The 288,358-nt window shown below is 40.6% G+C and overlaps 4 protein-coding genes, 1 long non-coding RNA gene, 1 other non-coding gene and 3 pseudogenes across 18 annotated transcripts; 3 read left to right on the top strand and 6 right to left on the bottom strand.

The window, feature by feature from the left end:
* Nucleotides 1-797: 797 nt before the first annotated feature.
* Nucleotides 798-16,559, bottom strand: TFAP2E (transcription factor AP-2 epsilon). The gene is made up of 7 exons (XM_037498818.2): nt 16,264-16,559; nt 15,482-15,955; nt 14,974-15,025; nt 5,448-5,670; nt 4,044-4,162; nt 3,363-3,504; nt 798-1,713 (listed from the first exon to the last, which is right to left on the bottom strand). Exons 1-7 carry the CDS (start codon nt 16,288-16,290, stop codon nt 1,431-1,433), a joined length of 1,320 nt encoding a protein of 439 aa, XP_037354715.1. The 5' UTR covers nt 16,291-16,559; the 3' UTR covers nt 798-1,430.
* Nucleotides 16,560-21,723: 5,164 nt separating this feature from the next.
* NCDN (neurochondrin) lies at nt 21,724-31,142 on the bottom strand. Of its 4 annotated transcripts, XM_054691313.1 has the most exons (8): nt 30,230-30,503; nt 30,038-30,142; nt 29,667-29,807; nt 27,599-28,567; nt 26,396-26,637; nt 25,612-25,836; nt 24,586-24,728; nt 21,725-23,355 (listed from the first exon to the last, which is right to left on the bottom strand). In XM_054691313.1, exons 2-8 carry the CDS (start codon nt 30,059-30,061, stop codon nt 22,919-22,921), a joined length of 2,181 nt encoding a protein of 726 aa, XP_054547288.1. In that variant the 5' UTR covers nt 30,062-30,142; nt 30,230-30,503; the 3' UTR covers nt 21,725-22,918. The 4 variants fall into 4 exon arrangements, with proteins under 4 accessions (XP_054547289.1, XP_054547288.1, XP_037355653.1 ...); XM_054691314.1 differs by lacking the exons at nt 30,038-30,142; nt 30,230-30,503 and adding an exon at nt 29,956-30,031 and having other exon boundaries at nt 21,724-23,355; XM_037499756.2 differs by lacking the exons at nt 30,038-30,142; nt 30,230-30,503 and adding an exon at nt 30,721-31,142.
* A 148-nt stretch (nt 31,143-31,290) lies between these two features.
* On the top strand, nt 31,291-133,235 carry KIAA0319L (KIAA0319 like). Of its 5 annotated transcripts, none has more exons than XM_037500611.2 (21): nt 31,291-31,323; nt 34,674-34,847; nt 63,490-64,016; nt 85,220-85,454; nt 87,701-87,802; nt 91,706-91,803; nt 94,801-94,888; nt 96,060-96,152; nt 98,906-99,038; nt 102,202-102,430; nt 103,698-103,821; nt 104,405-104,537; nt 106,286-106,434; nt 108,780-108,931; nt 109,276-109,414; nt 110,887-111,046; nt 114,870-115,012; nt 117,902-118,024; nt 118,878-118,968; nt 125,676-125,767; nt 131,951-133,235. In XM_037500611.2, exons 2-21 carry the CDS (start codon nt 34,706-34,708, stop codon nt 132,136-132,138), a joined length of 3,141 nt encoding a protein of 1,046 aa, XP_037356508.1. In that variant the 5' UTR covers nt 31,291-31,323; nt 34,674-34,705; the 3' UTR covers nt 132,139-133,235. The 5 variants fall into 5 exon arrangements, with proteins under 5 accessions (XP_037356508.1, XP_037356509.1, XP_037356506.1 ...); XM_037500612.2 differs by lacking the exon at nt 31,291-31,323 and adding an exon at nt 31,518-31,629; XM_037500609.2 differs by lacking the exon at nt 31,291-31,323 and adding an exon at nt 31,518-31,724.
* On the bottom strand, nt 44,436-44,679 carry LOC119236671 (40S ribosomal protein S27-like; annotated as a pseudogene).
* LOC119237295 (U6 spliceosomal RNA) lies at nt 51,768-51,867 on the bottom strand (annotated as a pseudogene).
* LOC119236673 (uncharacterized) lies at nt 104,600-114,983 on the bottom strand. The gene is made up of 4 exons (XR_005123137.1): nt 114,731-114,983; nt 110,336-110,537; nt 104,735-104,796; nt 104,600-104,651 (listed from the first exon to the last, which is right to left on the bottom strand). It is a non-coding gene; the product is annotated as an uncharacterized LOC119236673 (long non-coding RNA).
* LOC119237411 (U6 spliceosomal RNA) lies at nt 107,053-107,158 on the top strand. The gene has a single exon (XR_005123336.1). It is a non-coding gene; the product is annotated as a U6 spliceosomal RNA (small nuclear RNA).
* A 6,621-nt stretch (nt 133,236-139,856) lies between the features above and the next one.
* On the bottom strand, nt 139,857-262,410 carry ZMYM4 (zinc finger MYM-type containing 4). 6 transcript variants are annotated; one of them, XM_054690918.1, is made up of 30 exons: nt 262,025-262,410; nt 228,866-228,911; nt 195,208-195,729; nt 193,498-193,559; nt 192,974-193,144; nt 185,787-185,871; nt 185,295-185,550; nt 181,035-181,209; nt 180,720-180,932; nt 176,519-176,669; nt 175,931-176,046; nt 175,256-175,531; nt 174,946-175,096; nt 173,990-174,162; nt 173,322-173,472; nt 172,688-172,828; nt 172,331-172,368; nt 170,997-171,141; nt 167,567-167,685; nt 166,720-166,891; nt 164,719-164,772; nt 164,184-164,363; nt 163,128-163,222; nt 159,007-159,178; nt 158,745-158,840; nt 156,506-156,657; nt 146,689-146,800; nt 145,229-145,477; nt 143,234-143,363; nt 139,857-142,349 (listed from the first exon to the last, which is right to left on the bottom strand). In XM_054690918.1, the coding sequence occupies exons 1-30, from the start codon at nt 262,070-262,072 to the stop codon at nt 142,142-142,144; spliced, it is 4,659 nt and encodes a 1,552-aa protein (XP_054546893.1). In that variant the 5' UTR covers nt 262,073-262,410; the 3' UTR covers nt 139,857-142,141. The 6 variants fall into 6 exon arrangements, with proteins under 6 accessions (XP_054546893.1, XP_037356014.1, XP_054546896.1 ...); XM_037500117.2 differs by having other exon boundaries at nt 262,034-262,410; XM_054690921.1 differs by lacking the exon at nt 262,025-262,410 and adding an exon at nt 261,848-261,867.
* Nucleotides 249,565-253,226, top strand: LOC119237171 (peptidyl-prolyl cis-trans isomerase A-like; annotated as a pseudogene).
* Nucleotides 262,411-288,358: the final 25,948 nt, after the last annotated feature.

Raw genomic sequence — 288,358 nt, 5'->3', positions numbered from 1 at the left:
CTGTTTTGCTGCCCACTCTGTCTCTGGCAAATCTTCTCAACCTCTGCACCTCTGGCGTACACCTTACCTCTTGTATGCATAAATAAATAGAAATAAATCTTTAAGAAAATACCTGAAGAGAGAAATCCTAAAGAGAACAAGAGAACTGGATTAGCATTGGCCAAACACCCAGCAACCCGCATTTACAGGGACACATGGACAGATCCACCACCAGTGGTCAAGGTAACGCTGCCTAGTGTTACCTTGGACTTGAAGGTAACAGCCAATGGACACATTCACACACAGGCCCACAATAATGCACATACAGACCTTCAGGATCCACTTGATACACAACTAAAACCGCATAAGCCAGAGAGATCTACCATTTGCACCCCTCCACACGGTACCCACAGCTCCCACGTAGGGTTCCCCCTTAGAAACCTTTTTCCACTCCAACCCCTCCTGATTCCTAGTTACCACTTCTCCCCAGTGAACTGTCTCCCTCTTTGGAGGCAGATCCAGGACTTGGATGAAGAAGTACAGGTAGGGTTTCATAGCCAATGAAAAGATTTTATTAAGACAATGAGAAAGCAATCTGAGGTTTGGGGAGGTACATTAACTGCAGGGTCAAGAGAAACAACAGCAAATACAAAATCCCAGCAACAACCTCGGTCCCTGACGTCTTCCCCTCCTAGCCCACCCCCAGCCTTTTGTGAGCAAGTGTCCTTCATCCTCATCCAGTTGGACACATCAGTGCCTGAGCAGAAAACAGGGAAACGCGTTCTCATTGGGATAAATAAGTTGTACTGGACATTTTTAAACTTTAAATTTAATTACAATATATATAAATAAATAGAACAGACAGCAACAGGACAGTGAAGTGCAGCCTGAATTCAAGTTCTGCAATTTGTGCTTTATCGTCTTTGTTTCTTGAGGGCCCCTCCTGACCACTTTCCATGAGTGGGAGGGGTCCAGAGAGCCCACTGGGGCCTCCTGCCAGCACCCCTTTTCCAGGGGTAGGAGATTCTGGGATGAAGGGAGCCAACTCCTCAGTAGCACCTCTGATTTGTTTTCAGTAGCCCTTCAGCCATCAGTAGAAACAGCAGGGCCTTGATCCCTAGGAGCACCCACTGCTGCCCAGACACCTTAATATGCAGGGCTCTACCCCAAGAATCAGGCTCTTCCATGGCCATTTCCTGCCCAAGCCCTTTCCTGTTCAAGGGTCAGGAAATTGCACACTTGAGGCAAGTCCTGCAGCCTTATCAACAAATCACTACAGAGAGGCTGCCCCTCCCTCTTATCCAGCCCAGATGCCTAGCGTGGGTTTTTTAGATGAACACCTCTTTCTGGCCTGACTCCAACCCCACCTTTTAATCTTTTCATGTCTACCCCAGGAGCTGAGACCTTATTTCAGGCCTTGGGAGCCTTTTAAGGCATGCAGTGGGGAAGCATTATTTCCGATGCTTGGCATCCTTCTCCGAAGCTTTGGTGTCACCATGCCCACTGCCTGCATTGCTTAGAAACATCTTGTCTAGCCCCTTGAGTGACTCCAGTAAGTAGTTCTGGAAGGCAGTGAGGGCAGCACAGATGGCAGGCCCACCGAAGCCATGGGTGATGAGGCTAAAGTGTGTCAGGCAACTCTGCACCCCGGGCTCCAGGATAAGTGCAGGGCGGCTATTGCCCAGCGGTGAACGGTCCTGAGCCATCAAGTCCACAAATTCCTTGCAGATCTGCCTGGTGGGAGAGGGAGAGCTGGCGGTTAGAAGACAAAGGCCTAAGTCAGAGAAGGCCCCGACATACGCTGGGCACTTTATATGCATTATGTATATGGTTGCTTGCCCTCCTGATAGTCTGCAGATGAGCTTACCCATTTTACAGAAAAGGAAAGTAAGGTTCAGAAATGTTAATTGACTGGCTCAGTATCACACAGTTAGTAAATAGCATACTACAACCTCTTCTGTGGATGTGCTGTCCACATTCCAAGTCCAGCTCCACTCCTACATTATCCAGGCAACTTTTCTTGATCCTCTCTCCCACCCCCAACCTACACCCAATGCTTCACAGAGCTTTGGCTTTGAAATTAGGGGACAATCCAGACTCTGCCTCACATAACTGAAATAATAGCTAAACTGAGGCCTAGATGCTATGCTAAGCACACTGTGTCATCTCACTCAATCCTCACAACTGTCCTAGTACCATCATCATATGGATGAGGACACTGGTTTCAGACAGGTTAGGCCACCTGCCCAAGTGACTAAACGGATTTGAATTCAGCTGTAGGCTGCAACCATTCATTCATGTCGCACCTTTGTGTCACCTCGGAACCCAGTCAGCATCTTGGACATCACTGGGACCAAGAAGCACTTGGATGAGTTAGCTGAGCCTGCCCTGGAGCTGTTTATCCAGCTACCACTTGAGCAGCCTCATAGTCCCCTGAGCCTGGATTCTACTGCTGCCGAGGGGCCTTGAGAAGAGCCTCAGAGGAGGGTAGGTGTTTTTGTGATTTGAAAGGGCTGCTGTGATTTGAAAGTGGAGACTGGATGATGCTCCACACAGGAGAAGGGTAAGCCTAAGTATGCGAGGGCTAAAGAGAGCAAGTAGGTCAGCTGGAGTGGGTGATTGTGGAGGCCAGATTGTGGGACCTTCACGGGAATCTGGATTGCACCCCACCAGTTGGTGTTTTTTTCCCTTCTCTCTGTCTCTGTACCTTCTAGCTGTGGGACCCTCTCTGAAAACTAAATTCTAATGGAATACCAATTAATTAAATAGGCCCTGAAGCCTCCCCAAAGAACCTAGTTTGAAAATCAGTAAAATAGGTATGGGCACCTTAGAAGGTTCTTGGGGTTGGGAGGGTGAGGGAGGAGTAGGGTGCTGGGATAAAAGCCCAGGAGTGGGGCCAGGAAACCCGAGTTGAAGTGGTAGCATGTGAAAGGTGGTACGGGAGGTGCCAGTGAGACCTTCAGAGGGGTCAGGTGTGAAGCACAAGGGGAGGTCAACCTGGGGACCTGTGTGGGCACTGGTAGCCCGATGGAAGTCACTGGAGCAAAGGGGCTGATGGCAAGACCACAGAACCTCAGAACCACAATGGGACCGCAACAGTGTATGGGGTGTGGTCTCTACCTAGGGCCCTGCGTTAGCCTGCCTGCGACATCGCTTTTTGCTGATGTATAGAGCCCTGATAGGTTCACAGGCGTCCATGCGTGCCCTGCGCTGTGCACAGCAAGGAGCTAGTGTGTGCGGGTGTGGTGGCACAGGTATGCATGAGTGTAATCCATTGTGCCCGTACTTGGTATCTTTATGTTTTCCCCGCATATGCCTGTGTGTACACCAGTGACAGCCTAAGCAGAGTGCCCCACGGCACCACATGCGGCACCCTCACTCACTTGGCAGCCAGCAGCATGCTTTTGCGGCTGTGCAGCTCCCCAGGGTCAGCATGCTGTCGGCACAGGTACTCGGCAGCTGCCTTGGCTGGGAACTCAGTCTCACAGACGTAGCCAAAGTCTCGAGCCAGGTGCACGGCCTCTCCTGGCGGGGAGAGAGCAGGCGGATGAGCTGCCGCTACAGACAGGCATACCTTGGAATCGGGAGTCCAACCTTGAACCTTAAAGCCTCGATGCCCCTGGCCAGGGGCATCCTGCCCCACCCTGCTTCTGTAGATACCTTCCTCTGGTTTCCCTCCTTAGCCTAGCTCCAGGCTCACTCCCATTGCCCTTCCTGTGGCCAGGGGTGGGGTCAAGCTCAGAGTGGTGAGCTGAGCCCCCCATGCATCACACAACCTGAGCTCGAGGTGACAGAACACAGTTGCCAACCTCCAGGAAAGGGGCTCACCTCTTCATGCTTTTCCACATGCTTTTCCATGCTGGCCATTCCCCAACCCCAACACATGCACACTTAGAGGCACTCTCTACTGTGTGAAAACACATGTGCAAGAACAGACGCATAAAGACTATACCTGCATATCACATACAGCCCTTATTTATCCATGACACACGTGACGTCCATGTGACTAACACCCCAACTGCGTTAAGACACAATCACACAGCCACACAGTGAGCCCCACTCACCCTCCACCAGAGAAGTCAGCAGTGTCACGTTGGCAGCCTTGCGGCGACCAGCTGGCAAGTTGAGCCCAATCTTCTCCAGGCGTTCCCGCAGGCACCGGCCCCCATTCTTGGACTTAGCTCTTGACATGCACAGAGAAAGACAGTCTATAAAGATGCATGTAGGCTAAGTGGCCCGCCACTTGCTACCGCCACCAACCCCTGCTGACGCTTGGTTCTGACTCTGGAGATGATCTGGGACTACCCTCAGCTTGGTCCCAACCTCTTCTTAATTTTAACCTTGGCTTTACAGCCAAGATGAGTGCCGGATACCTAGCACACAGCTGCCCTCTGTTTATCTCTAATCCTCAACTACAGGGACAAGCTGGGTGGGGAAGGATAGGTCAGCATCTTAGGGTCCTATCTTAGCACACCAGCAGGGACATATGCTGCTACCCAGGACACACAGACCTATGCAGAGATGCACAGAGACACACAGACACATGGGGCAACACACACACAGTCACTGGGGACACTCACACATGAACGCACTGAGGGCCAAGAGTAGAGACATACACATGTACCAGGAGAGACAGACATGCAAGCTCGGCCACTTGGGGACACACAGGGATGGAGTCAGAAACAGACGTTCACGTCAAATCTGGATCCCAGGGAGATATGTACGGACACTCAGGAACACACACAGCCACTCTGGGGTGCTCAATGAGGCCAGGAATAAGGAGATTCCCCATGCACAGAGGCACAGACATGTAGATCTTCCTGTATCTAGTTTCAGGTGCATTCACAATCACACACACACAGCAGGACACTCTCTAACCAACACAGCCCACTAAGATTAGTAACACAGGAAACTCAGTTGTGGAAACACACCTGGCCATCCCCACATGCACTCACACACACGTACACACCATCTTCAGACACATCAAAACTCAGTCCCGATGCAGAAATTCCCTATCCAGGCCCAAGGACATGCTGAGAGAGATAGACACACAACTGTGAAGACAAACCATGCTCCCCACTGAGGACCGCCATGCTCCCCACCCAAAACACACACACCAAGGAGATCTCTGCTGCCACATGGAAAGGGCCTTGGGTCCTGGGAGTACTTTTCCTGGGGCAGGAGGTGAGGATGGCACTCACTCTTCCCAGCCTTGTCCATCCTGCCCAATAGGGGTGACCTTCCACCCCTTCTTTCTCCACCCTTCACCCCAAGCCTACAGACCTATGGGAGCTGCTGGGGACATGGGCCTGCCCCCAGGGCATGCAGAAACTCCCAGAGAGACAGAGGCAGAGATGACCTTGTGGTCTGGGATGAGGTTGCCCCTTCTCTGACCCCCTGAGAAGGTCTGAAATGACCAGGATTTTGGTCCAGACACTGTGCATGGAGTAGTGGGCTGACCTTCCTACCTGCGGAGGACGCCACCCAGGAGGGAGGCATTGAGGCACTCGGGAGGCGAGAGTCGCCGCTGGACCTCCCCCACCGTCACCTTGTACTTGGACGTTGAGCTGAGCAGTGAGAGCCGGCCTGGCACGGAGCAGAAGACCTCACTGGGGTTCGTGATGCCACCAACCAGGCTGTCTTTGGCCAATGTGAGGGCCGAGAGGCTGCTGGCTTTGGAGGGGATGGGGACTGTGGAGCAGAAGCAAGAGCAAGGGAGAGAGAGACAACACTGAGCCAGGGGACACAGGGCGCTAGCCAACTATGGAGTGCATGCATTGATGAGGCACCAAATGTGTGCTGCACGCTGCGCACACAGCCACATCTAAACTCTCAGCCCCTTTGAGGGAGGTTCTACTATCCCTGCTTTACAAAGGAAACTGAGGCACAGTGACGTTAATGTGATTCACCCAAGTTCACTCAGCTAGTGGGTGATAGAAACTGAGCCTCGAGTTGTCTGGCTCTTGAACCCATGTCCCCTACACTGAGTCAGGCTGGTTCCCTGTTAAAACTCAAACAGCTTCAGCAGAGTCTTGGATCTCTGGCTTGTGCAATCAGAGAGGGAGTTGGCAGTGAGGAAATGGAGTCTGAGCTGGAGGCAGGCTTCCCATGCAGCAGCGGAGCCCAGCCGTGTCTTACCCCACCCCCCAACAGATCACTGAGGGGCCTGGAGGCTTTGAACTCCCACATCCCAGGGATAGGGAAGTTATGGTCCCATGAGACCACAGCCTGGCCCCCTCCTTGCCACGTGACTCTGGGATGCTCACCTCCAAGTCCTTGCTAATTATCTACCAATATCTATGAGAGGCAGGAAAGCGAATCTGAGAAGTGAATTTTCTAAAACCCGCTTGGACACTCTTGACTCTGAAAGAAAGTTCCTCCTGCAATCTAACCTCCATCTTCCTGCTTAGCCTCAGAGGGAAGAGAGCCTCTTCTTTCAAGGAAGTGAGTGTCTTGGTAGAGAAGGCAGGTGTGTGTGTGTGTGTGTGTGTGTGTGTGTGTGCGCGCGCGCGCATGTGCGTGCGTGGGCACTGGGGCATGAGATGGAGTGCGAAGCCAAAGTGGGGACCAATAATTACTGAGAACTCCCTGTGCCAGGTAAATCCTCAGGACACCCCTAGGGGACAATATTTGTTATTTCCATTGTACAGAGGAGGAGACAAAAGCCAGCCAGTCTAGGAAAGAGCAGTGTGCCTGAGCCCACACGGCAGGTAGAAGCAGGACCAGTGGCAAGCCTAGGCTGCGGTCCCAAAGACAGGTCTCTGAGCCTTCTAGCCATTTGGCTAGTACTTGTTGGGCCCCTTCTTGCCTGGATCTGTGAGTGTTGAGGCCTCAGGAATCAGAGGTAAGCAGGACTGACTGGGCCCCTGACCTGGCAGAGAGCCCTCCCATGTTCCCCTCTTTAGGCCATAACCACCCTCCACCATCATCCAGCAGAGCCCTCAGTGAGGCCCCTCACAGGTCTCTTCACCATAGCCCACCCAGCACCTAGTCTGGTGCTTCCAGGTCCCCATGTGCGCACGCACACACACACACACGCACGCACGCACGCACGCACGCACGCACGCACGCACGCACGCGCGCGCAAATCTCCCCTGCTGAGTGTCTGCATAGCCCCTGCCTGATCTGTTTCTCTGCCCTGCTCTAGAGGGAGCTTTCGGAAACACATCACCCCCTCACCCCTAAATAGTCAGCGCCTGGTGGTTTTCCTGAGAAGCAAGTCCCAGCTAGTGCCAACTGTATACCAAGTGCTTCAGGGAAACAGCCCTGTGGAATAGATGCTGTTATCCATTCCCATCTCAAATGAAGGAAATAAAAGTTCAAAGAGGTTACAGCAAGCAAGGAGTAAAAATGAGTAAAATTCTGATCACAAGGAGTCCACAGTTCGTATACTAAGCGTACAGTGCCCCTCCCACCTCCTTCCTGCCAGAACCCTGCCTACCCCTCCGGTTTGTCCTCCATTTGTCCTTTGGATTAACCAAAGGAAACATGCTGTGACCCACATAGGTAAACAAAATTTTGAGTAGCCCCATTGTTAAGAAGTAGAAAGAAATGTGAAATTAATTTTAATCTATTTTATTTACCCTAATATATCTAAGGTATGGTCACTGAGAAGTCATCAGTATTTTCAGAATTATCCATGAACTATTTATATTCTTTTCTTGTACTTAGTCTTCAAAATCCAGTGCATATTCTTCCCTTGTAGCCCGTCTTAATTCAAACAAGCCAAATTTCAAAGGCACAACAGCTACACACAGCCAGTGGCCCACACAATGGACAACACAGCTCTGGAGTTCAAAGAGGGGGAGCACAACAGGTTACCCCAGGAAGGAAGGTGCCAGATGGGTGCAACAACTGAGTAGGACACACCAACATTACCACAATTCTCCATTTGCTTTTTTGCTGTTGAGACCAGGATTTTGGATTTCTATGTGAAATGTCTTGGTTTTAAACATTAAACATCGGCCACAAATTCAAGCATTAAAAATCCCAACACAGGCCAAGTGGAACCAGGTGAAGCACCACCAAGGGCGGGGGTCATCAGCATGGAAGCTCACTGAGCCCCACAGAACTGCTCACTGTCTGAAAAGGGCCCTCTCCTTCCCAGGCCGCAGCTCAGGTATATCTCAGTGCAAACCCCTTCCCCTCGTTCCTCTCATCTTCCATCCCTGTCCTTACCACATTAAACCATCCTGTCTGCTTCCATGTCTCTCTTCCCCACCAACTAGGTATGTCCTGGGGGCAGAAGCTTGGCATAAGTGGACATCAGTGAATGTGGAATAAATGACTGAAGCAAGAACCCTCGAAATCTGAAATGGGAAAAAGAGTGATCGCCCACAGCCCAGATTGGGGTGGTGGGAGTGTTGAGAAAGAATTCCTTTGTTAGCAACTGATAGTTAAACTGCCCATCCCCTCAGGGCCCCCATTCAGGCATCAAGGAAGGGCCAAAGGGTCAGGAATGGGGGTGAGTGAGAGAGGTGGAGAGGTGGAGGTGGGGTTGGGGGTGGTATAAGGAGAGAATGAGTAGCACACACTTCCCACCCCAGGCAAGTTCTCTGTTTCCAGAACAGGATCAAAGTTAGGGTGAAGCAAGTGAGGCACTGACTTGGATATAAAATTTAAGGAGTCACCAAAAAACCCAGCAATCAAAATAAACAATACTTTAGTGCAATATTAAAAAAATAAAAACTAATGTAAAAAGTCCATGGTGACAAAATAACAAAATTTTAATTAGAAACAGGTTTTGATCCTGTTGTTGTACAATCCTGCCTTACTCATTTTACTCTAATCCTTGCCCTCTCCCAGAGTGAGGAATACTCAGAGCAACAGAAATTTCTTCTTTCCTCCAGTAGCCTCCTCCATCCAATTTCTTTTAAAACCTGGGTTAGGAAGGGGGGTAAGACCTCCCTGGTGGCGCAAGGGGTTAAGTCTCAGCACTGTGAAGCTATCTATAGCCACTGCAGCAAGAGTTAGATCTCTGGACTCCCTGCTTCTCCCTTTAGCAGTGTATTTCAGTCAATCTATCTGCTAGTTCTGCTCCCCACTCTGTCTCTGTCCCCACTCTTTCACCCCCCTGTATCCCTGGCCTACACTCCAGCTCTTGTAGGCATAAATAAATAAAATAAATCTTTAATTAAAAAGAAAAACTGGGGACCCCTGAGGCCAGGTCCTGTGAAAGGAAAGAGCGACAAGGCTGTGTAACGCTGTGGATGTACAAATAGGGACATGTGTGATACACGAGTATCACAAAATGATTATGTTCTCTATAGTCACGGTTGTGAGGGTAAGATTGTGCATGTGCACACTTAGTCATTCAATAAACACTGAGCGCCAGCTATATACACAGTCTCTACCCTTCTCTGTGGCAGGAATATGACAGCATGCACATGGATATCTGTAAGTGCTTTTCTTCCTGTTAATATATTTAAACATAGAATGTGTGCCAGATTTATGTAAACATAGGTGCAGCTAAGTGCAGGTGTATGAGGAGAGGATATGTTTGTGTATATCAGTGATAGACCCTGCTGCTTTTCCCACTTGTCCCCTTTTTCTCAGATCCTCTTCCATCAAAAAATGGCAAAACAATGGAGCCTAATTTAGGGAAACAGGTGGCCTGGGAAAGGGATAGTCATAGAGGTGGGAATTAAAATAGCAGAGATTTGCAAGGAGAGAAGGTATCTCCTTGGAGGTATCTCCCATGCATGGTGATTCCTAATGCTGACGTGGTCTGTTCATGCTGTTCCTCTGGTCACACATGCAGAGCCATCCTCATATATACCAGATTACAGACACAAGAGTTCCCAGTTATCCAATCAGTGAGGTAAGAGGCTCACACACAAGTCTACTCTCTCCACAGGTGGTAGATATGGCCTGACCACTGAGCCTGGGAGTGTGCAACAGACACTTCCAGAATTGTACTTCCTTCTAGAAGAAAACAGGATAAAAATCTTCATGACCGTAGGCTGGTCAGAGTTCCTAGTAAACCCCCAAAAGCATTATCCAGTAAAGAATATAAGTTGAACTTCATCAGAAGTTCATAAGATATTATGAAAATGAAAAGACACACCAAAGACTTGAAGAAAATATTTGCAAATCACACATCTCACCAAAGATGTGTATCCAGAATATACAAAGAATTCTTATAACTCAGCAATAAGAGAAACAACCCAATTAGAAAATGGTCAAAATATGTGAATAGACATTTCTAAAAATGACAAATGAATGGCTAAGGAGCACTTGAATAAGTGTTCAACACTATAAGTCATTAGGGGAACGTAAATTAAAACTCTACTGAGATTCCACTAGGGTAACTATGATTAAAAAAAACAAATATTAAGTGCCAATGAGGATGTTGGAGAAACTGGAACCCTCACACATTGCTAGTAGAAATACAGAATAGCACAGTCACTTTAGAAAACAGCTTGGCAGTTTCTTTAAAAATTAAATACAAACTTACCATAAAGTCCAGCAATTCCACTCCTAGGCATTTACCTAAGCAAGATGCAAACACATGTCCACACAAAGACACGTCCTGAAGGATCACAGAAGTACGATTCACAAGAGCAAAAAAGTGAAAACAACCCGTGTCAGGCAACTATGAGTGACATCCATGCCGTAGGGTATCACTCAACGATAAAAAGAAACAAACAAATGGCACTGACTACACAGGGATAACTCTCAAAAACATGGAAAAGAAGCTAGATGCAAAAATCTGTGTATTTATATGTTCTGTATATTTATATATTCCATTTATAGAACATGTCCAGAAAATGCAAATTTTAGGCAGAAAGCAGATTAGTGGTTGCCTAAAATTTGGGATGGGAATAAGGATTAGCTATAAATGGAAATGAAGAAATTTTTGAGGTGATAGAAATGTCTTAAAACAGATATGGTAATGTTTACACAACTCTAAATTTACTGAAAGTCATTGAATTGTACTCTTATAATGGATGGATTTTAGGAATGTAAATTTTGCTTCAATAAACCAGTTTTAAAAATGCAAACTTCCAGGGATTCTCATTCAGTAGTTGTGGGGGTGCCCAGGAAATCTGCATTTTTAAGCAAGCACCCCAGGTAACACTGAGGCGTTTCCCTTAGATCACTTTAGGGTACCTTGGGGGAGGATCCCAGGAGGAAGGCAGATCCTCTTCCCAATCCTGTCCAGTGTCCTCCCCTCTCCCCGGCCGGGACCTGCTGGTTGTTTCCTTCTCACAGTTGTCAGAAGGTTTCCTTTAGCACGGCTTCCATCTTTCACTCCCATGCTCCACGTTGCCCTCAGGTACCCTCCAAACTATGTCTGAACAGGCACTAGTTTTTAAGTCACTTTCTGGGGCAGACAGAGGTCTGGGAGGCAAGTGAGGCAGGGTTATGGAATGCAGGGTCAGGCTGTTTTCATGTAAAATTTGATATGTTGCTTACCAGGGATTTTTGCATTTAAAAATTTTAAATGCAAAATAATATATTATTCAACTTGATTAGGGTTTGGGGGACCCTCTTAAATCTTGTGGCTGAGATGAGCACCTCACTCACTTCACCCTGGGCCTGGCCCTGCTAGGAAATGTACTCCCCAGTCCCTCCCCATCTCCCTTTTCCTCCTCCGGAGCCAAGGTCAGTGAAGGAGACAAGGGGACCCTGATTATTTATGTCAGCCCCAGCCAGACCCCCTGAGGTCCCGTAATGTAATGGAGCCCAGCAGAGAGGGATTTCCCATTCCAAAGCACCCACTTTCCCCAGAGGACAGCCTCAATTCTCACATCTTCTCCAACTGTGACTGTATAACCTGAAACCCACGGAGATTTATTTTGAACTTTTCTCCTTGCTCGGACTGTGTCACTGGCAGGGCTCTTGCACATGCTGTGCGGTGAAAATAGCTCTGTCTACGCCCCTCTCCCAGCCCCTCTCCCAGCGCACTCAGATTTGAACACCCTTCACAATTCACTCAACAGATACCCTTGGAGCCCCTACCGAGCTCTGTCCAAAAGTCTCTTCCCCTGAAGACGCCCCACCTGGGGCACTCACTGCTTCTCCTCTGAGCTCCTACCTGGACTGACTGACCGACCGACTGGTACAAGAGAACACCTAGGTCAGAATTCCTAGGTCAGAATCCCTCCGGCAGGTCGCAAAACTGGAGGTGACAAATGTCTGCATTAAATGGAGGGCTCCCTCCAGGTGGGCCTGTGCCCAACGTGCCATGCCCTGACCCACATGTGGCTGCAGCGGGCCACTGGCCTGGAAGTATCTGCGGAGGCCCAGCTCGCCTCCCTTTCCGGGCTCGTGCTGGAGAAGCGGAGATTTAACCACCTAAGTCTGAGCGGGGAGAGCTTCCAGGCTCCCCTCCCAGACACACCCTCCAAGTAGGAAGGCCCTTTCTGGGGCACCGTTTTGCACCAGGACCCCAACAGCCAGCGATTCAAGGCGCCGCTCCCGCCGGGGTCGGGAGATGCAGAAGGAATCAGAAGCCTCGGCTGGCTAAGGGCGACAGTGTGCAACTCCAGGGCCCAGGGGGAGCAGGGATCCCCACTACCGCGTCGGTGTCAGAGAGGTCTTTGAGCCAGGAGACGGACTCCAGCTGCTGTCCGAAGGGCCTGAGGACGAAGAAGAACGCTAATCCTCACCCGCTAAGGGGTGGCTCAGTGGCCACAGTCCCGCGAGACGGCAGAAAACTGCCTGCTGAGCGGGGCCTGGAAGCTTCGGGATGCGGGGCTCCTGCCGCACGCCCGCTTCCCGCGCCCGCGGCTGCGCTCCGAGGCGAGCCACGCACCCTCTTAGATCGGGACCTCAGGGGACCAGCTCTGCTTTGGCGTTCGCAAAGCCCGAAAACGTGGGTACTGACCCTCTGACCCTCTGCTCCCAAAGGCCCGCCGCACCAGCTGGAGGCCCAGCTCGCCGCTCGCGAACCGCACGCTTTCTTCGCAGGAAGCCCGGGTTCTCACCCGCACCTCTTGGCTGCGGCGATCGGGGTGGTAACTCACGTCCCGGGAGAGGGGCTCAGGGCGCAGTTCCCAGCCCAGGTGGCAGGTGCGCCGCGTGGCCGCCGGCGAGGTGACGCTGCGGCCGGGTGGGGTGCGCACCCGTGCCCGCCGGGGACGCCCCGCGCTGCACCAGCGCGCACGCTCGCCCTGGAACCGGCGCGCAGAAGCAGCCCGGCCCGCATTTGTGTTCTTGGGACAACCTTTCAGGATACGGTCGTGCATCTAGGACCCGGGTAATGGAAGCTAAAGTCCTTTGAGAGAAATCAACTCCGGGAAATTGCAGTCCCTCCTTGCAGGTAGCCTCCCCACCTGGCTCTGACCTGGGGATTGGGGATTTAAGTGCTCGGAGCCCCCCAGCTGATCCTTCTGCACTTGCCCGGGGCAGAGATTCCCACTCCTTCCTTCCGCAAGTGCTAGAGACTGGGCTTCCCCAGGGAGTCAGTAAACCGAAGTCCTCCAAATTCTGGAGCGCAAGCCCTTCAGAAGTGGTCTGGGGTGGGGTAGGGGAAGAGGAACAGGGGAGAGGAGAGTTCAAACCACGGTCATTTTTCCAGTGGCTACAGCCCAGCAACTGGCTCTTGCCAACTGCAAGCTCTCCCTTTCCTGGAATTCCAGAAAGTCCATTAAACCAAAGCAGCACCCTGCAGCTAGGTCCAGAATACACACCTCCGCCCCGTTCCAGGCAGTGGGTTCCCAGCAGCCTCCTGACACTCCTATCTCCAGGCGACACAGCTCCAATACCTGGAGCCCTCAGGTTTTCGAAGACCCCTCATCTTTCCCACACACACCCCAAGTCCCAGGTCCCCCAGCCCTAGCTCCAGCCCTCAAACCCCCAATCCCAGAACCCCACCCCTGTCTGTCTCCTCTGAGTACACCTGGAGGGCAAACAGAGCTAGGGCTTGAGTTCACTCCTTTGAAAAACAATTCAAGCCAAATCCCCAGTGAGCAGCACCTTCCTGAGGCATGAAGGGCTTGTCTGAGCCTAGGAATCCCTTCTGAGTACCAGCCCCAAATCTAAAGTCCGCCCCCCATGCCCTGACCCCTCTGAATCTCTGTCTCTGTCTTTCCCTTGCTTTCTTTCTCACCTTTTCCTGGCATAACTGGAACTCAGCCCTCAGACCAGAAAATCCACTGGAGGGCAGGTCTAAAACCTTCGGCTTTTACTAATGCAAAGAAACACAAACAACCCCCACAACACACAGGGAGCAAGTTTCATTGTGCTTAGAGGTCCTCAGTGCTAAAGAATAAATTCTAGGGCACATCAGAGACCCTGACATACACACCCAACCATATGGAAATGTGCACCAACGTAACAGACATGCATCACACACAGTAACAGAGACACACACTAAGAAAAAGATACCTAGGAAGGCACATATAAACATGTACAAGACCTTCTCACATACACACCCACACCCAGGAGCAGGTAGGCCCTGACCCTCCTTGCACAAGGCTAACTAGTGGACTTTACTCACGCACCAGCTTCCCTAACCCTCGCCTCCAAAAGAGGCTCCCGCCAGGAGAAAAAATTCTCCAGGGAAATGTGAGTCCCTCCCCCTCCCTCTTGGGAAGGAAGCTGGCAGAAAGCTCGAGCCAGGCTAGGAAATGCTAAGACTCAGTAATGTGGAAATCATTTAACAAATCCGTGGGAACAGCACCCCCATTCCCACCTCTTAGGAAACAGGAAAGTGGTTTAACTCGTTCTGCAAATTAACTCCAGACCCACAAGAATGCCCTCGTTAGGCAGGGAGAGGCCAGGCCCCTGTGGGGCCTTGGCTTGTGAGGGGAGCCAGTTGAGTGCACGGACTGGTCCTGGGGTCAACTCACCAACAGGCATGGCTGCTCAAGCTCTGGCCAGGCTCCCAGCCTCCACTGCCCTCCCAACCAGAAGAGTGCCCAGTGACCACGGAGCCAGGCAAAGCACAGGAGACACACACCATAGGGAAGAAAATGGGTCTGTGTGCCCCGGGGCCTGCACCATCTCCCCTGCTTCTGCCCTGGCAGAAACACACCATTTTTTTACCTTTTTTGATCACAGACTGGTCCAGAAGGCTCATTCCTGGCTCATCCATGATCTGCAAGTAGGAAAGGATGGTGACCAAATAACCTTGGGCCAGATAGGCGGTACCAGGATTCCCCAAGGCTTGACAACCTCTTCAACCAGACACGGTACCTCCCTGTGCCGTGCAAAAAGGGAATTTGAAAACTTGGATGACTTCTCTTTCTCACAACTGGACTAGGCATAGTTGCCCTTCTTGGCCTAGTGTGGAGGGACAGGAGTGGTTCAATCCCTGCCCTTTTACTCTACCAAGAGTTGCAGTCATCAGGTGCTGTGCAAGGACTCAGGGCCAGCCGGCCTTAAAGGCCAGGGTGTGACTAACCCTGGGACACATTCTCTGAGTCACCAGAGAGAGGTGGCAAGATGGGAGAAAACTCGGGTTCTGGGATGCATTCCTCACTCTTTGCCTTCAACGAATCCTACCTAAATCACCGAGGGGGTAGTGGCCCATCCCGGGCCCTTCTGGCCTCACCTGCAGGTCCTCTAGGCCGGGCGGTGCCGCCAGCCCCGGGAGGCCGAGGGGCGCATCCGCCAGGCCGTGCGCGCCGTCGGTCAGGCAGTGCAGGAGCCGGGGCACCGCAGCGGCATAGTCGCGGCGCGGGTCGAGGCCCAGGGCACGGGTGGGCGGCGCCAGCAGGCCGGGCGGCTCGTCGTGAGTGCGGGCGGCGGCGCGAGGCGCGGCCCAGGCGGCCTGTGGCGGCTGTGGCTGCGCCAGGGGTGCCAGGCCACCATAGGGGTCCCCGGCCAGGTGGGGAAACGCGGCATCGGGCGCCTGGCCGTAGGGCAGTGGCGGCTGCGGGTAGGGCGGCGGGAAGTAGGGCGGCTGGAAGTCGGCGGCTGCGGCGGCCGGCGTGTGGCAGAGCGGAGGCGCAGGTCCGTAGGCCGCCTGGGGCAGAGACGACAGGCGGGCGCCGCCAGCCGCTGCGCCCAGCCCGTCGGGGCGCTCCTGGGGAAGGAGAAGCGCGCGTTAGGTCACCCACGGGCAGGACCCCGGCGGGTAAGTTCCCTCCTCAGCCCGTCAGGGTCCAGTTGCCGTCCTGGCCACCTCCCCAGACCCGAAGTTCTATCTCCAAGTGACTGCGGGGGCCGGGGGCTAGGGACAGCGGTCCCTGCGCGCACCGTCCTCAGCTGGCGGAGTCCCTTAGCTCCTTCCCCCCGACGTCTCGCTGGAGGAGGAGGTTCGGAACGTCCAGCGCCCAGGCTCCCCGATCTCCCCGCCCGGTGTCTCCTGCGCCCCCAGCCCGGACAACTCACCATGGCGGAGTAAGTGTGCACCAGCATGGGGCGGGCAGCGCGGGGCGCGAGGCGTGGCGGCGGCGGCTCTCTCGCCCGACGGCGAGCGCGGCGGGAAGAGGCGCTGGAGCCGGCACAGCCCGCCCGGGGTCCCTTGGCGTCGGCGGGGCGCCCCCGAGCCCGGAGCCCAGCGGGCGTCGGGTCCTCAGCTGCGGGCGCCCCCGAGCGGGTCCATGGGGGCGGGACTGAGCCCGGCGGGCGCTGATCGCACTTGAAAAAGTCGGTCAACTGGTGCCCGGTGCCCGCCTTCTTCCTCTGAGCGCAGCCTGCTCCATGCACTCCAATTATAGTGGCGGGGGCGCGCCGGGCCTCCGGGGGCGCGCATTAAAGAGACACGCGGTGGCAGCTTTCGCCCTTCTCCCAAGCGGCCGCTCAGGGGGAGGCGGGGCTTTGGCGCGACGCCGTGGGCTGGTAGCCGGGCAAGAATCCAAGCCCGCGGGTCTGAGCCGCCTTCGAGATTCCAGGCTCCCAGGGGTGTTGAAATGGAAGGATTCGAGGCAGGGACTTGAGGACCCCGGGTTTGCGCCTCTGCTCCATTGCATCCTTGCCTTTGGATGCACTTCTCCGGCCTCAGCTTCCTTGTCTGTAAAATGGGTACCGTCACTTCTTTCTCTAATTATTTCACGGGGCAATAGATAAGGTGGGTGATCAGGAATGTGGAACAATTTGGTGAGCTGCAGACTGAAGCCCACGACTCATGTATGTGTGTGTGTGTGTCCGCGCGAACCTTTTACTGGCTGTTTCTCAAGCCTGTTCCAGGCTCCGCAGTCACTTTCTCTTTCTGTCTCCCCAAATCCAGCCCTCCCTTCTTGAGAAGCAGGGACTAGGGGTAAAAAAAGGGAAAAGAGAGGAATGCTAAAGGCAAAGGGAAAGAAAGCGAGAAGACTCTCAGATCAGGGCATAATAGAAATAACCACAACAAACATTTATCACAGTGTGTGTCAGGTTGTGTGCTAAGTAGTTGATGAATATTGAATTTTGAAACCCACAACACCCGATGAGACAGATATCATTATGCCTACCTCAGGGGAGGAAAATGAGGCACAGAGAAGTTAAATGACTTGCCCAAGGTCAAGCTGCTAGTCATAGGGCAGAGCAATACCTCTAGTTCTCTTCTCTCTCTGCTCAGGATTACTACTTTGTATTGCCTGAAACTCACAGGCCTAGAATTTAGTCCTGACTCCAATTAACCGGTGACACTGGGCAAATCCCTTTTCTGACCTCAGTTTCTACACTGTCAACAACAAAAAGTAGGGGAGGAGAGAAAGGACTAGAAGTGTTTTGTTGTTGTTGTTGTTTTAGATTCCTTGCTAGTGAAGTAGAGAATGAGCAAGAAAATGGGGAAATATTGAGACAGACTAGAGGAGAAAGGGATATGGAGGCAAAACTGAATCCACAGGCTGTATATGCAGGAGGCTTGAGAAGGATGTCTCAGAAGGCACAGGGCAGGTGCAGAGCTCAGGTCTAGGTCCATTCTATCTGGTGGATTCTGGGAAAGGGGGAGGTAATGTTCCAGCAGCTGAGAACTCATCACTAAGAATGTTCTGGAGGATAGAACCATCTGCTAGGGTGACGAACTAAGCAGACTTGGGCAGTTCTGCAATCTTTGTGCCCAGGACAGATCAGACGTCAGGAGTGTTAGTGTGTCTCTATATGTGGGTGTGTGGATTGTGTCACGGAACCGCTTCCCATTTCCCAACTTCAACCACAGGACTTTAGAAACGAGACTCCAGGACAGGTGTATATGTCCCCTACTTTGTTGTTGCAGGTGCAGAAACTGAGGTCAGAGAGGAAAAGGGATTAGCCCAGGTTCACAGGTTAATTGAAGTCAGTGCATGGCATGCAGGTTGGTGGACCCCTTTCGGAGAAGTCCAGGGACAGGGAGCCTGAGGAGCCCTGCTCAGCTCTGGGCTTCCCCTGGGGATTCTCCAGCAGGCTTGGGAAGGCCGAATGACCAGATAGCTTGCCTGTCTGGAGGCTTCCTTTGGTTTCTTCATCCTACTTCCCTGCAGCGGAAGACACTCCCTTCTCCATTCTCTTCCTTACTACTCTATCCATTTTTCTGTCTTCTTCTCTACCTCCTCTTTTCATCTTTAAGGTCAGTTATTCAGTCTCAGGCCAAAGCTTCTGTCTTTTCCTGTCTACTCTCTTGATAAGTGAGCTCATCCTCTTTCAAAACTTTAATGACTACCTATCTGCTCTTATCTCCCCCCTTGTCATCTGTGGTCTGTGATCTCACTAGAAATCCAGACCTCCAGATGCCAGTGCCAACTTAATATTTTCTCCAGATATCTGGCTGCAGCCAGCCGAGTTTTTCCAAGTCCCCAACTGAATTCCACATCTCCACTCCCACCGTCAACCCCAAACTGCTTTGTTCTATAGTAAATGGCACCACTGTTCTGCAAATTAAAAACAATCTCCCCAGACTCAGACCTTCCCTTCACCTGCATATGCTAATCCTCATGGAGTGTTTTCATGTCTAACCCTTAAGTCTCTCTCTGCCTCTCTGCCAGCATCTTACACCACCATACTTTTCCTTATAGACCAATAGTTCTCAAAGTGTTCAAGCGTCGCGTATGTATAACACCTGCAAACTTGCTAGAAGTGCTAGTTCTTAGACCCACTGCAGACCACCTATGAATCATCAATACAGCCTGTGTTCTTAATAAGCCAGTAGGGTGACTCAGGACACTAAAGTTTGAGAACCACTGCCTAGGCCATTTCAACAACCCCCTAACTGGTCCATGACTTCAGTCATATCTCTTCTGATCCAATTCTAATTTCATTCAGCAACATGAGTGACTGGACCACGTTATTTCCCTCCTGAAAAATTTCCGGGAGACCCCCTGGGCACATCTTCAGGGGAAAAAAGTTTAAACACTCTAACCAGCATTCCAGGCTCTTTGCAGCTGCAATTAATTTTTCTTTCCTGCCTCATGATCTGCTGCACAAGAAGATGAAAGGAGAAAACAGACTGTAACTAGCATTAGGCTTGGTGCATGGCAGGTGCTCAATGAATGCTTGTTAAATAAATGATAAATGAAACAATGAACACATTTATGAATCCCATGGTCTAGTGAGGGATCCTTTAGGTCCTTTAGATCCTCCACGTGAACATGACCATGGTAACTAGACAGAACACAAGTATAATTGCAGGAGCTCATTTGATGAGTGAGTGATTCTTACCTGTGGCATGTTCGGGATGAGGCAAGTTCTCCATGACCTGCTGAGGCTTTTGGGGCTCCTAAAGACTTCAGGACCCTCTGGCTGCAGCCCTGTGATCTTTCTTTTTCAGGGCTTAGGGACACCTCACTTTCTGAGATAGAGATAGGCATTGCTATTTGCCTACTCTCTGGGACACACGCATATATGTGAAGGCTTGGGATGTGCACTGGGGTATATGTGCAGACACCTCTTGACACATGGCCCATGCAACACACACACAGAGATATCCAAGGGAAACACACATGCACACAGAACACAGGACATATATTGGCACATAGGTGTGCATGTTCACACATACATGGAATCCCATTAGGCATACTTGTCATATTGCTTTTTTCCTAGGCTCAAAATTTTCCCTCTCTTTTGAATCAGCGAACTTGCATGTGGACTTTATGTTAAGAAAATACTCAGGTCTGCCTCCTTTATTGACACAGCCACCCTCTTGCCAGCCTCCTACTCAGGGCCTGTTTGCAGGATGCCAGGAAATCTGGCTCAGGAAGATTCTGAGGTGCCACCTCGTGGTTATATCTCACAACTGCAGCTTAGGTCCCCCTTTTTCCCTCGCAGCTGAATTTCCTGGAACTAGCTTGGTTTAGCCAAGTTATCCTAACCCTGCCTGTCCCGCCCATCCCTCTTCCCCCATCCGGAGCCCAGAACTTTCTGACCATCCTTCACTAAAGTACAGAACTCAGTCTGCCTTGTAACACGAAGTTTTCTGCAGGAGTTGGCTTCCACTCTGCACAAGAACAGCCCTATGAGTAGTTGCTGCTAGCTTTGGAACCCTTCCCTTCTCTTGTCACTTCCCACATGATCTCACTTACTCCCTTGGCTTTAAGGACCCTCTGTACTGACAACTCCCAAATCTGTCACTCACTCAGACCTCTCTCCAAGCTCCAGATGCAGAAAGCAACTGTCTCCTGGATATCCCACCAGCAGCATGAATTCTTACCATTTACCAAAACAAGTATATATTTTGCACAAACCTGTTTCTTTCCCACTGTTCCCCATGATGATGAATGGCCTCATTCTCCACTCAATGGCCCAGGTCAGGAATCTGGGAGCCATCTTTATCCTCTTCACTTGCAATGAATCACCAAGCCCTAGTAACTGACTCCTATCTATATTTTCTTCATTCTCACTGGCTTTGGTTTGATTCAGACATCTTATTTCTTTTCTGAGTTCTCTGCCTCAGTTGTTCCTCTTGCAGTCAAAGCCATGTTTCTTAAATGCAAACTGGGTCATTTTCAATCTGCTCAAAATTCTGCAGTTTCAGCATTCTCCCACAGCTAAGCTGCCTAGCACAACACACCAGGACTTGAAAGATCTAGTCCATGCCCACTGGTGCAACATCATCTTCCAACACTGCCCACTTCACACTCTTCCATTTACTGCTGATCAACTCTTTGCAGCCACCTAGTCGGCATACCTTTATACCCATTGTTCCTCTGCTTATCTACCTGGCATACCTCTCCTCACCCTCTGAGTTTTCTTGGACTTAGACTGAGGGGCTCTCTTTGTTTAGATTCCAAGGAAGTAATGCTTTCATCTCCAGGTTGTTTGTTGCCTTGTCTGTTTCCCTGCTAGATTTTAAGCTGCTTGAGGGCAGGGTCTAGCTTTTCATATTTACACAGCCCACCACTGATTGGCACATGGAGATGGAGCTCTGTGAATGCGTGTAGGCCCACGGGTAGAAAACAACTTGCAAAATGAGGGCCAAAGGACCAGCTTAAGTTCAGACCTGGTGAGGCAGTGGGTGATTGGCTCCTGTATCCTGCTGAAGACCCTTCCCTTTCTCACTTGGCATAGAACAGAGGTGAACAGCTAGTGACCCAAAAGCCTTATCTGGCCTGCAGATGTTGTTGAGGCAGTAGTGATTTTTTTTTTTAAATGATCAATATTCAAATATGGGATTTTAAAAGCTAGGATTGTGGACTCTAAGAAAACTGGATGATGTACCTGTCTCACTTGGTAACAGCCTGCTGACTGCAGAGGCAGCACCCCCACCAGGCCTGGCACATCAATAGTTTGCATTTTCAAACCTCTAGCAGTGAAGGCCTATGTGGAGTCCTGGCTCTGGCACTCACTAGCTGTAACACCAAATCGTCCATCTATGCCTAAGTCTCTTCACCTGTAAAATCGGGATAATAGTGCCTTCTTAACAGGATTCTTGGGAGGACTGAATGAGATAACACTTGTAAAGGTGCTCAGTAAGGAGTGGATGTGTGCGGCAGGTGGTAGTGAGCTGCTGGAGACTGGGAAGGAGTGAGATGGTGCAGGACAGACCACACAGGAGCCACCTTGTCACCAATGAACATTTATTGAGTGTCCACATGTGCACAGCTTTGAACTTGGCGATCACAGAACGCACTGGGGGAGGGGATGGGGGAGGGAAAGAAAAGGATCAGGTTGATGGGGGGCATCCCCCTGGGGTCATAAGAAAGGTCATCCCTGCTGGAGCCGCCAGTCGCGTCTCTCTGCAGAGGAACCCTAAGCAGGGGTGGAAGTTAAAGCCAGGCACCACGATGGTGATGGGGTGCAATCACTAGGGAAGCATGCGGATTCTGGGGAGGTGTCCCTCCTGTTCCTGGCTCCAGCCAGGCCAGATGGTACTGGGGGGACGAGGATCAGATGCTCAGGTGTCCAAGCAGGGATAAGGAAAGGCAAAATAAATATCCCCCAATCCCCACTGTCACTCTGCTGCAACACGACACAAAAGCTTAGAGACCAGAGCCCAAGGACTCCTGGATCCCCTCAAGGAAGCTCAGGTGGAAGGAGGTTCCCCACCCCCCCCCACCAGGCCTGTTCTGCTCCAGGGCTTCCTGGAAGGATGGGGTAGTTCAGACCCTGGGCCACTGAAGTTAATAGGAAGAACTGCGATGTCAATGGCCTGAGCCTGCTCTCTGCCCAAGAGAGTCAAAGGCAAGAGCCAAAGGGCCAATTTAAAGGACGTGGGCCTGGGAGGCCAGAGGGGGCACGACAGCCTAGGGGACCCCCACGCCCTGGCCGGCAGGGCACATGGGCTGAGGCAGCCAGCTCCTGCCAGCCCTATCCTATTCTGGGGCCTCCCTCCTATAGGGGAGCCAGACATCGGGCATAATGACACCTAGTGCCCCCCTCCCTGGGGGCTACTCCGACCTTCCCCGGCCTGGCGGGGACAGCCATGTTGATTTCCAAGCCCATCCCTACCCCCGTGGGGTCCCGGGGGGCGGGACGCAGTTCCTCACACCTGAGGGGTAGGCACCACGCCCTTGCCCTCGGAAAAGCCAGTAAGCTGGGGTGTTTGGGGGGGAAGTTTAGGGAGAGGGGTTCCAGTTTGGGGGCTTCAGGGAAGATGCCTCCTCCCTCCTTCCCTCGCTGCTTGCCCCCAGGTCTGTCCCCAGTGGACACACCCTCAGGGCTCCGACAGGCATTGCTCCAGGGCAGCCATGCGGTAGTGGCTGGCCGTCTCCTCACCTGCCTGCAGCCTCATGGCTTCCCGGCACAGCCGGTTGGCTCGGGCCAGCTCCACCAGGACACCCTGATAGGCAGCGACCATTTCAGGCTTGACAGAGTTGGGGCTGACACTGCCTAGCAGCTGGAGCAGCTCCTGCGGCCAGCGGGAGCGCAGAGCGGCGGGGGCCAGCCAGGGCAGCAGGGGCACACAGCCAGTGAAGGCCTGCATGCCCAGGAACCAGAGCTCCTGCAGATCGGCCCAGATGCCTTCGTAGTCAGGGGACAGGGCCAGCACTGCCTGGTCTGAGCCAGGTGTGGCCCGGGCCACGTGGGACTGCGACAGGAAAAGGATGGCAGCTGCGAAGAAACCTCGGGATGCAGGTGTTCCCTGAAGAGCTGGAAGGTAAAAGGTGGGTGGGGGCATGAGCCAGAAGGGCCAGCTGCTCTGCCAGCCCTTCCCTACCCATGTGAACACTCAGGGAGCTGAAGCACAGCCTAGAATGATACCCTACCTGTGTGTGACCCTGGGACACACTTCCCAGGGACCTTGTTTCTTTATTTGTAAAGCGGGGTCAATAGTGCTAGCCTTAGAATTTATTGTGAGAATAAAATGTAATAATCTTGGTGCTCGTAGCTACCGGACAGAACCTCTTGTCCTCTGAGGAGAGGGGAGCAGCAGCTCAGCCTGGAGCTCAACAGGCTAAGGAGGTCGCACCAATTTGATACTTGGGCCAGAAGAGAGCACTGGGGACCATGAGCTGGGGATGGGGAGCTTCAAGCCCCACCTTGTAGAGGCTCTCTGGGAGGCTGTCTAGCCTGGAGCGTTTGTGGGTGAACTGCATGGGGGTTTTACTTAGAGGCAATGGAGATACAGTCTGGGACTAAGGGAGCACAGGGACTAGAGGGCAGGGGGGTGTTCCTGGTTCCCTGGGACATCTCCCCTTCCCACTGCCGGGTACCCTGCTGGGATCCCCACACAGGGAACAGAGAGGCAGCTGAGGGTATGGGCTCGTTACACCCTGTTCCTGGGCATCTGCTCAGCTCCTCCAACCTGACAGATGGGGCACAGGGAACAGGCGGGGACAGAGGGACCCAAGCAGACACCCACGGCCAAAGTGGGAGACAGAGGGCTGGCAGGGGCTGGAGGGGATGTCCCTCCCCCTGCACACAGCCAGAGTGAGGAGGGCTGGGGAGAGGGTGTGCAGCACAGCATGAGCACTGAAGGCTGTCACAAGGGAGGTGAGGTGCCGAGCACAGAAAAACCTCAATGGAGGGAAGTCAGGTTTCTGACTCAAGGGCTGGGTGGGGGCGGCTCCACCTTGAAAACACTGGATTCAGATTCCTTGGGGTGCTGGGGATTCCAGGTGCCTATGCCTGTGCCTCTCAGCAGGCCTGTACTTACACCCACCAGAACTTGCCTTAAAAGTCTTCAAAAGGAAGAGAATGCTATCATTTTAGGAAGAAGGGTGGGGTGGGGTGGAGGATGGAGACATACCTCAGAGATTTCCTCTTGACTAGAAAATTGTCTAAAGTCATTTTTGGAAGACAGTGACTTATGTCCCGGACGTAGCAGATCCACCCAGGTCCCCTGCCCCTATCCATTAGGACTGGACTCCCAGGGCTTACCTGGAGAGGTGCTAAGGAGCCGGGCCATAAGGAGGCCCAGGGTGGCGACATTGGCAGCCAGAAGCAGTCTCCCCTGCTGCTGCACAAGTGCAGGCAGCGACGTCATCAGGGTGTTCATGAGAGATGTGAAGCAGGCGTCGCGCCTGGGGAGAGAGGGGAGAGGTGGGTGTGGGTAGGGCAGGGCCTAGCAGAGTCAGGCTAAGCCCTGGGAAAAAGGGCAGCTAGAGGGCCTCCCCGGTGGTGAAGCGGTTGAGCGCTGGGTTGCGAAGCTGCCCACAGCCTCTGCGGTGCCGGTTCGATCCCCGGCTGCTCCCCGGCCACCGGAGGAGGGTCCCGCATGGTGCGCAGACCTCTCCTGCCCCCCGCTGCTCCCTTCTGCCTGCTCTGCTCCCCGCTCTGGTGAATTCTCTCACCCTCCAGAGCTTCTGACTGTACCCAGTGCTTGTATAAATAAATAAATAAAATAAATAAATCTTAAAAAAAAAAAAAAAAAAGAAAAAGGGCAGCTAGAAACCAGGCAGCAGGGAGCCTCCCTGGTGGCGCAAGGGGTTAAGTCGCAACCTATGAAACTATCAGCAGCCACTGCAGCAAAAGTGGCCAGGGAGCTACCCATATGGCGGAGCAGACCTCTCCTGCCTCGCCCACTGCTCCCCTCAGCAGTGTATTTCAGTCAATCCACCTGTTCTGGTGAATCCTCTCACCCCCTCCCCACAACTCTGGTCTGTACCCTAGTTCTTGTACGCATAAATAAATAAATCTTTAAAAAAAAAAAGGAAATCAGGCAGCAGGGTGAATAGTTAATTATGGATCACATTCATGGTACCTTGGGGGCAGAGATTGGGTTTTAGCTAGAATAGGCAGACATGCCCAGAGGGTTTCCCAATATGCTAAATTCTTATGTGTGTGGCTTTGTCTGTTCTGAGCCCCTTTCATTCCATGGGCACTGAGAAGCAGAAGAGATTGGGATTTGGAGCCAGTTTGAGCAGCAGCACCCCCTTGCTCCTCCAACCTCTATCCCCGCCTCACTTGATCAGTCCTGGTGCAGTGACCACGAGGTTGAGGAAAATGTGGCAGCAGGTCTGCAGGCCGATCTCCACGCTGTCGGGCAGCACTGAGGTGTCATGGCCGGGGGATGTGAGTTCCCACTGCTGCAGGAAATACTTGCACAGAAGTGAGGGGGCCCCCTCCTTAATCAGGATCTCCCGAGGCCCATCTTCAACTGTCAGGTGGCACCAGCCAGGCAGAAGGAGCCTGGGTTGTGGAAGGAACAGATATGTGAAAGGTTGGGAGAGATTAGGGCACAGGATTCCCTTTTGGGGAGAAAGGGAAGTAGGGGAAGACACATCTTCACAGGTACTGCAGAAGCATCACACGTTTGGGATGGCACAGATCTAGATGAAAACTTGGGCTCTGCCACATGGTGTGAGTGTAGGCAAGTTACTTAAACCCCTTGAGTCTCAGTTTCCTCACCCCAAGGCCATGGATGAGACTTATTATCATAGATTTGCTGTGTGAGCCAAATGAGATAGTTTTGGTAAAAGGTACAGCAAAATGCCAAGCAGTTAGTAGGTAACTTAACGAGCATGAGTTCTTTTTACAGAAAAACCTAGGGTTGGCATGTGGGAATAAGTCCCCCACAAACAGGAACAATCCAAAAGGAAATCTCATGCCCCAAACCCAGCACAGTCTAGTATGGGGGAGAGGTAGCCCTGTGTTAACCAGTCTTCGCCCAAGGGCGGCCCCAGGGAACCCAGGGGGAACACTTTTTTTTTTAGAATAGTCTGGCTGAACAGACTAACTACAAACTCACCGGAGCGCATCCCCTGGCCAGGTGGGCCCTGGGGTGGTGGGGGAGATGGCCAGGGTGGCCACCTGCTGAGAGAGGTCATTGGCCTCCTCGGCCTCCTCGTAGAGGGTCTTGGCGTAGCGCACGAGGAAGGGCAGCAGCTGGCAGACTTCCTTCCGCAGGGATGAGGTCTCCTCAGCCAGCCAGGCACCCAGGATCCGCACCGAAGCAAACACAAAGGGTTCCTTCTGCTTCTCCGGCCCTACCTGTTACCAGAGGATGCCCTCGAGATGGAGCAGGACCACAGCCCCTCCTCTGCCTACTCAGCATGCTGGCCAGCCTGGGAATAACAGGACTAGAGGAATTCTGGCCTGTGAGCCGAAGGTGGGCACCTTGCCTCCTCCTACCCTGTGCAACCCAGCATCTGGCACACAGTAGGGACTAACCCAACAGGGGCCTGGCAGAGAGCAGGCCTCAGGGCATGTCTGCTGAGACTCAAGCCGCATCCCCTTGGACCCCCACCTCTAAAGCATCTCAAGGCTAAGAAACACTAAGAAAGCTAAGAAAGACTTCCTCTCCAGCGGCACTGACCTGGGGTGGGAGGACGGGCTCCAGTTTGGTAGGAGTGGTGGGAGAGATGCCCTCTTTTGGGCTAAATCAGAAAAACAAGATAATGGGAGCTTGACTTGGTATGTGGGAGATGTGCTGGTGAGTTCAGTGGCTGAAGCAGGTTACTGAAGAGACCAGTCTTGAGTGAACCCCTGTGGGACAAAATCCTGGACTCTCAGACAGGGAGGGAGGAGGAGATGTGGATGTGGGGAAGGGGATTAAATGGAGTTAGATGAACCTCTCCAGAGGCCAAGAACCAGGCAGCCCTGCTCCTTTCCCTGTGCCATTACAAGTCTGTATGTGTATGTGTGTAAAACTGCTAGAGATTGAGAAGAACAGACTGCTTCCATTGTGTGTGTGTGTGTGTGTGTACTGGGGGGAGGCTTGTAAGTGGGAGGTTACTGTGTTGTGTGTGTGTACTGTGATGTGAGTGCACATATGGTGTGTGGTAGGTGCTTATGTGGAGGATCAGGGAGGGAGGGAGAGGGAGGGCCGGCCACACACTACTCCCTGGAGTGCTGTGGGATCAGTGTCTTGTCTCCCATTACATGGAGGTGCAGGAATTTTGCTCCCCCCTTCCCTGGCTCCCCCCACACTGGACTCCCTCCGTACCCTCACCTGCAGTAGGTAGTGGATGACGGCGCCTATCGCCTCCTTCATAATGCTCACTAGTTGCACCTTCTGTGGCTCCTTTAGAAGTGACTGCTCACAGCGGGTGCATTCCTGGATCCCCAACTCCATGAGGGCATAGCAGGCAGTCACCACATCTTCTTTCACCTCTGTGCCTGTCTCCTCCAGTGCCAGGCGCACCTCCACGCATGCCAGATTCACCAGAAGGGCCAGGAACTTGCTCCCAGAGTTGCCCGCTGGGATCCAGTCGGAGCCGCAGGCATGCGCCAGGCGGGCTGCCAGCTTCAGTGCGGGGTTGCGCTGCCAGGAGCTCAGCTTGCTGCCCAGGATGCGTGCCAGCCCAGCCTGCAGATCCCGGAGGCATTCAGAGGGCACGGTTGTTGGGGGCAGAAAGATGGGCAACAGCTGGCAGAGCTCAAATTTGCTGGCATCCTCGGCTTTCTGGAAATCTTCGCTGAGGCCCCGTAACACAGCCAGCAGGTCGGGCTCCGCCTCCTTCCAGCACTGTGTCTCAGCAGCAGCCAGCAGCCCCACCAGGAGTGCAAGGGCCTGGTCAAAGCCGTAGCCATGCCCCAGGTATGCCTGGCACAGGGCAGACACAGTGCCACCAGCAATAAGGTGCCGGGGGCCTCGGGGTGTACCTGCTACAGCTGTCAGGCACTGGTAGGTGTCATCGATCATGGACCGGCGGGCAGCATCATCAGGGTCCCCCCGGGCTGTGAGGAAGGTGCTAAGGATGGGGATCTTGTTCAGGACCTGGGGATGGGCGGCTAGTTCAGGGTCACTGCAGAAGCAAGCCAGCAGGGCCACGCCCAGGGCCCGAAGAACATGGTCAGGACAGCCATCAGGTGCCTCCTTGGTGGTCAGGAGGCGATTGGGGAAGGTGAAACCGACAGCATCGAAGATCCGCCGTCGAGTTTTCGCATCAATGTCACCTGCTTTGACTGCCTTGGTCACCTAAGAGGGGGTATGTGTCATCAGCAGGAAGAAAGGAAGAGGTGGCAAAGACTGTCCCCTGCACCATGTGGTATTCACCATTAACAGGACTAGGTTATGTAAGGGGGTTCACTGAGGGGTCAGGAAGACTCCCAGAGGCCATTTTATCTAGCTCCTCCCTTCTCCTAGGAGACAGGTGTGACCTCTGGGAACCTTCCCCTCTGGTTATCTCTGTGGAGAACAGTCTAGTCCTCCTCAACTACTTGCTCTGCTGTTTCGTCACCTGGTCAGTTGGAATTCCTGATGTCTAATCTAGAGGCTCACAACCTGAGTTGGAAGAGGGTTAGCACTCAGTGTTAAAATCTCCCAAGGACTTAGGGTCCCTCCCTAATTGCTCCCTCCAGAGAAGTCTCCGATCCATTCCCGCCACCTTCTCAAGGGAAATGGCTCCTGTGTCTCGCCGCTCTGCCTGTCAAAACATTTCCCCTTACATTTCACCTAAACACCTCCTCTGCTGCAGTGTGAGCCCTTGACTCCAGAGCCTTCTCCCTGTTGCTATGGCAAACAAGCAGCGGCTGTACTCCCTCCTCCCTTCACCCCCCACACACCGACCCCCCCTTCCCAGCACTGCAGCTCCTGCTCTGCTGTCCCCAGCTTGGGTTCCTCCAACAGGGCTAAGCCCTGAACCAGATCCTTTACCCTCAACCTACCTACTACCATCTTGGCCACCCTCTTCGACCCCTTCCCAGTCACTTCCAGTCCTGCTACTCTCCACCCCCAGAACAATCATCCCCAGGCCTCAAGTACTCTGCACTAGTTACTACCTGCTGCTGTTACCATATGAGTCAGCTCCCATCTGCTCTGGGACGCCCCAGAGAGCAGACCCAAGCAGCCTCCTCCAAGACTCCTAGGGCCACAAGCCTTATTTACCCTCATTCTTCCCTTTGCCCCATACTTAGAGAAGCAAAAAGAGAGCCCAAAGGTAGGCATTTAGGGCCTTCTTTGGTGACTTGAAGGCTGCCAGCAACCACCTATATATCCTTGGGACTTGTTGACCCCATTCCTAGGGGGCTCAATCACCCAGCCCTTCCCACCTCCCAATTTTCAGTCAGTTCCTTACTAGCAGCAGGGCTGCAAACTGCTCGCTGTCATTCTTGGCCTCACGGAGGGCTCCCAGGTAGCGTTCCAGGGTGGGGTTTCGGCTCTCTGCCTGGTTCAGAGCTGGCTCGCAATCCGAGGCCATGATGCCCGCCTTGCCCAACTGTGAACACAAGAGGGACTGAGCATCCCTCTGCAGAGGAGGGGTGGGGGTGGGGCAGGGAGGGGGCGGGGGTGGGAGTGGAGGATGGGGGGAGGGATTAGCACAGAGGGTTGGGAGGATCAGGAAGGATGGGATCCTCAGGACTGACCTCCCTTGGGGGGCAGGGGAGTCCCTTTAAGGGGCTGGACCCTCAAGTCCTTAGGGATGAAGGGACCCAGGTCCAAGGTCACCTCCAGAAAGCAGGAAAGGAGCATGCATCCTACTGCTCAGCTGGACGGCTCTCCTCACCAATCTCTGGGGGGGTGAGGGGGTTGGCCCCACTGTTCAGCTGTCCCCTGGCACCAGAAGCCCGGTTTAATCTCCTTCCACGGAGGCACACAGGGAGGAAGTGGTGAGGACAGACAGGGAGGAATGAGACATACATGGGTGAAGTTCGATTATCCGGACTCAGGCTGACATGAGTGGAGAGGGTATACTAGGTTTCCTTTCCCCTCCCTTCTCCAGAAGAGGCAGGAGACAAGCTTCAGCAGAAGTGAGAATGCTGGGCCTGAGCAGGGAAGACTTGGAGGCCTCTCTGGGGACCCCACCCCTCCAGCCGGGCCTCTTAGTCGCCCCCGCAGCCTCCTTGCCTCCTCTCCTTTCCCTCCCTCGGGCAGAAGCTGCAGCAGCAGCAGCAGCAGCAGCAGCAGCAGCAGCAGCAGCAGCAGCAGCAGCAGCAGCAGCAGCATTAACCCTTTGTGCTCTTTCTCCTCGCTCTCCCCGCCCCGCCTGTGGATACTGGCAGGGGCGGGAGAAGCAAGAAGGGGTCCGGGGTAGCTCCCAGGACAACGGAGAATCCAAAAGCCGGATAATCGAAGCGGGGCTGTTGAGATGGGGAGATGAGAAGGGGAGAAGGGTTCCTGGCGGTCACCACCTGTCCCGCCGCAGCCAGGTCACAACACGACATTGATGAAGTCACGACAGGGCGGCGATGAGATCACACTTCACGATGGCGCGGTGATGTCACGGAGAGATCACGGCAAAATCACGACATGGGACAGCCCCCAAAGATGACAGGGCAAATTAAAAAAATTATAGCTATATATTGCAAAGGGCTGTGACAAAATGGAGTCTCGACAGGGCACGATGATGTCGCGATATGGCGCGATGGAGTCGCGATAGGGTCCCCCAGGTGTGTCGGCATCGATCAGCGCCGGCTCGGAGAGGCTCCGGCTGGGAGGCAGGGGAGGGCCTGAAGGGGGCTGAGCTCACCAGGCTGCGGCCCCGAGCGGCGAAGTCTTCTCCGAGCGCGATGCTCCGGGAGCCTGGGGCCGCTGCTCACGCCGCGTTGCCCACTCCCGGCTCCAGACTGCTGAAGCTCCACCCCCACCCCCGCAGCGCCCTCGACCAATCCGCGGCGGCCTCACTCCAGGCCCCGGCCAATCGCGTGGCCGGGCGCTAGGTCGTAGCGGGTGCCGCCGCCGCGGCCATCTTGCTTGTGGGTACTCCCGGGTCTGGGGCCCGGAGCGCACGCCGGGTAGGCGAAGGTGCAGCCCGCCTCTGGGGAGCAGGAGGCGACCACCTGGGGCCGAGGTTCCTGCGCTCGCGCGTCGTTCTGCCCTCCAGCACCGCCCCTCCTCCCCCTTGGGCGCGCGGCTGGAATTGAGCTTCCGGGGGGGCGGGAGGGCTTGCTGAGCCAGCAGAATGTGCTTCCGGGTTGCGCCCCGGGAGGTGGGAGGAGGCGGTGTTTCCGGCCGCCGTCGCTGTCCAGGGAGGCTGAGGCGAGAGGGAGCTGTCCGGGTGGGGAGCCCGCACTACCTTCTTCCTCTTCCTCCTCCTCCGGGTGAGGGGAGCGAAGGTTGGGGCCCCGACCCCATGGACCGGGAGGAGGCGGAGGCCGCCGCGAGCCGGGGCCCCGCTGTGTGGCCCTGAGCCCCGGTAGGTGGCCGGGGCGGCTGGCTGCCAGGCCGAGGACCTCGAGCTCAGGGGAGGGACTCACGGGACGGGCTATTTCTGGGGGTGCGCTGGCCGGGTGTTGGGGCCCGGAGGTGGCGCTCCTAGCCCAGCGAGGGCAGCCAGCTGCTTCTGGCTTTGCTGGTGCAGAGCTCGAGTCCGAGGTGTAACATCCTTCCCTCCCCCAGCTTCTTTCGACCAGGGCCTGGCGGTCGGTCAGGCAGCGCTCTCCCTCCCCTGACAGACAGACAGACCGGGGTCGGGGCGCAGCTGGCTTTTCCCCTGCTTCCACTTCTGCAGCTTCTCCCTTAGCTGCTGTCTTTGGTGTTTGGTCTCCCCACCAAGATAGAAATTTGATGCAGAATAAGAGGTCGGGTGGCAGGGGTCTGAGCACGATGTGTAAATTCTCATGCAAAACCTGCCTTATTCAGGGCTTGGAAAATTATGCCCCACAGAGGGTTCTGTGGTGACTGCAGTGAGCGCAAAGGTGAAATGACGGAAGTCAAGAGAAAACCTCAGGCTGGATTCCAGGAAAGCTTTGCTTTCTCTCACGTCTGGTGGTTATGTCCAACCAACAATAGATGCAGTTAGCAAAGAGAATTAGCTCACTCTCCCGTGCTTTCTTATGTGATTAACAGACTGGAAACTAGGAACAAATTGGAAAGACGACCTCTCAGAACAATCTGTTCATTTTTCCAGCTATTTGGAAAACAATGTCTGCAAATATAAGCAAAGCTATTCATGGCAGTCTGTTCTGTAACTTTCCCAAATATCTGAGACTTTTTTTTTTAAGTACTTTATTCTTGATTACTCATACCAGCTGAATAGGCTGTTTCAGACGTGCTCTGTCGTTGTTCAAACATATCTTATCGCTTTGTACATAAATGGAGTTCCACGTATGTAGCTGACAGACTGAACTATGATACATCCCCCATCAACCTGAAGTATTAAGTAAACATTACCCCCTGCTCTGTCTGAACAGCTGCTGCAACAGAGAGTGCTTTTATTTCGGGTGTACTTGTAACGCCCTAAATGCCAGAACTATTGTATTGTGGGGGTGTGTGTTCTCTCCCTGAGTTGTTACCCTTTGATTCTAAAACAAACCATTTGGATCTTGATGTGAAATGTTGTTCCTGCCTCTGGTCAGCAAGTCTTTGACTGGACCCTAGCAGTGATTTGTGCAATTGTAGGTTTCAGAGAAATAACTGGTTGGGAGTTCACATGAAATTAGCACTACCTCTTTCTTATGCATGGTTTGTAAGGCATTGCACTTCAAGTCAGCTGCTGATCCAATGGTGTTTATTACTCCCATTTCCAAAGCCTATTCATTTCTTTTATGCTTTTGTCGCCTACCTATCACACTATTGATGACAGGTGTTGAGTCACCTTGAGTTTAAAATCTTTTTGTGGTAGGCAGAAATGTATTGGGTAAGATCCATACACACACATACACATGCACACTCACCCATTCTGTCGTAGGAGACTAGAGAAGTTGCTAGATACACTTCCTAACTTAGGCATCATTTCATAATCTCTGGAACATGTGTCTGGCCCACACACCTTTCTGCCCCCTGTTCCCTCACACACAACTACAAAACAACTAGAAGTAGAGATGGATTGAAGTAAATGAGAAAGATAAAATCCTTCAGATACTTAAGGCTTAGTGAAAGCCATTTCTTGGGTGGGCTATACCTCAGTTTTGCAGTGTGTATGTGTGTGTGTGTTTCCCTATATTACTGTTGATATCTATCAATGCCAGTCTCCATGATACTGTTGAGGGTGGGGGTTGTCAGCCTGTGCTCTTTGTTAGTTATGGATGGCATGTACCATTTAGGACAGGAAAAGTTTTTAATTGCTTTTTCAGAACTGAACTCTCAAAATGTTGCCTATATTTATGTAGTTATTTATACATTATAGGAGAATTGTATAAGAGAAGAAACTGATGGAAAATCACTTTTTCCTTTGGAAGAGGTCTAAATCAGTTAGCCCTTAGATTCTAGAGTAGCCAACAAAATGCCTGGCAAATAATAGGAGCTGTATAAATATTTGCTGAATATGTATGAATTCAAGTCAAAAATTGCAAATGACTTCAGATCAGGGAGGTGATATTAAAGTGTTAATCAGATAGATTTTAAAGATAATAGTGATGGACACAGTAGCAAACAGGGAAAGTGTGTGCCCTGCCTAGAGACAGTCACATTACAGATTTTTAAAATATGGCTAAAAATCCTCAGGTTAGTTTACCTCTAATGATCTAATCTCTTATTTTCATCGATAAGAAAGTGTGTTCGGCCACAGCCACAAAACTGTTAGTAACAGAACTGGAACTAAAACCCAGACCTTTTTTTCAGGCTGATCTTCTTTCTATTTTACCACATTGATGATTAATTGTTAGAAAATAATGGAATGTAAAGTGTTTCAGTTTTACAGTGGACTCCTTCATAGCCCTTCCTGTGTTTTTATCCTGATAATTATCAGCTATGTCAAAGCTCAGGTTTAAACTTTATGGGCATTGGGGCCTCCCCTGGTGACATTGGTGGTGCCCCGGTTGAGCGCTGGGGTGCGAAGCTGCCAGCAGCCTCTGCAGCGCTGGTTTGATCCCCGGCCACCGCCGGCGAGGGTCCCACATGGCGCGACAGACCTCTCCTGCTGCACCTGCTGCTCCCCTCAGCAGTGTATTTCATCAGTCTGCCTGTTCTGTTCCCCGCTCTGGCTCTGGTGAATTCTCTCACCTTCCTGCGCTTCTGACTGTACCCAGTGCTTGTATAAATAAATAAATCTTTAAAAAAAAAAATTTATGGGCAGGGATAATCATTGAAAGACAACTTGAAATTTCTCTTCCCTCTTATCTGTCACATTTTCTAGCATTCCACATTTCCAGGAATCAATTATTAATTACTTGGCATATAATTTCTTCTCTTTTTGTCTCTCTAGTGGATTGGTTCTGCTTGTCTGGAAGGAAGGCCATGGAGAAGAGGCTGGGAGTCAAGCCAAGCCCTGCTTCCTGGATTTTATCAGAATTTTTTTGGCAGACATCTGTGATGTGGTTGAGAAGCCTATACCTGTTTTATACTTGCTTCTGCTTCAGTGTGCTATGGTTGTCAACAGGTACCTTTTCTTTATGTATTTAAGATAGATAGATTGATTGATTGATTGATTGATTTATACAAGCACTAGGTACAGTCAGAAGCGCGGGAGGGTGAGAGAATTCACCAGAGTCAGAGCGGAGAACAGAGCAGGCAGAGTGATGAAGTACACTGCTGAGGGGAGCAGCTGGCGGCAGGAGAGGTCAGGAGAGGTCTGCGCACCATGTGGGACCCTCCCCCGGTGGCTGGGGGTGGCTGGGGATCCAACCGGGCGGGCTTGCAGAGGCTGACCGCTGCGCCACCAGGGTGCACTTTCTTTGAGTCCTTCAGTTCATTTTAAAGACTAATAGGCAGAAAAGCAATCTGCTGATTTCACCCACACTTTATTGAGTTTGTTTTATCTTGGAATCAAGATTTATTTATTTATTTATTAAGATTCATTCATTCATTCATTCATTCATTTATACATACAAGCACTGGATACAGTCAGAAGCACGGGAGGGTGAGGGAATTCACCAGAGCAGAGAACAGAGCAGGCAGAAGGACCGAAGTACACTGCTGAGGGGAGCAGCGGGCGGCAGGAGAGGTCTGCGTGCCATGTGGGACCCTCCTCCGGTAGCCGGGGAGCAGCCGGGGATTGAACCGGTGCTGTAGAGGCTATGGGCAGCTTTGCAACCCAGCGCTCAACCGCTGCGCCACCAGGGAGGCCCGGAATCAAGATTTAAACTGGGTCCTTTCTTATAAGGGAGAAATGGCATGATCATTATGAATTTTGATGAAGGTATAATGAAAAGAAAATGATTTCAAAGTTGGACAGACTCGAGTGCTGGAGCTGACTGTTTCCACTTAATAACTATAAAACCTTGAGCAAATTATCTATTGTCTGTAAGAAAGGATAAGACCTACCTCATAGCTTTGAGAGATAATATAAATGTGTAATAAAGCACTATAAACACAGGTGCTTAGTAAATGATACCTTGCTTCCTTTCTTAAAGGAATCTACACTTATAGGGAGAATATGTTCCCTGCTTTTTCCATAGAGAGGGGTTATGCTGATAGATTTCATCAACTATGCTTTCTTCCTGGAGATTAACCAGTAAGGAACCTCTTGCCAGAAAAGATTGCCAAGAAGGCTAAGTTTCAAAGAATATCCTTTTTTTCTTTCAGTTCTTTTGTTGACATTGTTCTTTTCAGAGTATGGAATGTGAGAAAACAGCAATTTGAGAAAAACTTCTGAGTATACTGCCTTCTGGGCAGTGACCAAAAACCTTTTTTTGTAGAGACAACTTTCTGGAATAACTAATCAACCTTTTGCTCTTATAATTACAAAGATTCCTTTTTCTTTCCTAAAGGAACTAGTGGTCATGATCTTGATAATCAAATAATTACTGTATTTAGCAATTTCAGTAACATCAGCTTTGGGGTTTTGTTGTTTTGCAGTGGTGGTTGATGATTGCATAATTACAGCAGTGGAAATTACAATTGACAGAAAGCTGACCTAAATGTTTTTACCCAGATGATACTTTTCTGGGATAGCTAACTATTTCAAGCAAACATTTTATATAAGATCATATGAATTAAATACTGATTTAGTACCTCCAAATAAGAAAATCACATATTTTTGAAGAGCATCTACTCCATACCAGACCCTGGTTATAAACGTCACATATTTTCTCTCATTTAATCCTTATGATAACCCTAAAACACATAGTTTTATTTTCATTTCATGAATAAAGAAATTGAGGCCCTTGGGCCTCCCCCCGTGGCGCAGTGGTTGAGCGCCGGGTTGTGAGGCTGCCCACAGCCTCTGCAGCGCCAGTTCGATCCCCAGCCACCGGCGAGGGTCCCACAAAAAAAAAAAAAAAAGAAAGAAAGAAAAAATGCAACATCCTAATGGAAAAAATAATAAAGGACATAAACAAAGTACAATAAATAATACATAAAATATTTAAAAAATAATTTTATAAATGTTTAAAAATATTTATTATTACTAATAAAAGAACTGCAGATTAAAATGAGAAATTAGTTTTAATTTAATTGATGAAAATGAAAGTAAAAATATCAAGTGCTGCCAAGGGATGGTGCGGTTGTCCTCATACTGTGCTGGGAGTTTTACCAGAAAACTTTTTAGCATAAATATAAGATACTTAAAAGTTCATATCCTAGACTTAGCTAGTCTCCTCTTAGGAATTTACCTCAAGGACACATTTAGATAGTTATGAATGAGAGCATGTATCTACATTCATTTATTTTATGTTGCAAAACATTGCTGCAACCTCCCCAACAATAGGAGGGTGGTAAAATTATGTCATGTTCACATGGTGGAGTATAATCCAACCTCAAAATTCATATTTTTGAAGAATAAGTACATGGATAAATGCTCCTGTGTTAAGTAATAACAGCAGGATACACTAGTACATAGTCACTATGGTGCCAATTTTATGAAAAGAAAAAAATATTTTTACATAATAGAAAACAGTCTGAAACAAGTTATATAACTGTTTATGTATATTTTTGAATAGTGTAATTATTATCTCTTTATATTTCTCTGTGTTTTCCAGACTTTTCCCCCCCAGTGTTTATGTAGGAGAAAAAAAAAAAACCTACCTGAAAAAATCAACCACAAAGCAATAGCAGCAAAAATCTTTTGTTGATAGTCTGAATCAGTATTTATCTCCTTGTGAGTTTGTTCAGTTTGTACCTGGGCTTTTTAATTTTCCCCGATAAGATACAATTTGATTGTTGCTGTTATCATCTAGCTCCTGGATTATATGGATTATTCCTAAAAAATGAATCAAAAGAAAATACTTTCCAGTTGTCCTTATTCCTGTTTACCACTTTGCAGATTATTCCATCTCGAGTAAGAGCCCCAGGTGCTCACTGGCTTGCTTATACTTAGCTGCTTCTTTATTTCTGCTCTTGGCTTCAGTGTTGAAACCCACTGCTACTGAATCACCATTTTTCTACTTAATGATATTGTTATATGGCTTAAAAAAACCCACTATTTTGGATCTTGGGATTATCAGTACCTGGAGAGAAGTCTGAGGTGATCCCAAGAAATTAGAAATAATAAATTGTCTATTTCTTGAGAGCAGAGATTTTTGACTGTTTTACTTATTCCTGGAAAATACTGAGGACTTGGCACATAGTAGGTACACCAGAAAATATTTGTTGATTGAATAAATTGATAAATTAGCAGTAAGGGAATTGTATTTTGAGACTTAAACTTTAAAATCAACACAGCACCTCCCTGGTAGCGTAAGGGGTTAAGTCTCAGCACTATGAAGCCATTTGAAGCCACTGCAGCACCAGTTGGATCCCCAGCCAGGGAGCTACTGATGGTGCAGTAGACCTCTCCTGTTTCTCCCACTGCTCCCCTCATCAGTGTATTTCAGTAGATCTGCCTGTTCTTCTCCCCACTCTCTCTCTGGTGAATCTTTTCACCTTCCCCACACACCTCTGGCCTGTACCCCAGCTCTTTTAAGCATAAATAATAAATCTTTAAAAAAATCAACACAGGGCCTCCCCAGTAGTGCAGCGGGTTGAGCGCAGCGCTGTGAAGCTGTCCACAGCTTCTGCAGTGTGGATTCAATTCCTGGCCGGCCAGGGAAATACCCACATGACACAGCAGACCTCTCCTGCCTCGCCTGCTGCTCCCCTCAGCAGTGTCTTTGGTCCGTCTGCCTATTATGCTCCCCATTCTGTCTCTGGTGAATCCTCTCACCCTCCCATGCCTCTGGCCTGTACCCCAGTTCTTATATAAATAAAAATAAATCTTTAAAAAAAATTTTAAAAAATCAACACAATCTATCATTTGAGAGCTAAAGCTTAAAATGAATACAGAGTAGAAGTATGTGAAAACACCTTAAGGAGACACAATAACTTTGAGATCAGCAAGTTCTGTTTAATACAGTAACAAATATAGTAACACACCTAAAGAAAGAGTGTGTACATCTGAAGAGTTATGTGTGCATGTGTGTGGGGGATTGGAGGGTCTAAACCAGCCTGAAACAAGAAGAGTCCTTCAGACTAACATAGGCCTAAATCTAGTAATTGGCTATGGAAACTTTTACTGATGTTCCCTTGCTTCTGGGAAGTAGATTGCATAGTTAGTTAATAAGTGCTTTCAGTTCAAAGAAAATATATTCATCTTAGAATCACATTTTGGAAACTTACTAGGAGTCTGATCCTGGGGTAGGCACTAGGGAATTAGTAATCTACCTTCTGGCTCTGTGAGTTTGCCTGGTTCTGGAAAGGTCATATGAATGGATTCGTATAATATGCAGTCTTTTATAGCTGACGTTTTTCACTTAGCATAATGTTTACAAGGTAATTTATGTTACAGCATGGATCTATATTTCCTCCTTTATGGCAGAATGATAATCCATTATATGGCTAAATCACATTTTGTTTATATACTTTTTGCTGGATCATATGTTAGCTCTTTAACTTTGTTTTCCACAGCAGCTGCATCATTTTACATTTCTATGTGCAATGTATGAGGGTCCCGTTTTCTCCATGTCCTTGTCAATGCTTGCATTTGTCTATCTTTTTGATTATGGTAGAGGAGGTCATTGAAGGTTACAAAAGTCAAGGAAGTCTTCATGGAGAAAATGGAACTTTGCTTGGGTCTAATATCTATCCAGTCTGACAGACAAACTAACATGGTAAGAAACAAGGACTGGTGAAATAACCAGATGGATATAGTTAATTCACTTGTACATTGAAAAATTTTTTACCCTTTCTGCCATTTGTTCATTTTTTTTTTTTTAAAGATTTATTTATTTTTATACAAGAACCGGGGTACAGGCCAGATGCACGGAGACAGAGCGGGGAACAGAACAGGCAGACTGACGAAATACACTGCTGAGGGGAGCAGCGGGCGAGACAGGAGAGGTCTGCTTCACCATGTGGGGTTCTCGCCGGCTGGCTGGGATAGAACCAGTGCTGCAGAGGCTGCGGACAGCTTCATAGTGCGGCGCTCAACCGCCTGCACCACTAGGGAGGCCCCATTTGTTCATTTTTAAGTGATGTAGTCCTCTAGCACAATCTTTCAATATTTATTGAGCTAGGCAATGTTCTTTGTGAGGGATTTCTAGCCAGATTCCAGACAGTCTTCTGGTCAGAGCAGCTTTCTGAAAGAGTATGTCACATTTGCTGTCCTCCCACTTTGTCCTCTTCTGAATCTAGTGAGGTCTGATTTCTGCCTACATCTTGGCTTTTGCGTAGATAACCAGTTACTTCCCTAGTTGAACACCTTTACTTTTTACTTAGCATCTTTGCTGCTGATGCCTTTTGACTATTGCTGAGACCCTTGCCTTGTTGCCTTAAGTCATACCATGCTTTTCTTCGTTCTCCTTCTAGCAGATGGATGCATTTACACTTTCTAGTTATTCTCTCACTCCCATCTCAGCTTGTCCTTTAAATGTTTTGTTCTTCAGGGTTCTGTTTCAACCCTTTCTTGCTTCACTCTTGGTGTACTCTCCCTGGGCAATCTCATTCATTCCCATAATTCCAACCTGTGTGCTCACTACTCCCAGATTTGTCACTTGTTCATTCACTTCTCTGCTGGCCTCATAACCACCTGTATGTCACACATTTTCAACAGGACGACTCTTGGCTACCTCTAGCTTAATCTATCAAAACCAACCTGTGGTCTTTTTATCCCTTTCTCCTTTGTTTTCCCTAACAGTGTGAAAAGACCACCTCCACTTGTATTGTGAGATAGAAATCCCTGAGTCATTATACATTCCCTTCTCTCCTCCACATTCAAATCACAGTGGTAGAGTGTGGTTTTGTGTTTTCATGCAGAGTGCACCATTCCTTTTCATATGACCTTACCATGTGCCTGATGTGTTTTGATTCAGGTAAACACACACTCTTTTCTGATGCTTTCCCAAAGACCCCTCGCTTGAGGAGAGGCTCAACATAGGTTTTGCTCTACAACATGGTCCTTACTTCTAATGTCAGGCCTTGCCAGTGTCTCTTGGTCTGTGGCATTAATGTGACTTCTTTGCTCTGGTAGAGCCAAAACATGTTCCTACCTCCAATGCCAGCATTGCCTGACCTTCAGTGATTTTCTCTTTCAGCCCTGTAGCACCTACTATCTAATAAGGATTAGGTGGTCTTGCCCTGTGCCTCTACTTTCCAGCCCTCAGCCAGAGTGGCAGAGGAGCCCTCCCACCAATGGACTTTTGGTGCCCCCTTTTTTTTCACAGCTCCTTACTCTCTCTCTAGTGTTTTATTTTTTAATTTTTTATTTTTTAAGATTTATTTATTTATACAAGCACTGGGTAGTCAGAAACGCGGGAGGGTGAGAGAATTCACCAGAGCCAGAGCGGGGAGCAGAGCAGGCAGAAGGACTGAAGTACACTGCTGAGGGGAGCAGCGGGTGGCAGGAGAGGTCTGTGTGCCAGGCAGGACCCTCCTCTGGTGGCCAGGGAGCGGCTGGGGATCAAACCGACGCTGCAGAGGCTGTGGGCAGCTTTGCAACCCAGCGCTCAACTGCTGTGCCACCGGGGAGGCCCTCTCTCTAGTATTTTACCACTTAAAATTCTAACCAAACTCAGATCACTGTTTCTTGGGTTCAAGAGACCCTCTGTTGTGTTTGGATTCCAGCTTTCTTTGCCAAAATTGGGAAGTTGTCCTATAACAGAGAACAGGGCAATTATGGGCTTACTTCAAGTTTCCCTTCTTACAGGAATTGCATTCTTTTTTTTTTTAATTAGATTTATTTATTTATTTTTTTATTTTATAGAGGCATGTTTATTTGTTTATTTGTTTGTTTGTTTGTTTGTTTTGTTTACACATGCACTGGGTACAGCCAGAAGCACGGGAGGGTGAGAGAATTCACCAGAGCCAGAGCGGGGAGCAGAGCAGGCGGAAGGACCGGAGTACACTGCTGAGGGGAGCAGTGGGCGGCAGGAGAGGTCTGCGCGCCATGTGGGACCCTCCTCCGGTGGCCGGGGAGAGGAATTGCATTCTTGCACTACCTGGTCTCTCCTGACTCAAAGAGTTGTCTTGTATATTGTCCAGTTTATTTTTTAAAGATTTATTTTATTTATTTATACATACAAGAGCTGGGGTATAGGCCAGAGGTGTGGGAGGGTGAGAGGATTCACCAGAGGCAGAGTAGGGAGCAGAACAGGTGGATTGACTGAAGTACACTGCTGAGGGGAGCAGCAGGCGAGACAGGAGAGGTCTGCTGCACCACGTGGGTCACCTCCCTTGCTGGGGATCGACCTTGTGCTGCAGTGGCTGCAGATACTTCACAGTGCTAAGACTTAACCTCTTGCACCACCAGGAAAGCCATATTCTGTCCAGTTTAATAGTTATCTATGGTAGATGGTGAGTCTGGTATTTACTTTTATCATGACTGGGAGCAGAAGTCTATTGTAATTACTTGTTCCTGCTTCTGCTTCATGAAACTGTTTTTCACATAGTGTGTATCTAGCATCTAGCACATGCTTGGTTGATCTAAAGGTGATGCCACCTTGAAATAAATATGGAATAAACATTTTTCGTACTCTTTTATTTAGTCTTGGCACATTATGTGGACATTTCACTTCCCAGGAGGGAACAGTATTTGGAAGACGATTTTTGCACTTTTTTTCTGACTCTCCATGAAATGAAGGAAGAGTGATTTTCTGGTTGGTGAGATTGGAAAGGAATCCTGCTTATGCATGGATAGCCAGTCTTCAGGATTTGCACTTGTCCTCTCTCTCCTATGCTCCAGCTGGTCAACCCATGTCAGGACCGCCTGCATTTATCCAGTTGGATAAGTTTAATTCAGTGTAAGAAAACCTATTTGTAATGATACATTTCAACTTTGTTTTCCAGTCACCTCGTCACTTTTACTACAGGTGATATTTTGATCTTTGTCTACCTCTCATTGCCATGATTTATTTTTTTATTAGACTCAGACTCTGGATGGGAGAGATTAATGATCACTGTCAACTCCACAGAGATTGCAGATGGAACAAAGATAGCTCCTGGTTTAGCAAGAAGTCCTTCCCTCCACTCGTTGCCACTCTTTTTGTTCTTATAGCTGCTTGCATTGCCTCTGGTGGACAGAAGGCACCTGATCTCACTTTTCTTTTTTATCCCTACTCTTTAACTGTACTTTGAGGGCTGTAGCCCGGTTGACAAATCAGAACAAGTGGTATCGTTTTTATTTAATAGCATAATATATTTTGAACATGCATCAGTCCTATCTTCAGGAGAAAAGCATTTTCAAGAGACTTTTTAGGTAGCATTATATTCCAGCTCTTCTTATATCTGCTGGGCACCTAATTTAAGGTGGATGACTAATGGACTATATCTCACAGCAATGAGTCTTCAGCAGGAACTTTCTCCTGCCAAACTGTCCTATATTCTTAACTACATTGCAGTACAGGAAGGTAATAAATTATTAATCCTAAATCTGTCTCCTCAGATTGTAGGATAATGACTTGAGTACATGGCAGCTGAGGCGGGGAGTTAAGAGTTTTCTGGCTGTTAACACAAATCATGCTAGCTTTTCGATTATAAGATTCAGTGTACAGGGACCTCCCTGATGGTGCAGGGGGTTAGGGCGCAGCACTATGAAGCTGTCTGCAGCCACTGCACTATGAGTTCGATTCCCGGCCAGGGAGGTGACCCACATGGTGCAGCAGATCTCTCCTGACTTGCCTGCTGCTCCCCCCAGTCAATCTGCGTGTTCTGTTCCCTACTCTGTCTCTAGTGAATCCTCTCACACCCCCCCACACACCTCTGGCCTGAACCGCAGTTCTTGTATGTATAAATAAATAAATCTTTAAAAAAAAAGATTCATTGTAAAGTGAGCAGATCTGTGGGATTTTGTTATATCACAATTTAGTTGACTTAAGACCAATCAGAATCCTCTGAAGTTAGCTTCTTTCCCAATGACAGGAATATATTGTCTTGTGAAAGATGATTATCTTAAATTCTATCATGAAAAACTATGTAATTTTGGTGGGTTCTTTTTGCCTTTAGAAGCATTGTACAAACACAAACTTCCTAGATTGTGTGACAAAGTGAAAAAGGATAAGAAAATGGCATAATTGGGCAGTTATTCCAATTAAGTTTAAAAGCTGTCTTAAATTGACTCTCCTCAGAAATTCCTCAAGGGAAGAAATAATATATAGCAGAGGGAGTTTATGAAAACAAAATAAGAACTGTAGGACCAAAGCAAGGCTTTTTGGTTTATTCTGGAGATTGTATGACAGTCTTACAATTGGAACAGCTTCCAATTCAAGGCATTGTGTAGAAGTGGCAAGAACATGTTTAAGAACTATGTGTGTGGTTAGTGTTTGGGCTTCTGTTCTTGGGTGAGTGATAGTAAAGAGTTTGGGTCAGAATGCATAGCTCTGTGTTTGAGGGCCTGCCTTTTGAACTTTTTTATTTCTGATCCTTTATCTAAGATCCTTTAGCCACCTTTGGTTCCAGACAGTGGTGGCTAAGTTTTAGAAAGAATGTGTAAAAACTGGTCTTGACTACCTATTGATCAACTAACTGAGCAAGAGATAGGAGGCAGAGTGGCCAAGAGAATGGAACATGGATTTGGGAGTCAGAAAAGCCTGAATCTGAGTCCTGGTTCTGTTATATACTGGGTAGTCATTTTTTATTTCGTATCCAAAACGTGCTTTTTGGGATGGTGTCCCATTCATCTTAATTCATGGTTCTTTCAGTGCTTCTTCCATCTGAAGGAACATTGTTCTCTAAGCTTTGCTTTTCCTCCTGTAGGTTGGGAGAGGACAGTGGAGCCACCAACATAAAAAAACTAACATTTGTGCATGGCTAAAGATGGTGATGGTTTTATAACATCCTAAGCATTTCACATCCATGAAATAGGAATTGGACCTCTGCACCAGGTGCTGCTTCTTGTGTTTTCTCCTCTGGAGGGGAATGAAGGAGATCATTTGCATATTCTCCTGAGGTGGTCGTTGCCATTCAGAAAGGCCTAGGTGGTGTTACTAAAACATACCTTTCATCAAGTTGCTCATCTGTAAAATGGGTATGGGAGTACTTCTCATATGATTGTTGTGAGGATTGAATTTTCATGTAAGTGCTTAGCCTACTCCAGATGCATAAATAGCAAGTCAGTAAATGTTGGCAGTAGTCATTATAATATAATATAAAATCCTATCTGCTTAACCTCCTGTCAAACTCCAATATGACCCAGTGGGCACCTGGTTTGGTTTTTTTTCCTAAAGATTTATTTATGCATACAAGAACTGGGGTACAGGCCAGAGGTGCGGGGGGTGAGAGGATTCACCAGAGACAGAGTGGGGAACAGAACAAGCAGATTGACTGAAATGCACTGGTGAGGGGAGCAGCGGACGAGTCAGGAGAGGTCTGCTGCGCCATGTGGGTTGCTCCCTGGCCGGCTGCGGATCAAACTCGTGCTGCAGTGGCTGTGAATAGCTTCATAGGTTGTGTCTCAACCCCTTGCGCCACCAGGGAGGCATGGGCACTAGGTTTGAGCTCTGCTGGCTTTTTCAACCTTTGTGATCTCAGTCCTCACATTTTAAAATGTATAATGTAGGCAGCAGATAGCCTTTCTGCATTGTCAGGAAAAGTGGGCCTCCATTAAGATGTTACTGGCTGCTTGTTTCCTCCTTCAGCCAAGGACACTTTCCCTCTGGAAAAGGACAGTTCTTCTGCCTTGATACTGCCTGTCTCTTAACCCCAGCTCATTTCCCCAACAATGATGGTGTGCCCATGCTTGGCAAGGCCTTGTGCTCAACCCAGTTGACTCTGTCTTTTGGTCAGGACAGTGTTTTGACTGGAGCTGTTCCATTTTGGGATTTTGTATCAGAAGTAGCAGTTAATCCCTTCCTTTCTTCAAAATACATTTCTCAGTGCCTACTACCTCATGCATTAGAAATACAGTGGTAAATAAGACAGATATGGTCTCTGTCTTCATGGACTTTGTAGTGTATTGATTTCTTTGTCATTTCTAGGAAACAGAAAGTCTTTCTGAGAGTGATGATGATACTGGTCCCAAGATTTCTTTCAAAGAGACTGAGGCCTCCTTAAGGTCCTTAGGTAATTCAGTGCCAACGGAGACCCAGAATCCTAGGAAGGATTTTGTCAGAGACTAGGCAATTTGATGTCTTAAGCTGGTCTCAATAGAGTAACCTTCTGCTAAGAACTATGTAGGTAAAGCCCCCGTCTATAATACAGCATGTCTCCAGCATTCCTTTCAATCCAGCCCACTCTCTCCACCAATAATAACCCACGTCCTTGAATAAGCAGTGAGGGTTGTTATGTGGAGATCTGGAAAAAATGCTACAGCTGCAGCCTTTGCCCCCAATTTGGAAGTACATGTCCTCTGGTGATTTCATGGTTATTGGCTATCCCTGACTAGTCAGTCTTGAAAAATCTTTTCTGTGTTAGGGTGCTTCTGCCTTTTTTACATCAGGTTTCATACTCAGGCTCTCAGGTGAACTGTTTCAATGCTTAGCATCAGGCAAGCACCAAGTTATATAAATCCCGAATTTCTCTGGTCAATCACCAAAAGAAACTGTAATGTACCCGAGCATAAGAAGGAATTTTGAATGTCCTGAACAGCAAGTTAGTCATCACAGATGCTTTCCTAGGAAAAACAAAAGCAGAGAGAAATGTGGCCATAGTTTGAGGCTTCACCAGCTGCAGTCTGCCCCTAAAGATGAGTGCCCAGTGTAGCTCACCCTAAGTCCCCTTTTTAAACACTCCCAGCAAATGACAGGAATTTTAGGAATGCTCTTTTTTCCAAATGGCTTATAATTATGCTTTGATTCTAGTCCAGGAGCACATTTGAGATTGAAATAAATGTGTGTTCATGGAGTCTCTTATTTTTAGGTAATAAGGGGAATAACTAGTATTACCAGAGCTGGGAGATGGGGAGCTTATTTTGATTTTGGCTTTACTTTTGTACTCTAATTTCACATTTCAGGAAAAAAAAATTAAAGGACTTTCATTCTGGCTGTTAAGAAATGGCTTCTCTGGAGGGTTTTTGTGTTTGTTTTTTTTTTCCATTTATTTTGTTTTTTGGTAAAGCTCAGTGTTTACTGTCCTTAAATGAGGGTGACCTGAGTCAGCTAGAGGCTTATGGAAGAGAACTAGGTAGAATGAATGAGTTTAATCAGAATAAATGAAACAACTTTGTAGAGTGAAGCTGAAGAGCCAGATTCCATTACACAAAATTGAGAAATCTGCATCCTGCTGGGTCAGTCTGGGTCAGCCACAGATGCTGAAGCAGTGCCAAGCTTCTCTTCTACTTGTACATTCTACTTTATCAACTCCTGCTTGGTTTTCAGAATTGCTGTCAGCTATGCCCTCCAGAATATGCTTATAAGCACCCTGACATTTTTCACAGTGCACTTTTCAAATGGCAGGGGTGAGTTATCTTATTACCTCTTCTGTGGAAGATTGAAGGGAGGCCTTCGCCTCTAAGCTTAGGAAGCAGATCTTGAGCAGGGTTATTTGCCTAGGATGGTCAAGGCAGAAAGAAGAGTTTTGGCCTTTCCATGGTGACTTTTGCTGACAAGCATACCCTTCTTTCTTTTCCTAAGCTGTTTTGATTGAGCTGTTTCGCCTCCACTCTTTCATATTTCATGTGGGGGTTGCTGCCTTGGCAGCATGTCTGCCGCTGTCAGTGGGGAGGAAGAGTTAGAGAGTGAAGGCCCTGTGTGTATGATGTGTTTCCAGGGACTTGTGTGCCTATGGGGAGAGAGAGACACTTGTACATTTAGATGTCCTTATTGCTCACTCTAGAATTAATATCACATTTGAAGCAGTAAAGATATATTGCCATTTTACAGATGAGGATAAGGCAAATCCATTTTCTCTGTGGTTTGAGAGACTCCATACTAAATAATTTGGTAATCAGTAGTGACGGTTTTACTCCAATTTTTATTTCTGTCAGCAGAATGTGTAAATCATAATCAACTTGAGAATGGAGGTGTAAGAGAAAGACACATGTAGGTGCACATCATAAAAATAAAGTCCATTAGAAGCCACACATCTGCAGTAAATGAACCAAATAATACCAAGTAATTGAATGTCAGTGCTGCATTATATTGATGTGATTTAATGTTAACTAGATTATATTTCTCTAATATTTGTGATCTTTTTCTTTGTATGTGTTGTCTCACACTCAGCACCTTAAAATATACTTAGAGCATTCGAGAACTTTTCCTAGGATGCTTAATTCAAATCCCTTATGCTTTATTAATATATAGTTGTTAGGTACATACTGTAGATACATATAATTCAGGTCAACAAACACTGTTCCCAGCTAAATAAAACCTGGTCCTTGCCGTTGGAGAGTTCACACTGTGGGTGCAGAGATAGATGTAGAAACATAAAGCAGCATGAGAAATTCCAAAATGTGCTATGGGAGCACAAAGAATGGGGCAGGGGAAAGTTGAACCCTGTTCTATAGCAGGGTGATAAGAAAAGTGATGTTTTAATCCCTTTGAACCTCCTTTGAAGTGATTTTTAACCTATAGAGCTCCTTTCACTTTTTTATCTCAGAGGGAGGAGTAGAGGGAAGAGTGTGTACAGCTTTGTGAAGTCTAGAGGATAAAAGCCCTAAGAAAGTTATTTCTGTACAGATACAGATTGGCTTTGATTTAATTTAAATAAAATGGCTCTCAAAAATTCTAAGAATACTAACTACTCACACAGTTTCGCGTTCATTTACACACAGATGAGAAAGCATCTGTAGCTCTGCATTTTATTTGCTATAAGCAAAAAGTGGTTTGAGATATTTAAGTATCTGAAGCTTGGTTGTATTGAGTCCTCACATGTCCCAGTTCAGCCCACTGCAGGGTTTTTTTCCTTTCTGACACTTACATAATACTCCAAAAAGAGATTTTTAATGGATAAATTGACATAAACTTTTTCTCTCTTGGCTTTATCTTTTGAAGTAACATTTCATGATTTGCTGTGTTACGTCCTTCTCAGGTTGCTGTTATTTAATTTACATATCTCTGCTGCAAAATCAGCCATCAAAAGACAGATAAACAAAAACCCCCACAACCCCGCCCAAAATGCAAAATAGTGCTCTGATTCAAGGTTCATTGTATGGGTTTCAAAAGAAGATTGGTATGATTGTGGTGAATGCAAATAATTTATTAGTCAGAGACTGCAAACAACTGTGAGTTCTTAAGAATGACATCTACAATTGGGCTCTAATACAGGGAATTGCTAGATTCGTGACATCATTTCTAAGTGCTTTTCTATTTAGAAAAAAAAATTCTTTCTTTTTAGAACCAATTTTATGTACAGGACAGTTTATCTGTTATCTTTTGATACCTGTGCTTTCTGAAGACAGTGTTACATGGAGAGGTGTGGGCTCCTTCACACTGTGACTTGGAGGCGTGCTCTCCTTGCTGACAGCATTCTTCAGTCTTTTAGTCATAAGGTGGTGGGAGAAAAAGTGAAGCAGGAGATTCTGAGTATATCATATGCAGCAATGTAACCCCCTAGTTACAGTTTTTTAAATTTTTTTAAGTGCATGGTTTAATCATTTGTCTTCAATCTGCTTTTAAATATTTTAAAGCCCTTGATGACTGGATTGTTTTTGAGCAGGTGACTTTTATGGTAGGAGAGCTATTTTCAGCTACACCAGTTTCAATTAATACTCTCACTTATAACTCGGTGGTAAAAATTGCTTTGGACTAAACCTTAATAGGTAGATCTTTGGAAAATTAATAGCAACTCTGTCCAATTAATGCAAATGATTTATTAGTAAGTATAAGGTGGAAGCTAAAGGCCTAAGAATTGTGATAGACTGGTTTCCATTGTTTTTACTAGGTGACCAGAACTTTGAGGGTTTTTTGGTTTTTGATTTTGTTTTTTTCCTTTTCCTTCTCATCCTTATTTAGAAGGACAATTGAATGCATCTAGATGTCCTCTATCAGTGATGGATGGCTCTTTGCCTATGTGAGCTGGGAAGTTGTTCTCCACCATTGCTTTGTTCAGAAAGTTCCATGGTAAAAGCCTATCTTGCCTTTGAGTGAAGTGGAATAGTCTGAAATAGATAGCTCTGGGAATTGAAATTTGGTTGGTCCTTTCATGAGGAAAAGATTGCTTTGTGATTTGAAAGGATTTTTCCTTTGAGTGTTTAGGCAGGAAAGGCTATTTCCTAGCTAGTTACTTTAGATTCCATTATCTCTTCTTAATCCATTTGGCTTTTCTTCAGTTTCTCTCTTTGTACATCTCTCATCATACTTCCCATTCAATGCGCTCCCCAATTTAACTTGAAAAGATCTTTCTAATTTTTTAGAGAACAGGGAACATTGCTTTTTTCTTCAGCCCATCCCTCTTTTTAACCAAGTAAATTAATTAAGGATCTGACTCAAATGACTAAAACTCAAGTAATTCAATATTGCAGCTGACATTTTTTGCTAGATTTTGTTTTTTAAAAAATAAATTTATTTAAATATTGGTTAAACTTTAATAATAAATCTTTGAATGCCTAATGCGTGCCCAACATGCTTTGCTGGAGCTCCAAGTAAAGAGATATAAGATACAATGACAAAAAATATGATTGATCCCCTGAGAGAAAGACTATAATAGAGGTATATGTAGGATATATAGGAGAATCTTGGGATGAAGATTTCATCAAAGAGAACTTTCTATAAGAAGTGATAGCTGAGGGCCTCCCCAGTGGCGCAGCGGTTGAGCGCGGGGTTGAGAGGCTGCCAGCAGCCTCTGCAGTGCCAGTTAGATCCCCGGCTGCTCCCCGGCCACCAGAGGAGGGTCCCACATGGCTTGCAGACCTCTCCTGTCGCCTGCTGCTCCCGCAGCAGTGTACTTCGGTCCTTCTGCCTGCGCTGCTCCCTGCTCTGGCTCTGGTGAATCCTCTCACCCTCCCGCACTTCTGACTGTACCCAGTGCTTGTATAAATAAATAAATAATAAATAAATCTTAAAAAAAAAAAAAAAAGTGATAGCTGAGTAAAAATTGAAGTGTAATAGCAACCAAAAAAGTAATGGCAGCTAATGTTTACTGAACTTTACATGCTAGGGTTTGTGTTAAGTATTTTGCGTAACTTATCTCCTTTAATAGCTATAATATCCCTGTGATTTAGGTCCTGTTATCATCATTCTTATTTTTACACATGAAGAAACCAAGAAATTTGATCCATGATGACATAGCTAATAAATTGACTGGAGTGGGATTCAAATCCAGGCAGTCTTATTTCAGGGATGAAAGCCTTAACCAGACTTGTGGGGTGAGGATCAGAAGATAGGGTAGAATGGAACAAGGGTATTGATCTTGATATGGAATTTTTTTAAAAAAACATTTTTAACTCAGTATTTTGAAGGAATGTATTTTCTCTTTAACCAAGATTAAATGAGGGTTTTTCATAGTTTCTTTAGCCTATAGTTATTCTACATTAAGTAGGAAGATTCAAAGAACATTGTCCCCTTCTTTTGCCTGTAAACATTTCCCTCTTCTGAGGAGATGATATGGTGCTTTTTTTCTCTTCAGCAATTTGCCACAGCCTAGTTCCTTTGAGGTTTCTTTAGTGACAGTCTTACAGAAGAGGACTTACTCTTTTGAGTATTCATAAGTAGAAAAGTGCTATAGCACTCAGGTTTTTTGGAAAAAAAATTGTATCTCTTTTTCTTGAGGTAACATTACTTTAAAAAAAGGTCTGTATTTCAGAGGCCAAGGTTCACATCTCTTCAGATGTGTGTTACCACACCAGGCCCTCCACCATAGTCCATTGAGCCCTTTTCCCCCTTGCTCCCAGCCCTCTACCCCCATCCTCTCTTTCTGGTAACCTCAATTTTGCAGCCTGGTTTCTAGGGTTTGTTTTTGTGTAGTTTTTTCTGTTCCTTTGTTTTATGTCTTTATATTCCACATGAGTGAAATCATCCAGTATTTAGTTTTCTCCTAACATTTTGCTCAGCATAATTCTCTCCAGTTCCTTCCATTTTATAAAAATATGGAACACTTCATGAATGTGGGTGTCATTCTTGCTCAGGGGCCATACTAATCTCTGTATTGTTCCAATTTTAGTGTATGTGTATGTTGTGCCCTAGGAGCACAACACTCAGGTGTGGTGGTCAAGTTGTTGGAGCACAACACTCAGGTGTGGAAGGTCAAGTTGTTTTTCACTAGAGCAGACAATCAAGAGTTACTGTGAATAGTGACAGAGGTATCTATGTGATGACTAGTTCCATGGTGGTGGGGAGGGGGAGTGTTTTCAGTCAGAGGAATCTTTGGGGGAAAATGAAGCATTGTGGATAAGGAAAAGGAGAATATGGAAACAAGTCCTATTGATTGTTGTTGAGCAGTTAGTTTAGTTTCAGCAAATCACCTACACCTTAACTTTTAGCAAATTGCGCTCCTAACAAAGCTAGGCACACAGCAAAGGCAATGAATAGCAATTATATTCTTTTCAAAGACTGCTTTGTGAGGCTGCTGCCACCTTTCAATCTAACCTGTGTGCAGTTGAGGAAAAAAGTGTTGGCTCTTTTGAAAAGGAGGAGAGGGCAATGGTTATTACCCTGGCCGTTTCCAAAGTTCATAATACCTGATTGTGCCCTTCAAAAGATTTAGTTACCTCCTCTTCTCCCTTGTTTTCTGAATATGCTAACCCCTGCAGGAGAGAACTGGTGTGGAGAGTAATGTGGAACCATTTTTGTATTTGTTTATTAGTGGGTGTGCAGGTGACAGACATGCTGACAGTCAAAAGGAAGGTGGAGGGTGCCCCCTAAGGTGGTTTGTTTTGAATAGCTACTCTGAGTTGTTTTTGGGATTGATAATATGCCACCAAATTCAAGACTTCTGCCTTACTGCTTGATAATAGCTCATGTGGTGTCATTATTAAAGGAAAGCTTTAAATGAATTTTTGACCATATTATTAAATCATGAGATTTCAAGAATTTTAGTTTCAATGAATGTTAAAAATAAGTGCAATTTTTGCTTATAAAATATCTTAGCCCTTTATCGCTTTCCACAGAACCATGGTTTCCCCTGCCAGCCCCATTTCAACAGAAGAATTTACCAATTTTGTTCTTTTTTAAAAAAATAATACTGATAGGGTCTTTTATCTCCTTCCATGCCCACCATCTCAGTCTTTTTTTTTTAAATTTTTTAAAAAGATTTATTTATTTATTTATTTATTTATTTTTATTTATACAAGCACTGGGTACAGTCAGAAGTGCGGAAGGGTGAGAGAATTCACCAGAGCCAGAGCGGGGAGCAAAGCAGGCAGAAGGACCAAAGTACACCACTGAGGGGAGCAGCGGGCGGCAGGAGAGGTCTGCGCGCCAGGAGAGGTCTGGGCGCCATGTGGGACCCTCCTCCGGTGGCCTGGGAACAGCTAGGGATCGAACAGGCACCTCAGAGGCCGCGAGCAGCTTTGCAACCCAGCGCTCAACCGCTGGGCCACAGGGGAGGCCCCATCTCAGTCTTTCCATTGGGATACAGTTTGATGAATTTTGTTATAGTATGAGTTTCTAGTGTCTTTAATGGTGTGTTTTCTAAGATAGTGTGCATTCCTTCTCTGCTTTCTTCTTGGTTGCCAACCAGTACAGTTTCCAAGTTTAACTGGAGAAGTTGAGCTTGTAACCTGAGACATGAGAGTGCCAGAGGCAATAGTGCTGTTTCATAGAGTTTCTCATAGCTTCCTAAAGTATTGATGAAAGTCCTTCTGGCAATAATTCATGTATTCTATAGACTTTTCTACTTTGCTGCTTGGAATTATGAAACCAGGTCTAGATTTTGTGCCAGATTTATTAGAATTCTGTCTTTTGAGAGGTGGTAATAAGTAAGCACTGCTAGTTTTAGAGTCTTGTGTTTTGAGAAGAACTTTGTATTCTCTGCTTTGCTATGGTTTTCAGGAAAGGGACTGGCTTTACCCCCCCTATTCTCACCCTGGGTAAGCTTTCTACATACTCCTACCAACAATGAGTTCCAGAGTTTATCAAAGGGTTTTCAGTCTTAAGGCTCTACCAAAATGTAAGCCCTTTTTTGTAAGCATTTAGTATTACTTTTGCTTAGGCCCTGGGATCAGAGCCAGCCTATGGCGGCGTGGGCAGGGAGAGGAACTGATCTAAAATTGGAGCTTATTTTCATCTTACCTTTTATCCAAGTTACTTCTAGAATCCAATATTGACTCTACCATTGCTTCCTTGCTTCCTCCTCTGATGAATTCTTTTTCTTAAGAGTAACAACAATGAAAAGAATGAGAATCTTAGCGAGGTTAACTTACTTAAATTACTAGTAAATGATGGACCTAGAGCTGAAACTAGAACCCCTATATTTTAGCTATTTAACATGGTTGTTTTTTAACCGTCTAAGTGGAGGAACTATGTTTCGCTAGTGAATGAGAAGGAACTGTCCACCCACCCCCCATATTTTCATTGTTGAACACCTAGTAGAACAACATTAAAAAAAATACAATAAAAAAAAACACCTCATTTAAAACTCCACTGACTGAATATGTGAACTGAGAGATCAGAGTATTTTTAGGAACTATTGGGATTAATTTTCTTTTTTTCTGTTTTTTTTTTTAGATTTATTTATTTATTTATACAAGCACTGGGTACAGTCAGAAGTGCAGGAGGGTAAGAGAATTCACCAGAGCCAGAGCAGGGAGCAGAACAGGCAGACTGAGGAAATACATTGCTGAGGGGAGCAGCAGGTGCGGCAAGAGAGGTCTGTGACGCCATGTGGGACCCTCGGCTGGGGATTGAACCGGTGCTGCAGAGGCTGTGGGCAGCACCAGCAGCCCAGCGCTCAACTGCTGCGCCACCAGGGGAGGCCCTATTGGGATTAATTTTCTAACCAGTATTAGCCAGCTAACCTCTGTCAGACTTCACATTTCCTTTATTCCTGGTCAGTGTCAAAAGTATAAGTGCATCTGACCATCTCCAGGCTTTGTTCCTTTGAGCTAAGCAGAGGATCAAAATGTCAGATAAGACTCACATGAATCGCAGTGGGCCTACCTGGTGGCGCAGCGGTTGAGCGTTGGGTTGCAAAGCTGCCCGCAGCCTCTGCAGCACCGGTTCAATCCCCGGCAACTGGGTGAGGGTCCCACATGGCCCTCAGACCTCTCCTGCCTCCCGCTGCTCCCCTCAGCAGTGTGTTTCATCAGTCTGCCTGTTCTGTTCCCTGCTCTGACTCTGGTGAATTCTCTCACCCTCTCACGCTTCTGACTGTACCCAGTGCTTGTATAAATAAATAAACAAATATTAAAAAAAAAAAACAAAGACTCACATGAATCATAGATCTTACCTGTTTACTAAACTTTAGTAATAATTTTAAGGGTACAGTGATCAGGAGTTGCAAGTAGAGTCTGGAGTGTCCTGTATGAATTTCCACGTTCCTTTACTCATTGAACTTGATCTTTCCAACCTAGAGCGTTATTATCTCTGACTGAGGTTTCCAGGTCATCTCACAAAGTGGGGGGAGTGTTTGGGTTATGAAACATTTCTGTACTACCAGATAGTGGTATAGCTTAGATAGCCATTCTTTAGGGAACCATGGAAGCAAAAGAAGGTCTTTCTAGAACATACTACTGACGGATCTTGTAGTTTTTCCCTCATCTTTTATTTTCTGCTCTTCAAAAATCTGAATTTAACCACAGCTCCTAGCAACAACCACGGATTTAGAATTTTTCTGCTGTCTTCCCTATGACCTTGTATTCCTCATAAACCCCCTGGGCCATTTCCCCAGCCTGAATGTGTTTCCCCCAAATTCTATTGGTAAAACAGTCTCCATGAATTGCCTCAAAGTTTTTGTCATTTTGTATCAAGAGTGGATAGTCATTCTGTCAGCAGTTCCTCATAATATTTTTCCATCTTCTCCTTTTTTTCTTGCTATAAAATACCTTCACCATTATAATTTGTATGAATCTTTCTTGACATTCCTATATAACTTTGGCTTTTCAACTCACTTGCACTTACCATACCCTCCTTCCCAACTTGTTAGTTAAGACATTAGAATGAGAGACTACCCTGAGACCTAGCTTTCTCTTGGAGAGGATGCTTTTTCCCTTTGCGCTGCAGGCAATGGTTGTGCATTCTTCCAGATCTCAGATACCTTTACTTTGGAGATTGTGCTGGATGTCCTTAGAACTCCTTACTGTCACTTTTTGAACATTACTCCTCCACTTCCATGTAAAAACTTACACTCTCTGAGACAGCTGCCATTGCCTAGCTCTTATCATTACTCATCTACCGATTGTCATCCCCCCTTCCCGCCCATTATTGTGACCTTATCTCTTTTCAAAGTCTTGTCATTAGGGGCCTCCCTGGTGGTACAGCGGGTTGAGCAAGCGCTGTGAAGCTGTCTGCAACCTCTGCAGCATGGGTTCGATTCCCAGCCGGCCAGGGAGATACCCAAATGGCGCAGTAGACCTCTCCTGTTGCGTCCACTGCTCCCCTCAGCAGTGTTTTTGGTCTGTCTGCCTGCCCTGCTTCCCGCTCTGTCTCTGGTAAATTCTCTCACCCTTCCGTGCCTCTGGCCTGTACCCTAGTTCTTGTATAAATAAATAAATCTTTTAAAAAAAACCCCCAAAGTCTTGTCATTAGCCTGGGTGTTTTAAGTATGATCCACCTGATACCTGACCACCTGATTTCCTGTCAGTTCATTTGTGCTGTTAATACTTCATGCACATGCACACATGCATTTATTTGTGCTTTTATTCAAAAATATTTTTTGAGCATCTACCATGTAATGTACTAAATCTCGTGCTAGATCTGGAGATATAGTGGTGAGAGGAAAAAAACCAAACATGGTCCTATCATCTTGAGCTTCTAGTGTAGTGGGGGAAAAATATTGAGCCAATGCTCACACAAAGAAAGGTAACTTTGTAAGTATTAACTTTGCTTTGAAGGAAAGGGGTGACATGGTCCAAAAGAATGTATAATTAGAGAGATCTGATTTAGCCTAGAGGATTTTCTAGAGGTTGGATGAACTGAGACCTTATATGAGGAGTTAACTAAATAAAGAAGGGAGGCAAGAAACTTCCAAGAGAGGGCAGCTTGTGCAAAGCCCCATAAGGGGAGGGAGCATGGTTCATTGAAGAAACAAAAGAAGATCAGTATGCATTTTCATTTTGGTTATATTCCCCATACAATTGCACCCCCCCTTATTTTGACCCTAATCCTTCCTCTCCCCGCCACCCCCCCCCATAATGTGTCTCTGGTTTATAGTTGCTTGTTGAATGATGTAAGAATTATATAAAATAAAATGTTTTAAAAAAACAAAAAAAAATGTGCTATCATTAAATTAAATAATAAAAAAAAAGATTAGTGAGTTGGAACTTAGTGAAGGAGGGAGATCACAGTACAATGTGGGGCCAGAAAGGTAGATAGGGCCAGAAAGGTAGATAGGGCCTGATCATACAAGATCTTATTAGGTTATGTTAAAGGTTTTGGTCTTCATCTAAGAACTTTGACAAGCCATTGAAATTTTTGTTTATTTAAATTTTTTAAATTTATTTTTAAAAAGATAATGCATGTACATTGTACAAATTCAAAATATATGAAAAGGATATTTACTGAGCAAACAGGTCTCTTTGAGTCTGCCAGCTATCTAGTTTTCCTTCCTAAAGGCCATGCCAGTTTCCTGACTATTCTTCTAAAATAGTCTATACATATACATGCATTATCATTGTATTCTCCCCTTTTCCCTTCCATGTGAACACCATATAGAGTGACCTTATTTATCCCAACAACCGTATGGGTCTTTTTTATTTAACCAATTCTCTATTAATAGATGTATTTCAAACAACATATAGTGAATATCTTTAATATCTTGTCACATATGTAATAATATTTGTTCAATAAATTAAAAATTTATGTACCTTTATCAAGGCTGAATTTCTTTCCTTCAGAGCACTTACATTGGTTTCTAATCCTGCTTTTTTTATTGTGTTTGTTTGATTCTATCTCCCCATCTATATATAAGCATTATCTAGACAATGCCTGCATGAAACAGATTCTTGCTATTATTTGTTGTATAGATGAATGAATATGGAGATAAAGATATTAACTAACTGTGAGGTAAGGGCACCTGAATTTTCAAAAAAAATGGAGAAGATCTGAAATGGCTACTCTGAGAAATTGGGAAAAGTACATGAAAGTAGGGACGTGCAGGACAGCCACTGCTGATGAGAATGAAGAGATCATTTATATACAGTGGGACCTATCTGTGCTGTGGGGGATTTTTTTCCCATTTATTCTCAGGACAGTTAAATTCATCCATGACTGCTATTTCCCCACACATAAAGGTGCTAATAATATTAGTGCCGGGGAGGTTGAAGTGATGCACCATAAAATCCAAGCTGGATAAGGAGGGACATGAAGATGAATCCTACACTTCTTCTCGTCTCCCTTTCTTGCTGAGTAATCTCACCCATGTTTTACTTTTACTTATCCTGTGGGAGAGGAGAGTAAAGTTATTTTTAAAAACTGAGAGAAGACCAATATGATTTGAGCACATAGATCAAAGTCTCAAAAGTGAAAGATGAGTCTAGAGAGATTGAGGCCATTCCAAATAGAACTTTGCAGGCCACTGCTAGATTTGGGAAGTCTTTCAAGGGCTACACACTAAGTTCTTTTCTGTTTAAATGTTTTGTTTTTTTTTTTAAAGATTTTATTTATTCTTGTATACAAGAACTGGGGTATAGCCCAGAGGTGCCGGCTATGAGAGGATTCACCAGAAACAGAGGTGAGAGCAGAACAGGCAGATCTTCTGAAATACACTGCTGAGGGGAGTAGCATATGAGACAGGAGAGGTCTGTGCACCATGTAGATTAGCTCCCTGGCTTGGCATTGGACTCATGCTAAAGTGGCTGGTGATAGCTTGATAGCTCCTGTGCCACCAGGGAATATCTAAATTAAATGTTTTGAAAAAACTTCTTTCCCTGAAATTTGTTAATTCTGTGTTTTGTGGCCTCTGTAAGTGAAAATGTGAACCTTCTGTGTGTTTCAAAGTATGAATTCCAATACTTGAAGACATTCATCTCACAAATATAAAGGAAACATGTCAGAGATTTATTTAATTCATGAATGAAGGAACTAGGGGATGGTTAACCTGCTTTTGAGGAACATAGATTTATGGGAAGAGTCAGGAAAAGAGGGATGAAATAAGTTTGTAAGTTAAGTTTAAAACTTATAGGGAAAATAAGTTTGTAAGTTAAGTATGAAACTACAGGGAAAACCTTTTGAAGTTGTCTGCTCTATCAGACAGAAATAATTTGCATCTCTATAAAAGTCAAAATTAGGGCCTCCCTGGTAGCTCAAGGGGTTAAGCACCATGCAGTGAAGCAATCTGCAGTCTCTGCAGCACTTCGATCCCCTCCCAACTCCTACGCAGGGCCAGGGAGCAACCTACCCACATGGTGAGGCAGACCTCTCCTGTCTGGCCTGCTGCTCCCCTCAGCAGTGTATTTCAGTCAATCTGCCTGTTCTGTTCCCCACTCTGTCTCTGGTAAATCCTCTCATCCCCTGCATCTGTGGCCTGTTGTACCCCAGCTCTTGTATGCATAAATAAATAAATCTTAAAAAAAATTAAAATGATTTGCAACTTATCAATCTTTAAAAAATTACATATAAATTTGGACTCTACTCATAGTAAGTAGTCAAACTGAGGCATATTCTTTTAGAGAATTGGCAGACTTTCTTAAAGGGCCAGACTTTGCAGGCCTTAACTCTCTTCCAACTTCTAAATTCTGCCATTATAGAACAATAACAGCCAGAGAGAATACATAAATAAATGGGTGTGACTATATTCCAATAAAACTTTATTTACAGTAATAGGCAACAGTTGGAGTTGGCCCTTGGGCCATAGTTTTCTCACGCTCGTTTACTGAACCAGTAGTCGTATTCCTTTTTTCATTTTTGATATTGTTAATTTGTGACTATTGTCCTTTTTTCTGTCATCAATATGACTAGAGCTTTATCAATTTCATTGATTTTTCAAATAACCAGATTTTGGTTTCATTGATTTTCTGTATTGGCTGTTTTTTTCTCTTTGCTGTTTCATTGGTTACTCTTACCATTATCTTTTCCTTTCTTTAGTTATTTTGGGTATAATTTACTCTTCTTTTTCTAGCTTTTATGTTAAAAGTGTAGATCATTGATTTTGTTGTGTTTTTTATTGGTTGATAGTGCTGTGTCTTTATCTCCTGCACCACCAGGGAGGCCCTCCTGTGGATTTTTTGATGTTCCAATACGTTGAGTTATCCCTGAAAGCTTTACTATATTCATTATATTTAAAGGGCTTCTCTCCACTATGTATTCTCTATGGTGAGTAAGACCTGCCTCCTGAAAAAAGACTTTCCCACAGTCTTTACATTTGTAGAGTTTCTGACTGGTATAAATTCTCTGATGACTTAAAAGGGTAGGATTTTTTCTGAAAGCCACATTTATTGCATTTACAGGGTGTCTCTCTAAAATGAATTATCTGATGATTAATACTTGTTGAGTGCTTCTTGAACAATTTCTCATATTAATACATCTATCATCTAAAAGGTTACTTGCTTATGTGAATTCTATGATTGAAAAGAGATGAGCAGCTCTTAAAGGCTATTCCACACTTTACATTTATGAGATTTTCCACTAATATAATTTCTTTGGTAATTAATAAGAGAGGTATTATATTTGAAGAGTTTTCCACATTATAGTACTGCTTCTTTTTGGAGCTTCTGTCCTTTTAATCTGTATCAGTCATGACATTTTTTGTTCACCATTACAGAGCTAATCCTTCAGGAGTATTTTGCTTTAGGGCTGACATCTTTGTTTTAAACCAAAGATGCAGAGGCATTTGGTGGAACTTCTTACACCTCCATCAAGTCCTTCGCCTTTGCTCCAGTTGGATGATTAATTTTGGTTTGGAATACATAAGCCCCCCAAATGCCAGATTCCTATAGTGTTCCAACATCACCTCCCTGTACATGTCCACTGAATGGCTTACCATTATCTCTAGTCAATCTGGGTAAAGGCCTTACCTACATCCCCAAATGCTGGTGATCCTTTGATTTAGGCTTTTGGTAGTGTTGGAGCTGCCTGTCTCCTGAACTCCCAGATTCATACCACACAAGGGCAGAGAATCTTGCATAAGTCAATAATTCTGGCGACTAGAAGTCCAAAATCAAGGTGTGGGCAGGGTTGATTCCTTTTGAGATTTTGAGTAGAATCCTTCTTTGACTCTTCCTAGCATCTGGTGGTCAATATCAATTCATGGTGGTTTCTTTCTTTTTTTTTTTTTTTAAGATTTATTTATTTATGCACACAGGAACTATGGTACAGGCCAGATGATTCACCAGAGACAGAATGGGGAACAGAACAGGTGGATTGGCTGAAATACACTGCTGAGGGGAGCAGCAGGCAAGTCAGGAGAGGTCTGCTGCACCATGTGGGTCACCTCCCTGGCAGGGAATAGAAACTCATGCTGCAATGTCTGTGGATAGCTTCATAGTGCTGAGACTTAACCCCTTGAGCCACCAGGGAGGCCCCTTATGGTGTTTTCTTGACTAGCTGCTCAATCATTGCAATCTCTGCCTCTGTCATTGCAGGGCATTCTCCTGTATGTGTCTTAAAATCACTGAGTTTTATTTATTTATTTATTTTTTTTTATAGAGGCATGTTTTTATTTATTTATTTATTATATTTGTTTGTTTTGTTTATACATGCACTGGGTACAGTCAGAAGCGCGGGAGGGTGAGAGAATTCACCAGAGCCAGAGCGGGGAGCAGAGCAGGCAGAAGGACTGAAGTACTCTGCTGAGGGGAGCAGCGGGTGGCAGGAGAGGTCTGCACACCATGTGGGATCCTCCTCCGGTGGCCGGGGAGCAGCCGGGGATCGAACCGGCGCCGCAGAGGCCGCGGGCAGCTTCGCAACCCAGCGCTCAACCGCTGCGCCACCGGGGAGGCCCAAAATCACTGAGTTTTAGACTTGTCTTCTTTAAAGAAATAAGCATTTAAAGCTATTGTTCCTCTAAACATTTTTATAACTGTATCTCACAAAGTTTGAAGTGCTTTTTCATTTTCATTCAGTTCAAAATATTATCTAATTTCCCTTGTGCTGAATTCCTTTTCCCTTACCTACACATGCATAAATTAATGTTCAGTCAAACACTAAGTATTTCCTTGGAGTCAGGTTTTTTTTTTGTGATTTTCAGACTGTTTCTCTAGTCTCACCAGAGCCTTTGTCGGTTATGTGTACATGCAGGTATGGTCATTCATTTCTTTGGTGCTTTGATTCTACTGCATATTTTCTATATGTAATTCTAAAATGTATTTTACAACCCCAGAACCAGAGCTCAGGTGAAGAACAGGTCACCTCAGGCATGAAATTTAAAGGAAGTACTCAACTCTTAAGATCAGGTAAACCAACATTGTACTTCCGTATCTGTAGAAGTGAGTATCTCCTTAAATTTTGCACCCAATGCACTTCTCTTGCTTCACCTTGGTGTGGCCCTGTAGAACCCTGACCACAGTTGGTTATAGACATCTATGTAATTAATTCCTTAAAATGAAGTCTGTATAACCATTTTCATTTGGAACTTGTGTTGACTTTATTTATTTATTTATTTATTTATTTATTTATTTATTTATTTATGCAAGAGCTGGAGTGTAGGCCAGGGGTGTATGTGTGTGGGGGCAGGGGGTGGTGTGGTGGTGGTGCAAGGATTCACCAGAAACAGAGTGGAGAGCAGAACAGGTGGATCTACTGAAATACACTACTGAGGGGAGCAGCAGGGAGACAGTGGAGGTCTGCTATGCTACATGGGTTAGCTCCCTAGCTGGGGGTTGAACTCATGCCATAGTGGCTGCTGATAGCTTTGTAGTGCTGAGACTTAACCCCTTGCACCACCAGGGAGGTCCTGTTGACTTTAGCTAAGAAAACAGAAGTGAGATAGTATTTCAGGAAAATCAGTGTTGTGCTTGAAATAACTCCTGAGCCCAAAAGTTTATTCATAGCAGTATTAGCTAGAATTTTGGACCATAATATCTAGGTTAGCCATAGTAGGTCTGTTGTACTTATATTCCTTTATTTCTTATGATGATGTTAATAAATTCATTCCAGCCTCAGATTAAAATTTTTAGTAAGCTAGATTACTACTTTGGCTGATACCATATATAAGACCACCTGACTTTGGCATTCAGTTGGTTAGAAAACAGATGAATCTGTAACTTGTAGGAAGTCAAGAGTACTCGGTTTGTGTTGCTTTCAGTTCAGCGTTGGAAATATTCCAGCTTATTTAGCTACCTGCTCTTCTGGTCCCACAGTCCTCATGCTATCCTGAGAAATTTCTAGGACATAATTGGGAGGACAAGTGGTAGGATTCTTCTCTCCCCCACCCCCCCAATCCCTAGCCCCTCCTCACTTTTTCACTAGAAGAGCTCTTTTGTTTTGTTCTTTCTGTTTTATGAACGGGAGTTCTGTATAAAAAAGGTCTATGTGGAAGGGACTCATTGAGAAGGAGAATCAACAATGAATGTGGAATAGTACTTCTACGAGCTACAATATCTGAGCCAAAAAACACTCTTTTGCTTCTTCTGTTCCACTTACTCGACAGCTTTCCCACCCTCTTAAAAAACAGTCTTCAAAATAGCCTCGATTGTTAGTGTTCAGGGCTCTTTACAGAGCAGTAGTCTCTGTTTTTATTTCATCTTAAAATATTTTTATTCTTGTTTTTAGATGCCAGTGAGAGCAGGTGCCAGCAGGCAAAGACACAATTTGGAGTTGGCCTGAAATCTGGAGGAGAAAATCACCTCCAGCTTCTCGAAGGAACCCCCTCTCTCCAGTCATGTTGGGCTGCCTGCTGCCAGGACTCTGCCTGCCACGCCTTTTGGTGGTTAGAAGGGATGTGTATTCAGGCAGACTGCAGCATTCCCCAGAGCTGCCGGACTTTTAGGACAGACTCTTCCAATTCCATGCTGGTGTTTTTTAAAAAAATCCAAACTGCAGATGATTTGGACATTCCACCTGAAGATGATGTACCACATATTCTGGGGCTTGGTTGGAGCAGGGCATCGTGGAAGAGGCTGAGTCCACCCAGAACTCCATCCAGGCCTGCTGTATCTTCAGATGACTGGCAGAATTTAATCAGGAAGCTTCAGAAGAGAGAGAGTCCCAGTGAAGTAGTTACCCCTATACCGGCACAGCATTCTGAAATGAATGACTCCAAGGAACTAAGTGATCTGAATACCAATGACTCAGCAGAGGTAAGTGTATTATGAATAAGGAGCAAATGCTTTTACATTTGGCACACATGAGCAGTGAAGCTAGTGCTTGTGTGTAACACCCATGGACTGAGGAATATGTGTATAAAGTTGCTTGGAGTCATCTTAGAGGGTGCAGCCCAGATGTAAAATGGTAATTTGTTTTTAGAGATGTTCACTCCATGCAAATCTGGCCATTATTTTGGTAAAAGCAAAAAGCTTCTCATTGTCTAGTCTAAGCTGGTTCTTGACTACAGGTAAGTACATTTGTGTGGGTGGTCTCCACTAATCTTCTGAAATGTTTTGTGCCAGATTGCAAAACATTTGATTGATGTGGTTATAGTCAAGTTCTCCTCCACCTCCCCAGTCTCCTGTCTGTAAACACATTACTTATGAGGTAGTTCCTAATCCAGTCTGCAGTAACCATGCCTGATATTACATATTAAGACCTCATCTGCTGGGCTAGGGAGCTGGATGTGGCTGTTAGCCAAGAGGTCATGGGTGTGAATTCACTCCAAGCTTTGTATGTCAAGGGAGATACCAGCAGTAGAGTTTGGTCTGCTTATTATGTTTCTTCATTGTTGATCTTCCTGGGCAAATGATTAAAAGGAATGACTCACTGTATGATTGCCATGACTTATTTTTGTATTTGTTTTGTCCTAGTTGTTTCTATCAAATTAAAACCAGTGTGGGGAGGCTGCTATGCTACCTGCCAGGCATTGTGTGTGCTAATCGTTGTACTGTGTCATTTTGTCTAGTTTTCATAGCAATATTTGCAAGTAGGTATTATTAGTCCCATTTTACTAGTGAGGGAACTGAGGTCCAAAGAGGTTAAACAGTTTGATCATATGCATGATGTACAGCAAACCCAGAATCAGAATCCAGATTTAATATTACAAAAAGCCTTTCACTGCAATATTAGAGATACAGTATTAGTTTTTATATGTCCTTAAATGTTTATGGACACCTATTATCAGTTTCAGGTAAATTTTAACACAAGAAACACAAAGATGAACAAGACATGGTTCATGTCCTCAGGGACTTTACAATTTAGTGGAGACTCAGACATGAAGAGGTATTTATAATAGTGCATAATTATTGAATTAGTAAGTTTATGTACACAATACAGTAGAAACACAAAAGGAAAAGTGATCTGCTTTAACAGGCAATTGTTGTGTGTGTACAGAGAATACTTTACAGAGATTTTATTTATTTATTTGTTTGTTTGTTTATTTATTTATTTATACAAGCACTGGGTACAGTCAGAAGCGCAGGAGGGTGAGAGAATTCACTAGAGCCAGAGCGGGGAGCAGAACAGGCAGAAGGACTGAAGTACACTGCTGAGGGGAGCAGCAGGCAGCAGGAGAAATCTGCGCGCCATGTGGGACCCTCCTCCGGTGGCTGGGGAGCAGCTGGGGATCCAACCAGTGCTGCAGAGGCTGTGGGCAGCTTTGCAACCCAGCGCTCAACCACTGCGCCACCGGGGAGGTCCACTTTACAGAGATTTTTAACTTATTTCTTGAAGGATATGTAGGATTTCACTATGGGGCTAAAGGCAGTGAAAACATGCTGGACAGAGGCACAGTCTATGAGAAGGCTTAGTCATTCAGCAATTATGTGATACTATACTAAGCTAGGTACTAAGAATATTATAGTAATATTTATAATAATAGGTCTTATAAAGGTCTTATACTCTAGCAAATAAAATAGACATTACATTTATAATAACTATAGGTTTGATGTAAGTTATGAAAGAATAGATGGCAGAGTGCTATATGAGTATCTAACAGGAACCTAGCTGAAAATAAAGGGTAAGCTTAGGATATCCTAAGTAAGGAAATTTTAAGCTGAGATTTGAAATACATAAAGGAGTTAAGAAAAGAAATAGGCAAAGAGTATTTCAGGCAGAGGGAATAACAATTTCAGCATTTGTTGGGTACACTAAAGTATGGCAATATGAAATTGAGAGAGATCTTGTAAGAGATCTAGTCATGAAAGAAGAGACTTGAGAGGTGTGCAGAATCTTGAAGTCATTAAAGATTTATTTTAATGATTTATTTTTATTTATTTATGCATACAAAATAGGCCAGAGGTGCGGGGAGGGGTGGTGGTGAGAGGATTCACCAGAGACAGAGTGGGGAGCAGAACAGAAGGATCTACTGCTGCGCCATGTGGTTTAATGCTCCCTGGCCTGGAGATCGAACTTATGCTGCAGTGGCTGGTGATAGTTTGCTAGTGCTGAGGCTTAATCTCTTGTGCCAGCAGGAGGCCCTGAGGTCATTATTTTAAGATTAGTGGGAAGTCATTATAGAATTTTAAGCAGGGAATAACGTCATCAGGTATGTTCCTGTGTGGTGAATAGTTTGGAGAAGGGCAAGACTTTAAACGGGGAAATCAAATAGGAGGCTCTTAGGTAATGGAACCTTTTACTAGACCGAAGAGGTTGAAGATTGAGGAAAGGGCTAAAGAGCAGGTAATTCTTTAGAGCTTTGTTCCTCAGACTTTAGCATACATCAGAACAACTTAGAAGCCTAGTTAAAAACAAATTGCTGGGGGTCTCCCCGTGGCGCAGCGGTGAGCACTGGGCTGCAAAGCTGTCTGCAGCCTCCGCAGCCGGTTCCATGGCGAGGGTCCCACATGGCATGCAGACCTCTCCTGCCGCTCCCGCTGCTCCCCTCAGCAATGTATTTCGTCAGTCTGCCTGCTCTGTTCCCCACTCTAGCTCTGGTGAATTCTCTCACCCTCCCGCGCTTCTGACTGTATACAGTGCTTGTATAAAAATAAGTAAATAAATCTTTAAAACAAACAAACAAACAAAAAAAAAACAAAAACAAAAACAAAAACCAAATTGCTGGGCCCTCAGCTCCCTAGTGTCTGATTCAGTGGGTCTAGGGTCGAGCCTGAGGATTTGCTTTTGCAACAAGTACCTGGAGAGTGCTGATGCTGGTGATCTGGGAAACACACTTTAAGAATCACTGCATTATATACATGTAGGTTAGACTTCAGCCTGTAAGAGTAGCCTTAAGCAGGAGAACAGATGTCTCCTTCATTGTGATGGGAAGGAAGAAATGGGAAGATATAAGGTAGATTTATAGGTTTGGTAGATGAAAATTGTGGTAGTTCTAGTCTTACTCTGTTTTTCTCTGAAGTGACATAGGTCACTTACTGAGGGTACAAGCAGAGGTAGATGGAGTGAGGATAGTAGGCAGGAAAATCAGAGGTTTAAGAAAGTAGTAAGGTTTTCTGAAACAGCTATTGTGAAGGGTAAGGGGGAGGGGATGAGGTGAGGAAATGCAAAGATTGCTGGTAGCTTTGAATATGGAGACCATGAATTTATGAGTGGTACTAATCTTACCAGGTGTGAGGTTCTCCTCAGTAGGTCTCAGCAGCCCTGTCAACAAAAGGCTGCTAGTTTGATTCATCCAGGATTGGAATTTTACCAATTTTGCATAGAAGGAAATTGGGGCATGGAAATTGAGGTTTTTCTCAGGAGACTGGATGAAAGAGAGAGAGTATAAGAAGGTAGGACAGAGACTAAGATGGGGGGTGGGGGCTGACTGGTAAGATGTAGAGGAGCTTGGTATTTAGAGGTTTCCACAATGGGAAGTGGATATTGGAGGAACGGGTCAATGTGAGTCTTGAAAGAATTGAAGATAGTAGAGTATGGGATATTTGAATTTAAGATTTTGGAGGTAGACTAAGTTCTGGTTATTATCAGATCTAGGGTGTAGCTATGGTAGAGGACTGCTAAGATAGAGTGGAGAAATTCATTGGCTACAAGGAGCTAAAGAACTCAGGAAGCTCAACAAGCAAGTTAAGTGAAATATCCATGTAGAGATAACTTTAATAATAATGGTGATGATGCTAGCAGCAATACCTAATGCTTACTGAGTGTGCTGTTATGTGCCATGTGCCATTCTGAACTCTACATATACTCACTTTTTTTTTAAAGATTTATTTTTTGGACCTCCCCTGGTGGTGCAGCGGTTGAGCGCTGGGCTGCGAAGCTACCTGCAGCCTCTGCAGCGCCGGTTCAATCCCCAGCTGCCGGCGAGGGTCCCACATGGTGCGACAGACCCCTCCTGCCGCGCCCGCTGCTCCCCTCAGCAGTGTATTTCGTCAGTCTGCCTGTTCTGTTCCCTGCTCTGGCTCTGGTGAATTCTCTCACCCTCCTGCGCTTCTGACTGTACCCCCAGTGCTTGTATAAATAAATAAATCTTAAAAAAAAAGATTTATTTTTATTTATTTATGTATACAAGAACTGGGGTCTAGGCCAGAGGTGCAGGGTGTGAGAGGATTCCCCAGAGGCAGAGTGGGGAGCAGAACAGGTAGATCTACTGAAATATACTGCTGAGGGGAGAGGCAGGTGAGACAGGAGAGGTCTGCTGCATCATGTGGTTTATTATCTCCCTGGCCGGGGATTGAATTCATGTTGCTGTGATAGCTTGATAATGCTGAGACTTTAACCTCTGTGCCACCAGGGAGGCCCTCCAGCCATACTTTTTAAAAACAACTTTTTAAAAGTATAATCAACATATCATAAACTGTACATGTTTAAGTGTACAACTGGATTAGTTTTACATACGTATATACCATAAAATCATAACTGCAAAAAAGGCAATGAACATATCCGTTACCCCAGAACTTTCCTTATACTCCTTTGTAATCAGTCCTTAACACTCCTTCCTTATCCCAAGTAACCATTGACCTACTTAAGGTTATTACAGATTTTCCAGCATTTTTAAATAAATGAAATAATTTATTCTATACGCTTTCTTTTTAACAACTTTATATGCCATAAAAACTCACTTTTTTTTTAAGCATACAATTCAGAGATTTTAGGAAATGTGTGGAATTATACATCATTACCACAATCCAGTTTGTTAACATTGCCAAAATTCCCTGTGCCCATTTGCCCAAAAGTTGCTGTGTGCCATCTTCCCTTCCACCCTCCGTTCAAGGCGTGTACTAATCTGCTATCTCTATAAATTTGCCTTTTCTGGACTTTTCTATAAATGGAACCAGGCAAGCTGTGGCTTCTTGTGTGGTCTGGCTTCTTCCACTTAGCATAATGTTTTCCTGTTTATTCTAGTCACAGTGTTAGTAGTTGGGTCCTTTAAACTGATGAATAAATAATATGTTGTATGGATATATTTTAATTTGTTACTCCATTTACCTGAGAATAGAAGTTTGGATTGTTTCTAGAGCTTGGCCTAATACAGATAAAGCTGCTAAGAACATTTGTGTATAAGTCTGTCTAAGGGCATATGCTTTAATTTCTCTTTGGTAAATACTTGGGAATGGATTGACTGGGTCATATTGTAGGTGTGTATATTTATTTTTTTTAAAAACTGTCAAATTGTTTTCCAAAGTGGTTGTACTATTTTACATTGTATGTATGTTGGATATCTGACAGCCCCTGTTGCTCCACACTCACCAACACTGGCACGGGGAATCTTTTTTTAATTTTAGACATTGTAATAGGTATATAAAGTTTCTCATGTGTGTATTTGCCACCCATTTTTTTTGCAAAGAGTTTCCATATTTTTCCCCATTTAAAAATGAATATATATATTCTTTGCATATAAGTCATTTATCAAGTATGTGATTTGCAAATATTCTCTTTCAGTCTTTTTTTTTTTTTTTTGCATGTTTTTTTTTTCTTTTTTTTAAACATTTATTTATTTATTTATACAAGCACTGGGTACAGTCGGAATCGCGGGAGGGTGAGAGAATTCACCAGAGCCAGAGCGGGGAGCAGAGCAGGCAGAAGGACCGAAGTACACTGCTGAGGGGAGCAGCGGGCGGCAGGAGAGGTCTGCGCGCCATGTGGGACCCTCCTCCGGTGGCCGGGGAGCAGCCGGGGATCGAACCGGCACTGCAGAGGCTGCGGGCAGCTTCGCAACCCAGCGCTCAACCGCTGCGCCACGGGGGAGGCCCCTCTCTTTCAGTCTTAACAGTGCCTTTCGAAGAGCAAATATTTTTGCTGATGTCCAGCTTATCAACATTTTTAATGGATGTTTTTGATGTTATGTCTAAGAAAGATTCTTTTCTGAAGTTTCTTCTAAAAGTCTTACAGTTTTAGGGCCTCCCTGGTGGCGCAAGGGATTAAGCACCACACTATGAAGCAATCCGCTGCCTCTGCAGCGCGAGTTCAATTCCCAGAAGGCCAGGGAGAAACCCACATGGTGAGGCAGACATCTCCTGTCTCGCCTGCTGCTCCCTTCAGCAGTGTATTTCAGTCAATTTGCCTGTTCTGATCCCCACTGGTGGATCTTCTCACCCCCCCCCATATCTCTGGCCTGTGTCCCAGCTCTAGTTGCATAAATAAAAAAATCTTAAAAAGTCTTACAGTTTTAGATTTTATATTTTGGTCTAGAACCTTTTTGTACATGGTAGGAACTATGAATGGAAGAGTTTTGTTTCATTTTGGTTTTGGCAGATGACTATACAGTTGTGGTGGCACCATATTTTTTTCCTTCCTTTCTTCACTGAATTGCTTTTTGTGATTACTGAAAATTAGTTGACCATATGTTTATGAATCTATTTCTGGACTCTATTTGGTTCCATTGATTTATTTGTCTATATTGACATCAACACCATATGCTCCTCATAACTATAGCTTTGTAATAAGTCTTTAATTCAAATAATATGAGTTTTATACCTTTGATTTTTGTTATCAGGATTGTTTTAGCTGTTGTAGGCCCTTTAGATTTCCATGTAAATTCTATAATCATTCTGTCAATTTCTTTTTACATAGCTTTCTGGAATTTTTATTGGGATTATGTTGGGATCAATATGTAGATAATTTGGAGAAAACTGATAGCCTAATAATAATAGTGAGTGCTGATCCATGAATACAGTATATTTTCCCATTTATTTGAATCACCTTTCATTTCTCCAAGTAATGTGTTGGAGTTTTCAGTTTATGGGTCTTGCACATCTTTTGTCAATTTATCCTTAGATATATCTTATTTTTGATGATATTATACTTGGTATTCTTAAAATTCAGTTTTGCAAAAATAAACTCATAGACTCTGTTAGTGGAATGGTGGTTACCAGAGGAGAAGGAAGGGGGAGGGAATGGTTTGATGGGATCACAGGATAATGGTGGGTAGTGACTGGACATTTGGTGTGTGTAGTGAAAAAAATGTAACCTTGGAACCTATGCAATGTCATAAATGAATGTTACCACTATAAACGAATGTTACACAAAAACAAAACAGAAAAACCTCAATTCAGTTTGGTTTATTGCTAGTGTATAGAAATACAGTTGCTTTTTGTATACTAATCTTGTATCCTAAAAGCTTGCAAAATCCACTTATTAATCCTGGTAAATTTTTTACATATAGCTATATAATTTTATCTGTGATAAAAACCATTTTACTTCTTTTCCAATCTGGGTGTCTTTATTTTTCTTGCCTTTATTGTACTGGCTACAACCTCCACTACAATATTGAATAGAGTAATGAAGGTGTACATCTTTGTCATGTTCTTGATCTTAGGAGCAAATCATTCAGTTTTTCATCATTGATTATGATGTTAGCTATAGGTTTTTGAGAATTTTTTTTTACCAGGTGGAGGAAGTTATTTTCTAGTCCTAGTTTGATATGAATTTGTATTAGAAAATGCTTCAAATGCTTTTCTTTACGTCTATTGAGATGATCACATGGGTTTTTGTTTTTAGTGTGTTATACAGTGACTATCTTAGTTGACTTTGAATGTTAAACCAACCTTGCATTCCTGGGGTGACCCTCACTTGGTTGTGATATATTTTTCTTTTTATATAGTTATATTTGATTTACTAAAATTTTGTGAATCATTGCATCTGTGTTCATAAGGGATACTGACCTACAGTTCTCATGTTCTCTCTTTCTCTCTCTCATTTGTAATGTTTTTGTCTAGTTTTAACATCAGAGTAATGCTGGCTTTATGGAATGAATTGAGAAGTTTTTACTGTTCTTAATTTTCTGAAAGAGTTTGTGTAAAATTGGTACTATTTGTTAAATGTTTATTATGAACTCCATTTAATATAGATATATAATAAAACTCCAATGAAGCAATTTGTAGGAAATTCTTTGTAGGAAAGTTTAAATTACAAATTCAATTTACATAGTAATGTAGCTGTTTAGGTTATCTATAATAGCTCTTCTTGAGTAAACTTTGGCAGATTGTGCCTTTCAAGGAATTTGTACATTTTATCCCAGTAGTCAGATAAACTGCATAAAGTTGTTTACAACATTCCCTTATTGTCCTTTTAATATCTGTAGAATTTATATGATATTACATACTGTCTCATTACTGATATTGGTAATTTGTGTTATTTCTCATTCATTCATTCTCTCTCTCCCCTCCTTCTTCTACCTTCTTTTCCAAACTCTTCTACTCCCTTTCCTTCTCCCACCCTCCCCCTTAGTCAGACTAGCTAGATTTTCTCAAGACCATATTTATTTTCATTCATTTTTACTTTTACCATTTTACTGATTTCTGCTCAACATTTTATTATTTCATTTCTTCAATTTGGATTTTACGTATTTCATTTGATAGGTCCTGGCTGACCAAATCTACCTAGTCCAAGGTTCCAGGGACCCAGATCCTGCCTGGTTTCTCCCTTACCATCTGAGAGTGTGGAATCCCCAGTCTGAAAAGTCTTCACTTTTCCTTCACCTTTGAACATTTTTTTCACTGTTTAAATCTGATTTGGCATGATCCTTTTTTTTTTTTTTCTGTCTTTCAGTATGTTACATATATTATGGCAATGTCTTGTAAGATACATTGTTTCTGTTGAGAAATCTGTTATTTTTTATTTGTCCCTTTACATAATGTGCCCTTTTTCTTTTTTTTTTTTTTTTTTTTTTTTAAGATTTATTTATTCATACAAGCACTGGGTACAGTCAGAAGCGCGGGAGGGTGAGAGAATTCACCAGAGCCAGAGCAGGGAGCAGAACAGGCAGACTGACGAAATACACTGCTAAGGGGAGCAGCGGGCGGCAGGAGAGGTCTGCGCGCCATGTGGGACCCTCGCCCCGTGGCTGGGGATCGAACTGGCGCTGCTGAGGCTGCGCGCAGCTTCGCAGCCCAGTGCTCAACCGCTGCGCCACCAGAGGAGGCCCAATGTGCCCTTTTTCTCTGACTACTTCTAAGATTTTCTCTTTGTCTTATCTTAAGTAATTTGATTGCTATTCTTTAGTGTAGGTTTTCTTTTTAAAAAATTTTTTTTTGTGCATAGAGTTTTTTTTTTTTTTTAAAGATTTATTTATTTATGCATACAAGAGCTGGGGTACAGGCCAGAGATGCGGGGCAGGGAAGGGGCATGAGAGGATTCACCAGAGACAGAGTGGGGAACAGAACAGGCAGACTGACTGAAACATACTGCTGAGGGGAGCAGCAGGTGAGCAGGAGAGGTCTGCTGAGCCATGTGAGTTGCTCCCTAGAGGGCCGGGGATTGAACTCGTGCTGCAGAGGCTGTGGGTTGCTTAACCCCTTGCACCACCAGGGAGGCCCGCATAGAGCTTTTTGAATTTCTCAAATCTAGGTTTGAATGTGGATTTATAGTTTTCATCAAATTTGGATATTATTTGCCATTACATTTCTTCAAATATTTTTCTGTTCTCCCTTTCCTTTGAGAATTCTAGTTATGAGTGTTTTTACCACTCATATTTGTTCTCAGTTTGCTGATGTTTTGTTCATTTCTTTTCAGCCTTTTCCCTGTTTCATTTTGAACAGTTTCTACTGATATATCTCCAAGTTTACTATTTTTTTATTTTCCATTGCCTAATCTGCCATTAAGTCTCTACAGTGTATTTTTCATCTTACACATTACAACATCTATAACCAGAAGCTTGATTTGGGTGTTTTTATAAAAAATATCTTCTAGATATTTAATACAGAAAGTCTTTCTTATAGCTTCTAGAATATATGGACTATGATCATTATAATTATTTTAATATCCTTGTCTACCAGTTCTGGCATCCATTTTATTTCTGAAACAGTTTTAATTGATTTTTTCCTCATTACAGGATTTATTTTCCTGCTTATTTGCATGTCTGGTGATTTTTGATTGGGTGCCAGACATTGTCAATTTCTTCTAGGAAGCTTTACTGATAGTCTTCCCCATATTGGGTCCAGATGCTCTCCTGAATGTTTGTACAATAGCCTAAACTCTGCTACTGCCTTTTCAGTCTGAGAACATGGTGCTTATTGTTCAAATTCACTCCTTCCAACTATGTCAAAAATTTTTGTCCCCTTGTATCTCTATTTACTCTTTACTACTCTATTTACTCTTCCTTTCCACCTAGATATTTCAAGGATAGTGTATACTTTCTTGCCTCTCACTTGTATTAAACCTCAACACTGTAGAATTTGATTTTCATGTTTCCCTTGCCACATGCAGGGTATTCTCTTGAGTCCTTATCTGACTGAACTTCTTTCCTCTAATTTTTTCATATTAATTGCAATTGCCCCTTTCTTGTTATAACACATTTTCCTAGTTCTTTCTTTCTGACTATTCTTTCTTAGTTTTATGGGTCATTTCATGTCGTTTATAGCTTCAACACTGACATTCCTCAGTATTCTATCTTTGAGTCTATGTTTCCTTTCTTTTACTTATATGCTTTTTTAGGGCAAGCTCATTTGCTTCATGGCTTCAGCTACTGTCTTTGGCAACTTCATTCCAAGTCTGGGTCTTTGTTGTGCTTCACATTCAATATGTCTAAAAAATAACTTGTTTGTTATTTCTTTAAAACTGCTACTTTGTAGTCTCTTTTAGTTGACTTCCCTTTGGTTGGTCCCTCACTCAAGCTAGAAACATGGGAGTCATCATAGATTCTGTTCCCTAAGCCCCAGATCCATTTTAGCTTCACAAATATTAGATCCTTAATATTTTAAAATCCATCCCACAGGGGGAATTTCCAGTAATGGTGGCAGAATAAAGTGGTCTCCTGAATCTTCCCACAGATAATAATTATAAAATATGTAAAAAATTTATTTAAAGAAACTGGAAAGAATCCAAAAGCAGACAGAAGCTAGAAAAGTTTACTCTTGAAAAATGGCAACTAGAAGTGATAAAAATTGTGAGTTTACAGCTTTTAAATTTTTTTTGCCTACCGACAATCACTAATGTCCACATAGGAAGATAGTGACAGCAGAAAACATCAACCTGGGCCTCCCTGGTGGCACAGCGGGTTGAGCACAGCGCTGTGAAGCTGTCCACAGCCTCTGCAGCGCAGGTTCGACTCCTGGCCGGCCAGGGAGATTCCCACATGGTGCAGCAGACCTCTCCTGTCATGCCCGCTGCTCCCCTCAGCAGTGCTTTTGGTCTGTCTGCCTGTTCTGCTCCCCACTCTGTCTCTGGTGAATCCTCTTACCCTCCCGCACCTCTGGCCTGTACTGCAGCTATTGTATAAATAAAAAATAAATCTTTAAAAAAAAGAAAAAAAATCAACCTTACTCTCTTTTTTTTTTTTTTTTTTTTTTATTTTTTTCTAGAGGCATGTCTTATTTATTTATTATTATTTGTTTGTTTGGTTTATACATGCACTGGGTACAGTCAGAAGCATGGGAGGGTGAGAGAATTCACCAGAGCCAGAGCAGGGAGCAGAGCAGGCAGAAGGACCAAAGTACACTGCTGAGGGGAGCAGCGGGCGGCAGGAGAGGTCTGCGCGCCATGCGGGACCCTCCTCTGGTGGCCGGGGAGCAGCCGGGGATCGAACCGGCTGCAGAGGCTGCAGGCAGCTTCGCAACCCAGCGCTCAACCGCTGCGCCACCGGGGAGGCCCAACCTTACTCTCTTAATGATGGCAAAGAACAGAGTTCAGGACAGAAAAATTATCTGGAAATGTAAGGTGAGGGGGGGGACCCTAAAAATAAGAAAACCACAGAAGAGTGAAACTATATTCTTACCATAAATTCTTCTAAAATTCTTGGCTGTACCTCTAAAGTATACCTTCATAGGGAAGACTCGAGAGGGCCAAGTGAAAAAGCTGGCAGAGGTCAGAGAGGCAGAGTTCTGTCTTTGAAAGTTAGAACCTACATTTGGCAAGCTCTGTGAGTTTGTTGCCTTTAACTAAGTACATTCCCCACCCCTTGTATAGCAGAAATCTGAAGCTTTATTGACTTGAGATGTTAGGGTAGAGTGTATGACTCAAAAATTAGGGAGTAATGATCAGAAGCAAAGGAAGCACAGCAAGAACAGTCCCCAAATTTGAGTGTAATTTATGGCCACATTACTGGCCAGTCATCAGATTATACAATAGACCTGAAGGGATCAGACTAAAAAAGCTGCTGCAAAAATTACAGAGATATCATTTGTTACACATTGCAGGAGAAGCAAAAATCTACAGTTTAAGCGCAGATAAGCTGGGGAAAAGCCCAATAAGGAAAAGGACAGTAGAACCCAGAGTCACTATGTTTAATAGATAGAATGTCAAGTATTCAAACAAAAATTACTAGATATACAAAGAAATAGGAAGGAATGACCCATTACTTGGGTGGGGAGTGAGGAGCAGTCATAGAAACCTACTCAAGGGGCCTCCCGGCTGGCCAGGGAGCAACCCACTTGGTGAAGCAGACCTCTCCTGCCTCGCTGCTGCTCCCCTCAGCAGTGTATTTCAGTCAGTCTGCCTGTTCTGTTCCCCACTCTGTCTCTGGTAGATCCTGTCACCCTCCCCCCAACCCCACATCTCTGGCCTGTACCCCAGCTCTTATATGCATAAATAAATAAATCTTTAAAAAAAAAAACCTACTCAATAGAAATTGACCTGGATATTGAAGGTAGTAGTCACAATTCACAGTATATTCAGAGAACTGAAGGGGATTAAAGGAGACTGGCTTCATGATGAACAGTTAAAGAATTGAAAAAGAGAAATTGGAACAATTTTTAAAATAGGAAACTAGAATCAAGAGGGCTTCCATTTATGGTATCATGAAGAGGTCTGTAGTTTTTCCTCTTTGTTTTTTTTTTCTGTTAAGATTTTTTTTTTAATTTTTATTTTAAAGATTTATTTATTTATTTATACAAGCACTGGGTACAGTCAGAAGCGCGGGAGGGTGAGAGAATTCACCAGAGCCAGAGCGGGAAGCAGAGCAGGCAGAGGGACTGAAGTACACTGCTGAGGGGAGCAGCGGGCGGCAGGAGAGGTCCGCACGCCACGCGGGACCCTCCTCCGGTGGCCGGGGAGCAGCCGGGGACCGAACCGGCACCGCAGAGGCTGCAGGCAGCTTCACAACCCAGTGCTCAACCGCTGCGCCACCGGGGAGGCCTTCTGTTAAGATTTTATTTAGGATGGGCCTCCCTGGTGGTGCAGTGGTTGAACGCTGGGTTGCGAAGCTGCCCGCAGCCTCTGCAGCGCCAGTTCGATCCCTGGCTGCTCCCCGGCCACCGGAGGAGGGTCCCGCATGGCGCACAGACCTCTCCTGCTGCCCGCTGCTCCCCTCAGCAGTGCACTTCGGTTCTTCTGCCTGCTCTGCTCCCCGCTGTGGCTCTGGTGAATTCTCTCACCCTCCTGTGCTTCTGACTGTACCCAGTGCTTATATAAATAAATAAATAAATCTTTAAAAATAAAAAAAGATTTTATTTATTTATTGCATAGAAGAACTGAGGTGTAGGCCAGAGGTGCGGGGGGTAAGAGGATTCACCAGAGACAGATTGCAGAGCAGAGCAGGTGGATTTACTGAAATACACTGCTAAGGGGAGCAGCCAGTGAGAGAGGAGAGGTCTGCTGCGCCATATGTGATTTAGCTCCCTGGCCAAGGATCGTACTCAAGCCATGACGGTGTAATGCTGAGACTTAACCCCTAGGCCAGCAGGGAGGCCCTCATGTTTCTCTCTCTCTCTCTCTTTAAAAGCAAAACAAAACAAAACAAGTATGAAACTAGACAGAATTAACAAAAGCAAATCTTTTAGGCCACTGGTACAATAAAGGCAGGAACAAACTGAGAAGCTATTATTCTTAAAAATTTGGCAATGTTTGGGGTAAGTACTATGGAGTGAACTCCTTTCTGGTGCTGCTCCCACCTGTCCCTACCTCCATAACCTCAGCCCACATGACAAGAAATGTAATTTTACAGTGTGTGGCTGACCATCAAAACTGGCAACTTTTCTGCCAAAGGAAGTGGACCTGATTTGGGACAGAGGGTGGACTCTCACAGCTTTGCTAAGTAAAACTGGCAAACTTGCTTGGTAATGAATGGAGATAACCCATAGTTTTCCTAACCTGAGATTGCAATGCCTGTTGATGTAAGTGATGGGCCTGCTAGAAACTTAATCCTGAAAATAAGAAAGACATAGAAGGGCGAAGATAAGCTCTCCACATAACCCTGATTGACTGAGAAACTACCTACCTGTATGACAGAGATCCATGAGAGTCTGGTAAAAAAGTAAAAATCAAAAATTTGATGTAACTTTAAATATATTCACCAAGTAACACACAGACCGATTGGCAGAGGCAAAGCTTTATGGGTATGAGCAACCTGTGCCCAAATCGTTGGCTGACTGCTAAACTACAGATTACAGGGATGATACTTTAATGCCAGAATAAAATATAGATAAGAATAAAAATACTGAACAGAGCCATCAATGGCAGTATACTTTTGGGGAGCCAGACTACAGTTTAAGTACAGGGAAGTCATGAAAAATAATCAGTAGCCCATTAGAAAAATAAAACAGAATCCAGAGTTGCTAGAACATATCATCCAAACTGTACAGTTTTTAATCAGATGCTGTGAGACATATGGAAAAAGAATTAGAAAAGTGTGACCCAGGCTCAGGGAAAAAATTAATCAATGGAATTGAATTCTGAATGAGCTCAGCTTTCAAAAATAACAGCTAAAGACTTCAATGTAACTATTAAAAATAAGCTTAAAGAATAAAAAGAAACTATGTCCAAGCATATAAAGGAAAGTAACAGGAAAATAATAATAACTCAACAAATAGGGAATAACGCCTTTTATTCAACATTGTACTGGAGGGTCTGTGTGAGAGACCAATGTGAGAATGCAAGAAAAAGGAATATAGATTGGAAATGAAGATGCAAAGCTATCTTTTATTCACAGGTAATATAACATACCTATAAAATTATAAGGAATCCACTTAAAAGTTACCAAAACTATTAAAGTGAATTTAACAAGTTTGTAGTATGTAAGATTAATATATAAATCAATTGTATTTATAGAATAGCAATGATTAATTGGGAATTAAAGTTTTAAAAATGTAACATCTGAAACCATGAATATTTTTAGGGATAAATTTTACAAAATATGTGTAAGAACTATATGCTGAATACTATAAAACATACTGAGAGAAAGAACCTAAACTGAGTTACACCATCATAATGGGTTGAATAAGCCCTCCTGCAATCACCCACAATCATGTCCCCTGCAACCTCAGCATATAACCTTATTTTGGAAAATAATCTTTTTTTTTTATAGATTTATTTATTTATGCATACAAGAGCTGGGGTACAGGCCAGAGATACAGAGGGTGAGAGGATTCACCAGTGACAGAGTGGGGAACAGAACAGGCAGACGGGCTGAAATATACTGCAGAGGGGAGCAGTGGGCAAGACAGGAGAGGTCTGCTTTGCCATGCTGGTGAATTCTCTCACCCTCCCACACTTCTGACTGTACCCAGTGCTTGTATAAATAAATAAATAAATCGTTTAAAAAATGCTATTAAAAAAAAAGTGAGGAGAAGATGACTTTGGGTGCATAAGACACAATGAAGTCATGTGAAGATGGAGGCAGATTGGAATTATGTTGCCATAAGTCAAGGAATGCTAAGAGCCTCTTAATATTAGATGTAATGTGGACTTGCTGGTGCCTTAGTTTCCTACCTCTGTCCTCTAGGACTGTGAGAGAATAAATTTCTGTTGCTTTAAGCCATCAAATTTTGTGGCAATTTATTATGGCAATTCACGTAAAGTAAAACAACTACATTCATAAATTGGTACCTACAATGATCAAAATGACTTTGAAAATGAACAAGAGTTGGAGGATTTAAACTATCTAACTTTAAGACTTACTATAAAGGGGCCTCCCCGGTGGCGCAGCGGTTGAGCGCTGGGTTGCGAGGCTGCCCGCTGCCTCTGCGGCGCCGGTTCGATTCCCGGCTGCTCCCCGGCCACCGGAGGAGGGTCCCACATGGCGCGCAGACCTCTCCTGCCGCCCGCTGCTCCCCTCAGCAGTGTGCTTCGGTCCTTCTGCCTGCTCTGCTCCCCGCTCTGGCCCTGGTGGGCTCTCTCACCCTCCCGCGCTTCTGGCTGTACCCAGTGCATGTACGAACAAATAAATAAATAAATAAAAAAAAAAAAAAAAAAAAAAACATGCCTCTATAAAAAAAAAAAAAAAAAAAAAAAAAAGACTTACTATAAAGCTATAGTAATCAAGATAATGGTACTGGTATTGTTACAAGGCAGGATGAAGGGCACTCCAGTACCCCCAAACCTGCCTGCTGTAAATGGGTTTTACATCTACCACATCAAGGCAAAATATATTCTAGGGCATAAGATCTTCAATAGAAAATAACTTTAACACAATTAGTGTGCAACAATTAGTGTGCAAAAAAGAGAAGAGAAAGAATATAGTTAAAATAGTTTCCAATTAGGGGCCTCCCTGGTGGCACAGGCAGTTGAGCGCAGTGCTGTGAAGCTGTCTGCGGCCTCTTGCTGGTTCGATCCCCGCCAGCCTCGGAGCAGCCCACATGGCGAGCAGACCTCTCCTGTCTTGCCTGTTGCTCCCCTCAGCAGTGTATTTCGTCAGTCTGCCTGTTCTGTTCCCCACTCTGTGGTGAATCCTCTCACCCTCCCGCGCATCTGACCTGTACCCCAGCTCCCCAGCTCTTGTATAAATAAAATAAATATTTTTTTAAAAAGATTTATTTATTTATTTATCAAGCACTGGGTACAGTCAGAAGCGCGGGAGGGTAAGAGAATTCACCAGAGCCAGAGTGGGGAACAGAACAGCCAGACTGACGAAGTACACTGCTGAGGGGAGCAGCGGGCAGCAGGAGAGGTCTGTGCGCCATGTGGGACCCTCGCCCGTGGCCAGGGATCGAACCGGCGCTGCAGAGGCTGCAGGCAGCTTCGCAGCCCAGCGCTCAACCACTGCACCACCAGGGGAGGCCCTAAAATAAATCTTTAAGAAAAAATAATTTCTGGTTAAATACCTGAAGTTACCCATTCCCTTGTGGGTAAATGCCAGCCAAACAGGGTTGGCCCAAAATGGGGCTGCTGAGGCTTAAAAGCTTGCACAAGTCTAAGCCACCTTCTCTGGTAGGGAACCACAGGAAAGGGACAGAGGGACTAGGCAAGTCTGGAAGGAAAAGAACAAAATCCAAATCAAGATAAAAACTGCCAGTGTCAACTCCCCACACGTCTTTCACCCACATCTCTGTCTCTTTCAAGTGTCTTCTTCCATGTTCCCCAAGTCCCTGGTACAAGTACAAGGCCAAGAAGCAAGGGCAGCTTCTTCTCTTCTCCATGTGGCTCCTCCAGGTCTTTTTTCTGTTTCCTACTTTTTCCTTCCTCTGCTTCTTTTTAGTCTTCCCATTCTTTTCTTTTCTTTCTTTCTTTTTTTTTTTTTGTGGGACCCTCGCTGGTGGCCGGGGATGGAACTGGCGCTGCAGAGCAGCCTCGCAACCCAGTGCTCAACCACTGTGCCACCAGGGGAGGCCCTCCCCATTCTTTTCTATCTTCACCTCCCTGCCCAGCTCCATCCTTCCCTTGGAACCTGGAACCTCCCCTTTCCCTGGGGATTACTCTTACAGTATAAAGATAGACTAACTTGAAAGACTATAGAGTCAAGTAAAGACCCACACATATGTGGTCAATTATGGCAGGGCAATTCACTAGGGCAAAGAATAATCTTTTCAATAAGTGAAAAAAAAAGAATATGGGAAAACATGGACCATGACCCAAATTAGTTCAAAATGGGTTGAAGGCCTAAATTTAAAAACTGAAACTATAGAACTAGTAGAATCAAAATTTTGTGATCTTGTCACTAAATAAATATGTCACTATAAGCATGAGTCATAAAAGAAAATTGTTAATTTGAACTCATTGAAATTATAAACTTTTGCTATTCAAAAAATACCATTAAGAAGAATGAAAAGGCAAGCTACACACTGGGAAAACATACTAGCAAAGTATATATCTAACAAAGGATTTGTTACTAGAATATGTAAAGAGCTCTTGTAACTCAATTAGAAAACTAATAACAAAACAAAGGTTGTGGATAATTCACCCAAGAAGTCATACAGATGTCCAATAAGTACAATGAAAAGATGCTCAACATTTCATTAGAAAAATTAGTAATTAGGAAAATGCAAATGAAAACATAACAAGATGCTACTGTACCTCAGCAATGGCTAAAATTAAAGAGCTGTCTAACATCAAATTCTGACAAGGTTGTAGAACTAAAATGGTGGTGGGACTGTATTATGGCACAACAACTTTGGAAAATTGTTTGGCATTTTTTTTTTTAAAGTTAAAGATCCATCTTCTCTATGACCAAACATTCTATTCATAGGTATTTATGCTTGAGAAATGACAGAATATGTTCACATAAAGACCTATCAGGGAATATTTTTTTAAAGATTTATTTATTTATACAAGAATTAGGGTACAGGCCAGAGGCTTGGGAGGATGAGAAAATTCACCAGAGACAGAGTGGGGAGCAGAACAGGCAGATGGACTGAGAGCACTGCTGAGGGGAGCAGCAGGTGAGGCAGGAGAGGTCTGCTGCGCCATGTGGGTATCTCCCTGGCAGTGTGGGAATCGAACCTGCACTGCAGAGGCTGCGGACAGCTTCACAGCGCTGTGCTCAACCCACTACGCCACCGGGGAGGCCCTATAAGGGAATATTTATAGCAGCTCAATTTGTAATAGCCCCAAATTAGAATCAGCCCAAATCTCCATTTATTGATGAACCAATAATCAACAGTGATAGGAAGAAGAAAGTTGTTGTTTAGGGGGTTGGGAGAAAGGATTACAAAGGAGCATAAGAAATCTTTGAAAGTGATGGATATATAGTTTCCTGGCAGGGGTGAGAGTGATGAACATGCTCATTGTTTTGATTGTGGTAATGGTTTCATACATGTACATATATGTCCAGACTTACCAAATCGTACATTTTAGGTATACCCTGTTTATTAAATGTCAATTGTACCTTAATAGTGATATAAAAAATTGGGCAGACTTGAATAAATTTCATCAAAGAAAATATATGACCAGTAAACCCATGAGTGTTAATCCTCTTTAGTCATCAGTAAAATGCAAACTAAATCACAGTGAGATACTATTAGAATAGTCAAAAATGAATAGACTAAGAATATCAAGTGTTGGTGAAGTTGTAGAGCTACTTTCATTGCTGCTGGAAATGCGAAATGGTATAGCCACTTTGGATAATAGTTCAAAATTTCTTATGAAGTTCTTCTGTGTTTTTCAAGTTAAAGCTTAGGTATACAGAAATATTTCTATTCTTTGTATTAAAGCATTCATAATTTTATTTATAAGAGCTAAGAACTAAAAACTAAAGCCTATCAGAGATGAATGGATAAACAAATTTTGATTTATTCAATCTCTATAATGGTATAATATTCATTAATAAAAAAAACTGTACTACTGATACACGCAATAATATGAATGAATTGCAAAGGTATTATATTAAGTGAAAGCAGCCAGAAACAAAAGTAATATGTATGATTCCTTTTAGATGAAATATAAGGAAGCCCAAAATAATGATAACAGAAAACAAATCAGTGGTTGCCTAAGACTGAAGTTGGAGGCAGGCATTTACTACAGAGACGTCGATCAACTTTTGGGCTTGATAGAAATGTTTTCGCTCCCCATCTCCTCATGATTATAGTCTCAGGGTTTATACACTTGTCCAAACTCATTGACCTATCCACTTTGAATGTGTGCAGCTTATTTTATGTTAATTACACTTTAATTAAAGTTCATTTCAAATACTTCTACTATACTTCTACTTCTACTCTTGTTTAGTCACTTATCTTTTCTCATTTGGATGAATGTAGTACTCTCCTAAGTGGTATTCCTACTGTTGTATACTTCTTCAGTCTCATACACTTATGCAGCAAATTAAATGATCCATTTAAGACAGCAATATGGGGCCTCCCCGGTGGCGCAGCGGTTGAGCGCTGGGTTGCTAAGCTGCCTGCAGCCTCTGCAGTGCAGGTTCAATCCCCGGCTGCTCCCTGGCTACTGGAGGAGGGTCCCACATGGCGCGCAGACCTCTCCTGCCGCCCGCTGCTCCCCGCTGCTCCCCTCAGCAGTGTACCTCAGTCCCTCTGCCTGCTCTGCTCCCCGCTCTGGCTCTGGTGAATTCTCTCACCCTCCTGTGCTTCTGACTGTACCCAGTGCTTGTATAAATAAATAAATAAAACTTAAAAAAAAAAAAAAGACAGCAATGTGACCTTGTCAATTGCTTCCATACAACTCTTTAAATGCTTACCATTACATCTCTCCTTAAACCTGCATATTTCTTCTTTAGTCTCTTTCTAGTTATCTTCCATTTTTTTCTTGCCTCTCACTTTGCTAATGACTCTCAGTTCCCAACATATGCCATGTTAATCTCATTTTTTGTGCCTGCATTCATATCTCTACTTAGCCTTTTGTCTAGTGAATAATTATTTACCCTTTAAAACTGAGCTTAGGACTCTCCTTCCTCAGGAAATCTTTGTTTAAGTCATCTTTTCATGCTCACTCCATCTAAGAGAGGCATTAAGTTACCTTCAGATTGTGTTTCATCATAAATTTTATAGATGTATTTACCATTTTGGCCTATTATGTCTCCCCTCTAGATTGTGTACTTGTTAAGCAGAGGGACTGTGTTTTATTTATATTTTGGATCCACAAGATCTTTTCCATAATAGGTGCTCAATAAATATTTGTAGAAAGATAGAATATAAATGTTAAGTGAGAAAAGATTAAAAGTATATTTAGTACAATTATTACTACTTTGTTTTAGTATATGTGCTGCCGAAGCGAGCACAATTACTACTTTGTTTTAAGCAAAATTCTTTGCATAAGAAAAAAGCCTGGGAAGATTTATATCAACATTTAATATCAGTTTGGATGGTGAGGCAAGTTTCTTCAATATTTTGATCTGCATTTTTCAAAGAAACATTTAGTGTGCAGTTATTTCATGAGATATAACATAAAAAACTGACTTGTAACTTTTACATTTCTTTAGGTCCACAAAACAGTTATAATTTCCAATCCCTTAAATACAACCTTGCCTGTGGAGATTCCTGATTGGTCAAAGAATGTGTCGGTCCAACCTGGGACATCAGCGAATCCTGGTACTACGCCCAGCACTCAGCAAGTAAAAAGCCTGATTGCTACCTCTCAGCCAGTGGCTCCCTCCTACAGTTTTGCCACCTCCAGCTCCCAGGCCTCTTTCCAGAACACTTCGGCGCCATCCCCAGGTGAAGAGGCCCTTGGCTTCTACCCTTGGGATAGATGAGAAAATAGAGCTTTTGATCAGTGTTCTTGTTTAGTTGAAAGGAAGGAGGACGGAGGGGTGACGTTTAAAGACTGTAGATTAGGGGGGAAAAAACAAACCATCAGTGTCCTTGTGGTCACAGGCCCAGCCTATGAGAATTTCCTCAGAACCAGATTTTACTGTGCCTGGCACTTACAGACACAAGATTCAATTAAGTAATGTTTAAGGAATCAAGCAACAGAGGTCACTGGGGGGAAAAAAGAGTTGTGTCTGTGCACCTGTTTGCTTTGTAAAAGGCTGATAGTTGGAGAGATATTTGTCTCTCTGATTTTGATAGCATCTTTATTTTTTAAAGCAACTCATAGGGAGCAGATTTATACATAGAATGTTGCCTTAACAACAAAACTGTACTTCACTAATTCTGTTCTAAGGTATTAGAAAGAAATGGCTAATCAAGGAAACAAAATTGATTTTTATACTCTGAAAAAGTGACTGGAGTGAAACAAAACCAGTGAAAATGAGTTTTTGCCAATTTTTATTTTCCTAGGATCTCCTTTGGTGATAACATGAATATAACATGAAACTCTAAGGTTTCAATCCTGAGGTACCAAAGTGTTTTTTGTACTCAGGCAGAATGCTTATAATTTTTGGTGTAATTGAGAAGGTTTGAGTCAGTTGTGCTGTATTTTTGCCCATTGTACTTTCTCTGAGTATAGTGGTTTATTTGTTTCTTTTGAAAGTCAGTTCAATGTGTTATTTCATCTCCTAGAATGTTTAAATGCTGAAGTTTCCATAAAAGATGGTTTCATTTCTTCCCAAGTGCAAAGTTCTCAAGTAGATAGATAAATATCAAATTTCATATTTGTCTAGGAAGCTCTTCTCACTTCCCAGTCTTGAAATATGGGCAGACTAGCCAGTTGTTAAGCTTTAAGCTCTCATAGTTCTCATATTAGGCCTCATAGCTAATGAACTATTATTGTCAGAGAAATAAGATTTATATAATCATTGGTTCTTGCAAACATTTTTGGTTACAACTATGGAGAAAGAGTGCTACTGACATCTAGTGGGTAGAGGCCAGGGTTACTGCCAAACATCTTTTGTGATAGGCCAACCCAATCCTCTTCCTAGAATAAAGAATAATCTGGTCCAAAATGTCGATAGTGCCGTAGTTGAGAATTTCTTACATCCATGTAATACCTATATGAATAGTATAAAGACAGTGGTAGCTATTTGCTGACTTGGATATTCCAAAAATGCTAAAATAGTTCAGGAAGTAGGATCTTCACTACCAGACTGAAATGGTCTGGTAAGATTTCTTACAAAGAGGGCTGGTTTTAAGCTAGAAACAAAGAACTGTATGGAGAATAAAGAAAGGCAATCACCCCATTGAAGGAAATAGCTTTTATAAAATCCCCAAGAGTAGACCATGGCTTATACAGAGCCCAAGAGAGACCATGAATGTAACTAAAGGCAGATTTGGTCAGAAGGTCTGATCAGACGATTGTGACTCTTTAATGCCAGGTTAGGAGTTTGGTCTTAAACATGGCTTGGGAATGGGGGAGCTCTCAAGTAGGAAAGTAACGTGGTAGGTGAGAGTTTTAGAAGAGTTAGTGGTGGTAGGTCTTGTAGGAAGATAGGATGGATTAGAGTGGAGAAGCTAGTAGGGGAAGGTTAAGATTCTTGAAATAACCTAAATTTGGTTGTAACAACTGGGGTGGAAAGAAATTAAGACTGCCTTGTGACGTGCCTTTCCTTCTAGGAGCTTTTTTGTGTATTTTATTAGAAAGTTATTAGAATAAAGGTGACCCCTGAAACAGAGTTGAAATATTTTGAACTCTGTGGAAAGTAATATAAAGATGGCATGGGGAGAGGCCAGAGTTAAAATACAGTGGAGAAAACTCAGAGAGAAAGGAAGAAAAGTAGAAAAATATGGTGTCGTAATCAAGAGTTTTTAAAGATGGAGGCAATCAGCAATATTACATGCCTCAGAGATGAAGAGTGGGAGTTGAGAAACAGTTACAAGGTTTACTTTGAGCCAGTTTGTTAGTGACCTCAAAAGATCCTTGTCAGTGAAGAAGTGGGGACAGAATCAAATTTCACTGGATAAATAATGAGGAAGTCAAGGCAGTAACTAACTATTGTTTATAAAAGAAATTTGGCCATAAAAGGAAGCGAAGAAATGAGGTAGTCTGTTTCTGATTTTTTATTTCCTATACATTTTATTTCCAGTTATAAAGAAATTGGTGGTATCTGCTGGAGATAGTGTTCAGATCACCTTGCCTCAGAATGAAGTAAAATTGAATGCATATGTTCTCCAAGAACCAACTAAAGGTAAAAAAAATTCCACTTTTAGTTGGATAATGTTTAATTTATTTTTAAATTTTTTTTTGTTTTTTAAAGATTTATTTATGCATAGAAGAGCTGGGGTACAGGCCAGAGGCCTGGGGGGAGGGTGAGAGGATTCACCAGAGACAGAGTGGGGAACAGAACAGGCAGACTAACCGAAATACACTGCTGAGGGGAGCAGTGGGCGAGATAAGAGAGGTCTGCTTCGCCATGTGGGTTCCTCCCTGGTGGGCCGGGGATCAAACTCGTTCTGAAGAGGCTTCGGATTGCTTCACAGTGCGGTGCTTAACCCCTTGCACCACCAGGGAAGCCCAATAATGTTTAATTTATAATGATTTCTATATACCTTAACTCATTCACTTGTAGCCACATTCCTATGAGACTATGCTAGAGTATTTGCTATGTTAGAGGCATTATAATATGTTTGAGATCATGGGCTTCAATGTCAAATCTGGGTTCAAATTCCAGCAGTTTGTCAATCATTGAATGATTTCAAGCAAATTATTTAACTTCTCTGAGTTTCTATCTCAGTAAAATGAGGATAATAATTCCTATATCTTTTCTTTATCCTTCTGGCTCATTTTACTGAGCATAACCCCTGCCAGCTCCATCCATGTTGCTTTGAATGCACCTGAGAAGAGAAAGCATACATTGTACAAAAATGAACAATGATGTAAATTATATATATATATATATATATATAAATGTTAAAAATAAATATACTATGAACAATTAAAAAAATTCCTTTCTCTTAAAAGTTACTTTCAGGGCAAAATGAAATGTTTTATAAGATACCTATTCATTTTCTAGTATGTAGCTGATGCTCATTAAATATAGGTTGTGTTGGGCCTCCCTGGTGGCCTAGGTTGTTAGTTTAAGCATTGTCACTGTTAGGGCCTGAGTTCGATCCCCAGCCAGGGAGCCAGCCCACATATGGTGCAGCAGACCTTTCCTGTCTTCTCCACTGTTCCCCTTATCAGTGTATTTCAGCAGATCCATGTGTTCTGCTCCCCACTCTGTCTTTGGTGAATCCTCTCATCCCCCTTACCTTGGCCTACAACCCAGCCCTTCTACGCAAAAAATAAATAAAATCTTAAAAAAAAAAATGTAGGTTGTATTTTGTCCATTTAAAAGAGGAAGAAACTGAGACTCAGGTTAACGTGTTTATTTTGGCCAAACAACTAATAAATAGCAGGTATAAAACTTGGAGAGACTACTGCTAATATATATTCTTGTAAGACTATCTCATGAAGTGAAACTTGCTTTGATGAAAGATTTTTTTTTTTTAAAGATTTTTATTGATTGATTGATACATACAAGCACTGGGTATAGTCAGAAGCGCAGGAGGGTGAGAGAATTCACCAGAGCCAGAGCGGGGAGCAGAGCAGGCAGAAGGACCCAGGTACACTGCTGAGGGGAGCAGCGGGCGGCAGGAGAGGTCTGCGCACCATGTGGGACCCTCCTCTGGTGGCCGGGGAGCAGCCGGGGATTGAACCGGCACTGCAGAGGCTGCGGGCAGCTTTGCAACCCAGCGCTCAACCACTGCGCCACCAGGGAGGCCCGATGAAAGATTTTTTGCAGTGGATTTATGTTACTCCCATTATAGAGTTAATAAGGGCCTCCCCTGGTGGTGCAGTGGTTGAGCGCTGGGCTGCCTGCAGCCTCTGCAGCTCTGGTTCATTCCCCGGCCGCCGGCGAGGGTCCCACAAAAACAAAAACAAACCCCAAAAAACAAAACAAAAGCAAAATAGAGTTAATAAAGTAGGATCCCATGCTCTGGGGGGCGGGGTGGGGGAGTCCTTCCATTTTAGGTACACGTTTTCAATACTGTATTCCTAATTTCTGGACCTAATACCAAATAATATATTTATACAAGAAGTATGGGCCTCCCTGTTGGCACAGGAGTTAAAGTCTCAGTGCTATCAAGCTATCACCAGCCACTGTAGCATGAGTTTGATCCCTAGCTAGAAAGCTAACCACTTGGCGCAGCAGACCCCTCCTGTCTCACCCGCTGCTCCCCTCAGCAGTGTATTTTAGTAAATCCACCTGTTCTGCTCCCACTGTCTCTGGTGAATCTTCTCACTCCCTACACCTCTGGCCTATACCCCAGTTCTTCAATGCATAAATTGAAAAAATAAATCTTGGAAAAAAAGTATTTTTCCAGAATCTAAATGCTCTCTTTGTTACATATTTCTGTCCTGAAATTGAAGTTTTCTTATCAGTTCATTCCATCTTCTCTGGAGATGCTTTTCCCTTTCCCTCTCTGTTGGTAAGTTAAGGTGAATGGATGTGGTGGCCTTTGAAGTTGGAGGTGAGGAAAAAACTGCCTTTGAGCTGTGAAAGTTTTGGGGGCTCTAATGTATTTTCCTTTTAACCCTTAAATGCATGTGCATTTCTGTGAGTTAATACCATCTTGTAGATCAGAATTATAAAACACATCGGTTCAGAAACAGATTCTTTTCAAGTCTCCTCTCCCCAGGGTCTTCAGCCTTTATCAGATACCTGAGATGGATGGCTCACACTTCCAGAGGGTGGGGACAGTGAGGCAGGGTTAGCTCTGAGGGGGTCCTCTGTCTTTGTGGTATCTCTCAGAATCCCTCCGGGGTGCTGAGAGACAGTCTGAAACCACTGCCATAAATCATTAAAACCGGCATTCTAATAGATTTATACTCATTTGTTCCTACCCTTGGGCAAATTTCTGATTGTAAGGCATAATTTTTACCCTGAGCTTTTTTTCCTATGAAAGAAATGTCCCCCCTTTTCAAATTTGTGTTACTAGCTTTAGATATAAAATTGTCAGTTCCCAAACCGGTATAAATCTGTTTTCTGTATGGACAAAATTTTCAACTACAGTTGGAAGAAATGTCATCTTTTAGTTACCATTCTACATCTGTTTCTTTCCTTCTCCTTGCCTGTCATAACTTCTGCATATACAGAAGCTACCTGGAGCTGACAACTGGCCAAAACATAACTGGGGAGGAAGGAAGAGTAATTGACCTTATATCTAAGGCTTATAAAATAAAATCTGGTCATAAATGCAGATGTTTTGACATTAGGATCTACATGTTAACTTTAACTTTTGAATTCATGAAATAAAAGATTACCATTGTCTGTTATGTGTTAGAGGTTCCATTTTTTCCCCTTTTACTTTCACTTTTGGCTGTTCTACTCCCCCCTTCCATAACTAGAAATGCATTTTACACCCCCCCCCCCAAATTTAAGACCACTTTTACAGGGGAGAGATTATATCCTTGCCATACCCAGTCATACAGTCTGAGTTGCAAATGAGGACCATTTAATACTTTGTTTGATCTTAATTAATTTCAGTGGGGCCTGTTTTAAATGGGCCATCCCCTGCCATCTTCTGCAGCATGTTATTTAGCTCAGCAGGAAGAAGTAGCTCTTTTAACTCACCAGGGTGTGATGACCTCAGTGAGACGAAAGTTGCTAGCACTCTGTAAAAAGCTATTTTTGAACCCTGTTATTTAGAAGTCATTGTGGTTCTTTGTTGCAAAAGAAGTTTTACAAAAAAAAAAAAAAAAAGAAAGAAAAATGGCCTTTGTTCCCAATGAGTTCATCTGTAGTGGTTGGTAGGGTGTGTACTTTTGCTGGGATGCCACACTATGTACAACCTGTTTTTTTATGGGATATGGAGCAGGAAAGAGCATTGCTGGAAGAGAGTGGAAGAATCTCCGACTATAGCCATGGCAACAAAATCTACCCTTTCTTTCAATGAAATATTTGGTTTCCCTATAGGCTTTGAGGTGAAATCTTAAAAACCAAGACCTTATCAAGATTTAGAACAGATTTGTTTTTGGCAGTCAGTATGGCTGCCCTCTTGGTGTGTTGGTGTGTGTTTTCATGATTTTTGTCACTACCTTTCTACAGGAGAAACCTACACCTACAACTGGCAGCTAATTACTCATCCTAAAGACTACAGTGGAGAAATGGAAGGAAAATATTCTCAAACCCCCAAACTATCCAAGGTGAATTTGCTTCCTGTCATTTTCAAGGTTGGGGTAGAGATGTTGACCATTTTCTCAAGGGTATTATACAGAATTTCCTGTCCACACTCAAGACAGGAACAATCTTTTAGAAGTGAATCCTCCAAAAGTCTGATTGGCTGACATCCAGTATTTGTTAGTAGATGATTCTCAAATCAAAAAGAGAAGACTAGGCCTCCCTGGTGGCACAGGGGATTGAGCACAGCACTGTGAAGCTGTCTGCGGCCTTTGTGGTGCAAGTTCGATCCCCAGCCAGCCGTGAGCAATCCACATGGCATGGCAGACCTCTCCTGTCTCTCCCACTGCTTCCTTCAGCAGTGTATTTCAGTGCATCTGGCTGTTCTGCTTCCCGCTCTCTCTGGTGAATCTTCTCACCCTCTGCAATTCTGGCCTGTACCCCACTTCTAAAAAAAAAAAATTAAATTAATTAAATTAAATTTTAAAAAAAAGAGAAGACTGTTCCAGCATGGTGAAGATAGTTGAAAGTATAAACCAAACAGCTTTTAAGGTAACATAATGATTTTAGATTTAGGAGCTAAGCTAGGTTATTCATAGGCATGTGACTATAAATTGGCTTAGCTTTTTTTTTGGCGGGGGGTGGGGAGGATTCAGTATAGTTATTAAGAGTCATAAAAAAGTTGATATCATATGGCCAAGAAGTCTCTCTCATTCATTCATTCATACATTTATTCAACAGCTATTTATTGTATATTAGTTATGTAGCAGGCATTGGGGATTGACCAGTGAACTAATCTTAATATTCAAGGACAACAGAGTCTTGTAGGTGATGCTAACAGGAAGTAGATGGTTTAAACAGGGTGATACACTATGTGAGTGCAGGGGATTATTGAAGCCCTGGAGTTAGAGTAAAGTTTATCTAGTTGGGTCTTCAAAAGTGACTAACTTACTGGGTAAAGGGTGGAGGAGTAGTGCTCCAAGCAGAGGGAGAGAATTGTATGTGGCTTTGCCCAGTAAACTATTGTGTAAAAAGAGCAGTGGCACAGGTAAGTTGGAGAGATGCTGCTGGGGCTAGATTGCACAGAGCCTTGATGCCAGGTGAAGGACTTTGTATCTTATCCAGAGGGAATAGGGAACCTTTGAAAGGTTTTAAGCAGGAGAAAGAAATAATCAGATTTTCAATTTACAAAAATCACCCTCACTATAGATTGGAGGAACTGAGGCTCAAATTTGGAATATTAATGAGTAATCTGTTGAAAAAAATGTACATGTTAGATGATAATTACCTGAGTAAAAAGATTAAATAAATAAAACAGAAAAAAACTATTGCGCTTATACCATGTGCTAGACATAGTGCTAATTGATTTATGCACTTATTTAATTTAACTTTCATAGTAACCACAAGATGTAGATATTAATATCTGTTTTACAAATGACAAAACTAAATATTGAACAATAGAGTGGTTTGATCAAAGTTTCACATGGCTACTTCATTGTAGATTTGAAGGAATCTTTCCATCTTTAAAGCCCATGCTTTTTAACAACTGTTCTGTGATGAATGGTTAAAAGCTGAGATGGTGGCAGTATAAATGGAGAGAAGTGAGTAGATGTGAGAAACATAGAGGTCAATTTGATAAGACCTGGTGTTCAATTAACTGGGTGGAGGTGGTGTTAGGGAAGGAAAATCTAGGCTAATTCTAGCCTTTTGGCTCTGGCATCTAGGTAGATGTTGGTCCAATTATAGTTATATTCACTGAAATGAGCACAGAAAGAGGAACCAGTTTGGGGAGGTTTGCAGATGATAAATTCATTTTTGGACAGAGTGAACTTGAGGTACTGTGAAACATTTGAGTGGAGGTGTCTAGAGTAAGTAGCTGGGTGAAAGAAGCTAGAGCCAGAATACAAGTCTGGGCTACAGTTGAACCCGTGGTAATAGATGATATCATCCAGGGATAATGTGCAGAGGGAAGAAATACAGGTTACAATTGGAATACTGGCAACACTGTCACTAAAGGTATGGAAAGAAGAGAACACTGGAGAGAATGAGGAGTGGGCAGAGAAGTGAAAGTCAAGGAAGGGAGAGCAGTACAAGAAAATACTACCGGTGGTTGATCAGCATTTACCCACAGGGAATTCAAAAGAAGGGAAAAAACCCATTTGCCTGAAAGGTGGTTATCACAGAATGAGTTGTAATAGTAGAAATTTGGAAACAACCAAATATCCAACAATATGGAATATGCTTATATGAATTATGGCACATGTGCTCTGTTATTCTACAGCCATTACAAGGACTATTAAAAAGTATAATGGTGTTAAGTGTTCATGCTAAATGAATGGAAGAGGGTACAATGAAAAGTTTGTTATACACCTTGTTCTTAGCCAGATCCTGAATACCACTGAAATATGAACACATAGGTAGGGACCTCATCTTTCTTATCTTCAAATCCCAAGCCTAGGATCATGACTGGCACATAAAGAACTGTTTAAATGAATTTTTTTGGTATGGCCAAGGATTGGAAGGAAATCAGGGAAGTGTGACTAATTGAAGTATTAGGAAAGTGGGATTGTGGGTGATTTTTTTTTCTTTTTATATTATGTTTATACAGATAGTGGAAATCTGGAGGGAAAAATATTCAGATATTTGGGAGCAATTTGGTGTTTTTACAAAAATGTTTTTCTTTGCAGTGATGATTGTTTTAATTTCATAACTCTGTGAATTAGGATGGTTGGGCCTTTAATGTTCTTCTGAAAAGAAAATGGGAGTACAGAGATATTAAAATTCCTTCTGTTGTTCTAGAATCAGCTAGTAATAAGATTCACATTAAAAGCTATGTTTTTAGGGGTTTTTTTAAGTTTATAATTCATTGTTTCATCTTTTCAGCTAGTTTACTTTTTCCATTTTGAAAAAGTGCAAGAAGAGCATGCAAGAATCAGCAGTGGAAAGTTCATATATGCATTATTTAAAATATAATTGTTACTTTTTGTGGTTGTCTAAAAAAATATCTTCTTTCACTTCTTCAGCTCACTCCAGGCTTGTATGAATTCAAAGTGATTGTTGATGGTCAGAATAGCCATGGAGAAGGTTATGTGAACGTGACAGTAAAACCAGGTATGTATTTTCCAGCCCTGGTGGCAACCTCATTGTTTGCTCTGCAGGAGTCCCAGAGATAGGAGTTTGACGTTAGGTGTTTTAAATTCCTGTTTTCTTTGGTAATGTATTTATTGGGAGTTACTCAGTGTGGTGAAAGGTTAGGGTGACAAAGTATATGCTTTGGTTCTAGTTGAAAATCTTGGCTGTGCAGGGAAACATTAGTCTCACAGCCCACTGTGTACTATGGCCTGAACAGTAGCCTGTCTACCTGAGAACTTTCTTCAGGTGGGTCATGCTGAGAGAGGACTGTGAATCGTAATTAAGGGATACAAGAAAGCCAGGAGCCTAGAAATATCGAGAAGAACCAGTCCACTGACTGATGAGAAATGTAGGCTTTTGTCCACAAAGTTCCTCATTTAAACCTTGCCAGTCTTCTTTCATCTTGGAAACCAAATCCCGTCATTCTTTTTAAGTGATCCACAATTGGTAGATCAAAGTATAATAGCAAGGTATCTTGATTTGCATTTTCGATGAAATTTGGGGAAATTGGACATTGGCATATATATTGGCACAAATTCTTAATACTGTTTTCTGTCTTTGCTGGTAATAGATTTTCTTTTCATTTCTTTAACTTTGTAGCTAAGGTAATTCTTCTACCTTCTTTAAAATGTGATCAGCATAGGTCATTTACTCATTTCTGAAAGGAATGGCTTCGGGGTTGGTAGCTCCCAGTCATTCGGGTGGACCTGAGTGGCTTGTGACCTTTTCATTACTCAGACCTAGTTACATCACATACAGTCAGCTCAGGTTGCTTGAGAAATCACCATTATCTTTTCAGCACAGTCTGTACCAAGGGAAAGTGCTTTCCAAGGCCTTTATTACAGAAAGCTTTCTTGTTATCCAGCTCTAGTCAGCTTGCTGCTATAGTGCTTTTCATGAACTATGTAGTATGTGGATGTTAAAAGAATGCACAGGGCATGGTCTTAGGAATAGTCAGGTGTGCAGAAAGCTCTTACATTTCCAGGTATCTTATATTTGAATGGCAACCTAGCCTTGTGACTTTCCCATATGGTAATGCTTCAACCATAAATCATGTAATGAAACTGATTTATAATATACCCAGATATGGCCTGCGCCTCCTATAATTTATAAAGCCTCTTCCAATTTCTTCTGGTTCATTTTTTTGTAGAGCCTCGTAAGAATCGGCCTCCTGTTGCTATTGTGTCACCACAATTCCAGGAAATATCTCTGCCAACCACTTCTACAGTCATCGATGGCAGCCGTGAGTACTTGTCTAGGCAAGCTGTTTTAGAAGAACATTTACTGTGTGCTCTGGTAGAAAACTCTGGTGTATGATTTGGGGCAAGCTATGTTTGCATTCTGTTTAGATCAGTCTTGACCATGTTTTGGGAAGACCAGCGTCCCAAAGCAGCTGAATAGAAATGAAAAACTGACAGGCCTTATTTAAAATACCCTGTGTGGCTTCTTTGAGGTAATATTGCTTTTCAGAGAAGGTAAGAAAGTGTGACCATGCATGTATTTAGCATCATTTTGGTTGAAACTTGCTGGTTTTCAAATTTGCTTAGATGGAGTTGCCATTCTCAGTTGTAGAAACAAAGTTCCTTCCTATCATGGCAAGATAAGCAACTGAGAGGCTTGACTGAGGAGCTCTCTCCCAGCCATCACCACCTGACAAGAATCATGTCATCTTCCTGGAGAGACTCAGAGAATATGCTCCATACCCCTGCCTGGCACATTAACATAACAACCTTCAGAGTAGTTTTTGTTGCCTGATGGGTGACGTGAGAGGATTTTGGGTCTTTGTTATTCTTTCTTCCCATTTTCTTTTCAGAAGACCATCTGGGGCCAGCCATCCTGCTTCTCAGAGTTATGAAATTAAAAGTGTGTGTATAGGAGGTTTCAGGCCTATCCTCTCACCATTATTTGCTTTCTTTTGAGACCCATGAGGCTTTGTTACCCTGATTGTTTTGGCATCAGTAGCATCCTTTTTGGCAGAGGCAGTCACTGCTTTAGCAGAGGAAACTCTAGCAAGGTTAAGAATTTCATGTAGATAGTTCTAACAAAAAAAGGAGACTAGAACAATAGCAGACCAAGAGTGAAAAACCAAGCAGGAAGAAGCACATGTGAGAATGGTAAAAATGTTTCACATAGTACCATTTTATTTTGCATTTTTTAATAGGTTAAAGTTAAATAATATATAAAGATATACAACAAAGGGGCCTCCCCTGGTGGCGCAGCGGTTGAGTGCTGGGCTTCGAAGCTGCCCGTAGCCTCTGCAGCACCGGTTTGATCCCCAGCTGGCAGGCATGGGTCCCACATGGTGCTCAGACCTCTCCTGCCGTGCCCACTGCTCCCCTCAGCAGTGTATTTCATCAGTCTGCCTGTTCTGCCCCGCACTGGCTCTGGTGAATTCTCTTATTCTCCAGCGCTTCTGACTGTACCCACTGCTTGTATAAATAAATAAATAAATCTTTAAAAAAAAAAAAAAAAAAGATATACCACAAAAACAACCCTACCATCCCTGTCTCAGTTTTCCTCCAGACAATCAATGGTTTTATTTCATGTAGCTTTTCAGAGGTACTTTATGTATATATAAGAAAATACATATATAGGGCCTCCCTGGTGGGCGCAGCGGTTGAGCGCTGGGTTGCGAAGCTTCCCGCAGCCTCTGCAGCGCTGGTTAGATCCCCGGCTGCTCCCCGGCCACTGGAGGAGGGTCCCGCATGGCGCGCAGACCTCTCCTGCCGCCCGCTGCTCCCCTCAGCAGTGTACTTGGGTCCTTCTGCCTGCTCTGCTCCCTGCTCTGGCTCTGGTGAATTCTCTCACCCTCCCACGCTCTGACTGTACCCAGTGCTTGTATAAATAAATAAATTAAAAAAAAAACTACAAACTTTAAAAAAAAAGAAAATACATATATAGTTTTCCCTCTTGTTTAATTTATATATGATGCTTGTTTCTATGGGTAGAGAATGTTTGTGACTCAACACATGAAATAACTTCTTTTTTTCTTTTAATGATTACATAGCCTTCCATTAAATGGAGATCCATTTTCATTGTATGAATATATACATGTTTTCAATCAGTCAATTGCTGATTAATCCTTTGCATAATCCTTTAGATTATTTTTAGTCTTTTGTTATTACAAACAGTATTACCATGTCTTGTAAGCATGGCATTAAACACACACAGGTATTTCTGTAGGCTATATTTCTAGAAGAGGAAACATAATTCTTGCCAAATTCTTCTTTATAGAGACTGTCCCAAGTTATGCTTCCACCATGACTTATGAGAGGGACTCTTTGCCCATACCTTTACTCATATAATGTGTCGTAAAACTTCAGTATTTACCAATCTGATATGTTTTTTTTAAATGGTGTCTTGGGGCCTCCCTGGTGGCACAAAGGGTTAAGACGCAGCACTATGAAGCTATCTGCAGCCACTCGGCCACATGCAGCAGACCTTTCCTGTCTTGCCTGCTGCTCCCCTCAGCAGTGTATTTTAGTAGATCTGCCTGTTCTGCTCCCCACTTTGTCTCTGGTGAATCCTTTCACACACACACAACAGCCCCCACCCCCAACCCCGCACCTCTGGCCTACACTCCAGCTCTTGTATGCATAAATAAATAAATCTTAATAAAAAAATAAAGACCAACCACAAATTTAAAAAAATAAAATGAAATGGTGTCTCAGTATTATTTTAATTTGTATTTCTTTTAAGTGAGGTAGAATTCTTTTTGTATTTAAGAATTTTTGATTTTCCTTTTTTTATATAGTAGCATTTTAACCAGAAGTTGCCTGTGTTGGAGTCCTTGGAAAACTATGCAGTGGAATATATATAGAGAGAGGCAGAATGACCCAATATTCCTAGGGAAGAAACACTCTGGAGAGATAGTCTGTAATTTCATGAAGTTTTCCTAGCCCCAAATCCCTGGGTGGTTGTCCTGGTTTGTGTAAACTGGATAAGTGCTGAGACCTAGCACTCTCATGTTGTAACTAATGTTTCTTTATGGTCAAGAAAGCACTGATGATGATAAAATCGTCCAGTACCATTGGGAAGAACTTAAGGGGCCTCTGAGAGAAGAGAAGATTTCTGGAGATACGGCCATATTAAAACTAAGTAAGCTCGTCCCTGGGAACTACACTTTCAGGTAAATTAGGATCCAGCTTTAACTTTACCGTGGGCCATTTTTTTCTCCCTTTTGGGTTTTACATAGTTATGAGTACCTCAGACAGATATCACACTGTGGAGTTGGTTGATAATATAGCCCAGGCTAAATTCTATAAAGTATAAAATTTCTGTACTAGAAATCCAAGGTGAAACCAGCTCACACTTGTTCAATTTGGTTCTCTGAGCCCTATGGTGATTGTGGTCACAACAGTGATAACTTTTTAGGGCAGAGCATAGTAGATCAGGGTGAGATTAGTTGATCCTTCTCCTCTGAGTCTTACCTGGCAGAACTCAAAATTTTTTTTAGGATATATGTCATTAAGTGAAAGGGCCTATATTTCTTTGCCCTTTTCTCAGGCAAAATCCAGAAGGAACCTGTACCCCTCTTGTCTTTTCCCTTTGGGAAATGATTCCTTAATTTATGATACCTCAGAATACTAAATTTGAGTAGTGATTTATTTCAATATGATTTGTAGGCTCTTTCTCTGTTAGGGCTTTATGGAGAATATGATTCAAAGGATGTCCTTTTGGGAAATAGTGCCAACTAGTCCACATTCTAGGATGAAATTAATAAGAATGTGAGGATTTCTCTAGAATAATCCTTTGCATAATTCCTATATGTTACAGAGTACCATATGTATACAATACTATCTTCATTATATCTGAGAGAAAAATAAGGCTTAGTTTATTTACTGACTTCTCTGAGGTCACACAGCTAGAACTCAAGAGCAGACAGAAATTTCTAACTCCCAAGTCAGGGCTCACTATTCTACTCCTTGACTTGACCCTTAAGTATTTTATTTTTGCTTCCTTGAATGCCATTCTCAAACTGTTAGAGTTCTGCCCATTCTTAAGGACCTGTTCAGTTTTCTGTGAAGTTCTCTGAGATCACTTTCAGAAAGAAGGGACTATGTCTCTCCTATTCCCTTTTGTATTCAGTGCCTCTATGTGGTATCTGCCATGGTGCCACAGCTTCTTCATGGGTGTTTGTCTTCCCCACTGGATCTCAGATTAATCAAGTTTTATATACTCTCTGAGACAAAATGAGTGTCCGAGTACAACTTCTAACATAAATAAATTTGCAAGTTCTTACTTAGCAGTTTTCCCTATTGATTCAAGACTTCATGTAAATGAAAGCTATCTGCCAGCACAACAAGATTAGAGAATTCTCATTGGTTTAAAATGGAAATGTGAGTTGGTTTTAACTTTCTAGTATAGGAATTTCAACATTAGAATTTAGATGAGCCAGGTGATCCTTTTAAAAATAATAGCTACTGAGCCTCCCTGGTGGTGCAAGGGGTTAAGCACAGCACTGTGAAGCTATCACAGCCCCTATAGCTTGATCCCCGGCCACCCAGGGAGCTACCTACAAGCAGCAGACCTCTCCTGTCTTTCCTGCTGCTCCCCTCAGCAGTGTATTTCAGTCAGTCTGCCTGTTCTATTCCCCACTCTGTCTCTGGTGAATACTTTCACCCCCCGGCACTTCTGGCCTGTACCCCAGCTCTTATATGCATAAATAAATAAATCTTAAAAAAAATAGCTGCTGTTTCTTAAACATTTATTATATGTTTAGTACTGTTTTGAACTCTTTGCAGTATCTCATTTAATCCTTACAATAGGTATTATAATTACTCTTATTTTATACACTAGGAAATTCGCACAGAGAGGTTTAGTAATTTGCTCAAGGTAACACAGGCAGCTTGATCCAGAGCCTGAGATTCTAACCACAATTGGGTAGATGGGGTAATGTAAACAGTTCTTCTTTTTGAAGCCTCAATCTATGAAATAATGGGGTTGGGTTTTAGTAAGGTCCAATCTGGTATGATTCCACTCACCTTTCCTCTCCTCTGTTATTATATGGCAATAGCTTTTCTCCCAGCCTGTGGACCAGGTGCTATTTTGTTCCATGATTCTTATATGCAAAGAATAAAACTTCTGTGGATTTTTGTTTTTCAAATGATTTGCACATGCCTGTGTGTCTGATGTTTTTGTGCCTTTTTCTAAAGATTCTTATACCAAGAATCCCCATAGATAAAAGGTGACATTGTTGAATAAGACCTCACAGATGTCTAGCTCTGTCTGTGGCTGGTAGTGAGATTTAAACAAACTACATTTTTTCTATGCTTTTCCTCTTTTTGTCAGCAAATGGAAGGAGCCCAAACCTTCTTGTTTGCTTATGCTCACATTTTGAGGTGGCAAGAGAAGCTTTGGGCTGTTCAGCTGGAAGGCATCATTTAGGTAAAAGCCTGCTCTTATAAATGAACATTTTTTTTTTTCTTCTTGCAAATTCTATTTCACACTGACACAAACTGTGGGACTGTTGCGTAGGAGAATTCATTTCCATCTCAGGCTCTTGTCTAACCAGAGCCAGCCCCCTCCCCCACCACTTGTCCATCCCAGAGGCTGTCTGCCCAGGATATCCATTCTTGTGATTATTTGTACACAGCTGAAACAGGATCATGGAGGAGAGCCGTTTTTGGCCAGATCTTGCTCTACTTGCTACTGTGCCTTTGAACCTCACAAGAATAGAGCCAGGGATTATCTCTCCCTAAGAGTTGTTTTTTTGGTTTTAGAGTCAGAGAACTGGCCTTGTATCTTGGCTCATGATGTAGCCCTGGACAGGATACTTAGCTTCTTTAAGCCTCCTGTAAGGTGAGATTAGTGATACCTACCTACTCTATGTGACTGTTGTTTGAGGGCCATATCAAACAATGCTTGTTAGGTTTCAGCATACAGATGTGTGCAGATGGGAGAGCAAATTGGTGCTGGGGACAGAGTGCCTGAATTCAGATCCTGGTTCCACTATGTTCAAGCTCTGTAACCTCAGGCATATTTTCTGCCTCTCTCTGCCTCAGCATGTTGTCTGCCTCTCTCTGCCTCAGCATGTTGTCTGCCTCTCTCTGCCTCAGTCTCATATATGTAAGGAGTGAAGTGAAGATAGCACTTTATAGCACTGTTGTGAGAACTAGGGGGAGATAAAGCATTTGAAACAGTGCCTGACACACGACAAACCCTCAGTCCATATTAGCTTCCAGTATTCCTCTGCCTTTATAAGGGGAATTGGTAAGATTTCCAGTTCTCTTGTGTTTATTCCTCTTTTCTTTAGCCTATCCCTGATTGCACTCCTTCCTCTGCCCCGACAGCCTGACTGTAGTAGACTCTGATGGCGCCACCAACTCTACCACTGCAAACCTGACAGTGAACAAGGCTGTGGATTACCCCCCTGTGGCCAATGCAGGCCCCAACCAAGTGATCACCCTGCCCCAAAACTCCATCACCCTCTTCGGGAACCAGAGCACTGATGATCATGGCATCTACAGCTATGAGTGGTCACTCAGCCCGAGCAGCAAAGGGAAAGTCGTGGAGATGCAGGTAGGAGGATATAGTTTCTGTCTTTTCTTATCCAGGGCCATTAGAGCTACTTGATCTGGTCACCTATCCCAGGCTCATTGTTTCTCCATTTTAGTTACCAAAGTCAGATTTGTGCATAGAATATTTGAGTTAAAAAAAGAAAACACAAACAAAGAAAAACTTTAAGGGACCTTTAATTAAAACACTAGCAAAAGTCTTTAAGTGTTTGGTATTATAGAAGGCTTTATGATCAAATGTAGCTGTTCCAGATGATTCCAGAGTCAAACTCTTCAAAAACTACACCTGTAATTTTACATCTGCAAAGGTGCAAATTTCAGTGGTTTCTAATACAATTGGAGTAAGTACTTGACTAGATCTTGAACATCTCTCTAGAGATGATTAGATGGGTCCTCAAGCATCTCACACAAGTAAATAAAGATAACTGGAGAACTGAGGCCTTGATTCAGCTATTCCAAGATCAGCTGCTTATTACCACATGCAAGTATTACCTCAATAATGCCAAATCATTCAGCTTTTCAAGAGAAGATAAAAATCTAGACCCGTATGTGAAATTTTATAGTTTTTCAAGACTCTACAGGCCAAAAAGATATCTGCAAGCTGGATTGAGCCCACAGGCTGCCAGTTTTTACCCACTGTTCCAGAGAAAGTTCCTGCATTGGAAGTCTGCCCTAAATTATTTATAAAGTTCCTTCTGACATTCAAAAGTCTCTGTTTCCACTTTGAAGCTTGACTTAAAGCTCACATTTCACCTGGTTCTAGTTTAATATTCTGTTAGGTTTCTCTGCTGTTGCAGAATCTGTACAAACCTGTAAGTGGACGGCTTGGCCTTGCATAGCATCTTAAGTCGCTGCCATGTGGTATTGAGGCAGTTTTGTTGGGATCACTGTGTGGCTTCAGTAAGAAGAATGCTGTTTTAAAAGTTGCATTATTTTATGTTCAAGGTCTTCTTTCTAATGTGGGTCATGGACGCTGATCTTAGTTATCTCTATATATTTTCTCGTATACCCCTCCCATATGAGAGCTCTGACCTTATTGGAAACTGTTGCTATATCAGAGAGGGCTATTCTCTTGAAGAGGGAAACCTTTGGTTTCAAGTCCCTCCATATCTAATTCAGCATTCACTAATTATGTTGAACTGGGAATAATATTACAATACCAGTTTAGGTTTAGAAAACTGGGTAAATCATTTCAACCAGAATAGGATTTATTGTACGATGTTGTGATTCTGGGAGTCTGCTTTTCCATTTGTCTATGTTTATATATTCAGGGTGTTAGAACACCAACCCTACAGCTCTCTGCAATGCAAGAAGGAGACTACACTTACCAGCTCACAGTGACTGATACAATAGGACAGCAGGCTACCGCTCAAGTGACTGTTATTGTGCAGCCTGGTAAGGCCCAATTATCTGGTGTATTATCTTATACTGGCTGACCCTTTGGACCTTGGAGGAGGAGAGGACTTGGGTTCTGAGGTACAAGTTCTGAGGTGCTTGGGTTCTGGGGAAGAGGTTGGAAGCACCAGTCTATGGCAACTTTTGTTGTCCTGGCAACTTTTGTAGTCCTCCCTCCTTGTCCTTTTATCATAGAGAAAGAATCTTCAGAGCCTCAGCTTGTGTCCTTGCCACTGGCCAGTCTCTGCCATGCCAAATCCTACTATGTCCTTTAAGGGCCTGTTTAAAGCCTGTTCCCATGAGAAACCCTGCCTTATTCAGCCCTTTCATTTGCACTTCTAGAGCACTGTATTTTAAATTCAGCATGGTATTACAAATTCTACTCTGTTCTTACATAATTGTTTTATATGTTTCAGGCTTATTTTCTTGGTTGTGACCTTCTGACTATACCCATATCTCCCACAGTATCTGACATTTCTATGGGCAGAGGCAGAGTTCTCATGGCTTTCAGAACATTTGTTCTATTTGATTACTCTCCTTTCCGGTCTAGACTGCTTTTGACTTCCAATTCTCTGTCTTGTAGAAAACAACAAGCCTCCTGAGGCAGATGCAGGTCCAGATAAAGAGCTGACCCTGCCGGTGGACAGCACAACCCTAGATGGCAGCAAGAGCTCAGATGATCAGAAAATTATCTCTTATCTCTGGGAAAAAACACAGTAAGTATTGACTTAAAACCTTCATTTGTACAAAGGCTCTAAACCTTTGAAGAACAAGGTTTTACTTACTTTTAAGAGTCTATTTGCTTTTATTGGCTTATCCAAGGCTGGTGCCTATGAAAGAAATGTTTACTTCAAACTTCCAACTCTAAGAAAATGATACAAAATAATATTTGTAAGAAATAAAGAATGCTTACCATCAGCCAGTCCCCAGGTAGTGCTTTATGGTCCTGGTGCTTTTATAGGTACAATCCATCTGCTAAAATGCATAGTTTAATTACACTTGAGAGGCAGGATAGAAGGGGTAATGGAGCATAAAAATATTTTTGCTCAAAATTAACTGGGTAAGGCTGGCAGGGGGGATGGGGCAGAGCAGCAATTAAGGAGATTGAAAATTCATCTACAAAATGAAAGCATTACTCTGTTATTGTTGCCTTGAAGATATCATTTACCGTTTATGTTAGCGAGAGGCCAAAGGCACTAACCAAAGTGGACTAATTAAACTGTAAGTTACCTAGTCAAACTATTGCTGGTTCTCACAGTTTATGTTTTGCTAATTTAAATCATAACAAATTGAACTCAGGACTTCACAGAAAGCAAAGAATTCCACAGAAGGGTTAAAAATATTCTTGTCCCCACAGGTAGCAGGCCTAGGACAGACTGGGTTTTTTATGTGTTTTTTGATCAGGGCTTAAGAGACTAGTAAGAAAGGATTATAATTTGACTATAGGAGCCACTTACTAATAATGATTGGTGACTTAGATTCTAGGATTATTTCCCTCAGCTCTTCTGTCTTTTGACGAACCTAATGTTTCCTCAGCCTAGTGTGTTTTCACTGTTTATCTTCAACTGTTTGTTGAAGATATAGCTGATAGACCTTTCAGTTGTCTTACTAGTGTTGTCAACAGAAATAATGCTTAGCATGGCTTCTTAGAGGAGAATGTTTCAAGAGGGCCTGCTAAGGTCAGCAGTTATGTTTAAACAGTAAAAACAAAGCAAAACCTGAAAGTGTGCAGATTTCTCCGCTTGTCCTATAGTTTAATGGAATGCTCTGGGATGTTTTGATCTTTGAGTAAGAAGGGCTCTTTGCTATGTGTTGCTTGGGCCAGATGTTGGCACAGAATTCACTACCTTGCTGCAGGCTGCTGGGTGAGACCACAGGGGAGAAAGAAGGATACAAGGTGTCCTGGGTCTTCTGTGGCACCTGTTCAGAAGCTGGAGGGAACTTTGCTTATAGAGCTGCTGAGAAGAGGTGGTTTTGCCCTGAGAGTCCCTCTGCAAACTTGGCCCATTTCCTTTCCTTGACTTTTCACCAAGAGGGATTTTGGCTTGTGATTAAGAAATACATTTTTCTTCTTTTTTGGCAAGAGCTGAACCGACTACTGAGCCAGAAATGCTTTTCAGAAATATCACTCTTAAATTATTTGGTTGATCAGAGATCTGCTCAGTGGTACTTTCTTCCTTTTACACATTAGAACAGTAAAGATTTTGAATGTTCTAGAAGCTTATATAAAGGATAAAGCTAGGTGTGCTTGAAAGCTAGTGAATGGAATTTTCTGATCAGCAGGTAGCCTATATTTTGGGGCCAACTGACACTCTGTGCAAATGGAGTATTTTTAAACATGCCCTCTCAAGGTCTGGGAAACAATAGTTCATGTCTTAGCTGAGGCAGTAATTGTCTTCTCCTGCTGAGTCAGGATTGCAGCAGACAGGTACAGCTCCGCCTTCTGGTTTCTCTCTTTGTCCAGGGGACCCGATGGGGTGCAACTCGAGAATGCTAACAGCAGTGTCGCCACTGTGACTGGGCTGCAAGTGGGGACCTACGTGTTCACCTTGACCGTCAAAGATGAGAGGAACCTGCAAAGCCAGAGCTCTGTGAATGTCATTGTCAAAGAAGGTACCTTCCTGCCTAGAGTTGGTACAGCATCCTCTTTGGGTCAGATAAATGAAGAGTCATCTCTTGTTTAGCTGCAAAAAGTGACTAGAGACAAGGGATGGGGGAGACGGTTGGGTGAGGGCAGCTATTACTGGCTTTTCTAAAACAACCTTTAATTGAGAGTGACTGTAGGTGAATTTTAACTTCATGGTTCCCTTCCCCACTTCCTCCTTTCCTTCCTTCTTAGTTTAACAAGGAAAAAATTAAAGTTTTTTTCTTTGCATTTTTATTTTGCCTCTGCTGCCAAGTCCTGGGTTTCTGTGGCTCTCCCTCTGGCTACAGTGACACCTGCTGCCAGACATGAGAATCATCATTCTGCACTTGGCTTCCTAGGCTTGTCCTATGAGCCTGCAAACTAAGGCCAGCTTGAGGCAGGAGTTGTTTGGCCTTGCTCTGGTTTGCAGCCATGGTGATCAGTGATGGTCTTGAGGGAGGGCTATAAGCTAGTAGTAGGGAAAAACCCTCAGATAATGCAGATGACCTCCACAGAGCTCAGGAATCACTGAGCACACACTGAGTAAACAAAGCTATAAGTGGGAGCCCAGGATAAAAGCACAATTGAAAAATAGTACTATTTAAGTGCTTGCTTCAGCAGCATATATACTAAAATTGGAACTATACAGAGAAATTAGCATGGCCCCTGCGCAAGGATAACACTCAAATTTGTGAAGTGTTCCATATTTTTAAAACATTACATAACATACATCTCAGTAACATCTTTAAAGACACTTCCCCTAAAGCAAAGAAAGTGAAGGAAAAGATGAACAGCTGGTACTACAGCAAATTAGAAAGTTTCTGTACAGCAAAAGAGACATTGACCAAAATAGAGAGACAACTTACTGATTGGGAATTGCACACAATACTACTGATAAAGGACTGGTCACAAAGATATACAAAGCACTGATGAGACTCAACAAGAACAGTAAACAATCCTATAAAAAAAAATGGGCAGAAGAGCTAAAAAGATACTTCTCCAAAGAGGAAATACAAATGGCCAACAGGTATATGAAAAAAATGTTCAGTATCTTTTGTAATCAGGGAAATGCAAATCAAAACCACAATGAGATACCGATACCACCTTAACCAGCAAAAATGACACATTTAAAAAAAAAAAGAAAAAAAATGTTGCCAAGGATGTGGAGAAAAAGGAACTCTCCCTCACTGCTAGTGGGAGTACAAACTGGTCCAACCACTGTGGAAAGCTGTGTGGAGGCTCCTTAAACTACTAAAAGTGGAGCTTCCATATGACCCAGCAATTCCACTCCTAGGGATCTACCCAAGGGACACAAAAGGATACCTGCACCCCAGTGTTCATTGCAGCACTATTTACAATAGGTAAGATATATAAACAACTCAAATACCCAAAAATTAATGACTGGAGCAAGAAGATGTGGTATACACAATGGAATACTATTCAGCAATCAAAAAAGATGTGCTCATGCCATTTGCAGCAACATGGATGGAGCTGGAAGGGGTTGTGGTCAGTGAAACTAGCCAGAAGGAAAAAGAAAAATATCGGATAGTTTCACTTATAGGAGGAATATAAGGGAACCAAATAAGGGATCAGGAAAAAAAATGATAATAAATTAAAAAAAATTAACAGGCAGCTATCAATCAGAGATACTCTTCAAGGGAGGGGGTGGGAGAGGATCAAAACAGGGGAGGGAAAAAAAAAACAGGGGAGGGAATGTGTTCTTATATAAGGGACTATGGTGATGGAGCACGGATGAATTGGTGGTGGGAATTTTACAGGGACTACACCTGAGAGGAGAAAGCATATATTGTACAAAAAGGAAGAATGATGTAAAATATATATAAAATTAAATTAAATTTAAAAAAGAAAAATAGTACTATGTAAAAATCTATTAAAGTACTAAGGAAAGAATCAAAAAAGATATTCGGAGAATAAAGCCATGTTTTAAAGAGCATTTGTGATGTCAGCTGGATGAACCTACACTCTGACACATTTAGTTCACTTTAGGCCTTTGTTTCCAGGCATCATATACTTCCAAGGCAGAGAAATGGATTCTTTCAGGGAGGCTACTTTGAGAATATGGGAGGAAACTGCACCTGCCTCTTCTGTTGTAAGCTGTGTCTGGAGAACGTGACTCTGGATAGTACTGGAGCCTCAGGACCTGCACACTAGTGGCGTTAAACCTATACTGTTAGCTGCCAGCACGGATAGGCACTTAAAATAGGTCTCCATTTAAGATGCTCTCAGTGTTTAATTTTCCTGTATGCATCATGAATACGCATTCCTTCTTTTGCAGAATATTACATTATTTCAATACTTTCTCTTTGGTTAGAAATGAACAAACCACCTATAGCCAGGATAACTGGGAATGTGGTGATTACCTTGCCCACGGACACAGCAGAGCTCGACGGCTCCAAGTCCTCTGATGACAAGGGAATAGTCAGCTATCTCTGGACTCGAGATGAGGGGAGCCCAGCAGCAGGGGTAAGTGTAGAAGGTCAAGGTGGTGAAATAGGGAGAGGAGTCTGAGCCAAACATTCCAGTATCCATTTTAATTGGTCCCTTGTATCAAATCCAGATCATTCTCTGCGTTCCAGGAAGGTTAAATGGTAGACTTAGGGTCACTCTGTTATCTAGTGTGGCACAGAATGTGCTTCTCTCCCTTGGCCCTGGTGGCTGTGGGCAGTGCCATTACACAGCCGGAACTGCCCAGACACAAAGCAGTCCAGCCAAGAGGGGGCCTTAAATTATGACAAAAGCAGCAATTAATTTCACAAAAGGAGGGAGGTTTTTTTCCTGCAACCTAGTCATGTTGTTCAACCCCACAGGAGGTGTTAAATCACACTGACCGCCACCCTATCCTGTTCCTTTCCAACCTGGTCGAGGGAACCTACACATTTCACCTGAAAGTGACTGATGCAAAGGGCGAGAGCGACGTAGACCGAACCACTGTGGAGGTGAAGCCTGGTGAGTTCATGGAAAGATGAGCCTGAATGGAATCACTGGGTCAGCTGAGCAGGGCCTTGCACCTGAGACCCGCTCCCCCTAGTATGGACAGAGCCAGCTGGCACGTCCAGCTTTTAAAAATATCATAGAAACCCCAAGCTGAAAACCCCTGTCCATTCCATCAGTACCTCTCCTACCCATGCAGGAATATAGACCTCCCTCGACTCTTGTCAGAGAAACAGAAACTCAGAGAGGGCAGGGCTTACTCAGCGTCACACAGGGGTTGTGTCAGAGCCAGGCCTTTGTGCACCTAGGCCAGCACTTTCTTCTCTACACGTGACTGATGAGTGAGGAATTGGGTGCTTTGGGAATCTGAGCACAGGAATAACTTGAGTCATGATGTCTCATCAGCACCCAGATGCAGAAAACAATTTATTTTTATAAGTTGAGCCTCAGGCTTTATCTGACAGCCCAGGAAGGTAAAGTAACTGGTGTCCTTTACATTTTTAAGATTTGCAGAAATAAGATTTTCTTCTTAAATAGAATCAAGTTTTTATTTTGAGGCTAATTTGGCATTAGGGAAGAAATGAATGTGGGGGTAGGGTAGAAGTTTGTAAAATTATGGGCATCTGATTAGAAGGTATTAATTTTAACCTGCTTTTTATTATCTAGGCCAAGCTAATGTATGGATGATTAAAATGGGAAAGGGATTTTGGCAGGTCCTTCACACACTGTCCTTTCTCACTGAAGGACAGCAGCTAAGGCACTATAAAGTCTCTTCTGTGTCTAGAGCCAGAACATAGTCTACTATTTATGTAAATTATACATTAGAACAGGCAAATAGTGCATCCAAGCATATGAATAAGTTATTCTGTATAATCACTTTTAATACCCAAATGTAGAACAGTCTCTGAGACATATTCCAAAGTAAACCACACTCACACTTCTAGAGTTGTAAAAAGATTGTACAGCTGTGATGTTGCTCTAATGAAATCCTTGTTTCTTGGTTGCCTGGATTTCCTTTGTGTTTACTGTTTTCAAATCTGTGGAGCAGATTCATTCCTATTTTTGGTAAGATTGTTGAGCTAGACATTTTCCCTTGTGTTGTGGATGGGGGGAGATGACTAGAGAGCCCCCAGATGGCCTGAAAAGTTAAAGAAAGACAGTTTGGATCAGGGACTTTTAAAACAAACCCTGAAGTGTTTCTCTCTTCTCCACTCCCTTCACTAAACTCCATTGCCTCCCTGCTTCAACCTGGGAGCATGTGCCTGGTAATTGTCAGGTTGGTATGGAGACCATAAATGTTTCTGAATCTCTATAAGCCAGCCCCAGATTACTTTAGTAGGAATTCACTATTCCCCTTTCTGTGTGAAGGAGGTCAGTTGCATTTCTGAATGCTCTCACTACTTCTCTCTTGTACCAAAGCAGATGCATAGGGGCAGGTCTTTTAACTCTGCTATTCTAAAGCCATGACTGATCCACATGCTTTCCAGATCCCAGGAAAAACAACCTGGTGGAGATCATCTTGGATGTCAACGTCAGTCAGCTAACTGAGAGGCTGAAGGGGATGTTCATCCGCCAGATTGGGGTCCTCCTGGGGGTGCTGGATTCCGACATCATTGTGCAAAAGATTCAGCCGTACACGGAGCAGAGGTAGCTGGGCACTTAACGGGGGGAAAGAAAGAAAGACCAGGGGCCCCTGGGGCTTCTTTATTGAGCTGAAAAATAGTGTGTATAGACAGAGAAGGGTGGGTTCTCTGACCAGGAACCACTCATGGTATGTACTTCTTTAATGAACTTTTACTCTTCTGGTGTAGGTGAAAGGCTCTATTCTAGATATGACAGCCAGGGTGCAAGGTCAGGGGAAGCCCGTCATTTTAAAGGCTAGGGAGATAATCTGGTATACGTGTAACATCAGTACAGAGTGAATTTGACAGAAAATGTGGTATCTTAGAAACACAGAAGCAAGGGTGATTAATTCTTTCAGGAGGGCTGGGCTAGGGGGTAATCCAAAGATTTTCTGGAAGAAGTAAAATTTGCATTGTTCAAGCATAGGAGGAGTAGGAGGAAATTCAGAATAGGGAAACAGAATGAGCAAAGGTCCTGTGTTACAAAGGAACAGTGTTTCCTCGGGGAAGCATCACTTGGTTCAGAGTTTACTGGACCTGAGGACATGGTCAAAGATAAGACTGACTGAGTAGGCTGAGACCGGGCATATACGCAAGCCAACAAGTTTAGCTTTAATAGGGTGAGCAAGAGTACCAAAGTTAGCTTATTTTATGTGTGTGAAGTTTTTGTTTTATTTTTTAAGCCAGGAAATAAGTTTTCTTTTTATTTAAATTTTAGGTGGGATCAGTAGTGTAGAGGCAAGGCTAAAATACAGAGACAGTTGCCTGGGTGACCAGTCGGGAGGCTTGTGGACTAGTCTAGTAAAAAGGTAAATTTGAATTGAGATAGTGGTGATGGAAATAGCAGAACGAGAATTTGAAAGAAATTCAGTGATAAGTCAGTAGGATTCGGGGACTCTTTGGGAATAAAGGTGAATGGGGCATCACATAAGACTGGTTTGGTTGATGGAGATAGACAGATGGAGAATGCTGGTAACTGAGATTAGGGACACAGAAGGAACCAGTTTCATAGAAAAGATAATGAGTTTACTTTTGACTATTGAATTTGGATGTCTTATGGGTTACACGGGGAGATGTTCCATCATATGGTAGCACGTATAGGTGGTGGAGAGAAAGGCCAGAGAGAGGGAGTCACCAAATCCAGGCAGGAGTCAATGCCATGAGGATGAATGAGTCACACTGGGGAACATCTAGAGGGTTGAGGACAGAACACTGGAGAACACTAATATTTGAAAAGAAGGCAAAGAAACAGGAGCCAGCAAAGGAAACCAAGAAACCGCAGTCAGAGAAGTGGGAGAAAAACTCAGTGGGAGAGGTTTGCTAGAGTGCGGGGAAGAACTAGCAGTTGGGGCTGCACAGGATTCAGATGCTACAAGGGTGGAGGTGTGATAAGGATGCAGGCCAGGCCTTTGGGTTTGTGATTAGTATGCCATCAAAACCGTAGTGAGCATTTTACTAAGATGTTGGAGGTAGAGGGCAGATTCATTTCATGGTTTAGATACAGAGATGGTAAATATAACAACTCTTTGAAGCAGTGGGTACTGAAATTAATATGGGAAATAAGATTGAAAGGACACCTTTTAAAGATGGAGAGTCCTTGGAGTTCTCTTTTGTTTTTGGTTTTTTAGGGGGAGGGCCATGCTGGGGCATATTTGAACATTTTTACAGACTGAAGATGGAACAGAAGAAAAGTAGATGAAAACCAGGGAGGTGGGCTGTAAGTGGAGCTGGGTCTGGGGGACTGACTGTGGCTGAACAAGGGCATCTCTTTCTCTGGAAGATATGAGGAGAGAAGGGAATGTACCGTGGGTGAATTTAGAGGTTGAGAGAATGAAATTTAAGCATGTTGATACCTGTGTCCTATGTTTTTGTCTCTGAAACTGAAGGCAAGGTCATCTGCTTTAAGGAAGTGGATGAGGTGGGCAGTCTGAGGAAGTGGTAAAGCCTGGGAATAGCAGCTCCAGGCAAGCTGGCTTTGAGCAATATTGGGGTCTCAGCCAAATTGAGATATGAGGTGAGACCCATGACCCAGCTCTAGCTACATGACCTGGGGCTTTTATGGACATACCATTACCCGAACCTCACTCTCAGAGATTACAGGTTAGTTGGTCTGGGGTGAGGTCTAAGTGCTCCCCGGTGATTCTAATATGTAGTCAGGGTATACTGGGTCAGAGACAGCATGATGATTAGCATGTGTTAAAGCTCTCTGCTCAGCAGCCTGGGGGATAAGATAAGGGAAAGTGGCTGCTTGGATGATCCAAGCGGGTGAGAAGTGACTGGGGAGAGCAGTGTAGAGACTAGTGGGAGACATCAGAACGTTCTGTAATGGTTTGTGTGTAGACTCGGTCTTACTGCATCTCAGGCATGAAAAAGACTGATGACTGCAGCTTTCTGGCTCAGCCTGGATTGATTTGAGGACTTCAGGAAGAGGGTGTGAAGGAAGGGAGACAGCATGTTATGGAGGAAAAGAGCACAGTCCTCGGACCAGACAGAACTGGTTTCTGAACCCTGCTCTGTTGGTGTTAATTCTGCCATCGTTGCTCTGGGCAAGTTACACACCTCTCTGAGCCCGTTTTATCACTTACAAAGTCACTTGTGAAAATGGTTATATTATAGGGCTGTTATTGAAGGTTAAATAAGAAAATGTTTGTGTAGTCCCTGTGACATATTGAGTACTTATTCGTAGTTATTATTATAAGTTTATTTTTGAGGTATTTGGGTCTCAGTTGCCATGGAAGATCTGGGGTAGGGATTCTAGCAAGCATTTGCTGATACAGATTTGGTCACTCAGAAGAGATGTGGGTATAGATGATAAATATTTGAAGTTATTGGTATATAGACAGAAATGGAAACTGTAAGCATTGATTATGTAATTGGGAGAAAATAATGGGCCACAAATCTTTTATGGTAAAGGTTTGTTTCTTGATTCTGGAATTTATAATGCCCCATTGTTAGCCTCACTAACTTTTAGAAAGTCTTTCATGATGGTGCTTCCCAAACTTTTTATCATGCCTTACAGAAAATAATGCTGTTTATATGGCACTTTAGGATACCAGGTCCCACCCAGCTGACCTATGTGGAAAGGAGATCAGTTTCTTACCTATGCCCCAGTGTGACCCACTGACTGAGCAGCTTTGGTTTATAAAACCAAATGGAGCTCAAGAAGCAGACTACCAAAAATGGAGGCGAGGCTTAGAGAACAGATTGTGTGCCACCCAGATGGGAGTTCAATCGTGGCCTGCCTTGGACAGAAATTTACAGTCAGGAAGCAAAACGGATCCTGGGCATGGAGTAACATAGTCTGGTTCCAGCCACACTGTTGACAGGGACTTTCTCATTGCTGTCATGGTAATGATCATCTTGGCTATGTTTTTGCCTGTGAATTATGCTCTGATGCTGTCTAACAATTTATATTTTATAAAGCACTGTGGTTTGTCTTACAAGTGACCCAAGCACCACAAACCCCATAGCCCTATTGAAAGGCTGACAGCATTCTCCTTACCTCCAGTTACCTATTTGGGATGGGTCCTTTGTTAAGAACTAGGGCAGCTTAGGGCATTTCTACAAGCATAGGCTTTGGAGTCGGATATAACAGATTTGCGATCTGGCTCTGCCATAATTAACTGTGTGACCTTGGGCAAGTTATTTTACTTAACCCCTCTGAGCCCCAGTGTTGTCCTCTATAAAGTGGAAATGATACTGACAATACCTTTCTCACTGACTTGATGTGAGAGAAAGCACATAAAACGTAGCACAGTGTCTAGCACAAACAGAAGGTACTCAGCAGATGACAGCTACCCCTGTTGTTGACAGCTTCTGCTCATTCATACTGTTGCATGTCTCTGCAGCACCAAGATGGTATTTTTTGTTCAAAACGATCCTCCCCGCCAGATCTTCAAAGGTCATGAGGTGGCAGCGATGCTCAAGAATGAACTGCGGAAGCAAAAGGCAGACTTTCTGATATTCAGAGCCCTGGAAATCAATACTGTCAGTGAGTAATTTTGGAAAGTTGGGAATCAGCCTACCCAGTGCCTGCAGCTCTCCCATAGTCCTGGTTGTCCAGGGCTTCATCTCCTTTCTCAGGGAAGATGGAGATAATCACTTTTCCCCACTACTGTTATCACAAGAGTCTCAACCCATTAGAGTTCTTAGCCTAGTGTTCACAGACCCCTAAGATGGTGTCAGAGAGGCTGAGTGTGAGGGGGAAAAAACTGCATCTTTAAGCAACCTCTAACTGAAATTAATTTTTCCCCTCAATTATGAAGGTAGGAAACAAACTATAGTAATTTTAACAGAACCTGTACTTTAAAGGCAATAGTTTCTTACATTACATGATGAGGTATCACTTATCACTACTACAAAATTGTGTTATTAGACTCAAATCTATATCCTATAAGAGACATTTAAAATTTTATAATCTCTATATATTTTTTGATTTATTTATTTATGCATACAAGAACTGGGGTACAGGCCAGAGGTTTGGGGGTGAGAGGATTCACCAGAGACGGAGTGGAGAGTAGAACAGGCGGATGTACTGAAATACACTGCTGAGGGGAGCTGCAGGTGAGTCAGGAAAGGTCTGCTGTGCCATGTGGGTAGCTCCCCAGTTGGGGATCAAACTCTTGCTGCAGTGGCTGCTAATAGCTTCATAGGTTGCTTCTTAACCCCTTGTGCCACCAGGGAGGCCCGTTTTTGTTTTTCTTTTAAAGATTTTATTTTATTTATACAAGAACTGGGGTACAGGCCAGAGGCAAGGGAGGGTGAGAGAATTCACTAGAGACAGAGCAGGGAGCAGAACAGGCAGACTGCTGAGGGAAGCAGCGGGCGAGACAGGAAGGGTCTGCCGCACCATGTGGGTATCTCTCTGGCTGGCTGGGAATCGAACCCGCACTGCAGAGGCTGCGGATAGCTTCACAGAGCTGTGCTTAACCCACTGTGCCACTGGGGAGGCCCTAAAAATTTGTATTTGCTTAAAGTTTTTTATTGAAGTAAAATTTCATTCAAGTAAAAAAACATTTAAGTTTCAGGTGTGCATAATTATATTGATAAATCACCATGTGTAAACATTAAGTTCATCACTAAAAGTCCAATTCTGCCCCTTTTAACCAGTTCAACCACCTCTTTTCCCCTTCCCTCTGGTGACCACTGATTTGGTTGTATGTTTTAAAAGTTTATTTTTGTGTTATTTCATTCATTCATTCATTTGGTTTCCTATATACCGCATGTAAATGAAACCATGCGGTAATTGTCTTTCTCTGTCTTTATTTTACTAAGCACAGTACCTTTTGTGTTGTCATAAATGGCACAGTGTCATCTTTTCCCCCAATGACTAGTATTCTGTGTGTATATATACTCGTCCAGTTGTCTGTGGGCACTTAGGCTGTTTCCAGCTCTTGACTGTTGTAAATAATGCTGCAGTAAATATGGGATTACATCTATCTCTTCAAATCAATATTTTTGGTTTTCTTGGGTAAATACCCTGAAATGAAAGAAATTTCCTGTTGTTTTTTTTTTTTTTACAGATTTATTTATTTATGAATACAAGAGCTGGGGTACAGGCCAGAGGTACGGGGGTGAGAGGATTCACCAGAGACAGAGTGGGGAGCAGAACAGGTGGACCAACTGAAATACACTGCTGAGGGGAGCAGTGGGCGAGACAGGAGAGGTCTGCTGCGCCATGTGGATAGAGCCCGGGTGGGGGAATCAAACTCGTGCTGCGGTGGCTGCTGATACCTTCATAGATTGTGTCTTAACCCCTTGCACTATCAGGGAGGCCCAAAAGAAATTTCTATTTTTACTTTTTGAAGAATCTCCATGCTGCTTTCCATAGAAAGCACCAATTTACCTTCCCATTACCAAGGGTTCCTTTCTCTGTGCACCCTCTCACACACGTTCTGGTTTTTGTCTTTTGGAAAATAGTTGTTTGGATAATCAATGTGAGGTGACACCTCACTAAGGTTTTGATTTTCATTTCCCTGATAATTAGAGATGATCAATGTCTTCTCACGTGCCTGTTGCCATCTCCTCTTTGGAGAAGTGTCTATTCAAATCCTTTGCCCATTTTTTAATCAGGTGGTTTGGTTCTTTTGTTGTTGAGTTGTATGAGTTCTTCATATATTTCAGATATTAACCCTTTGTTAGAGGTGTGATGTGCAAATATCTTCTATTCAGTAGAGCGTTTTTCCCTTTAAAAAAAAAAATATCTATGCATACAAGAACTGGGATGCCGGCCAGAGGTGCAGGGAGTGAGAAGATTCACCAGGGACAGGGTGGGGAGCAGAACGACTGAAATACACTGCTGGGGGGAGCAGCGGGTGAGACAGGAGAGGTCTGCTGCACCATGTGGGTCACCTCCCTGGCCAGGGATCCAACTTGGGCTGCAGTGGCTGGTGATACCTTGATAACGCTGAGATTTTTACCCCTGTGCCACAAGGGAGACCCTCTTGTTCCCTTTTAATGACAGTGCTTTGCTATGCAGTTTTTGGAGATGTAGTCCTTTTTAAACAATATATAATCTTCACTGTTTCAAGATTCAATAATTGTTTTCCTTTGGAATACTATATTTTATTTTTGTAATTAAATAATTCAGAGAATGGGGTCTATGGGACATAAAAGATTAAGAACTGCTGATACAGAGAAACCAGTGAAAACAAATTGGAACTTTGTCAGTGGCCTGCCTGGCTGCCCCCGTTTTACCTGACCATGACAATTATCAGTGGCATGCCCACACTGTAAGAGCACTTGGGGCCGGTCTGTGGGAGTCTCGAGACCGGCCGCTGCAGGGTAGGGAGGTAGGAGCCTGTGTCCACAGGCACTGGATGCTGGTTGTACCTCCTGCTCGCACTCCTGTTGACTTTCTTCCTTTTCCTGCTACTTTTAGCATGTCAGTTGAACTGTTCTGACCACGGCCACTGTGATTCATTCACCAAACGTTGTATCTGTGATCCTTTCTGGATGGAGAATTTCATCAAGGTGCAACTGAGGGATGGAGACAGCAACTGTGGTAAGTGGCTCTCTGCTTGGCTCTGTGCCGTCTGGTTTGGCACTAAATGTGGTTCTAAGTTGAGTGGGTGGGTGTTGGTGTTTCTGAGGCAGATGAGCAGGCGAGGAGAACTTCTTGTATTTTCTGTTTGCAGAGGACTTTTTACTTCCTTCCTCCACACTTGCTCAAGGTTCAGAGGAAAGCTCTGAATCAGTCATGTACAAAGAACCAAGCTTAAGTCAGACTAAATGCAAATTGCAGTCTAAATCAGACCAACCGTGAGGCCTCCGGGCTTTCTGGGGTGCCTCTGTGCTGTATAATCTAGTGGAAGCACTCAGGTCTCTGTCCCCCAGCCCTCTTTGCAATCTGCCCTACTGCCCCGGGTTCTCAGAGCAGGGACTATTCCAATGTGGTTTTTTTTCCTTCTTTTTTTTTTTTTAAAAAAAAAAACATATTTATTTATACAAGCACTGGGGTACAGGACAGAGGCATGGGAGGGTGAGAGAATTCACCAGAGAGAGTGGGGAGCAGAACAGGCAGATGGATTGAAGACACTGTTGACGAGAGCAGCGGGTGAGGCAGAGAGGTCTGCCGCGCCATGTGGGTGTCTCCCTGGCCGGCTGGGAATCGAACCGGTGCTGTAGAGGTTGTAGACAGCTTCACAGCCCTGCGCTCAACCTGCTGCACCACCAGGGAGGCCCCTATTCCAATGTTTTAAAGTTTCAGCTGCCTTCAACTCCAAGGTCTCACTTTCCCCTGGGGAAACCGCAGGGACATTTTTGTCTACAAAGCCACCTCCTACCCAAAGGTGGGGGCAGCCCAGACCTCCCTTCTAGTTTTTCTCTTCAGAACTCTTACTGCTTTTTCTTTGCAGAGTGGAGTGTGTTGTATGTTATCATTGCTTCCTTTGTCATTGTTGTTGCCCTGGGAATCCTGTCCTGGACTGCAATCTGTTGTTGTAAGAGGTAAGATGGATTCTCCTTTGCAATTCATTCAGGTTCTAGTCATGTGTTCATTCATCAAAGGAATAGCTAGTACCCGCCACATGAAGGTGCCGAATCCAGACCTCTGGAACGGTCTGGGCACTCAAGGCGTGTGCAGAAAGGCTTCCTCCTCCTCACCTACTCCCTCCACTATGTGGGTCTTAGCACAGTTATTTGCAACCTGGGAAATGTCACAAATTTGTGGTCTGTGTGGGAGTCGGAAGACCTGGGCTGTGCCCTGGATCACTTGCAGGTTGTGTCCCCTTTCATACTCATCTCATCCTCACCAGCTGAACACGATTTCATTTTTCTGCCTTCCTTTCTATTTGAGATTCATTTGTACACGTTTTCACATAAGTGCATGCTGAGGTCAGTCATGAGTAAGTGTTCTGGGTTTTTTCATTAGTCTTAATACTCAGTAGTGTTTATGATGTTTTTCATTATTAATAAGTGTGATTTCTACACTCACTGTGTGCCAAGAACCATGGTAGTATTTATAGAACTTTTCTTTTTTTTAATATGCTTAACAACCTTTATTATTTTATAGATAAGGAAACTTAGGAAAACAGCATGGACATACCATTAAGCGACAGAGCTGAGAGTCTGTGATATGACTCACAAAAACCTTAGAAAATTTAAAAGAATTTTTTTTTTTTTCCCCCAAAATTTTTTTTATTTTTTTTTTTTATTTTTTTTTTATAAATTTTATTGTTATATTCCCCATACAATTGCAGCCCCCCCATTCTGACCCCAATCCCTCCCCTCCCACCCTCGCCCCCCTAAAAGTGTCTCTGGTTCGTAGTTTTTTGTTGATTTTGATTTTCATTTTCTTATAGTTATTCATTTTCCTGGTCCCTTATTTAAGTTTTCTAGATTCCTGCTATGAGTGAGACCATCCGGTATTTTTCTTTTTCTTTTTGGCTTATTTCGCTGAGCATGATCCCTTCCAACGCCATCCATGTTGCTGCAAATTGCATGTGTTTATCTTTTTTGAATGCTGAGTAATATTCCATGGTATATATGTACCACATCTTCTTGATCCAGTCATCTATTTTTGGGCATTTGGGTTGTTTCCAAAGCTTAGCTATTGTAAACAGTGCTGCTATAAACATAGGGGTGCAGGTGTTCTTTGGAATTGATGTTTCTGTGTCCTTTGGGTAAATACCTAGGAGTGGAATTGCTGGATCATATGGAAGCTCTATGTTTAGTAGGTCCAGAAATCTCCACACAGCTCTCCACAGTGGTTGGACCAGTTTGCACTCCCACCAACAGTGCAGAAGAGTTCCTTTTTCTCCACACCCTCGCCAGCATTTGTTGTTGCTAGTTTTTTTAATATGTGCCATTCTCACTGGTGTAAGATGGTATCTCATGGTAGTTTTGATTTGCATTTCCCTGATGGCAAGTGATGTTGAACATTTTTTCATATGCCTGTTGGCCATTTGCATTTCCTCTTCAGAGAAGTTTCTTTTTAGCTCTTCTGCCCATTTTTTGACTGGATTATTTTCTTTGTTGTTGCTGAGTCTCATCAGCTCTTTGCAGATTTTTGTGATCAGTCCTTTATCATTAGTGTTGGGTGCAAAAATGTTCTCCCAGTTGGTGGGGTTTCTCTTTGTTTTTGTTATTGTCTCTTTTGCTGTGCAGAAGCTCTTTAATTTGATGTAGTCCCAGCTGTTTATCTTTGCCTTCACTATCACTGCTTTGGGTGATGTGTCTGTAAAGATGTCTTTGATGTGCAGATCACGTAGTGTTTCGCCTATATTTCCTTCTATATATTTTATGGTTTCAGGTCTTATGTCTAGTTCTTTAATCCATTTTGAGTTGATTTTTGTGTATGGTGTGAGGTAGTGGTCAAGCTTCATTCTTTTGCATGTAGCGACCCAGTTTTCCCAGCACCATTTATTGAACAAACTTTCTTTGCTCCAATGCATAGTCTTTGCTCCTTTGTCAAAGATTAGTTGACCATAAATCTGTGGATTTATTTCTGGATTTTCTATTCGATTCCATTGGTCTGTATGTCTGTTCTTGTTCCAATACCATGCAGTTTTGATGATTATGGCTTTGTAGTATAGTTTGAAGTCTGGGAGTGTAATGCCTCCATTCCCTTCTTTTTTTTTCAGGAGAGCTTTGGCTATTCGGGGTTTTTTGTGATTCCATATGAATTTCATCAATAATTGTTCTATTTCTTTGAAGAATGACATTGAAATTTTGATTGGAATAGCATTGAATCTGTATATTGCTTTTGGAAGGATGGCCATTTTAATAATGTTTATTCTTCCAATCCACGAGCAGGGGATGTCTCTCCATTTCTTTGTGTCTTCTTCTATTTCTTTTAACAGTGTTTTATAGTTTTCTTTGTATAGGTCCTTTATCTCTTTTGTTAGATTTATTCCCAAATATTTGATTTTTTTTGTTTCAATAACAAAAGGGATGGTTTTTTTGATTTCTTCTTCTTCAGATTTATTGTTTGTGTATAGGAAGGCTACTGACTTTTGCATGTTGATTTTGTATCCTGCCACTTTACTGAACTGATTGATGAGTTGAATTAGCTTTTCTGTGGAGTTTTTGGGGTTCTCTATGTATAATATCATATCGTCTGCAAATAGTGATAGTTTGACTTCTTCTTTTCCTATTTGGATTCCTTGGATGTCTTTCTCTTGTCTTATTGCTCTGGCTAGGACTTCCAGTATTATATTGAAAAGCAGTGGTGAGAGTGGACATCCTTGTCTTGTTCCAGATCTTAATGGAATTGCTTTCAGCTTTTCACCATTGAGAATGATACTGGCTGTTGGCTTGTCATAGATGGCCTTTATGATGTTGAGGTATGTTCCTTGTATCCCAAGAATTTCAAGGGCTTTTATCATGAATGGGTGTTGCACTTTGTCGAAAGCTTTCTCAGCATCTATTGATATTATCATATGGTTTTTATATTTCTTTTTGTTGATGTGTTGGATAACGTTGATTGATTTTCGGATGTTAAACCATCCTTGTGCCCCTGGAATGAATCCTACTTGGTCGTGGTGAATTATCTTATGGATACATTGTTGGATTCTGATGGCTAAAATTTTATTGAGGATTTTTGCATCAGTGTTCATTAGGGAGATTGGCCTGTAGTTTTCCTTTTTAGTGTTGTCCTTGTTCGGTTTTGGTATTAGTGTAATGTTGGCTTCATAGAACGTCTTTGGTATTGTCCCTTCCTTCTCAATTTTTTGGAAGAGTTTGTGAAGGATAGGCACTAATTCCTCTCTGAATGTTTGGTAGAATTCATTTGTAAATCCATCAGGTCCTGGGCTTTTGTTTTTGGGGAGGTTTTTGATTACCATTTCAATTTCGCTAATTGTAATTGGTCTGTTTAGGTGTTCTATTTCTTCTTTATCTAGCTTTGGGTGATTGTAGAGTTGTAGGAATTTGTCCATCTCCTCTAGATTATTAAACTTATTTCCATATAACTGTTCATAGTAGTTACTGATTATTCTTTTGATTTCTGCTGTGTCCGTTGTGATTTCTCCTCTTTCATTGATGATCCTGTTTATTTGTGCTTTCTCCCTTTTTTCCTTTGTGAGCCTGGCTAGGGGTTTGTCTATTTTATTGATTTTTTCAAAGAACCAGCTCTTGGTTTCATTGATCTTTTGGATTGTTTTTTTAGTTTCAATTTCATTTATTTCTGCTTTGGTTTTTATTATTTCTTTTCTTCTACTGGTTTTGGGGTTTTTTTGTTGTTCTTTTTCTAGATCTTTGAGCTTCGAGATTAGGTTGTTTCTTTGAGTTCTTTCTTGTTTCTTGATGTGAGCTTCTATTCCTATATATTTTCCTCTTATTACTGCTTTTGCTGCATCCCATACATTTAGGATATTGGTGTCCTCCTTGTCGTTCAATTCAAAAAATTTTTTAATTTCTTCTTTGATCTCCTCATTAGTCCAGTGGTCTTCCAGTAGTGTGGTTTTTAATCTCCATGAGGTAGGAAATTTCCTTGCCTTCTTTTTATGGTTTAGTTCTAGTTTGATGCCTTCATGGTCAGAAAAGATGGTTGGTATGATTTCAATCTTGGTGTATCTGTTGATGTTTGTCTTGTGCCCCAGTATGTGATCGATCCTGGAGAATGATCCGTGTGCGCTTGAGAAAAATGTGTACTCCGTTTTTTTGGGGTTTAGTGTTCTATAGATGTCTGTTAAGCCCAATTGCTCTAGGTCCTTATTTAGAGCTTTGGTTTCTTTACTTATTTTTTGTCTTGTTGATCTATCCATTGTTGATAGTGGTGTGTTGAAGTCTCCCACTACGTATGTGTTTTCTCTGATGTCTGTTTTCAGAGAAGACAACAGTTGTCTGATATATTTTGGTGCTCCTTCGTTTGGTGAGTATATGTTAATGAGTGTTATTTCTTCTTGAAGTATTGTCCCCTTGATCATAATGTAGTGACCATTGGGGTCTCTTTTTATTTTTTTGAGTTTGAAATCTGTTTTATCTGATATAAGTATAGATGTTCCTGCTTTCTTTTTTGGCCCATTTGCTTGTAGGATTGTTTTCCATCCTTTGACTTTGAGCCTATTTTTATCTTTTGTAGCTAAATGTGTTTCCTGGAGACAGCAAAAGGTTGGGTTTTGTTTCTTAATCCAGGCTGCAACTCTGTGTCTTTTTATTGAAGAGTTTAGTCCATTTACATTTAGAGTTAATATTGATATGTTAACATCTGTATTTGCCATTGTGTTTGTCTTTCCTTTGATTTTATTTATTTATTCTTTTAATAACTTTTTTTTTTTTTTGGCCTTCTTTCATTGTTATTCGTCCCTCTGAGGTTCTGGCTTTAGGACTCCTTGTAGTATTTTTTGGAGTGGGGGTTTAGTTGCAATGAAATTCCGGAGTTTCTGTTTGTCTGGGAAGGTCCATATTCTTTCTTCAAAGAGGAAGGAGAGCTTTGCGGGATAGAGTATTCTTGGTTGGCATCTGTTTTCTTGGAGTCTGTTGACTATGTCCCTCCACTCTCTCCTTGCCCGTAGTGTTTCTTCAGAGAAGTCTGATGTCAGCCTGATTGGCTTTCCTTTGAATGTTATCTGTTTCTTCCCTCTTGCCAGCTTCATTATTTTTTCCTTGTCCTGGATTCTTGGGAGCTTTACTATTATGTGTCTTGCTGTATTTTTTCTTTCGTCGTGGAAGTTTGGTGTTCTTCTTGCTTCTTGTATATCAATTTTCAGCTCCTTCTTCACATTTGGGAAGTTCTCTTCAATTATCTCTTTGAATATTTTCTCTGTTCCTACTTCTCTCTCCTCTCCTTCTGGTATTCCTATAACTCTTATATTTCCTTTCCTCATGGAGTCAGATAGTTCCCGAAGTCTTTCTTCATTCTTTTTCCTTCGTACTTCTCTTTCCTTTTCTGTTTTGGTTCTTTTTATTTCTGTGTCTTCAAGAGCACTTATTCGTTCTTCCATTTCATCAATTCTGCTTTCATTGCTTTTCCCAGAATTCTTTAGTTCTTCCACTAATTCTTTGATCTCCTGCATTTCTTTTACTTCCCTCTTTAGGGACTCAATTTCATTCTTCTGATCGTTGATTATTTTTCCCTTATCATTGTTTTCCTTTATGACTTCTGTCAGTTTTTTAATCACGGCAATTTTAAATTCTCTTTCTGGAAGGCTCAGAAGTTCTTCCAAGTTACTGTCGTTGCAATCTGGGGGCTGGTTTTCTTTTTGTGGTGTGCTTTTTCTCTGGAGAGTTGCTAGGTTGCGTGTGGTTCTTCTCCTCCCTACTGTCTGTTTTCTAATTTGCCGTATGCGTTGGGACACTGTGTTGTTGGGACTGGCCGGCATCTTGGGTGGGCTTCTCTTCTCCCCTCTGGTTCCTCCTGGAGTCATCTGTCAGTTTCAAGCAGCCGGCAGCCCGGGCTGTGTGCGCGTCTCCCGGGGTCTTTGTTCTTCTCTAATGGCGCCCGGAGCCGTTCGCTCACCGCCGCGGCGGATCCTGCAGGGTTCTCCACAGCTCCCGTTCACGGGGTGTGGTGGCTGAAATAGTTCCTTTCCACTCACAGTCCCGCTTGCTGCGTCCGTTTTTCTTGTTGGCCGTTTTGGTTTGTTGTTTCCTCCCCTCTGCCGGTCGGAGAGTGCCGCCTCTGTGGGCGGGGGAGGGGAGCAGGGTTCTGCGCTTCCCTCCCTTCTGGTCCTCTTTTATGGCAACTTTCTTCTTCGGGCAGTTTGCTGGCGTCACCCGTTTATCTTCCGTGTCCCACTTCTCACTGGGACCTGCCGCTTTTCCTCCCTATTCACTTTTTTTTAATGGGAGATCTTACTCGCAGCGTCTCCTCGCCGCCATGTTGCTCCGCCCCTCCTCCAAATTTAAAAGAATTTTTAAAATTCCTGCCAGCCCAAGACAACCACCATTAACAACTTGTTGGTTTAATGTTTTCCTTCACTCCACACCCTCAAGCACAGGGTGTTATTTTACCCAGTCTCCTTCACTGCTGCTGTGGAGCACTGAGTTCATGCTAAGATGGTCACAGTCCCTTTGCTTTTCCTCAGAAATTGGTGAGGAACATTTTAAGGACCAGTCAGTTGCTCCTTCTCTGGCTGAGAAGTGAGAAGCAGCCCTCTTATTAAGCAGCTTCCCCCAAGGCAGGGCCCTGCACACAGTCTGCCTGTCATGCCATGGTGGCTTCCCGCCCCTCACACAGAGCCTTTCCTGACAGCGTGAATTGTGTTTTGTAGGCAAAAAGGAAAACCCAAACGGAAAAGCAAGTACAAGATCCTGGATGCCACAGATCAGGAAAGCCTCGAGCTGAAGCCGACGCTCCGAGCAGGTAGTGGCCCTGGGAGCTGGCGTATCTAGATTTGTAGTCTCCCTGTGAAAAGCGATCCCATTGCTAGCCCCCTCCTACATGTGCCACTGGTAGCTGTTTGTGCTGGAAAGCATTTTGTTTCCTACTTGATGAAGGCCAAGGGCCAGCTTCGCCCTGCACTGGCAGGATTGCCTACGGGTCAGGCTGGCTCCAGAGCTCCCTTTTCAGCATTCCTTCTACTTTGCAGAGGGACTAGTCCTCTTTCTTTCCTTTGCCTGGTCAGTCCTCTCGGGTTTCAAGCTGTGCCCTGCAGTTAGGCTTGGGAACCTGGGTTTCTGCTGCCTGACCAGGAGAAGCAGGAATGAGATCTCAGCCAGCGTCGGCCAGCCTTCCTCTGCCACGGCCCTGTCTTCAGCATTTGGCAGACTGAGCATAGGCTTTGTCACTGTCTTCCAGCAGGCTGTCTTAGGGGGGCAGCTTCCTTGCTAGTTCCAGGTGCATCAGGCTCCTGTCAGGTGCTGCCCCCCATCCCACCCCAAAGAATTTCCAACTGTACAAGCACGGGGCTGGCTTTTGGGGATGGGGCTAGGTGAGTCAGGGTGGGTAGAGGTCTTCCCTTCCTCGGCTGGGCCGGGTCGCTTGAAGTTCCCATATGCCATGGGGCAGCTGTGGTCTGTTTATGGGAGCTGGACTCAAACAGGGCTATTCCTATTTATTTATTTTCTTTCCAACTTTATTTATTTATTTTTAGAATCTATTTATTTATTTATGTATGTATGTATGTATGTATGTATGCAAGTAAGCAAGCACTGGGTATAGTCAGAGGCATGGAAGGTGAGAGAATTCACCAGAGCCAGAGCAGAGAGTGGAACAGGCAGAGTGACAAAGTACACTGCTGAGGGGAGCAGCGGGTGGCAGGAAAGGTCTGCATGCCATGTGGGACCCTCGCCCAGCGGCCAGGGATTGAACTGGCGCTGCAGAGGCTGCAGGCAGCTTTGCAACCCAGCGCTCAACCGCTGTGCCACCGGGGAGGAACAGGGCTATTCCTAAATACTGCAGGTAGAACTCTATTTATTAAACATCTTTCATACTTAAAGCCTTCTATTAGAAGAGGGAGGGGGAACAGAGAGTGAAGGAAACTGACTCTGCCTCAGAATTCCAGTCTTTTTCTAGAGAGAGAAAAGCCTTAGCAGGAAAAAAGAAGTGTTCACAGGCTGTCTGGGCTATGCACCCAGCAGCCCAGATGGGGAATACAGGTTGTGCCTGGGGGTGGTGGGACTGTAAGCCCGAGATGTGGTGCTGCAGGCACAGCATCCTACACAGGGGTACCAGGAGCAGAGGCCCGGAGGTAGAGATGCGTCCAACCCCCCTCCACACAGCAGCCAAGGTTGTATTTATGTTACTCTGACAAGGTCCTTCCACCCCTTGAAATCCCCCAGTGACTATTTCAGCACGGAAAGATAGAACTTTCAGTCCGGTAGATAAGGCCTTGGGGAGCTTACCTAAGTTTCTGAGATCTTCCTCCCTGCTCATCTCTTTATATATAAACATATTCTACTGGTTCCATCTCTGTCCAGAAAGCTCTCATCCCACCCTTAACCTGCAAGTTAAAAGTCCTGCTCATCTTTCTCCCATGTGTCTGCTTAGGCATTTCCCTCACTGTATTGCACTAGTTATGTATCTATCCCCTAATCAAGCAGTGAAGTCCTTGAGGGCAAAGGCTGTTTCATTCAGTGAGTAGGGGCTGAGACTGGTGTGTACCAGGTGAACAAACAGACGCTACTCTGTGACTTATGCCAGACACACCCTAAACTCAAATATGCAAACCGGTAGTAACACTTGAGCTGAGGCCCGAGGGACGAGTAGGAGTTAGCCATGGAAAAGTTCCGGGGACTAGCATTCCTGGCAAAGGAGCAAAATTGGTGAAGGCCCAAGTGCTGGCAGCAGCAGATGGCATTTGAGGAAGTCAAAGAAGCCAACATGCTGCCGTGGTGAACCCAGTGTGCACAACACAGGCTGGACAGGCGCGTGGGTTGTGCTGTGGTTCGTGCTGTGGTTCCCTCCAAGAGCAATGGGGAGCTACTGCTATTTTTTAAGGGGGTGAATGGTGTGATTTCAAAAAAAGATCTATTTATGCAAGAACTGAGGTGTAGGCCAGAGGTGCAGGGGGACTCACCAGAGACAGAGTGGGGAGCAGGACAGGCAGACTGACTGAAATACACTGCTGGGGGGAGCAGCAGGTGAGACAGGAGAGGTCTGCTGCGCCATGTGGGTTGCTCCCTGGCCGGTCGGGGATCGAACTCATGCTGCAGTGGCTGTGGATAGCTTCATAGTGCTGGGACTTAACACCTTGCGCCACCAGGGAGGCCCAGAATGGTGTGATTTACCAATTAAAAAGAAAACTGTGGCTGCAGGCTGAAGGAACTGGAGAAAGGCAAGAGTAGATGAGGGATGTCCTTATGGTAGAAATATAAGAGATCCCAGATACATTTCGGAGAAGGACTTAATGAATGAGATCAGTAGTATGTTGGCTGCAGTGAGAGAAAATGAGAAGGGTGTCTCCTAAGCACCTTACTTCAGGCATCTGCGAATTGTTGGTTATTCCCTGAGGTAGGAAAAACTGGAGAAGAAATGTTGGAGAAGACGGAATGTTTGGTTCAGAAGAGTCATAAGTGGGATTGAGGAAGTGAGGCTGGCAGTTTGGCAAGGACCAAGTTGTAGAAAATTTTAAGATCGGCCTGCAGAGTTCACCATTTACCCTGGTGGTGAGGAGGAACAGCATCTTGAACGTGCTGGCTTTGGACAGGTGAGTCTAGTGATGTTTAGGTGACTGCGGGAGAGGACACTGGGGTGGGGTTGGAGGTAGAAGCCAGCAAGGAGATTTTGGAGTGGTCGGGGGAGGTGATGATGGCTCAGTAAGCGTGGTGTCGGAATGGAGGCACTGGTAAAGCTGACTGCTGACCCAAAAAGCAGAACAACAGCACTGTTGATGTAATTAGGGTGTCTGTGTGGTGGTGGACATGGTATGTTAACATACATGTGAAGAGGTGTGAATCTGTACCCCCAAATCATATACAGTTCTATAAGCCAGTGTTACCTCAAGAAAAACATACAAAAAAAAAAAAGACTTTAAACTTTTTTAAAAAAATGAAACCCCCCAAAAAAGGGCCTCTGGTGCAAATTACATAGAACCACCAGAACAGTCAGAACTGAAGTATCAATATAGGTGTCCTCTTTATGTTGGTGCAGATCTGCACCTCATGGGGAGAAAGTTCAGAGACAAAAGAAGAGGTCCAGGGCTAAGGAGCTCAAAGGCCATCAATGATGAAAGAGGAGAGTCACGAGGGAGCAGCAGCACTGCTCCTGCAGAAGCAAAGGGTCAGAACTGACGGGGCGCTGGAGACGGTTCTGGTCACCTAAAGAGCTACAGCAGAATGGTGAGCACAGCAGAAGTGAAGGCGCAGTTTATTTAGGAAACAAGCAGGTAGTGAGGACATGGAGGCCCTGAACAGTTTAGAAAGCCCTTTTAGAAGTTGAGCAGTGAAAAAAAGGTGGGATGGGGTTAGAGTGCCATGGAGCAAACCTGCAGGTGGTCAGAGATGCTGAAGGTGGTTTCTGAGGAGGGGGAGTGAGCAGGGGAGAACGGAGGAAGTGGGGACCAGCTGGACAGGTAGATTTTCTGAGGTGGAGGGAAGAAGCTGAGTCTACGGAGGCCAAGTGGGAAGGAAACCTGATGGTAGGCCCACGGGCTATTGGTGAGGAAGAGCCACAGAGCGCTCAGATGCCACCTGGCAACAAGAGGAGACACGGTGAGGGTCCCAAGCCCTTCTTTCTGGCAGTGTCCAGCTGAGGGTGTGGGAGAAGCTGGCAGGCCAGAAGCACTGGCTTTTGTTTTGGGCTCTGTGGATCAGCAGGTGCCTGGAGCAGAGACATGAGTAGGAAGAAGTGAACAGGGTAGCAGGCTGTGCTGTGTAACCGAAGATGTTCAGATTGAAGAATAGATTGAGTGGGTCATGTTGCAGGGAAGGTGACTAGGGAGTCACCTGAGCAGGGAAAGCTCTGGGCCTAGGCAGCCTCCAGGCCTCACACAGGGAATGGCCCACTCACCACATGTAGTTTACTTCAGCAGCTGGGGGTTTGGTTTGGTTCAGCTAGTCCGTTGATTTTTTTTCAAAACTTTCTGTTGAAGTATATTAAGTCTAACCATATGAAACTACTGGTAAGTGACTGTTGACCTGCAAAAATTAGTTTTTGATGGCTCGATCTAATATAATAGTACAGAAAACCATAAGCACAGCTGGGTGGGTTCTCACGAGTGAACGTGGCCATGTCATCAGCCTCCCAGAAGTGCCCTCTTTGTGCTTCTTTCCAGTCACTGCCTCCCCCAGCGCTCAGTTTTCTTCTATTGGGGTTATTTACGTAAACGTGTTGGTCTCCTTTCACTCAACGTCACGTTTACGAGATTCACCGGCGTCGTCAAGTGCAGTCATAGCTGTTCGCTGTCACGCCTGTACGTTTGTTGTGTGGCTACATTGTCGATGGGCAGTTAGTTTTTCGTTTTGGGCCTTTGTGAAGAGCACTGCTGTCAAAGTTCTTGTCCGTGTCCTTTGGTGGGCGCGTGCATGGACGTCCGTTGGGTATAGACCCAGAATGGAACTGCTGAATCATCGGAGGCGTGTGCATTTACATCCCATTGATAACTCTCATTTCCTAGCTTGTATTTTGCGGTGACTGCCACTCTGTTGTTCCAGCAGAGCAGGAGCTAGTGGTGGGAGGGCCCTGGTGAGTGCTGTGGACTGAGGAGTCAGGCGTGTCGTCCCGTCTTCTGGAGCTGTGGGCACGGGGTCCTGGAAAGAAGGAAAGTTTATGACAGAAGAAAGCCCCCAAGGGACGTGGAGAGCCAGGGGGTGGTTATTTCATCTACAGAGACAAAGCAGAGAGGTCGAGGACTTTGTTTTGACTCTCCCCTGGGCGTGGTTCATGTTACCACACTGGAGTTGCCCAGGATGTCAGTATTCTCTGGCCCAGTGGTCCTGTCATCCTGAGAATCAGTGGTGGTGTGGCTGTCTGCAGGCCTGCTCAGACCTGTGCTCCTGAGGTAAACCAGGCTAGGGAACTCCTTGTCTCCAGGGAACAGATGTAGTCTGGTCTGGATGCCCTCAGCACTCACAGCCATGTGTCATGTCTGTCAGGAAGGGGCAGTAGAGCCAAGAATCTTCTCAGGACACGATGGTGTTTTTTGGAAGGATGTGGTTGCGTGAGAGTGACTGTTGATGATAGGGCTCCCTGGACCACCTTTTATAAAAGGAGGTGAGTTAGCTTCTGGGGGTGGGACAGGCAGTGCCAGGGCAGAGAGCACTGCCAAACTGGGTTCTCTCTGTTGGCAGTTTCTATTTCTAGTCCTGTTTCCTCAGCCTACCTTTTGCTTTCTCTGAAGAAGTACTTTGTACCAGCAGGAGGGCACCTGTCTAGGGTACCCTAGGGATGGCATCTGCCCTAAAGCTGTTGTTAGCGGCCACGTGCTATGGTGTGGTCTCCCTGCAGCCGTAAGGATAAGTGGTGAAGGGCCTCCGGTAGTTTGCAGAATCTCAGGCATCTTTTCTGACCTTCAGTTCTTCTTCTGGGTCCTTGTTGTGTGTCCTTGTTGTGGCTTGGGACTGTCTGAGTCTCCCCACTTCAGCCAGCCTCTCCCAGTAGGAAAGTCCTCTAAGAGCTGCGTGTCTGCGCTCCACCTCCAGCATCGTTCCATGGAGCCAGAGCAAACCGAGAGCAGAGCTAACATCGTCATAGCCAAGCTGGTCCCACTCAGTGTGGGGACTCTGGCAGGCTGCCACCCCTACTGAGACAGGCTGTGACGAAAAGCTTCTTCCAGAGCCTGACTTCTTGTTCACGTGCTTTCCTGCATTCCCGAACTCCATCCTAGTCATGAAGGTAGATGACAGACTATTCCACACTTAAAAGAAAGACAAGAGAAGGTCGTTGGGTGACATGAACTGAAGCAAATAGATAATGGAGAGAGAGTCAGCACTGAGCCCCAGGCCTGCTAAGGGTTCCCCAATGGGACTGTTCCAGTTAGCCAGGACTAGACAGGAGGACCCGGACTGTCCCTGTCCCTCCTCAGGTTGGGGGGAGGGTTTGGAGAATGGCTCAAGCCTGACCCAAGGAAGGCTCATGTTTTGACACGGGTTTCTGTCTCCCTTGCAGGCATTAAACAGAAAGGCCCAGTGCTGAGCAGCAGTCTGATGCATTCCGAGTCGGAGCTGGACAGCGATGATGCCATCTTCACGTGGCCAGACCGAGAGAAGGGCAAACTCCTGCAGGGTCAAAATGGTTCTGTGCCCAATGGACAGACTCCGCTTAAGGCCAGGAGCCCACGGGAAGAGATCTTGTAGCCCATGGTCTGTCTCCTCAGGGCAGCTGGTGGCAGTGCTGGGGCCAGGAGCACACCAGGCTGGTTCACTTACTCTCATGGTTGCGAGCAGCTGTTCTGCAGCATTCACTGGCCACTCCATCCTCACACCCCCAAGCAGACCTGCTCGTACTTGAATCCACATTGTCCAGGAACCCTTGAATGAAGCTGTGAATGAAGAGGTTTCCTCTGTAAACCCGTCTGGTAGGCCCCAAAACAGGCTCACCTCAGGGCTTTTGTTTTTTTTTTTCCTTCACACTCTTCTGCTGCTCCCAGAGCAGACATACCCAGCTCCTGGCCTACTTCTCAGCTCCTTGTTAGCAGTGTGCTGCTCCCAGGTGCCTGCACAGTGAGGCCTGGCACTGTCCCTTGTGCCTGGGTACAGAACCCAGCACCCACAGCCCCTGGGCTCCTAGAGCCTGCCTGTGGGCAATGCTTTTTGTCTTCTTGGATGGAGTGCGCCCTCTCACTAGGTCTAGAGAAAAGTGATGCCGCCTTGCTGCACCATTGATGCTGGCTGTAGTGCAGAAGCGGTGCCGGCCTAAGATTAGGGGAGAACCGGCTGCTTCAGAAATAGAGGCGGCCCTGTGGCCGCTGGGCTGCTGTGTCAGGACAGCTGGGCGGGACAAAGACTGCCTCTGCCTCCTGATCAGCCGTGGCTGCCGCAGGACCCAGGTCTACTCCCTGTAGACAGCCACAAACGGACTAGAACATTGTGGCCTGAGAGTGCATGTGTGCGACTGCCCATTAGGGTCTCCTTTACGTCCGTCTGTCCACGTGTCCTCTCTGTGCCCTTGCATGTGTGTAAAGAGTGCGCGTGCGTGCCTCAACTCCTCATAGGGCTCTCAGCTGCTCACAAGGCATCCTTGACTTGGAAAGACTCTCAGCTCCTTGGAACAGAGACTTCCTGAATCCCTCTGGCCCTGTCACTGGTTCCTCAACCATGGCATCAGGGTATTGAGGACTGGGGGCTTTGAGGGAGCGACTTTTTACAAAGAAACTTAGTTTATACGACTGTACTACTGTCTGTTGTGAGATGATTAAACATGCTATTTAATTGTATATGTCCCCGCCGGGTGTACTGCTCTGTGCTACACTGCTAACCTGTCCCACAGGCCAAGCCCCTGTGTGACCCTGAGACCTATGGCCTCTGGTAGGCAAGGCCTGGTTCAGCTGAGGTCAGTGGCCGGGTAGCTGGCCTCAGTCTGCCTGGCTGCTGGGAGGGCTGCTGCTGCTTTTTTCCCTCCCTGTCCTGTCTTCCATACCTTTTGTTAACACTCTCAGGGCTCAGCTGGGCTATACCAAGTGTCCTGCTGCCTGGGGGGTATGGCCTTTAGAACTTCTGGCCTCTGCTCTTCCTTTTTTAGTTTTCCACAGGAACAGGGCTTGAGCCCTGCCCCAGATGTGTTCAGTGTGCACTGTTCATGGAGCAGCCTGCTGGCCGGTGAGGAAGAAGGAGAGCTGGTGCAGTCGGGACTCCCAGGAAGGGAGGAGAGAGGACCTGGAGTAACAGTCCACTCAGATAGTAAATGACAGAATTAGAACTCAGGCCTAGCAGAGCCTGTACTTGATGTGATCAAAATCACCTGGAGGGCTTGTTCAAACAGGTGGTTGAGCCCCGCTCCTGAGTTTCTGACTTAAGTAGGCCCGGGAGTGGAACATGCGAACTGCCTTTCTTAACAAGTTTCCCAGACATGTTGGACTGCTGGCCCGGAAACCATGGATCAGGCCCTGAAATGTTGTGTACTGGTTTAAGGGCCTCAACATATTTTCTAGTCAAGTCCAGAGCTCCTTCCACCTACCTGATATCCCATGTGTGGTGCTGCTGATGTGGCCACCTGATAGCCAATATTCCAGCACGCGGGCTATGGCTGGCCACGCTCGTGCCTACTCACCCAGGGCCTACGTGTGTTCACTCCTCAGTGTCTGAGTGTTGCCCAGACAGGTGACACCCCCTCCCTCTGGGGGATCTTGATTGCTCAGGAAGCTGCTGATCAGACTATTGGTCACAAGGGACAAAAGTAAAGCAACCGCTTGTGGACAGGCCTTGGCCAGCCTTCTGTCCGTGTAGGCAGATACAAACCTGCCTGCGAGTCGCTGCTGTGCTTCAGTCTAACTTCCTCTCTCTGTCCACACTTGCCCATGCAGCCACATCAGTGGTTCTCACCCTGACTGCATGCTAGGATCCCCAGGCAATTCTAAACCACACTCATGCCTGAACCTACACCCCAGAGGTTATTTTGGTTTTTAAATGCTTAACTGAAACTCTCATTTCTCAGATAATTTGTGCAGCCCACTTGACAAGGGGGAAAAAGAGTCCTTAGCAGCTCAGTTCCAGAAGACTAGCAAACCAGTTGGGTCTGACAGACTAAGAGGGAAAGTACCCGGTACCTCTAATTGCCTTAGGGCCTCGTAGTTGGTGTGGCAGAGAGCAGCTGTTCACCAAACCAGAGTATTTTTCCAGGGCACACAGCTGATCTACGGTCCCAGCCTTCTGCCCACTCTGGGCAAAAGAGACGTGTTCCGTCTTCAGCCCTGACCCACAAATGCTCTGTGATCCCTGCTTCCTTCCTCCACCTGCTGGCCAAATGCCGAGGAGCACTCAGGACTCGGGCCGCTGTGGAGACATAAGACAGAGAGAAGCCTGGTCCCTAAACCGCCATCTAGGAGAGCTGCCCAGCAGAATGGCCTCTGGGTTGTTAAGAGAAGCTGCTTTGTGGTGCTGCCTAAATTTTTTTTTTTTCTTTTAAATAATAGCTGGTGTTAAGCTTGTGGGCCCAGGTTCTCTTCTGTAACAGGCCTCCCTGGGTCTGAGAAAGCTAATGATGCCTCAGCCCAGGCCTCTACCATAGCCTTGGGGGCTGCTGGAACAGCAAAGTATCCCATAATCTTGGCCATACGGTTTTTAGGTCAACATGCTTTTCGTAATTTTTCTGAAGCTCAGACAGTAACTCTGTCCTCCTTTAGGCTAAGGGCAAGGTGCTTAGAGCTCCAGAGCCAGGAGTGTTTACCTGCAGCATGTGCTTGAAGCTGAGAGAGGAATCTGAATCAGCAGTAATCTGAACTGCAAACTCCTGGGTCCAGTCTCGTGTGGGGAAGCATGACAGTCAGGTGGAGAAAATTTCCGCCTGCTGACAGAAGGCATCGCAATCATTCCTAGATTTTGTACCCTAGAAAACTGAACACATTTTTAAAAACTCAAAGATAGGCTCCTGCTTAAAGGAAGAGTCAGGACAAATCTAATGCAAAAAGTGTTTGATTCAAACTTTGTTATAAATGGCTGCATTTCAATATTCAACAGGAAATGCTGCTGTGTGGAGGAAAGTCAGCTTTGTAATCTGCAGGAGCCACCCACCCAGAATCTCTGAAGGTGCATCCTGCCCTTAAGGACAATAATGCCAATAGTTACCTATTCTCACACCTGGGCTCCAGTCTGAACTGCAAACCCACAATGAGGACTTAAACCTCGGGCACAACAACTGCAGTTACAGGCTTGCTCTTGGCATTTATTACTTGGCTTATTAATGCCATCCCATTACAGCAGTTTACACTTTACCTCAGGTATGGCCTTCCAGTCTTTAAGAGGACCGAGCAGCCTAGAATCTTGCTCCCTCTGATACCGGGGACTATATTTGAGGCTACTGTGACTCAGGCGCCTCTTACACTGTGTAAGCCCTCAGCCTTCTATTTGCTTGTAATTCCCGAATCTGGAGCAGTGTCTTGTTTTATGACAGTCCTACCTCTAACAGTAAAGCTAAAAAAACAAATGTGAGAGCAAGGTGATCTGGGAGTAGTCAATACCCAAGAAACCTCCTGTTTTGACTCTGTTAAATGGAGGCAAAACACAGGAATTTCAAACACCTTTGCCTCAGACAGGGCTTCTGCCAAGCTAGCCATAATCCATGTGTGTCCATCAGGGAGAAATGCCAACTATGACAGCAGGCAGGAAGTCACAACATGGCTGTCTTCTGCAGAGACGGCAGCACTACCTATCCCTTTCTTACCTCAAAAACTCCAGTACTGTTCTCAAAAGCATGATATTCCTGGAAAATATCGAAAACTGTGTTCTTTTTTTTTTTTTTTTTAGATTTATTTAGTTATTTATACAAGCACTGGGTACAGTCAGAAGCACGGGAGGGTGAGAGAATTCACCAGAGCCAGAGCAGGCAGAAGGACCGCAGTACACTGCTGAGGGGAGCAGCGGGCGGCAGGAGAGGTCTGCGCGCCATGTGGGACCCTCCTCTGGTGGCCGGGGAGCAGCCAGGGATCGAACCGGTGCTGCAGAGGCTGCGGGCAGCTTCGCAACCCAGCGCTCAACCGCTGCGCCTCCAGGGAGGCCCGAAAACTGTGTTCTTATTTTAAGAAACAATACAACTGTAGCCTCCCCACAAAGCACCAATTTCACCTTATGCCATTTCCCAGCCCTTACCACAGTGCCGGGCATGCACGCTGAAGTATGCCTATGACGAGCACAGGATAATGCAGAACAACCCGGCCTAGGGACATGGAAGAGTTGGTTTCTCAGGAAAACACCAGCTGAAGAGGGGGCAAGAATGGCACATCTAGTCACTGCTGAGCTGAGCCGACTCCCCAAGAGAAGGTGGCCCAGTCAGTTTCCAGGTCATAGTACTTGGGGGGTAGATTTAAGAGAGGGAATTAAAATACTGAATAACATATAAGAGGAGGGCTGAGTGGTGACAAATTAATTTTTTTCCATAGGAAGACAATACAAATTCTGATTAGAGTTTGTTAGGGGTTCGCATTATAGAAATAATGAAAAAGCTACTAAAAACTCAGAATTAGAATATGTAACATCTAAACTAGACCTCCCTGGTGGCGCAAGGGGTTAAAATGCAGCACTGTGAAGCTGTCCGCAGCCACTGCACTATGAGTTCGATCCCCGGCCAGGGAGCTGCTCACATGGCACAGCAGACCTCTCCTGACTCGCCCGCTGCTCCCCTCAGCAGTGTATTTCAGTCAGTCTGCCTGTTCTGTTCCCCACTGTCTCTGCTGAATCCTCTCACCCCCCTCACACCTCTAGCCTGTACTCTAGTTCTTGTATGCATAAATAAATATTAAAAAAAAAACTAGACCAGGAAAGAAATAGATGGAAATACTTCAATCAACAACAAAAAAATTGAAATACTTTAATCAACAAAATAGCAGGAATGGAAGGAGGGAAAACCCAGCGCTGAAAACCTGACCACTTAGTAGACAACAGAAGCAGTCAGATTGGATATTAAAATCAATCACCACCACCTCCAAACAGAAGTTAATAGATTGGATAAAATTTTAAATACATTTATAAAAGAAACACCTAAAATACAAAAAGATTTAAAATAAAAGGAAAGTAAATCGATTCTGGGGTGTTTGAGGAGATGTCTGTCCCGAGTCAGCCAGCGGTGGGCCTGGGGTCTGTGGGAATCTACTGCGAGGGCTGCACAGGGAGGCAGCTGCTGGCCCAGTGGCAGAGCAAGGAAGGCAGTGGGTGGCTGGAGTGATCAGGAGACTTGACAACACGGGGTGAGTAAGTCACTTGATGGAGAATATAAGTACACATTATTGAAGATAATGGGAGCCAGACTTCTCACCGAAAAAGAATTTCTGAAAGTACAAAGGGAGGATGAAAAAAGTTCCAATGTATTGAATTGAAATTAGAAGATATGGTATGAATTCACACATTAAAATAGATCAAAAGATACAGTTGTACATAGTTACATGAATCTGTTGTGTATATTTATGGCTTAATTCTATCCTTTGAAAGGTGTAGAAACAATCTTAACTTAGTAGAAGTGATTACACTAAGTGAGCTAAGGCATTAGGGGGCCCATGGAGAAATAGGCCTTAGTCTTGATTGCAAGACTAAGGGAGGGAAGTACAAAATAATGCTGGAACATCTTGTTTTGAGAAAGTAAATACTGAAGAAATGATAGGGAGGACACAGTCCAGTTAGAAGAGGCTTCCACTGATTAAGTACAGGATGATTTGAGTATCAAAATGAAGATCAGATGACAACCTAATGAATTAAATAGGAATCCACGAATCTATACTGATAAAAATGAGTAAAAAAACAGGCTGTATGACTATTTTAAAAATAACAATTTAGAACAAACATGACAGAAAAACCACAAAGCAAATAAAGCCAGGGAAGCAATATTAGCATCAGAAGCAAAATAACATCAGAATTAAATGCAAAACAGACAAAAGATGGGAGATTATATACTGGTAAGAACAATCAGGAACATGTAAATATCATATTAGAATACTTGAAAGATAGCCTGAAAACTAACAAAACATCAGGCAAAAAGAAAGGGATTACCCTGTGTTACAGAAGGACCCAAGAATGGGCTGGTGATATTAACATTGTGTTTGAATCTGGGAACACAGCTAAAGCGGAACCAAGAGGGAATACAGGCTTGAAGTAATTTTCCATTTTCAAGAAACAAGAAATACTGCCAATGAGTGAAGCGATCATTCAATAATTTGAAAAATGAACAGCAGGGAAAAAGAAGAGTAAAATAAAACTAAGTGGAAAAGAGAAGCCTGACAAAACGAAATGTTGGTTCTTTACAAAGACTAGGTTAAGAGTGAGCAAGAAAAAGAAAATGAGCGAAGAAATTAATACACACATTAATGCTATTATAAATATTTGATCCAAATATACAAAACTGATCTTGTAGTATGTATGTTTGCAGAATTGGGAACACCGACCTTAGTGAAAATTCAGGCTGCAGTGGGGGAATTAATATTTATATAAAATCCCACTATATACCTGGCAAATATTTGCTATCTGAATGCCCACCATGTATCAACCACATCTTATGAAGGAGTTACTATTATTCCCACTTTATGACAAAACTGACGCACAGCAAGGTTAAGTAATTCACCTGAGTTATACAACAAATACATGGAAAGCCTGGCTAGGCTCCGAAGTCTTGGATCTTCCTGTTCGATAATAATGCCTCACAATTAATATTTTTTTAATGATGGTAATAAAATATGACAATGACAGACAAGTACTAGTAACAGAATTGTTAATTCTTTTCTAAAATTTCAACTCAGTTCCATAGGGCTGGAACTGTTTTGTTAACTTTATTAAGAAAATTAAGTTCTGAATTTAATGGAAAATTAGGGCTCATTTACAGAAATTCATTTTCCTTTTTGGAAAACTCCTGTTTTTATAAATTAGGAATGCCAAAGGGCAGGTAAGAGGAAACTGATTTGAATTTGAAGGTGTATTTGTGCAACACCAAGATGGCTCTAAAGCTTAAAATGCCATTTAGTTTCATATCCCCTAATTAAATATTTATACTTACGGTTTTATTCTAAATCTCACAATTAATTTGAGCTGATGAAGTTGTTCAAGTTGAGCTGATGAAGCTTTGTAAATCCCGAAAAAGCTTGCCTGAAATGAAATATATACACGATACCTAGTATTTCTAGCTTTCAAAGCTTGACTATAGTTAAAAGATTAACTAAAAAGGGGAACAAGTCTCTTGATAGAAAAAAGAAAACAAATGAAAGATTCTGTAATGAAACAGTATTTACTGGACTGAATAAAAGTCAAATAATTTATTTTCTGAAAACTGCTCTTTCTTTGTAATTTTACCATCTGTTAGTTTATACCAATAGGGCCAATACAGAAAGTATTTAAAATTCTTTCAAGACATAAAGAAAAGGAATAACTCACCCATCAAATACAAATATACTATTTTATTCTAAGGGAATATTTCTGTGGTTTCTGCAAGGGAAAAACCCAAACATGGTTAAAAAAAAAAAAACAGAAAGGATAATTTAGATGTTTCTCGTTTGTTTGATGTTTTTTTCCCGGGGGGGGGGAGGGGCAGAAGAAATGTTTTTGTACATAATTTTAATAAAATTTAAAAAAGCAAATAATCTTAACACACATAGCAACAGCTACACTTATGAGGAATGACCAGTAATTAATATCTTCTTTTATGGATTAATTTGGGGTCTGGACAACTCTGTGGACTAACATGCAAATGAAATCCTGATACAGTCATTTACGCGGATATTAGTTGTTCTCGCTTAAAAGATACAGATTTTTTTTCTTTCTGGTGTTTTATAACAATTTATCTACTATGCCAACAATATTTGTTTTTAATACAACTACAGAAGGGGAAATTGTTAGTGTTTATACAATCCATAAAATTCGTATCGTGGGGACTTTTACACCTGATGTTTCTGGATAGTTTATTGGCAGACTTATCAGACAATCCAACTTCCTCCATATCAAACAAGGTCTAGAAGTAAGAACTTTTCCAGTCCGAAATGACAAACACAGATGGAATTAATCATACAGAATTGGGGCAAATTTACTTCTTCACACAGTTCTTGGTAATAAAAATGAAATTTGTTACAGGCAGAGGGAAAGAACCATCAAGTACACAATGTCAAAAGGCCTACTTTAAAATTTTTATTGTAGTTAGATGACTTTGTTTATTAAAAAAAAATACACCTGCCAATCCCACCTTCAAAAAGGGGCCATATTGGAAAGGTTAAAATTTCAAGGTTAAAATTTCTAGGATGATTTGTGGGCTTCTCTCATTTATTTTACAGGGATCAAATGAATTTCAGCTAAAGAAGTTCTGCATTGGTCAACATCATAAAACTTCTGATCCAAAATTTTACGGGGAAGAAACAGAGAATGGAGATGAGGGAGAGATGGACCGATATGCCAAACACACCTATGACTTGCAATCCCCATAGAACTACTAAAACAGCTAGAGTTTGGAATAATGCTAAAAGAAGACCTGCTTGTGGATACGCAAGACAGTAATGTCTTCATATCCTAACCCTAGAATGCCTACTTTCAAGTTTCTTAGGGCAACAAGGTCATCTTCCAAATGCTTTATATAAGAACATACTAGGACCTTTTCTACCATAATTCTGATAGCTAAGTAATACTGTGTCTTTGTGGAATCACCCACAGGTTTGCCAGAGTAAGGAGAGAGGCTATTATTTTTGAAATGACAAGGGCCTCCAAAAACTGGTGCAAAAGACAAAATAAGAGGAATTATTTGGGAAACAGGAAGATAAAACAATAGGAGAAAAGCTGCCATTTGGGGATAAAATGAAAACGAAAGGGGAAGCCCATTTCTGTGCACCACAGCCCATGCTATGAGACAGCAGCAATAAAAGGCCCAAACCTAGAGAAATGGTGTGTTAGTGGGTTTTCTACAAACATTTCAAGACACTTGGGGTCATGGCTCCACAGATCTTCTGTGAGCATAAATAGTTTGCAGAGTTTTAGCCCCTTTACCTTAATTTATCCACATCCTGACCCACAGCTGAGATGTCTGGGCCCAGAAAGTGAAAGGGATACCTTACTGTGTGAACAGCAGTGAAAGCTCTTCCCCTGATGTGAGGGACCAATGGCAAAAGCACCAGGGGCTTCTATCCTTCACAGATTGGCTTGGCAGTGAAAATTAAAAGCAAGACCACTTCACTCTATACCTTTTTTAAAAAAGTTGAGTATTTTTATTGGGTCTTCAAGTCTGGGTCCCACAGTCCTTACCTGGAGTCCTTCTTAGCTCTGTGCTGACTTCTCCCCTGACTTTTACATAGGACTTGCCCAAGTAGCCTATTGCAGCCAAGGTTTCACTCCAACGCTACCTCTCTAAGGTCTAAGGTTACTATGGTAGAGTTTTATACAACAGTTTTCCTTAAAAATATTCCACAATTTGTTATTCCCAAACAAAATAAGATTATGCACCACTCAAGAGATATTGGTTAGTCATTCTGAAGGCGTCTAAGAACTATTATCACTGCCAAAGAACATTTCTCAGTTTATATTCTTTCCTTCAATTTTCATTTGTACATCCATACTGTGGTTCACGAGTTGTCTGTTTTCCATTATCAATCAAGACAAGAGAACTTGGACTTTTACATCGTTTTCCAAAGCTGGATGCATTCACAGTTTGGTGCATACCAATGTATATGAAAATAGGAACCCCACTTCCACTTTAATCTGATAATTCAACATCAGAGTCTTCAGATTTGGCTTTGGCAAGTTCTTCATGTACCTCCCTGACCATGAGAATACGCGTTAACATGGTGTCCAGGGTCCCAGGGTCTATCGGGAATGTGGAGTACCACATGGGGCTATTCGGAACACAGGAGCGTTCAGGTTGAAGGTAAAACACATCATTCCTCTGCTTTACACTCTCAGAACTATCCATAGGAAAAAGAAGAAAAGAGAAAGAAAATGGGGATCAGAGAGTATAGGAAATATGTAACTCCCCTTTAATATAATGGCTTTCAACATCTCCCTATTAATTATATCGTAAGAAAAACAACGTGGTCACAGAGATCGGTAAGTATATACATTTCTCCCCCTCCCCCGCCCCAGAGCAATCTCTAACTCCACATCTTTATGTCCGCACTCCAGAAATCACACTGCATTGGAAGTGAGTATAATGTTAATAGAGGACGAAGTATAAATCCTTCACAAGCTTTAGTAGTTAAAACATTATTAGGAGTGACAAAAAATTTCAACTCACATGTGACACTATGGCTGAGAACCACATATCCTCAGCACCCAAAATCCTGGAATGAACCCCAAGAGTACCAATACTCATTACCAGTGGGAAACCCAGTCATTATATTTCTTTGAGAAAAAAGTATTTTAGTGTGGTTATTACAACTCTAAAGTCATGTTTCTATAAGGAAAAAACACTCAAAAAATTTCATTCCTTAAAAATTGTTTTTCCATTTATAGTTTTAACAGTATAACTGCTCCTTTAAATTTCTTTTCTATAAAATAATAAAATCATTGCAGCTTAGGTATCACAGAAAGGTTGAGCAACAGTTGGAAATATCAAACAATGGCAGTGAGTCTGACTTTTTAAAATATTTTCAGAAAAAAAATTACCAAGACAAAGCAATTTATTTCTTCGTTTAAAATCTAGACAAATACAATAGTGGAAAAAATAAAATAAGAGGTAAATCCTTGCCTAGAGTCACAGCTATAATTCTGATTTTCAAGCATCTGAAATCCAAAATATGGCAACTAATTCTGAAATGTGTTCCATCTCGTTCAGAGGAAGATTACTTACCATTTTGACAGGTAAAACTCATAAAGTCGAACTGGACATCTTAGTGGGTTGTCAGTGTTCTCTGCCATCTCCACACCCATTGGAACTTCATCATCTTCGTTTCGTTTCCTCTTGCCAACAGTAAGCTTATCTTGAGATGGGAGAGAAGATTTACAAGTCTTTATTTTTCTTTTGTTTTCATGACACCCAGTGAGCTTTGCTTCAGTCAAAACCATCAAACCCCTCCCTTCCTTTCACTTTCTTTCAGTAAATATCAAGCACCTGTGGAGTGTTAGCTACTTCCCTCAGCCCTAGTATGGCAGTGCCAAACAAAACCAAGTTCCTGTCCTAGGAGATTTATGTTCCCCTGCCCAACCAAGTGTGAGGAGCATGAAAGCCCAGTGCTGGAGAGGCAAGTCTCTTCTGAGCCTGACTTTGTTAAGAGTTGATTTAGGCGCAGGGTTTTTAAGCTACAGCAAGATAAAGCAGGCAAAAAGAATTCCATGTGCTCTTCTCCTACAATAAAGACTGAGATACAAGTTGTCACCTTTACATCTGAAAATATTTCTACTGTTGGGCACCAGTACCTATTAGGCATTTGTTCAAGTTTCTTTTATTTATCATAGTATTATGAGAAATGGAATCTTTGGTGGAAAAAGAAATTGTCACTTAAGTTGACCATTTGCTAAGAAAGAGCAAACCCTTTTTCACCACTAGAATTTTGCAGAGGCCAAGGGTTATCAGAAAGAAGAAAGACATTTTTTCACTCCACTTTCTTCTTATAGCTGTTCACACCAACTGGCAAAGAACTTTCCCATTTCCTGCAACAGCTATCACTTAAACAAAATTCACCCCAGTTTTCTATTTAGAGGTTACCTAAATCGAGAGACTTCACAACTTAATCATTCAAAAGAGAAATTGAATTTGTTGCGTCTAGTCAAGCACCTAATCAGAAAACAAGAAAATGTGACCTGACTGCCTCTGCCTCCCCCAAATAAAGTCAAGAGCAAAAGTGGACTACATGTAAATAAAATGAAGGATGTAGGATACAGACAAGTGGTGAGTGAGGAAAACTTAGTATTTTTTTAAAGTAAAGAACTGAGAAAAAAGTTAACATAAAGATAGACATCGGAATTATTCTCTATAGATATGAGTTTCAGTAATTTAAAGTTCTCCAATTCAAAATATATGTATTACACTCTTATCCCAAGGAAGTAACTACTTGATTTTGGGAATTTTAAAACAGTTTTAAACAAAAACGAAACTCATTTAAAAGTTGTTTTTGTAATGCAAGATGATAAGCTATCTAATACAACTATCACTGCTGCTATTACTCTACTATATACAAAAGAAATACACTCTAGGCTAATAATTTATGTTCCTTCAGAATTTGACAATGCTAACTAAAAAGAGGTGCTCAGGTCCAAAGAAGCAACAGATTTAAGTTAAGCAGTTTATTTCAACTAGCAATGGTTCCCAACAATGGATATACATATTTAAATTCCCTGGGAAGTTTTCAAATAGTCTACCCTGGACCAACTAAATCACAATTTCTAATTTAAAAACCAATAAAAGGGGCCTCCCCTCCCCTGGTGGCGCAGCGGTCAAGCGCTAGGCTGCGAAGCAGCCCGCAGCATCTGCAGCGTCGGTTCAATCCCCAACAGCGAGGGTCCCACATGGCGTGCCCACTGCTCCCCTCAGCAGTGTACTTCGGTCCTTCTGCCTGCTCTGCTCCCCGCTCTGGCTCTGGTGAATTCTCTCGCCCTCCTGCGCTTCTGACTGTACCCAGTGCTTGTATAAATAAATAAATAAATCTTTTAAAAAATAAATAAAATAAAAATCAATAAAAGTATATTGAATCAAGTGATTCCTCTCATTTTGAGGCAAGTCTTTATCCTAGTCCTGACAACAGAGAAAAACATTTAAATGTTAAACTAAAGCAACATTCTCTCATGTCTAGTAAGTCTCTTTTTGAATAAGACTTCAAATAGAAATCTCATGAACGCCACCACACACCTGGTTCTGAATCCTGCTTTTGTAAAGGTGGGAAGAATCTCAGATACGTCATCTTTGTACTGTACTTCAGAGTCCTTGTTCGTCTCATCACATGGGCAAAGGAAAGCTTCAAGTGTTCGGTAACATTCTTTAGTTGAAAGTATTTGGTATTGAAGAAAAGGAGGGTGTTCAAAAGGACGATTGGTGAATAAGCGCCCAGCTGTTTGCATTCCCACAAATGCTCTTCTTCAATTCGAGAAAACATGTAACCTGGACAGAAGAAGGCGAGGGACAATACTGAGCTCCAGCTAAACTGGTCTAAGTAATCTTTCAAATTCTCAGACAGAAAGATGAAGAAAAACAATGACTGTTCCTTTCTTTTCTCCTTTTTTCTTACACAGAAAAAACAGAAAAGGCTCCACAAAGAAAAGCGCAGATGATTCCACTGAAGCAGACATTGTGAAAATCCCTTTGAAATAGTTTTAATCTATTATTTTAAATCAGGGATTGGCGAATTTTTCCTGTACAAGGTCAGGTGGTAAATAAATGTTTTAAGCGCTGTGGACCATAATGCCTCTGAACAACTTTGCTATGGTAGAAGCTGCAGATAATACATAAACAAACAGGTGTTGCTATAGACCATTAAAATTTATTTATAGACACAAATCTGCCACAAAATATTTTTTTCATTCCCCCCCAATAACTTAAAAAGGTAAAAACCTTTTTTAGCTCATGAACTGTACTGAAACAGTAGCAGGCCAGACCTGGCCCATGTGCCATTGCTTGCAGACACACTTTTGAAATCATTCCACTCATTATTAACTGGTTCAGTTTCATTTAGCTATGATGATCAGAAGACAGACAGCGCCCTCTTATCGCTTAATTTATTTCTTCCAAATTTATGTCCCTAAGCCCTTCTTTGAACATTACATGCATCAAACCACCAGGGTGCTCAGAATGTTTCAAAGGTACTCTACAGCCCAACAGAAAGGGGCACAATTCCTGAGCAGCACATTCAACCTCTCCATTCACAGCTGAGGAGCCTGAGACCAGGAGCCAATCAGGGACATAGCCAGTGACATGGTCAAAGACAATACTAGGATGACGACTTAACTCTCTTAATAGCCAGTTCTGTACTTTTCATGAACAACTGAAAAAGGTCCACTACTAACAAGTAAAATCTGAGGGAGAATATACTGATACACCTTTACTGACACTACCAGGGATCAAAAACAGTTTGCAAAAAGTAAATGTAACCTCAAGTTTTTATTTTTAATTTTCAACTGTTAGTATAGAGATATGCCCTAGTTTCACTAAAATGACCCATAACAAACCAAAGACTTTCTCCTCAAAAGTCAAGATATGTTATAAATCAGGATAGAAATATAAAATCATCAATTTTCAAAAAGATAATTCATAAAATTTAAGCAATACAGAAAGCATATCATGAAAACAATCAAAATAAAAAATAGTTGTCCTACCATTAGGAAGTATTGTAGGTTCCCATATTTTCAAGAGTTTGGTAAGTTCAATCATAAATCTGGAATAGGGCTCAGTAAAAATGTTATCTATTCTACCATTTTCAAACAGGTACTAAAAGAGAAAAAATGAAACAGATATTGATACAAGGAAAATGTTTGTTTTAAAGAGTATTTTGATTTTTGAACCATGTTCAACATTAAATATTATAAGGATATAGCCAGGATTCAAGATGTAAGATCCTTTCATATAAATTCACATTATCTTGAGCACTGAGCTTACAAAGTAAAGTTTCCTGTTTCCTTTTAAAAACAAGGATGGGGGCCTCCCCCGTGGCGCAGCGGTTGAGCGCTGGGTTGCGAAGCTGCCCGCGGCCTCTGTAGCACCGGTTCGATCCCCGGCTGCTCCCCGGCCACCAGAGGAGGGTCCCGCATGGCGCGCAGACCTCTCCTGCCGCCCGCTGCTCCCCTCAGCAGTGTACTTCGGTCCTTCTGCCTGCTCTGCTCCCTGCTCTGGCTCTGGTGAATTCTCTCACCCTCCCGTGCTTCTGACTGTACCCAGTGCTTGTATAAATAAATAAATAAATCTTTAAAAAAAAAAAATAAATAAAAAAAAAAATAAAAACAAGGATGGTATAAAATAATAATAAATATCTTTTAGTCAGTTCATAAAACTGCTATACCAAAAATTGGTTTCAACACATATTTCTCAAAAACTTTTTCTGATTCACAGTATCTACCTATAATTGTGTTCTTACAAATTTTTTTATTTTTAGCCTAGTAATAAGATGATTTCCTCAACTAATACAATTAAGCTAGCATCATGTAATTTGAGGATACCTAAATTTTGAAACTATTTTATCTGGAGCCTTCTTAGCACACTTCTTAACTCCCTACCTACCCTTCAAAAAGTTTAAATCTAATTACAGAATGCCAAACTATGCTAAATATAAAACCAGGAATCATATCACAGGATGGGAAACAAGAAACAGCTTGGTAATAAAATACTGTTAAAAAGCATTTTGAAGATGTAAGGCAGATCGGATAAAATCACTCAGACAGGGAAATACAATGAGCCATTTACAAGGCTGCGTACAACTACATTCTAAAAATCTTCTGGTGATTTTAAGACTTGGTATTTTTAAAATTTTTTTTTTAAGATTTATTTATTTATGCATAGATGAACTGGGGTGTAGGCCAGAGGTGCCGAGGGTTTGAGAGGATTCACCAGATACAGAGTGGGAAGCAGAATAGGTGGATTCACTGAAATACAATGCTAAGGGGAGCAGTGGGCGGACAGGAGAGGTCTGCTGTGCCACGTGGGTCAGCTCCCTGGCCTGGGATGGACTCAGGCCCTAGTGATGATGGCAGTGATAGTGCTGAGCCTTAACCCCTATGCGACCAGGGAGGCCCCAACACTTGCAGTTTTGATTTACTTATCTTTGATTATCCTGGATTCCAGCTTTTCAATTAATATATGAGAAGCAAATTTTATTTTTACTTAAATTTATTCTGAGCAATAAAAATTATATACCATTAAAATGTGCATTTTATGAGGCCTCTTTAGAGGCAATTTATGATTATATTGTGAGATTATAGTTTTGTTATTGGAAAGTATTCTTCCTTTTCTAATAAAGTTATTTTCCAACTAAAAAAGTATATCCTCATTATGGAAAACACTTAAAATATGGGGAAAGAAAAACATACATTCAAACTTACTACTCAAAGGCAACTATTATTAACATTCAGACTATTTCAATCTCAAATACACCTTTAAAAACACAGAGTTAAAATGTATGAATCCATATAAAATATGTGGGGGTTTTTTCCCTCATGAATCACTTTCCCTTTAGAAGAGAAATGAGACAAGAATGCCCATCCTAGACACTTCTATTCAACATTTTCTGGAAATCCCAGTGAGTAATCAGATAAGAAAAGAAACAAAAATTAATCACAGAAGGTAAATAAAAATTCCATTTGCAGATGACATGATGCTACATACAATAAACTCTAAAGAATCCACAAAAAAACTATTTATTAAAGATAATAAATGAAATCGGTAAATCATAAGATACCAGCAACATGACAATCAATTGTTTTTTATACAATAACAATGAACAAACCAAAAGGAAATTAAGAAAACAATTTCATTTGTAACATTATCAGAAATTAAGTACTTAACAAAATTTAAACAAAGAAGTATATGACTTATTCGCTTAAATTATAATAACAACATCTGAAATTAAAGATCACCAAAAATGAGGAAAAATTTCTATTATGTACCTAAAGGCAATATTGTTAAAAAGGGAAAATTTCCCCAAAGCAACCTATAGATTCAGTGCAATCCTATCAAAATCCCAATGGCCATTTTGAGCAGAAACAGAAAAGCAGATCCTAAAAGTCATATGGAATTACATGGGATCTTGACTAGCCAAAAGAATCTTTTTTAAGACTCACACTTCCCGGGCCTTCCCAGTGGCACAAGGGCTTAAGACGCAGCCTATGAAGCTATCGGCAGCCACTGCAGCATGTGTTCAATCCCCAGTCAGGGAGCTACCCACATGGCGCAGCAGACCTCTCCTGACTCGCCCGCTGCTCCCTTCAGCAGTGTATTTCAGTACATCTGTCTGTTCTGCTCCCCACTCTGTCTCTGGTGAGTCCTCTCACCCCCTGTACTTCTGGCCTGTATCCCAGTTCTTGTATGCATAAATAAATATTAAAAAAAAAAATCACACTTCCCAATTTCAAAACATACGAGGAAAGCTACAGTAATTAATATAGCAATAAGAAAAGCTATACACACCAATGTATCAGAACTGAATACATATTTGGTCAAATGATTTTTCTTTTCTTAAGATTTCATTTATTTATTTATTTATTTATTATTTATTATTTATTTATACAAGCACTGGATACAGTCAGAAGCGCGGGAGGGTGAGAGAATTCACCAGAGCGGGGAGCAGAGCAGGCAGAAGGACCGAAGTACACTGCTGAGGGGAGCAGCGGGCGGCAGGAGAGGTCTGCGCGCCATGTGGGACCCTCCTCCGGTGGCCGGGGAGCAGCCGGGGATCGAACCTGCGCTGCAGAGGCTGCGGGCAGCTTCGCAAGCCAGCGCTCAACTGCTGCGCCACCAGGGAGGCCCCAAATGATTTTTCTTAAGGATGCCAAGACTATTCAAAAGAGAAAGAACAGTCTCTTCAACAAATGGCCTAGAATGGAATATCCAAAGACACAGTTATTTTTAACTCACATATATCCTTATTTCACATGAGATGCAAAAATGAAATCAAAAGGGCTCAATAAGCTAAACGTAAGAGTTAAAGTAATAAAACTCTTAGAAGAAAATAGAGGTAAATGTTCATGACCTTGAATTTGGTGATAAAACCTTAGGTGATACCAGAAATGCACACAACAGGAAAAAAAAAAAAAAAAAAAACCTAAACTTCCTCAAAATTAAAAACGTGTACATCAAAGTATATCATCAAGAAAATGGAAAAGCCCAGAAAATGGCAGAAAATATCTCAAAATCCACCTATCCAGCAGGGCCTCCCCGATGGAGCAGCAGTTGAGTGCCATGCTGAGAAGCTGTCCACAGCCTCTGCAGCACTGGTTCGATTCCCCACCGGCCAGGGAAGAAACCCACATGGCACAGCAGACCTCTCTTGCCTCGCCCACTGCTCCCCTCAGCAGTTCTTCGGTCCATCTGCTTGTTTTGCTCCCTGCTTGGTCTCTGGTGAATTCTTTCACCCTCCCACGCTTCTGACCTGTACCCCAGTTCTTGCATCAATAAATAAATAAGTCTTAAAAAAAATTTAATATCCACAGTATTTAAAGAAATCCTACAACTCGGGCCTCCCTGGTGGCACAGGCAGTTTTTTTTTTTTTTTTTTTTTTTTTTATAGAGGCATGTTTTTTCATTTATTTATTTATTTGTTTGTTTGTTGATACATGCCCTGGGTACAGTCAGAAGCGCGGGAGGGTGAGAGAATTCACCAGAGCCAGAGTGGGGAGCAGAGCAGGCAGAAGGGCCGAAGTACACTGCTGAGGGGAGCAGCGGGCGGCAGGAGAGGTCTGCGCGCCATGTGGGACCCTCCTCCGGCGGCCGGGGAGCAGCCCGGGATCGAACCGGCGCCGCAGAGGCTGCGGGCAGCTTCGCAACCCAGCGCTCAACCGCTGCGCCTGGTGGCACAGGCAGTTGAGTGCAGCACTGTGAAGCTGTCTGCAGCCTCTGCAGTGCCGGTTTGATCCCCGCCACCCACATGGTGCGGCAGACCTCTCCTGTCTCGCCCACAGCTCCCCTCAGCAGTGTGTTTTAGTCAGTCTGCCTGTTCGGCTCCCCACTCTTGTCTCTGGTGAATCCTCTCACTCTCCCCACATCTCTGGCCTGCACCCTACCTCTTGCATGCATAAATAAATAAATAAATCTTTAAAAAGAAAAAAAAGAAATCCTACAACTCAAATGACAAAAAGACAAAACAACCCAATTTAAAAGTAACCAAAGGACTTAGACATTTCCCAAAGAGGATATACAAATGGCCAACAAGTACATGAAAAGATGTCCCATGTCATTAATCATTAGGGAAATGCATATCAAGACCACAATGAGATACCAATTTATACCTACTAGACTGACTGGCTATTTTAAAACAAAAATTAGCAAGATTGGCAAGGATATGGAGATAATGGAACTCTCAAACATGTTATTGGGACTATGTAATAATATGTTGCATTTACTGGGGAAAATGGTTTGGCAGCTCCTTGAAAAGCTAATCACTGACTGACCATGTGACCCTGTATTCCAATCCTAGGTATTTACCCAAAAGAACTGAAAACAGGCATTCAAACACAAACAGGCATTCAAAACCACTATTCATAGAAACACTCACTATTCACGATACCCAAAGGCAGAAACAACCCCAATGTCCACAAACGAATGGATAAACAAAATATAGCATACTCAACAATGAAATGTTATTTGGCTATAAAAATGAAAAGGAATAAAGAAATGATTGATACTGTAACACAGATGAACCTTGGAAAAATTAAGGGAAAGAAGCCACACATAGAAGGTCACATACAATCCCACTTACATAAAATATCCAGAATAGTCAAATCACTAGAGATAGAAAGCAGATTTGGGGTTGCCAGGGATTGGACAGAGGAGGTAATGGGGAATGCTGCTTAATGGGTATGGAGTTTCCACTCAGGGTGATAAAATGTTCTGGAGTAGTGATAGTTGCACAGCATTGTGAATGGACTTACTGTCACTGAACTGTACACTTTAAAATGGTACATCTACCATAATATAAATACTACACTAGTTTTGCAAATTACTTTTCAAAATCTTGTCTCTAAGAATAGTCCATATCACTATGTATAGAAACAACAATAAATTCATTCCTTTTTAACTACTGTATGGATATATTACAACTGATTGAACGATGACCCATCTGATGAACAATTATATTAGGTAGTTCCTATTATTTGTTGTTAAAACAATGTTACAATGAAAATATCAGAATGAGGGCCTCCCCGGTGGCACAGCGGTTGAGTGCTGGGCTGCGAAGCTGCCAGCAGCCTCTGCAGCTCCCACGGCAAGGGTCCCATATGGCGCACAGACCTCTCCTGCTGCCCGCTGCTCCCCTCAGCAGTGTATTTCGTCAGTCTGCCTTTTCTGTTCCCCGCTCTGGCTCTGGTGAATTCTCTCACCCTCCCACGCTTCTGACTGTACCCAGTGCTTGTATAAATAAATAAATAAATAAATAAATAAATAAATAAATAAATAAATAAAAATCTTTAAAAAAAAAAATCAGAATATGTCTCTATATGTACATGTGTGTGCATTTCTTTGGGGATAGATACTGCCCCACGGATTTGCTAGGTTAAAGAACCTATATGCATTGAAAATTTTAATATAGTCAACTTGTCCCCTCAAAGGCCTCTCTCTCTCTATAGACACATATCATCCATACTTGGTATTATCAAACTTCTCAGTCTTTCAAAATTTTAATCTGTCTCACTGGCAAAAATATTTCCTGATTATAGATAACACCTTTTTATATTGGAGAGACAATTCAACATGGTGACCATAAGCACAGACTCTCTGCTGGACTACCTGGGTTCACATCTTGGTCCCACCATGTACTGCCTCTGAGATCTTAGGCAAGTTATTTAACTCACTGAGTATCACGTTTCTTCAATGGGAAAAGGTGATAATCATAGTTTCCACATTTCATAGGGTCACACTAACAGTTAAGTGAATTAATATATCAAAAAATGTACTTATATAAATACATAGCATACATAGTAAATGATCATTAGGTGCTACCCAGTATATTTTCACTATCAGCAATATCTTGTTTTTCTTGTAATCTATTTGTTCCCTTTGCAAATTGCCCCCTTCCCTGTTAATGTTAACAAAGGTGTAACATTATAGTTGAGTTTCTTAGTTTACATTTTTATGTATTTTTAAAATTCTTTAAAATTAGTATAATTTATTTTATAATTGGAATAAATAAGGACGTATGAGTCAACATAACTTTTTTAAAATTCCCTACAGTTAAGGATAATTTTCTTCTCAAATTTGACAAATGCGTCATAAAATTTACTACCTATAACACAATTTGCTAGTTTATAGCTTCTTTTTAATAGTACAGCTTACAAAGTCATTTATTACTATGAACAGGAAAAATATACTAGAAGAAAAACATTCATAGGTTTATGGCTCACAAATTAAAGTATATTTCCGGGCCTCCCTGGTGGCGCAGGCGGTTGAACGCAGTGCTGTGAAGCTGTCTGCAGTCTCTGCAGTGCGGGTTCGATCCAGGTCTGCTGGGGAGATGCCCACACGGTGCAGCAGACCTCTCCTGTCTCGCCCGCTGCTCCCCTCACAGTATATTTCATCAGTCTGCCTGTTCTGTTCCCCCCTCTGTCTCTGCTGAATCCTCTCACCCTCCCACACATCTGGCCTGTACCCTGGTTCTTGTATATAAATAAATGAATCTTTTAAAAAAAAAATTCATATCCAGCAGTATCTGATATGTAAGGAACTATGCTCAAAATGTTTTTGATAGAAGAAATCAAGGAATGACCATGAATGTTTTTACTACTTTCCAATCATCAAAAATTAGTAATCACAAGACATATATTTGTTAACATGTGCATTGATATAATTATAAAATTCTATTAGTTTCAGACAGTATAAATACTCCCAAAGTACATAAGGCAGGTTCAGAATCTCAAAACTTCTGCCTCAGCAAAATGCATGTATGGCACACAGCAGTTGAACAATAATATTTGGTTGAAATAACCTGTAAGTCTTCTCATATATTCATTTAAAATACATCTTTACAGGAAATGCAAATGGCCAACAGGCATATGAAAAAATGTTCAACATCACTTGTAATCAGGGAAATGCAAATCAAAACCACAATGAGATACCATCTCACACCAGTGAGAATGGCACATATTAAAAAAAACTAGCAACAACAAATGTTGGCGAGGATGTGGAGAAAAAGGAACTCTCCTGCACTGTTGGTGGGAGTGCAAACTGGTCCAACCTCCATGGAAAGTTGGGTGGAGGATCCTCAACCTGCTAAAGATGGGAACTTCCATATGATCCAGCAATTCCACTCCTAGGTATTTACCCAAAGGACACAGAAACATTAATTCAAAAGGGCACCTGCACACCTATGTTTATAGCAGCACTATTTACAATAGCCAAGCTACGGAAACAACCCAAATGCCCAAAAATAGATGACTGGATCAAGAAGATGTGGTGCATATACACCATGGAATATTACTCAGCAATCAAAAAAGACAAATTTATGCAATTTGCAGCAATATGGATGGAGCTGGATGGGATCATGCTCAGCGAAATAAGTCAGAAAGAAAAAGAAAAATACCAGATGGTCTCACTCATAGCAGGAATTTAGAAAACCTAAATAAGGGACCAGGAAAAAGACTAATTATAATAAAGTAAAAATCAAAATAAACAAGCAACTATAAACCAGAAACACACTATGGGGGAAGGAGGGAGTAGGATCAAAACAAAGGGAGGTGAGAATTGTATGGGGACTATAACCAAGATGAAAATGCATACATTGTGCAAAAATGAAAAATGATGTAAAAAAATATATAAAATTTAAAAAATAATAAAAAATAAATAAAAAATAAAATATATCTTTACTGTCTAGAAACTGGTCATAATATAATGGGAACTTATTATATAACCAAGATGCCATTTCAAACTGAATATCTAAGAGAGGCAAGGCTAAATAACTGGCACATTATTCAGCCTTGAATAATGGAGAAGGTAGAAGTTTGATTTCTACTAACTTGGCAGCATATACCCATTGAGAGAAGCATGCTGCAAAAAATATGTACGGTGTGGGTAATATTATGCTAAAAATACAGCAAAACAAAAACTATTACTGGACACCTATCCACATGTGTACAGGTACAGGACACTTATGCTGCAACACTGGTTACCTCAGGGAGTGGGAATGGGGGGGAAGATAAATTGTCTTTATTTGCCTTCAGGTATTGTTGTAACAGTTATACTGAGCATATATTACTTTCATAATTAAAAAACAAAATTTTAAGAGCAAATAAATGCTTCAATAAAATAACACTATCCCTATCCATATAGTTCCACCACCCAGAGATGATAACAATTGTGAACATTTTTGGAGCATTTCATTTGATTATGAATTTACATGACTGGCTTTTAAAACCAATACATGTCCACATATAGTGGTATATATAAAATTTGTATTTATTTTGTTCATTTAATGCTTTAATACGAGTATTTTCACATGTTGCCAGAAGTCACTTTATACATTTTCACTGGATACATAACATACAATATTATAAATATACTGTAATTTAAATTTACTTAACCATCACACCTTGGTGGACAGTGGACATTGAGGTTATTTCTAGTTTTGTGCAGTGATGTCTGAACTTCAAATATTAGCTTTGAACAGGCTTTCAAAGTGAGTTACTGGTGAAAAAGTAAGAACATTCAGAAAAATTTCTGAAACATGCTAAAACTGCTCTCTAGGAACTAGACACTAATTGCTACCAGCTATGAAGGCTAATCCCCTTTTCCAGAGCTCTTATCAACAGGAATGCTATATAATTTTTTTAATTTTTCCTAACACGGATAGACAAATAATAGCATATCATTTTATTTTTCATTTAAAAATTTAAATGAGAATACATGATTCAGATACATATGCAAACATAGTGATCTATGCCACTTATTATATGAATTGCTATTTATACCATTTTGTCCACTAACAACAAAATTCACCATCCTCAACTTCTGTTATTCTAACTACCTCAATTTAGCTTATAAAAAAGGCTGTATGATCCGAGACTTTTAAATTAAGGTCAGTGTTTCATTTAGAGGAATATAAAGGAACAGTACCAAATAACAAGATACATTATAAATTTGCAGCTTAGTGGGACTCCCTGGTGGCACAAGGGGTTAGTCTCAGCACTATCGCCAGCCACTGCAGCATATGTTCAATCCCCGGCCAGGGAGCTAAACCACATGGCGCAGCAGACCTCTCCTGTCTCACATGCTGCTCCCCTCAGCAGTGTATTTCATTAGATCCACCTGTTCTGCTCCCCACTCTGTCTCTGGTGAATCCTCTCACTACCACCTCCATACCTCTGGCCTGTGCCCCAGTTCTTGTATGCATAAATAATTAAAAATAAATCTTTGGGGAAAAAAATTTCCAGCTTAATTCACAAGTTTTACAAGTATTATTTAAAATGCAATAGATTTTATAACAATTACTTAATTTGATACCTGCTGAATTCCAAGGCACAAGTATAAGATACTGTCTGGATCATATTTTTCACCATTTGGTCTCCGCACCTCTTGGATAAACTGGCATAAGCCCAAACTCAATTCAGCAAAAGTGCAGGACAGAATATCTTCCTTCAGCTTGATAGCACGGACTGTGGAAAGGTAGAAAACATCTGACACATTAATTTATAAGAAACACAATAAAATTACTTGACTCACTGAATAAATATTGTCTACCACTATGCCTAGGCATTACGGTATAGATTTGTGAATACGTAAGACTGGTTGTAATCTCAGACCTGTTCAGCTGAGAAAATAAAGACAATACCACACATATTGTGATGTGTGACAGAAGAAACTTTATGTAAACAAGGTTCTATGAAAGCAAATGAGGGGCCTCCCCTGGTGGCACAGCGGTTGCGTGCTGGGCTGCAAGGCTGCCTGCAGCCTCTGCAGCGCTGGTTTGTTCCCCGGCCACCAGCGACGGTCCCACACAAAAAAAAAAAGAAAGAAAGAAAGCAAATGAGGTGCATAAAATAGGGAGGGGTCAAGTCACATCCTGGAGGATAGAACTTGATAGGTAAAAAAAAAAAAAGCTAAACATGAATAAAGAATTCCAATCTGAGAATATAAAAAGATTTCCCAGAATATATTTCACAAAGTAGTAGTTATATGAGAGTTGGAGAAAAGTGGGTTTCTAAGATCAGAAACATTTGTAAGATAGCAGCATATTGTATCTAAAGAATTGCATCTAAAGAATTCATAACAGTCCTTGGTATATTAAAAATTCTGAGTACTTCTATAAAAAAAAAGGATGCTGTTTAGTTTTAACTCAAATTTAGTTGAATACAGAACATTTCAATTAACATGCAACTTCTTCATGCCCTAGGAAATGCTAGAATACAGTATAACCCGCACACATAAGCGAAAAGTTCAAGGACTTAGATGTGTAGGAGAAAGCAAGAAAAGCAAACCTCATCTATTAAAATTTTGAAGACAAAAAAGAGTTGAATAAATTTTGAGCAGGAGTTCAAACTGATTTATGGATTATGGGGTTAGAATTGAAATACCTTTCCTAATCATTATTCTTTTGCATATTTGGAAATGATTGTATGTTTCCAAAGATATACTTGAGGTCACCTGAGCTAAGTTTGTAAAATGTAAATGGTGGTTCATGCAGGCAAAGACAGTATTCGGCCTTTTTCACTGAATATTTAACACCATACCTGATATGTGATAGATATTTAGTAAGTATTTTCTGGATGAATGAGTAGTAGAAAGAGTAGGCAACCCTCTGGCTATTGCATTTCTTTATTATATGGCTGTCTAATACAACACATACTTTCATTCTCACGACTCCCTTTTTCTTTTTAAAATGAAGTGCTGTGGCCCAAAGTGGGAGGTTAAGGACCTAATAAACCCCCATTAACAGGTATATATTTATATAACTCTGGAGATTACACTTGATTTACAGGAACTCAATGAGTTAGTCACGGAGCAAAGTAGTGACTAACTGCTCCAATAAGGAGGGATACATGTATCCTAAACCAGAAGGACAAATTGAGGTGAATTCAGGAGGGCATGCAATCTTCCAGGTATTAGAGAGAAGGTAGAGTTGGAAAGCGACAAGAAATATAGTTACAAGGATATATTCAACCATCCTTGTTTGACCTCATACCACAAAAATTATGTAAGCTTCTTACATAAACTACAGATAATTAAAAACAAAATATAAATTGAAAACAAAAATTTTAACAAGACATCAAATCAGTCAAAAATAAAGAATGAAACGAAACCAATTTGGGTTCTAAAATTATATACTGCTACTCCACTTCAACTATTTATTTGGTTCTAAATTTCCTGGCACTCAAAGTGAAACCCACAAATATGATCAGTTAGATAGAGTTCATCATTAGGGAAAAGAAGGACATTTCCAGGTATTTTTCTCAAAAAAAAAAAAAAAAGTTTTCACTGGTTCAGTATGGGATGCTATACATACAGGTTCAAGAAGACATATTTGATATACTTCCAAGACTCCTCACATTCCTTACATTTATATAATAAATCAAGATCAAAAGATAGTCTTACCTTTATAATAAGTTCTTTAAAACTGGGAGGATATTAATTCCTTTTTTAAACCTAAAACTCCAAATTTTAATAATTTTAAACATTTCCTTTACACATTTAAATTGACAGTGGTATTATAATGTAATAATTCAGATCATCTGGAGAGTTTTACCTCTGCAGCCTGACTCTGAGGACTCTTGAGAGAGGACTTGGTCTTGAGCACTTCCTAAGGGGTCAGAACATGGGCTAGATGAGGCATGTTCAACTCCTAACAAGGAGAAAAAAATAAAGGGAAACTTTTACAATGGGAAAAATTTAAGTAAAGCCAAAAACCCAAGTTATAAGGAACTCTATCCCATTTAATAGATTCATGATTTTTAATTTATCCTTATTCCCCTCCCTAAATCAAGACACAAACTCATGTATATATTTACCGCCACATTTTAGATCTCCCTGTTCTTCCTTGGCGTTTTTCCACTGAACCCAGTTCTTCCATGCATTTACCCCATACATGTATTTCAGGGTCATTCCAGATACTGAGCACCCTTGAAAGGCTCCTTGAATAAGACTCCTGGGCTCCACAGCCACTATAGACTTCTTGCGTCCCTGTAAGAATTGCAAAATTTTACAGAATATTTACTTTGGATCTTTAAGAATTGGAGTTTTAAAAATTGGGAAGGGCATAATTTACAGAATTTAGTTTTAGATTCTAAAGATTCAAAGTTCTAAGAGCTAGAAACAGTTTTGGAGATTATCTAATCCAACCCACATGAAAAGTTTTAAATCGTATTGTAATAATTACTAACATTTGAATACTTGTTATGTTCTAGATCAACCAATCAGGTCTGAATAAAAGTTATTACCACTCAATTCTATTTAATGGAACACATGAAAAGATCACACTATAGACTAAAACATACCATAAAAGAAACCTCAGTAAGTCCTCTAATTACAATGGAATTATACTAGAAATCAATAATGAAACAATGTTAAGAAAACCTTCAAAATTGGAAATTAAACAACACATTTTTTAAGTAAGTACCTGCCATGGGTCAAAGAAGAAACCACAAATGCAATTAGAAAACATTTTAAACCTAAATGAAAATGAAAACAAAATACATCAAAAGTTTTGTAACAGAGCTAAATCAGTGCTTAGGAGGATATAATATTAAAATGCTTCTATGAGAAATGGGAAAAAAAAAGTCTAAAACAGTAATGTAAGGTTTTGTATTAAGAAACTAGAAAAAGACCATAAACCCAAAATAAGGAAAATGATGGCAAAAATTAAAATAAGAGCAAAGTTCAAATTAAAAAAATAGAGAAAATCAATAAAAATTTTAGAACTGATAAATCTCTTGTTAGAATGACCAAAGGTGTATGTGTTGGGGGGTGGGGGGAGTAAAGACACAAATTACCAGAAACTGATCTTGCAGACATTATAAGGATAAGAGAACACTGTTATGCCAATAAACCTGAAAACACAGATGAAAGGAACAAATTTGTTGGAAGATAAAAACAAGGTTTTCTCTAAAAGACATAAAGTAGTCATAGATATTAAATTCATCGTTTAAAACCTCTTCACAAAACAATTCCACGTTGAGATGGCTACACTGCTGAATTCCACCTACCAGTTAAAAGTAATTATATAATTCATATTTCAGAAAATAGAAGATGAAACACTAACTCACCTTCTATTGTCTCCATTACCCTGATAGCAAAGCCAAAGTCATTACAAGAGAACTACAGATCAGTATCCTTCCTGAACAGACATATCAAAAACTTTAACAAAATATTAGCAAACTGAATCTAGCAATATATAAATACATCATAAGAAAGTAAGGTTGTCCCATGAAAGTAAGGTTAGTCGATCATTTGAAAAATCAATACTAAACAAGAAAAGAAAAATCAACTTGTTTCACCATTTTAACATATAAAAGAAAAACCTGAAAATCAATAGATGCAAGAAATGTGCCTGACAAAGTTCAACAATCATGATAAAAGTTCTAAGCAAATTGGAAGTGGAAGAGAATGTCCCCATCCTGATAGAAGTCATTTAGGAGAAACTGACAGATATCATCATATTTAAGGTTGCAAGACTGAACACTTGCCTAAGAATGGGATCAAAGCGTGAAGGAGATCTGTTCTCACCATTAATACTCAACACTGTGCTGAAGATCCTTCCTAGTGTAATAAATCAAGAAAATGCATTCAGATTGGAAAGAAAAGACTGTCTTTATTCAGATACTATGACTGTTTAGTTAAAAATTCTAAGGACTACAGTTGAGCAAAATAATAATATACAATCACATACAAAAATATCTATTTCTATATACTAACAAGAAATACAGAAAACGTAATTTAAAAATAAACTACAACAGGATCAAAAAAATTTTTAATATGTCTGAAGTAAGTGTAATGAAACATTATATTGTACAATGAAACATAAAATATTGTTGAGAGAAATTAAAGATGATCTAAATAAAGGAGAAAGATTGTATCTTCATGGGCTGGGTGGCTCAAAACTGTTAACATCTCAGTTCTCTGCAAAGTGATCTATGTATTCAGAAAATCTCCATTCAAAATTCTAGCAGATTTTTAAAAATAGAAATTGAAAGCTGATTCTAAAATTTATATGGAAATATACATGAACAATTTTGAAAAAACAAGAACAAAGTTAGAAGACTTAAGTCTCCTGATTTCAAGACTCACTGTAAAGTTAAAATAATCAAGACAGGGCCTCCGCTGGTGGCGCAGCGGTTGAGCGCTGGGTTGCGAGGCTGCCCGCAGCCTCTGCAGCGCCAGTTCGATCCCCGGCCACCGGCGAGGGTCCTACCAATAAATAAATAAATAAATAAATAGATAAATCAAGACAATGGGTATAAAGACAAATCAGTGGAACAGAATAAAGTTTCAGAAGTATACTGACACATACATGACTGGCTGACTTTTAACAAAGGTGCCAATGTAATTCAATGGGAAAGGACAGTCTTTTCCAAAGAGTAGTACTGGAATATTTGGAGATCTACATATAAAAAAATGACCCTGGACCCTTGCCTCAACTCATACATAAAAATCACCTCAAAATGGACCACAAACATAAAATTTCTGAAAGAAAACAGAGTATTTTAGTTATCATAGATTAAGCAAAGATTTTTAGATGATTTTTAAAAAGCATAACCATGAAAGAATAAAAACACATAAAGTGGACTTCCTGAAAGTTAGTAAGTTCTATTCTTCACCATTAAGAAAACCAAAAAGGAAGTTACAGAAGCAAAAGTAAAGAGAAAATAAAAATCATAATAAAGAACATTACAATTCAGTAAGATGACAATCAACTAAAAAATATGTACAATAGTTTTGAAAAGACATTTTACCAAAGATAGGCGAGGAATAAATACATATATGAAAAGATGCCCAATATCATCAGTCATTAGGAAAATACATGTTAAAATCACTGAGATACCACCAACATTCACTAGAATGGCTAAGATTAAAAATGACACAATCAAGTATAGGCAAGTATAGCACTCACACAGTGCTAGAAGAATTGAAAATGGCATCACAAGTTTGGTAGCTTTCTTAAAAACTTAAAAATACATATACCAAAAAGACCTTACAATCCCACTACCAGATATTTTTCCTCAAATGAAAACATGTCCACACAGAGATTTATACATTTCATTGCAGCTTTATTAGAAATAGCCCCAAAGTGGAAACAACTCAAATTTCTATCAAATGTTAAACAAATTGTGGTTTGTCATACAATGAAATGCTACTCAGAAAAAAAAAGTACTCAACTACTGATATATAAAACAACATGGATGACTCAAAAACATGCTAAGTGAAAGAAGATAGACACAAAAGACTACATATTAACTGATTCCATTTATATGAGGTTTTCGAAAAGGCAAAACAATACCATTTGCCTCAGTTTACAAAAGCAAGTAAGTTATTGCTGGGAGCCAGAGATAAAGACTGTAAAAGATTATCAGGGAAGTTTTTGGGACAGTGGAAATGCTATGATTTGGGCGGTAGTTACTGCTGTATACATTTGTCAATGCCCATCAAATTATATATTAAAAATTAATGAATTTTTAAATGTAGTTATAATTCAATAGAGCTAATTAAAATAAAACTATTATTCTTTCAATTTTATTGGAAAATCCTGTCACCATGAGAAATAATTCATCTGAATTTTATTTTTCTATACATATGAAATAGCGAACCTCATTACTATAATGCCAAAAAGTTAAATTTAGAGACTTTAAAAAAAGTCTATAACAGGATTTTTAAGAAGTTTTCTAGAGTAAACAAAACACTACATCCCTCTATTTTAGAAACAAAAGGAAATATACCTGCTGAAAAAAAAAGTAAAATAAAAGACAAGGTTCTTGACTTCAAGAAACAAAAACTAAAGCACAAAAACACAAGGTTATATAAAAATAGTGTATGGAATTCCTGAATGGCTATTTCAGAATTTTGTGAACAGCAGAAACTAATAAACACTTAAAGAAGGAAAGAAAGGAAACTGTAGAAACATTAAGCTGTTGCTTACTCTTCGCCTGGGTTGGGGGAAGCCATCTCTGTGTCGCCGTCTTGTTCGAGAACGTGCCTGGTTCCCCTGTCCTTTATTAAGTGGGTCAAAGGATTCTATAGTAACAATCAGCAGAAAGCATAATGAGAAGAAAACAACTTACAAGCCTAAATTAAGATCTAGACTGGGGGTCGCCCTGGTGGCGCAGGGGCTAAGTCTCAGCACTTTCAAGCTATTGCCAGCCACTGTGGCATGAGTTCCATCCCAGGCCAGGGAGCTGACTCACATAGCACAGCAGACCTCTCCTGTTCTGTCCACTGCTCCCCTCAGCAGTGTATTTCAGTATCTGCCTGTTCTGGGCCCCACTCTGTCTCTGGTGAATCCTCTCACCCCCCCAAACCCCGTACCTCTGGCCTACAACCCAGTTCTTGTATGTGTAAATAAAAAAACAAAATTTTTTTTTAATTTTTAAATTTTTTTATTATTTATTTATATATATTTTACATCATTGTTCATTTTTGTACAATGTTTGCTTTTTTTTTAAAGATTTATTTTTATTTATTTATACAAGCACTGGGTACAGTCAGAAGCGCGGGAGGGTGAGAGAATTCACCAGAGCCAGAGCAGGGAGCAGAGCAGGCAGACTGAAGTACACTGCTGAGGGGAGCAGCGGGCAGCAGGAGAGGTCTGCACGCCATGTGGGACCCTCTTCTGGTAGCTGGGGAGCAGCCGGGGATTGAACAGGCGCTGCAGAGGCTGCGGGCAGCTTCGTAACCCAGCGCTCAACCGCTGCGCCACCGGGGAGGCCCATAAAAAAACCAAATCTTTAAAACAACAACAACCAAAAAAAGACCTAGATTGGGGGAGGAAATATCAGGTAATCATCACCACGTTATTTGTAATAAAATAAGAATTTTACTTACATACTTTAGAATCCCTGAAGGATACAGCATTTAGACCAAGACCATTTAAGTCCAAAATTATTTCTCTGATGCATTATAACTGTTTCATAATGTCAATTTGGAGTTGTGCCAATCTTCTAAAGGACTTTTGGTAGACAGGTTATATTGCACAAACCTGATGGAAAATCTGCTTCCAGATCCTGTTCAGTTTCCCCTTTTGAAAACTGCTTCAATTCTGAATCAGCCTCTTGCACAGCATTTGACTTTAAGGCATAATGATTCAACTCTTCCTCCCAGCTATGTGGAGTAGATACTGCCTCTGATTCAAGATCACCACTATATGTACTTCCTTGATCTGAAATATAGAGGAAACAGACAAGCCCTCAAAATAAGACTCTCAACATACTCAGGAGCCTTGAAATTGAGCCTACCAAAAATTGAGATATGGTTGCTGGACCAAGCTCACAGAACTGGATTCATATCCTTTGTATAAACTTTAGAGGATTACCTCAATTAATCCTTAAAACCAGTTATCTGAGGTAGCTTCTATTAGTCTCTTTGCAAAATGGCTCATGATCACAGATACCTTATGCCCCTTACAAACAGCTCAAATTACAAATATTAAATCCAAGAATGCTAATACTTTATGGGTTTTTCATGAACAAAGGATAGTGTTTTTTAAGATCCAAAATACATTTACAATCACAAACCTTTTTCAAATATCTTGGTGTCTAGAAAGAGTTCCTGTTCAGAAGTTTGGGATCCTAAAGAAAAAGCATATTATAAAACAATATAAATATGTATACAAAGCAAACTATCTCAAATGAAATGAGTACACTGCATACATGAATCACACTAAGGAGTACTAAGTAAATAGCCTTCATATTCAAAAAGAACAGTTCATTCATAAAATTAGACATCAGTGGTAAATACAGTCAAACAAATTACTACTAATAACATACTTCTAGTATGAAAGAAGCCATGACAAGCGAGACCTCGACTTTTGATAGCACATTTTTGTGCCACCTGCAACACACATACACATACATACATAAATGTATCTATTCACAAATTGAAAAATCTGCCTTAAATTCCTTTGTCCCCTCAAAACCCCCAAAACTATAATAACCTTTACCACTGCACTGAACAACCTATAGACTTATAAGTTACATGAGCATCAGCACATAGAACTAAACAGAATAAATAGAATAGAGTTCTGTAAGTTATAAACTACTTTAAAAGCTCAAAGACTCAAAGTATTTTAAAATTCAGGTTTTTTTTTTTTAAACCCAAGAAAACTTCTTTTCCCTGAAATGGAAGATAAATTAGCCAGATGTTTCCCAGTGGAATTCATTTCTCCTTCCTCTGTATTTATAAACCATTTGATTTTACCTAGACTAAAGGGATCACTACTATCTGTCTTGAAGTTTTGCCAAGTTTTTCCCTCTGTCTCAATTGTAGGCTAAGGCAAAGTTATAGTATTTGTACAAAGGAAGCCCTTGATAAATGTTAAGTGTTAATATGAATGGAGAAATCAACTGAAAATTAGGTTATCATCAGGAATTGCCTGAACTTCTGAACTACTCATAACATTAGAAGTTAGAAGAGCAAGCACACAGGAAATATCCTAAGATTAAAATCCACATATAACTGGGTCAAAATGAAACAAGAAATACTAAAATAACAACAAGTAAATTTTTCCTATCTCTCAGAATATATACACAATTTAAAAATTTATTGACAACACAACAGAAAAGTTAACAATTTTTTCAAAAGCTACAGCACTCAGACAATTATCTTGCATTTACTGTGCAAAATCAAAACCCAAAGACCAGCTTTCTAAAACCATTACTAAAAAAAAGGGGAAAAAAAAGTCCAGAAAGAATAACTTCTTGGCTCATTGGTGACATACCACTTTTCATATTTTTGTGGAAATCCACCCATGTAATTCAACTATCTTAAACACCATTTTTTTTCTCTCTCAGTCTGATTATATCTTTTCTTCTCTTATACTGAAAGATCATACAGATACTAATTAAAGCTAGAATTCTACTGGAATGTGTATGACTGAGTTTACGACACATACTCTGGGGTAGGACAAACCTGGATTCAAGCACTTCCTGACTACGTGACCAGGACAAGTATAATATTCCATTACCAAGGAGGGATATCTGAAGTAAACAGTACTCATCCACACCCCACATACACAAAATATTATTTTGATTAAATGAGAAGATACACATATGCATTTAGGACAATTCCTAGAGTACGGTAAACACACATAAATGTTAATTAATGTTACTATCATTATTCTACACTAACAGAATGGGATTTACATGTAAGTTATTTTGAACCAAATGGTTTTGTCTCCTAAAGTTCCATGTACCTTCCAACCAACATGCAGATTATCATACAACAGGAATTGTTATTTGGGGATCATGGCTTTGAACACAGGGAAAAAAATCAGAAAATAATTACAAAATTTAGACAGAGGATATTTTTCTAGAATAATTAACAATGAAAAACTGTACTTATTTTTCTTCATAAAAAGGAAAGAGGTTATCAATAAAGTTTAACAAGTCTATAGGCTTGATTATTTAAATACAGCAAAACTTTTAGAACATCTTGACTGGCTGATACTTAAAATTACTTGAGTTACCTGAAAATTTGTAGGTGTGTTTTTTCTTTCTTTACTTTAAAATAATACCAACCTCCCTGGGATAGAGTCTTCTCCTTCTCTTCATCTTCTGCAATCATTTCTGCCATTTCAAGGAGATCAGCTTCAAATGGATGTGAGGGAAGCTTTTCCTTAATGTCTTCAATACTCTCAGTGACTTTATCTTCATTATCCATTGAGGATGGAATGAACATAGGGACAGGCATCTGAAAGACCGAGCATGGACTGACAATATATTCATGATCAAAACTGTTATTTACGAGATGATTGAAGTACTAAAATAATAAACAAATATAAGGTACCTCCAATGCTGAAATTAAGACAGTCTTGCTAGTTTTGTTTTTATAAGCCTACAACAACCTAAATAAAAAGTCAGTAAGGACTTTTGTTTCTATTAAACCTCTAGAAGAGAATTACCTAAGCTACTTTTATTTTGGTTGTGATTACATTTCTTGCTTAACATTTTCAAAAAACCGTTCACCTTAAGAATTCAGTACCAAAGAAAAGTATATTTCAAGTTAAAAAAAATGAATATATTTTCCTTTAATAAAAAGTCAGAATCATGTAAATCACAGTATTCATAGTTTCATCACTGCTAGAATCTAGGATTCTAACATACACAAATTCTGATCTTTTTCTAAGTGATCTTACTGTGTATGAAATGTTTGTGAAAACTATATATCAGTACCTTCTCTGAGAAGACAGAGACAAAGAGAATGGGTCCTTCATGTATTTCATATTAAGTAACACAGTAGTATGACACTAGCCAACCAGAATCAGGTATATTTTACCAACAAGTGAAAAATTTATTTATGGAGCTATAAATTTTTAACTGAAGAAAATGTATGCTAATTAGCCTTAATCTCTAAATGATTACTCACTGGAACTGGAATTCCAAACGGGACTGGTGTATACTGAGTATAAAGATGAAGAGGTATGGGCACAAACACTGGTACAGGCACTGGCACCACAATAATCTGGGGCTGACTTGGAGTGTCTTCTAATGAGGAAAAAAAAACACAGAGGGTTAAGAAACATTTTAACAAATTAACATTTTAATAAGATAAATTTTTTTTTTTACAGAGAGAGTCATAGTTCAAAATAAGTATAATCTGACATGAGAAGTTCACAGAAAGAAATAACTGAAATAGCTAAGAGAGATATAAGGACAGCACTAGCAAAAAGTAGGCAATACAATAAATATCAATGATATGACAATAAAATTATGGGAGGATACAGTTTGGATAGATGAATGGAAAGTATCAGAATAGTGATTTCAGAAAAAGGTTTTAGGGCCTCCCCGGTGGCGCAGCGGTTGAGCGCTCGGTTGCGAAGCTGCCCGCGGCCTCTGCGGCGCCGGTTCGATCCCTGGCTGCTCCCCGGCCACCAGAGGAGGGTCCCACATGGCACGCAGACCTCTCCTGCCACCCGCTGCTCCCCTCAGCAGTGTACTTTGGTCCTTCTGCCTGCTCTGCTCCCCGCTCTGGCTCTGGTGAATTCTCTCACCCTCCCGCGCTTCTGACTGTACCCAGTGCTTGTACAAATAAATAAATAAATAAATAAATAAATAAATAAATAAATAAATAAATAAATAAATAAATAATAAATCTTTAAAAAAAGAAAAAGAAAAAGGTTTTAGAAAACTATGTCAGGAGGGTGAGAATGGGGGTGGGGAAGGATATAATGAACTGTGGTGGAGGATCGTGGTGCTTTGGTAGTAAGAATGCCACAGTGACTACACCGGAGAAGGGAAAAAAATCCCACACTTTCAAAATTCTAACAAGTATGTAAAACAAGGGTCACCAATAAAAAAGAAAGAAAATTCTAGCAACAATTCACCCCCGCCCAAAAAAACCTATGTTAACCTGAGTAAGTAATATATATCAAAGGGGAAAATTAATAGGTAGAGGAGTCATTTTTGTGAAGTGATAATGCACCTAAAATCATTTCTAATAAATAGAGGGAAGTTATTGCAGATCTATTAACAGAGAGTAATATGAAGAAAATGGCATTAAAAAAGATTAATTTGTAAGTAAGTAACAGGGATATAATGTTGAGCATGGTAACTAGTAATATTGTAGTGCTTATTTTAAAACTGTTAACAATGCAGATCTTAAAAGCTCTTATCACAAGAGAAAAAAAAAAACTGTAGCGGGCCTCCTCGGTGGCACAGCGGTTGAGCGCTGGGTTGTGAAGCTGCCCGCAGCCTCTGCAGCGCCTGTTCAATCCCCGGCTGCTCCCTGGCCACTGGAGGAGGGTCCCACATGGCACGCAGACCTCTCCTGCCGCCTGCTGCTCCCCTCAGCAGTGTACTTTGGTTCTTCTGCCTGCTCTGGCTCTGGTGAGTTCTCTCACCCTCCCGCGCTTCTGACTGTACCCAGTGCTTGTATAAATAAAAAAATAAATCTTTAAAAAAAAAAAACAAAACTGTAGCTATGTATGGTGATGGATGCTAACTAGACATATTCTGGTGATTATTTTACAATACATACAAATTTGAATCATTATGTTATACACCTTGCTTATAACCAATGTTTACCTCAATTAAAGATTAATTTGACTGGCTTTCTAGCATGGGAAAAAAATTATATACTGTAAAGTACAAGGCAATTAAAATATGTGGAGCTATGATGAGTGTATGAATTAGGGTGCTTATAAAAAATAAATATATGTAATACATTCTAAGATATTAAAAGATGAAACAGAACTTGGGAACTAAGACATAAGAATGCAGAAAATGAGAAGAATGGAGGATTCATTCAATTATTTAATAAATCTACAGAGTTCTTTCTGTTTGTCAGAAAAAATATACTAGCTAATTTTAAAATCATTCACGTAGGAGAGAGCTAATGTGAGTAATACGTAGTAAACAGGCTGACAATCTGACTACAGTTAGCTGTGGGAAATAACATGGAATCATTTTACCATGGTGTGGGATCATAAAAAAACAAACAAAGATTAGAGATGTCTGATAACTAAGCTTACATAACATTAAATAACTCACTATTAATAAAATAAAAATACAGGGATATGTCTTCTATAGCCTTACTATTCAGTGTGATCCATGGATTGAGCACCGACATTACTCAGGAGCTTGTAAGAAAGGCAAAATGGCAGGCCCCTCCTCCATAAATCAGAATACTTAGTAAGATTCTCAAGTAGTTCACCTATTAATGTTTGCAAAGCACTGGCCAATAGGATAACTTTCCAGATCGAGGGATCTAGGATTCCATTCTAGAATAAAAATTCTGAAGATTTTTATTGGCAGCACAAGGAGCTCCACAGACACATTCCCTAGACAGACAAGCAAAGCTGGCAAAAACTGTTTTAAAAATAAACATTGAATTAGAAAACTGGGGCCTCCCCGGTAGCACAGTGGGTTGAGCACAGCGCAGTGAAGCTATGCAGCACAGGTTCAATTACTAGCCGGCTGAGGAGATTCCCATATGGCATGGGCAGACCTCTTCTGCAGCGTCCACTGCTCCCCTCAGCAGTGCTTTCCATCTGTCTGCCTGTTCTGCGCCCCGCTCTGTCTCTGGTGAGTCCTCTCACCCTCCCGCACCTCTACCTGTACCCCAGCTATTGTATAAATAAAAAATAGATCTTTAAAAAAAAAAATTAGAAAACTGGAAATTGTCCTACGTGCATTTGGCAAGTAAATAAACATTTATTCAAGAAAATCTACTAAATTCAGTAAGAACAGTGGGAGTCTGTGATATCTGAGCTGCCACCTGCTCCATATCCTCAGCAAGATCAACTTTATAGATACTCCACTCTCAGAGCAAGTGACCAAGAAAGAGATTTGGGCAGAGATTCCATACCAAGAGAGTTAGGTACAGAAGATCATAGGCTACCAGTGGGTTGAGCATCTGGAGAAGTGGCTCTGGGATTTTGCTTGGGGGAAAGGCAGTTAATAATAAAGCCCTGAAGTTCTCCCCTAAGGAATTAACGTTATTTGAAATAGAATATGGAAAAGTTCAATCCTAGAGGCATTGTGGAAAACACTCCTCTTAACACCTGTCTAACAATCGAAGTCTAGGTTTACGCCAAAATATACACTGTCATTCATAAGGAATTTAAAAGAAGTGTTCATTCTCCTTGCTAAAACTTTTAAGTTTAGATGGTGAAATCATCTAACTAACAAGGTGTTGTAGGAACTATTAATAAACTGAACATTGTATATAAGCAACCCAGCACTTCACCCAGGAAAAAGTAGGCAATCAATTAATATAAGCAGATACTATATTCCTTTCCCATAAAAAGAAAAAAAAAAAAAAACACTAAAATGAAGAGAAAGTATAAGGAACAGACCTGTCTGGCATTCTTTGTTTTGGGTATGTGGTTTGCAAGAGGTGGCTTTAGTCTGTGTGATGGGTTTGCACAATAAAGCTTTATTCTTCAGAAGTCTTGGAGGCTGGGAAGGTGGTAGTTTCAGTACATCTGTTTGTGTACTTGCCTGGCCAAAAGAAAAAAATCAGAAACCAAAGAGGTTTCAAACTTATAATTAATTATAAGGTAAGTTACAGTTTTGAAAGAAATATCATATTGGAATTACATAGACAACAAAACAAAAACTTTTGGCCAAATTTATAAGAAATACAATATTCATGAAATATGAATAGCAATAAAAATATTTTGATAACTTTATACTGGCTCTGAATCTAATTACCAATTTTATTTACTAAGAAAAAAGCTATTTCTATTGTAAAACACTGTTGATCAGTAACAACGTTGGGTTAGTTTAAAAAGAGAACTATTGGGCCTCCCTGGCGGCGCAGCAGTTGAGCGCTGGGTTGCGAAGCTGCCCGCAGCCTCTGAGGCACTGGTTCGATCCCCGGATGCTCCCCGGCCACCGGAGGAGGGTCCCGCATGGCGCGCAGACCTCTCCTGCTGCCCGCTGCTCCCCTCAGCAGTGTACTTCAGTCCTTCTCCCTGCTCTGCTCCCCGCTCTGGCTCTGGTGAGTTCTCTCACCCTCCCACGCTTCTGACTACCCATTGCTTGTAAATAGATAAATAAATAAATCTTAAAAAAAAAAAAGAAAAAGAAAAAAGACATTTCTCCTTAAAAATTTCTTAGTTAAAAAAATAAAATAAAAAGAGAACTATTACTTTTAACCTACAAAAGCCTTAGGCTACTTAGTTTCAAACTAAATACAAATAACAGAATCATTTATGATCATTTAACTTGAAAAAAGATGATGTGAAGACCAAAAACCAAAAAACACTTTCAATGTGTCAACGCTCTGGTCATAAGTTTTTCTCATTTGTTTTTTTCTTCTTCTAAGAGATAAAGCAGAAAACACGGAGTTTAAAAATGATTACTTACATGTAAACTAAACTGGGCATGAAACAAACTATATTTTACAAATATTTTATTTATAATCTCACTACATTATAAAACAAACAATCTTTAATGCCTGAATTCTGTACAATTTACATTAATTTTATATTAAAAAATCCTTCAGTAACTATTAAAGATAGCAAGCACTCTAAGAAAGTATGAAAGACCAGAAAATCCTATTTCAAAACAAAGATTAAATGAGCTCATGACATTTATTTCATGTAACAAAGGGCAAATTAGACATATTCATACTACATAAAGTAGAAAATACAGTAGCACTACCAATAAAAATAATAAAACTTACATCCCCAATGATTTTCGCTGTAACTGTTGGAACTGCACCTGATATAAATCAAAACAAATATTCAGAACTTTATTTATTAAACACTAGCATTAAACACTCATTGGTGGTTAAAGACCAAATCTCCTAATAAAAACATATTTCCTTATTTAATTTAGGGGAAAACTAGCAGTTCTAAAGTATAAGAAATAAATATATCTGAGGTTGTGAAAACACTGTTTAATGCCCCAGCAGCCACAGTGAACCACCATTCTTAATATGAATGTGTAAATGTGAAATTGAGCACCGATGGAAAAATCATAGGGAACCATTGTATTCCCCTCAAAAAGTCTAGATAAATACTTTCAAAGCAAACCATACCTTGTAAGACACTGTTAGAATTCACTGTGGGTTGAGCAGCAGGAGCACTTGCTAATGATACTACATTAGCTATAACTGGAGTTGAATCTTTTCTTAGAGATGGGGGCCCTGCTGAAGCAGCTGGCACCATGGAAATACTTGCTGATTAAACAAAAATAAGGAAGTTTCATGTAATTTATATGCACATATATAGGAACCAATATCTCAAAGAGGTTAACAAAGCTTTTCTAGGTTGGGGTAATTTTTGTTGGAACAAAGAGTCATTTAAGCACTAAAGGGATTTTTTTTCCTATGTCTTAATTAATGAAACATAAGTATGTCCTTTATCTTCATAACTATGCATATGGTGTATTTAAAAGGCCATGTGATTTAGACTCTGTCCTTTTTTTATAGACTCAAATCCTTTTTTAAAAAAGTAAAGTTGTAGGTAGCCAATCACAAAATATTAACTGCCATTTTTTCCAATAAAGTTCTTACAATTTTAAGGTGTTAAACAAAAAGGAACCTAAATATTAACGTCAATTCCATAGAAAGAAATTTTCCTTTCAGGAAACTGATGACTTTTTAAGTTCCCAATCTGCAGAATAATACAGTTAGTTGTTGACACTGATCGGAGTCTTAAATTGAATTTTACCTGCATTATTTTGTAAAGGTGGGTCACACATACTTTGCTGATTACAAAACATTAATATACAAAGTAGGTTACAGAAATGCTTCATTTCTCCTCGCCACTTCAAGGACTCACTGAGTTTACCTTGTCTCTTACAACCATCACATTTTGCCATCTGAAAAACAAAAAGAAGGTAAAGGAGTAAGAAACAAATTATCTGATGTGACAGAAGAGGAGGACACACATGACAAATGAGGAAATTAAGTGAGAATTCAGATCATAAAAATAAAGATTGACCATACTAAAAATGGTAAACAGTTATCAATAACTTTATAGTAAACATTTAAAAAGTCACATTATAGAGACACCAATCAACAGCAATTTAAAAATACAGGTAAGTGAAAATATGACCTATCTTTCTCAAAGACTTTAGAAGATAACTTCATTTCCATTAAATAAAAAATAAACCTCAAGTATTTTCATGTCTTAAAGCTGATATATTTCCCACAGAGAAATAAAACTTCAGTGATAGTAAATTCTTCCTACATTTTTTATTAATGCTACAGAACACAATACCTTTAAATTAAAAGTTTAAGTCACTTAATTGTCCTTCATACTACATGAGAGAATAAAAGGGAATACTCTGCCCTAACATGAGAAATTCAAGAATGTTCATTAGTTAGTTATTTTACCTGATAAAACAAAACTGTGTATTTGGACATGCACTCTTCACAACAGAACTCTTCCACCTTGCCCCCAAAATTATTCTGTACCAATTTGGGAGATGTCTGTAAACAATAACTGCACATTTTACAGTGATTTCCCCAGCGTTTTGCCAAGTCATGTTTATAAAGCAATTTGCAACCTAAAAATTCAGGAAAGATAAAGTTAACATTAGGGAGAAATATCAAGTATCTACATCTTTAATTTAAATGCTCTATGACAAAGTTTTCTCATTTGGGTCCTCACCATTTAGATCGAGAGGTCATTTAAAGGATCAATGTCATCAGTCTTTTTTTAAACAAAATAAGACAAGATAGAAAATATTATAGTGTGCGTATCACATATAATACAAGTAAGCTTGGTTTTATGAAACTTGTTTTATTTGGTTATGTGATAATGTACTGGGTCACAATGTAAAATGTATTTCTTCTTTTGTGTTGTGGTCCAAAGATCAGAAAGCCACTTGTGAAAGAGGTTAATCTTACACATCTTTAAAATCAAACAACTTTCTAAACAAAGAAAGTAGTCATCTAAATGAAAATAATCTACTTCTTAATGATTTGCATATTCAGAAATGCAAAAGTTGTTTAAAACAATCAAAGTTCATTTTTAGGACTATAACAAAATTTACCAGAATTAAGAAATAAGTGTAATAATGAAAAGAACCCTATCAACCTAGTAACATTAAAGATTTTCCACATTACTACCATCTTCTGCATTATACTTGAGGATCTATCTATTCCTTCATTTTTACATCTTTATAATATGAAGGATTTCATTAGAAACCAAGTATAAACAAAACAAAAAGGCTCTGGTATTATACACAAAGGATAAAGCAGATACATATATATTAACACCTTAAATCATTAACTACTGTTAAAAAAACCCAACATGTTCAGTATGTAAGAGAATCTTCCATCTTTACCTTCACTACAGAACGATTTGTCAGCACCTGAGAATCGCACAGTCTCCTTTACAATTTTTTCAATTTTACAATATTCACACATTGCCATTACATTATTTATTTTTTTATATTCATCAGAACAATTCTTGCCACAGAACTGAAACATTTTACCCTGCAAAGAGATAATCATTAAGTTCTAATTAAACATTTATTTTCTTATGGAAATTCCATTCCTCTTATATTCAAAACAATACAAATTTGAGAGATGAAAAGTCACAAATAATTTTACACAAACTGCTTTAAACAAAAACCCATTATTGTGATCCTATACCTTATAGTCAAGAAGTTCTGGCTTTGTGGCAAAAAGACGGTTACAATGCTGACACTTGAGTTTCACAACATTTCGTGCAAACCCAACATGCTGGGATTGGGCAGCAAGACGCTGGAGACCAGCTGCAGCAGAACTACTGATGGAGGTGGGAGAAACAGCAGAGGTGTTACCCCCTCCTGCTGACACTGTTGAACCTGTGGGGATGCTTACAATTACTTGGCCCTGAGACAAGGGCACTACTGAAGAATTCATTCCTGTTGGCTTATTGAACAAATTCTGAAAAAACAAACAAACAAAAATATCAATCTATTTATTCAAACAAATAATAATTGAGTACCCAAGTATGCCCAACATAGTTCCAGGCACTTTTGTGAACAGGCAAAAATCCCTGCTTTTGAGCAGCTTATAATGGAATGAGGCAGTTGCCATATATGTTCAGAAAACACAGTAAGTGAACTAAAATGTTCTTGAAAAATAACATCCTCCCAACAGATAACCTGGATAACAGTACCATTTAATTTTACAGGGGGCAATTAAAACTGATATATCGCCAAATATAGGATGAATCAGAGATATAAATTTAGGCAGTCCAGGCACTACCAAACATTTAAAAAGTTTACATTTCAAAGTAGGTGACTCACTGACTGGAGAAGAGGAAGATTCCAGAAGTCATACCTGGAAAGCTACCACACAACTGTAGCTGCAGAAGTTGCGTATACTTCCATCTGACATGGCGAGGTGATACTGAGGAATTGCAGAGGTTTTACAACTGTTACACTGAACTTGTACACCTTAGCAAATCAAAATAAAAAAACTAATGAGTAATGTATAGAAATGTACATAAATGCATGAAAAAATGAGTAAGAATTATACAATATATGGAAATTGAAGGGCAAAGTTGAAGGAACTGAAATTAAACTCATGTTCCATAAAGAAAATAAACTCACATAACATTAAAAATATTTCTTTCAAAGCTGTCATAGTCTAACCTGAAACTACAAAAAAAAAAAAAAAAAAGAATTTTGAAATAAACCAAATGTGAAAAAAGAAAATACATTTAAAAAGCTGTATGAAATTCTTTTGGTAAAGAGGAATGCATAAATAGGCAAGCAAGTAAATAAACATAAAGTAAGCAATCAGAGTAATAGGTGATATTTCGTAACACAGATTTGAAATATTTTATATTTGCCTTAAAAGTCAACTAGAATTAGACAAAAAGAAATCTCTACTAAAAAAAAACATAATTTGTTGAAACAGTATTACCTGCAGAAGTAACCATTTTAACTCTGTAAGCAGATAAGCAATTAACAGAACAGAAAAGCTCTGTCTTTCCCAAGCTATTGGTATTTTCAATCATTTCTGCTGAGGATCTCAAAGATTTGCAAAGTGCACATGGTGTAATTTTGGCTGATTTCTATTAAAAGAATAAAAACATTCATTTTTACCAAATTGCAAGTAAAGCATAACATTTTCTTAAAAGGTTTATAGTCTGGATGGCTGAAATACTTTAAATTAGTGGCTTTCAAACTTTGAGGATTACAATCCTGAGCAAGAAATAAATTTTACAAAGTGACCCGTTATACACATACTTTGAGGTTTTATGTTTGTGTTTTAAGCATGTGTGTATGTAAAAACATTTTCATAAAATAATGTATCATAATAAAATGTGATAGATACACTGTAATATAATTTTCCATTCTATTCTATTTCATTAAAAAATAATACTGATCACAGCACAGCAACTAATTTCAGTATCTATTAATTGGTTTTGATTATTTTAAATTGCTATTTAAAGAAATAACCAAACAGAGAATTCAAGCACTTATACATACAAATCTAAAAACTGGAAGGACCCCACTCCCCCCAAAGGATGCTATTTTAGCAATAAAATGTGAATTCACGGAATTTAATAAACTTATTAGAAAACTCACTGTGAAATACCCCGCCACTAACAATAACAAAACTCAATATAAGCAATAGCGTGGGAGCAAATATAAACCACCAAATATAAACAACCAAAGAGTTTTGTTACTTTAAACAGCCACTCAGAAATTCAGGAATAAATAATGATGAATACTACTGACATGTTAAACAGTCAGGAAAACTTATAAATAAATTATATCCATCAACCATTAGATCTTTAAGATCATTATGTACTCTTCAAGGATAAATTTGTTAGACATGCTTTAAAATACGTTTGGTTTTTTTTTTTTTTGGCTTTGAATTCTTTCTCTTCCCTTTCTTTTTTTCCTTCAACTGGGGTGACACTGATTTACTGTACAGTGTATATGATTCAGAGGTACAAGATCACATCTCTTCAGATGTATGTTATCACACCACACTCACTACACCAAGACACCCATAGTCCTCCACCACAGTCCACTGGGCTTCCTCCAATTTTGCTCGCTACCTTCTCTTTCCCCAACTGGGAGCCACAATTACAGAGTTTTGTTTCTAGGTTATGTTTTTGGTTGAGTTTTATCTGACCCTCTGCTTTCTCTATATTCCTCATGTAACACAAACTACCCAATATATGTCTTTCTCCTTATTTCGCTTAGTATAATTCCCTCCAATTCCATTCATGTTGTAGCAAATGTAGGAGTTCATGTTTTTTATAGCAGCATAGTATTCCATTGTGTACATGTACCACATCTTCTTAATACATTCATCTGTCCTATAGTACTTAGGTGGTTTCTGTAACTTGGTTATTGTAAAAAGTGCTGCAATGAACATGGGACTACATATATCCCTTTCAACTAGTATTTTTACCCTTTGGTAAAAATTATTGGAATTATTGGACCGTATGGCAGTTTTATTTTTAATACTTTGAGAAACCTCCATACTGTTTTCCATAGGGGTTGGTACAGTCTACATTCCTACCAATACCAACACTGTACAGGGTTCCTTTTTCGCCACATCCTCACAAACACTTGTCTCTGGTCTTTTTGAGATCGGACATTCTCACAGGTGTGGTTTTGATTTGCATTTCCCTGATGATAGTGATGATGAAAGTTTTTTCATATGCTGTTGGCCATCTGTATGTCTTCTTTGAAGAAGCATCTATTTAGCTCTTCTGGCAATTAATTAATTTTTTTGAGCTGAGTTAGTTCTTTGTAGATCTTGGATATTAGCCCCTTGTCAGATGTATGATGTGCAAATACATTCTCCCATTCAGTAGGGGGTATTTTTCTTTTAATGATAGTTTCTTTCGCTGTGCAGAAGCCTTTTTAGTCAATAGTTCGATGTAGTCACATTTGTTTATTTTTGCTTTTGTTCCCTTGTTATTGGAGGCAAGTCCCCAAAGACATACCTGATACCAATGTTGTGGAGTGTGTTGCCTATGTTTTCTTCTATGTATTTTATGGTTTCAGGTCTTACATCCAAGTCTTTAATCCATTTTGAGTTAATTTTTGTGTATGGTGTGAGATAGCAGTCTAAATTTCATTCTTTTGCATGTGGCTGTCCAGTTTTCCCAACACCATTTGTTGAAGAGACCTTCCTTTCTCCAATGTAAACTCTTGGCTGCTTTATCGTAGATTAACTGTCCATATAAGAGTGGGTTTTAAAATAGATTTTAAAGTGAGCATACTGCTGCATTCTGGAAAGTCTTCTATTAACTGCAACCCTATTTCTTCTTTCCTTCCCCATCAAGACAGTGAATACAAACTTAATGTCAAAGAGTTAAGTCATGAATTTTCTCTGTGTAGTAGAAATGACCACGGTTCCTCTGTACCCCATTGTATTCCACAATATTCCAACACAGCATCTTATTTCTATGTCTAAGCCTTCAGGAGACATGTAGTTTCTCAAAACAAGAGTCACATCTAAAGTTCGTTGAAAGAGTTAAGAAACAAAGTAGCAGAAATGACTACCTTACAATGTGTCAGGTTCTACATGAGGTACTTTGAATTCTTTCTTTGCATATAGTTCTAAAAACATCCCAGGGACATAATATATAATATCCTTTTACAGATAATGCCTCAGGGAGTTTAACTGCTTTCCCTAAGGTAAAATTCTATTTGAATAGAATGTCTGGGAATCAGGGCCTCCCGGGTGGCACAGCAGGTTGAGCACCACGCTGTGAGGTTATCCACAGCCTCTGCAGTACAGGTTCAATTCCCAGCCAGCCGGGGAGAAACCCATGTGGTGCAGAGACCTCTGCTGCCTTGCCCGCTGCTCCCCTCAGCAGTATCTTTGGTCTGTCTGCCTGTTCTGCTCCCCGCTCTGTCTCTGGTGAATTCTCTCACCCACCCGCGCCTGTGACCTGCACCCCAGTTTATGAGTGGATAAATCTTTAAAAAATAAAGTCTGGGAATCAAAGATCTGTTAATTAAGATCTGCTTTAACATCTAAATTCAAGTTCTTTCCCTACCACAATACATACTAAAAAGTGAAAATTTTAATAGTTACTAGCTAAATCAAAAGTACTAAATAAATTAAAAACTAAGATACTTCAATCTATTCTCCTTCTCTTGTAGAATCTGAACCAACTTTCAAAACATTGGATCCAAGTAACTTTTAATACTTGATATAAAAGGAAAACAAGTAATTTGGACAAGATGAGGAAATGAACATAACTGTTTTTCCCCATTTGTGAGAGCAAAAACAAGATGTTTCTAAACAGTAAATATAAGCCTTCTTAATGTTTGTATATTAGCAAGAAAAAAAATGGAAACACTATTGTATAATGCTTAAAATTCCAAAATCAATGCAAAGTCTTATGTACAATTAAAAGGAAACTTGCCAATTGACATTATTAAATTTACCAATTTTGGTAGACTGTAAAAAAATTCACTGTTTAAGAAAAAGTATGATCAGCAAATGCCCTGTAAGAGAGGCATGATAAAATAAAAAATATGAGAAGTACTTAATTTTTTTTGGGTTTATTAATTTTTAAATCTATTATTTGTCCAAAATTTACTAACAAAATATAAATCTAGTAAAATAAATCTGCATTTAAGACATCAGTGATACAGAATTCATCCTACAAACTTCCATCAATTCACAAAATAATATATAACCACATTTATTTCTTTGTATTTCATGAAGGCAAAACCTACTGAACAATTAATGGCAACATTATATATGCAAATCAAAATGTATTTCAAAGATTAAAGGTTATACTTCAAAAGGATGGAACTGGGTATCTCTGGGAGATGTATTATTTTTCTTCTTTGTGCTTTTCTCATTTTTAAAATATATTCTTCAAAAATATTAATCATTGAAATAAGTCACAATCTTAAAAGCATGTATTTCATGTGCGTATACAAATATAAGATACTTGTAAAACTCTTAAGAGTTGTTTTAACATGCAGTTATTTGAGTAATACTATTTATATGTCAAAATATTAAACTAATATGATCATAATATTTTCATGACATTTTCATAAAATGATTTCCACCAATAACTTCAGATCCCCCTGAAACGAACAAAAAACACGGGGGATTAAGTACGATGATGTACCTGCTTGTATGCTGTGACACACGCTGAGCTACAAAACTTCTTAGACTGTCCCTCTATCTGAAGCACATGGCACTGTCCAGAGCCACTGTAACAATAACCCCCACAGTTCTCACAACAGTTCATGGTGAGGTTGTTAGCAGAGCGAAACTTAGAAAAGCAAGCATCACTGCAAAGTTTGTGTACCACATTCTGGTAATTGACTTCATGTCGAATCTAGGAATTAAAAAATAACAGTCAAAATTTGTGCTTAAGAACAAAATAATAGATTCCTCTTGCCTCCCTCCACCCCCGGAAAAAATTAAAAAGGTAACTTACAACAGCATTCTTCTGACACATACTACATTTGGTTGAAATGCTATTGGTATTTATGGTAACAACAGGTTTTCTTTTCATTTCGTACATTGACAAACATGATTGACTGCAAAAGTCTTTACTAGTGGTGGTATTTTCAAACTGGGCACTGATCACATCCTTTGGATTTAAAATGTCTCTAAAAATAACAAAGATAAAATAAGCCAAATATAATTCAGTTTTTTCTTCTTTTTGTGAGCTAAAATAATCAAAACAGAGGCAACTATATGTAAGAAAAGGGCATTAATATTTAAATCAGAAAGCCTGAATTTTCTTGTATACACTATAAATTGCATTGATCCTTAATTTTTTTATATAAAATGGAACTAATACATTATGTACCCCTTCTTCATAAGCTATTGTGAGAATTAGTATACTAGAGTTTAAGATTAAAGGACTATACATCCATCAGTTCCCATTATCTAACAGGTGAGGCTGTAAGAAAGTTTAATTTCCTTCTTTACGTGCTTCTGTATTTTCAAAGTATTCTTTACAAATAATATTACACTTGAAAAAATTTAACACCACTATCTTTTGAAATTATAAAAATACATTTCAATTGATAGTGTATATTCTAGCACGGTTATATAAAATCTAACACTTCCTTATCTAAATAATTTAAATTGTAGACATTAGTATCAAAGATAATAGCGATTACATCTCTATTAATTATGGTTCCCCACTGCTGCACCCCTTATTCCACTGTTAAATAAGTCTTTCTATATAATAGTTTGCCAAATAGTTTTTTCAGTATGCCATTAAAAAAAAATTTCTTAAAAATACCTTGTTGAGGGCCTCCCTAGTGGCGCAAGGGGTTGGGACACAACCTACCAAGCTGTTTGCAGCCACTGCAGCATGGGTTCAATCCCCGGCCAGGTAGCTACCCACATGGCGCAGCAGACCTCGCCTGACTCGCCTACTGCTCCCCTCAACAGTGTATTCCAGTCAATCTGCCTGTTCTGTTGCCCACTCTGTCTCTGATGAATCCTCTCACGCCCCCACACCTCTGGCCTATACCCCAGTTCTTGTATGCATAAATAAAAAAATCTTTTTAAAAAAAACTTGTTGAAATTTAAGCTGTCTCTCTTCCATGAGTGCATTCACACATAATAGAAAATAAACTGTGCTATATTCATTTCTGCATCTTAAACATATTATATTAATATAGTACTTTTGGGAAAGATTACAAATAATCTGCTTCAATAAAAGGTAATAGTAAACAATGCTGTAACTCCATACCTCATCTTCTACAGATCCAGAATTCACTGCTTTTGCATTTTTTCCTTTATTTTTTCATCAGGTTTTAATGTATTTCATTTATATGGGCATTTACTGAGCATGTATTGAACAGGCATGTACTAGCTAAAAGCTGAGCCAAGATATGGTACAAGCATGCACTCAAGAAGCTCACAGTATGTTGGGAATAATAGACAAATGATATATAATGTATTAATGAATAATGTATTATAGAAAGAGAAATGAAGAAACATTTTAGCTTTAAGAAGTCTTCTAGAAGGTTAATGAGATAAGACTTAGCGAGCCCTGGATCAAGAAAATATAAAAATTAGGCACTTCTCACTGCTCTGGGTATGAGCAGTGTCCATCCCACTACATGTTACTGCAGTAGATTTTATTTATGGACAGAATGAGGAATAATCTTACTCCAGGGAGTTAAAATTCAGAAATGGTACAGAAATCCTGAAAAAGAAATAATTTCTGTGAGTACCATTATACATAGAAATATTACCTAACAGTAACAGTAAAATTACCCTACAAATTACCTCTTTTGTGTAGGATTTGAAATAGATTTTTTTTACAGATAAATCATTAGGTCCCTAATACTAAAGAAAGCTAAAAATTAAAATAATAGCCAAAATATATTGAGAGTTTAGGTAAAAATTCAAGCTAAGAGATATGTTTAATAAAGAATAAAACTAGAATACTTCAAATAGCTAATGAGTTTCTATCAACCTAAATGTTGCTGGTATATTTCTACTGGTGTATAAAATCAGTAGCAGCTATCAGGAAGGAAATCTCTTCTATCTTTGCCTACTCAAATGAAACTCTTCTTATAGGAACTGACTTATAAATTAAACCTGTTTGTGTATGGACTCTCTACAAGTGGAGACAAGTAGGGGAGGGACACGTGTGCCAAAATTAGTTAGCTGTGTGAGTGAGATCCAACAAATCTTTTAATATCTTTGAACATAATTTCATTATATTGAAGGTACAGTCCAATTATATAATCAGGTAAACCAGACTAGTACAAACTGTTAGTGAGTGTGTAAATAAGAGAGGGAAAAAGGGGGAAGGAAAGGGAAAGTGGTAAATAGGAGATGAAAGAGTAGTTTAGGACGTGAAATGGAACACAAGGAAAAATAAGACAGATCCGTGGTTGAGAAAGAAGTACCCCGTAAGGAGGAGAAAGGGGAGAATAAAAAAGACAGAAAACAAGACAGGAAAGGTTGAGATAACAAGCAGGTAAGGAAAGATTAGAAAGAAGTAAGGAATGGAAAAGAATAAGGGACAAAAGAAAAGAGTAAGAGATAAAGAGGTGAAACAGTTAAAGAGTCAAGGGTTTACAGGTTGAACAAGTGAAAAATACATAGTTGAGACCAAATAACAAATGAAAAGAAATGCAATCTTAAAGAATAACTGACCTACTAAAGATCAATACAGGAATAAGATATGACATATAGGCAAACAACACAGACCCAAAAGGATGTAATAAATTTAGATGAAAAGAATGACATGGAAAGAATTAAGAAACACTTCTTAAACTTCTACAACCTTTCTATGATTGTTTTAATATTCACTAGTACTCTTGGAAAGAAATATCTATGACTATTATTTTGAAAGGAGAAATAGTGCTGCAATTTTAGCAGGTACTGCTCCCTAAAGAACTAAATAAAGAAGCATAAAGGGATGTCATTCTGTGAAATTACTCATGATAAAACAGAAAATGGGGGAAAAAACCATGAAAATTATAATTTTCAAGTTGATCTATTCTTAGAATCTGATAATAAATATACCAGAATATAGAAATTAGACATATACTTAAGTAACTATTTTAGATTTATTTAGGCATACAAGAACTGGAGAGCACGCCAGAGGTGAGGTGTGGGGGTGACAGGATTCTCCAGAGACAGAGTGCGGAGTAGAACAGGCGCATCTACTGAAATATACTGCTGAGAGGAGCAGGGGGCAAGACAGGAGAGGTCTACTGCGCTATGTCAATTAGCTCCTGGCCTGGGATTGAACTCATGTTGCAGTGGCTGCTGATAGCTTTATAGCACTAAGACTTTAAACCCGCACCACCATGGAGGCTATTAAGTACCTATTTTTAAGAGCACATTCATAAGTCCATTTCTGCTGACTTAACCTGAGACATAAAGGTTGCGCACAGAACTAACTTCCAGAAGAACTTAAACATATTCTAATTTCTTTTAAAAAATTTTTATCTAAACTATGTCTTTTCTTAATTCAACCAGAGGAGGGAGTATCTTTTCCCCTTTCAGGCAGAGAAAGGGTGGTATCCATTGAAGGAACTGTCAAAATAAATACCTAAACAAATAATTGAAGGTTTGAATGGCTTAATAACAGACCAAGGTGTTTCAGAACAAAAAGTATTACTCATCTTTTTTTCTGATTTACTTGGACAGTTTTCTAACAATCATCTACAAAATTAGCCAAAAATAATTCACGTTACTCAAATATATCAAGATGACCTGAAGGCCAGTCAAACTTATGTTGTTATTAAGCACTTTCAGAGTTTTAAATACTGAAATGGAACTTCTAAGATAGTTCAGAGGTATTATGTACACTGGAACATACTTAAGATTGAGAAGAAAACTATTAAATAAATTCCAATTACATGTTAGGAAATATAACATTAAATACTGGTTGGATTTAAGTATCTATTGCCTATAGTTACAAGATAAAATAGAGTAGTCATATAATACCCCTAAATGGTATCATTTTGCTATTTATAAAACATCTCTCAACAAATATGAAAGTTGATTTTAAAAACATCTGTTAATAAAAGGCACATTAATGCTAAGAATAAACTGAGCAACTAGCATCCAGAAAAAGTGAATCAAGCAGCAACATGTTGGTACTAACTAAAATGATATTCAAAAAAAAAGGAAATGTAAAAAATAAACAATAGATAAGAATAAAGTATTAAATGAAAAGAAACAAAGGTAATTTAGAGTTCTGTTATACTTTGAGCAACTTGAACAAGTTTTCTTGGTGGGAGGAGGCGGTGGGCGAGCAGGAGGGACTGTGTATCCAGTGAGGCACAGTGTGGAGCAGAAGAGCTGAGTAGACCCTTTCCTCTGATAAGCAGTTTGGCCCTTCTGGAGGATTTTTTTACAACCAGAACAGGAAACTCGAACAGCTGTGGCTGGAACTGAAGGAAGCATTTTATTCATGCCAGATGACGCCAGTGAAGGCTGAAAGCCAGTAGTCAACTGTGGAGCTTAAAAAAAAAAATTGAAAGAAGAAATGTTTTACTTTTTACCATAAATTTTAAGTTTGTATTTTTTTTCCCTCTCCTATAACTAGCCTTGAAAACCAACACTAATTATACAGTATGTAATTAAGGCCATTCTGAATGGGCAGAGAAAATGCCTCATTTACTATACAAATAGATACTTCCTCTCATTCATACTGGTCAGAATAAACATGATTCATTTATTCAGTTCTGTTTCTTACCAAGAGGACTGCCACTGACTGAAAATACAGCACTAATTTTCAGTTCCCCTTCTTGAGTTTTTTGCTGTTGGCCATGACTATACTCCTTTAAAAGAGAAAATAAGTAAATAAATATGTAGAGAAAAGAATAAATACAGTGCATATAAATAAATATATACACTGAAGACAATTTACCATTGCTATATAGGGGTGAAAAATGTTTACTACATTAACATTAGTAAGAAAGAATAGCAAACAAACAACAATTACAATAGAGTATAACACATATATTGAGAGTTGGAGGCAAAAAAAAGAAAGTAGCTATCTAATTAGCCTGTAGTGACACCATATATTTATAAATTACATTTGAAAATTCTTATACTGTATTTTAAATAGCTGTTTATTATAAAAGTAATACACACTCACTATACGAAGTGCAGACAATTAGAAACAAAGGGAAAAAAATCTAATCATATTCCATCACCCCAAAACAACCACTATCTTTCTTTTAGTATATTTCTTTCCAGTCTTTTCCCCTCCTATATTTATAGGTTTCATTTCTTTACGCGGTTGCAATTATACCGACCATACCACTCTCATAGTTTGATTACTTGATTTAACTGAACATTTGCATATTATTACATACTACTCCAAAATCACTTCGAGTGACTACATAACAATTCTTTTTAAAATTGGCATCCAATAATCCCTGATCTTGGTTACCCTAAAGGTCTACAGAGTTACGCTAAGGATTGTGAGAATTCTAAAGGAACATATTTTAGACGGTTTCTTTTCTTTTCTTTTCTTTTTTTTGATGGTTTCTATGTCAATGATTTTATTAGGGAATGTAAACATTACTTTAAGTCATGAATAACCATGATATAAACTGAGCGATATTACCAGTTTTCAGTGCTGTTGTTTGCCTTTACAATTATATTGTTACACTGTAAAACCCCTCAGTGATATATTAAATTTCTGTTTTAATTTATCACAGTATCTTACAAGATTTCTTATCCTAGGAGTTCTTGAGCATTCCCAGCATACCCTTTGTTATGTCAAGAGGTGTCTGTACATTACACAAGTTTGAGATATACTGATATGTATTTAATCAATATATCAAATTATACAGGGATCAAACTGGGGAGAAAGGAGTACGACACCTGCCTCAGACACAAAATTAAGGCATGAAGTCTCAGTAATCAAGACAAAAGACAAATGGTATTTTAATGCAATATTTTTAAAAATCAAAAATCTATGAACAAAATATCAAAACTTCAAATTGATAAATACAGGAACAGTATTATTGATTTTTCCATAGGCTTCAGGTTCCAATTTTATAGCCCTGCATGGCAGTGAGTTTACATAATATTGGTCCACTTGCTTCCAGATGTTTGGCATGACCATGATGCATGTTTTCATGAATACTCACTCTCATATTTGGGATACTCTCCTAAGGAAAGGATACTTAAAGTGGAATTACTATACTAGGTAAAAAGTTACACAGTAAAGGTTCTTTATATGTAATGACATAATGGTTTAAAAAAACTTAATTATATTCATAATACAGTTTGAGAAAGACATTTAAAAGTCTTTCCCACTGTTTCCATTTGCAATTCTGTTTTTCACATACATTTACAGAGAAGACACATTATAATTTAACAGTGTTAACCCTCTGTAGCATGTTATCCACATTTGCTAAGTACATATTTTAAATTAATTTTTTTCTGTACTGTAGTTTGTTTTTAATGTCAACACTCTGTGATTAAATTTTACTTTTGTGATTCCTTCTATCTTTAATAAAGTTCTATTTCTATAATAGAATACTAAGAAAATGGTTTCATTGTTTAAAATGCTGTACCTTTAATGAAGAGATTAACAAACCTTATCTGCAAAGGACCAGGTAGTAAATATTTTTACTGTACTGGTTATACCAGTACAAATGTCTTAACTCTGCCCTGATAGAGCAAAAGCACCCACCAATAGTATGAACACTTACATTTGTACATTTACTTACAAAAACAGTGTGCAGAATAACAGAACAGAAAAATTACTGGAGCAGGCTGGATTTGTCCCATTGTTAATTTGCCAATCTTGCTTTAATTCATGTGCAATTTATTTACTTTGCTGTACAATGGCCATTTTTTTTCTTCTTTCACTGAACAGCTAGCAAATGTAATATATCAGCTAGTAAATACATCAAATTTATTTTAACTGTCTCTTTTTGGCAATCTATTCTGTACCATTATCAGTTGTACTAATCTAATCTTCTGATATCATACGTTCCTAATGAAAATAACTGTGGACTATTTAGCGACTGGAAAGTTTGCCGCTATCAACTTCTCCATTTTTGTAATATATATGGCAATGTGTATACACTTAACTCTTCAAAACTTCAGAGTCCACTGATATTTTCATCAAAACTGTATCAAAACTAAATCTTAATTTAGAAATTACTGATATCTTACATTAAAAATTTTTTTCAACGACACAGTATTTTTTAGTTATTATAGGTAATTTTACATTAACTTCATTAATGTGTATTGGATCAAAAATCCAACAAGAGGAAATAACGCTGACATGAGTAACTTGTATTCTACTAGTAATTATTAACAGAAGATTTCCATCATTTTATTTTAAAATTCAATGACTGCTATTGATCTGAAGTAGGTATTTCCTTACCATGCTTAGACACTATCATAAGAAAAGCACAGTGAATGAGAGAAGACGGCTATTGGCACCATACATATCTATCTTATTTGACCTACTGATGAAATATATATGTATTAAAAGACTTTATAATAATGCCTCAATCCTGACATTCCTATATATAGTACATTACATTAAGTTTTGAATAAAAAATACTTGTTGAATCTCAGAAAACTCCAAGAAAAACAACATTCGTTGGCATACTTTAATGGTCCCAGTCAGCTCTTTCTCATTGTCTGTGACAGCTAATCCTCAAGCTCAAATGTATATTACTTATAAAATGTAGTAAAATAAGTAGATATCGTGAATACTCTGCTTATACAACCAACACCTTCAAGGAAGAATCATGTTTAGTTAGTATATTCCTCACAATGACTAATTTTAAAAATATTTAATAACAAATCAAAGATTAATAAATTGAAAAATAAAAAATCTAATGACCCAAAGCTTTCAGAAATAGAAAGGCAGAGAAAAACAAAATGGTTTACCAATATATCTACCTTCTATTTGTTTATCATAATGGAAGATCTGATCCATATTCCAAGAGAGTATTGTTTTTTAAAGATTTTATTTACTTATGCATGCAAGAACTGGGGTGTAGGTCAGAGGCGTGGGGAAGGGTGAGAGGATTCACCAGAGACAAAGTGGGGAGCAGAACACGCAGATCTACTGAAATACATTGCTGAAGGGAGCAGCAGGCGAGACAGGAGAAGTCTGCCGCACCATGTGGGTTAGATCCCTGGCCGGGGATCAAACTCAAGCTGCATAGCTTGATAGCTTGATAGCTGGAGATAGCTTGATAGCGCTGAGACATTAACCCCTGCGCCACCAGGGAGGCCCGAGAGTATTGTAGAAATGAAAAACTCAGTTACGTAGGCAAGTTAACTCGACATAGCCAAAAACATTACATAAATGAAACCCCCAAATTTTACTTTCCAAGACTATGTTATTTGTGACGATTACTTAATTTGCTTTCCCATCTGTAAAAAAAATGTGTGAATCAGGCTATTTTTCACCTTTCACACAGCAAAAAGCCCATATCTTGAAATGCTATGTTCCACCAGATGTCTAGCAAACAACAGATGGGCCTTGCATTTGCAACCCTGTATCACTTGTACGCTATGGGCTCTTAACAATGTAAAGGGGGCTAGGCAGTTGTTCTGCTTCTCTCAGCATTGGGAGTTTCTCTTGCTCTGTCTGCCTGCTGTGTATCTGGTCCTTTGTCTCAGCATTAAAGGACTGTGAAATCTACCAAAGGCTCCAAATTCTCTTATCTACTGTAAAAACTGACAATGAACTTACCCAGTCCAGGATGGTTACATGATACTACCCTATTCTATCTGTTTAAATGAGAGTATAAATTAGCTCTTCTTCTGTTATTATGCGTAAAAAAGAAAAAAAAAGTATGGTTTTAATATAAGTTACTGAATCTACAGCTTTTAGAACCTATAGAAAAGGATAAAAGGAAAAAATTAAGTTTCTGGCTCTTTACAGTTTCTATTTTAAAATATTCTGTAGACACTTTTAAAACAACTTTTACTTACAGAAATATTGGTAGATTAAAATTATTATTGCCCCAGATTGGCTCCTTTCTGGTCAAATGAACTTGAGTAACTTAACCTCTGTGAATCTCAGTTTCTCATCTACAGGTAGAGTTCATTTCATCTAATATGATTCTTTTTTGGAGGATAAAACAACATAACACACATGAAAGCATCCGTAACTGTAAAAATACTGTATAAAATATTATAGTAAAATATTATAGTAACATGCAATGGGATTTGAATGAAGAAATGAAACTGGGAGGCCAAATGATGTTCGGCCAGCAACAGAGGCAGGAGGGTAACAACTAACCAAGCCAGAAAATCATACTAGAAGAAATAATCAAGAGCAAATGGAGAGAAGAAGCTAAATACATATACATATATACAAATACATATCCATTAACACATTTCCCATGTGGGAAAGTAAAGAAATTAAGACCAAAATGAACTGTATAAAAGGGAGAATTGGAAAGTGAGCTGAAAGCAAAACTACAAGCAAAGAGAAAAGCCAAGGAACGTTTTGACAAGGTGCCATGATCTAAAACTATCTTATTAAACCTTGAGAAAATCTTAGTAATTAATGGCCAAAAGTAACAACTGACCACATTGTCAAATATATCAGTGTGTAATTATTTGGATTAACTGTACTGGTTTAGAAACTAAGACGATACATTGGCGCTCCCTTTTCTAGTCCATGGGAAATGGATAAGTTGATAAAGTATTATGCAGTATTGAACAGCAAGGGATATAGCTTTCCAATGGTCATGGGGGTAAAATACCTTAAAGAACATGACAATAAAGAAGGTGTGGTGAAGGGAGAGGTGACGGAGGAAAGGGAAACAAAAAAGCACACATATATAGTTTAAATGAGATCTCCTAAAGGAGTTCTAAAAGAATTATCAATGGTCTGATATTATAGGATTTGTGTAGCTTATTAAGAGAGGGGGAAAAACCTAGCTTTACCCACTCAAATAATAGTTAGGGCAGCCTTATTGTTGGGGTCCAGGTAAAAGATGCTCCTGGACCCTAATCCCAAGATCATATACATTTTTGCTTGGTTCTCAAGAGCCAAATCAAACAGGTGGTGAACCTTAGGGGAAGCGCTTCCCCATAATCATGATGAAACTTCATGTTCACCATTTTATAATACATTATTTCAATAGTATATAAAAATGTAGGGGTTTCTGTCTCCTGACAGCTCCATCCTATTTGTATTCTCCTATTTGTGCTTGTATTTGTGACCTCCAGAGGTTCAGAAGCCACTAGAACATCTGATTACCTTCAAAACAGTAATACTAATAATGCTTTATGATGCCCTCTTCCTCCAATGTATTTGAGCTTTGCTAAAACTGCCTTTACATCCCTAGGAAAGTGTCACTGAATCATGTACAGAGATGAAGAGACATCTTTGGAACCCTGGCAGCATTGTGATTTCTTATGAATTTCCCAAATCCACACTGGGTCATAGAAATAGGCAAGATCTGCCCTATCTCTAGTTCAGATATCTAGGATCTCCATTTTACTCTGCTTTCTATTTCCATTCTTTCAATCTACTTTCTATTCAAATATTTTCATATCCTTCTTCTGTACTGTCATCTTCTTTGCTGTTACTGTACTCATATCCATCCAATTCCTATAGTTTTAATGTCACTACTCTATACCTTTCATTGGGCACCATGGAATTCTTCAATGAAAATCAACGTGAGTCATACAAATCACCTACATCTGTAAATCACCTGTTCTTCCACCTCTTTAAAACAATGGTTTTCCATTGCAGACAATTTTTCTCCCCACGTTTGTTAGTGTCTGGAAACTGTGTGTGTTGGTCTGAGGAGGATTGCGAGGGGAGGTCGTAGTGGGGTTCTCACGGTTATCTAGCAGAGGCCAAGGATGCTGCTAAAAATCCTATAATACAGAGGCCAGCACTCTACAACAAAACATTATCTGACCCAAAATGTCCATAATACAGAGTTTGAGAAACCCTGCTCAAGAGACAACCAAATGAAAAATCCTCTTCCACTGAAGCTTCACGTTCTCAATCTCCCTATTAGAATAGAAAAATAGGAAAAGGAAAGGATTCTCCAGATCAAATGTAATTTCTGAGAAATAGCTAATCCATGCTTTCTTTACTTGTCAGCCTCTGAATTCACGACATCTGCATAAAATGCAGACCACCCTCAAATAATTGCTGCTATTGTGTATTTATTCCGTGGTTCCCTTCCTACATCACAGAGTGATTACACATCTGATATAACTTTTTTCTTCTGTTACAACCACTACAATGCCATTAACTACATAGATAACCTCACTGACTTCAAAATTCACAGTTATAGAATCTCTATGACTTTTACCTCCAGAGCAACCTTGAAAGAGCAGAACTCTCTCCTTACCCTTATTATTCTCAGATCTCAAACTTGGAACCTCCATTAAAGCTTCCTTTACATTCTACTCATAAATCTGGTTCTTCAAACAAATAACCTGTCCAAAGATAACCTGTCCAGTAAGCTCTCCTGAAAAAGTTAAATCCATAAATAGTCTGTACGTCATTCGCAGTAACTGTGCCAAAGGTTTATTATTTTATTATAACATAATCACACCATAAATGCATAAAGTACCATTAAACTTTCAGTCCTGTCTGTGATATCAATCTTAAATCCTTGCAAATTCATACTCTCCCTAAGTCCTGCATGGAAGTGCATTGTGAAAATCACAACAGTGGTATTAAGAAACAAAGTGGATGAAAATCTTTAACTATGACTGAGGAAGATTCATATAACTCCTGTTGATTCCTTAGCATTATGCTCACAAGATAATTCAAATAGTCTCAATCGTCATTATTAAGAGTCTCCCCTAACCGTGTCAACAAAACTACTTCACTTCTTAAACAAGAACTTACTCTCAGTGACTAACTCAGGTGTGAAATGAAAAGAAGGGGGGGAAAAAAGGTGAAATGTTTACTTGAGCATTGTCAGGTTCATCTTTAATTTTGTCTAGTAGTCCCTGCTGTGGTGCCATTGCTTTGTCATACTCATCATCCAAAGGTTCTTCTTTAATTCTAATATTTGATGCAAAGGAATTTCCCAGTTCCGAACCAATGGATTCTTTATTGGCAAATGGATAGCTGGAATCCTAAAACACAATATAAAGGATTAATAAATATTCAAATTTAAAAATTATTCCTCTTCAGGTTTAACACCCAAAGAAAAGCTCATTGGAAATGAAGAACTCTATGGACAGTCATTAGAGTACCTATACCTAGAAGTAAATGTGATATATGTCTAAATATCAAACACAAAGACTCTAAGAGCTGAAGCTTCTTAAAATATCTCCAAAGATGTCCTTACTCAAATAATAAAGCAAATTGAAAAAAAGAAAAATCAGCACTCTACCTAACACATATAGGTACATTTTAGAAAGTGACATAAAGAAAACTTTGACACTTGCCACAGTTACAGTAATCTACATACACACTGAAAACTTACCCTAAAGTTTGTTTCTGGGGTTTGTGGTAAATGGGTATGTAATGTTTCTTCAACTTGATTAGCTATTGAAAGAAAAAAAAAACAAAACAAACACATGTATATGAATAACAAATCTTATAAAGAATGACCTAAAATGCTATTATTTGGTAATCACCTCTCTTTTCCAACAATGATGCTTATTAGAGTGAACTGGGTTCCCCCCAACAAAAAGCACCCAAAAGTTAGTTTCACTCAAAGTAAACGATCTGGCCCCACCTAACATTTAGCCTCACCTCACACTTTTTCCTAGTTCAAACCTAAATAAAGTGGTAAAACTTTATTTACTATGCTCTGAAAACAACTTGTATTTGTTCTTTCCCATTTTTTGCTTGTAACATGCCAGTTCCCTTCCACCTATCTTAAAGTTGAATTTCTAAACTCAGCTCAATTAAAAATTTACCTTTCCTCTATAAAAACTTCCTTTGTCCAATGAAAATCATCTTTCTAAGAAACCCTAAAACATACTGTTTGCTATTTGAAAGAAATCTTGTACTGCCTTAGAACAAACTCTTAGACTATTTTAATTAAAAATTAAATCTTACGCTATTCAACTGGTCACTGACACTTCATTACTTAACTTGTCTCTTCTCTTACTAGACATTATGTTCCTTGAGGATAAGTACCCTCATAATAATCAATATTCCCTATGGGGATATTGAAAATATTTATTTATATATATTAAAAATTTTAGTATACCCAGTACAGCCTTGTACATGATACTTAAATTGCTACTTTTAACAATGCTGATTTGTTCTTTGTATACCATATTTTTCCTAGCGTTGCCAGAAGAACATAAGGCTCTATATATCTTGCTTTCCTTCACACCTACTGAACATTTATCAAAACATTACTATTTTCGCTGTGCCCGGGTTGGGCCCAAGAAAACAAAGATGAATAAGATACAATCTGGCTCTCCTACACTGGTAGTTAAAGCAAAACAAATACAAAACCATAATACTATGTTGGTAAGTACTATAAATAATGAAGCATGAACACAGTGTTATGGAAATATAAAGAAACAATTCATTCTTGATGTAGAAAGGTTAGGGATGACTACAGAGTAGAAGTTTATGAGTTAGGCTCTGCTGTGTTAAGAAGTACTTTTACAGGCACATATACAAAGAAAATGACATGCAGGCAATGAAACAGCAAGAAGAAAGGAAGGTACAGAAGTAAGAAAATATGAGATATATTCAAGAATGGAACTGGAGTTAAAGTAGAGAATATCCTGGGCAAAGAAGCTGAAGAGGAGCCTCAAGAATTTCTAAAACATAAAATAAATATTACCAAAAAGAAAAACTCTCCCTAATTTGGACTAATTGGTGGGACAGCAGTTTGAATTAGTGCTTACAGCACAAAGAAGTTAAATCCAACTTCAAGTTCCAAAGTTCAACCAAAGAAAATGATCTGAGTATCTTGCCTCCTCATCAAAATATAGCAACCAGGGGAGGGAGAAATGAGGTTTAGATCTATTTTCAACCATTTCTATCATTACCAAAAGTTACTGGGAGAAATTCAGTCACTGCAAAGAACAAGGATAAAAGAAAAATGACAAACTTACAATAAATTTAACTGTTCATACTTGGCTTAGCATCAGAAGTAATAAAAGTTATATTACTGTTGATACTTTGTTATTTATTATGTTTATGGCTCTATTCCAACAATTATTACCTGCTTTATCAAAAAAACTGCTTTTCAACCTTGAATCCAACTCTTTATGGGGTTTATCCAACCGTTTTTCACATTCATAAGTTATGTCTCTATTTTTCTCCTTTCCAGAAAATGTCTCTTTGCTGTTTTCTCTTACTAGACTAAAATCTTTCCGTATTGATTTAAAGACAGACACCTGATCAAACTGTTTGGGAAAGTCTTTTTTTAACTTATTTTGAATCTGTATTTCATTTTCATTGTCTGATTCATGGTGTGTGACTCTTCTCTCTACTTCCAAGCTATCATCAGTATGAATTGAAGAAACAAGATTGTCCTTTGAACTAAAATCCTGTTCATCCTCATTGTCACTATCAACGACTGGAATTCCTGCAAGATCCCCAGAGTTCAAAAAATAATCATCTTCATCCAGCAATGAATTTTCAGATCCTGTTTGATTCGGCATTCCATAAGACATGCTGTCAAGGGTAGGAGTTAAGTTGTGGTCTATATCTTCAGACATTTCTGTATCCATGATACCACCACCTTAAAAAGTAAAATACTGTTTAGACAAACGATAGTGCTAAAAATGAGCACATTTATAAGGTCTGTCTGGTATTTAACCAAATATATATTTTTTTCTTTCAAACAAAATAATGTTACAGCAGTATTCAATTAACACTCATTAAAGGTGTGACAGATATGACTATCCCTATCAAACAAATAAGAAAACAGGGACCTAAAACTTAAGAAAATATTTGAGATTAGAAGGAAATGTGATCTAGAAAAAAAAAAAGTGTAGCACTTTCAGTATCAGACAAATCTGTGTTGGAATAATAGCAAGATCACTGAAAATCTATGTGTTCCTGGGAAGTAAATTCTCAGGTGTTTGGGTTTTTTTCTTATGTATGAAACAACTTAATACTCACCTTGGATATTAATTTGTGGTGAGGATTAGTGATAGCTTTTTTTTTTAAAGGGCATGCTAACACAGTGAGTGATAGAAGGGAATGCGAAAGTGGCAATTACAATTATTTTAGAGATTATTATGAGTAGTTGAGATTAAACCCAGCTCTCTGGTCGCAAGAGTCCCAATTTTTCCACACTAACACTATTAAACACAGCAGTCAATATTTATTTATTATGGTAAAAACTAAAATATAAACAAAAAAGTTATCCAAGTTAGAATAAATTTTAAAACTATTTAATTGTTCAAAATCATAAAACTATTTAACTATATAACTATTTAACTATATGCTCAAGTCTTTCCCATTCCAAAAATACAAAATAACCCAAACTCCCAACCCTGCACTTCTTTCTATTGTCCCAATTTACATTTCCCACACAAACTCCTAGGGAAAAAGTCTAAAATAGTTTGTTTCTACTTCACCTCCCAATTATTAATCCTTTGAACTAATGCAATTTGGTTCCCAACTTCCCACTGGAACTACTCTCATTAAGATCATCAATTATCTCCTAATGGTCAAATCCACATGCTATTTCCAATCCTTAAGTGTTATACCCCTCCTGGATTAAAAAAAACTCTTTCTGATCCTATGATACTGTATTCTTCCTACCTTCCCAATTGGTCTAGTAATTTATTTCATACTCCCTTTTCTCTGTCCATGTGCTAAATACCAGCTTCCCTCCAGTTCTCTTTTCATTTTACACACTCAAACTATTTTATTCACCACCACAGGCTAGACTTTGGCTAGACTTTTTCTTAGGCACTCAAACTTAGACCTTTCTTCCAAGATTCAGATGTCTATATCAAAAACCCCCCACCACCAGGTATCTCTGACCTAATACCTTTAAAACCAAACTCATCATTTTCCCATTCCAAACATTTTTCTTATATTTTCTTCATTTGATTAACAGCATCACGAAACCAGCAGTTAGCTCAAGACAGAAACAAGCATCACACCAATTCTCCTTCCCCTGAACAAATTCTGTTGACTGTACTACTTAGTATCTCTCAAATCCACTATCTTCACTGGACACCACTCCAAGGATTCACATCTCTTTCTGTTGACAATGTAGTTAACTCAATCTACATGGATATCTAGGAAGAAATCATATTCTTATAAACCCTACCCCCAAACCACATTTAATTGGTCCATGAGCAAACTGGAACTGATAAAAGCATAAAGTGAAGCAAAGACTAAAACTATTAGTGACACCTACAGCAGCCTTGTTTTTATATATTCCTGAAGTCTTAGATGAGCTTTTTGTGTAGTTGGTTCTTTAAATAATTCACTAGGTTTCAGGGTGCAGGATAAATTCTCCTTTTTGTGTAAATTGACTTGAATTGGGTTATAAGTCCTAAATGAAGCAGGGTCCAAGTGAAAACTTTTCTCAAGTCTTTTTATAACATAAATCATTTCATATTATTCATATCTTTCTGTGAAGTCCTTCAGTAGCTCCCCCAATGACTGAAGTACTCACTCATGCACTTAGCACATATCTATTAGGAAAATACGCCAGTAATTTTTTTAAAAGTAGCTATAATTCCCCTTTCTCACAGATCTGGAAAAACTGACAGTAATAAAGCAAGAAAATTACAATTTTGTACTCTAAATAATAATCAATTCAAACACCAAATACTAAAATCTTAGGTCTACAACTTACTTTCACATAGTACATACCACAGAGAGAGAAGCAGGGAGGGAACAGAGAGCACACACAATATTACAAGTATTCACTATACTTACTATTCTTTCATATTTTCTATGCAAATAGAAAAAATATGTCATGACTTTTCCAACAACCCAATACTTGAAAGTTCCCAAGATAAGAGGTTAGGGAGAAAATATAAATAAAGCTGTAGGAAGTTAAAACACACTCACAGGATAATAAATCTATCAGACTGTATGTAACTAAAGATCAGGGTTAGAGCCTTCTCTGCACAACAGCTTATCTTTGGTACTCAAGCACTTAACTCAGTAAATATTTCATAAATAAAAGAATTTGCATTTCATATGGTCAGTAGTTTATTCTAGATTCTATATTACACGAGAAGTTAATACTAAGAAATAATATTGCAAGCAACTTTCAATTCTCTACATTTAAATTCAGAATATAGTACTGGAAGAAAAGACTAGCCACCTGGAAAACTGCATCCCTAACTCATATCAAAATAAAATCCAGACGTATTTAAGGTTTAGATGTAAAAATTAAACACTAACATTAGAAACAATGAAAGAATATTTTTAAATCTATGTGTGTGTACTTTAGTCACTGCAGGAGCTACTGAAGGACTTCACAGGAAGATATGAATAATATGGAATGACTTATGATCTAAAAAGACTTGAGAAAAATTTTCACTTGGAGCCTGTTTCATTTAGGACTTACCGGTTATTTCCCTAACTTGGCTATTATACTAGTACTTGGATTTTAATCTCAAGGTTTTATGCAGCCTATAGATTGATGATGTGATAACTAGCAATACTGCAAATTCAAATTACATGCTTTGTTGGAAACTGTCATCTCTGGAAAAGCTTTAAGTCTTGAGGACTTTCTCAAATAGATATAATTTTTAAAAAGCTGTGTTCTTAACCCTTCTGGGTTCTTAGCTGAAACAACCCAGTAAATAAAGGGCAGATTAATGGGAGAAAAAAATAATTTCTACATACGGAACTGTCATAAGGAGGTTCAAAGAAATGACCGACATAGGCTGCTTTTATGTCTTTTAGCTAGATAAGCAATAAATCTGGGAGAAATGACAGGGCAAAGAAGTTTTTAGGTTAGTGAGCTAAACAAGAGATTATTTACACAAGCTAAATAATTCCTGCATTCCTTATCTGTGATAATAAAAGATGTCTCCTTCCCTCTTGGGATAAGGGAAGTATCTATTGTGACAAAGAAGATTTATTTCAGAAAAAATTCTGGCTTTGGCTTTTTTCCAAACAATTTTTATTCAAAACAATAAATTTGCCACTTTGACATTTTGGGGCGCAGCCTGCCCTGAGCCCCAAGAAAACAAGAGATGTACTTCAAAACTGAAAGATACAAAATGGTATGTTTTCATAAAATACATAGAAGGAAATATAGGTGAAACACTACATGATATGCACCTCAAAGACATCTTTACAGATACATCACCCAAAGCAGTGATAGTGAAGGCAAAGATAAACAGCTGGGACTACATCAAATTAAAGAGCTTCTGCACAGCAAAAGAGACAATAACAAAAACAAAGAGAAACTCCACCGACTGGGAGAACATTTTTGCACCCAACACTAATGATAAAGGACTGATCACAAAAATCTACAAAGAGCTGATGAGACTCAAAAAAAACAAAGAAAATAATCCAGTCAAAAAATGGGCAGAAGAGCTAAAAAGAAACTTCTCTGAAGAGGAAATGCAAATGGCCAACAGGCATATGAAAAAATGTTCAACATCACTTGTAATCAGGGAAATGCAAATCAAAATCACAATGAGATACCATCTCACACCAGTGAGAATGGCACGTATTAAAAAAACTAGCAACAACAAATGTTGGCGAGGGTGTGGAGAAAAAGGAACTCTCCTGCACTGTTGGTGGGAGTGCAAACTGGTCCAACCACTATGGAGAGCTGTGTGGAGATTTCTGGACCTACTAAACATAGAGCTTCCATAGGATCCAGCAATTCCACTCCTAGGTATTTACCCAAAGGACACAGAAACATCAATTCCAAAGAGCACCTGCACCCCTATGTTTATAGCAGCACTGTTTACAATAGCTAAGCTTTGGAAACAACCCAAATGCCCCAAAATAGATGACTGGATCAAGAAGATGTGGTACATTACATATACAACATGGAATATTACTCAGCATTCAAAAAAGATAAACACTTGCAATTTGCAGCAACATTTATGGAGCTGGAAGGGATCATGCTCAGTGAAATAAGCCAGAAAGAAAAAGAGAAATACTGGATGGTCTCACTCATAGCAGGAATCTAGAAAACTTAAATAAGGGACCAGGAAAAAGAATAACTATAAGAAAGAAAATACCACAATCAACAAACAACTATGAACCAGAAATACTCTATGGGGGGTAGGGAGGCAGGGAAAGGAGGACTTGGGATCAAAATAAGGGGTTATAATTGTAAGGGGAATATAAAAATAAAATAAAAAATAAATAAATTTTTAAAAATGGTATGTTTTGAAAAGTTAGTGTTTCTGTCTTCCAGCCTCCTAGAAGGATTAAGAAAACAGGTTTTTAAAAAATAATATTTGAGAAAGTGCGCAAGACTTAAAACTTTTCCAGAGAAGGCAATTTCTAACAAAGCATCTAATTTGAATTTGCGATTTTGCTAGTTATCACACAATCAATCTGTAGCAAATCTTGAGATTAAAATCTAAGTAATAGTTTAATAGCCAAGTTAGGGAAATAACCTAAACACTCTACAACAAATGGATTAAGATGTGCTACAGGAGCTCCCTGGTATCACAAGGGGTTAAGTTGCAGCACTATGAAGCTATCTGCAGCCAATGCAGCACGATAGGGAGCTGATGCACATGGTACAGCAGACCTCTCCTGTCTCGCCTGCTGCTCCCCTCATCAGTGTATTTCAGTAGATCTGTCTGTTCTGCTCCCCACTCTGTCTCTGGTGAATCCTCTCATGCCCGACACACCTCTGGCCTGTACCCCAGCTCCTGCATGCATAAAAAAATAAATCTTAAAAAAAAAAAAGATGTGGTATATATACACAATGGATTACTTCTCAACTATTCAAAAATAAAGGTAAAATCCTGCCATTTGCAGACAACATGGATGGAACAGGAGGGGATTACTTTAAGCAAAATAATTCAGAAGGAGAAAAACAAGTGCCAAAAGATTTCACTCTTACGGAATATGAAAAAAAACAAGCAAAGGAACAATCCTAAATAAATCCTTGTAAGTTAATAGAACTGAGACTTCAGGGTTAGTGGGGGAGACTGTGAGCAAAGGGTATGAGGAGAAGGGCTCAATGGACTATGGTGGAAGATTATTTGGTGCTTTGATGGTGTGACACATTTGTAGAGGCATGAACCTATATTCCTACAACATATACGGTATTGTAAGTCAACATTACCTCAATAAATGCAATTTAAAATGAAAAAAATAGAAAAACTAAGTATTAGCTACACAATACATACATATAAATACATACAATATATACATACATGTAAATTAACTGGATCAGAATTCTACACATCCTAATGCCCACATAATCAAACAAAAGCAACAGTCCCTGTTTCTCCAAACCTAGATCTACAGAATAAGCACAACACTACATTATTTTTGGGGATCACAGTAGCTAGTGAAACACTTGAAAGCAAAAATTTCTCACAGAAGATTCCTGGTTTTTTAATACTATGAGCATATAAGCATGCCTGACATATTTGAGGAAAAACAAGATCTACGTGAACTGAGTGAGTGGAAGCGTATTAAAAAGTGTGTTACATAATCCAGTATTTATTTGCTCCTCCTCCCCACTTCTAGCACAGAGATCCTAAAACCCTTTGAATTTCTTAAGTGCTAAGAATGATAAAAGTGCCTTTTGTTGTGGGAATAGTTGGCTTTTGGAAAGCACCTAAGGATGGGGGCTGGATGCCAGGCGCTGGATGCCAACCATATGATAAGAGAGTTGGAATTTTCAGACTCATATACTCCTGATCTCCAGGAAAGAGAGAGGGACTGGAAGATGAACCAACTGTCACTGATCAATGATTTAATCAGCCATGCCTATGTAAAGAAGCCTCTATAAAAACCAAAAAAGACAGAGTTTAGAGAGATGTAGTCTGGTGAAAAGGTAGTGGTGCTGGGGATAGTGATGTATCTACAAGGAGCATGGAAGTTCTGTGCCTTTTCCCCATACCTTTCGCGATGCCTTTCTTCCATTTGACTGTTTCTGGGTTATTTTTTTTTATAATAAACCAGCGATCTAATTAAGCAAAATTTTTCCAGTTTTGTGAGTCACTCTAGCAAATTAATCAAATCCAAGGAAGGAGATGGTAGAACCTCTAACTAGTACTTCAGAAGCACAGCCCTGAGCCCTCAATTGACTTCTAGGAGTTTTGCGGGACTTCCCCAAATCTGTGGAATCTGATACTATTGCTAGGTAGAGAGTTTCAGAATTGAGGTGAATTCCAGGACACCAAGATGCTGCTGTCAGAGAACTGCTTTGTTCATGTGGGGAAGCACTCCCCTACTCCCATTGAAAATTGGTCCTAGAAGCAACCTTTAATGAGAAAAGAGAAAATCAGTGTATAGTTCCACTAGGAATTTACAGACCATGGGCAGAATGGCGTGTATGGGGGTTTGCGGGGGAGGGTTTATAATATATTAAGTGTGCAAAGAAGTGACTAAGATCCTGAAGAATTAATATGATTTATGTTTTATAAGGATGACCCTAGTTTCAGTATAACTTAGCTTAAGGATGTTAAATGTTAAAGCAAGGTGAAGAATGGAAGTAGGAAGCCCAATTAGGAGGTTTACTGCAACAATCCAAGGAAAAACTGGTGGCTAAGAACAGGTTAGCAATAGTGAACATAAGGAAAAATGATCAAATTTGGGTATATTTTTATATATAAGAAGTTGGATATGAAAGAAGTCAAGGATAACACAACAAGGTGCCAATACTTCAGATGGGAACGGTAATGAATCAACAGAAAGGAGTAGCATGAACAGTCTGCTTTTGGACCTCTTTATTTTGAGAAACTTATTAAATCTTTAAATAGATACAGCAAGAAGAAAACTGGATATATTAAAGAGAAATTAAAGAAGACACTTTTGACAAGAAATGAGATTATAAATTTGGGTCTCAACAACAAAAAGATGGTATTAAAAATTCACGGGTCTAGATAAGATAACCTAGTGAATTTGTTTACTACAGATAGAAGTCAATTGAGTCTTGAGATACTTCATTTAAAAATACAGTAGAGATGGCGGAGAGGAGACGCTGCGGGTAAGATCTCCCATTAAAAAAAGTTAATAGGGAGGAAAAGCGGCAGGTCCCAGTGAGAACTGGGACACGGAAGATAAACGGGTGACTCCAGCAAACTACCCAAAGAAGAAAGTTGCCATAAAAGAGGACTAGAAGGGAGGAAAGCGCAGAACCCTGCTCTCCTCCCCCACCCACAGAGTCTGCACTCTCCGACCGGCAGAGAGGAGGAAAACAACACACTAAAACGACCAACAAGAACAAACTACGCAGCAAGCGGGACTGTGAGTGGAAAGGAACTATTGCAGCCACCACACCCCGTGAACGGGAGCTGCGGAGAACCCTGCAGGATTCGTGCGGAGGTGAGCTCCAGGCGCCATTAAAGAGAGCCCCCCCCAGGAGGAGACCAGGACCAGCACACAGCCCAGGGCCACCCGGTAAGCTTGCTCGGAAAAGCGGCGCGCTGGAAAAGCAAACGCGGATCGGGATCAGGATCGCGATCGCGCTGAAAAGCAGCGCGTTTGAAAAGCAAACGCGGATGGGGATCGCGGCTGCCCAGGTCACCGCGCCTGCGACCTAGGCTTGCAGGGAGACTCGCGCGAAGACCCTCACTGAGGAGAAAGTCCCTCACTGAGTATCCAGGAACCAGGCACCCAGGCACGGGAGCGGGGTGCAAAGACGCCATTCTGTGGACACTGAACTGGGCTACAGCCCGCGTCCTGGACCTGAGGGCTTTGGAACTGAGATCCGGAGCACAAAATTCGGGGCGTGGGTTCTCCACGACGGTGGGGCACAAGGCAGACACAGCACCCCAAAGCCGTTGAGGTTTACCCTACCATTCCCGCTGTTTCCTGTCCCACGGGGTGAAAAAAAAAAAAAAACAGCTCTCCAAGGGCTCTAGGAGAGATCTCTGGCGCCACCTAGCGACTTGAAACCAGCAGAGGCTCCTGGAGGAGCCAGTGGCCAGCTGGGAAGTTAGCCCACGCCGGGCGCCTGCCGACCAGTAGTCTGAGCCCATAGGGGGAGCGAGTACCCAAAGCCGGGGCAGACCAGGCGCGCAGAAGACTGTGCCTGAGACTGGACACGCAGGGAGTGTGTCCCGCATCGCCATTTTAGAACAGGGACATTTCTTCAGTAAAGACTGCCTGCAGAAGGCTCCCTCAGGAGCCAGAGGTGAGCCGGGGAAGTTCGCCCACACCAGAACACCTCTGGCCTGCAGTCCAAGCCCAGAGGGGGAGAGGGAACACACCGCCGGGGCAGACCAGGAGCACAGGGGAGTGTGTCCCCACATCGGCATTTTAGAACAGGGACCTTTCTTCAGTAAAGACTGCTTGAAACTGACAGATGGCTCCCGGAGGAGCCAGAGGGGAGCAGAGAAGCTCACCCAAGATGCCGGCTAGTCCCAGCAACACAGTGTCCCAACGCATACGGCAAATTAGAAAACAGACAGTAGGGAGTAGAAAAACCACACGCAACATAGCAACTCCTCAGGGAAGAAGCACACCACAAAAAGAAAACCAGCCCCCAGATTGTAACAACAGTAACTTGGAAGAACTTCTGAGCCTTCCGGAAAGAGAATTTAAAATTGCCATGATTAAAAAAATGACAGAACTCATAAAGAAAAACAATGATAAGGGAAAAATAATCAACGATCAGAAGAATGAAATTGAGTCCCTAAAGAGGGAAGTAAAAGAAATGCAGGAGATCAAAGAATTAATGGAAGAACTAAAGAATTCTGGGAAAAGCAATGAAAGCAGAATAGATGAAATGGAAGAACGAATAAGTTCTCTTGAAGACACAGAAATAAAAAGAACCAAAACAGAAAAGGAAAGAGAAGTACGAAGGAAGAAGAACGAAGAAAGACTTCGGGAACTATCGGACACCATGAGGAAAGGAAATATAAGAGTTATAGGAATACCAGAAGGAGAGGAGAGAGATGTAGGAACAGAGAAAATATTCCAGGAGATAATTGAAGAGAACTTCCCAAATGTGAAGAAGGAGCTGAAAATTGATATACAAGAAGCAAGAAGAACACCAAACTTCCATGACGAAAGGAAAAATACAGCAAGACACATAATAGTGAAGCTCCCAAGAATCCAGGACAAGGAAAAAATAATGAAGCTGACAAGAGGGAAGAAACAAATAACATTCAAAGGAAAACCAATCAGGCTGACATCAGACATCTCTGAAGAAACACTACGGGCAAGGAGAGAGTGGAAGGACATAGTCAACAGACTCCAAGAAAACAGATGTCAACCAAGAATACTCTATCCCGCAAAGCTTTCCTTCCTCTATGAAGAAAGAATAAGGACCTTCCCAGACAAACAGAAACTATGGAACTTCATTACCAATAAACCCCCACTCCAAAAAATACTACAAGGAATCCTAAAGCCAGAACCTCAGAGGGACGAATAACAACGAAAGAAGACCAAAAAAAAAAAAAGATATTAAAAGAATAAATAAAATCAAAGGAAAGACAAACACAATGGCAAATACAGATGCTAACATATCAATATTAACCCTAAATGTAAATGGACTAAACTCTTCAATAAAAAGACACAGAGTTGCAGCCTGGATTAAGAAACAAAACCCAACCTTTTGCTGTCTCCAGGAAACACATTTAGCTACAAAAGATAAAAATAGACTCAAAGTTAAAGGATGGAAAACAATCCTACAAGCAAATGGACCAAAAAAGAAAGCAGGAACAGCTATACTTATATCAGATAAAACAGATTTCAAACTCAAAAAAATAAAAAGGGATCCCAACGGTCACTACATTATGATCAAAGGGACAATTCTTCAAGAAGAAATAACAATTAACATATACTCACCAAACGAAGGAGCACCAAAATATATCAGACAACTGTTACCATCTCTGAAAACAGACATCAGAGAAAACACATATGTAGTGGGAGACTTCAACACACCACTATCAACAATGGATAGATCAATAAGACAAAAAATAAGCAAAGAAACCAAAGCTCTAAATAAGGACCTAGAGCATTTGGGCTTAACAGACATCTATAGAACACTAAACCCCCAAAAAACGGAGTACACATTTTTCTCAAGCGCACACGGATCATTCTCCAGGATCGATCACATACTGGGGCACAAGACAAACATCAACAGATACACCAAGATTGAAATCATACCAACCATCTCTTCTGACCATGAAGGCATCAAGCTAGAAATAAACCATAAAAAGAAGGCAAGGAACTTTCCTACCTCATGGAGACTAAAACCACACTACTGGAAGACCACTGGACTAATGAGGAGATCAAAGAGGAAATTAAAAAATTCCTTGAATTGAATGACAAGGAGGACACCAATATCCTAAATGTATGGGACGCAGCAAAAGCAGTAATAAGAGGAAAATATATAGCAATAGAAGCTCACATCAAGAAACAAGAAAGAACTCAAAGAAACAACCTAATCTCGAAGCTCAAAGATCTAGAAAAAGAACAACAAAAAAACCCCAAAACCAGTAGAAGAAATAATAAAAACCAAAGCAGAAATAAATGAAATTGAAACTAAAAAAACAATCCAAAAGATTAATGAAACCAAGAGCTGGTTCTTCGAAAAAATCAATAAAACAGACAAACCCCTAGCCAGGCTCACAAAGGAAAAAAGGGAGAAAGCACAAATAAACAGGATCAGAAATGAAAGAGGAGAAATCACAACGGACACAGCAGAAATAAAAAGAATAATCAGTAACTACTATGAAGAGTTGTATGGAAACAAGTTCAACAATCTAGAGGAGATGGACAAATTCCTACAACTCTACAATCACCCAAAGCTAGATAAAGAAGAAATAGAACACCTAAACAGACCAATTACAAGCAGCGAAATTGAAATGGTAATCAAAAACCTCCCCAAAAACAAAAGCCCAGGACCTGATGGATTTACAAACGAATTCTACCAAACATTCAGAGATGAACTGGTGCCTATCCTTCACAAACTCTTCCAAAAAATTGAGAAGGAAGGGACAATACCAAACACGTTCTATGAAGCCAACATTACACTAATACCAAAACCGAGTAAGGACAACACAAAAAAGGAAAACTACAGGCCAATCTCCCTAATGAACACTGATGCAAAAATCCTCAACAAAATTTTAGCTATCAGAATCCAACAATGTATCCATAAGATAATTCACCACGACCAAGTAGGATTCATTCCAGGGACACAAGGATGGTTTAACATCCTAAAATCAATCAACGTTATCCAACACATCAACAAAAAGAAATATAAAAACCATACGATAATATCAATAGATGCTGAGAAAGCTTTCGACGAAGTGCAACACCCATTCATGATAAAAGCCATTGAAATTCTTGGGATACAAGGAACATACCTCAACATCATAAAGGCCATCTATGAGACGCCAACATCCAGTATCATTCTCAATGGTGAAAAGCTGAAAGCAATTCCATTAAGATCTGGAACAAGACAAGGATGCCCACTCTCACCACTGCTTTTCAATATAATACTGGAAGTCCTAGCCAGAGCAATAAGACAAGAGAAAGACATCCAAGGAATCCAAATAGGAAAAGAAGAAGTCAAACTATCACTATTTGCAGACGATATGATATTATACATAGAGAACCCCAAACACTCCACAGAAAAGCTAATTCAACTCATCAATCAGTTCAGTAAAGTGGCAGGATACAAAATCAACACGCAAAAGTCAGTAGCCTTCCTATACACAAACAATAAATCTGAAGAAGAAGAAATCAAAAAAACCATCCCTTTCGTTATTGAAACAAAAAAAATCAAGTATTTGGGAATAAATCTAACAAAAGAGGTAAAGGACCTATACAAAGAAAACTATAAAACACTGTTAAAAGAAATAGAAGAAGACACAAAGAAATGGAGAGACATCCCCTGCTCATGGATTGGAAGAATAAACATTATTAAAATGGCCATCCTTCCAAAAGCAATATACAGATTCAATGCTATTCCAATCAAAATTTCAATGTCATTCTTCAAAGAAATAGAACAATTATTGATGAAATTCATATGGAATCACAAAAAACCCCGAATAGCCAAAGCTCTCCTGAAAAAAAAGAAGGGAATGGAGGCATCACACTCCCAGACTTCAAACTCTACTACAAAGCCATAATCATCAAAACTGCATGGTATTGGAACAAGAACAGACATACAGACCAATGGAATCGAATAGAAAATCCAGAAATAAACCCACAGATTTATGGTCAACTAATCTTTGACAAAGGAGCAAAGACTATGCATTGGAGCAAAGAAAGTTTGTTCAATAAATGGTGCTGGGAAAACTGGGTCGCTACATGCAAAAGAATGAAGCTTGACCACTACCTCACACCATACACAAAAATCAACTCAAAATGGATTAAAGAACTAGACATAAGACCTGAAACCATAAAATATATAGAAGGAAATATAGGCGAAACACTATGTGATTTGCACATCAAAGACATCTTTACAGATACATCACCCAAAGCAGTGATAGTGAAGGCAAAGATAAACAGCTGGGACTACATCAAATTAAAGAGCTTCTGCACAGCAAAAGAGACAATAACAAAAACAAAGAGAAACCCCACCGACTGGGAGAACATTTTTGCACCCAACACTAATGATAAAGGACTGATCACAAAAATCTGCAAAGAGCTGATGAGACTCAACAACAACAAAGAAAATAACCCAGTCAAAAAATGGGCAGAAGAGCTAAAAAGAAACTTCTCTGAAGAGGAAATGCAAATGGCCAACAGGCATATGAAAAAATGTTCAACATCACTTGTAATGAAGGAAATGCAAATCAAAACTACCATGAGATACCATCTTACACCAGTGAGAATGGCACATATTAAAAAAACTAGCAACAACAAATGTTGGCGAGGTTGTGGAGAAAAAGGAACTCTCCTGCACTGTTGGTGGGAGTGCAAACTGGTCCAACCACTATGGAGAACTGTGTGGAGATTTCTTGACCTACTAAACATAGAGCTTCCATATGATCCAGCAATTCCACTCCTAGGTATTTACCCAAAGGACACAGAAACATCCATTCCAAAGAGCACCTGCACCCCTATGTTTATAGCAGCACTGTTTACAATAGCTAAGCTTTGGAAACAGCCCAAATGCCCAAAAATAGATGACTGGATCAAGAAGATGTGGTACATATATACCATGGAATATTACTCAGCATTCAAAAAAGATAAACACATGCAATTTGCAGCAACATGGATGGCGCTGGAAGGGATCATGCTCAGTGAAATAAGCCAAAAAGAAAAAGAAAAATACCGGATGGTCTCACTCATAGCAGGAATCTAGAAAACTTAAATAAGGGACCAGGAAAATGAATAACTATAAGAAAGTGAAAATCAAAATCAACAAAAAACTATCAACCAGAGACACTTTTTGGGGGGTGGAGGGCGGGAGGGGAGGGATTGGGGTCAGAATGGGGGGGTTGCAATTGTATGGGGAATATAAAAATAAAATTTATTATAAAAAAAATAAATAAAAATACAGTAGAAAGGGAATCAAGAAAAGAGACTAAGGAGGAGGAAAACTAAGTGATTATCACAGAAGCTAAGAGAAGGAAACACTTCAATGAGGAAGAAGTGATAAAACATGATAAATATTAAGATTGCAAAGTGATTATTAATATGGCAAAACTGAATTGAACTTCCAACTTGACAAGAGCTATATCAATAGAAAATGACAGAACAAGCTAGAATGTGATGATTCCAATAGAGGTTGAAAGAAGACAACTCAGGAACCTTAAACATAAAGACAACTTTTTAGGCGTTTTACTCTAAATTAAAGAAAGTGAGCAGAATTTGGACGAAAATCTGGAGTCAAAAGTTTTTTCTGACATTTTTCTGCCTCTTGTAATAATAGACCTGATTCTCAGCAGGACACACTTAGAGTAACAGGAAGAAAGAGAATTTCCTACTTATTATCCTCAATGGAAAAAGATTCTCAGCTAATACAGGAACAGTAACCAACAAAAGCTTTTCATGAAAATGGAATAACTAGACTACAACATAGTCTTTCAAGTGCATTGTTTTCTGTGGTGTATTTTTTCTTTGTAGTATGCTCATGGAAATGAGCCAATAAAGAGGGAATAGCTAATGACTTCAGAAGAAAAATGTTTGTGCAACAAAGAATGTATTAGCACAGTTTCTTTTGAAAGAATGGAAGGGACACATGGGTAAAATGCAAGTAGTTTGTTACATTCTGTAAAAGGACAATGAAAAAGTTATTTTAAGTAGGGTAAGTACAAAATTTACATCTTTGATAATGAAAGCAAATTTCATGGTCCTATACAAAAGTCAACTTTTACTTCATGCCCTCCTTCTTAATCCTTGCTTTAGTGGCATACTGGTATTTCTAGACTATAAGAATCATTTCATCCTGGAATAAAACCACCAACAAACACAATTACCACATAAATATTGTGAAAGCATTGTTAGTTACTTTCATTGCTAAAATAGCACTTAAATCCTCCCGTATATATTTGTTTTTAATTAAAGCACATTTTTCAGAAATAAAGTAGCATCAATTATAATTTTAACTTTACAAGTCACGTTTCTTTAATGTTGCTTTCCTTCTTATATAAAGGAACAACAAAGCAAAAGAAAAATTCCTACGAATGTAAAACAAACAACAAAAACCATTTAAAATGAGGTGATCTTGGTTCATTTTAAATAAAAGCTTAACTTGGCATTTTGTTTTGTTACCAAAACATATTTCTAAGAGATGATTTACTGTTATTGATTAAAATATAGTTTCCTAAATAATAACAGCCTCCTTAAACTACACCAGGAATGTAGTCCAATAATTTATCAAAAATGAAATGCCTTAAACATTTAACTTTTAGTTAGGATCTGTCAGGGCACATTAGCCAGTCATGTGATGATCAGTCAAGACTGTAAGAACAAATATGCTAATTTACAGTTCTTTCATGGATCAATCACACCCACAATGCAATCTTCCTGATTGCAATTTTCATTTTTCTACAGTGGAAGGAGAAAGTAAAGACACTTTTGCACTTCAGTATTATCACTTGTCTACTCTGTCTTTCTAAAGTATTCAAATTATTCACAGAAAACAGTAACTTACTTTTCAGAGTAAATTTCATTAATGTAAAAAGTGATAACTCAAATCATATACTAAGTATTATTAAATAAACAGGTTTGGGAAAAACTGATTCTTTGTAAGGATGATAAATACACCCAGATCTTGTGTATTTGTCATAAACAACAAATGCTCCTCAGTAGTCATTCTAGTTGCCCCTTGTAATAATAGACCAGATTCTCAGCAGGACACACTTAGAGTAACAGGAAGAAAGAGAATTTCCTACCTATGATCCTCAATGGAAAAAGATTCTCAGCTAATACAGGAACAGTAACCAACAAAAGCTTTTCACGAAAATGGAATAACTAGACTACAACATAGTCTTTCAAACCGCAGATTATCATCAACCCATTAGGAGTTAGGGTCTGTTTTTATTTTGGCTGTTTTTTGTTAAATAGGCTAAAATAAAAACAAGGTTTTTATGATTAAGATCATTAAGAGTGGCAAAACTTAAAGAAGTTCAGAACAAACCTCCCCAAAATCTGCCACTGACATTTGACATTGTTTTGAGTTGGAGACAGTTAAGACCCAGCAGACTCAGGAACAAATTTTTACTTCTTTCTTAATTACCTAGAAGAATTTAGATTTAGATAGGCAATCTAGTCCATAAAGAGCATTATTACCATAAGTAACTTTTAATAACCTATTTGTATGGTAAAACAAATACCTAGTTACCAAACATGTGATCTCACATCTTGTAACTGACCCCTCCCCCTCCTGGAAGCCCTAGATTGCCATCCCACTCCTTGGCTCAAGATAGCATAAAACTTGCTTTTGTGTATCTGTAGACTTCTCATGTCTATGTAGGTTCCCCATAATACACAAAATTAATTTGTTCTTCTATTAATCTGTTTCATATTGATTTAATTATTACACTAGCTGAAAAAACTGAGGGTAAGGAAGAAAGAAACTCTTGTATACCTGCACACATGTGTGCACTTGTGCATGTGCAAACACAGGTTTTGATGTAAAATTTATAGTAGTATTTCAGAGTTTTAAAAAACTGGTGTTGGATGTTAACATCTTGCAGTATATACATCTAGCAAATCATTATTCTGTACACAAAACTAGTATCTTATATGCCAATTACATATCAGTTAAAAGAAAAAATTCAAAGCATCTCTAGATACTCTTGCTTCTGATGTACAATAATGCTTGAGGATCACTGAGTTAAAGCAATACTTCTCAAAGATAACCTGCCATTAGAATCTCCAAAATGAACTCACTGGTTCCTCAAGTCAAGGGTAATATGCATGAATTTGAATTCTAACATTTTCCCAGATGATGCTGATTCAGTTGCTCCACAAACCAGATTTGGAGTAACAGACCATAGTTTTTCATGAGCCAGCCATAAACAAACAGCAGGTAATAAACCACTGCACCCAAAGAGAGAAAAAAATGATTCCTCAGCCTCTTAGCAGACAGTTAAATTTCTTACACAAAACCTCCACCAAGTCCCGTGAACTCACTAAGAAAGATGAATAAATTTTCTCAAGGAGTCATGACTAAAATGTACTACTTTATTTTGTTTTCATTTAAATATGTGTTATCACTGTGGAACTATTAAAGTATGCCATTGTTCACTTTACAGTCAATGAGATTCTACTCATAGAGGAGATTTACATAACTTATTTTCACTAAGTTCTGTTTTTATTTGTTCCCACAGAGGGAAAAATAACTTGGAAACAATGGAATATTCAGAACAATTTGATTTTATCACTTATTAAAGATAAGTAGCAAATGCTGAAACTTGAAAATCTCAGAATAAGTTATATTTACCCACTTTGAATATCTACTGTTCACTGCTTAAGGCTAAAAAACATGATTTTTAAACACATTATAAAACATGAAACAAAAACCCTTTTGTATACACATACATGTGTGTACTTGTGAGGACAACTAAAGTAAACATTTCTAGTGCTGAAAGCACTGATCAAAACCAGAGTAAACCGACAGATTCCCTGTGTACCTAAAAACTCCAGGGTCTGTGAAACCTGCAGCACATTATTGCAACAGAGTATCATACGTTAAAATGGCGTAAAACATTTATGTATGTAATATTTCAATATTTCAAAGAGCATAATATTTTTGTAAGCAAAATAAAATATACATCATAAACGCAATATGATTTATGGTAATAGTTCCAGAAACACAATACCACAGATACATGAGATATTTTCAAGTGTAACCAAATACACAGTCCCACAACATTCCTGCTATTCTCCCCCGAATGCCAAAATTCTGTAACACAGCTACTTAAAAAATAAAACTTTTTCACCCTTTCTCCCTTCTTGCTACACCAGATTTAGCTAGTATACCTGTTCAAATCCTGAGCCTTTTTAATACCACCCCTTTAAACCCAGGAGAAAAATACAAGGTTAAAATAATATTTTTAAGGGCTTTAAAACTGTAGAAACTGAGTAACCTGCATTCCTCCCACCCCCATGGTATCAGTAAATTTATAACAACTTCACTTTGTTACTCTCATGGGCTCATTAAAAAGGGGAATACACCAACTCTACTAGTTAATATTATTTGCAACAATGGTCAATAGAGATTTCATTAAAAAGATGTAGATTATACTATGGGAGGGGTTGATAGACTACAGACTGACCACAGGGCTGTTTTTGAGTTTCCCCTGAACTGAGAATGGTTCTTACATTTTTAAAGAAGAAGAAAGGAAGAAGAGGAAGAAGGGGAAGGAGGGAGGATTAGGAAAAGGGGAGGGGAGGGGAGGGGAAGTGGGATAGGAAGGAAGGAGGAGGCAAGATATGAGAGACTATATTTGTGTGATACATACAACAATCTAAATACTATTTGGCTCTTTACAAAAAAAGTTTGCTAACCCATAACCAATAGGGATATTGCTGAATGTAGTTAGTGCAGTATGACTGCATTATGCCAGAAAAACACACTGAATAAATAGGCCTAGAAAATTCCTAAGGACAATTATACAGAACAATTACTCCTTAGAAGGACTCCTGAGGACAACAGAACTGTTTCTAAGTTCAAAGTGATTTAGAATACAGACACTTGCTACAATCCACTGACAAGAAAATTCAACTTCCTTTCCACACATGGTAATGTACTGAGACCAGAACTACTACTCGCTAGGAATAAATTTAAAAACCAAACAAAATATATGAAACAAATATATACAGAGTATAGACAACAAGCAACACAAGACTGAAATCTCTGAAAAACAGAAACAATAAGGTGACTGACCTTGGTTTTCTGCCTAGCAAACCCCACTACAAAGAAAACTCAGGACGTCACTGGTGGCGCAAGGGGTTAAGACGCAACCTAAGGGCCTCCCCGGTGGCGCAGCGGTTGAGCGCTGGGTTGCGAAGCTGCCCGTGGCCTCTGCGGCGCCGGTTCGATCCACGGCTGCTCCCTGGCCACCAGAGGAGTGTCCCACATGGCGTGCAGACCTCTCCTGTCGCCTGCTGCTCCCCTCAGCAGTGTACTTCGGTCCTTCTGCCTGCTCTGCTTCCCGCTCTGACTCTGGTGAATTCTCTCACCCTCCCACACTCTGACTGTACCCAGTGCATGTATAAACAAAACAAACAAACAAACAAAATAAACAAATAAATAAATAAAACATGCCTCTAAAAAAAAAAAAAAAAAAAAAGACGCAACCTAAGCTGTTCTGCAGCCACTGCAGCACGAGTTCAATGCCTGGCCAGGGAGCTACCCACATGGTGCAGCAGACCTCTCTGTCTTGCCCACTGCTTCCCTCAGCAGTGTATTTCAGGCAATCTGCCTGTTCTATTCCCCACTCAGTCTCTGGTGAATCCTCTCACCCCCCCAAAAAAAACCTCTGGCCTGTACCCCAGCTCTTCTATGCATAAATAAATCAATCTTTAAAAAAAAGACAGAAAACTCATATATACTTTTTTTTTAAGTAAAAAAAGATCACTAGAAATCTCTGGTTGAAAAGTAAGCTGCAATGAGAGAGTGCGAAAGGTTACTCTTGTGTGAAGTAAAGGGATATATGCTACTCTCAACATTTCACTCCATTTTCTATGAACCTGAAAATGTTTTAAAAATTAAGGTCTATTTAAAAAGACAAAAGGGGCTTTGTCAAACACCTGGAAGAATCAGTGGAGGTCTCTGAAAAGTCACATGTTACAGTAGGGCTATCAAACTAACTATAAAGTAAAGTTCACCTTGTAGCTGCCCTAACAAGATTTAAAATGTAATACAAAAAATCAAGGTGACCTGAAGCAAACTAACTATATGGCAGAATAACTCTCAACATTCCTTAAAGAAAAAATATATAACTGATCACTCAACAATGTAATGGTAACAATACCCAACATACAATAAAAAATTATACATATTTGGAAGATGAAATAGGAGCCATAACCAAGATAAAAATCAGCCAATGAGGGTGATGGGGCCCTATTCTTCCCAAAAAATTAAAAATTAAAAAAATACGATGAAAAATAATAGAAATAAATGAAACCAAATGGCTAAAAACAATTATTATAAGTAAGTACAAAGTTTTAAGGACATAAGAACTGAAAAGGAGAAACTATAAAGTTGAGAAAAATAAAGTCGAGAACTGACAAAGATCCAATCTGGAAAAAAAAAAAAAAAATCACTGGAAGGTTTAGCTGCATATTAGACAATGCATAAGAAAATAAAATGTAGCAGAAAACAGGACCATAAAAGCTATACAAAGCATACAGAGGAGGGAAAAAGGTTCAATAAAGAATAGAGCATCTGGCCTGTCATACAAATTAAGCATGCTAACATTTAATTGAAGTTGAAGGGATGAGTATTTGAAAAAATAAAAGTTTTTCCAAAGTCCTGACCTTAAAAATGCACGAAGAAAAAATTCTGTCAACATAGAATTCACAAGAAAAAATAATCTTACAAAGGTGAAAGAAAAATATTTTTAGGTGAAAGAATACAATCACCAGATCTGCACGACAAGAAATGTTAAATGAAGTTCTTCAGCTATAAGTAAAAAGATAATTGATAAAAACCTGGATCCCCACAAAAGAATGAAAAACACTAGAAAAAGAAAATTAAAAGCAAAAATATACAACTCTATAATAAAGATTCAACATTTTTCTGCCAGTAATTGAAGGAGCAAATAATCAGAACATCACTAAAAAAATAAAAACCAGAAAAAGATGACATCAACAAATTGGATCTAAAACAAATCATGTATCATGACAAAGTAGAATTTATCTCATGAATTCCAGGTGTATTCAAAATAAACTCACCATTTAACATATAAAGGAAAAATTAGCATCATCTCAGTAGATGTAGAGGCCACTTCACAAAATTTTACAATCATTTATGAGAATCATTTTTAGCAAACTATAAAATGAAGGTCCTCAATCTCAGAAAAACATCTAAAAAGATTGCGAAGATAAACTGGAAACTGATTTTTTTAAAAAATTTTATATTAAAATAAAAAATATGACACTTCCAATCAGTAAGGTGAGGATGAATTACTACGGACTTTGAATAACTGGCTATCTCCCTGAGGAAAACCATGCCTCAATTTATCCACAAAATATTGAAATGACAAAAAAATTAAATTTCACAAAATATTCAAGATCTATACACTGAGAACTACAAAAGGTTATCTAGAAAGTTAATAATTTAGAAGCACTTACAAATTAGAAAATCTTTGAGAAATATACCATGCTCAAATATAAAATGAATCAATATATTTAAGATGTCAACCCTTTTCCCAAATTAATCTACAAATTTAATGCAACTCCAACTATAGTCCCAGTTACTTATGTGCATAAAGTGAATCTAAAACATATATATGTAAATGCAAAGGATATCAGCAGATAAAGCAATTTTCAAAATAAGAACTGAATCATTTATACTGACATAATGTGCAATTATTTCAAAGTGAAAAATTGAAATCAGTGATTTTTAAATATAGTAGTGTTCTATTACCATAGTATATACTTCAACAAAGTATTTGTTGCATAATTTCTTTCTGTAACACTCCTAATACCACCTCTTTCTTATACCTCAAGTCCAGGTTCTTTTTATTTTATTCTATTTACTTTTTTTCCTGCCACCATTATTTATCTTTGATCCCTTCTAACCTCCCTCTTAATCTCAAAAACCTCACTTTAGGTTTTTATAAGTATTTTCATTTGTTCAGTTATCCAGTACTTGTCTTTATCATTCTGTCTTGACTTCCTACATGTAATTCCCTCAAACTCATTCCATTTTGTGGTAAATGGTAATATTTTGCCTTCTTTATGACAGAATAAAATAAAATAAATAAAATAAAATAAAATGTGGCTATCCCACATTTTATTAATCTAATTCTCCATCAGTGGACACACAGTTGTTTCCATGCCCTAGCTTTTGTAAATAATGCTACAATAAACATTGTAGATCATATTTTTTGAGTTGGTTGTTTCAGGTTCTTCATATATATAAACCCAAGATAACTTCACACAGATAACCAAGAATGTTGGGGTCACATGCTATTTTTAGATAAATGTGGGTATCTTTCCAAAATGACTACAACCATCCCATGAACAATGTACTAGGTTGTCAGAAAAATCATGACATATTTTGCAACAGATGGAACTAGTTCATTTTTGGAAGTAGTTGAGTCATTTGCATCTATGTTATTGCTAGTCGTTTGACAGTTGACAGTTCTACCTTCATTCTAAAAAAAAAAAATGAGTGCTCTGACTGAGTTCTGGAGATTTTACAAGTTGAAGATCGAAGATCAAACTCTGCATTATCACCATATTTTACTGTTTTATTTTCGCAAAGGGAAGAATACATGTCAAGCTTCTGCATAAAATTTACAGTTACAGTGCTCTACAAGAACATCAGTGTCAACGATGGTTCATGAAATTCTGTGCTGGTGATTTTGATCTCAGTAATGCTCCTTGGTCAGGGAGGCCCACCGAAGATGACGACAACAAAATAAAGGCACTGACTGAGTCAAAGCCATGTTATACAACACAGGGATTGCAGAAACACTGAACCTCGATCCTTCAAACATTCCTGACCACCTAAAAAGGCTAGGATATATAAGCAAGCACAGTATTTGGCAGAAGTTCATTTGATGGTGCATATAAACATCTGCGATATGCTCATCAAAAATGAGGAAAACGAATCTTTTTTGAAGCAACTGATAATGGTGATAGAAGCGGATTGTTTACAATGATGTGGTGTGCAAACAGCCTTGGTCCCGACATGACTGTTGTCTCAAATGACATCAAAAACAGACATTCATTAGAGAAAGGTTATGCCCTCAGTGTGGTGGGATGTTAATGGTGGTGTGTTTTTTGAGCACCTATCACAAGCCAAGCAATCAATTCGAATGCGTACTGTCACCAAGTGTGATCACCTGTCAAAAATTACTGGAGCTTGGATGGGATGTGTTGTCATATCCACCACACTTTCCTGACCTTGCATCATCAGACTTCCACTTGTCTCACTGTCTTCAAAACTCCTTGTGTGGTATAATGCTCAATTCAGATGAGGTTGTAAATTAGCACCTTGTTTAGTTTTTCACTGATAAAGACAGGTCCTTCTATGAATGAGGAATAATAAAACTCACTGAAAGATGGCAAAACATTATCAAACAAAATGGGCAATAAGTAATTGATTTATCTTTGTTCTTTATATAAATAAATGACCTTTGAAAAACATAAAATATACATCATGACTTTTCCGACAACCCAATATTAGGGTTCCTCTTTTTCCACAATTTCTCCAGCACTTGTTGATGAGAGTCTTTTTAATATGTTCCTTTCTTGTAGGTATTCAATATCTCACTGTCATCTGGACCTGCACCTCCATTATTAAAAGCGATGTTGAATATTTTTCCATGTATTTATTACCCTTTGCTTCTATTTTCTTACACTGTGTAAAAATTTTTAAATTTAAGGCAATCCCAATTATCTTTTGTTTTCATTTCCCTTTTTGTATCAACTCTCCAAAGAACTTTATCACTGATGTCATAAAACATCACAGGATGTGTTGCCATATCCACCATACTTGCCTGAACTTGCACCATCAGAATTCCACTTGTCAGGCTTCCCTGGTGGTGCAAGGGGTTAAGCACTGCACTATGAAGCAATCTGCAGCCTTTGCAGCACAAGTTCGATCCCCGGACGACCAGGGAGCAACCCACACAGCGAGGCAGACCCCTCCTGTCTCGTCCACTGCTCCCCTCAGCAGTGCATTTCAGTCAGTCTGCCTGTTCTGTTCTCCACTCTGTCTCTGATGAATCCTCTCTACTTTGCATCTCTGGCCTGTACCCCAGCTCTTGTATGCATAAATAAATAAATAAATATTTTAAAAAAAAAAGGGAAAAAAATAATTCCACTTGTCTTACTTTCCCCCATTGTATCGTCTTGGTTTCTTTATCATTATTGACATATATAGATTTATTTCTGGGTTTTGACTGTTCCATTGATCTATATGTATAGTAACATACTGTTTCAATTACTGTTACTTTATAGTATAAAGTCAGGTTATGCCTCCATTTATCTCCTTTCTTCTTAGGATTGTGCTGTTCAACACCTTTTATTGCTCCATACAAATTTACATGTTTTTGTTTGAAGAAGGTCAAAGGTATTTTAATGGGGACTGTATTAAATCTGTATCATCACTTTTGATAGAACAGTCATTCTGACTATATTGATTTTCCCATCCATGAGCATGGAATGTCTTTCTCTTTATATCCTGTTCTATATACTTGAGTAGAGTCTTATACTTTCCATTGTTTAAGTCCTTTACCTCCTTAATTAGGTTAATTCCTAGATATTTTGAGTGGAATTTTCTTAATTTCTTTTTCTTCTTATTCACTGTTTGTATATAACATAGTAACAGATTTTTGAGTACTGATTTGTTACCTGCCACTTTGCTGTATTGATTTCTTGTTTCTAATAACTTTATTGGTGGGATCTTTAGGGTTTTCTAAATATAGTATAGATTGCCTACAAATAATCATAGTTTCAGTTCTTTCCCATCTTGGATTCCTTTTATTTCATGATGCTAACTGTTCTAAAGTAAACAGAAGTGCTAACAGAGGGCATCCTTCTCTGCTTTGTGATCTTAAAAGGTTTTCACCATTCAGTATTATACTAGCTATAGGTTTGTGATATATATGGTCTTTTTTACGTCAAAGTAGGTTCCCTGTGTAGTCCCATCATGTTTATATATGATTTTTTTCATCATCAGTGGTCAATTTGAAAAATATAAAATGTTTTCTCTGCATCTATTATATGATTTTTGTCTCTTTAGTTCAATGTACTAAACTGATTGATTTAAACTTATTAAACCATTTTTGTATTCCTGTGGTAAATCCAACTTGACCATGACATACAATCCATGTAATGTATGTATTGTTGAATTCAATTTTCTAGTCTTTTGTTGAAGTTTCTGTTTTAAAGATTTATTTATTTATGCATATAAGAACTGGGGTACAGGCTGAGGTGCAGGGGGTGAGAGGATTCACCATTCAGAGTTGGGGAGCAGAACAGGCAGATCTACTGAAATACACTGCTGAGGGGAGCAGCCTACGAGACAGGAGAAGTATGCTGCGCCATGTGTGTTATCTCCCTGGCCGGGTGGCTGTGAATAAAATTTGTGCTATAGTGGATGGTGATAACATGACAATAACTTGACAGCGCTGTCTTGAACCCTTGCATCACCAGGAAGGCCCCTTTTGTTTTAGATTTTTGCATCAATACTCATTAGGGATATGTGTTTATAGTCTTCAGTTCCTACACTGTATTTGTTGATTTTGGTATTAGGGTAATGTTGGTATTATAAAATGCATTAAGGAGTATCCCCTCTCCTGGGATTTTTCAAATTAATTTGAACAAAATGGGCATCAGTTCCTTAAATGTTTGGTAGAATTTGCTTATAAAGCCATCTGGCCCGGGCTTTTGTTTTTAGGGAGATTTTTGATTACTGCTTCAATTTCCATGATTATGATAATTTTATTCAAAATTTCTGTCACTTCCTGGTTTAGTCTTGGTAAACTACATTGTCCTTCTAGAAATTTTTCCCTTTCTCCAAGGTTACTGAATTTATTGGCAAATAGTTGTGCAGTCGTGCCTTACGATTCTTCGTATTTCTATGCTTTCTGTGGTAATTTCTCTTCTCTCATTTCCAATTCTGTTTATTAATGTTTTCTTTCTTCTCTTCTTTTAAAGCCAAGCTAAAGGTTTATTGATTTTGTGTATGTTCTCAACCAATTCTTAGTCACTGAAAATTTTACAAAATAACATGAGGGTATTTCTGACCTCAGGCCTAAGAAAGAGTCTCCTGAGTTTAAAAAAAAAATTGTTTAAGTAAATTATAAAGGACTGATATACTTATCATTCTGCTCCATTAAAATTATTTGTGCTTAAATCAACGCAAAAACTTTAGAGACATAACATAATCAAGAATCAAAAATAGTAATTTGTATACCTATATCTAATAAATTTATTCTTCAGAATATTTAAAGAGAAGAATTCAATTTAATGAAGACAAAACTGAAGATATTTCACAAAATAAACATGAAAAAAGTACAATTTCATTATTCATCAAGAAAACATAGTACTTTTAAATGAGTTCCATTTTATACATACCACACAAAGTATAAAAGTCTGATAATAACAAATGATGGTTAAATACACAGTAACCAAACAGTTAACCAATAGTAAAAATGAGGGGCCTCCCTGGTGGCGCAGCGGTTGAGCGCTGGGTTGCGAAGCTGCCCGCGGCCTCAGCGGCGCCGGTTCGATCCCCGGCTGCTCCCCGGCCACCAGAGGAGGGTCCCACATGGCGCGCAGACCTCTCCTGCCGCCCGCTGCTCCCCTCAGCAGTGTGCTTCAGTCCTTCTGCCTGCTCTGCTCCCTGCTCTGGCTCTGGTGAGTTCTCTCACCCTCCCGTGCTTCTGACTGTACCCAGTGCATGTATAAACAAAACAAACAAACAAACAAATAAATAAAACATGCCTCTATAAAAAAAAATAAATAAAAAAAAATAGTAAAAATGAAATGGCTAAAACCACTTAGGATAATAAGCTGTGTATTACTAGCAAATTTGAGAATGTACACCCCTAGTCCTAAGCAACTACCTACTTTTATCTCTCTCTTGCACCCCTAGAGCACAGGTAAATTACACCTAACATGTTCAATCCAGAAGTCACCTGTTATTTTATATAACCCAGGAGTTAAGAATGGTTTTCACATTTTTAGATAGTTGAAAAAACAATCCAAAGAAAAATACTTCCTGACACATGAAAATTTGTGAAATTCAAAATTCAGCACCTATAAAGTTTTATTAGAAACAAACCTGTCAATTCTTTGTCAGTGGCTGCTATAAAACTACAAAGGTAGACTTGATTTACTACAAAAGAAACAGTATGACCTATTAAGCTAAAATAATTTGTATTTGATCCTTTAGAAATAAAAGTTTGCCAATCCTTGTTAAAGCACTTTTATTATTCTCAACACTGAGGAAAGTTTAAGGTTTTGGGGGGGGCTAGGAGAAATATATTTTGACCATCTTAATAATTAAATATATATTTCTTATAAACCACAACATTACACTTCCATAATGAATTACTATATAGTGCCAAATGGCAAGAATATATAAGAAAAGTGTTAACATACATTATTAATAATATTAATAATTAATAAACAATAACAGTACAAAATCAAGCAAAACTGAACAATATGTTGGCTAATAAATGCAAATGCAGTAAAACCATAAAGAAACACAAGGAAATAAAATTCAAGATAACCAGAGAAAAACAGGGCTGAGACACTGGCATCAAAGACATGATAATATATAGACTAGCTGATGAAACTAAAGTTTTTTTCTTAAAATGCAATTTGTGTGTTATAATAAATTTATTTAATTTATGAAAGGTTTTCTAAATATTCCAAGATACTCTAGAACAGCATATAATCAAGGGGTAAAATCTAAGAAAAGAGTGAATTATTGTGATGATCACTTTGTTATGTATGATTATGTCGTCAGATTATGTTGTATACCAGAAACTGAAATAATGTATGTCAATTACATTTCAAATTAAAAAAAAAAAAATAAAAATAGAGCAGGAAAACCTTTTAACTAAGAGTGAGAACCCTGTTATTAAAAAGATCTAATTTTCAAACATTAAAAACATTTGTTAAGAGACTACAAAAAAGACAAAGGAAAGCAGAAATTCCTATTTCATTCTCAAAAGGACTTCAGGTCACGTACTGTAAAAGTTAAGTTTTCTGAAAGAATAAGTGATTTTCTATCTTTTTAAATGTATACCTGAATCTTTAAGATTTATCCTTAACTATACTTACTGTGAGTCACTTTAACAACTACTACTAAAATACAAAACGAGCTTACAACTTATGAAAAAAATTTAAGAAACGAGCACAGGGTATTTATTTAATATTTATGACTAGACAATACAGAGGAGCCAGGTCAAATGATAAAACTTATTACAAACTGCTTAAATTCAATATGATTTAAGAAAATGCAAATTATAGTTAGCATTATAATATTTCACTGTCAAATGTAAAGAGTTATATACTAATGGAGAGAGTGCTCTTATATATTATTGGTGGAAATGTGAGGCCAGCTTGAAAAGCAGACTAGCAACACCTATTAAAATTACATGTACCTTGGGCCTCCCCGGTGGCGCAGCGGTTGAGCACTGGGTTGCGAAGCTGCCCGCAGCCTCTGCAGCACTGGTTCAATCCCCGGCCACGGGGCAAGGGTCCCACATGGCGCGCAGACCTCTCCTGCCGCCCGCTGCTCCCCTAAGCAGTGTACTTCGTCAGTCTGCCTGCTCTGCTCTGCCCTCTGGTTCTGGTGAATTCTCTCACCCTCCTGCGCTTCTGACTGTACCCAGTGCTTGTGTAAATAAATAAATAATTTTTTTAAAAAAAATTTAAATTAATTAATTTTAAAAATTACATGTACCCTTTATCCTACAACCCCCACTTCCCTGTAATCTATCCACAGACATAAGACCACTAATACATAAGCGAACACATTAAAGGATCTTTAATGCATCATTGTATACGATGGCAAAAAAAAAATTGAAACATGAATGCCTAAAAACAAGGAAAAACATAACTAACTGTACATCTGTTATAATACCATTCTAATATTATGCTGTCATGCAATAAGAACTGGAGCTACTGTCAGTTAAGGCAGAGGGATATGATGAAGTAGTCTTGAGCAAGAGAAGTGAGAAAACTATGATGATACCATTTGTTAAACAAAAAATTAAAAGTCGAAACCTTTATACATGTTTACCTGTATGTGTCTGTATATACAATGACTTTATGATCATAGAAGGCAAACTACAAAGACGTTGACATAGATTATGAAAAGGGATATCACAACAATGATGGGTGGGAGGAAGAAGCTAAGCCAAGATAAGTAAAAAATTTACTCTAAAAAACTGTTTATGTTTACATTCACGCTGTCTGTGTCTATATTACAGAAAGTGGCTAATGCTACTAAGGGGGGCTTCCCTGGTGGCAAAGGGGTTAAGATGCAGCACAATTCACAGCTACTGCAGCATAAATTTGAACCCCGGTCAGGGAGGTGACCCATATGGTGCAGCAGACCTCTCCTGACTAGTCCGCTGCTCCCCTCACCAGTGTATTTCAGTCAATCTGCCTGTTCTATTCTCCACTCTGTCTCTGGTGAATCCTCTCACTCCCCACAACTCTGGCCTGTACCCCAGTTCTTGTATGCATAAATAAATAAATCTTTTTTTAAAAAAATGCTACAAAGGTCCAAATGCAAACCTGTAGGATGCATTATTTTAAAATGCCATATCTGGTGTAGAGTAAAATAGCGTATGATAAGTTTATATGCAATAATAGCAGACTGTATCTTCCAAGCTGACCGATAGTATCTCCCATCTACATACTTATCAACATAATCTTGCACCTTTCACTATCAAGGAGGTCTATACCTTGTTCTAAATCTGAGCTGTGTACAGTCAAAACGATGTTGACTTTTGAATCTAGGTCAGATAAGACAATGAAGCTTCTGAGTCACCATAGAAGTAGTACAACTGCTCTGAGGTCACCATGCTATGAGGCTGGCCATGCTATGAGAAAGGCATAGGGAATAGGGAAGTCAGGTATAATTATGTTCAGGCAGGCAGTACCAGTCTTTAAGTTCACCTCAATGATTTAGTCGATGAAATATACATGAGTACTGTTAATTAACATGTATAAGTAAAAAAGTGTAAATTCAAATAATGTTTTATCTTAAATCATTTAGACAGCAGATTCTAGAAAACTATGTTAACTGACTTAAAAAGAGACACTGGATGACATCAAATTTCTAAAATTTGCATGTTAAGTATATGTGTCCCCCACTTTTCAAAAGTCCAAGTTCCACCACTTCCTTTTGTAAAAGACCCAGGTTAGTACCTGTTTTCATTAACTGAACAAAATCTTATGAGAATTTTTGCTTTTACAACAAAAGGCAAAAAGTGAAAATAGTATTCAGTGTTTACTTTGCAGCAGCTATTACAGAGGCAGTGCCTACTTCAAGTAACAAGTGGTTTTGGCATACACCTTTCCAGAAACTACTTTCTATAAATTGTGTATTTATCATATAGCCAATATTGTGATTTGTAAGTACTGTCATTCAGATGACCAAAGTTCTAGTTCTCATACATATTTGATCATCACCCACAGTTCTTCACTCAAAACTCCCCAAACCCTTGGAATTTCCTAAATGTAGAGAGATTAAAAAGTATCTTCTGTTATGTTAATAACTTTGGGGGAAACATCTAAAGATGGGGGTTGGTCATCAGAATCACCCAGTAATCAGAGATTGACACTTCCAGTTCTACCCCCAGACTGCAAGAGAGAGGAGAGGGGCTGAAGTTGAGTTCAACTGCCAGTGCTCAATGATTTAGTCAATAGTGCCCATATAATGAAGTCTCCATAAAAACTCAAAAGGGGGAGCTTCAGAGCTTCCAGATTAGTGAGCCTGTGGAGATTTGGGGAGAACGATATGCCTCAAAAGGGAATGGAAGCTCCACATCCTTTCTCCATTCCTGCCTTATGCATCTCCTCTTCCATCTAACTGTTCCATAATAATAGCCTTTGTAATGAATCTGCAATATAGTGAATAAACACATTTCCTGAGTCCTACAAGCAGCTCTAATAGTTAACAAAACCTGAGGACAGGGTCCTGGAAATAGCTGATTTATACAGTCCATTGGTCAGAAGCACAGGTAATAGTCTGGGTTTGTGACTGGCATCTGAAGTGAAGGGTAGTATTCAGAGGCTGAGTCCTTACTCTTTTGATTCTGATGCTATTTCTGGGTAGATAATGTGAGAATTAAATTGAATAATTAGACCCTTCTGGTTATCTGAGAATTGCCTGTTGATGTGGAGATGCGTCCACACTCACTCATGTTGGAATAGGATGCCGGAATCCTAAATAATGTGTTCTTTGGTATGATCGCAGATTAATTTTTGGAACTGGAACACTAAAAAAAAAAAAAAAAATCCATATAAATTAACAGCTATGTAGCAGACTTCTCTCTCCTGGATAAGGTGTCTATGTTCTTGAATTCCCCTTCATGAATAAAGGCCAGTCTCCTCTTCAAAACTAATCACTTCTCTACCTCCAGAGCCTTCAAAACAGCTCTTTAATGATAAACTATCTGTAAAGGGGAGATAAAAGCTAGTCTTTACCACACCATTTACACTAAACATTTAGTGTAAAATCCACTGCTTGTAAACCTCCAACCAAAAAATGTTTGAAAATGTGGAACAGAAAATCACCAGATACCAGAAACATAAACCCAAATGTTGGGTATAGGTATCCATGTACAAAAGCTTAGTTATTGTTTTAAGATTCCTGCTACCATGTTTAAAATGTTACCGCAACATCTGTAACAAATAAAGCATCACATTAAAATCCTATTAGAAAGCTATTTGATTAATTTCTATTACATTACAAGACTTGTACAAAGGCATAACCAGAAGCAAATAATCAAAAATTACTTGGGAAAATGAGAAGCAGTGGCTGAATGATACCTAACAACCATTATTTAATATCTGATCCTGTTTTCCCTGGCCACAGATAATTAGTTCAAAAGATTAACATCAGGTACAAGACTGCCCAATCATAATCTTTTTCCTAGAAACTTGAAATGTAAGATGGAGATACCAAAATACTAAAAGTCACTGGAGTATAACTGTCTTCTGACAGCACTATAGAGAGCTGACCCATAATATTTCACTGAGTTCCCTGGAGGAAGTTTGTTCTTTATCCTCTTCCCTAAATTCTATAAAATATCCCAATGTGTTTTTACAACAGTTTCTTCTGAGTAAGCTAGCTAGCGTCTATTTCTGTTGTTTGTAATTTCTGAATATGTAGTCTAAAAAAACTGTTACTGCTAACAAATTAATGCCAAAGAGAAAGATGTTACTCACATATCCTATTGGTGGAAGTAAACTTAAAAAACAAGAACCCTGGGCCTCCCCTGGTGGCGCGGCAGTTGAGTGCTGGGCTACGAAGCTGCCTGCAGCCTCTGCAGCGCCAGTTGGATCCCCGCCGCCTGCGAGGGTCCCACATGGCACGCAGACCTCTCCTACTGCGCCCACTGCTCCCCTCAGCAGTGTATTTCAGTCCATCTGCCTATTCTGTTCCCCACTCTGGCTCTGGTGAATTTTCTCACCCTCCCGCGCTTCTGACTGTACCCACTGCCTGTATAAATAAATAAATCTTTTTAAAATTATAAAAATAAAAATAAAAAACAAGAACATAAACGAATATTCCCCATGACTCAGGAATTCTAGATAAAACTTATCTTTCATTAAAAAAAAAAAAAAAAACACACAAATATACTTGGCTCAAATTTTACCTTTAGAATTTATCCTAAAGCAACATTTCAACAAGTAGACAAAGATAAGTATAGGAATATATACTCAATATTGTTTGTAAGTCAAAACTTGAAATTAATTTATATATATATATATAAACAGGAAGTTGGTTAAGTTATAGGACAGTCATATAATAAAATGCTGAATAGCCAACAGAAAGGATATGAGGTCCACATCCACTGACACAGATATTTAGGTAAAACAGTATTCATTATGATACCTACACACATACATAATCCCCAAACAACATATAGATATATGCACATTCATATAAAAAAGCCTGGAAAGATATATATTAAACTCTTAAAAATGGTTAATTTGGAGAATGGTAAAGAAGTAGTCTTTTATTTTCTACTTTATTTTTACATTATGAAATTGAATGTATTACTTTTATAATTATAAGGAACAAAGATTTTTTTAAGAAAATCATTTAACATGGAAAGAATCTAAAGAGACAATTAAGAGACCCTGTACACAAAGTAAAAATCTTCACTGAGTAGTAAGTATAAACTTCTATATGATTCATACATACACAAAGCATGGCTATATTTCAACACTAATAACTGTGAGATTAAAATATTTACTTAAAAAAAAGAACATTAAGAGTCATTATTCAATTAGCTCGCAGAAAATATTAACAGGATTTGGTTAAAATCTAAACTTAAATTTGGACCAGCATGTTAATCAGCCTTAATTAAACAGTTATAGGTAAGTGCTCCATCTAGACTTGTTTTATCTACCTAAAGACATGATTTTTTTTCTACAATGGTACTTACAGTTCTCTACAATTTCATCAAAAACTGCACCAGTTTTCTGCTCAAACTGAAAAAGCAAAAAAAGAAAAGAATAAACATTATTTTCAGTCTATCATACTTTTAGAATCATTCCACTCCCCTAAGAGCTTAGATTTCTCACCCAAAGCTTATAAATATATAACAAACAAAAACACTGTGAAAAGGACTAAGATAAAATTTAGAATGATCAAAAGTTCTATGGTGAAAGTCCCCAAACCAATAATGAAGAAAATATAGATCCCAGCAATTAAAAAAAAAAGGTTTTTGTTAAGTTACTTTTATACAACAGAGAAATTCATATATGTACATATATGTAATAATAATAATAATAGCTGACAATTCCTGATAACCTGCCAACACTTACTAAGAACTATGTAAAACAGCTAAACAAAACTGAACAGATCAACTGCAATAGATTTTGCTCTTAGGCTCAAGTGAGAAATCTGCTACTCTTTAAATGGAAATAAACCTTATTACAGAAATAGTTCCTACCGACTACAGTTAAGTCTTCACTTAACACTGCCAATAGGTTCTTTAAAACCTTTAAATGAGGGGCCTCCCTGGTGGCGCAAGGGTTTGTTAAGCTGCAGCACTATGAAGCTATCCCCAGCCACTGCAGCACAAGTTCAATCCCCAGCCAGGGAGGTGACCCCACATGGCACATCAGAACCTCTCCTGTCTCGCCTGCTGCTCCCCTCAGCAGTGTACTTCGCTAGATCTGCCTGTTCTGCTTCCCACTCTGTCTCTGGTGAATCCTCTCATCCCCGACACCTCTTGCCTGCACCCCAGCTCTTGTGTGTATAAATATTTTTTTAAAAATAAAAAATAAAAACTTTAAGTGAAACCACATATTAAGAAACAATTTTACCAGAGGCTAGTTTACATAAACAAGAGTTTAAGTTCCTATAGCATATTTCTGGTCACAAAGTTATTATCAAACATCAAACTTCCAAATAAAGACCCAGAACACTTACAAAAAGTAATAATAATCTGTACTCATTTACTTTCCAACCCACTTATTTCAGTTCAAGGTTTCAGGGGGTCAGAGCCTATACAAGCAGTTCAGGATACAAGACAGGAACCAACCTTTGATAGGATACCCCCCACTGTAGGGCACACTCAAGCATGCCCACACTCAGACTAGGGGAAATTTAGACATACTAATTACCCCAATGTGTGCATCATTGGAATGTGGGAGGAAACCAGATTACCCAGAGAAAACCCATGCATACATGGTAACATGCAGACATGGGAAGAACTGCAAACTCCATACAGATAGTAGCACTGGCAGGGAATTTTTTTCTCATCAAGTAGTTTTTTTTCATTCATGTCATAAGTTTGAGTGAATGACATTATTTAAGGACTTGCTATATGACAGAGCAGAGCCAAACAGGGTAATTTCAGACTTTAAAAACAGACACAAATGAGGGAAAAGGTAAAGCATAGGCAACTCTTCCCAAGAGCTAGAAACACTAGCAGGTCCTAACCCTTATCTTTAAATGTCTCCTCACTTTGGCAAGTGTGAGCATTCCAACCTCTTCTGCTCACTCTCATTAGTGAGGCAGTAACACAAGGAAGGATGCTTCTTGATAAAGATTGCCTACTATAAACCGGAGTGTATCTCATTCAAAGGAGAAAGTTTCAAGGGAAAAGAAACCATTAGCTACTTAGATAACTGCACAGGAAACACAACAGTAATCAATAGTCTGATAAATGTAAACAGACAACCAAAGATCTCAGATTTCTGAAAGAAATTTACTATGGGAAAGAAGTTTCATAGTCAATGAACAGAACCACTCCAGGAAGAAACAATTTACTAAAAAGAAACTTCTAGAAAGTTTTTAAAGTGGTATCTGCTGTACCTAAAAGGTCACAGATTAAAAATATATATATTAAACAGATGGTCATGAAGAGGAGCTATAAGAGAATATTTAGAAATAAGAAAGAACAACAAAAATAAAAAATGTATTAGGTCAAAGTTTTTAATCTATTTTAAAAACAAAACACAAGGTCAAAGAGATGGAAAAAATATTTAACATGGCAACATGGAAGACTGAGCCAGCAGAACTACCAGCAATCTCAAAGACATTCAAAAGGAAAGAACAATAAAGTAGTAAAATAAGAGGAAAATCTCCCTAAACTAAAAATATGAATATATGAGAAAGAATGGATCCAGGGGCCTCCCTGGTGGCGCAAGGGGTTAAGCACCGCACTATGAAGCAATCCGCTTCTGCAGCATGAGTTCGATCTCCTGCAGGCCAGGGAGCAACCCACATGGTGAGGCAGACCTCTCCTGTCTCGCCCGCTGCTCCCCTCAGAAGTATATTTCAGTCAGTCTACCTGTTCTATTCCCTGCTCTGTCTCTGGTGAATCCTCTCAACCACCACCACCCCCTCCCTCCCCACATCTCTGGCCTGTACTCTAGCTCTGGTATGCATAAATAAATAAATCTTTAAAAAAAAAAAAAAAAAAAGGAATGGATCCAACAAATACCAAAAAGAGTCAAAAAACAATATATCCTAATAAAAATTTTATAATTTCAAAAGAACACAGAGGAGGAATAAAAGTAATCATAGTATGAGTGATTCACATTTAACCTAACTGAATTCAACTACATAAACACCAAAAAGAAAAGCAAAGGAAGAAAAAGTAAAGATCACTCTATCTACCACTCTACTCAATGAGCTATGCTCCAGACTGAAAGGGAATGGGAGATAGGACTGCAAGCCAAAGAATGAAAGCACTTATCTGTACTAAAAGGATCCAACTGCTTGACGACAATACACATTTTGTACAATGCCCACCTAAAATGGTGCTAAATCTTAATGCATTGAAAAAAAAAAAAGACAGTTATACTAAGGAGAGTGTACCTTCATACTTTATAGGTGACTTTTAGAGATTTTTCCAAGGTAATTTGGACTACATACCATTTCATCTTGTAAAATGATTATAAAACTTAACTCCTAAGACTGTTCTATAAGAAACAAGAATCAGACTGGGGGCCTCCCTGGTGGCACAAGGGGTTAAGTCTCAGCGCTATCAAGGTATCTGCAGCCACTGCAGCACAAGTTCGATTGCTGGCCAGGGAGCTGACACACATGGCACAGCAGACCTCTCCTGTTTTGCCCCCTTAGCAGTGTATTTCAGTCAATCTGCCTGTTCTGCTCCGCACTCTTTCTGTGATTAATACTCTCACCCTCCGCACCTCTGGCCTACACCCCAGCTCTTGTACGCATAAATAAATTTTTAAAATCTTTTTTAAAAAATCATACTGATAGCACACTTCTCTGCAAGCTGAACTCAAAAGATCATGACTTCTACATTCTAAAAGAAAAGGAAAAAGAAAAAAGATGTTTGAAATTTAGACCACTCAAACTTTATTATAGAAAACACTTAACAAAATGAAAATTATATTGGACACAATAAATATTAGTAACTGATTATGATTCAGAAGAAATTTTGAAAACCTAGTTAGTAAAAACATCAGGAGTTGATAATTCAGAAGGCACTCTTTCTGGGGGCAAAAATTCCCAGGATTAGTTTTTCTTCTACGTTGTTCAAAACCCAACCCTTGTTTTCCTTCCTCATTCTACTTCCCTCTCAAAATTAAGTATTATAGTAACATAAGTCTGAAAAGTTTGGAGCCAATTATTTGTGAATCACATACAGTGTTGTAACCCAATGCTACTGTAATAAAAAAAAAAAACCAATCATTTTTTTAAAAATGCATATTTGGGGCCTCCCCGGTGGTGCAACGGGTTGAGCGTAGCACTGTGAGGCTGTCCCCAGGCTCCGCGGTGCCAGTTCGATTCCTGGCTGGCCAGGGAGATTCCTACATGGTGCAGGCAGACCTCTCCTGCTCCCCTCAGCAGTGTATTTTGGTCCTTCTGCCTGTTCTGCTCCCTGCTCTGTCTCTGGTGGATTCTCTCACGTTTCCACGCCTCTGGCTTGTACCCCAGTGCTTGTATAAATAAATAAATCTTTTTTTTAAAAAGTGCATATTTATATAAAACAATATATTTGCTTGTTTACAAACAGACACAATATCATCCAGCAAATTCTTTTGTTGACACTGGGTACAGTTACCAGTTGTGTAGGTAATAGTCTTGAAAAGTCCAAGATAGGCTGAAAACATATTAGTAATAAAAATATATTTCAGTAGAGTGACTCTACAAAATTTAACATTTAATAAATCAATAGCATTCCAAAGAACCAGCAATGATTAGTTAAAATACATCAGAACAAAATTCAATCCACAATAAACTACATATACAAGCTTCTGGTCTTGTCATCCTCTACTACTTCATCTTTCCTGCCTTCATGTTATCAATACATTTCCATTCCCAAAGCAAATGTTCTAGCTATTATGAGTGACCTGTAGCTCACCCAACTTTTCAGATAGTTTAATGCTATTGGATCATTGTGCACAACAGTTAAGTTTTTCCTGTCATAACTCAATAATAAACACCTACCTACCTTTTGTGACTAAGCTCAGCTCTTCATTCAAGTCATAATTTCAAACAACCCACAAATACCCCACTTCCTGAACAAGGTAGAGCTAACAACTCTCTTTCTGAGCAGTACTACAGCAGATGTTATCTATGATTAAAAACTGTAAAAATTTCATTCCAAAGTTGGGTATGCTGTAAGGAATCCAGTACCCATACATATTTCTAAAGTTGTATCATGAAATGTCTCATTTCTTTTTGTAGATAATCTGTTGACAAATAAAATGGGTTATACAAGCCTGGAGTTTTAACCCCATTTGGTAGAAATTAGTGAAAATAAACTTTTTGTACAAAAGCCTTTAGAATTTGGGAAAAAATTAAGACAATCTCATTAGTTTCTTTCAATAGAACCTGAAAAAAAAATCAAGACTTCAAAAAGATTACAGTTCATATTTCTTAAAGTAGGGTGAAGAGATTTTTATCTGTTCCATACTGCTGTAAATTTAGCACCTACAACATTGCTTAACATATAAAAGAAGCTCAACAAATGTTTACTGATAAGTAATTTAAATTTTGCTCACATGAAAAACTTAACACATTCTAGAGTATACTTTAAAATTTTCAATAATCAAAGATTAAACAGAGGCTTCAAATAAATTTTATGCTTACAACAGACCACTCCACATTCAATTTCCAATCCTATTCCCTCACACTCCCTCCCCTGCCATAGTAATGGCAAGTCTTTCCCTATTAATATTTCCATTCAAAAATTCCTTACTTACACTACAAACATACTGATTTATAACCCTTTTTATCAAGTTGAAAGGTATAACAAATTAGTTATGTAAAGCATGTTTTTTGTCAGCCAGTACTCATTTTGCAGTATCATGTATGAACATAAAAAATGACCTTGCAAGCTGAAACCACTTAAACACTCAAATGGAACGACTAAACTATAATAAGAGGAACAAAGAGTGAATGGGATAAATGAAAAATATAACAAAATTGAGAGTACACCCTTCCAAATAAGTAACTACATTAACTCCAAAGGAAACAAACACAAAAATTTAAAAGCATCCTAGTAGAGAACAAGGTAAGATGCAATTACATAAACATAACAATCTTGATGTATCTACATTAATGTCAGATAAAGCAGATTTAAAAGCCTATTACAAAAACAGCCATTAGTAATGATCAATAGATAACTCTAAAAGTATGTTAACTAATAATACAATTTCAAAATACATGAAGCAAAACACAGAACTAAAGTGATAAACAAAATCTCCAATTATGATTTAGATTTATAGCTCCACCAGTAGTTGAGGAACAAGGAGGAAAAAAAAAATGAAGACAGAGAATTTTAACAAACCTATTCATAAACTTTACCTATTTTATGTTTATAGAAACTCCACATACCAGCAGTATATACATTTTTAATTGTACATTAAGAAAGCACCAACAGGGCCTCCTTGGTGGCCCAAAAGGTTAAGACACAACCTATGAAGCTATCTGCAGCCACTGCAGCATGAGTTCGATCCCCAGCCAAGGAGCTACCCACATGGCACAGCAGAGCCCGCCTGGCTCACCTGCTGCTCCCCTCAGCAGTGTATTTCAGTCAATCTGCCTGTTCTGCTCCACACTCTGTCTCTGGTGAATCCTCTCACTCCTCTGGCCTATACCCCAGGTCTTGTATGCATAAATAAATAAATCTTTTTTTTTTTTTTAAAGCACAAAGACATACTACATGCAAAAGACATAAAAAAGAGCCTAGAAAAACAAAGGACATATTCACTGACCTCAGAAGTGTTACTGGGGTCTCACTTTAAAAAATTACCAATAGGGCCTCCCTGGTGGCACAGGGTGTTAAAGAAAGTGCTATACTCCAGCTCCTGTATGTATAAATAAATAAATCTTTAAAAAAATAATATAAATGTCTTAAGCTTGCCAATCAACATAGGTCAGCAGAATTGATAAAAACAAATGATCCAAGTATATGCTGTCTAGAAGAGACTCATGTTAGATGTAAAGATACAAATAAGTAGGAGGCTAAAAACCAGAAAAAGAGGGGGTCTCCCTGAAGGCCTAGAAGTTGAGTCTCAGTGCTATCACTGCGAAGGCCTGAATTCAATCCCGGCCAGGGAGCTGGCCCACATGTGGCACAGCAGACCTCTCTGTTTTGCCCACTGCTCCCCTCAGCAGTGTATTTCAGTCAATCCACCTATTCTGTTCCCCCCTCCATCTCTGGTGAATCCTCTCACCTCCCGCACCTCTGTCCTAGTATGCATAAATAAATAAATCTTAAAAAAAAAAAAAGACTCCTACTCAAACTGTTTCAAAAATTTGAAGAGAAGGGATCTCTTCCTCACTCATTCTATGAGGCCGTCAGTACCATAAGACCAAATCCAAAATAAGATTCTTTTAGAAAACTACAGAAGTTTTAAAAAACGTATTAAAAGGATCATAAACCAAGACCAAACAGGATTTATTCCTAGAATGCAAGGACAGTTCAACATATGAAAACAGATCAATGTAACAAACCATAGTAACAGAATACAGGAGGGAGGAGGGGAATACATACTTATCCCAACTGATACAGAAAAGTACTGGACAAATACAATGTCCTTTCATAACGAAAACACCGAACAAACCAGGAATAGGACACTATCTCAATATAATGAAGACCATATATGAAAAGTCACAGCAAATATGCTCAATGGTGGAAGACAGAAAGTTCTTCCTCTAAGATCAAGAACAGGACAAGGAAGTTTATGTTATATAAGTCTTAGAGCAATTAGACAAGAAAAAAGAAAACAAAGACAATCAAATTGGAAAAGAAGACGTAAAATTTCCTCTGCTCATAGATACGATGTTTTATGTGGAAAACTCTAAAGATTCCACAAAAAGCACTGTTAAAATAAATGAATTCAGTAAAGTCAAAACTCAAAACCTACTGCATTTCTAAATACTAACAACGAACAATATGAAAAGGAACTTACAAAGACAATTCCATTTATAACAACATCAAAAAATAATACAAATCTAGAAATTAACTTAACCTGGAATGAAAACTACAAAATATTTCTAAAGGAAAATTTAAAGACATATAAATTAATGGAGCTACCTCCCACATCCATGGATTATTGTAATACTTAATATTGTTAAAATGTAAATACCCCAAAGCAATCTACAGATTCAATGCATTCACTACTAAAATGCCAATCACATTTTTCGCCAAACTAGAATAACCCATCCTGAAATTCACACAGAATCTTAAGAGACCCAAAACATTCAAAACAGTCCTGAAAAGGAGTAACAAAACTGGAAGACTCTTACTTTCTGATTTTAAAACCAATCACCTAGCTACAACAGTTAAAGGAATATGTGCTGGAACAAAGACAGACATACAGATCAATGGAATAGAGAGCTCAGAAGGAAACCTTCACATGTAGGGTCAAATAATTTTTGACAAGAGTACCAAGACCATTCAGTGAAAAAGATGGTCTTTTCAACAAAAGGTGCTGGAAAAACTTGACACAACGTACAAAAGAATGGAGTTCTCTCACACCATCAGCATCCAAAGGGAAAGGAATTTTGACACAGGATAAAAACTAACTCAAAATGGATCTAAAGCCTAAAATATAAGACCTAAACTATAAAATACTTAGAAGGAAATAAGGCAAAAGTTTCATGAAATTGGATTTGGCAATGCATTCTTGGATGCGGCATCAAAATACACAGGCAACAAAAGAAACAAAACTTCATAACCATTTAACAAGGGTATCAAAAGACATTATCATCAGATTAAAAAGGTAATTTATAGGGGCTCCCCGGTGGCGCAGCGGTTGAGTGCTGGGTTGCGAAGCTGCCTGCAGCCTCTGCAGCGCCGGTTCAATCCCCGGCCTCTGGGCGAGGGTCCCACATGGCACGCAGACCTCTCCTGCCACCTACTGCTCTCCTCAGCAGTGTACTTTGTCATTCTGCCTGCTCTGCTCTCCACCTGGCTCTGGTGAATTCTCTCACCCTCCCACGCTTCTGACTGTACCCAGTGCTTGTAAAAATAACTAAATAAATCTTTTTAAAAAATAAATAAATAAATAAAAAGGTAATTTATAGAATAGACTAAAATATTTTAAAATCTTTTTTTATTTTAAAATCTTATATCTTATATAAGATTACTGTATATTCAGAATATACAGAAAACTCCTAAACTCACCCATCCCAAAAAGCAACAAAACACCCTATTTCAAAAATGGGCAAAAGGACTTGAATAGATATTTCGCCACAGAAGAAAACAAATGACCAATAAACACATAAAAAAGATACTCAACATCACTAATCATTAGGGAAACGCAAATCAAATTACAATGGCATTCTACCTCACACCCATTAAGATGGGTACTATAAAAAAATGTAAAAGTAAAGGTTGGTGGGATGTGAAGCAATTGAAACTATCGTGCATTGCTTGCTAGTGGGAATACAAAAAAGTATTACTGCTTTGGGAAACAGTAGTTACTCAAAAAATTAAAAATAGAAAAATTACCATCTGATCCAGCAATTTCACTTCGGGATATATACTCCAAACAAAGAAACGGGATCCTGAATACGTACTTGTACACTCATGTTCAGAGCAACATTATCCACCTTTAGTCATGGCTAAAACCTGAAAGCAACTCAATTGTCCATCAGCAGAAGAATAGATAAGCAAAACATAATATACACATATAATGAAGTAGTACTTGGCATTCAGAGGGAAAGGAATTTTGACACACGATAAAACAATGATGAACTCTAAGGATATTATATTAAGTAAAACAGAGACAGAAAGCACAATAGTGGTTGCCAAGGTCTGGGGCAAGGGAGGAAGGAAAAATTACTGTTGAATGAGTATGGAGTTTTCGTTTTATGAGATGAAAAGAGCTAGGGAGATTAATGATGGTGGTAGTTCAACATCATTATAAATGTACTAATTACTACTAAACTGTGCACTTAAAAATGTTAAGATGGTTAATTTTAAGTTATATATATATTTCCCATGACTTTATTTTTTTGAAAGGAAAAATATAAAAGTGTCTTCTAGATGTACAAAAGCTGAAAGAATTCATCACCAGTAGATCACCCTGTCAAGAACTATTAAAAGTGAGTCCTTCAGGGCCTCCCTGGTGGCACAAGGGGTTGAGACACAACCTATGAAGCAATCCACAGGCACTGCAGCACGAGTTCAATCCCTGGCCAGTGAGCTACCCACATAGCTCAACAGACCTCTCCGGTCTCCCCTGCTGTTCCCCTCAGCAGCACATTTCAGTCAATCTGCCTGTTCTGCCCCCCACTCTGTCTCCGGTGAATCATCTAACCCGTCCACACCTCCAGCCTGTACCCCAGTTCTTGTATGCATGAATAAATAAAGCTTTAAAAAATACAATATAAAAATGAGTTCTTCAGGTGGAAGAAAAATGACATCTCTTCTAGATCACATTGTACCCAAAGGAATGAACACTACCAGAAATGTAAATATGTAAGTGTACCAGTTAGAAATGTATTGCCTCTCAACTCCAAATCCACTTTGTGATAATGGAGCTGGCAACTGAACATTTCTCCTTTGCCAGCTGGCACCGTATTAACCTTTGTCAGCAGATGGCACTACACTGTGCTAAAGTCACCTTCTTCCAGTAATAGATAATAGCATGCAAGACATCCAATAGCCCTCTCCCCAGGCACTATCTTCCCACCAAGTCTCAGTGACTCATACACACAACCCTATGGGTAGCCTCCTGGCAAGTTCTGTCAGCACCCTAGAAGGTAGTTATCCAGAAAGTTTCAGAAGCACTCTTATAGGCAAGAGATACTCCAGAGAATTATGTCAATGCCCCTGGCTTCTTAGCCAGGAGATTCCTGGTGACTTTTTTCAGACCCCAGAGGGTGATTTTCTTTTTGCCAGCAGGAATCTGCAACATCTTAAATGTGTTCTGGATCCAGTAAACATACCCTGTCCAACAAAATCTGAATCTCAGCTTTGAAAATGGGAAATGGGAGGCATCTTCCAAATTTGTTTCATCTTGCTACTCTACAACAGACCTAGAAGTAGTGACTACTCCCTCTGCTTGATGGTCTCTATACTTTGGAGTTCTCTTTCCTGCTTAGGGTTAATTCGGTTATTGGTTAATCATTCTTTTTATTAAACCTTCCCTACTTGAAGTGCAGTGTGGCTTCTAATCCCTGACAAAGGATTGACACTGGCAACAGTGACAATAAATACAGCTGACCCACACTTTACAATACTAATCCATTCTACAGAAGCAGTCATATAGCGAAAATATCATGTGAACCCAATGATACTTTGATGCTGCTTAATCCTTTCCCAGAAATTTGAAAATTTCAGCACATAACTTACATAAGACTGTGATTTATACAATGAAACAACAAAAATCTGAATTTTGCTTCTACTGACAAGTGTAGATTCAGGAAGGAAAACAGGATATTAGTGATCCCTAGGAAGCACTGGCATCCCTCAAACAAACTATCACTTGTGGTTGATTATGGTTAAACACCACCTTACAAAAGTGCCTTGGGATCTCAAGTGGCTGTTGCATCTGACTACTAGTGCAGTAAAGACTACTACATGGTCTATTATATGGGATGGGTTCTCTAAGTGCTCCTGAGCAATTGCAGAAGAAAATAACAAGTTCAGCCCATTAATTTTCAGATCAAATCACAGCTGAAAAACAAAGTGTTTCCATGACAGCATACAAAACTCTTAAATCCTGCTAACCAATTAAGCAGCTGTGATGTCACAGGCAGCTGAGTGCAGTGCTGTGAGGCTGTCCACAGTCTCTGCAGTGCGGGTTCAATCCCAGTCGGCCGGCGAGATACCCATATGGCACAGCAGACCTCTCCTCTCTCGCCCACTGCTCCCTCAGCAGTGTATTTCTTCAGTCTGCCTGTTCTGTTCCCTGCTCTGTTTCTGGTGAATCCTCTCACCGTCCCGCACATCTGGCCTGTACCCAGGTTCTTGTATAAATAAATAAATCTTTAAAAAAAAAAAATCTTGCTAACCACAGGTTGAAGTCACTGAAAATAAAATGCACAAAATTAATTGTACAAATATATGAATTACAACATCAGATGAATTCACAATCTAAGTTTCTCATGGGAAGTAAGAGCAACGATTGAAAAAAAATGGGACCCTGAAATCTGGAATGAGAATATGTGGGTGCACTGGAATAAGAAAACAACTTCAACCTCCACTGGAAGTAACTTACCCTCTTTTATGTAAATAGAGTGCCGTCCTTCGCCTGCAAATCCTTGCTATCCTTATGTGCAGCAAATACCATGCAGGACTATGTTCATTCTCCTCAAGATCAATCATAACCAACTCTGTTGCCACTAGATTGACAACTAGCACCAAATCTCAGAAAGAGACAGGTACATACTGAAAACTAAGAAAAAGCTTACAAACCAAAAAATGCCAAGATTTTACTAATATATAAAGACAACAATCTGGGGCATGTGTATGAAAACAGATGCAAGGGGAAAGACTCAAGGAGGTTAGAATTCATTGATTTGGATGAACTTACTAAGAGTCTGAGTTTAATGTGTTAGCTTGTGCAGCTGGAGGTAGCATTAACAGTTTACTGTAACAGTTGACTAAAACTTACACTTGACAATAGCTAATAATCTTCAGGAAAATGCAAATCAAAATTAGACTAACAATGGATGTTTAATGAATTTAAGATACTAGAGTTTTGGTGGCATTATGTAGGAGATGAAATAGAAAGGCTTAGGGGGAAAAGATTTATCCTCGGGCCTCCCTGATGGTACAGTGGTTAAAGACAGCGCTTAGCAAGCTATTGCAGCATGAGTTCGATCCCTGGCTAGGAAGCTACCCACATGGCACAGCAGATCTTTCCTGTCTTGCCCACTGCTCCCCTCAGCAGTGTATTTCAGTACATCTATCTCTTCTGCTCCCCACTCTCCCTGGTGAATCCTCTCACCTCTCCCCTCCCCTCCACCTCTGGCTTATGCCCCAGTTCTTGTATACATAAATAAATCTTTATTAAAGATTTAAAAAAAAAATTATCCTCTACAAATGTACACCTACTATCTAACTATATTCTTTGCAAAGGCCCAGAAGACAATGTATTGGGAAAGGGAGCACTCACATCCTTGGAAAGCTACATGGCTGCTCTCTTTTGTAGGTCAAGCATGGCTATGGGAATGTCACCAATGAGATGGGCATCCTGATTTCACTGAGGATGATGACATACCAAAGTAGTAGAGGACAAGTGGCAGCACTTAACCCCAAAGATAAGGGCAGCAAGGACGTACCAGGAATCAGAATGCTTTGGCCTTCAGGGATCTTTGGCAAGGGCGAATTGATCATGATGTTCCTCGCAATGAAATAGATGGGCAGTTTAATCTACTTAACAAAAAGATGTCTAAATCTGATGGCCAAAAACCAACTTGAAGCATCACAAGTGGAAGTCTAGTTTCCAGGTCTAGTCAATTCTCAGACTCATAGCCTCTTGATTGAGTTCCCTTGAGGAAAGATTGCATCATAACTGCAAGTAACACACCAAACTCTTCCTCTAAGCTTTGTCCAAAGAGATCTACAGCCATTTAGCAAATAAATGGCTCTCAATTGGAGCAATTTTGTCCCCCAAATCTAGAAAATTTGGCAATGTCTGGATGAACTTTCAATTGCCACAACTGGGGAGTTCTACATCTACTGAGTACAGGATAGGGATTCTGTGAAGCACGTGACAATGTACGTGACAGTCACCACAAAGAATTATCTGCTTTTAAAAGGCCCTGTAATGATCTAGACTGTTCTCACTAGTCTCATCTACTGCTACTCACCACCTGCTCAATCACCTTCAGCTACAGCCTATATGCTCCTCACAAAACACGCACAGCATTCTCCTGCCTCATAGGCTTTGCTTTCATTGTTCCCTCTGCCTGGAATGTTATTCCTCTCAGATACCCACATGGCTCACTTTCTCATTTCCTTCAGATTTGTGCTTAGATGCCATTATTTAAATTGCAAAGCCCTTTCCAACAGGGCACTTTGTATCCCTTTTGTCTGTTTCGTTTCTGTTAAGAAATTCTCCATTTTAAAAGTTTTGTATTAATTAGATTAGTTATCTTTCCCACCACTAAATTCCATGAGAACAGAGATCTTCTCCATTTTATTGATTACTACCAATATTTCCCCAGTGCCCACAATGGTTCTTTGTACATATTAGGCAAACATTTGTTGGATGAAAGCATGAATGGTGACTGAGGAGAAATTAGGGAAGTGGAGCGCTGACGACTCCTAAAGTGGTTATTTGCCCAGTACTCATACTTCTGGAAAGTCATTTCTGTTTGTCAGATATTCAAACACCTTTTCCTTTTTAAAAATGTGATCATGTTTTCAATGTTTCTTTCTTTTGATATACTATCTTTTGGTTTATGCTTAAAAAGGCATTCCCCATTATCAACATCATTATCAACACAATTTTCTCTGGGTAGTTTTATTTTCTTAGATGTTTTGGCATAGGGAGTGATAAAGCTCTAACTTTGTTTTTCCCCAAGTGATCAGGAGACTGTCCAAACACCATTTAATGAACAACATTTCACTATATTCTTACATAGAAATATGAATCTTTATTTCCAATAATGTGTCTATGCATTCCTATACTGGTATTATAGTCATGATCCTATAGAATAAGCTACCCACCCACTTCTCCTACTCCTCCACACTCTCTTTTATTCTTGTAATTCAAAATTATTTTTTTTTTATAGAGGCATGTTTTATTTATTTATTTGTTTGTTTGTTTTTGTTTATGCATGCACTGGGTACAGTCAGAAGCGCGGGAGGGTGAGAGAATTCACCAGAGCCAGAGCGGGGAGCAGAGCAGGCAGAAGGACTGAAGTACACTGCTGAGGGGAGCAGCGGGCGGCAGGAGAGGTCTGCGCGCTATGTGGGACCCTCCTCTGGTGGCCGAGGAGCAGCCGGGGATCGAACCGGCACCGCAGAGGCCGCGGGCAGCTTCGCAACCCAGCGCTCAACTGCTGCGCCACCGGGGAGGCCCTCTTGTAATTCAAAATTATTTTGGCTAGGGCCTCCCTGGTGGTGCGGGGGTTAAGTCTCAGCACTATCAAGCTATCACCAGCCACTGCTGCCAGAGTTCGATCCCCGGCCAGGGAGTTAATCCACATGGGGCAGCAGACCTCGTCTGAGGCCTGACTTACCCGCTGCTCCGCTCAGCAGTGTATTTCAGTAGATCCACCTGTTCTGCTCCCCATTGTCTCTGGTGAATCCTCACCCGCTCCCATTCCACACCTCTGGCCTATACCCCAGTTCTTGTATGCATAAATAAATAAAAAATAAGTCTTAAAAAAAATTTTGGCTAGCTCACATATTTATAATTTTTTTTAAGATTTATTTTTATTCTATGCATATAAGACCTGGGGTGTAGGCCAGAGGTATGGAGGGTGAGAGGATTCACCAGAGACAGAATGGGGAACAGAAAAGGTGGATCTACTGAAATATACTGCTAAGGGTAACAGCGGCAGAGAGAGGAGAGGTCTGCTGCATCAAGTGGGTTAGTTCCCTGGCAGGGGATGGAACTCAGGCAGCAGTGGCTGGTGATAGCCTGACAACGCTGAAACTTTAACCCCTGGACCATCAGTGAGGCCCATTTATAATTATATTCATTTATAAATCTTGTTGAACTTAATCATTGTTTCTCAAATTCTACCATACTCATCAACAAAAAGAAAAACAAAATCCCAGATACTGACTGAAATATTAATTTTAATGGAGCATATATTTTTTTATTGGGTTTTCCCATCCAGGAAAATGGTATATTACTCTCTTTTTTTTCCTTAAGAGTCATCACAGTAATTACAGATTCTCTGGAGTTTGGAGTTGCATAACATCTGCATGGGTTCCAACCCCATTCTCCCTCACTCTAGTCATCTAAATAACCTTGACAAGCACTTTATCTCTGTTACCATCAAGCACCACACCATATTAGGCCATTGAGTATTAAAGAAGTTTCTAAGATATGTGCTTAAAGCAGTAGGTATGCATTGGTAATGATGGAACATAACCCTAAATCATATAGAATGTGTAAATCAATGTTACTTCAATTAAAAAATAAATTTCTTTAAAAATTAAAAATTAGTAACTGTTATGACTATCATTATTTTATTATCATAAAACGTCCTAAGATAATCCTGTAATTTTCTTGAAGTTCCACATATTTCTTGTTAGATTTATCCCAAGAATTTTAAGTTTTGATTGTGACTCAACCTTTTTTAAAAAATATGTTTTCCGGGCCTCCCCAGTGGCGCAGCAGGTTAAGCACAGCGCTGTCAAGCTGTCTGCAGCCTTTGCAGCGCTGGTTTGATTCCCAGCAGCCAGGGAGAATCCCACATGGCGAGGCAGACCTCTCCTGGCTTGCCCACAGCTCCCCTCAGCAGTGTTATTTCCCTCCGTCTGTCTGTTCTGCTCCCAGCTCTGTCTCTGGTTACCCTTCCGCAACTCTGGCCTATACCCCAGCTCTTGTATAAATAAATTTTTTAAAAAATCTATTTTTCAACTACTGATAGTCAAGTTATTGGGTTTTATGGAATTTTTTTTTTTACATTTTCTTTCTCAGTACATTTTCTTTTCTTTTTTTTTTTTTTAAAGATTTATTTATTTATACAAGCACTGGGTACAGTCAGAAGCACGGGAGGGTGAGAGAATTCACCAGCGACAGAGCAGGGAACAGAACAGGCAGACTGACGAAGTACACTGCTGAGGGGAGCAGCAGGCATGCAGGAGAGGTCTGCCGCGCCATGTGGGACCCTCTCCGGTAGCCGGGGATTGAACCGGCACTGCAGAGGCTGCAGGCAGCTTTGCAGCCCAGCGCTCAACCACTGCTGCACCACCAGCGGAGGCCCCCTCCGTACATTTTCTTCTTCTAGATTGTTTTTAAGTTTTGCATGTTTAATACTTAGCTTTAAAACATTTTCTATTAATAGTCCTGAGATTTCTACATAAATAACCACATTTGTCAGGAAATAGTCAAAATTTGGTTCCCTTACTTTCGAAGGTTTACGCTTCTAGAACAGAATTAAGTAATTCTGGGGACAGCAGGTATCCTTCCTAAATGTCAAGGAATGACTGTTGGACACTACTACTACATTTGCTTTTTTTATGTGAGGGTAATAGCTCTCTATTCTTACTTTTATAGAAACACACTTTATTGGAATGAAAACTAAATATATCAAAAGGCCTTTTTAACATCTATATTAACAATATGTCAAGGAAATAAGGAAACCAGATAGTGGACAAGGCAAAGTTCTCTATAAAATAATCATGTCTAACAATATAGGAGAAATAAAAGAATTGATAAATCATCATTTCATAATCCATAATGAAATAGTGACTCAAGAAATAATGAGTGCTCAAACCATTAGGTCAATAACTGAAGGGTAACTGTCATTATGTGGATTAGGCTTACCTCACCAGAACTAGGCTAAACATCATTAAAAGTGATGTGCTTCCACTAGTGGTGTCATAGAAAAAAGACAGCACAATCTGAATGAACAATTCTTTCCAAAATAAAACAGAAAAAATGAACATGACCTAGTCATACTTCTAACAGTTTACAAGAAACATGAGCATATTCAGTGACACCGGGATACAATCAGCAAAATTCAGAATGTGGAAATGCTGCAGAACAAATCCTTCAGTGTCTTCTAAAATTAAGTATCACTTTTTTAAACGATTAAGAGACTGAAGAGACATAGCAATCCACAAATCTTATTTTAGCTGCCAATTTTTCTTTTTTTTTAAGATTTTATTCATTTATACAAGAGCTGGGGTACAGGCCAGAGGCTCGGGGTGTGAAAAGATTCACCAGAGACAGAGTGAGGAACAGAACAGGCAGACTGACTGAAATACACTGCTGAGGGGAGCAGGGGCAAGACAGGAGACGTCTGCTGCGCCATATGGGTTTCTCCCTGGCCAGCCGGGAATTGAACCCATGCTGCAGAGACTGCGGACAGCTTCGCAGTGCTGCGCTCAACCAGCTGTGCCACCAGGGAGGGCCTTAGCTCCTAATTTTTTGGACAAAGTTGAACAGAAGATACAGTTGAACAAGTGATACAGTAAGGGATTATGATGGTGGGTTTTTTTTGTTTGTTGGTTGGTTTTTTTTTAAAGAGACTATCTGTTAGAGATACACACTTTGTTTTAATAAATAAAATGAAATGTTCAGGATTTGTAAATATTACAGGGAAAGAAATGTGGGAGAAATAGATGAAACAAGGGCCTCCCCAGTGGCACAGCGGGTTGAGCGCTGTGCTGTGAAACTGTCCACAGCCTCTGCAGTACGGGTTCGATTCCCGGATTACCAGGAAGATACCCACACGGCAAGGCAGACCTCTCCTGGCTCGCCCGCTGCTCCCCTCAGCAGTGCTTTCAGTCAGTCTGCCTGTTCTGCTCCCTGTTCTGTCTCTGGTGAATCCTCTCACCCTCCCACACCTCTGGCCTGTACCCCAGCTCTTGTATAAGTAACTCAATCTTAACAAAATAAAGGACAGAAACATTTAAAAAAAATTAAAACATCATTTAAAGATCATATAAGGAAGCAAGAAAGTTACTAGGATACACTGGAGTTCAAGGACTTCTGAAAATGTCATATTCAATTCCAGAACAAAGGGTTAAATGAAATAATTGGAGCAAACATTTTGCTTCTTAAATAATTCAAGTGTCACATAGAATGGAAGAAAAGAGTAATGTTCATTGCCACTTCATGACAACAACTTGCAAGGCTTCCATGACTACCCTTGGCTCCTTTTCTTTCCCCTTTACTCCTAGACATTAACACATGCATTACTGGCCTCTTAAAACCTACTGAAAGTCTTTGTTGCTGGTAAGTAGCCAGGGTCAAATTCTATTATGACAGTGGTTCCTACTCTGCAATCTTCTTCCCCCATATTCTATTTGGGATGGATAGGGACTGGACATCTGTGAAGTGTAAGGAAGGAGGAATGGAATTCCCCCAGGAGGCCCTGAAGCATATTCATAATTAAAACACTATTTTCTCTTGGGTCCTCTGATGTTATCTGCTATTCCTACAAAATTAAATTTGTGTCTGCGTATGTGTACAGTCATCAACTTCAATCTCAATTTCTGCTCTTTTATAAACACCTTTAGGAAAATGAAGATGAGCCATAGGTTTGGGAGAAAAAGTCTACAAGACACACATTTAATGAAAAGATTTGTATCCAAAATACATAATACATATTATATATGTATCTGTCTTTCAAAATGCAGTATAAGAAAACATTATGTCCCAGCAATTCCTCTCCTAATTTTTTACCCAGAGGAAATGAAGCATATTAAAAAAAAGTAGCCAAGAAATTCAGACCATTTTTCTGTTACAAAGAAAAGGTTACATAGGTATTGTTCATTACATTACTCAGTGACTCCTACTGAATATTCATATCTGAAATTATTTTTAGAATCAGTTCTAAAATATGCTTTTTTCACAGATGGAGTCATGTTTTCTCCAATTTAATGTGCGACATAACTAATATTTTCTGATCAATCATAACAGTAGAATTAACATATATATTTCTCTTTACCATGATCTTTATTTCTTTTAATTTTTTTAAGTATCTTTTTGTAGGGCCTCCCCAGTGGCACAAGGGATTAAGACGCAGCTATGAAGTTGTCCACAGCCTCTGCAGCATGCGTTCAATCCCCGGCAGGTCAGGGAGCAATCCACATGGCGCAGCAGACCGCTCCTGTCTCACCCACTGCTCCCCTCAGCAGTGTACTTCGGTCAATCTACCTGTTCTGTTCCCCACTCTGTCTCTGGTGAGTCCTTTCACCTCCCACACCACTGGCCTGTACCCCAGCTCTTGTATGCGTAAATAAATAAATCTTTAAAAAAAAAATCTTTTTGTAAACTACCTCAGATTCAAAGTGAAGTTAAATGTGAATATATAAATTATACCCAATGTAACAAGCTTTTTTCTTTTAATTCCACTGGAAGTGAAAGTTTTTCTTTTTCTATATTTTGCTTTAAATTTTTTTGAAATAGCATGATGTTAAAGGTAGTGTGTTCTTGCTGAAAAATACAGTAAAGAAAAACCTCTAGGTAAATGTTTACAATGACTTTATTTACAATCACCAAATGCTAAAAACAATACAATTATCTTTCAACTAGCAAATGGATAAACAAATTGTGGCACGCTCATAAAATGGAGTATTAGTCACCAACAAAAAGGAATTGCTAATGCATGCAACAACATAGATGAATCTTAAGTGCATTATGCTAAGCAAAGTAAAACTCAAAAGGCAAAATTATAAAATAGAAAACAGATCAGGGATAGAGTTGGGAGAAAGCCTGGCTATACAGAGGCATGGAGGAACTTGGGCAGTGATAAAACCGTCTAGAACTATATCCTGACTGTGCTGGTAGCTATCAAACTTAGTGTTTTATCAAAATGTACAGAATTGCACAACAAAAGTTGAATTTTTCCTTCTTAGATTATACCTCAATAAACCTTATTTTAAACATATTTTTTACACACCTTGATTTTTTCCTTTACTTTTTTACTTACTATTTTACTTCTGGGAAACAAGAGCTACAGACAAAATTACATATAATACTGTTTGCTGTAGCAACCTCTTTCTGTAGTAACTTTGTCATTCACCCAATACAATTCACCTATTTGAAGTGTACAATTCAATGATCATTAGTATATTCATTAACTGTATACAATCACAATGAATTTTAGAATAATTTCATCAGCCAATACTTTTGTAGGGGAATTGCTTGGGTCCTGAAGCCCAAATGTGAAGACAGAATCTTTGCTTAATTCCACCCAGCACAGCAGAGACCAGGCTGTGATTTTTAAACAAGACTTAATATTAAGTTTAGGAGGGAATTACAAAATAAATATAACTTATATCTGCTGAGCCTTCAGCCTATCTCCTAGTGAGTAGAGGTCATTTTTTTTTCCTTTGGAACCTAGAACTAGGTTGAGATCTGGGGGAAAAGGACTTATTTTTTTCCCAAGGAGTCTACATTCTGACTTATAATTTGTTGTTTTTTTGGCTAGGTAGCATTGGGACTATCACGTCTCCTGAGGAGATTCAGTCTCCTACCTGCAGAGATGTTCTGTATTGTTACTCAGACCCAATAGAGGAGGACCCCTACAAATGCTAGCGCAAAGGTAGCAGAGATGAATGAAAAGCCACAGAATGGAAGAAAATGTTTACAAATCACTTATCTGGTAAGAGTTTAATATCCAGGGGCCTCCCTGATGGCACAAGGGGTTGAGACGCAGCCTGTGAAGCTATCCACAGCCTCTGCAGCACAAGTTCGATCCCTGGCCGGCCAGGGAGCTACCCTCATGGTGCAGCAGACCTCTCCTGACTTGCCCGCTGCTCCCTTCAGCAGTGTATTTCTGTCGATCTGCCTGTTCTGTTCCCCATTCTGTCTCTGGTGAATCCTCTCACCCCCACACCTCTGGCCGGTGCCTCTGCTCTTGTATGCACAAATAAAAAAATCTTTAAAAAAAAAAAAGTTTAATATCCAGAAATACAAAGAACTACAACTCAACAACAAAAAGACTAACTATTGCATTTAAAAATGAAGAAAGGACGTAAATGTACTTTTCTTTAAGAAAGCTAGGCAAAGTGACAATGAATACAAGGAGAGATGCTCAATATCATTAGTCACTAGAAAAATAAAGATTAAAAAAAACACAATGTGATACCACTTCACACCCACTAGGATAGCTAATACAAAAAAATCAAACAAGTTTTAGAGAGGATGTGGAGAAATTGGAACTCTCATGCACTGCTAGTGGAAATGGAAACTGGTGCAGCCTCCGGGGAAAACAGCTTGGTGTTTCCTCAAAAAGGATAAACAAAGAATTCCCATATGACCTAGCAGATCCATTTCTAGGTATAAACCAAAATAACTGAAAGCAGGAACTCAAATAAATATGTGTAAAACAATTTTTATAACAGCATTTTTCACAATAGCTAAAAAAACTACAAAAGCTTCCATCAACATATGACTAGATAAAATATATTATGCACATTCAATGGACTGCTATTGAGCCATTTAAAAAACCAAAATTCTAATACATGCTATAACCTGAATGGGCCTGGAAAATGTTATGCTAAGTAAAATAAACCAGATACCAAAGGACAAATATTGCATGATTCCACTTACATATTTAGAATAGGCAAATTCATTGAGACAGAAAGTACATTAAAATACACAGGGGCTAAGGAGAATTACTTAATGTGTAGAAAGTTTCTATGAAGTGAAATATTATGATGATAGTTGCACAACATTGTTGATATACTTAATGCCACTGAGTTACTTTAAATGGTTCAAGTGGTAGAATTTTGTTATATATATAAAAAACACAAAAAATGTTAAGGTAATTGTTTAAATACAAAATATTTATACTTACAGTACATATAAAATATTAAAAGGTGCTGAAGGTTTAAAGACCCTAGTTGAATTGTAACCCCATAAGACAGTCCACCCAGAATCTCAGAATGTGACCTTTTCAGAATACACATTTTTGCAGAAGTAATTAATGTAAGGATCTTGAGATGAGATCATCCTGGATTAAGGTGGGCTCTAAATCAAATGAAGAGTATGCTAAAAAGTGACAGAAAGGACAACACAAAGACACAGAGAGATGCCCATGTAATGCGGCAAATACTGGAATTATACTGCCACAAATAAAAGCATACCTGGGGCCACCAGAGGATGGAAAACACAGAAACTATTTCTCTGGAGACTTTGACGATAAAAAGACCCTACTAACACCTTGACTTTAGACCTCAAACCTCCAGAATCGATAAAGTAAATGTCTGCTGTGATCTGTCAGGGCCAAGCCTATGAAACACACACAGATTTTGATACATGGAAGTGGCACGCTGCTATAATAGACACTTAAAAACGTGAAAGTAGTTTGGAATTGGGTAGAGCCTGGATGGACTTTGAGAGAAGTGTGGCAGAAAAAGATTACCTTAAGAGACTGTTGATACAAATATGAATGATAAAGGCAATTCTGATAAAGAGTCAGAAGGATATGAGGAACAAAAAGAAAGCTTCTATCTACTTAGGGAATGCATGTATCAAGAAACATGCTGGAAAAAATATGAGTGGTAAGTTAGGTGCATCTGCTGAGGTATCAGAAAGAAATGAAGAATATGTTACTGGGAATGAAAAGGAAAGTGATCCTTGTCATAAAGTAGCAGAAAAATTTGGCTGAATTGTGTTCTGTGGGGTAGAAAGGAGAACTTGGAAGCAATAAACCTGAATATTTAGTTAAGGAAAGTTCTAAGGAAAGTGTTGAAAGTTCAACTTAAGTTTCTCTTTGCAGCTTATAGTAAAATGTGAGAAGAGATGAACTCAAGAACTGGTAAGCAAAAAAGAAACAACTTTTGATAATTTGGGGGGTTCTAAGCCTATCCAATTGCAAGGGATACTAAAATTAGGAAATTCACTATTAGAAGAGTGCTCCAGAGGGAAGGCCAAGGGCAATCATTTGCTGAAGTTATTAGCTGTGTGACTCATAGATGTAATTAATCATCTCAGCTGAAGTCAGAAATAGAGATGGGGTTATCCAGGAAGGATTTGTGAAGAACCCCATTGTCTAATCATGTGGAAACCTTTGATACAAAAAGGAGACTCACAATTTTGAGAATATGACACCAAAAAAAGGAAAATACTGCCAGCCTATATTCAAAGGAATAGACGTTAGACAAAATCAAAAAACTGTATGACTTCTGGAATTCCACAGGCAGGAAAGAGCTAACATCTACTCGGCTATTCAAAACATGTGTTACCCTTCAAGAAGTTTGAAAATGACTCTGAAGACAGAACCATGACACAAAGGAAGAGGCCATGGTGCCCCTATGGCCCCAGAGGAGATAGGATCAGGCCACAAAGTTGAAGCCTAATGAAATTGGTTCTGCTGGGTTTTGAATTTGACTAGGACCAGAGATCTCTTCCTTCCTTCCGTCCTCCTCCTTTTTGGAATGGCACTAACAGATGCCTGTATTTTAGACGCAGAAAGTTGTTTTCTCGTTTCATGGGTCCATAGATAAGGAGACATTTTATTCCACATGGATCACACTCAGAGTGACACCCATACCTAATTTAAAGAGTTCTGAACTGATATTTAGCTGAGATTGGGATTAAGAGTTCATGTTGTCATGCTGTATTGGGTTGAGACTTTGAAGGGTCTTGGGATGAGGATCATGTATGGAAAGGAAGTTTTGGGAACAGAGGGCAATAGCAGCGGGTTGAACTGTGGTCTCTAAAAGATATGTCCAGCCTTGCAGACACCACCACCAGACCTCCCACATGGTGCGGCCACTGTTCACCTCACTGTGTTCTTCAACATCACTGTTAACAGTGAGTCCTTGAGCTGTGTCCCCCTTCAAGATGTTTGCAGACAAAGTTCCAAAGACAGAAGAAAACGTTCAAGTTCTGAGCACTGGGGGAGAAAGGATATGGTTATAAAGGTTCCTGCTTCACAGAATTACTCCAGGATTTATGTGCCAGTGTGGTGACTTCATACTCCATAACGGCTCAGGTGGCAAGTCCATCTATGGGGAGAAATTTGATGATGAAAATTTCATTCTGAAGCATACAGGTCCCAGTATGTTGTCCATGGCAAATGCTGAACCCAACACAAACAATTCCCAGTTTTTTATCTGCACTGCCAAGACTGAGTGGTTGGATGGCAATCATGTGGTCGTTGGCAAGGTGAAAGAGGACATGAATACAATGGAAGCCATGGAGACCTTTGGTGTCAGGAATGGCAAGACCAGCAAGAAGACCACTGTGACTGCTGACTGTGGATAAATATGTTTTATCTTTAAATAAAATAAAATAAAAAATAAGTCCAATCAGAACTTCAGAATGTGCACAGAAATGGATCTTTGCAGGTGTAATGAAGGGAAGGACCTTTAGATGCAATCATCTTGGACTAGGATGGACCCTAAATCCAATGAAAAGCATCATCAGATGAGACAGAAGACGCAGAGAGACGTCCATGTGAAGACAGAGGCTGAGACTGGAGTTAGACTGCCACAAATCAAAGAATACAAATCAATCCACCAGAAGTTGAAAGAGGCAAGGAATGGTTCTTCGCTGGGGCCTTCAGAAAGAACAAGGCCTTGCCAACACCTTGATCTTGAATGGCTATCCTCCAACACTATAAAAGAACAAATTGCCATTGTTTAAAGCCACCAAGTTTGTAGTAATTTGTTGTGGTAGCCTTAGTAAGCTAACACAGATTGCCACTCATCAAAAATATGATGAATTTAAACATCAAAAAGAATGACAATATACACCAAATACATTAAAATCCATGAGTTTATGATATTCCCTCCCAAATCTCACCTGTGGAGTTTCCTAGGGTATCAGTTCATTCCCCAGGAAATTAGTAACTAAAAGGAAAAATAAGCATTTACTCCAGTTTTGGTTTTTTCCCCTATACAAATATAAGGTAACAAAACAATTGATGAAGAAATTGTTTATGGAAGAATTTCACTGAATACAGGAGAAATGATGATATAATGGCTCTAGGCAACAATCCTCAGTGGCTAATAAATCCATTAGGTGAAAAGTTAAACTATAATGTTTGGATTTCACTGACAGAACTTAAACAACTGAGTTTTAGGATCACTAAAAGTGTAACTGTCACTCATGTGGCTCCTGGAATGACGAAACAAGAATTCACAGCACCATCTAACAGGCTGACTATACATCCTAATTAGTCCAGAGCAGTCCCAGTTAATGACATGAATTATTAATTATTATTATATAGTAAACCTGTCATTCTTTTAAAGTTGTCTGATTAGAAATAAATGATACACTCTATGACTTTGTCTTTCCAAAGAAAGTGAACTTAAATCTCAGCAAGTACTACTAATTCACATTCTTGACCTTGGATGCAGACTGCAATCAGTTGAAAATTTTATAAATGCTGATCCCTAGGATATTCCCCAAATTCCCCCATGAATTCTGATATGATTAACCTAAGTTGTAACTTGAAAATCAAGATATTTAAAAACTCTCCAGGTAACTCAAAAGTCTCAAAGTCAAGAACCACTGCTCTATAGCTGAAAACCACTTTGTGGGAAACATGAAGGGCAACCAAACATGTAAACACATTGATTCCAAATCCAAAACATAAGCAAAGTCCTTAGACAAATGACATTGTTTTTTCAACAAATAGCATGGGGGAAACGTGCAAGAGAGGAGGAGGATGGTTAAGAGAGACTTAAAAAACACATAACACAAATTAAATGGTAAATCTTATTTTGGTTATGATTTAAATAAACCCACTGTAAAAGGCCACTTAAAGAGCCAAAGAAATCTGAACAGAGGCTGAATTAAAGAACTCTTAATTTTGCTAGGTGTAATAGGAATAATGTTTCCGCTTTTTGGTTTTTTTTAATTCCTATATGGTAGAAATACAAAAATAATTATGGATTAAATGATATGATGCCTGAGGTTTCTCTGAAATTATTTCAACAAAAAAAATTAAAAAGAAAAGATGAAGCAGAAGTGGCAAAATGTTGACAAATACTTAGTAACACAGGATTTCATCATAACAATGTATATTTCATATTCTCTATCAATATGAATTATGAAACAATATAATAAAAGGGTTTATTAAATTTTGCCCATAAATGCACAGCATGCATGTCAGTACAAATACTTAAAATTAAGACATCATGTCAGGAGATGTAAAGAAAGATGAACGTACATCCTTGACCTCAAAGAACTTACAGTAGTCAGTAGCTTATATGCTGGGAAGAAAAATTTGCTCAGGTATTATCTTCGGTCAAAGGTATGAAGGCAGTGAGTATAAGCTTCTGAGAGCCAAAAATATGGTAAGAATGATATTAAAATAATATGAGTATTCCCAAAGGATAAGAAAGTGGATGTGGGTCTTACTACCCTAACATTGCTAAATACCAAAGATTGTACAATTAGCTGATTTTGAAAAGCCCATGCTCTTACTATTGGGTTCAGTCATATGAATATGTGTTTTTATAGCTCAAATGATCAACTATTAGCAATTTTGTATGATTGAACCTAATACTATGCTATAATGCCTTCTTTTCTCTTTCCTTTGCTAAAGTAATTACAGTTAATTCATAGTAAAATAATCAGAATATTTAAAGGAACTATCAGCCTTCTTAAAATAGTGACTGGTCTCCTAATAGAGAAACAAATAAATCTTCTAAATATTCACAGGGCTTCCCTGGTGGCCCAAGGGGTTAAGTCACAGCACTATTAAGTTCGATCCTCGGCCAGGGAGCTGACCCACATGGCACAGCAGCCCTCTCCTGTCTCGCCCTCAGCAGTATATTTCAGTCAATCCGCTTGTTCTATTCCCCCTTCTTGTCTCTGGTGAATCCTCTCACCCCCTGCACCTTTGGTCTATACCACATTTCTTGTATGAATAAAAATAAATCTTTTTTAAATATAAATATTCACAGAATTTGCAATTTATATATCTATTTACTGAATAGGAAAATCATTCCATTTTCAAAGGAAACACAAACTTTATCTTTTAAATAAATCATAGCTTTAAAATAAGTATACATTTTCTTAAAAATAAACCTGTGAGAAGGCCTCCCTGGTGGCGCAGGCGATTGAGCACAGCACTGTGAAGCTGTCCGCAGTCTCTGCAGTGCCGGTTCAATCCCCGCCAGCCTCGGAGCAACCCATCTGGCGAGCCAGACCTCTCCTGTCTCGCCCACTGCTCCCCTCAGCAGTGTATTTTGTCAGTCTACCTGTTCTGTTCCCCATTCTGTCTCTGGTGAATCCTCTCACCAGAGGATTCACCAGAGGATTCACCAGGCATCTTGTATAAATAAAAAATAAATTAAAAATTCTTGTATAAATAAAAAATAAATCTTTAAAAAAAAATTAAAATAAACCTGTGAGTTATGAGAATACTTTCTATAAAGATTTTATTAATTTATACATACAAGAACTGGGGTGTAAGGCAGAGGTACGGGGGTGAGAGGATTCACCAGGGTGAGTGGGGAGCAGAACAGGCAGATCTATTGAAATACACTGCTGAGGGGAGCAGCGGATGAGACAGGAGAGGTCTGCTGCGCCATGTGGGTTGCTCCCTGGCTGGCGGAAGATCGAACTCGTGATACAATGGTCGGTAATAGGTTGATAGTGCTGTGTGTGTCTGTGTGTGTTTAACCCCTGTGCCACCAGGGAAGCCCTATGAGAATACTTTTCAAGATTATCTTAAACAAGAAAGAATTTTTAAGTTAAGTTAATTTGGTGCTTCCTGAGAAGTAACTCACATTAATAGGACTGAAAGATAATGCAATTTATTATTTACTTTAGCCAAAAGTTCCAGATTATAAATTCTGTATTTCCTTTAAAAATGAGAATATAAACACTAATCACAAATATTTCTGGATAAAGGAACACTCTAACTTTTACTGTTATCAATTATAATTCTTCACAATACTTGACCCTGGTTTAGCGTATTACCTTGAGTAAATTTATGTGTCACTCAGTTTCCTCATTTATAAAATGGAACAGTAATAGTGACTACTACTTACAAAGTTAATGGGGATTGAAGAATGTATTATATATGAAATATTTAGAGTAATAACTGAAACAAAACATTTATAAATTAGAATATTATCATTATTTACAGAGGCTTCTGCTAAGCACAAGAAACAACCCCGTATCACTGTCAACACCAGAACGGTCTCTTCAAGCTCTCTCCATAAAAATAGATGCATTTTTAAGCAGATGATTTACATTGTATTCACATGACCTGCAAATATTTTCAATGATACATACACCACCAAATTTTTAATACATTTAGCAAAAAGACAAGTGGTTTAAAATTCATTTAGCACTTAAGAGGGACTAACCTTCTGTAGTTGTTTTATTATAAAATGTTGAAATAACAGAAATCCAAAACAAAACTTCCCATAATCTTATCGCACAACGCAATCAATGTTTTCCTTTTGTTCATGTCATTTTCTATTGCTTGTCTACAAGAATGTTCAATTTTTACATATTTACAATAATACAGAAAATAACTTACAGGTACTTTTTGCGAGAGCAAGTGTGTAAAATTACAACATGACTTTTTTTATTTTGCAAAATTTTCTCCTTTATTCTCCCTTTCCTTTTTCTCAACCTTACCCACTGAAGGCAATCAACAACTGTGTACCCTCCACAACTTTCTCCAAAATCAAGTATACAAAAATATAGACACATATGTGGAGGGAAGAAAATTCAGTTTATTGTTACAAAATGGAAACATTCTACTAAAACATATGCTTTCTTTTGTAAGCATACCAAAATATTACCTCAAATATACAGAGACCTTTAAGTATGAGAATGGATACAACTTACTAGACCAAATAATAACACATATATTTACAAAAGTTATTATTACTTTGTGTGTAAAACTTTGAAAAGATAAAGAGATTTCACAGTAAAATTCCACACCAGATTTGGAATCAGGATTCATAACAGACTATTATAGTAGCCATGCATAAAATTAAATTCTCTATTTACAATAAGCATACCTAATGGATTTTACAACATATCACAGAAAATAAAATTTTACAATCTTAAAAAAATATAAATATTATCTCCAAAAAATCCTGACTTTAAAATGAGAGGAAGTGTGTAATAATGGCCTTCATATGAACTTATTTCTTTCTACAGCAGGGATGATGGATATAGTGTTGATACACCCATATGTCCAGTTTTCCCATGTTCACAAGTTGAGAGACAGGCATTCATATATAGTTTGAATAAAATCATATCAATCTTATCTAATTAACACTCATCCTAATTTCCCATGAGCATGAAAACAAGACAGTAGGCAGGCCTACAAAGAATTTAAGGATGTTAACCCAATAGCCTTAAAATACACTTTCCCATCTAACCATTATCCAGAAGAATCAGAAGATCCCTAATTCGGATCCACAGGAGAGAACTTTGGGGTGTAAAGGATAGCATGAAAGATTACATAAGCTCCCGAAATCACAAAGCAAATTACTTGGTACCTAGAGCCTCTGCTATAACTCATAAACTTTTCCTATCAAAAATCAATATAAATCTTTTGAGCATTATGTGGACATCGTAACAGATGTTAGAGATGCAAAAAAGCAATAAAATAGGCCCCACCCTAAAGAGTTCAACAATTCAGCAAGAGAGACAGTATTATCCTAAATGATCTTAAGTATCATAGCTCAATGCCTGCACATAGCTCATCAGCTAATACAGGTGCTCAACAACTTTTTGTAACTTATAAGGGCAAATGCAGTAAGCATCATAAATACAATAGCATGTCATCAATGCAATTTCAGATTAAGTAAAACCTACAGTTATCTAGGCCCACATTACTTGTTTTAACTGCCTGAAGGCACTATGTTATAATAAATTTTAGACTGCTACCAGTGTACTAAAGGAAAAAGAAGAACATATTTAAAATCTAGTTGAATTTGTTACCAAAGTGCATGTTTTCTAGAACATTCTTTATAAGATGAATGGCAATAGTATCCAGTAACAACTGAATTCTTGAATATTACAGATCTGAAATAATTTATCCTATATATTTTAATTAGTAGACTATAAGTCATATACCTTCACTCAAAAATAAGGATTGGGGCCTCCCCGGTGGCGCAGCGGTTGAGCGCTGGGCTGCAAAGCTGCGCACAGCCTCTGCAGCGCCGGTTCAATCCCCGGCTGCTCCCCGGCCACTGGAGGAGGGTCCCACATGGCGCGCAGACCTCTCCTGCCGCCCGCTGCTCCCCTCAGCAGTGTACTTCGGTCCCTCTGCCTGCTCTGCTCCCCGCTCTGGCTCTGGTGAATTCTCTCACCCTCCCGTGCTTCTGACTGTACCCAGTGCTTGTATAAATAAACAAATAAACAAATAAAATAAATCTTAAAAAAAAAAAAAATAAGGATCCTCACAAGGGGTTAAGCACAGCACTATGAAGCAATCCGCAGCCTCTGCAACACCAGTTCAATCCCCAGCAGGTCAGGGAGCTACCCACATGGTGCAGACCTCTCCTGTCTCACCCACTGCTCCCCTCAGTAGTGTATTTCAGTTAATCCCCCTGTTCTGTTCCCCACTGTCTGGTGAATCCTCTCACTCCCCACCCCTCTGACCTATACCCCAGCTCTTGTATGTGTAAATAAATCTTTTTAAAAAAAAAAAAGGATCCTTTGGGCCTCCCTGGTGGCGCAGGGTTAAAGACAGCCCTATCAAACTATTGCCAGCCACGGTAACATGAGTTCAATCTCCAACCAGGGAGCTGACCCACATGATGCAGCAGACTTCACACGTCTCGCCTTCTGCTTCCCTCATCAGTGTATTTCAGTAGATTCACCTGTTCTGTTCTCCACTGTTTCTGGTGAATCCTCTCACCCCCACCACACCTCTGGCCTACACCCTAATTCTTGTGTGTATAAATAAATAAATCTTTCCAAAAAAAAATGGATTCTTTCTAAAACTGATCCACAACTTGAAGAATAATTTAAAATTTCAAAACACAGGGCCTCCCCGGTGGCGCAGCGGTTGAGCGCTGGGTTGCGAAGCTGCCCAGCCTCTGCAGCGCCGGTTCGATCCCCGGCTGCTCCCAGGCTGCTCCCCAGCCACTGGAGGAGGGTCCCGCATGGCGCGCAGACCTCTCCCCGCATGGCGCGCAGACCTCTCCTGCCGCCCGCTGCTCCCCTCAGCAGTGTACTTCGGTCCTTCTGCCTGCTCTGCTCCCCGCTCTGGCTCTGGTGAATTCTCTCAACCTCCAGCGCTTCTGACTGTACCCAGTGCTTGTATGTATGTATGTATGTATGTATAAATAAATAAATATTTAAAAAAAAAAAAAGAATCTTATTAAAAAAAAAATTTCAAAACACAGGCATTTCACATACAGTATTTGTGCTAAGTGAACTTTCTGGACATACTATTTCTACAGCTTAATTTGTTCTATCTTAATTATTGCATGAAAATATAAAATTTTATAAACCTAAGTGTCAATATTAAATCTTAATTGCTAAAAATACAATGAAGTGCATTAAAATATGATAATTAGTAAATGGAAAAAGTGGTAGATCTATGCATAAATAGCTGATAAAACAAGTACAGGAAAATGCCAGTGGTAGAATCGAAGTAGTGGTTATATGGACACTCCCTGTAAATTTTTTTTTTTCAATTTTGCTGTGTAGTTGAAAATACTTTCTTAGTAAATTGTTGAAAAGTAAGTGGACACTTTTTTTTCTTACTTATACTTTAAGTTTTTAAGGAGCAAATCATAGATTTATAAAATTATGTGACATCCAACACAAAAACCATAACTGGAACAAACCTGTATTCAAATTCCAGCTCAATACTGACTTAATAAAGACAATCTAAGTCTTTGGAATTTAAGCCTTTGCCTACCAATTATGTGAATATCATAGGTGTTGTAAATGCAAAAGCAATAAAGAGAGCCCAACCTAAATGAGTTCACAATTTGAGATCAAATTACTTAAGATCAATTACTTAGCCACTCTACACCTCCATTTTCTCATCTGCAAAATGAGCTGACAGGTAACAGGACGTTAAACTTTCCTCTACAAAGCACAGTGCCAGGCACATAGTAAGCACTCAAATGTTAGCTATAGTATCACTGAAGTTGCCAAATTCACTCTAAGTCAAAGGACATGCTCGGTAAAGATCAAGTAGCAATTTAGTTATTTGGAGACCATTCCCGAAAGGAAGATTCCTAATAGAAGACTTACTGCTTAATAAGTTAAGGCGTGGGTGGGGGTGGGGGAAATATGAAAATAGACAAAAGTCTGAAAAATATTGCTCCATCAATAGTACAGTTTTTCACTTGGAAAAAAAAATCAGAATTAAGAAAAGTTTCAGAACTAACTTCAAAAGACACTCAACAACTCCTATGTCTAATTGGCTTCACCTCTGCAGGTTGGTTGGGTACACCCTTGCTATGACAAAACTTGTCATACTCTTCCACGCTCTAATTGTTGGTAAAAGGGCTAGACTAGAGACCAGCACATGCCATTTATAGTTTCCAGAACCCTTCCCCTAAACCAGGACATGCCCACGATCCCACTTCTTCACAGGTAAGAGCACCACCTCCACCTTGGTCTTGATAACGGTTATGGGGGGGGAGGGGTGGGTGCAGGAGGCAGGCAAATGAATTCGCCGAGGTGGTACAGAACATAGAACCCTGCCGGTTATTCCCCAAGAGACCCCTCCAACCACTTATTCCCGCCACCACCACCTCCACCTGACCTCTCCCCAGTTAAACTTCCCGACTCTGATGGACTAAAGATGCACTTAAAAATCTGACACCTTTCTTCCCCTGGCCCAGATAGTTTATTCCCCGTGCCGGAAAAAATAAAACAGCAAACAACAGCCCCCTCCCCTCCCCTCCCCCCCAGCAGACCAATCTTTGTCCCACCTGCCGAAGGACCCTCTCCAGGGCGCTCCAGACCCCAGGCTGTCTCCGTCCTGCCGGCAGCCCCTGCCCGCGCGGGCCTTGGCGACCCCTTCCCCAGCCTGCGCTCGGCCCATTCCCGGCGCCGGGACGCGGCCCCCGCCCCGCCCCCCGCCGCCCGCCGCCCGAGTTCTGCCTCACCTCACCTACCCTCTTTCGGGGGCCGGACTCCACCTCTCTCTCCGCCATGTTGGGCCCCACTCGGAACCGCTGCGGCTCCCGGCGCGGTGGCGGCGGAACCTCTCGGGCCCCCGGCCCCCGCCCACACTGCAGGCACGACCGCCTCGCGGCAGCTTCCCGGGACCCGGCCGGGCCTGGCGCTGAGAGTGGGGAGGGGGCGGATGCCGCGCGCGGTGTCGGAGATCTTGAGATCCCACGGGTGCGCGCGTGGGCGGTAGGGCCGGCCCAGGCAGGGGGTGGGGGGGCCGGGACTCGGGGGTTAATGGCCTCCAAGGGGCCCCGTGAGTAGGATTATTTTCTCTCAGAGAAATTCCTCCGCCTGCGGTTTCTTAAAGGGATCACCAAACCAGCCCCTTGCGCGCGCCCCTGATGCGCAGGCGCACCTTAAGCCCCTCCTTCCTTTCCCACCAAGCCCCCGGTCCCGAGCGTGCGCGGTGAGTGGCCCAGGGTAGGCCAAATCCTGCTAGTCTCTTTACTGCCAGCAGCTGCTCCCACCACTCAACTATGGCCGCTGCCTTAAAGGGACCATGACGCAGTGATGGGGAGGCATGAAAGAAATCAGTGAAAGGGCTACCTGGAGAATTGGGGGACCATCAGTGAGGGGTCCAGATCATCCTCTTACACCTGACTGCAGAGCTACCATGGTGAAGGGCAAATGGTGGTGAGCTGAAGTTCTCAGTGGACCTCTGAACATGAAGAATCCCAAGCATTGAGGGAACCAGCCGGGCATCTCAAGGAAACCCAGCTTTCCTGCCTTAGACAGACCCAACTGAAGCAAAGGACATGGCGAGCTCTAACAACCTGACCTCTTAGCAGCTCCTTTAATGGTGTTGAAGACTGAACCAACAAGTGGAAATAATTTCATCAATAATGATTTGTCTTTAGAATATGAAAATAGAGAAGGATCTTAGGCGCCATCTACTGCAATGATCCCAATGGTAAAACTGCTGCGTGGTCAAGTGAAGTAGTTTGCCCCAAAGCAGCAAGAGGCTGGTGTGAAATCAGAGTCACGACTTGAGTCACAGTCCTTCAGACTTTTGAGTGCACCAAGCTGTCTCCAAGAAGAGTGATAAATTTGTTTTAATCTAGAAGAGTGAAAATGAAAGTTCAGTGATATTTCAAGAATATTGTAATTCTTTTCTGAAAATGTGTGATTTACAGATACTGTGAGCCCTCACTTACCTCCATTGAAGGAGCTTTGTGAATCTGGCTTAAATGATGATCATCTTATTCTCTAACAGGAAACTGGGAAGTAGATGTGGGTCTGTCTTGTCTTGAGGATGTCTGAAGAGAATGGGAGCTTGATTAATTCCAGTTACTGAGCCTCAACAATAAAAAAAAAATTTTTCCTAGTGGTTTGCAATGATAGTTTAGGAACAATCATAGAAGAAAGACAAGAAATAGAAATTGCCTACTGAAGGTCATGCCCCATGACAAGAATCTTTCAAGTGGGAATGAACAACTCCTAAAATCACAGGATAATGACATGCAACTTCTGTGTGTCTCTTCAACTTTTGTGTATAACTTGGTAGTGTTTTGGAGCTGAGAAATTTCCTAATCCATCACATACTGCTATCTGTACAAAACTATTATTGAATTTGCTGGAAGTTTTCATGCTGGTCCTTACTTAGGCCTACTCATCTTTAAGTTCTGGAGAAGAAAGAAGGACCACCAAAATATGTATATTTCAACATGCTTTAGAAAAAATGCAAGATTCCTTTGGTTCTTATTCAGGACAAGAGGAAAATATACTAAGAAACCAAAAAAGTTAATTCCAGGGAATATGGGCACAAGAAAAGTCCAGGAGTTTCCACCTGTTTTATTGACAGTGGGATGCTCCCTTCTAATAAAATCCAATGGCATAAAATTGAGTTATAAAATTTGAAGTGAAAATGGGGAACCTATAAACCTGATCATTCAGTTTCCCCCTTGTGTCTCTTCTTCTTTCACGCCCCCTCCCCTCTTTCAGAAAATGTTGTGTTTCTCAGAAGACAGTCTAAAGGCATTGATTTAATCCAAGTCTACATTTTAAAGATAGTGCCACTGAGGCTGGTCGAGAAGATATGACTTGCTTGACTTCCCACAAGGGATTAGTAATAGAAGCAGGACTGGAATGGCATCTTGACCTCCAGCCTAGGACTGCCTCCTCTATCAAACTGTTTCAAGAGAAATTAGGGATGTGTTGGATCTCAAACAGTAGATAGAATTTGTGCATTACAGATAATATATAGGGATACCATGAATTTTCAATGCAATTATCCATGTGAGGGAAGGAGAAAAAAGAAATCCAACACTTAGTGAGCACTGCAAGGTTAGTTAATTTAACCTAATCTTACAGTGGCATTTATAGAGTTTTAAGACATTAGCCCAAGGTCTTTGATCAGAGAAGCCGAACTAGAGTTCAAAACCTTTCTTTCTATTTAACTAGATGATAAGTTAGAGGTTGCAAATTGGTGGCCTCACAAACAAATCTGTCTCATAGACCTGTGTTTGGTTTGAACCATGTGATCTTGGTTAAGTTACTTGTGCTGTTTTTCGTTTCCTCCTCTGCAAAATGGATTATTAGAAGAATTAGTTAATATCTTTAAATCTCTTTGAGTATTTTTTCTTCCTAGCACTATTTATATATATTTTCAATCATATACCAACACTTAAAATGGTATTTCTCATTCAAATCCCATTTTTCTAACTGCTTTTTAAAAATTAGAATATAATGGGGTAATACTTTGCAGCTACCAGATTCTTTTAAATTTTCATCTTTAAATCATGTTCCATTATAGATATTATAGACATACATTAAAGTGTAACTCTGAAACTTATTTCCCTATTCAGAAGAGAATAGAATGGGCTTAGTAGAGAGAAAAAGAATTTTCTTAATTTCCTTAATTCCATTAAACCTATGAAGTTCAGCATAATAAGTAAGAATCACATGTAGTTTTCCCTTCCTCCATAGGAGCTGCTTGTCCATCTAGGATAGCTAAGCCAGGAGCTGTGATATAGGGAAGTAAAAGAAAAGTCTATTAATTAAAGTTTAGTGGAAGAAGTAAGAAAGAGATTAGAGAGGAAATATGCATTTGATTCCCACTCCAACTCCTCAAAATATAAATCATTTTTCATTTGCTTCTGCTTGGGATTCCAAATAGAGATGACTTACAGACTAAGCGCACACCAGCCAGCAGGGACATGTATGAGTAAAAGTGATGGCCTGGTGTAACTGGGAAGAGAGGGAAGGCCTATATTTAGCTCCTCAGAGTGTCTTTTATTTTTTTTAAAGATTTATTTATTTATGCATACAAGAGCTGGGGTATAGGCCATAGGTGGGGGCGGGGGGGGGGGAGGCGGGTTTGAGAGATTTCACCAGAGACAGATTGGGGAATAGAACAGGCAAACTGACTGAAATACACTGCTGAGGGGAGCAGTGGGCAAGTCAGGAGAGGTTTGCTGCACCATGTGGGTTGCTCCCTGGCTGGGGATCGAACTCGTGCTGCAGGGACTGCGGATAGCTTCATAGGTTTTGTCTTAACCCCTGCGCCACCAGGGAGGCCCCAGAGTGTCTTTTATATAGGGCTGAATCCAAGTTTTGTGGGTCTTCAAGCTTATGTGATAGAAAAAGGAAGGAGATTTTTAAAGAAAAAGAACAAAATTACAATATAAAATCAGATACAGGGTTTTGGAAGGAGCTCTGCATGTGAGTGAGTGGTTTTTGGATCCTGTGTGACATAATATATACAAAAGTTTCCACATCCCACACACCCTGTGGAAGAAGAGGGAAGGTAGCCAGAAGAATAGGGTGACAAGTATAGGGGGGATTAACTTTGTGGCTCTCACAAGGCCTGGAACACAGAGTAGTAACAACCAGACCTCAGGAAGGGCTGTAGTTTGCTTCTGTGTTCTTAGCGAATTTAAGAGAGGACAGACTGCAAGATACATCACTCACTGAACAGGTTGCAGAGCAACCAGAGAAGTCAGAGAACAGTACAAGAGCATAAAATGGATCCAAGGTCTCAAGATTCCTCAAGGTACAGGTAAATGCTTCCTCAGGTAAAGGAAGACAGGAGAGAGATAATCTTTATTCTATACCTTTTTAAATTTTTTTATGTAAGCTTATTACTTATTCTTAAAATTAGTTTAATATTTCCTTTAAATCCTGATTAAAATAATAGGAACCTGAAATAATGAGAAAAATGTTATGATAAAAAGAAAACCAGCATAAATAGGTTTGGAACAAACATTATTTATCATGTTTTTTATATAGACAACAATTTATAACTTACAAGATACTTTCACACTCACTCGTCTTTCCTGTTAGATAGAAAACATTTTGTCCACAGTACAGTATTTTACTGCAAAGAAGCACTCAAGGTTAGGGACTAGCCCAAGGCCCCCTAGATAATAAAAACCTAAAAATTATCAAGACTGATGTCTTTTGGTTGATTATCATTGGGGTGTAGTGTAAGACAGGGAGAAAAGAGAGAGGAGGTGAGAGATAAATGCTTACAGGGGCTGGTAAGTGTCATAAATGAATAGAACAAACCAAGTGGAATTGTCCAAAGCTCATGCCCAAAACTCAAGAGTAGGGAAAGGCACTGCTCACTAGAGCAGATCCTGGTCATGTGTGGGAATGCCAGCTCAAGGTTTCTAGATATTCAAATTAAAAATACAGAAATGTATGTTAAATTGATCAATGTCTTAAATTCTTATTTGTGGTGAAATATACATAATAAAAAATAAACCATTTTAACCATTCTTAAGTATCCAATTCAGTTGTGTTAAATATATACACCTTGTTGGATACCAATCTCCAGAACCTTTCATCTAGCAAAACTGAAACTCTATACTCATTAAGCAATGGCGCCCCATTTCCTCCTCTGCCAGAACCCGGCAATCATCTTTCTACTTTCTGTTTCTATGAATTTGACTACTTTAGATACCTTATGCATGTGGAATCAACAGGTATCTTTCTGCAACTGGTCTATTTTCACTTAGCATAATATCCTCAACATTCATCCCCATTAAAGGATGTTTCCAGATTTCCTTTCCTTTTTTAGGCTGAACATTATTCCATTGCATGTATAGACCACATTTGTTTATCCTGTCATCTGCCGATGGACTCTTGGGTTGCTTTCATCTTCCAACTTTTGTGACTAATGCTATTTTGGCTATGGTGTACAAAATTTTTTTTGAGACCATGTTTTCACGTCCTTTGGACATATACCCAGGGCTCAATTTACATATATATATATTTTTAATGAAGTACCCTGTTTTACTTCCTTGTTAGTACTCAATTTTTTAAACAGTTTTTTTTTGAGATATAAATTACATACCTTACAATTCACACATGTTAAGTATACAATTCAATGGTTTTTATGGTTTTCAAAAACATGTGCAACCACCACCACAATCACTTTTAGAACATTTGCATCACCTCAAAAAAATACTCTCCAGCTATTACTCTCCTGTGGCCCCCCTCCAACCCTAAGCAACTACTATCTACTTTCTGTCTCTATAAATTTCCCTGAAGTTCACATTTCAGGTGAATAGAATTATATAATATGTGGTCCTTATGAATAGTTTCTCTCCTTTACCATGTTGTTTTCAAGGTTCACGCACTTTATAGCTTTTATGAATAGTTTGTTCCTTTTTGTGACTGAATGATATGTCCTTTGTTTTTCAGTGCTTTCAATTTAGCCAAACAATTTTAAACTCTCCATATAAGTCAATAAGAAACATCTGCAAAAACTCCAATTTGTTGGATCCCTAAACTTCAAATAAATATTCCTAGACAGAACTGTAGAGGGAAGACGTGCAGGCACAGACTGTGAGAGAAAGAAAACATTCGAAACACAGAGCTGAAGTGTTCCCTTGCAAGCCCACCTGAGCCATGGGAGCAACCTGAACACACTGCAGATTCCAATACCAGATTTTAAGAAAGAGGAAATCTCATAGAAAGGCACACATATTTTCTAGATTGTGCATGACTTTTCTTTTCAGTTTCAATTACTTTAATCTTGGGCATTAGCAGCAGTGATCAAAGCTAAACTGGATGTTTTCTTTTTTTTTTTTTTTGAAGATTTATTTATGCATACAAGAACTAAGGTAAAAGCCAGAGGTGTGGGGAGTGAGGATTCACCAGAGACAGAGTGGGGAGCAGATCAGGCAGACTGACTGAAATACACTGCTGAGGGGAGCAGCAGCCAAGACAGGAGAGGTCTGCTGCACCATGTGGGTCACCTCCCTAGCTGGGGATTGAAGTTGTGCTGCAGTAGCTGCATATTGCTTCATAGTACTGACGCTTAACCCCTTGCGCCACAAGAAGGCCCCTAAACTTGATGTTTTCTAGAGTGGGGAAAACAACCAAATTTTATACAGTTTGAGAAAAACCTTAGATTAGAAGTAAATTAAAAGAGTTGTGCACATTTTGGCTGTTACATGGGAGTCTATACCACCAAGAAGCACCTAACTGGCCAGAGAGCTAAATCTTTTGTCTTTTTCCTGTACTTATCACCAGGTGCCCACAATAAAGTCTGACAGAAAGGTGACATGTACCAACTTTGCTAGGCCATGATGTTCAGATATTTGGTCAAACATTCTGGATATTTCTATGAAGTGCCTTTTAGATAAGATTAACAATTATATCAGTAGACTAGGAGTAACTAGATTGTCCTCCATAAGTTGGATGGACCTCATCCTTGCAGTTGACGGCTATAGTGTACCAAAGACAAACACCTCTTCAGTACCCACCCCCAAGCAAAAGGGACTTGAGCTACCATATTGGCTTGGGTCTCCAGTCTGCTAATCTCCCTGAAGATTTAAATTTAGTTTCCATATTTGTGTGAGCCAATTCTTTGAAATAAATCTGTTTCTGTCTCTCTGCCTGCTTATCTATCTATCCATCCATCCATCCTATTCTATTGGTTCTGTTTCTCTGGAGAACCCTGGCTAACACAGCTAATGAGCAGTCAGTAGCTATTTTTCCAAAGGAAGGAACAAGCACTATCATTTTTGAGCAGGTAGTGTGTGATAAACACATTTTTTTCTAACTACTGATAACTTGCTTTTTTCTTATAAAAACAACATGTTTTCTTGAAAATATTTTTTTTAATTTTTTAAAAGATTTATTTATTTATACAACAACCAGGGTACAGGCCAGATGTACGGGAGGGTGAGAGGATTTACCAGAGACAGAATGGGAAACAGAACAGGTGGATCTACTGAAATACACTGCTGAGGGGAGCAGCGGGCAAGATAGGAGAGGTCTGCTGCACCATGTAGGTATCTCGCAGGCCAGCCAGGATCGAAACCACACAGTAGAGGCTGCTGACAGCTTCACAGTGCTGCGCTCAACCGCCTGTGCCACCAGGGAGGCCCTAAACGTTTTTTAAATTATGTGTTTTTTTATATTATTGTTCTCCCTTCAGGTGTAGTCACCATAGAGTTCTCCCATCACCACAGCACCTGTGAACTGTCACCTGTGAACTGTGCTCTCCCCTCCCCTCTTTCGGTCCCTCTCACTCCCCCTTTCCTGCAGATTGCCTGAGATTAGGATCAGCTCAAATCTAGGGACCTTTTGGTTTTCCCATGTTCCACCCTTAAGTGAAACTATTCAATATTTTTCTTTTTTCTTGTGACTTATTTTGTTTAGCATAATACCTTCCAGTCCCATGCCATTTGTTGCTGCAAATGGCATGAGTGTATCTTTTTTGTTAGTAATATTCCATTGTGTGTATATATCACATCTTCTTCTTTTTTTTTTTTTTAAACATTTGTGCTTTATTTATTTATTTTAATTTATACAAGCACTGGGTACAGTCAGAAGCGCGGGAGGGTGAGAGAATTCACTAGAGCCAGAGCGGGGAGCAGAACAGGCAGAAGGACAGAAGCACACTGCTGAGGGGAGCAGCGGGCGGCAGGAGAGGTCTGCGCGCCATGTGGGACCCTCCTCTGGTGGCCGGGGAGCAGCCGGGGATCGAAATGGCGCTGCAGAGGCTGCGGGCAGCTTCGCAACCCAGCGCTCAACCGCTGCGCCACCGGGGAGGCCCTATATCACATCTTCTTGATCCATTCATCTGTTTGGGGGCATTTAGGTTGTTTCCATATATTAACTATTGTAAGCAGTGCTGCAGTAAACATAGGCGTGTAGGTTTCTTTTTGAATTCATGTTTTTTGTGGCCTCTGGGTAGAGTCCTGGTAGTGGAATGGCTGGATCATGGGTAGATCCATTTTTAGTGTCCAGAGGAACCTCCACAGTTTTCCATAGTGGCTGGACTGGTTTGTATTCCCATCAGCAGTGTAAGAGGATTCCTTTTTCTCCCCGTCCTTGCCAGCATTTGTTGTTTCCAGTTTTTTAAATATGGCCATTCTCACTGGTGTGATTGAAAACATTTTAAACCCAGATAAGCAAAAAAGGAAGAAATTTAGGGGCCTCCCTGGTGGTGCAGGGGGTTAAGCATCAGCACTATGAAGCTATCTACAACTACTATAGCACGAGTTCGAACCCCAGCCAGCACAGCAGACCTCTCCTGACTCTCCCGCTGCTCCCCTCAACAGTGTTTCAGTCAGTCTGACTGTTCTGTTCCCCACTCTGTCTCTGGTGAATCCTCTCACCCCTGCACCTCTGGTCTGCACCGCAGTTCTTGTATGTATAAATAAATCTTTTTAAAAAAGGAAGAAATTTAAAACCAAAACATTCCCATTGCTCAAAACAGTGACTGCTGGCAATTTATTTTGTTTGGTTTTTTTATATCTTTCATATTATTCACCTGCTTTTTTCACTTCACGTAGCATGAACATATTACCATACTGGTAAATATTAACCTGAAGAAATTTTGGTGGCTTCATATATTCTGTGATGTGGTTACACCATATTTTTTTAATATTTCTCCCATGTTACAACTTTATTTTTTTTAAGATTTATTTACTTTTGCATACAAGAACTGGGGTGCAGGCCAGAGGCATGAGGGGTGAGGGGATTCACCAGAGATTGGGGAGCAGAACAGGCAGACTGACTGAAATACACTGCTGAGGGGAGCAATGGTTGAGACAGGAGAGGTCTGCTGGGCCATGTGGGTCACCTCCCTGGCCTGGGATTGAACCCATGCGCAGAGGCTGCGGATAGCTTCAGAGGTTGCATCTTAACCCCTTGAGCCACTAGGGAGGCCCGGTTACACCATATTTTTTAACCAGTCCCTTTTACATGATTTCTAGTTTTTGCTGCAGACAATGTCCTTATACATACAGTTTTTGAAACATCGTAAACATTTCCTTAGGATTAATTCCTAGATGTAGGTCTGCTGAATCAAAGGCTTTTGATAGAAATTGCCAGATTGCTGTCAGAAAGCTATCAGTTTACAGTTTCACCAGCAGTGTCTGCTTACTGTAGGCTTCTATCATTAGATACTCTATATTTTTTAATAATTAAATATAACACATGGCCTCCCTGGTGGCCTTGGGGTTAATTCTCAGCACTATCACTGCTATGGCCTGAGTTTGATCCCTGGCCAGGAAGCTGACCTACATGGTACAGCAGACCTCTCCTGTCTCAACCGCTGCTCCCCTCAGCAGTGTATTTCAATAAATCTGCCTGTTATGCTTCCCACTCTGTCTCTGGTGAATTTTCTCACCACCACCAACCCATCCCCACATGTCTGACCTACACCCTAGTTCTTCTATGTAAAAATAAAATAAATATAACATACAGAAAGCACACTAACTATGAGTATATAGATCAGTGAATTTTTTAAATTGTGGTGAAATATACATAATATTATATTTGCCACTTCATCATTTTTTAAGTGTACAATCAATGCCAATAAGCATATTCACATTATTCTGCACCCATCACTATTATCTGTCTCAGGAATTCTTTTCCTGCAAGACTGATACTCTGTATTCTGTAAACAATAAGTCCCACATTGCTTGATAAATTTTTAAAACAACAAACAAACTCCCAGATCAATAAATAAAATATTACCAACCTCCTTGGAGTCCCCCCTACCCAAGGATCTCCTTCTAATAGTTAAACCTACATATAAGGGACTCACTTCTAACTGGGTTCTGCTTTTAACTATGTGAATTTAATCTTTAAAAATGGAATCTTATGGTCAACTTATTTTCTTTGACTTATTTAAAGGAGCTGAACTCTTTAAGATATAACTTTGGTCATTTGCATTTCTTTAGGGAATGGTTATACATTATCTACTTTAGCCCTCACAAAAACCTATTGAGAGAGGATCAAAGAACAAAATCAAGAGTTGGTTCTTCTAAAAGAGCAACACAATTGACAAGTCTTTGGCTACATAGACTAAGAGAAAAAGAGAGAAGGCCTCAAATTACTAAAATCAGAATTGAGGGCATTACTACTGAGTCCACAGAAACAAAAACCACCATGAAAGTGTTTTATGAATACTATGCGCCAAAAAATTGGATAACATAGATAAAATGGACAGATTCTTAGAGACATATACCTGCCAAGACTGAACAATGAACAAATTTAAAAAATCTGAACAGATTTATCATTAATAAGGAAATTGAATCAATAATCAAAACCTGGGCCTCCCCGGTGGCGCAGCGGTTGAGCGCTGGGTTGCGAAGCTGCCCGCAGCCTCTGCAGTGCCGGTTCGATCCCCGGCTGCTCCCCGGCCACCAGAGGAGGGTCCCACATGGTGCGCAGACCTCTCCTGCCACCCGCTGCTCCCCTCAGCAGTGTACTTCAGTCCTTCTGCCTGTTCTGCTCCCCGCTCTGGCTCTGGTGAATTCTCTCACCCTCCCGTGCTTCTGACTGTACCCAGTGCTTGCATAAAATAAATAAAAATAAATCTTTAAAAAAAAAAATCAAAGCCTTTCAACAAGAAAAACCTAGGACCACTGTCTTTACTAATGAATTCCAGCAAATATTTAGAGAATTAACATCAATCCTATTCAAATGCTTCCCACACCCCCCAAAAAAAAAAACTGAAGAAGAGAGGATAACGCTTAACTCATTCTATGAGGTCATTATTACTCTGAAACTAAAGTCAGACAAAGACACTACCAGAAAACTATAGATTAATATCACTCTATGAACACAAAAGTAAAAATCCTCAACAAAATACTAGAAATCTAGTATTTTGGGCCTCCCTGTTGGTGCAAGGGGTTAAGTCTCAGCACTATGAAGCAGTCTTCTGACACTGCAGCACTACTTTGATTCCCTGCCAGGGAAGTGACCCATATGGCCCAGCAGACCTCTCCTGTTTTACCCACTGCTCCCCTCAGCAGTGCATTTCAGTGGATCTGCCTGTTCTGCTCCCCACTCTGTCTCTGGTGAATCCTCTCACCCCCTGCACCTCTGGCCTGCATCCCAGCTCTTGTGTGCATAAATAACTCTTTAAAAAAAACACCAAAATACTAGAAAACTGAATTCAACAATATACTAACAACATATTAAAAGAATTATACCCATGACCAGTCTATACAACTTAATAGCTGTTAAGCCTTCTGCAAGTTTCTTAACATAGATGAGATTATTTTTTCATCTGTAAAATGAGGATAGTAATTCCCACCTCATATAGTTGTTTCTGTATAATTTAAGAAGAATTCAAACAAACTATGCATTTTTGTATTTTCTGCATTCAATCTATTGTAATATGCTGTGGATTCAAGTCATGGAGAAAATCTGATCTCATACAGAGACGTTATTAAAGAGGAAGAAGTATTATAAAAACATTTTGGGATGTGGATATTCTTCTTTGATATTACACCAATAATCAACAGATAGTGGTTTCTTAGAAGTTAATTTCAATGTGGACTCTGAAACCAAATCAATGAATTCTGTATTCTGTTATATTAAACTCTATTAGTCTATCTTGTACCTTGAACGGATGTTCTACCTGTGGATAATTTTCTAACACCACGCATTGCCCATTTGGAAAATAATGATTGATTATATCATGCTGATCTTCCAAAAGTTAACAGAGTTCAGCATAAAATATAAAACATCTCAATTATTAATGCCACCACCAATCTTATCAGAAAAGTCTTGTAGTATTGCAAGGTTGTCAAGGTGATGATGGCAGATATAAAGTTTCCAAAATTCTAATTGCATGTGAAACTTGAATTTTATTATTGGAAACAAATACGGTCATTTGTTTTTTTGAAGTGCTATTCTCATTTTATTTCATTTTGAGAAATTATCTGCCAAATACCACTCAAGTCTGTAGAGCCATTGTTTATCTATCAATCACTCTTTTATGTATAGCTGGTGTTCCATGAAAAATGTAGCTAAATCTGCTCTGAACTCAAACAATCCCACAAGTATTTTTCCTTGAAATATCCCTCATACTTCAATAAATAGCCAAAGTATGTTATGTTCATCCTATTCCATCACAGAGTATTAAAAAGATAGGTACTTGAGTATCAGAATTGAAATTAATAATTTTTACTTCTTTTTTTTTTTTAAAGATTTATTTATTTATTTATTTATTTATTTATTTATTTATTTATTTATTTATTTATACAAGCACTGGGTACAGTCAGAAGCGCGGGAGGGTGAGAGAATTCACCAGAGCCAGAGCGGGGAGCAGAGCAGGCAGACAGACGGAAGACACTGCTGAGGGGAGCAGCGGGCGGCAGGAGAGGTCTGCGCGCCATGTAGGACCCTCCTCCGGTGGCCAGGGAGCAGCCGGGGATCGAACCGGCGCCGCAGAGGCCGCGGGCAGCCTCGCAACCCAGCGCTCAACCGCTGCGCCACCAGGGAGGCCCAATAATTTTTACTTCTTTATCAAGAACACATGTTTTCCTCTGATTATGTGACAGTAAAGAATGCAAAAAAAGAACTTCTGGGTCAAATGGGGGAGATTTGGGGAGAGTTACAAACATGCAGAGGACAGAGAAGCTCTGCATCCTTTCCCCATACCTTGCCTCCAGATTTTTCCCATCCGACTGTTTATGAATCACTTCCCTTTATGATGGACTGATAATCTAATGGGAAAATCAGATTCCACTGCTAGATAGTGGCAGTGTTGATTCTGACACCAGACCATGCTTCTCTTGCTAGAGAACTTAAGACACAGAATTTCATGATATGATTAGATCATGGAGCAGGAAGCAGGGAGATTTGACATGTAGAACTGGTCTTTTTGAAACACCCAACTCATCCACAGGACAAAAATATTTTCATAGTAACCATGAAACAAATAAAGATGACAGCTAGGGAAGAATTATAGATAATGAAAAAAAAGGTAATGCATTCCATAAATATAATTATGCCAGAAAACATTAACATTTTTATTTTTTTATATTTTATTTTATATAATTCTTACATCATTTTTCATTTTTGCACAATGTATGCATTTTCATTTGGGTTATATTCCCCATACAATTTCACCCCCCCTTATTTTGACCCTAACGCTTCCTCTCCCTGCCCCTTTCCCCCCATGTCTCTGGTTTATAATTGCTTGTTGATTTTGGGTTTTTTTTTTTTTTTTCATAGAGGCATGTTTTATTTATTTATTTGTTTGTTTGTTTTTTGTTTATACATGCACTGGGTATAGTCAGAAGCGCGGGAGGGTGAGAGAATTCACCAGAGCCAGAGCGGGGAGCAGAGCAGGCAGAGGACCGAAGTACACTGCTGAGGGGAGCAGCGGGCTGCAGGAGAGGTCTGAGCACTATGTGGGACCCTCCTCTGGTGGCCGGGGAGCAGCCGGGGATCGAACCGGCGCTGCGGAGGCTGCGGCCAGCTTCACAACCCAGCGCTCAACCGCTGTGCAACCGGGGAGGCCCTGCTTGTTGATTTTGATTTTCACTTTGTATTAATTAGTCTTTTTCCTGGTCCCTTATTTAAGTTTTCTAAATTCCTGCTATGAGTGAGACCATCTGGTATTTTTCTTTTTTCTTTCTGGCTTATTTCGCTGACATGATCCCTTCTAGCTCCATCCATGTTGCTGCAAACTGCATGTGTTTATCTTTTTTGATTGTTGAGTAATATTCCATTGTGTATATGTACCACATCTTCTTGATCCAGTCATCTATTTTTGGGCATTTGGGTTGTTTCCATAGCTTAGCTATTGTAAATAGTGCTGCTAAAAACATAGGTGTGCAGGTGCCCTTTGGAATTAAAAAACATTAACATTTTTAAATTAAATGTTATAAAAAAAATCACGTATTGCTGTACTGAAGGCCAATGTTCCATCATTCCCTTTTATTTTATTATTCTATTAAAAGCAGTGCCATATTTCCAGATATTTTCAGAGACGCACCTACATAAAATCAAAGCTCTATATCTAAGAACTCTCATTGCAAATATGATAATACAGGAACTTCAATTAAATGTAGTATAAAAGAACCACTCACTTTGGCATCCTATCTGTCTGAAATTTCCAGATGTGGGGAAAAAATTAGAAGGAATAAACTTTTTTATGATCTCTTCCAGTATTAAGGATTGAAAGGGTTTTTTTAAAGATTTTTTTATTTATTTATGCATACAAGAGCTGAGGTACAGGCCAGAGGTGGCTGGGGGAGGCGGTGAAAGGATTCACTAGAGACAGAGTGGGGAACAGAACAGGCAGATTGACTGAAATACACTGCTGAGGGGAGCAGCTGGCAAGTCAGGGGAATTCTGTGGCTTACACCCCAGTTCTTGTATGCATAAATAAATAAATCTTTAAAAAAAAAAAAGAAAATGAAATAAGATGGCGGAAACAGAAGACAACTTAGGAAAATAATGGGTGGGGGGTGATGAAAGTCTTCTGGGAGTGAGCATGTGGCTATTACCATAAGATCACAAAATCTGGTTCCTACCCAGAACACGTAATAACAGAAGACACTGGAACAGAGATGGGGGGGGCAGTGTGGGGGGAGAAGGGATTAAGTTGATAGATACTTGCTGTATTTTTCCAATTGAAAAATAATATTGAAAGACATTATTGGGTCTCCCTGGTGGCGCAAGGGGTTAAGTCTCAGCACGATGAAGCTGTTTGAGGCCACTGCAGCCCCAGCGCGCGCGCGCACACACACACGTACACATACCCCCGCACCTCTGGCCTGCACCCCAGCTTTTGTTTGCATTAATAAATAAATCTTTTTTAAAAAAAGAGTGGAAAAGAGTGGGCGAAGGTGTCGTCACTTACCCTCCCAACCCCCACCATAGCACCCACAGGAAGGGGTGACGGTGGTCACTGTCTGTGAACAGGACTCTTCAAGATGTTTTCTGTTAAAATAAATTTCTTCGTGTAAAAGAAAAAGAAATAACAACAAAAGAACAAAAACTGAATCCCTATCATAGTATATCCTGTGATACAGATGTGAATAATGTTTACCAAATCATAATAATGCACATACTGATTGCTGATTTAACAAACAATTGATGATGCTGGGAAAATTAAGAGAGGAAGAAAAGAGATGAATGTAAGGAGCTAAATCCTCCTTTACCATAATAGGAAATCAATGAATAATTTCTAAAATTGAAAAATCAACAAATAGTGATGAGGATATAATTAAGAGGCATGCATGTAGATACCAGGGGAAAATACAGGTAATGTAGTCAACAGTCTAGGAAGTGGAACATGATATTTTATTTATGTAGTATTGATATTTTCATTACAAGAATGCATAGTTTTTATGTAATTTTTATTTAAAATTATGCTGTAACAAACCATATATACTAATCTTTGCATTCATTTCTTTTTATTTTAAAGATTTATTAATTTATGTATACAAGAACTGGGGTACAGGCCAGAGGTGCGGGGGGTGAGAGGATTCACCAGAGACAGAGTGGGGAACAGAACAGGCAGATTGACTGAAATACACTGCTGAGGGGAGCAGTGGGCAAGTCACGAGAGGTCTGCTGCGGCATGTGGGTTGCTCTCTGGCCGCGGATAGAACTCATGCTGCAGTGGCTGCAGATAGTTTCATAGGTTGCCTCTTAACCCCTTGTGCCACCAGGGAGGCCCCTGCACTCATTTCTGATAATGTCTCTACAAAAAAATCCAGGATGGGGCCTCCCTGGTAGTGCAGCAGGCTGAGCTCAGGGCTGCGAAGCTGTCCGCAGCCTCTGCAGCGCGGGCCTTGCAGACTCAGAGATGCCAGACCTCTAGAATCCTGCAGTTTTGGTGAACCTCGTCATGTCCTTCAACATCACTGTCAGTGGCAAGCCCTTCCCTGTGTCTCCTTCAAAGTTGCTTGCACATAAAATTCCAAAGACAGCAGAAAAATTTCAAACTCTGAGTACTGGAGAGAAGGATTTGGTTATAACATTTCACAGAATTATTCCAGTATGTATGTGCTGGAATAATGGCACTCCATAATGGCACTGGTGGCAAATCTATCTATAGGGAGAAATTTGATGATAAAAGTTTCATTCTGAAGCCTCTCTCATGATGCAAAGGATTAAGTCTCGCACTGTGATGCTATTGGCAGCCACTGCAGCATGAGTTTGATCCCCGGCCAGGGAGGTCACATGGCGCAGCAGACCTCTCCTGGCTCATCCACTGCTCCCCTTAGCAGTGCATTTCAGCCAATACGCCTGTTCTGCTCCCCACTCTGTCTCTGATGAATCCTCTTACCAACCTTGTCCCCTGCATCTCTGGCCTGCACCCCAGCTCTTTTATGCATAAATAAATAAAATAAATCCTTAAAAAAAAAAAAAGAATTTCATCCTGAAGCATACAGGTCCCAGTATTTTGTCATTCACAAATGTTAAACCCAACACAAATAAATGGTTCCCAGTTTTTCATCTGCATGGCCAAGACTGAGTAGATGGAAAGCATGTGGCCACTGGCCAGGTGAAGAAGGGCATGGATACTGTGGAAGTCATGAAATGTTTTGGGTCCAGGAATGGCAAAGAAGATCGCTATTGCTGAATGTGAATAGACGTAATAAAATTGACTTGTGTTTTATCTTATCCACCAGATTATCCCTTCTGCAGCTCAGGAGAGCACCCTTTCATTCCCATCTACTTGAAATATCCTGTAATCTTTATCCTCTCTTTACTTTGGGTTCCATGTTTTCCTCATCTTCTTCCAAGTCTAGCTGGATTTCAGAATTAAGTTTATGATCATAAAGTAAGCTAAAATCAACAACCACGGGGCCTCCCTGGTAGTGCAGGGGGTTGAGCTCAGTGCTGTGACACTGTCCATAGCCTCTGTAGCACAGGTTGGATCCCTGGCCAGCCAGGAAGAGACCCACATGGTGCAGTAGACCTCTCCGTCTCTCCCGCTGCTCCCCTCAGCAGTGTTTTCGGTCCATCTGCCTGTTCTGCTCCCCACTCTGTCTCTGGTGAATCCCCTCACTCTCCTGCACCTCTTGTCTGTACCCCAGTTTTTGCATGCATAAATAAATAAATCTTAAAAACACACACACAGACATCAAAAAGGAAATGCATCCCTCTCTACCTAGACAAAAGCTAGTACCAAAAGAGAAAAGTTTCTCTTGACCTCTCCTGCTTTGACCAGCATATCTGAGCAATCATGATTCAGATTTGTAACACAAGAAACACAGAGGTATCCAGCAACTTCCTGTGCAGTCCCGGGTTATCGCATGTGCCTCTCAAGGGACACAGAATCCATGTGAGTGATTAGATGTTCAAATCAACTCTCAATTTCTTCTTGACCATTGCTTTTCAAATCTCCCTTCCCTCAGTTTTTGCCTTTCCTTCTAATACATTTCAAAAGTAAAGTGTTTGCTTTCCTATGCCTGGAACACTTAAAAGCATTCAAAAAACAATTGTTAAATGAATAATTTAGAAGAATGAATCCTAGTCTTTCTGGTTCCTAGTCACTGACAAGAGTGCTAACAAGCTGTAAAATTACCAAAATATAGGAAATCATAGGAAGTAGGATGACAGCTCTTCTTTTATATGTATTCACTAAACCAGTGGTTTGCAAACTTAGTGTGCACTGGGGAAATTTAGTTAAGATGTAGATCCTAGGGCTGTGTCTCTGAGGTTGGAATCAGTTTGGGAAGGGATTCAGAAGGCACATTTTTTTAAAAGCTTTATTTATTTATACAAGACCTGGGGTACAGGCTAGATGTGCAAGAGGGTGCAAGAGGGGAGCAGCAGGCAAGTCAGGAGAGGTCTGCCACTCCATGTGGGTTTCTCCCCGGCCGGCCAGGAATCAAACCGGCGCTGCAGAGGCTGTGGACAACTTCATAGTGCAGTGTTCAACCTGCTGCACCACCGGGGAGGCCCAGAAGGCCACATTTTAATTAGGAGTCCCTGATGAGAGGCCTCCCTGGTGGTGCAAGAGGTTAAATCTCAGCACTATGAAGCTATTGGCAGTTCCCTGGCCAGGGAGCTGACCTGCATGGCTCAGCAGACCTCTCCTATCTCACCCGCCGAAATACTCTCTCTCAGTAGTGTATTTCAATAGATCCACCTGTTCTGCTCCCCATCCTGTCTCAGTGAATCCTCTTTCACACACCCGCCCTGCACCTCTGGCCTACACCCCAGTTCTTATATGCATAAATAAATAAAATCTTGAAAAAAAAGACATCTAGGGATAGATGATTCCGTGAGAATTATGAGAAATATAGCACAGAGCAATTTTCTTGTGGAGTTGAATAAAACATCTTTCAAAAGAGGTTGGAGATGCTAATGTTTTAAAATTAAGAGTTTTGGGCTCTTTCAAAATTATTGTTTCAGACTTGTGAGACTCTAGGTCTGAAATACTTTTCACCTTCAGAGCAGGAGAGGCCATTCTCCACTGAGTGGGAAGCAATAAATGGGAAGGGAGTGGGGAAGGAGAGGGAGGCAGGGGACAGTGGCTGATGAGAGCAGGACTAATTCAGAGGTGTTGGTGGTGGTTGATGGATTTTATCCAGATTGATGAATACGCTGTTCAGAATTTTAGCCCATTGACTTCTAGAGTCATTTCTTGTGTAACTGTATCTACCAAATATATAACTTTCCTTACCAAATAATTGGGGTCAACTGTGGAAAACAAAAGGAGCAAACTGTTTGACTGTGTATGCCTAGATCACCAGGCTGCTCCAGAAGCATTAGATTCTCACTCCCCGGAGGGCTCTGAAGAAGCAGCAGGCACGTGGTTTCATGGTCTAAATTCAGCAAGCAGTGAAAAGGCAGTGGGGGAGGGAAGGAAGGTGGGCAATGCAGGACTTGGGGGAGGAGCTGCCACAAAATCTCGAAATCTGCCTTACCAGGGCATTCTTAGGAAACTCTCCATTCACCCCTTTGGTTGACCTCCCCTTCTCATCGTCTTGTACTCTCAACACGATCGGATTTGTGTTTATTCAAAATCCAACCCCCTCTGTCAAACATAGTCCCTGCTTTCAGCTATTCACCAGGTCTGCTGAATCTCTCAGTCCTATTTCCAGGCTTGGTCTGGTTGGGGTGATTCACAAAGAAACCCCAAGGGAGGAGGAGGATGCACTTAGCAGGGTCTATTAGTGTCTGTGAAGAGAAATGCTGCTGCTTGCGGGGATGGGGGTATGGAATCCAACTTCCTGATCACTTCTCTCCCAGACTTTTCCTCCTGTGAATACTGTTCCTTGAATTAATCCCAAGGAGAATGTATTTTCATCCATTATGGTAGAATGTGAGAGAATCTAAGCTCAGTAATTACACATTAGACTTTTCGTTAAGTGAACACAGATATCGGTAACCAAAGACTCCAATACCTTAACATTTATCACATGTATTCTTACTCCATGAGATTTTCGCAAATTAAGAAAGCTCAGACTTCAGAGACTTGTGTTTTTATTTCCTTAGCTTATTTGTAAAGGGAGTACGTGAAATTGGCCAGGTCCCCAGGCTACATCCTTTCCTCACTTTCTTATTTTCAGGGGAGGAAACTGAAATTCTGAGTAAAGTAATTTACTAAGTACACACATGGCTATAAAAGAGACTGGGATTCAAATCCAGGTCTACAAAGATTCCAAAATGAAAACTTTTTCAACATGCTTTGTCTTATTTAATAGACATGAAGCATTCATTGAGCACCTGACAAATGAATTCACAGGCTGAATTCAGAGTGGAGGGATGCAGTCTCAGCCTTGAAAAACTCACAGCTTTGTGGAGAAAACATACAAACCAGCAGACAATGCCAATTTAGAGTGGTAAGTACAAAGACAGACCAAAACCAGGGCATTTAGGTGCCCAAAAGAGCAAGCAACAGGCCCTGCCTGAGAAAGTCCAGGCAAGATGACCATTAGTTAACTAGTACCCATTGCATTCCAGGTCAAGTGGTACATTGAGATAGAGAAGAATAATAGTCAATGTATTGTAATGAATACCATACTAAATATGCATTACCTCACTTAAACTTCACAACCTTGATTCTGAGTTAAATTTTGGAAGATGTCAAAGGGATTTCAAGGCATACTGGCTCCCATGTTATAGTCCCACCTCCTAGCACCACCCCCACTTTTAGATGTGCTGTGATGGAAGGCTTGAATAGTATGACTTAGACCTGAAGCTAAGGCCCCTTTCTGGGCCAGGTGAGACAGGAGACAGGCAAGACAAAGGCTCTTTTGCTGTTCCTGTTGTAGTCCCAGTGACTAGAAGGGCCAGTGCCCAAACTGGTTTTCACTGTAGTGTTATGAATACAAAATGCCTATTCCCTTTGTGATCTGTAGGATATTAAAATTCAATCAGGCTAGTCCCATATGCCCCCCTGTGGTACTTCGAATGCCTGCCAAAAACCAACCGACCTTGATTATCTTGCCTGCTTTCCCTGCCCTTCCAGATTGTTCCCTCTCATGAAATGTCACTCAAGCTGCACTTTCATTTTGTCCTTCCTTGCTCAAGTCAGTGAGGTTATTTTCAAATCTGAAACTGTCCAATTGGAGTCACCATGTAAAAGTGCTAGTGTATTCCCAGAAGTTGGAGGTCACGATGATAATAATTACTATTTCTAATTCTAAATAAAGATAACACTTTACAGTTCATTTTGTAGAGATTTAAGAACACCCAAAAAGTATATGGATTTTTTTACATTTCCTCATTTAATTAGTAATATGTTAATTTAATTTAATGATGTAAGAAAAAATATTATTTGTCCATCAATACATTTAAAATTGGTATTTTATTATTTAATATACGTGAAACTTAGACAGAAATATGACCATATATTAGCAAGAGACATTCATAACTTGGTGTTGGGGATTCTTACAGCTTATTTTTGTATTTATATCTTTTAAAAATCCACTATATTTGTAATGTTTCTAAGATAATTAAGAGAAAATATTTTGTTTCTAAGAGATGAAGAGAAACCTTTTTTATAGCTCTTATTTGTAAGTACTTTTTTTTTTTAGATTTATTTTTTATTTGTACAATAGCTGGGTTACAGGCCAGAGGCCCAGGAGGGTGAGAGAATTCACCAGAGACAGAGTGGGGAAAAGAACAGGCAGACAGATAGCACTGCTGAGGGGAGAAGCAGGCGAGACAGAAGAGGTCTGCTGTGCCATGTGGGAATCTCCCTGGCTGGCTGGGATAGAATCTGCGCTTCAGAGGCTGCGGACAGCTTCACAGCACTGTGCTCATCCCACTGCGCCACCGGGGAGGCCCTGTGAGTACTTTTTAAGTGACATGAGCATAAGTAATTTTTATTTCCACATAATGGATAACAAGCCCAGTTTGATATAGTTCCCTTTATGAGCAAAACACCTTAGAGTTTAGAGGCCTGGAGATACAGATAGACTGCCTGGGTGTAAAAATTAGTTGTATAACTTAATGACTGTGACTCTAGGTATGTAATTCAATCTCCCAATACTTCAATGTACTCATGCTGTAAAAAGCAGTGAAATAGGGTCCTCCCTAGTGGCGCAAGGGGTTAAGACACAGCACTATGAAGCTGTCCGCAGCCACTGCAGCACTTGTTAGATCCCTTGCCAGGGAGGTGAACCACTTGGCGCAGCAGACCTCTCCTGCTTACCTGCTGTGTATTTCAGTCAATCTGCCTGTTCTGCTCCCCACTCTGTCCCTGGTGAATCCTCTCACCCCCCGCACCTCTGGCCAGTACCCCAGTTCTTGTATGCATAAGTAATTAAATCTTAAAAAAAAAAGCAGTGAAATAAGAAAAATGAATTATAGGGTTGTTAATATTAAGTGAATCAATGTATTTGTGAAGTCCATGTTAGAAAATATGGAAACTGCAAAAAAATTAGAGATGAAATCAGAAAGTACCCAACTTCAATAACTCCATGGGCAGTGACTGATGCATATGGAACTTTTGTACAAATCAGAAAAGCTGACCCTTCCTCAGAAACTTGATTGTCATCATCCAGAAAGGTGCTTAGCAGGGGGCACCATTTAATAATTACCCTGGGATGTCAGGCATACACCAAGATTGTCCTGAGCAAAACAGGATGTTAAGTCACCTGTGCATTGACGTTAATGTAGGATGTCTTCAACTTGAGACTATTACCGATCATGTTGAACAAATTTTCTGTATTTAGGTTTTAGGCTAAATTCCAGCACGAAGCAGTCACACAGAGTGTAATTATTGAATAAAAATGAATGAATGAAATAGAGAAGGAGGAGGGAACTGAAGGGAGAGGGGCACTAAGAGGAAGGGAAAAGAGAGTATGAATTAATTTGTTAATTGGTATGCTAAATTATTTTCTGAAAGGATTATAGTAGCAGTGGCTGCTTCAAGTTGTGTTAACTTACATGAAAAATGGAATGTCATTTTCATTTGATTTTAGTAATTGTCAGTGAAAGGCAAAATTTTTCATATGTTTATTTTTTTTCCAGTGTTAATTTATTGGCAACTTGGTTTTCTTATAAAATTACATAATTTCTGGGGCCTCCCTGGTGGCTCAAGGGTTAAGTCTCAGCACTATGAAGCTATTGTCAGCCACTGTAGCTCAAGTTTGATCCCAACCTGGGGGCTAACTAATCCACATGGCACAGCAGATCTCTCTTGTCTTGCCCACTGCTCCCCTCAGCAGTGTATTTCAGTCAGTCTGCCTGTTCTGCTCTCCACTCTGTCTTTGGTGAGTCCTCTTACCATAGTCATCCTCTCCCCCACACATCTGGCCTACACCCCAGCTCTTGTATGCCTAAATAAATAAAATAAATCTTAAAAAATAACAAATAAAATTCTTTGTATATTAAAGCTATTAACCACTTAAAATTTTTCTTTGCGATTATTTTGCAGTTTGACTTTTGATTTTTCTATTCTTCCTTTTTTAACATGGTGCTTTCTAATCCTCATGCAGGTAAATTTATTGACATTTGGTTTTATAGTTTGTCATAAATCTTAGAAAATTTCATTCCTGACAAAGATCCTGATATTCACTTCTATTTTTTTCTTCATTCTTCTAGTATTTGATTTTAAAATATATTTATTTCTTTAATACATTTGGAACTGGTTTTATTTGTTTTTGGTAAAATAATTATTCTACTACAATGTGTTGAATATTTCTTTCCCTTCTCATCAATTTCTTTCCCTTTTCATCAATTTCTGATGGCCTTATGGTAAAAATTCATATGTATGGGATTTGTTTCCATGCTACCTTCCTCCATTTGGTAATTCTTTAAATTCTAATTTTCTTTGATCTCTAAAATCAATTCAAGTAATTAATTTAGCAGCAGTTGAAGAGTGATCAGTATCCTTAAGATTACAATACCTATGTGCAGAAAGCCTAGAAATGACATTTAGTTCATTTTAGGGATGAGAGGTGATCAGGACAGGTAGAACATCATAATCTCTTCAGACTAAGAGTCCTTCCCCATAAATAAATATATGGATAAATAAATAAATAAATGTACTTCAAACAGCATGTTATCCTTACACAAAGGAAAGGAAATAAGTGAGACATTGATAATCCAATGTTTCTGTTATTGAAAGAGGTTATCTAGATACTGGTTAGATCTACTGGAAATTTTATCAAGGCGTTGAAATCAGCCCTTTGAAAAGGTTATGTGCTTGGAAGCTCAACAACAATAGAGTAATGGAGTACGTGCAGCTAGCTGCTTTCCAAAGAGATGGCAGTGGCACTGCCACTGAGACACCTAGTGGTGAGGATCTTTACTGCACCGTTAGAATTTGCTAGTTGGGCCAGTCTAGGAACCACCTATTCCGGAAAAGGGTGCCTTTGGGAAGCTTAGGAACCTATTTTCTTCTCCCCCTCTTGCCCCCCTCCTCAACGAAATAATTTGAGACCTCTATTGTGAACTTGAAGCTGCAGAGACAAATGCTGATAGATTCAGAAACTGAATAGCCTTGGCAAAGTTGGAACTGTGAAGCTAAATTAGTACAAATTAAGTTGACTGACCTGGTTTCTTAGGCCTTGGGATACAGTTGAAGATGCAAACTTAGTCAATTCAATTAGTATTCATTAGTGAGCAACACATGTCTCATCAAGCTTATTTTCACCATTCCTTACCCTTCTAGGCCTCATAAAAACTCAAACCAGAGGATAATTATACTTTTTATTCATTGTAATTATAATGTTTGAATTGTAAGTTCACCCACATTCTGACTATTACAAGGTGAAGATTGTTCAACAGGCCATTCAGCAGAATTTAACACACATTTGATCCACGGAGTTGTATAATACCTGAAATCCATCATTTATGACTGGGGGCATTCTTCAGTGGCTCAGAAAAGGAAGGTTGCCTAGGCTAAGCCAAATCCTAGGTTCTCAGGAGTCGGTAGTTAAAAAAGGATCTCAGTCATTGCCTCCATGATCTTACTTACATTCTACAGGGTACAATTTAGAAAGTATCTACAATAAAGTAGGATGATTGTTATGAAACTGAAAGTACAGGGTACCAATCAAATGAAGCAATTTGGTCTTTGGGGTTACAGAAGGACTTCAGAGAAGAGAGAATATAAGTCAAGTCCTGAAGGATGGATAGGCTCCAACTAAAAATTGGGAAGAAGTTGCCCAGACGGGAGCATAAAGTTAAAAGAACAAAATGACAGTCAATGTGACTGTGACAAAGAATTGAAGAAAGAGGGGCCTCCCTCTCTCTTGGGGTTAAGAGGCACAAGGGTTAAGTTTCAGTGCTGTGAAGCTATTGGCTGCCACTGCAGCATGAGTTCCATCCCTGCCAGGGAGCTGACCCACATGGCACAGCATGTGCCTGTCTCACCAGCTGCTCTCCTCAGCAGTGTATTTCAATAGATCCACCTGTTCTGCTCCCCACTCTGTCTCTGGTGAATCCTCTTACCCCCCACCCCAGCACCCCACATGTCTGGCCTACACCCCAGCTCTTGTATGCATAAAAAAATAAAACAAATCTTAAAAAAAAGAATTAAAGAGAGAAAGACAGTGGAGAGGCTTGTGAACTGGGGTGTAAACCAGAGGTGTGGGGGTGAGAGGATTCACCAGAGAGAGTGGGGATGATCAGGAAATGGAGGGCCAATCTGTAAGCTGAGGAGTTTGCATTTTTCTCCCAAGGCAATGAAAACACAATAAGGGTTTTCTTTTTTTTTAAAGATTTATTTATTTATGCATACAAGAACTGGGGTGTAAACCAGAGGTGTGGGGGTGAGAAAGGAGAGGTCTGCTGCACCATATGGGTAGCTCCCTGGCCAGCCGTGGATGGAACTTGTGCTGGAGATAGCTTGATAGCACTTTCTTTAACCCCCGTGCCACCAGGGAGGCCCCCCCAACAGGGATTTTAAAGAGAGAAATAAAAGCAACAGATTTGCTCCTTAAAAGGACAATTGTAGTTGCTTCGAGGGCAATTGTGACACCATTTAAAAAACTTTTACAGAGGTCCAAATTTTTACTTTAGAATCCATTGGTAGTGGTTTTTTATTTTTTATTTATTTTTTAAAAGATTTATTTATTTAGGGCCTCCCTGGTGGTGCAGGCGGTTGAGTGCTGCACTGTGAGGCTGTCCGCAGCCTCTGCAGCAAGGGTTTGATCCCAGCCAGCTGGCGAGAATCCCACATGGCACAGCAGACCCCCCTGTCATGTCCGCTGTTCCCCTCAGCAGTGTATTTTGTCAGTCTGCCTGCTCTGTTCCCCACTCTGTCTCTGGTGAATCCTCTCACCCTCCCGCACCTCTGGCCTGTACCCCGGTTCTTGTATAAATAAATAAATCTTAATAAATAAATCTTGTATAAATAAATAAATCATAGAAGAGCTGGGGTAAGCCAGAGGTGCGGGGGTGAGAGGATTCAGGTAGATTGAAATACACTGCTGAGGGGCACAGCGGCTAAGACAGGAGAGGTCTGCTGTGCCATGTGGGTTAGCCCCCAAGTTGGGGATTGAACAACTGCTGGGGTGGCTGACAATAGCTTCATAGTGCTGAGAGTTAACCTCTTGAGCCACCAGCGAGGCCCAGTAGTGGATTTCTTAATCTGTAAAATGGAGGAAACAATAATACCAAACTCCAAGTTGTAA

Source organism: Talpa occidentalis, unplaced genomic scaffold (genome assembly GCF_014898055.3).
Source record: "Talpa occidentalis isolate TD23 unplaced genomic scaffold, MPIMG_talOcc4v2.1 talOcc4.9, whole genome shotgun sequence".
Taxonomy (NCBI): Eukaryota; Metazoa; Chordata; class Mammalia; order Eulipotyphla; family Talpidae; genus Talpa; species Talpa occidentalis.
This window is presented reverse-complemented; position numbering and strand designations above follow the sequence as displayed.

Coding starts and splice junctions, on each gene's coding strand:
- TFAP2E (XM_037498818.2), bottom strand. CDS start 16,290: ATGCTGGTGCACACTTACTCCGCCATG. Junction 15,956..16,263: donor TGCACACTTACTCCGCCATG/GTGAGTTGTCCG, acceptor CTCCTTCCCCAG/GAGCGCCCCGACGGGCTGGG. Junction 3,505..4,043: donor GCTGACTTCTCTGGTGGAGG/GTGAGTGGGGCT, acceptor TCTCCCCGCCAG/GAGAGGCCGTGCACCTGGCT.
- NCDN (XM_037499756.2), bottom strand. CDS start 30,753: ATGTCGTGTTGTGACCTGGCTGCGGCGGGACAG. Junction 24,729..25,611: donor ACTGCACCAGGACTGATCAA/GTGAGGCGGGGA, acceptor CTCTCTCCCCAG/GCGCGACGCCTGCTTCACAT. Junction 23,356..24,585: donor GCTCCTTAGCACCTCTCCAG/GTAAGCCCTGGG, acceptor TTTACCTTCCAG/CTCTTCAGGGAACACCTGCA.
- KIAA0319L (XM_037500611.2), top strand. CDS start 34,706: ATGGAGAAGAGGCTGGGAGTCAAGCCAAGCCCTGCTTCCTGGATTTTA. Junction 94,889..96,059: donor GAACGTGACAGTAAAACCAG/GTATGTATTTTC, acceptor ATTTTTTTGTAG/AGCCTCGTAAGAATCGGCCT. Junction 108,932..109,275: donor AGGGGAGCCCAGCAGCAGGG/GTAAGTGTAGAA, acceptor TCAACCCCACAG/GAGGTGTTAAATCACACTGA.
- ZMYM4 (XM_054690918.1), bottom strand. CDS start 262,072: ATGGCGGAGAGAGAGGTGGAGTCCGGCCCCCGAAAGAGGGTAGGTGAG. Junction 156,658..158,744: donor CTCAGAGTCAGGCTGCAGAG/GTAAAACTCTCC, acceptor ACCTTTCCACAG/TCCGTGCTATCAAGCTGAAG. Junction 143,364..145,228: donor AAAGCAGGATTCAGAACCAG/GTGTGTGGTGGC, acceptor TCCCATCTCAAG/ATAAGCTTACTGTTGGCAAG.